This window comes from Tinamus guttatus, unplaced genomic scaffold (genome assembly GCF_059628265.1).
Source record: "Tinamus guttatus ecotype Peru unplaced genomic scaffold, ASM5962826v1 Tinamus_guttatus_pri_ptg000089l, whole genome shotgun sequence".
Lineage (NCBI taxonomy): Eukaryota > Metazoa > Chordata > Aves > Tinamiformes > Tinamidae > Tinamus > Tinamus guttatus.
In genome coordinates, this window is record NW_028288623.1 from 1,067,101 (window position 1) to 1,317,643 (window position 250,543).

Here is a 250,543-nt window from a genome sequence, read left to right on the forward strand (position 1 = left end):
CCTTCCAACATCTAATGCCATAGCTAGTTAGACTGGAGTTGTTTCCAGACAAGCATGTAAATGTTCAAATATTCTTTGATACCAACCACTGGTAATCCTGGAAGTAAAGAGTCCTGGTGATCTGTTACCATGAAAGGTAATTCTGGAGCCCGTCAAAAGAAAATTGAAGTGTCCTGTTATGTCTTGTACTGACCTCCATCATGTAATTATTGAAATCCTAGCATCACAGCTCCTGTAGAAATTGCTTTTTGCCAAAAGTACTTAAACTAGTGGGATTAGAAGGGATATTTTGTTCTGCAGAACTCATTCTCTCGGCATTTACGTAAACTGTTTCTTCTTGATGATCTCATCAGTGACACCCACCTGCCATTTGCCTCTGGGCAAGCTGCTGGTTGGAGCTAGTTGCAAGAGGATAATTGCTGTGTTCCTGACTGTTCACAGTGAATTGTTGAGTGCCTTATAATATAAAGGAGAACGGTCGGGAATCAGTGGATTGTTTTACTTTCACTGAATGTTAGGTGTTAAAACGCTTTCAACACAGGGATCATGTCCTTACTCCCAGAGAAATGGTACACACACAAAACCGATTCTGTGGACGTAGCTACAGGGCAAAGGTTTTTTTCATATTTGCATTGTGCTCTTCCTGGTAAGGACTGGCCTTGAATCCAAATACCACACTAAAAGTTTTTGCTCTTGTCATGTCTCTGCTGGAATCAGGCAGAAGGATCATACTTTTCTTAATAAAAGAAAAGTTTCTTCAACATTTTATGTTGCTGAGCTGTGGTAAGTACGGTGAATTCTTGTTTTATGTGAGCATCTCAGAAGGTTACCTATTAAGTCTTTATGGGGTTAAAAATAAATCCAGATGTGTTTATGCAGTATCTGCTTCAGTGCAAGTAGGCACAGCTGTTTTTCGGATGTATCCTGGCTGGATTCCACCACGGGCAGTCACGTTTCCCCTTCTCTCTAAATTCCCTCATAGTTTTAACCATCAATAACAACACAAGAACCACGGCAGCATTAGTAAACTTGACTTTTCAAAAATCACTTATCCAGGGTCCTGCTGCCGTGAGAAAAAATTTAGGAATCAGGTTTGTATAAATTTGTCTGGAATTGTGGTGGGTTTTTGTGTGCATTTGTGGTGGTGTTGTTGCCTACTAGCTTTTGAATCTCGGGGACTGGCTTTCCAGCCTTTGCTTCCCAAAGCTTGAAACTGATGTTGTTCATTTATAGGTGGCCCAGGGTTGGGCGGTTGGTGGGGAGGTACTCAATGCCGAGCGGCCCCGGACACGACCGTGAGAGCTGGCAGGACCCACTGGCCAGCTGAGAGTACACAGCAGGTAAAGAAAAATGATCCGCTGGTGTAACTCCATCCTCATGGAAATGGGGAGAGCCCAGAGGTTGGCCCAAAGCCCATGCTTCTTTTCTTTCCTAAAATGAAAATCTAATTCTAGAGGGGCAAGACGCTACCTCTGTTCTTAGGTGAGCATTAACAATGCCCAGTTGTTATCCCTCCCAGCTAGGGAGAGATAGGGAGACATAGATAGCTGTGCATCAGTGCTGTCAGTAGGCACTTTTCTGCAACCCTCGGGCTTTTTCTGCTTCCTGGGGAAGGTGTTGCAGTTTTGCGTTCGTTTTCCTGATGGGGTTTATGGTGCAGACCTTATTTACTCTGGCAGGAGGGTACGGGATTGCTTTTGCATGTGGAAAAGAGGTGAGGTGGATTTGAGCTCCGTTGTGTGTGGGAGGCCTCACTCGGTACCTTCTGTGGCAGTGTATGTCTGCGGCTAGCGCCAGGTAAGGATTGACGAGCCAGGGGTTAGAGCAGCTGTAGCCCCTGAGTAAAGCTGCTTGCTGTGGGACATGTTCCTCTGTGTCACCTGGTGCGCTTGGGAGGCTGTCACAAACTCTTTCAGCTCGGAGCTATGTGTGTCTAGGCTTATCAACTGCTGCCAAGGACACTGTCTCTTTTTATCATCTAAAGGCTGTAAGATGGCCAAGCAGAGACCAGCTCTGGAGAGTTTTGTGAAAGTCTTGATATTTTCCTTGAAGACCGAGCACTTGCAGTTACCTTGGAGAAGCACCGTCCTTTCTTTTGAAAGTAAGGTTATGTTTCTCTCGATTTCAAGCAAAAGAACTCCTGATAAAAACTGGAAGGCAAACAACTCCCGCTCCCTAATTTAATACTTTAAAACTATTCTCATAATCTTGGAGATCTCTATCATGTTACTTAAGTCAAAATGCTGACAGCTGTTAAACTGCTGGAGCAGATTTATTTTTATATATCAGTGATCTTTATCTTCAACATTTGTTTGCTTTATACTAAGCAGAGGATAAAATCAATAGGGGGAAAAACAATCTGTTTTCATGACAGAACAACAAAAACACGTAAGTTCTTATGCAATGATTTCTGCATTATTCACATGATTAACAGCACAAGTTTTTCCTTGTAATGCGTCCAACTAGATTCATTTTTTTCTGAGCAATCTTTCTGTTCCCAATTGTTCCTCTGTGGGGTTTTTCAGAGGGTATCTGAGTTCCATGTTGTATGTTAAAGGAGAAAACAGAGAAACCTGAGATGCCCCTGGCTTTGGTTAAACTCAGATCTATATCTAAAGTGCTGTTTTTTTGGACCTTGGGGATCTGCTTAACACTGCCTAGAGCCATATCTAGCTGTGAGTCGTATTTTAATTCAAGCTTTCTTTCATTAAAAGAATATCTGTGAACTGTGATCCAGGCTTTATTTTCAAAGGAAATGTTAAACTAAGTAATTTCTTATTTAGAATTAGGAGTATACTAAAAATGAATACCAAAGGGATTTGTGGATGACTGTCTCCCTTTTCATTTGCTGCCTACAGCTAAAATACAAGGAGCTACCAAGGGCCCCACCCCTGCAGTAAGTTGAGGCGTAGTTTGTGTGCTCACACGCAGGCTACGGGAAGCCACTCCAAGTCTCCCATGTGTGCATGCTTAAGGCTCCAGCGTTTCCAAGCGAAAGAGAAAACACTTCTGAAGAAACTTGGAGGCGAAAGGGGTTAAATGAAATCCAACTCTCCTTTTCCTGTGCTGTAAGGATTAGTAACCAAACAGGAGCTGGAGAGAAGAGCCTTTTAGAGCCACTGTTCGAACCAGAACAGTAGGAAAGTGGCTATTGGAGCTTGCCTACATATGGGTGTAAGTGCCTCTAACTTTTGCACTCACCATTAACAGGTACATGCGGAAGGTAAGAGTTGGCTTTGTGTTCTGGGCTCTCTCCTAATTCCTCTGCCTGGTCATCTATTTTCTATTAGTCTTTTCTGTGCTGTTTTGAGTTTTTTTAAGCTAACTTTGATTTCCCACCATTCTTTTTTCTTCAGTTGAGAGAGTTTATGGGAGAGGAGGGACCAGAGTCCCTATAACTGCAAAATGAGACTTCTTAGCAGGGAGGGAAGAAGGAACTCCATGTATTTGGTGAACACGAATCCCTTCTCCCTTACAAAAAAAATACACCAAAACTGCTGTTCTTGACATTACAGTGGGATGGAAGGGGAGCTATCAGTTAGATAGAATGCAGGATGAGCCCACTGAAGGGTAGGCACATGTGATCTAGCAGCAGGAATGCAAAAAGCAAGGCAAATGCAGCAGGGTTATTGGAGGGACAAACATGATTTTTGATGGTTGGAGGAAAAGCCTACCCAGGTGCTAAGACTCTTGGAACTCTTAACTGCCACCCCCTGGGGTGCTCAGCTGCTTCTGCTCAAGTGCTGGCAGGGCACACCTGGAAAGGGAGCCTGTGTCTCCTGATCAGTGCACATTGCTCTCAGCTGCGAGACAGCTGGTTTTGGAGGCTCTTCCTAGCCAAATAATGCTGTTGGGGATCTGCTTAACATATAAATAATGCTGTTGGACTCGAGAGAGATGCTTAGGAAAGGGGAGGTTTGTTGTAGGATGTGATCCATCATCCCTGAGGAAGTCTGAGGTGTAAGGTGGACCTCGAACACTACCTGAGGGATCTGTCACAGCAAGAAGATGGTAAAAGAAACTAGCAAGGTGGTAGGTTTGCCCTGTTTCCTGATGTTCCTTGTGGGTGGCCATGTGGAGGTAGAGGACTAGTAGTTAGAAAAACTGAGCTTCAAAGTTTTGTAAAAGTCAATGTCAGTACTGAATGGAGCTCCTAGGACTAGGAATAACTAGTATTAGTAGAAGAGTTTGGAGAAAGGTTATATTTTTCTTCAGGTTTCTCTACAGAGACCCATAAAAGGGTATTCTGAACTCCTTTGTTTATCACTTTCAGAAATGTCTTCTTAACACCTAAATCTTTCCACATCTGCACTGCACTCATGGGGCCCTTCAACATCTTCTGCCTTACAACTTGTACGTTTTTCCTCCTGGCCCTTTAGAGTTGTATTTGTGTCCCCTTCGCCTCAGGCTCTGTAACCTCTGGAGAATTCCATGGGTTGTGTGGATGAAGCAGTTGAGGGAAACCAGCACTTCCTGAGATGGAGCATGTTGATGCCCAGTGTGCTATGAAGCCTTGTGTGTTGGACAGCCTCGTCCAGGTCTTCAGGACAAATGTCCTGCTGTTGTGGGCAATGAAGGGAGGTTGTTTGTGTTGTGCAACAGAAGTGGGTAGAACTGTGTGTCCTTGGCATGGTACTAGCATAAGCTACTATTTGCTTATGTCATTAAACTGAATGAATAATAGGATGAAAAAAAAATTCAAAAATGAAGCAAACTTTCTATCTCTGGAAGTTCTGCATGCGATAACGGAGACATTTCTTCTAAGCGTATTCTGGAGTTCTTATCCACTGCGGATCACCCTACTGCCTCAGAGGTGTTTGGTTTTCTTTTTTAGTATTTTGCTTCATGAGACTGTAAATGCTCGATGGCTTCACAGAAATGCTGGTGGTTCTTATTTGTAGCATTTGCATATTACATATCTGTTTTACTGGGACACTGTCCGCTCTGAATGTAGCATCTAAGAAAAGGGGTGTAACAAGTGATTTGAGATGACTATCAAGTAGGGGTATAGGTTTTTATATGTTGATATCTCAATTTACAGTATGTATATACCCTGTCGGTGTATACGTGTATACATTGTGTGTGTGTATGTATATATACACACACGCTACATATAAAACAAATATAAACAAAATGTAAATTAAGGAGTAGCAATTCTTGTAGTGCTAAGTAATGCTAGAAAGAGGTTAGAGAACAGATGATGTCAAATATTGCTGTTCAGTGAGCGTAGTGCCTTCTAATGCAGATCCTGTGGTCTGTTTTTCAGATGGGCAGTCTGATCCAGCATTTACCAGCTTGATACGAGAGCAGCTCAGCAGAGCTTGCCTAGTCTAGTTGCTTGGGGGATTATCTGCCTCCCAGCTTAGGCACAGGGTTCAGGTAGAGTCTTTGTGAATGGCTGGGTCCTGACTTGCTGAAAAGGGCTAGCAAAGGAGAAAGGAGTATGTGGTTGCAACTGCTTTTTCTTGATGGTATTGTATTTAAAGTCAAAGAAACAAAGCTGTTCTTTTAAAATAGAGTATCTGGAAGAAAAAAAAAAAACTTCAGTATTAAAAGGCCTCTCCTTTAGGTGCAATTATTTTAAATACTGCCTTGAGCATGTAGGGCTTAGGCTTTCTCCTTGTTCAGAGGAGAGGACTTTAAATGTTAATAAAATGTTAACCATTTAGTGAGATCATGTATGTGCGTTAATGAGTCATCAGTATGCAGCACACAGAGCTGCTGCCTTTTTTTTTTTTAATTAAAAACATAAAAGCTGCTGTTTTGTATCCCAAGTACTCTAGGTGCTGTTTTTATACAATTACAACCCTTCCCATGATTCATTATAGGCTCATCCTTAGTTGAGGACAGAAGGGAACAGAAGGGACATAGAGAAGCTCAGTGAACTACCAAGGAACTAAGTTCCTTTTCTCTTAGCTTTGTGATAAGCATTATACAAACTGAGGACAAACTCACAAGAGTACCAGGCAGAAACTGTTACCTGAGAGTAGACAGTGGTGGGTGATTGCTCTGATTCTGTACGATCCTTTGCAGTTAGGCCTGTGGTAAAAGGGACTTGTCAAAAGAACTTATTTCACTGGAAATGACATTCTGCTGGATGCGGTTACCCTGTTTCGTTCTTTTTCATTCTACTACTGGATCTGAAATGCGGTCTGTTGTTTTGAATGATGGCTGGGGAGCAGCTACTAGATTTTTGAGGAGGGACTTAGCGAAAGGATTTGAATGCTGTAACTACTCCTATTTGTAGTTTGTGTACAAGCCATCTGCTAACTCAATAACAAGCTCCAGATTTTTTGACATGCAAAAATGATATATTGAAAGCTTGTACCATTCACAGATTGTTTATTTCTCTGCTTGGCCCTTAAAGGAGTAATCGGAGGTTTGGGCATCTGTTGGAGGAACCAGCTTCAGAGCAAGGAACACGTTTATTTTTAGATCACGCTGTTGTCATTTTGCTGCGATCACACAGTCAAGCCTGTACTTCCTTTCAGATCTCTCCAGGCACTGCAGTGTGATCACACCCTCCTAAGATCATTTTTTATGAAGTTAATTTTTGGTGACAGATGAAAGATGCTCTGCTGGTATCTTTAGAGACTGCAGCCCTAATTACATTGGCACAGGTTCTGCCTCCCAAGTTTGTTAGCCTGTCTTTTTTTTTTTTTTTAAAGTTGTCCTCCCGCTAGTCACAATTCTCTTGCAGATTAATGCAAGTAAGCCAGTGACTTCTCTGGAGAAACTCCCGCTTCATGCCACCAAGGTATGCCTGCCTCACAGGCAGCAGGGGTGATTCCTTAGGGAATGTGCATATGCTCACTAGTTTGGCATGTTTGCAGGTCTATACAGATATTGCCGAGTTAGCTTGAAAAAATACTTTAGGTTCCAGTAACAGTTTGATGGTAGTAGCAATAAAACCCCACATGAGGCTCGAGGTAAATACTCTTATGCTTTTTCTATCTATATTGATTACTGTTCCAGAAGCAAGTTTATTTAAAGGTATCTTCTATGCAAGCTACCACTGAATGTAGTGACAACATCCCTCACAGAACAGAGACATAGGTCTTGCAAAGAGATGCAGAAAGCAATTTGTGTTATTTTACAGCTCCCTTTTGAGGTATTCTTTTAATTTCTTACAAAGCTTGGAACTTTATTTAGATAAAGTAAAATTAAAATTGGAAGCAGTTATCCAGCATTGAAATTCTTTATTTTCCCAAGGAAGTCTTCTGAGTTCAAGTCAGAGGGAGTTTGTCTCAACTGACAAGCATATTTGTAAACATTAGTAGTATTAAGTATCAAATAATACTACAAATCAGACTAAATAATTTAAGTCGAGTTTGAGACATGACAAGAGAGAGCAGACTTAGGAGATCTTTAACCATTGTTCTTCAAAGTGCAGCTGTCTAATGCTTGGGATGTTACATCTTTGTCATGTATTTTCCATAGGCAGTCAGTAGAGTCTTGTAGAAATGTTAACTATCTAAATTAATCTGTGTGTACTTCTCTGTCTTCCTCGTACACACTCACAAATTTAATTAACATCTAAGGATAGCGAGAGTACCAAAATAGAAGGCAGAATCCTATCTTTATGTTTTACGATGAATTTTTAATTGCAAACTTAATAGGAGAAGGCTAGTTACAGAAAACTGAATCTCAGCTGGTATTAATAGCAAGACAGAAGGCAGTCCTTGTGAAATACTTTATTAGCTCATGTGAAGGGCTGGCAGAGTGATCACATTTGCTTGGAAGACAGAGCACCACTGACCTAAGCTTTAGCTCTTTCATTGTGGATTTTGGAGAGTGGGAAGGCAGCAGATCTGCCTCTTCTCCACCCCCTGATATGGTTACTCATGGGAGACCTTGCTGGAATTTCTGAGTGATTCACAGTCTGGTCTGAAGCTGCCAAAGCCTCATTTTGCTGTTGCATGTGATTATTCTCAACTTCTTTTCTGAGTGATTTCTGTATTTGGGTTAAAACTTCCATAGGCTTCTGTAGCTTCCCCAAGAGCTGCTGAACTTGGCACTGCTGTAAAAGTCCTTTGTACATACACAGTCAATATGGGTTGCATTAAATGAAAGTGCAGGTTTAGGTGCCTGTTGTGAATCGGACTGAAGGCTGACATTAAAGTCTCTTGATAGAGCAGTTTAGAGGATGCTTGTATCTACAGTGAAGTCATCTCCGTGCTGCTTATCAGTCTTTTCTAGACCTACTGTCTGTTAAGGCAAAAGCTTCTTTCCTGAGTAGGCTTAGTGTTAAGCCCTGCAGCAAGGATACTTATCCCAGTCTGTGGTTTTACTGGACTTTTTATGTCCTGTCCAGACTGATGAAATGCCAGCAGTTCAGAAAGGGCTCAAGAACCTGCTTCATGGACACTGTCAGACGTGAATTTTTTAAATTTCCACAAAATCTGACTTGATCCATACTGTGTTAGACAGAAGCAAGGGTCCTGAGATGCTCAAGTCTGATGCAAGGTTAAACTTCTCTGGTGTTCAGAGCGGCTTGAGTTGACCTTTATTAGAGAACACAGCTTTGTAATTCAGATCCGGACCTGCTCTTTTTGGCCAAGCTTGCAGGTGCTTGGAAGCAGACACCGCTTCATCCTTTTTGCTCATCTAACCTGAGCTGCTAATGACAGCAGTTGTTCCATATCTTGAGCATAAAGTCACCATTTTCTCTCAAGAAATGTTTCTGGGTGGAGGGGAGTGGAGATTCTAGCACACAGTGGGGAAGGGAGCTGGGAAGGTTTTAAAAGAATGAAGAAATGGCAGAAGGAACCGAGAGCAGCAGCTGCTGTTATCACAAGTGAAAACACTGCAAAACACTGTCCTTTTCATTCCTTCCCCCGCACAGCCAGCCTTTGGTGAGAAGAATGGAAAACAAACAGATGCTGCTGTGTCTGAGGTCCTGCAAGGAGTGTTTAACTGCAACTGAAAGAGCCATCACATCTAAACTTTTAACTGGGTCACTCGAGGGTTTCAGTGAGATTCCCTGGTCTCATCTGTGTTGTTTCTGTTGGAAGTAAGCAGAAGGGGATCAGTGCTGATCTGAGAGGACTCTCAAAACAACAAACTCGTTGAAGCTCAGAGGATCAGAAACAAGCTTCGTTCAGGAGTGAAGGATTTAATAGACTATGAAAGGCTCTGTTTGTTCTTCCAGACCTTCTTTCCTGAGATCTGTTGACTGGTTTAACAGGGCTGTATAATGATCTTTTTCTTGCTGAATTTGGGCCAGATGCTGGGCAATACCTATGCGAGTGCAACGGCACAGAGATGCAAACAGGCACTAGACTGTGAGCGGTTGCTTTGGAGCAGGTATTGCCCCAAATGCTTGGTGCTCTCTTTCTAATTGTCTCCTTGCAGAATCCTTTGATGTGATCTAAAACCTGCAAGTTATTAAATACTTGGAGGCTGGGAGCACGGCCAGCCCTGGGAGGCTGGGAGCACAGCCAGTCCTGGGGAGCTGCTCCTCTAGCCTCTTCTCTAGGAGCCTCCTAAGGTTTGAGCCCAGCTCCCTGTTCACCTCGACTCAAATGCGAAAAGGAGCTAAGGGGCCATAGCTGCCTGCAGTGCTAGACTGCCAGGGATGTGGTTTCCCCAGCCTGCTCAGTGAACCTGAGAGGAAAAATGTGTTGGGGAAGGGCTGTTTTCCTCCAGAAAGTAGGAACAGAAGCTGATGAATCTCCAATACATTTTCCTTTGTGTCACACTGCCACCTGAGCAGCAGTGTGCAAGAAAGATGCTGCTTTCACACTGCACTTCACTAGTGGTGTCTGATGCTCCAGAAAAGCTTTGCTCTTTTTGTATACAGTACTTGTAGCAAAAGGGTTGTTTCCTGGTCTCTCCTGGTTGCTATCCTACCCAGCGGAAAAGATCCGACCCGTATTTGACCTCGACCGGATAGAGAATGTACCTCACCATTTGTTGGAGGGTTGTTTGTTGAGGGTTGTCGTTGTCTACCTTGTTTTTCCCCTGACTTGGAAAGAAGGAGATGTAGCAGCATGTGTGCATCACGGAGGGAACATAATCTTTCCTCCGTTCCTCGAGAAGGACTGAGCCAAAGTAAATAAAGGTCTATTCACCTCAAAAATCCCCAAAGTTTCATTTTCTTATAAATCATGTGATTGGCACCCTGTGTATAGGGAGAGAAGCTTACTAGTGCTTGCTTTTCTAATTATATTTTATGTATACGTTGTTATTGTGCACAACAAATTAGGTGCAATTGAATTTTTTGGATTTAGCTTTTATACCCTAAAGGGAAAATATTAAAGAGGAAACTTTTCATCCATTTTGAATGTTGGGACTCTGAATGCTTGGGTACATATGGATTTTAGGGGCTTGTAACAAGCTGTGTGGATTTTGGAAATATCCAAGTACTAAACTAAGCAGGTTTCATTTTAGATATATTTTGTTTCTGATTTTATATTCTCATGCAGCAAAGATTCTAGTCCCAATGGTTTCATTTTAATAATTAGCACTGTTATCAGTGATATGTTCTACATTTAATCTGGATTTAATACTTGAAGCTAGAAGAGTTTTCTATGAGGATTTAATATTAAAAGAGATGTTGTTACAAACGTAGTTGAGATAAGCATTTCTTCCTGGATGCTTTTATGTTTTGTGAAAGGAAGATTTCTCCTTCTTTCTTTTTCCCTTTCCTCTCCAAAGTTAGAAAGCAGCCTGGATTGTGTAGCACTGTGCTGGAAATACCTTAGACCATGTCTTCTTTCTGAGCTCAATCAACAGGAAAGAGGTCATGCAAAACAGGCTCTTTTTAGTGACCAGAATATCCTTTGCAGCAGATACAAACTTTGGTGAGTGAGTTGTTGTGGGTTTGGTTGCTGCAACTCAAAAAGGAAGGATAAAATAGCAATAGGCAGGATGTGAGTATTGCATTGCTGCACAAATGTGCATGATGCCCCAATTTTTAGGAACTCCTGCAATATTTCAGCACTGTTTCATACTTTGTTGTATGCCACCCTACCAGTCTGTGTGGAGGAGGAAAAAAAAAAAAAAAAATTACCCAAGCCACACAGGATGAACACAGGGTACAGAAATGTTAACTGGAAAACTTCCCACTTTGGGTTGGTTGAAGTCATTATCATCTTGAACTGTTTTTATGATGTGCATTTGAGAAATGTTGGAAAGCAGACAAGCAACAGCATGCATCCTTCACTGTGCCCGTGGATGGTGTGCTTGTAATACCAGGGGAAAGTTCAGGGAAATAATTGCACTCATTAATTACATTCTGGCTCCCAGTGCAGAGTAATTTCAGTCTTTGCAGTTGCCTTTGTCTATCCAGGGAGTTTTAAAATTGTTTTTCTTACCTTGATTTTAGTCCTACCTTCATTTTTCAACTCTCTGGTATCTTCGTTCTGCAGCCATACAAGCTACAAAGCAGCAAGTAATTCTGATCACTAATCTTTCTGTTCTACAGGCAAAGATGAAGAACTTGTTCCTTCTGCTCTTATTAGCAATGATGCCACCTTCTCCATTATCAGTAAGTAAAAGTTCTTCTGACCACTCTTATGAGAAATGAAATCTGTTAAAGACTAACACCATCTGTAACACTTGGTTTGTTGACAGGATCCCCCTCAAAGCAAATGGGTTAAAGCTGTCAGCCCTATTGTGGTGTAATGTCATGAAAAGTCTAATACAGCAATTAAATAATAATAGTTCTGGTAGCCCCTTTAGCTCTAGGGATATTATATACAAAATATAATTGGCGCCATCTGCTTCAAAGCTATGGACAATTGTCACTTAAGGTAAAGAAAAATGAATCCCTGGGTCTGTGTTTTCTCTTTTTTTGTGTGTGTAACCATAATGGCTTAAGCTATATGGACTAGTTTTGTTGGGACAAGTAAAAAATAATTCAATAATGTCAAAAAATAAAGGAGCCTTCAGAAGCTGAGGTTATTTTTCCTTTGTGAGAGAGAAGTAGGAGCTTTCTGAAGTGAATAGAGTTTGAGAACAGTTTCTCTGAGCTTAACTTCAGTTATAGTAATGAGTTGTACAATAGGAGGTAAAAGGAGACCTGCTGAGTAGAGGGGAAGTGTTAGCAAAGGGAGTGGTGACACTTTTGTCAGATGGGAAGGAACAGAGAAGGGGGGAAAAAAAGACGTAATTATCACTTGGAATAAGCGTTTGGTGGGAGTAGGGAGGAATTGGAGTATGCCATTAAAATTAATGAGCCTGTAACTTTTAATCTCTAGTATGGTTATGAATTTCTATTTCCAAACTCATCATTTGCAAATGCTTTGTATGCCTTATTTGATGATTAGGGTTAAGAGGCCAGAAATGAGGTAGAGTTTAGTAGTAGTCATTGACTTTTTACTTTATATCTGGAAATATGCTCACGTAAGAGCTTGCCATCTCACCTCTGATAGAATATGATGCCATATGTAAAAAGAAGCAGAAACCAAGTATCCTCGGTTCGATTCATCTGTTCATCTGCTGATTCCCAAATGGTGATTTTTCTTTTCAAAAGGCAGATGACCGACATGCCCAACAGCTGTGAGGGCAGGCGCTTGTCTGCATTGCCGGGGTCAGGAGCTCCTCATGGAGGCACCGTGATGATGGGACAGGTGGTGCCTGGCCACCACCAACTTCAGCTTCAGGGGGATGCTGGGGAAAGGGAGGGCAGAACCAGGTAATATAGTAGCAGAAAAGGCACAACCCGACCTGTGTGGGTTTTAATCCAGAATGAGCCCTAGATCCACCCTGTCTGCTTATGCAAGCACCAGTTGCTTCTGGAGCTGACACCTTCTTCCCTGGAAGCAGGAAAGTGTGAGCTGGCAAACGCCCAGATTGGAAGTGATAATGGAGAACAGCTATAAATGTGTGACTGCAGGCTTACATGAGGATGGGGAAGATGTATCCACAGGGGTTTGAGGCTTGTGATTAAAGGGTGAAGATTGATGCTTACTGTTTTTCATCTCTTTTCCTGCTTGTGGAGTGCAGCAGCCAAACTTGTTTTTAGTTCATGTTGATTGTTAGACCAGGGAAAGCGGCAAGTAGAAGAGAGGTGAAATGTTGGCAGGACCAAGAGTGGCTGCTGCAGCTGCTGTCCGCCAGACATGGAGGCAGCATGAGAGGGTCTCCTGCTCCCTGAGAGTGCTCCAGCCTTGGTAGCACTCTAGCACCCACTAGACGCCTTCCCCCCTCATTACTGCTTGAATATGGAGAAGGGCTTGCCGTGCAGGACCTGCAGTGTTTCTCTGTTTTCACCAGGCTCAGAAGAACCTGGAAAAGGAGCTCATCCCTCTTACTATCATCTCCTCTATTATTTGCGCTACTGAAAGTGTTTTTAGATGGTCAAGGGTCGTTATGGTAGGGGATACACAGAGAGATAACAAAGATCATGTCTCTACAGCTTGCAGCCTAGCTGTCTGAGAGAGAATAGTCTAGTGTAGCTTTGAACTGTCCTGTGGTTGCTTTTAGGAAAGCTGGGACCAATAGCAGTAATGGCCAATGCCAGGTTCACCTGTTTGTCTTATTATTTCTGTAGTGTTTTTGGAGCAGAGTGAATATACGTAAAGATAAAACTGTCTGAGCTAGAATTCAGAGAAAAAGAAATTCTGAACATTTTGCTTGTGAAAAGCTTTTTTTGTGTGCATGTATTTAACATGGGGGAAGGCGCTTCAGGGCTGCTTTGTGTTTAGTAAACATGACGTTCATTAGGTTTCATTCTGCCTCCTTTTTTTTTTTTTTTTTAAAGTATGCTTTCATGTTGAAAAAAAATTGCAGCTAGAATTCCTTCTTTCCAGATTGTGAATCCTTTACCACAGATAGTTTGGGACTATTTCAAAGAGCTGTATGTGAAGGGAAGAATTCGATTTAGTCATTTATGATCTCTAGGCATTAGCAGACAGATAGATCATCTCCAGCAACTTATATTTGTTCCTAGAATGTTCTGAAGTGTGAAGTGAAGGCTGGTCCAAGGCTTGACTGAAAATCCTGTTGAAGTTAATTTCATGTAAAGAGTCCTGCATTTCTATGGATATCTCCATGGTCTGCATTTCCAGATGCTTCTGGAAATGATGTTTCTGATTTATTCCGAAGAAACGAATATTGTCATTGTTTAAAACTTCTTAATATGTAGACAAAACTTTTGAATCTGTTGACAGAAAGGTAAAAAGTAATAGAGGACCTCAAACTTAGGGTCAAAAGCAGTGAATATTACTTGGAGGAGGGAGAAAGGGAAGGAGATCATATTCATGTTCCTATGAGTGAAAAAATAAACCCCCCTCATAAACAACTGTGCTCAGTGAGACCAAAGATGAATTTTGCCCTATATTCTATCTCCAGCAACATCATGAACAGATGTCTAGAAAATAAGTATGCAAAATATTTTCCCTGATAAGCTTCCAGACCCCAGTCATTTGTAGTTTATAAACCTTTTGAGTTGAGCTGTCTCTTTTTCTCTTCACTAAACCTATTCAGTGTCTCTCTGAATCCAGAAGACCTCTGGCATTCACAGTGTTTCTGTCATAACATCAAGACTCCTCGCTTGAGTGCTGGAGATCAGTTTGTATGTCATATTTTTATCTATGAGGATAGGATTTCTGTTTTCTCCTGTGTATCGCTTTAGTTATCTACAACAAATCTTACCTGTCATTTACTGGCCACTCACTCATGCTATAAAGTCCTTTTACAGGTTCTTTCAGTCTCCAGTCCTCAGACATCTTTTGTACTGAGAATTACCCTATCAGCCTCCTTGGTTATTTTTGTGTTTTCGCTATAACTTATAAATGTGCTAACAGTACCAGGTCCTTACAGAATTCTGCTGCTGATGCCAGTTGTTTTGGAGCTTTTACTTCTGTCTTTGATAGATAGAAATCTTTAGGCCGTCTGTTTATCAACCATGCAAGGAGCCTTATTCTAGGTGCTTAGCTTCCTTCAGAGTTTTAGATGAAGAATTTTGCTGAAAGCCTTTTGGAAATCTGAATATATCATATAGTTTGGCCTTATTGACAATTTTGTTGAATCCTTCTGCAAATTCAAATAGCCTTAGAAAGGTTTGTCTTTAAAAAGACTATTTCCCTGATACAGTATATGTACTATATACCATAAATATTACGTGTCTGCCAGTTCTGTTCTTTGTTATCATTTCTATTAATTTGTCTAGTAGACATCAGTTTTACAGTTCATTGGGTTGCCCTGGGATATTTTTGCAAGTTTTCCACTTCACAGTGATAAAGTGCAAAAGTGGTTTTAACTGAGAGGCTTCCCTGCTAGTATATAAAACTTTGGACCTTTCAACCTAGAGTTCTTTTTAGGTCCCTTGGATAAACAGCTGCTGGTGACTTCACACTATTTGTTTTGTCCACCTTTCCAGAATAAGTCTGTTGTCACAACACTTTCTCACAATCCTCTTTTTTGTGGAGCTGTCTGAATGTTGCCAGTAGCTTCCATCAGGAATGCAAAGGATTAATTTAACTTCTCTGCAATAGCCGTATCTTCTTTGAGCGCTCTTTTTACGCCTTTGTCAGCTGCAGGCCCCACAGTCTCTGCAAGGCCTTTCATTCCTCATGAGCAGCTCTCCCTGCTCTGGCTGCTGGTTATCAGTCAGTTGAATGAAGCGGGATGTATCTGGGTCTGTAGTACACACTATGTCTTGCCTTGCAGGCAGGGAAGGAAGGAAGGAGCCAAGTACACTGCGGAATAGCCCATAATGATGTAGAAAGGACTCAGAGAGCTAGGGATGGGGGGGTGAACATGGGACACATGAGAAAATCCAAATCCTCATTATTCCCAGCTCTAAGTGCTGGGGCATTCTGGGGAGAGGAGCTGAAAATGTAGGGGAACTGATGGACTTTTTTATTTTAATGGGCATATTAGAGGAGATACGTTAACCACATGGGGCTAAGATGGTGGAGGGAAATGGAAGGAGAGATGTACACAGAGTGCAAGTGAAAACCTCCACCCATTAGAACTAATGAAACCCTGTTTTTTTCTCCTCTTTGTGAAGTAGATTGCCTTAATAACATGCTCTTTACCTCAGTACTATTATGTATTTCTCTTCCTGATGTCACCGTCTTGTTACCTTTCATTCTTGTGGTTCTTGTTTTGTTCAAATGCGTTTCTTTGATTGCTTATTCATTATTCATAAAAATTATACTTGGCACGCTTTATCAGCAAAGCTCTTTGCAAGCCTGCTGTGTCTAAGCCAAGATCAATGGTTAAGACAATTATCAAAAATACCTTGTTCATATGGCACCAATTCTTTTTTTTTTCTTTTTTTTTTTTTTGTTGCACTGTAGGCTAATAACATTGCTGTGTACAGATGGATTTATCTGGAAAAATGTAACTGCTGATATAACAGTAGCTGTCACGTATCTATGTGATAAATCTGTGAGATTCTGAATGTCCTCAGCTCCCTTTCAGTTAAGTGTGAATGGTGCATATCTTGCTATGCAGGAACATCATGGGTCATCATCACTGTAATACTGGGTAGACCTCTCTGATACAGAAAGGAAAAGGAAATAGTTTGTGTCCTGAAGAGCACACGTTCTGCAAATGCGCTCAGGATGGGCTGTTTTTGCCGGGGCCCTGAGGGTGCTGGCAGCCCTCCCTGCCGCTGCCCACCTCTCCCTCCTACCCAGCTCGGGACCCCATTTCAGCCCAGTCCAGGACCATGAGATCTTCCTGGCCTTCGTGGGGTTGTGTGTGACCCTGGTTGCCATGATGGGCAGGATCTTTCTCCTGTCCTGTGGCCCTGCCTCATCACCAGATCGCCCGATGATCTGGACTTTCAGCTGAACCCAACTATCACCCGTGTTGCCTTGTGTGGCAGTGGGATCCGAGACTTTGTCCTGACAACACAAGTAGTTCCTGTCCCTACTGATGCTTTCTGCCCTGGGGGGCAGCTGGCCTGTGCTACTCCCTGATTCCTTTTTGTTGCTTTCTTACTGACATGTCTCTAGGCGCTTACTATTCACACTTAGTGAAACTGCGTTTTTCAGTGGAGACATCCTACTGGCCAGGACTTTGTCAATCAAACTCTTATAGAATAAATGATTGTGGGGATAGCTTTCTTTTGCAAAGCATTTGATATTTTTCATCCTTTCATAAATGTTTTGTCAGTATGATCAGACTTCAAGGTCATAAATAAAGCCAAACGTGATTTCAGAAACTGTTGGTAAAGGCAGATATTTGTCAAGCAAAAGGAAGAAGTTTTATATGAGAAATACTAAGAAAGATACAAAGATACACTATTAATGATGAAATGCAGGCTCTGCTTTTGACTAAAGTTTTAAGCAGCAGAGGCGCTGCATAAATTGACACTGAGATTTAGGGAATTAACTCCACGTTACTTGCCTCATTGCTGACAGCTAGCTATTTTCAGTGGGTAATAATAGTGCAGGGCCTTGTAGTCAAGCTCTGATGTCTAGAATTTCCCATCACAGACTCAGTGTTGACACTGAGATATGGTACAAATGTGATTAAAGGTCAATAAATGCCTGATGCAGTTCAAAAAGTTGCACTAACAAACTTCCAGTGTCCAGAAACAACCTTCAAATGCAGCTCAGTGGATCAAAGCTGTGTGACCTGCTGAGCTAAAGCAAATGCCTTGTCCAAAACATCTCGGGCAGAGCATGGCCAGCAATAATCACAGGGAGTGGGCAGTGACCGTTGCACCGGTGTAACACGATGATTTGTTGCTGCTTATCTGTCTGGAAACCCTCGCACAGCATCGCGGTGCAGTTTGGCTTGGCTGCTGCTTTGCCATCGGCGAGCCCGTCAGTGGGGAAACACCAGGTGTGCGGGGCTTGGCGGGGATGGTGGGTTCTGCTCTGCTACGTGTGCGAGCTGTCTGTAAAGGCAAATTCTGCAGCTGCAGTGATGCATAGGCTTTTTCTTCGCTGGTTATGTCAGGTGAAGTTGGCCTGATAACAGCAGCTGCCACAACTCGGCCAGCAGGGTCTCTGCCTAGGAGCTCATGAAAGCCACGCACTGCTCATGAAAATGAAACCACTGAGTCTCTAAACCTCTAGACAGCAGCAGCCCAGCTCCCCGCGAGCACCGAGAGCCTGTGGTGCCAGCGCCCTGGGCTTCTGCGTCGCCCCTTGTCCTCGCAGGAGGCGGCTGTGTCTGCACTCGCCACAGGCAGCAGGGCCGGACAAACAGTTAGGGCTCACCTGGCTCTTCCTGCCTGACTGCTGGGCCTTTCCGCAGTCGGGTGAGATGGCCGCGTGCTTCCTCTGGCTTCCCTGACGTGTTAAAATATATACTTGCTTCAGATAAAGGATCGGCGTTTTTGTACGTGCGCCTAGCTGAAGGGAGGCTGAAGTGGGGCTGTGTGAAACGGTAACAGTGATGAAGTTGTAGATTTTTAGCTCCAGGGCCCATCAGGGTCTGGGTTTTCGTCATCCAGGCTGATAATAGATAAAAGCATTCCATAGTCTGAGCAGATCTGAAAGAAGCTGTTGGGACAGAAACTGGCTGATAGCATCTAAAACCTGCTCATTATGAGATTATATAATAATAGTTTTCTTATTTGTTATAAATATGCAAGTTTATATTTGCCTGTGTGCACATGTATCCAGCTATTGAAGTAACAAGGACTGTGCACAGATTTCGGAGCATGGGAGTTGGGCCCCAGCGGGAAATTCCTTTGCCCCCATGCAGCTTTAGAAGGGCTCCTCTGGCTGATGCTCCTTCTGGGATGTACCTAAATGGAACGAGACTGAGAAAATGATTGCTGCACTCTGCAGATGCATAAGCCTCATGAGAAAGTCTCCCTGTGGATTTTACTTTCCATCGAAAGAATAAAGAATGCTGCCTCTGTAGCAGGGATATTAGAATATTTATCACATTAATGTTTGTCGGAGAAGGGCTTTCTATCCTAACTGCCTTCCAGTAATCTGACTTTCAAATGCCCCTTCTTTCGATTTTTATCTACATATTTTCTTTTCCTTTCTGCTGACTGAAAGGTTCCTTGTTTCCAGGGTAAGCTAAACCTGCTCCTAAATCAGTCAGTTGATACAAAGGAATAAAACTGCAAAGAAAAAGGTTGGTAGGATGTTTCATTCTTTTGGGAGTAAGGGGCAGGAATTACAGAGGGGAGAATTAGGGGCCTGCACTGCAAGAAAAATATAGAAAAAGTAAGAGTCCTTGCTGAAAGCTAAAACACTATAGATGGGACTACTTTTGGAAAAGCAAATAAGGCTGCAGAAGTCAAACAGTAAGCTGAACATTTGGAATGAAAGAACAGAAGAAGAGGTTGGCAGAGAGAAGAGATTGGTCAGGGAGATGCTGACTTGAAAGAGATATCAAGTATGTGGGAGCAGCTGTAACCTTGGCAGCACCGCTGGGGGAGCTGAGGGGAAGGCAGAGTTAGTCCGAGCCTCGTCCCAAAGGTCTGGCTTGCAGAGGTGTTAGAAAGAGTTGCACAAAACTTGCCTGAAAGAAATTGAATGTTACAGGCCAGGCAGAACCTGTGCTTCACATTAGTGCAGTCATTAGAGAAGTAGGGAGCATGGAGGATGGGAACAGGGGTTGCTGCATGCAAGTCAAAAAAAAGTTCCGTGAAAACAGGGGATAGAGTAGGAGCCAGACCCAGTGTTTATGAAGGTCTGGGAAATTGCGTAGGTGGATGGGAGTAAAATTTCATGTCAAGATAATTTTTCTTTTTGTATTCAATAATTGGTTGTGATTGTGTACCAAAATACAGCCCTAATCTGAAGTAAGCATGTTAGGATTGGCCTCACTGGACCAGCACATGGTGAGTGAAGCTGCACTGCAAACATAACCTGATGTCACGAAGTGACACCCACTTGCAACACCCAGGGCTTCAGCAGGAGACAGATGCTTGATGCGTAGGAGAGGAGGGACCAGGATTTCTTAAGGACGCATGTGTTGGTCTCACTGCACAGGTGTTGCAGTGACAGGATGCACAACATTAATAGACTTTTGCTGTTTTTCAGTGCATGACTGAATGTAATCTGCAACTAGATCACTGCGTGTCTTCTTGTTTAAAGTAATGGGAGGGGACAGACAACTGACTAAATTCCCAGATATGCACCTACCTTTGTAGTCCTCCTCTGCCGCAGAGCAGAAGTGTGGCTTGTTGTAGTCCAGGTCTTGGGGTCCAGAGTCACATAAGCCCCAGCAGCAGCACTGTGGATTGCTGCATTGCCAAACAACAGTCTTGAGCAGACTGTTAAAAGCAGAGGGCAAAGGAAATGGAGGATGCAAAGACACAGTTCCTGACTCTTCTGAATCTTCCTGTGCCTACCTGCTCTTCATTACCCAACAGCCTTAGTGCCCAAACAGCATGTGTTACCTTTTCTGCTATTTGACATATATATGAACGGCCCAACGGGGAAAAATGGCCATGTATAGAACCCTCTTTCAGTGCAAAGTGCATTCCAGGGATTTCCTTATTGCGCGCTTTTTTTCTCTTAAGTATCTGGCTTGGAATCAAGGATTTGGGAATAAATGGCTCCATTGATCTGGTTTCAAATGGCAGTGCTCATAGTCCCTGAAGTAATGGCTGGGAGGTAGATGTTATCATTCAGTCAGATGGTTATGCAGAAGTGCTGAGATCCTCTCTAGGAATAGGCAAAGTTTATGGGAGTTTACAAAGCTGAATTTGCTGTGCGACTTCAGGAGGCTAATGCTTCCATTTATTAAGAGGCTTTTCTGTTGCTCTCTGCTACTTTTCATATTTGGCAGCAGCGCAACTCTGCAACACATTTTCTTTTGCAGGAGAACAGATAGAAGGTCTAGATAATTTTCATTGTTTCCTCCCTATGCTGCCATGTCTGTTTGATTGAATCTGCCTTTTTTCCTTATTTACAGGATTCCAGGATGAGACGGCAGATTGATGTTTGGGGCAGCTGGGGGGAATGGAGCGAATGCAGTCGGAGCTGTGGTGGGGGTGTCAGTTTTCGACAGCGGCGCTGCTATTCCCAAAGGTGAGGGGTACTCTTTCCTTTTTTAAAAATGTGTTTCTCTGGCACACAGGAGCCGTTTTTTCAGGGTGTTGTTTAGCACTTACCACAAATGGGCGTAGTATGTGTGAAAGAACAGAGTAGGAGATGTGCCTACCTATCCTGAATTGGCCACTGTTCTCCTGCTCCCAGCATAAGGATGCCTTAGCTTTGCACGGGTAAAAGGCTGGACAAAGAACAAAAAAGCTCTACTTCCATTATGTGCTGAGAACATGACCCTGGGAAACCAAAGATCTTTATGGTGGTAGTTCCTGGTGTGTGTCTCATTTGTGCCAGAACACATAGCCAGAAAATGCACTAAAAGACACCAGTTTGCCTTTATACAGAGAAGTACATTTTAGTTATTTTGGAGCTTCATGGAATTGTGCTTTGTATGCTCAAAGTGAAGATGATTGGTAATGATTACTGTGAAATGATTTTCTTTTGTGCATGTTCTTCAGAGCACTTCATGTTGTTTTTCTGTCTTTCAGGACAGAAGGTGGTTCCAGTTGCACTGGACCAACTCAAAGCTATCGCTCATGCAATATTCAGGTACAGTGCTCAGTTTGTGCTCTGTTTCTTGTTTTTGTTTTCCTGTTCTTCCTCAAGCATCATATTTTTTGTTCAGAAGTAACATGCCAGTGTTAGCTCCTCTTTCTTCATCATCACTGGTGAATCCTGTTCAACAGTACCACTCCAAAAGCACACTGGTTCCAGGCTAGAATTTATGCCCCTGATTGGAGCCAGAAGGAACATTTTTTAGCTGTATACTTATTTTCTTCCTTTTCATAATGGTGCAGTGCAATCTTTCTCTTCTTCAAACAGAGCTGCCCAGAAGGGTCCCGGGATTTTCGGGCAGAGCAATGTGCAGAGTTTGATGGGACAGAATTTGAAGGAAAGAAATACAAGTGGCTCCCATATTATGGAGGTAATGACAAACATGTATGATTAATTTCATCTCTGAATGCAACTGACTATAGGATTCTAGCAGGGTACTTCCCAGGCTGATGTAGCAGGAGGAGTTTGCGCATGAGAACACATTCTTGCAAGCACCAGAGCATTTCTACTGCTGAGACTCTAGATGTGCAAGGCAAGAGACAGCTCTGAGCTTTGATGTGTCATCATTCAAATTGCTTTTACAAATTTTGAGAGACTTCAACATGCATTGAAAAGTTTGCTTTCTAGATGTTCAGATAATGGCTCCCTTGTGTTCTGCACCAGCACTTGTCCTCACTCTAGAATACCTTGTCCTCTATGGGCATAAGAACAGCCCTACTAGGCCCAATGTCCCATCTCCAGCAGTGACCAAGAGAGGTGTTTGAAGAAAAGGATGAATACAGTGAGGCTTTCCCAAGGTATTTTTCTAGCCCCTAGCATTCTGTGGCCCAGAAATTTGCTCAATATCTGCCCCTTAATATCAGCCCACTCATCTGTTTCTGAACGCATGATCTAGAATTAGGTTCCTGGTGCACTTAGGCATACTATATAATATGCCTTTGTTTTGTTTTGTTTTTCTCTCCTATCAGCACCCAATAAGTGTGAGTTAAACTGTATTCCCAAGGGAGAAAACTTTTACTACAGGCACAAGGAAGCAGTAGTAGATGGGACTACATGTGAACCTGGCAAGAGGGACATCTGCGTGGAAGGAGTCTGTCAGGTGTGTGACCCGATTGCTTCCTTTCTTTACCATCATGCCTGTCAGTCTTTCTGGTGCTCCTCTTTCTTCTAGCTGGCCCTTCATAAATAGCAGGAAAGCAAATTCATTCAGTTGCTGAAGTGCTGAGGAACATGTGGGCAACATTCATCTATCTGTCTCTGATATGGGATAGAAGATGTTAGCTCTGTCCTTCCTCTTGACTTCTTCTGGCTCCCTAGATTCAGGCTTTCTCCTTGGCTTAGTGCAGTTTGTCTCTTCTTTTTCCTTCTTTCCTCCCTCCTCATGGTTTATCCACGTCCATGCCCCTGTGCTTTGACAGGCTGTTGGCTGTGATAACATGTTGGACTCTGCCAAGAAGGAGGACAAGTGCCTGCAGTGTGGAGGAGATGGCAGTACCTGCTATGGAGTGAAAGGCAATTTTGATGTAGCCAACCTCCCTAAAGGTACAAATATAGAGAGTTTGGGCAGACAAGAAAGGGAGAGTTAATCCTAAAGAAAGGGTGGAGATGCCTGCTCACCTGATTGATCTTGGCAGGCTTGGATGTTCACTTGGAGAGTTGATCTGTATGATATGTGGCTCGGTAGCTGTTCTAATACTAGAAAATGTGTTCATTGCATTACACTGGGATCTTGCTAACAGACTGATACACTTCCCATGCTGCTGCTATCTTTCCCCACTGAGTCTCAGTAGTAGCCGCTATAGATGCGTGATACGGATATAGATATATTCATCCTTCATAAAACTTGCACATCCAGTGTCTTGGCAGTGTCACCAGGTTTGATACAAGGCAGAAGTGGGACAGAATTTTTAAATTATAAAAATCTATATAAATAAAAGTATGTTTTCATATATAATATATAATAGTATATATATTATATTCATAATATAATATATAAAAAACATAAATATATTATAAAAATCTGAGGTGTAATTGCAAGTTTTTGTGCAGCTGGACATGGACCTGGCCATATTGGTCTACCAGTATTGGGTGAGGCTATTCAAAGTGCAAGTAAAGTGGCAACTGAAGTGCTTCAAGCCACCACTGTAAAGCTCTTTCCTTTATTCAGGCATCAGTGAAATTGGGAGCATTTTTTGCATAGAGTAATGACTTTATACCACGCAGATATTGAACAATATCCTTTGTTTTTCCTCAGGCTACAATCAGATCTTCATCATCCCCATGGGAGCCACCAGCATCCACATTAAGGAGGTTAAGCCCAGCAGGAACTTTCTGGGTAAGACTGATGTCAGAATTTGGCTTGAGTCCATTTGGATTCACTTCAGATTTGGTTTTCAAATATAATGGGCTTTGAGATATTTGCCTTGACCTAGCAGAAGAAAAAACTCTCTGAAAATCAGGTTCTGAATTTTGAGTATCCTAAAGATGTTAGGGATGCTCATCCCTGGGCTTCAGATTTAGCTCATTCTCTCTTCTATGATCATCTTGGTGTTGGGTTGGGAATTTAAAAAAAAAAAAAAAAAACAGGCTTTCTACCTGGAAGGGAGTCCTGCTGACACAGAAAAATTTGATAAGAGTTCTGCTGTTTGGCTGGTAAATACAACCCCCATTTCCTTCCTCCTGCCACCCGAAAATTTCAGTTTCTTTTCCCTACAGATATCTTACGGTTATTCTTCTGTCCAATCTCAAACTCTAGACATACTGCAAAGGCCAAAAAGGAAGGGACAATGTCCTTACCTAGTTTTCTGGGGAAGTGGTGCCCAGATGGTCATCTTCATTTGCCTCACTGTGTGTGATGCAGTGTTGAGTGAAAACGGGAGTGTCCCCATTGAGTTCTTATGGAATATGAATAAATGTGTGAATGAATAAATTGTGGAATAAACATGTTGATTTCCTACCTTTTCCTCTGTGGCACATGGGTTTGTGCAGCCATCAAGAACGTGCGAGGCGAGTATTACCTGAACGGGCACTGGACCATCGACTCGAGCCGCGCGCTGCGCGTGGCCAGCACCGTGCTGCACTACGAGCGCGGCGCGGGCGGCGACCTGGCCCCAGAGCAACTCCACGCCCGGGGCCCCACCACGGAGCCGCTGGTCATTGAGGTATGTGGCTGCCCCGCTGCTGCGCCCGCGCTCGGCCCTTGCAAAGCTGCCCCCGCCTCGTGCGGGGAAAACGTGGGGGGAGGCTTTAGAGGAGCTGCTGCTAGCCGGGCTCTCGGCAATCTGGTGCAGCTGCAGCCCACCAGCAGAGTGGGGTTTTGCAGAAATCACTCTGCTCTCTTGGCTGGTTCTGTTGCCCAAAAAGAAGCAGGGTAAGGCTTGATTCCTGCCTCTTCCTTTGGGTTCTGGAGTAAAGGAGAGAAGGGGAGAGGGTGCCCAGCACAGAAAGGGGCTGGGACAGGGACTGCTTGTTGCAGGCTAGGCCAGGGTAATTACTGTTACAGGAGGAGCTGGATCTTCTGGCTCTGAGAAACATGAACGCACCCTCCTCTGGAAAAGGAGGTGCTCTTTAAGAGTATCAAGGAAGGCAAGGGGAAAATACAGCACAGAGAATAGTTGCTCCTTGCACCGGAGAGAGACAGATCTGCATGAATCCTGAGGCATGGTGGGCAAATGCTGCAGAAGGGGAAAATGCTGCTGCTGTTTTCTTGATGTTATCCCTTGCCTTGATAGCTCATCAGTCAGGAGCCCAACCCTGGGGTGCAGTATGAGTACTACCTGCCCGTGCAAGGCCAGAGCGCAGGTTACAGCTGGAGCTACAGTTCCTGGAGCGAGTGCAGCTCCGAGTGTGGCGGAGGTAGGTGAGAGGCCCTGCTCCCGCGATGGCGAGTGCGCCCGCCAGCGCCCACGCTGCGCGACCCTGTGCTGCCCTCTGCAGCTGCGGCCCCCGCTCTGCTGCTCCCAGCCAAGCAGGCACGGAGAGCCGCAGGACGCAGCTGAGCTTTGTCCAAGGGGGACCACGTATGGAGTCCCAAGAGGATTTTGTCCCTTGCCTTGTGCAGTCTGTTTTTTTATGTCCTGTTCCTCAAACTTTTTACTGGAATCTGTTAATGCTCTTCATAGTTAGCCTTTGTTTTCTTTTATTCTGTTTCGGTTTTTTATACTGTTTTCAGACTTTTTCAAGCACTTGCTTTAGAGGCCCTGCCCAAGCCGACCTGCCCCACATCACCAGGTCCCATCGATCCTTTCTACCCTGTCATGGAAGATTCCCTTTCTTCAGGGGGATTGTCAGATGTCTTAGGGTGTCGTCAGATCTCTTGGGGTGTCATGTCATGCTGAGTCTATATATTCTTCCATGAGCAGAGCAATGGATTTTAAGAAAACTAAACAAGTAAACAATTTCCTCCCTCCCTCCCTGCAAACACCCTCCTAGCTAGGTGGTCTGCAGACTTCCAACCTGCCTCTTCTTGTCTTTGTGCTGATGGCCATTTCAGTAGCTTTTACAATACTATAGTTCTAGGAGCTAGTGTTGTCTTTGCTGAGCACTGTCATCCTGTAGGAAACAGGAATTGCATTTTTCTCCGGTATCTAATCTTTGCAAGACTGGCCTCCTGGGTCCAACATCTGCTCCCAGCTCTACTGCTGTATATTGCAAACACCAAGCAAAGCTCCTTAATAAGCAGTATCTGCATGTGGTATTTCCCTTGGGATTCAGGATCCACTCAGATTGCAGGAAAATGCTGCTCAGCTAAGTGAACTATTGTGCCTCTCTTATTCTTCCTGTGTCCTTGTATAATGTGGGGAAGCATAGTTCATATAGTCACAGGCCAAGAATTGCATCTGACTGTTCTCTGCAGCGCTTTAGGATTCCAGTGCATTTCAAGCCTTGTCCTCAGTGGCTTGCACTGATCAGGATACTCTCTTGCTCTTCTCCTTTAGGTTTTCAGTCACGCTTGGTATTTTGCACCATAGACAATGAAATTTATCCCGACTATATGTGCAGGAATAAACCACAGCCAGACAATAACCGGACATGTGGCCGTCAGGCCTGTCCCCAGACCAAACGGTAAGATTTCCTTTCCTCTTCTGGACTCCGACTTATTCCTGAGGAGCTTTCAGAGCTAGGAAAGAGAATGACCTTCCCGCCACAACTATCCTCCAACACAGTGCTCTGCAAGGAAATGTTTCACTTAGTAGAGAAAGCCCAAGACAAATACAGGTGATGCTGTCACTGTGATGAGCATTTCTGTATGCACAAGGATTGACTTGCTGCATCCTGTGTTTATTTCATAGTCCAATTAAATTTCCTTTCTGGCGTATGACTGTGGAAGATGCTGTCTAGCCTGCATAGGAGATGGGAGATTCTCTGCTTTTCATTCTCGTCAGCCAGAGCCTGAAAAAGCAGCCGATATCATTGTATGTCATTTCTCGATCCTTAGTGTTGTTGCTTTTAGAGAGGGCTGAGCCCTGCATTTTTTTTTCCTTCTCTAGCACTTTCAAACTCCTTTACCCAGTCATTTCCATCTTGTCCTTGCTGCCTCAGAGTTGCCTTCATTTAGTTCCTATGTGAGCATCCAGAATTGGAGCCCTAACTGATTCTCTCACTGCGTATCTGGTATGATATGCGGTGAGGCCTGTGAGTGCTGTTGTGGGGGAGAGGGTATCGGAGGCCCGGAGTTGTCTCTGAATACAAGATAGTCTGTAGCTCTTTGCTTTAAGTCCCTAAATCCTTTGTTCTATGTGTAAAGGACTTCTTACATCTACCTGCCGCGAGCCTGGAACCACAGTGGAGCACGGAGCTCTCAGATGAAGAGGTAACAAGGAGAGGGAGATTACAGAAAGCGCAGGAAGGCAGCTGCTCTCTTCTGCTCTCCTCTCGTTTGGCCACTGCAGACTGTAGGGATGTGGGGGCTTCCCTTCTTGGCATTAGCAGCAGTGGTGGATGGTGCTTTGCTTTTTGATACTGCCCATGAAAATGATGGTGGAGGGTGCTGGCTGGCAGCTTTGCTTAGGTGGTGGTTGATGCTTCTGATAACCTGACTCTTCTGGGACTGGCAAAGGGACAGATTCTTCATAGCTTTTTAGCTTCCTATGGTGATAAGTGTTGCCTTTTCTCTGGAATCAGGCTGGAAAGCTGAAGGACTGTTCTGGAAGATTTTTGTTTGGTTTCTCAAAAGAAAAAAATATTATGTTAGAGAACAGAGAAGAGGATTGGTTTTGAGATGTGCACTGTAACACTGGCCAGGATGCCAGAATGCCATGGCATAAGTTTCCAAGTTTCTCAGGTCTTCTTTTTTATAGCATGGGCTCTATAGCTGGCCGAATAGTGCCCATACACTGTGATTAAGTGTAAAGGTGTGACAGATACAATGTCCATCAAAGTGCTCGAAATAAAAAAGATTAAAAGGTAAACAGTTTTCCTCCCAATAAGCTGCTAATCACTTTGGGCTTGCCATGCTTTGCCCTCTAGGCAGGGGCTTATCCTTATGGTTGACCTTGACTTACAAAAAGCATGTGACAAGTGTGGAAGATGATGTCTTGACTGGCAGTTGAAGGAAGCTGTCGGTGAGTCCATCCAGATGTTACAGGCTTTTCTAAAGCCTTACACACGCTTTACAGAAGGCATGGGGTTTTTTTGCTGTTGTTGTTATTTTTCATCCTCGCTGGACCTTCTGTAAAATCCTGATCAGCTAATTTGTGCTTAAGTCTGCAATTAGGCTGCTCTGAATGGCTTTTACTTGCTGTAGTTAGTCCTACTTCCATAAGAGGAACATCTTATTTTATAGCAGAAGAAAGAAGCAGGTGGTCTTCTCTTGATAGAGTCTGCTGTGGGATTTCTAGTAGCCTATGAGTATGAGTTGGGTCGCTTAAGCTCAGCTTAAGTAGGGTGGTGAGGGCAGAGCAGAGAAGCAGCTAGAAGACTGGAGGAGAAGCTCCGAGCTGTCCTCCCTCCCTGGCTGGGCTCACCTGACTGGGAGGGGAGGCAGCAGGTCACCATGATGTCCATCCCCCAGGGCCACCAGTGCGTTTTGACCATGCCCCTCTCTGGAGTTGGAATGAAACATCTCGTTGTCGTGGCTGCCAGTCACCAGGCAGGACTGGGACACGGGAGCAGACAAGGGCAGTGATTTTAGCATCCAAACAGTGGGGCTGTTTTGTGGATGTTTCCCATTATGTTAGTAAGGGTGTATCATTTCTGTGACTGCTGCAGCAAGCAAACACACAGGCCAACATCTGTTTAAAGTTTTCTGGGCTTTTTCTTTGTGCTTCTGGTAGCTTCTGAATTTAGCCAGTGGGAAGAATAAACCAAATTTCTACAGGCTGTCAGTGAGAAGTTCCTAAGCACTTCTGAGAACATCTGGCCTGGTTCGCAGGCAGGGAGGCCTTGGTTTAGTTTTGCTGTGCTGCAGGGTAACAGGTGGGTAGGCAGATGTGGGTTGATATTTTTTTTCTGCCACGATGGGTTGTTTTCCTTTTATTCTTTGGTGTTCTGTTCCAGGCGTGACAGGTTTTTGCAGACGTCAGGACACCAGAAGCCGCGGAGAGAGACTTTCCTGCTCTGAGAGCTATGTGATTGCAGAGAAACAAGGGTTTTGTAGTTGGGGATTTGACCCCAGCTTGGCAGTTAAGCTGGGCAGCACTTGATCAAATGGGACCTCTCCTCCATCTCTGTTCTGCAAGAGGACCTTTTTCTCATCTGTCCTGTCCCGGGCCTCTGGGCAGTGTACCTGGATTTCCATTTATCTGCTTGATTCTGTGATCTGCAGGTGGAAAACAGGGGAGTGGGGCCCCTGCTCGGCCACCTGTGGTGGAGGCACCCAGAGCCGCTCCGTCTACTGCATGGCCTTCGACGGGGAGAGCGCCCAGGGGGCGGTGGACACCGCCGAGTGCATGGCCTTTGCGCAGCAGCCTCGCAGCAGCCAGCCCTGCAACACCAGGCAGTGTGCAAGCTGGAGCACGGGGCCCTGGTCAGAGGTGAGTCTGCGTGGGGGGCACCGAGCTGCATCTTGGAGGAGCTTCCGCCAGGGTCTGGGGTATGAGGGTCTGCACCAGGCCCAGCGGAGGCTGAGGGCTCGCGTGGGAGCGGCTCTCCATCAGCCGGGGATCTGCAGCGCCTTCCTCGCACAGGTTGAGAGCAGGGGCTTGTGCTCCTACTCGTGATAGCTTTATTTCTGTGTGTGTTGCTGCCTCAACATTGCAGGACTCGAGACCGTAGTGTTGAAACAGTCGGTAAGATGCGGTGAGCCGCTGGAGAGCTGTGGTTCAGCTGTGCCTGCACTAGGCTGTGTCAGCACAGGGCTCCTCTGGGCTCCTGCACGGCGTGGTGTTAGTGCCTGTGGGCAACTGTGTCTACAGGAGAGGAAGCCCTTCACGCTACACGTGCTCAGCGCTGCCAGCCAGTCACTGAGAAGGCGTCTTATGTTCTACAGACTTTAGAACTAAAGCTGAAAGATCTCACTGAACTGTATCTAGTCAGTCCCTAAGGCAAAAGTGCATTTTCCTCTTTTAAAAAAGTAGTACCTGTGCCCTTGTAGCGCCTGACTCAGCATTTTACAATCTTACTTTCTGAGAGTGGTGCAGCATCATAAAATGCAACTTCAAGACATGATACTCGAGGCTGTATAGTCATTTTCTTTTCCTGTGAGATGTAAGGTGTAAATATTGAGGTGACTTCATGATTGTCCAATGGGAGCACCATTGGGGGAAGTCACCAAGTGTCATGTTGTTACAAATAGATTCCTAAGTGGTTCGTTCTGGGACTCCCAAAAGTGGCTATGCTTTGTATGCTCATAGAAATAAAAGCCTAGTGCAACCCTAGCAAGTGGCTAAGACTCAGCTAGGAAGCTCATCCAAAGCCAGTCAGACTTCTCTGAAGTTGCTGATGTCTTCAGAGACACCTTGGTAATTCATGGAGAAGTAGGCTGGATTGCAGGCATGAATTTGACAGGGCATTGAAAATGTCGCAAAGTAGTTTCTATTACCTAGTGGAAACTCTACGAACTAGCCCCCGTCTAGTAGTTGTTTTGCTATACAGTATAGAGGTTGTGTCACAGCTGCACACTACGGAAGTGAAACACAGGCTCTTTGGGCATAAGACATAAGCAACATAAGAAATTAATGAATTCTTTACCTTGGACTGACTTTATCAGGATTAAATAACATTAGGTTGCAGATATTCCCTTTCATTTGTTGCTGTCAATATATTTTGCAAGTTTTGTTTGTTTGTTTTTTCCAAGTTGTTTTCCCTTTCGTCTTTGGCAGAGGGAGAGGGAAATGATGGGACTTTCCCCAAATTATTCAATATACCCAGGGGCTCCCCAGACCTGTTAACCATACATTATTGTCGCTTCTACAACATAAATAAACACTCTGCTAGCACCCACCTATGAGGATGATTTTTATGATGGTTTCTTGTTTCAAGTATTCTCAAAATAGTACTCTGGCCTAAAGGAGCACAGCCTGGAAATGCAAATGAAGAATTAGGTGGTGCTTTTTGGTTGTTTTTCTGTTCTTTTAGTGCTCAGCGAGCTGTGGGGAGGGTGTCCGCACCCGCTCGGTGGCCTGCAGAACGCAGCAGGGCGCTCAGGCTCAGGATCTTGCTTGCCTGCTGCAGCCCAAACCACCAGCCACCCAGCCCTGCCTCGGGGAGAGCTGCATGCAGGAGATCGGCTGGCACGTTGGCGACTGGGGCCTGGTAAGGACGGCGCTCCCACAGCTCAGGAAAACTCACCACATTGTGGTGCTCCTCGCAAGCCAGCTTTGATCAGAGCACGTTGCCCGAGACTGGGAGCGTGTAGTGCTTCGTTACCAGTCCCTTGGCTCGAGGCTGCATTGTAACTGGCCCTAGTAAAGCTGCAGTTAATCTGCTACCTGCTTTGTTTGCGGCTGCTACAAAAATAAATCCTTCTGAGGGGGGATTACAGTTTCAGTGACAGTAGCAAAATGCAGCCAGTAAACGGAAACAATCCACTCCTGCTGCTTATTCCCAACTCTTTGCACCATCACTATGAATAGCAAAGCAGCTCATTGACTGCCTATGGCTTAGCGCCCTGAGCTTCAGAACTGGTCATCACATTTGGTGAAATGATTTAGAGTATGTTTTTGTAATTGTCCAGATAAACTGTGCTGCAGCTGGATTAGCCGTGTCTTTGTGGAGGGAGCCAGACTGTTTTCAGCCTGGGAAAAATGCCGGGGGGAGGAGATGGGATAAATCCAGTGCATCACATGGCTTCCAAATACAGCATTTTCCCTTCCACACCAGCCAGACCAGCTTGTTCTGGGTTAAAACACGTTGCATCTGGTCCTTTGTGCGATGTAGGCAAAGTTTTAATTACACCTAGAAAAGTTGCATACCTTAATCTGATCTTTCCTGGCCCCTGGCTTTCTGACATGAGAAGGGTTCCTGCCTGTGGCTGAACAAAAGAGGAAAAAATATATATTCTCCCAACATTTCTAAAGCTTGCAATGGACAGGTGAGTTACACAAATGCCTCGTCATCTCTGCTCCCCTGAGTTGATGATGTTCATGCCTCCTTTGTCACCCACAGCTTGCAGTGAGAATTCCAGTTAGCTGCTTGCCAAGAAGCCATCGGTTTGCTTTCCTGATGTAAACTGGTTCCTGTTCTGGTGAGCAGGGAGTTCAGAGTTGACTCTTTCACAACTGGAGGATCCCAGTAGCACTGGGATGCCCCTAGGCAAGGCTGAAATAATTCACTCCTGCTTATTCCCTCTCCCTGCAACTTTGCTGGGAATAGCAGAACAACTCCTTTGGATGTTGCAGACTGAGCATGGCTTAGAGCCCAATGATTCAGGGCCAGGCACAATGTTTAAGCTATTTGAGATGGTTTAAATGTATTTTTGAAATGTTTAGATGAATCCAGCTGGAGTATTGTTTACCTTGTCTTGTTAGAGGGTGCTGTGCTCAGCTAATTGTGTGGCTTTTTGACCACGGGTTTTCTATCTCTGCTGCCTGCTCCCTTGCCTCTTCTCTGTGCCCAAGTGTTCGAAAAGCTGCGACTCGGGCATCCGGACACGCCAAGTCATCTGCGCTGACGGCGACTCCAAATTCTACAATCCCGAGATGTGCAAAGCCATCCAGCCACAGAAACCAGCCACGCTGGGTGGCTGCAACATGCAGCCGTGCTACCTGCCACAGCGTGAGTCGTGTTGCTAGGCACTAGCTTCTGCTAAGGCGCTTCTGCTTCCGAGTAGAAAGTGCCAGGGTTTCACACTAGCTTGTGTTCGCAGCTCCTTGCCCACCTCTGTCTTGTGCCGTTTATGTCTTGTGCACAGAAACACAGTGCCTTCAAGTGAGAATCCCAATTCATGTGTTACCTGAAATATATGTAACACGCTTAGGAATTACAGTGGTGTATGTCCAGTCTGAACTCAATATTCTGTTGGGACTCTGTCCCAGTTTATACCGTGGACTGACTCCAGCAGTTAAGAAGGATGAAACTCTTGGCACACTCATCGTTAGAGACTGTAGACGATTCTCATCTCTCTGTGAATCAGGCACAAAGGAGACAACTGTTCAGATGGCTTTGCTTGCTGTCTGTATTCCTCTTCCCACAGGAACTTAAGGAAAAATTTCTTAACAATGGGGGCGACAGAGCACTGGAACAGGCTGCCCAGAGAGGTTGTGGAGTCTCCTTCTCTGGAGATCTTCAAAACCTACTTGGATGCAGTCCTGTGCCACATGCTCTAGGCGACCCTGTGTGTGCAGGGGGGTTGGACTAGATGACCTCTACAGGTCCCTTGCAACCTTAAGCATTCTGTGATCCTATGATTCTACGTATATGGTGTCCCATTGAAATGGTCACCTTTGCCTGCCCATCACAGGTGTTCCAGTCAGACCCATTACTGATCAGGAGCAGTGCCAGGAGAACATAGTCATCAGCTGCAGTCCCTTATTGGCTCCTGTTGACTCTTTCAGTCTTCTGTTTATGCATTTGCAATTGTTAGTATTAACCACACTAATTTTGTGCGTGTCTCTTTTTGCAGAGGTCCCCAGTATGCAGGACACTACGGGATATGATGTCACCCGGCAGTCCTTGCTGACACGGTACAACCCAAACAGCCCTGCCACAGGTTAGGAGGGCTTAAGTTTGTGGGCTTGGTGACAGTGGGTGTGAAACGGGGTGCAGGTAAGGGGGTGGTTCCTCCCTGTCTCCATTCCTTCTCTTCATGGGCTTGTAGACATTCATGGAGGCAGGGACAAAGGCTGGATTCATTCACACCAATAGTGAACAATATCTAAATGTGTGCACACAGAAGGCTGTGCAATATAGAGATCCTAGATTCTGGCAGCACAAGTTAAATGCTAGCTGGGAAAGATACTGCCTGATGCAGATCACAGGCAGAAGGATAGGATCATGTATCCACTGTGAGAGGACCTCAGTAACGTGGAAGTTGGTTTCTGCTGGGACAGCAGAAAGAATGTGCTCAGAGACTTGTCCCAAGGGCAGTGAGGAAGAGAACCTTAGGACAATCAGATCCAGAGTAGTGAGCAAAAAGGTGCTCAGATGAAACCCTGATGCAGAAAAGCCTGCCTGGTAGCCAGTAAAAAGAGAGCATAGATGAGGAAAATTGACCAGATCTGGTGCTCACCGTCATGCTTTACGGAGTTCTCTCCCCAGATCCTGATGATGAAGGGATGCGCCCTGGGACCTCCGTGGCCCATGGTAGCTCTGGGAATCACCAAGTTCAGTCCGAGGACCGTGGCCCCAACCTCTTGCCACTTCGCTGGGAATCCCAGTCGCGCTCATCGGGTTCCCGACAGCTCAGCTTCCCTGGGGACCTCGCTGCAGGGACCAGCACTCAGGACTGCAATCGGAGCCCCCACGGCTGCTGTCCGGATGGGCACACTCCAGCTTCAGGTCCTCTGGGCAGAGGTTGCCCCTTTGGCACCTGCCAGCAGAGCAGGTAGCTGGAAGTAGGCAGGCCTGAGCAGGGAGGCATTGCCTTTCCTGGGGGCTTGCTCATGTTTGCTGGTTGGGAATTACTTGTTGAGCCAGGTGCATCAGGTCTTGCTGCAGCCCTTCTGTGTTCTGCCTGCAGGTACGGGTGCTGTCCTGATGGAATATCATCTGCCCCGGGCCCAGACAACATGGGATGCCCACAGTATTACAGCGATGTTCAAGTGAACAGAAGTCAGCCCACTGCAGCCACTTCTGTGGTAAGTAGATAAACTCCTTAGATTTTAACAGTCTGTCAGATAGCAGAGTTCGGAGCTGGTGATGGTGACTCAGGCTATGCGTTTCTGCTGTACTTCACCTCTACCAGTAATACTGGAGAACCAATACTCCATGTATGGCATCAGATCCCCTGACCAGCTTTGTTCCTGCTCAGTCTGACAGCTCCACTGGTGACTCTCTGTAAGCAGGAGAGTGAAAGCTGTCTGAGAAGCAGCAAAGCATCTTTTGTAAACTGGCTGAATTATTCCAAGTAGTCAGATTTCTTTTTGGCAGATGGTTGCCATCCACTTTCCAGGGAGTAAGAAAAGGGAAATATGTTGCGACTAGAAATGCCCTTGTTGTTCATCTCTGCGGAGTAATTGAGGGCAAAACAGTCAGGGAGGATCTTCCTCTTTGTTCTTTGGGGCTTGTAGCTTGGGTGCTTGCTGGGGCTAGCTGAGAAAACTGGCCTGCTGCTGGGTTGGCTGGGTCTCTTTTGTGGAGAAAAACACAGCCGAAGGCCAAGTTCCGCCCCCGCCAGCAGGGAGGCCTCCAGGAGGCAGACCAAGGAGCGGGGTTCCCCTAGCAGCTGGCTTCCGCGCGACAGCTTGTGCGCGGCGCTCGCGCGTGCCCCTCGCGTGCTCGTGGTAACCTGGCGCTCGGCTCCTGTCTCTAAGGAGAGCCCAGCCTCGTCCCAGCAGCACCCCCCAGGCGAATGCCGCGCGTCCCGCTACGGCTGCTGTTTTGACAACATCGCTTCAGCTTCAGGCCCTCAAGGGGAAGGATGTCGCGATAGGCCCAGCTACCGTAAGTGATGCTCTGGCTTCTTGATTTAGAAATGTTGGAAGAGTTGTACAGCATTCAGCAGGCCAGGCCACAAGAAACTTCCCGAGCAGAGCCTTTGCTCTCTGGAAAATGTACTAAGTCATTCTCCTGCAAAGGAGTCCTGCCTGATGGCTCAGGATGACACAGAAAAGCTGCCACATGGTTCAGTTCTGTCACCTACCACAGAAATTCTTGTCAGCCTCCATTATTGTTTTAGCAGCACGAGATTCCTGTAGCTTCTATCAGTTTGCAGAACATTTGTTTACTGTGATGCAGCCTGCAGTGTTCCAGGTTAGCTATCTGGGTTTAGAAGTGAGGCCTCCCTGAGGATTAGGGCCAGGCTCAGCTCTGGATCACCCTTCTCCTTTGCTCTGCAGGGAAGCACCTACTGTGACACCAGAGTGGCTGGCAAGAACATGCTGACTCCTTTACTTCCTAGATGTGTCTTTTGCAGGCAGGTGTGCTGCTCTGCTCTCTTCCTTTTTTGTTGCCCCACAGGCATGGAAAAGTCTCTGGCTCCCTGCTGCTCAGGCAGAGCAAAGGGCCTCTTGGTCTGAGCCCTGTGTCTGGTGTTTGTCAGCATGTGGTGGTGATTACAGGGGGGCTTTGTAGGTGCACTGGGCTGGGCTCTATGTCAGGGTGTGGGGACATACGCTGTGATGCATGAGGTTTCACAGCTGCATCTGATCCACTTGCTCTTTGGGCTGGGAATGTGCAATGGCTGTTGCAGTGGCACTGCGGGCACAGGGAACCCTGGGACGGAGCTGCCAGTTGCAGAAAGGCTGCAAGGTGTCAGTCTCATACCTGATGTCTAGTCAGTCTAGGTTCAGTGTGAAAATTGGGGCAGAAAGAAACATCTGAGCAGCTGACCTGAGTTCAAAGCAGAGTTTGGTGCAGAGCTCAGTGTCCTACTTTCCGACCTGCTCCCGGCCCATAAGACTCATCAGATTCCCTAGGCAGCAGCTTGAAGCAGCCGAGTCTGTGTGTGTCATGACCCTAACATCCCGCTCTATGCTCTTGCCCCGGCAGCCTTTCCCGTGCTGTGCCTGCTGCCCAGCGCCCACGGCCCCTGCGCGGACTGGAGCACTCGCTGGTACTTTGTGGCAGTCGTTGGCAAATGCAACCGGTTCTGGTACGGCGGCTGTCACGGCAACAGGAACAGCTTTGCCTCGGAGGAGGAGTGCATGAGGGCTTGCCAGGACCGCGCGGGTCCCCAGCCCCCGCAGCGCCAGCGCCTCCCTGCCCGCCCGGGCCCAGGGGCCGCCCAGGGCCAGCAGCCACCGCCGCTGAGAGAGCCTGCGGGCCGCAGCCACCAAGGAGGGGCTCCGGGGGCTTCGCCGCCACCGCGAGACAGCCTCGGCGCGGGCGGCTGGAGGAGCCGCGTCCTGCCGGAGCCCTTGCCAAGGGCTGGTGCACAGGACAGCCAGCGCTGGGGCGCCCGGCGCGCCGAGGGTGCCACCGAGGCGGGAGCGGGCCGCCCGCGCCAGGAAGCACCGGGGGCCGGGCAGCCGGAGAGGCCGGGGCCTGCGGTTTCGGGAGGCGCCGCCTCCTCGCCGGAGGGCCTGGGGCAGCAGGGACCTGCAGGCTCCTTCCCAGCGCGAACTCTGCACAGGTGATTTCTGCTCTGTCAGCTAATTGCAAGCCCCAGGGCAGCTTCTCCTGGAGTGGCAGCACTGCCCCAGCCAGGACTAGCTGGCTGGGAATACCATGCAGCAGGTTGGCTCCACCTGTGTCCCTTTGGAACACGTGTAACATCAGGTTATTCAGGCCCTGAAGATTTCTGGTCTCTCTTTTTACCCTCCTCCTGCTTTCCAACAACACCGTATGCAGGGGGGTTGGACTAGATGATCTCTAGAGGTCCCTTCCAACCCTAAGCATTCTATGATTCTATGAACACTGGAAGTTGTGTCTGTGAAAGGACTGCAGGATGCTGGGGCCCTTATTTGGGTAGCCTGATTTTGCTCTAAATGTAAATCCAGGCCGTTTTGCTTGTTCGGACCAATTCATTCAGCTAGCTCCCTGCCTTTGAAGCCTTTACTCAGTGCTGCGTAGAGCAGCAGTAGTTTGTTCTAGGGAAGACTTTCAGATGTGGGGTCTGAGTCATGGACAGTGTCACTCTGAAAATTGGGAGTGTGTGGAGCTGGATCTGCATGCAGAGACCACTTGTGGTCCCAGGAGCTGAACTCTGTTCCTTCAGAGGAGAGGAGCTGGCTGGAGGAGGCCCTGCCTCTCCCCTGGCATTCTGCAGCACTTAATGTGTCCAGATCAGTCTTTGCTGCATAGGAGAGGGCTGCCACATGTTATCCAGGGCATCAACTCTGAGTTGGAAGAGCAGCAAGTCCTGCTTTGCACTGTGGGTTGTGACCGTCCTCCAGAGTCACATTAGGGGACCCAGAGGAGAGGAGGGCAGCAGAGGTACAAGTGATGAAATTGCTTTTCCTTTCAGAGCCATCCTGGAGGAGGGCAGACCCACCCTTGTGACAGCAGCCGTGGGACAAAACATCCAGCTGTTCTGCAAGATGGGCACATTCCCCTTCTCCCGCGTGGAGTGGATGAAGGACGGGCGGCCGTTCTCCTCCGACAGGTTAGCTCGGCCCTCCTCCTTGCAGAGCAGCGTTCACAATCCTTCCTGGGCAGGCTGCCAAATATGCTGGCCTGCTTTTTTCATAATCTCTTAAAAAAAATAATGAATAAACAAGCCCACTGTACATGAGCTTTCTGTCTGGTCCTGCACAGCCTTCATGGCAGAATATTGCTGAAAGTAGCTTCCCATTTTCCCATCTCAGTCTCCTCTCTGCTCCTGACCTTTCCTTCTGCCCCAGTTATTTCCCCTGCCCCTGAGTCCTCAGTGGTTCATGGGGGTTGTTTTCCCAAGCAGAAGGCACTACATGTTGCTGGTTGTAACGTCAGCACGAAGGGCCAGCAGCCCTCGGCTGGGCAGGGGGCTCATGGTTGTCCCTGTTGCAGGCACAGCTACCAGTCTGACAGCTCCTTGGTCATCAGCCACGTCAGCTCGGAGGACGCGGGGACTTACACGTGCCTCGTTTCCAGCGGGAGGACGGACGGAGCTGAGAGACGGCAGGTTCAGTTGCAGATCTCAGGTGAGTAATCTTCCACGGAACTGAACTGTCCAGCACAGTGATCACATCGTCTTGCTGGGCGCCCTCATCTGCCTCCTGGTCTGGAACAAGAGGCTCCAGCAAAGGGGTTTCTGTGGTTTTTGGAGTCCTGCCTCTCACACTGTAATGCAACAGACTGGCCTGCCAGAGCCCTCCATACTGTGTTTTGCATTTTGCCCAGACAGGTCCTTCTGGGTAACAGACTGCTCCCCATTTTGAAAAAACATGCCTTAAAAAAAAAAAAGAAGCTAATCTTAAAAGATGGGCTAGCAGCCACCCTGTGACCTCTGATCTCTGAGATTTGTTTTGTCACAGCAGTGGCCCATGGGTCCTCGGGGGTGCTGCAGCCTGTCCTGGAGAGAGGAGAGTGAAGGGTCTGGAAGGGCTCGCGGCAGCTTGGAGGCTCTCACAGCCGCTGGCACCGGCTGCGGCACTAGTCAGCCAGCAAACAGATGGCTGAAGGGCTCCTTGGCTCCCATCCCGCCAGCTCTCCCGAGCTCACGGAAACCCTGCGCAGGAGGGCACAGCGTGAAGGATCTTGTTACTCACACAAGGTGTTTCATTCTGGATAGAGTACCAGGGCGCTGTGCTGGCAGGGAGCGAGAGGGACCGGGCCACACACAAGGAAGACAAGCAGCATGGAGAGCAGTCCAGGGGCAGCGACACGGAGCCAGCAGCCGGCTCCTCCGTGCGTCAGCAGCTCACGTACAGGTGGGTTTGTGTACAGCAACAGTTTGTCTGTGCCCAGCTGAGGAACCATCTGGCACCTCCGTGTAGGAGAGCTGGGTTGGGAAGGTCCTGGGGCATGGCTGGGAGGCCTGCAGTGCCAAACTGCTGACAGCAGAAACAGGCAAAGGTCCCAACCAACAAGCTGGGTTCCGTCCTCGGAGGGGTTCTCAAAGGCAGGTCCTGAGCAAAGACGCACGGGGAGGCGGGCAGTGCGGGAACTATATTCAAAGGAAAGGAGGAGTGTGAGGGGCTGCATCCTTAGCTCTTCCAGCCAGTGTAGTCAGAACAAGAAACAAACCAGCTTGGTTCAGAACTATCTCCTCACGTACTGGATGGAATATTTTGTGGTTTCTTGCCTGTTTCTGTGGTACTTCTTGGCCCTGCAGAATTGAAAGGAAAAAAAAAAAATCAGTTCACTGTAAATGCAGCCTGATGGGCTGTAGACTAAGTACAATCATGATCTGTTAATAACACCTTCCTCTAACCTAACCACTAACCTAAGCCCCAGACAATTTGCTGAACACTCCAGCAACCTCCTTAGCTGCTTCTGCCCTTCTGTGGAAATAAGTGGTTTATTGAATTAAGAGCATTAAATTAAGGCGCTCTGATTTTGCTTTTTTGAGATGAAGAATTCAGGTCAGAAAATAGGTATGGGGGAGACAATGTTTTCTTTCATTCTGGAAACGTCCTGGTTTAGTTCTCTTCTGAAGTGGCGTTCAGATGTAGTTACAAGAGAGCAAAGAGCTCAGGGCGATGCATGGCGCGAGAGGAGGTGCACGGTGCCCGCTGTAAGCCCGGAGGCTTGTGGCGGAGCGCGGCGTCGCGCTGAGGGCCGCGTTGCGCTGCGCTCTGTGCCTGCAGGTCGCTCTCGGCGGGGCGCGAGCCGGCGCTGCTGGAGGCCCGCGTCGGCGAGAGGCTGCGGCTGCCCTGCGCCGCGGGAGCAGCGCCCGGCCGTGCCGTGCAGTGGCACAAGGACGGGCGGCCCCTCTCCTCCCCCAGGTGAGCCCCGTCGCGCTGCTGCCCTTCCTGCATCTGCTCCAGCGCGCCGGCTGTGCTCAGGGACCGTCCTGCTTCAGCCCGGCCGTGCGGAGCCCCACGCAGCAGCTGCCGTGCGGGCGCGCGGGGAAGCCGAGGCTGGGATTTGTGCAGCTGCAAGGCGGGTGGGAGCAAAGCACTGGGCAAGGCAATCTGCCAAAAACCAGCCGGCCTGCAGTCAACGGGACACACTTACGAGGAAAAACCTGGGGCTCTTGCAGCGCTGGGTGCTGCTGCTGCTCTCCTGCAGCTCCCCTCGCCCCTTGCTCCAGCTGAGAGCTTTTGCAGAGCGCTCGTGCTGCCGGTGGAGGACTGGGGTTGCCCATGGTCTGATGCAGGCTGCAGCTAACCCTCTTCTGGAGGGAGTTAGCCCAAAGCTGCACGTAGGACTTGGCTCTGGGGGCTGGAGTGCCGTCCTGGGCCACGTGCCGGCTGAGGAGGTGTCTGGCTTTGTCCCGCAGGCACAGGCAGCAGCCGGACGGGGCCCTGCTCATCAGCCGCGTGAGTCCTGAGGACACCGGCCTGTTCACCTGCACCGCCTCCAGCAGCCGCGGCCAGGAGCAGCGCCAGGTCCTGCTCCGTGTCCTAGGTAGCACCGGGCCGTGCCGCGCGCCGGGCACGCTCCCGGGAGCCCCATGGGGAGCTCGGCAGCACGCGGGGCTCCCGGCTCCACAGCGAGCACTGCGGGCGGCTCCAGGGCGAGGAGCCACGAGCTGTTTCACCAGCTGGCACCAAAGCTGTGTGGGCCTTGTAGGCCCTGGGGCTCCAGGCAGCCGGCGCGGCGGGAGGTGTTTCCCAGGGCCCTGTTTCTGGGAAACCCGTTCGTGTGAATAGGTCTGGGAGCTGGAGGCGGGGGTGGTTCTGTGCATGGGAACTGCTTAAGTCCAGCTGGAGGAAGCGCGCTTTGAGGTCTCTGCTGCTTGCCCTGGCTTGGGACAAACCCCTTAGGAAACTCCACATGCCCCATAGAAATAGCTGCGGTAGCTCCAGACGTGTCATTTCAGGTCCTAGCTGTACCTCATGGTAGCGTAAGTGGGACTTTCCTGGTAGGAGAATGCTCCTGCTACTGGAGGCAACACAGAGTTGTCCTCCAGCTAGTGGTGATTTCCTTCCTGGTGCAGGAGAGCTGAGGATCACTGGTCTGCTTCCAAGCATCACTGTATCTGAGGGAGAGACTGCCCTGCTGCACTGCACAGTGAGCGGCAGCGATGTGACTATACGGTGGTCAAGGTAGGCAGCAATGAGACAGAACTTGACTTTCTTCCTCTTCCTGGACCTCCTGCCAGGCCAGGGTGCCCACCAGGGGCTCGCCAGCCCGGGAAGGGGTCCGTGGCTCTTCCCAGCCCCAGCCAGGCTCTTCTACTCTTCCTAGTTGACCTTGCTATTCTCCTAGAAGTCCTGAGCAAAATCCCCGTGGTGGGGAAGTTCACCAAATCCACGTTCCAACAAAATGATGAGGAGAGAGGGCATAGAGTGAAGAAGTCATGGAGTTCAGGAAGGCTCCGTGGTGGAGAGCTGGTGATATTGCAATAGCAAAAATTCAAGTGCGCGAGCAGAGGAAGACCCTTAGCAAGGCTCTGTAGAACTCTTTCCCTGGCTAATCCCAGCCATCATTTTAGCCTCTATAGCAACAGCCACTCCTCCTCCAGCTTCCTGCTGGGACACTTCTTTCCATCTGCTGTCACGTGGGAGCAAGGGGGAATTTAAAGAGTCTCATTAAGCATAAGAGGAAAGCTGTGTCCTCTTCCGTTCTTTGCAGTGGAACTGTGAATTTGTGTGAGTGCTGGGGAGGTGGGTTTTTTTTTTTTTTTCTGACTTGGAAATAATCAGTTCTTTTTTTTGGAGCCTTCCTGCAAAGTACCCAGAGAGATGGATTGGTAGTTATTCAAGCCCCTTTACTCCAAGGAGTAGGACTGGAGTGGGCCTTCTGGCAAAAGGAGGCCACTTTTCTTCCACAGCTAAGTTTGGTATTTGAGCTAACCAGATGATGCAAATTTCAGAGTCTGGGGAAACCCTTTTCAGTGAATCAGACTTTATGTCCTTGGTAACTTGGCAGCTCAGAATTCAAGTGGTTTTTTTTGCTCTACACAGAGTATTCCAGGAAGAACAGAACAGGCACAATCTTGCTGATTTCTCCAAACTCTTAATTCCCTAAGCCCCCAAAATGTGTAGACAAGGAAAGGGAAAAAGGCTTTACAGAGCCCAGAGCCAGGAGGCTGCAGACTCACTCCAGCTCATGGTAGTCCCTTATTGCAGAGCTGGGTCATGGCAAAATAAAATTTCCTCTTCCTGTGCAGTGCACTGAGTTTGTAGAAACTCACCTCTTTCATGCACAAAAAATAAGAGGGGAAAAAAAAAAAAACAAAAACAGAACCAGCACAGAGCTGCTCAGCTGCCGTGGTGGGAATAGTGGCGTGAAGGGGTTTTCACGGCAGGAACGGCGTCCCCATGCGGGCGGATGGCCACCACATCCACCTGGCCCAGGACGGCAGCCTGACGATAAGCAACGCGCGCGAGGCTGACGAGGGCACCTACACGTGCAGCGCCTACAGCCGCAGCAGCTCCGTCAGCGCCAGCACCGACGTGAAGGTGACGAGGAGCCGGCCCAGCCGTGAGTACAGCTCGTCCCGCACGCGCAGGGCTGGCCGCCGGGCCCGTCGCTGCAGGGCTGCGCTGCGCCCGCCTCGGCGCTGCCCCGGCCCCCGGCCCTGCGTGGAAAAGCAGCAGGGTGCAGCCCTGCCCGCAGCAGGGCACGGGGACCTTGATTCACTTCCTGAGGCCTAAACACCAGCGTTGGTCAACAAAATGTGTGGCTGCAAGATGACCTGGCCCCTGGGTAATGCCATCCAGGCTGAGCCTCACAGGGTGAGCAGTGTTCCTCACAAGGGATGTTAAGGCCCAGAAACTCTGTCCTTCTCCTCTATCTAAGCAGGGGCGTCAGCGGGTCCCTTTAACTCTTGATCTTGGCCTGTGTTTCAAATAATCCCCTCAGAATTGGCAGGGTGGAGAAGGCGCTGGCTCCTTTGGGAGGGAAATGGAAACGTGAGGGACAGGATGGAGAGGTGGATTTCGGGCGAGCTTCGTGCAGACCTGATTGAGCCTCTTCCCTCCCGCTTGGCCGCGGCAGCCATGAACGACGTGGTGGAGGGGAGCAGCGAGTGCGTGGACCAGCCCCACCTGGCCAACTGCGAGCTCATCGTGCAGGCGCAGCTCTGCGGCAACCGCTACTACGGCAGCTTCTGCTGCGCCAGCTGCGCGCGCCAGCGCCCCGGCCCCGCGCGGCGCTGACGGCGCCCGTGCAGGGGGCTCCTACGAGGCAGGAGCTCTGGCCTTTCGCTGCCCACAGCTGTGCGGGGAGCCCTGCTCTGCCTGGAGCTTAGGAGGGCGAAGCGAAAGAGGCATGAGGGTGACTGCCCAAAGGTGGGGGAACCACCGCCCCCAAGGGCCTGGCAAACCTTTTCCCCTCTCCACGCCTCGCACCAGCGGATCCATCTCTTCTCAGTAGCTGCTGGTACTTGCAGGACACGGTGACATTGGGACCGTAAGGCTGCCCTGACGTTGCAGCGGGCAGATAATCAGCATGGACGAGGCAGAGACCAGGTGTTCACATAAGCAAGAGAGAAGTGCTTTTAAAAATAATCTTTGAGGTGTTTGAAGATGGGAACTGTCTTGCTAAAGAATGGATCCCTACCATTTAGAGAGGGCTAAAGTACTCTTACACTGTGTCTCATGTTCCTGTGAAGCACTCCTGCATTTTGTTCCAGCACGGAGCAAGTTCAAGTAGAGCCAAAATGACCCAACTGACAGCTACAGTGAGTGACATTATGGCTGTATCCCTAGTAACCTAGAAACCAAACACACTAATTTTACGTGAGTCAGGTTGATCATGTCCAGAGTCTTTGGTGTTCAGGTAGAAAGTGCTCCCCAGGATTACAAATGATCCAAATTTAACACTATTGTCTGGTCTGTTGCAGTTTAAATATCACTATCCCTAGGAAGATAGATAAATTCAACTGCTATATTGAATTTAATGTGAAGATGGGCTCTGTGGTAGCCTTGTGTGCCATGGAGAGGAGAGGCTTTGCCAGCCCGACCCTGTCTGTGCTCTGCTCTTGTGGCGCTCGGCTCTGTGTGCGCCCGGGCTGAGCCCTGAGGGTCGGGGCTGCCCGGGGAGGCCGTCCAGGTGCAGAGCGGCTGGCAGACTTGGATGGGTTAATTACATTTCTCAACGGGCATCATCTATCTAGTCTATGTGGAGGTAAATCTATGAACTAGTATAGATACCTGAAGTATAGATACCTGATTTTTTTTTTCTCCTCTCCCCCCTGTACCTGTTGCTTTAGGGCCTGCAAGGAGGGTGTCTAACTGTGGGCTGCGCTCGCACCGCTCCCCTCCAGCCCAGAATCTGCGCTCAGGGCAGCAGTGATAGAGAGGTGAAAATCCCCAGGCTTGGCAGCCTGAAGCTGCATTGGAATCTAAAGTCAGTAACCCACTTCAGCAGCATCTAAAAATAAGAATTACTGACCTAATGATTGCACTCTTTCCAGCACAGGTGTGTCTTCAGGTTTCTGGACACCACACTTTAAGAGGCGAACACACTAAAAAGTCTAGAAGCAATCAGTAAAGGAGTGAGAAGGGACAGATTTTTCAGAGAGAGAGACTTTTCCCTGAAAGGTCAGTGATAAAAAAATCTGCTTGCTGGAAGGCAGAAAGTCTTACTTTGTGGGGAAGTGAATTACTCTGCTGTATAACTCACAAGATGGGTTGTGAAGTTGCCATCAGTTGTTATTTAAAAACATTGAGATAGTTTTGATCCCAAGACTATCTGTGTATGCTCATAACCTTGCATTTAAGATGTCAAAAACAGCACCTTTTTGTTTTATATATAGGCTATTTGACTCTGGTGTGAATCGGCCTTCTGAGCGAAGGGCCATGAGCACAAGCTGTGTAAATGCCCATCTCAAGTGAAACAGGACTGAGACCTGCTGGGCTCCTGAGCACTTCCCAGGAGGGGGCTGGGGCTAGACTAGAGCTGTGCGTGCCCAGCCCTGCCCTCCCTTTTCCTTGCACCAAACATGTGAGCAGCCGTGTCTGCAACATCCCCCCCAGTACTTTTTTTTTTTTTTTTCCCCCCCCATACTACTCAAGTAGTGTGAATATTCACCTTCATTTAAGCTGCCTGGCTATGAAGCGCCTAGGCAGAGAGCTCCTTCTGCAGCCCTGTGTCTGATTTTATGCCGGTGGGGCTCGTTTCAGTGAGCGTTTATTCTCTGGCTTAATCCTACTGAGCATCCTGAGCACCAAGGGGTGCAGACGATGGCTTGTGGCTCACTGCATGTGCCTTAGCTGCAGCAGTTGCATAAAAGGCCTTTGCCTTCCCTCTTTTGGCAAGCTGATGTTTTGCCTCTGTGCAGTGTCACTAGCTGCTTGCTGGCCCTTTACTCGCTGCTGTGGGGACCAAGCGCTGATCGACTGTCCCTAAACAATATCTCCTAGGAAGAGCCCATTTCCCTCGCACTTATCGTGAGCGCAGGAAAGGGTGTAGATAGAGGGGACTCTTTTTTAGATGGTCTTTAGGCACTGCTGTGAAAGACTTAGGGGCCAACAGGAAAGAAAGACGGGGGGAAAGAAAAAAAAAAAAAAAAAAAACAAGGATAGCTTTTTCTAGTCTTAGAGCAGTTCTGCCGCAACCAGCACAGGCAGCATTGGCCAGCACTGGTGGTGCAGGTCTGCGGGCAGGAGCTGCGTGTGAGGGGCACCAGGGCAGCTGCGCACGGCCCTGAGCAGCCCCATGCGCCTGCAAACGGGACCTGCAGGTGCGGCCAGGAGGACGGGCACACTCCAAAGGAAGGCTTGGAAATGGTCCCCTCTGCTCCGTTAGCTGCTCGGATAATATCCGCCCCTTGCAGGTGCCAGGTCTGATTTTTCTTTGTGCCTGAACTGTGGGGTAGACATAGATGGGCTGCACGAAGCAGTCACAGTGACAGCGCAGGGAGAGCTACTGACCGGGCAGACAGCAGGGAAAATACCTTATTGGCTACTAGGCTCTTCACTCCTTTTAACATTAAGAGAAAGAAAATGAAACTGAGTTTCCTTTTTTTCCTATTTGAATGTTAGCATCTTTGTGTTTGTAGCTAAGAAAATACTCAGCATTAGAAAAGTCATCGATGCAAACTAGAATCCACCGGTGTCAGTAAGGCCTCCTTTTTGGAGCTCTAAGCAGCAAGGATATTCGCAAGCTGGCTCTTGCTGTTCAAGGTACCGTAACACGGCGCGCGCAGAGAGCACCATGGTCAGGCTTTGTGTTGGCGAGCAGGGCTTGTCTGTGTGCCCCTGACAGCACAAAAGGGACAGATCCAGAAAACAAAATGTGGAAAAATAAAGCTGTCCCAGACAGAGCTTCTACCACCAACATTTATTTCTGTTAAAGCAGATTATAAATCATCAGTACAAATATATATAACTTACATTTGCTTGTAAGGCCAAAGTTTAAAAGTAAAGTTAAAATGAGATGGATTTCACGAGTCACCAGAGGCAGAACCTGGACCAGCTGCAGCCTTAACCACGAGGTTTCACAAATTGGTGGAAAAAATAAAAACAAAGTTAAAATCTTCCAAGATCCATTGACAGACAAACATAAAATGGGTTCCTAGGTAGCCCCAGGCTGTAGATATGCATACATTAAGTTGTCACAGTAGTGTTAGAACCAGTAGATTAAGACAAGGAAACTGCAGCGATACATGAAAGAAAATAAAGATACTATATATAATATGTAGCTTGATTCTGATTAAAAAAAAAAAAAAAAACAGTAGATTTTTCCCCATGGCTTGCAAACCATGACAATACTGTTCTTTAATTTTCTTTATTTAAAACTACACTATAATGATGTATTGGTTGTGATTGTTGTTGCAAGATGCTACTTACAATGAACAGATACAAGAACAAGCTAGGGCCCCTTTTGTCCCTCTCCAGCCCCCCACCCTCCCCCAATATTACTTACAATAAGAATCAGTGATAAATCAATCTTATATACAATTTCTTACATCCAACCCCTTTTTCTTAACCTTTGGCAAGATTACTTACAACTCATACAGCTTTTAATATCCAACTATTTAAAATATTCTAAATGCATAAAAATAAAGATTTTGGCTTTACTTTATTCTTTATATATAATATTCACTTTGTTACTCAAAATGGAAGCTCAGCGTTCCCCACAAACCTGCCGCTGGCTGCGCGCGCGGCGGCCCCGCGCAGGAGGCCGGGGGCGCCGGCAGCAGGACGCGGGCGCAGCCCTCGTGGCGCCTCCCGGACCCCTCCGGGGCCGGCGCGCGAGGGGCTCGTGCCGGGCGCCCTCCTGGCTCTGCAGGCGCGGAGGGGCTGCGGGCTGGGGCGGCTGCAGGGCTCCTCTTCGGAAGGCGCCTTCGGCTCTTGGTATGTTTATAACCTCTCCGTAATCGTTCTTTCTTCCTAACCCATTTTCCTTGGAAGGGACTCTTTGGGGATTATCAAAGCAAACGGATCCAAAACAGTCCCCCTCTGCTCCCTTTATCCCTCTTGTACTAATGTACAACTCACTGGCGCTGGCGGGGCTGCTTAAAGTTCGATCTCAAACGTTTTCTGTAGGTCGCTGGAGAAGGGGTTGGTGGGCGAGGGGTTAGTGCGCTGCTTGGCCCTGCTCTCCAGCGCTGCCCACTGCGCCTCGAAGGGGTCTGCGGCGGGGGCCTGCGCGGGCCTGTCCTCTGCCGCCCACGCGCTGCCGTCGAGGCCGTTGGGCGCCGCGGAGCCGTTGTGCTGGGCGGCCGCCTTGAAGAAGGGGCTGGCGGCGGCGCTGCCGCTCTCGTAGTGCGCCAGGGGCTGCTGCTTGGCGGGCACCGCAGGCACGTGGCTCGCGGTGCCGAACACGTTGGCCACCATCTGGGACGGCGTGATGCCCACCACGGGCACGCTGGGCGCGGCGTAGCTCAGCCCGTTGGCCACGGCGTAGGGCGGCGCGGGGACGAAGGCCGGCGGCATGGGCGGCACCACCCCCACGGGCACGGCCTGCGGCGCCAGGAAGCCGCTCGGCGGGAAGGGCGCGGGCGCCGCCGCGGGCGGCTGCAGCAGCGGCTGTGGCTGCGGCGCTGGCGGCTGCTGCGCTCGCACAGTCTTGGAGACCTCCTCCAGCCAGCGGTCGGCCTCGGAGGGCGTGCGCCGGTGGTTCCCCGGGAAGAGGCTGGGGGAGGCTACAGCTGAGGAGCCGCTCCACTCGGGTCCTGCCAAGGAGAGGGGGGGTGGGTCAGGGCCGCTCCTGCAGCGGGGCAGCCCGGCTCCCTCCCTGCGCGGCGCGGGGAAGCACCTCCCCTGTCCCCGTGCCCAGGATAGGGCTGCACTGCACGGCGCTGCCGCCCTGCACCCCCAGGCTTCGCTTTCTACAGCAGCCTGCTGAGAGGGTGAGGCCGCAGCGGGGCCCTCGGCATTGCGGAGCTGCAGTGACCCAGGCCGTAGCCGCTGCTTCCTCCGGCCGAGGAGGGGCCCTTTCCGAAGGTGCAGCCCAGGACTGCTGCGCTGTCAGAATGCAGAACTGGAAAGAACCAGTTTTTAAGGCGCCGTGCCTTGTGGCCTAGATGAGGGCTTTTCTTGTATTAGGAGTTAAGACAACATTCATTTTGTTGCGACATATGCGTCAAAGTGAAGGATGGGCACTTCCTACCGTATACATGAACATTTAAGGAAGTAACTCTATCAAATTACACTATACGTAAACTGTACTTACACTGACTCCCTTGTTTATATTCGTCCTTCCTCTCCACTCTCTCCTCACTCTCTCCACGTGCAACTTGGGCTGTTAACCTCTCTAATTCTTTTGCAATGTTCAACACTTAATAGGTCAGATTTTTTCCTATAAAAACAGCTCTGCTGTTATCTGTCTTCAGCCATTAAAATAATAATAATAATCACCCTCATCACCATTCCTCCCACAGTTCACAACCATCAGCTCAACTCTCGGCTGCCTTCTCCACACTGTTTTAGGTTCTCTTTTGCCTCTTTTCTGGATTGCACCAACTCTCCAGTGTGATGAGCAGAGCAGCCAGGCGTGCCAGGCTGCAGCTCCTGTGTTCTTTGGAGTCTGGCAGCAGCGCAGCATCATTACTGCTCAGTACGCTTGAGCTAAGCCAGTGACAGAGACTGGCTAAACTGCACCTAACAAGTCAGTTGCTGCTGCTTTGTCACTGGGAGCTCTTGGAAGCTGAGCTTGGGGGGGGTCTCATGTCTATCACAAGGCCAGACCCTCGGTCACGAGTGAGGCTGCGTTTTTCTCGCTGAGCTTTCGCCATGAAATGCTGCAGCCTTCTAGCATAGGCAGCCACATGGGTGACAGTCATTTAAATTCCCACCTTGCAGTGTATGCAAATATAGACAAGGACTGCAGGTCCAGACTTAGCTTATCAAACAGAAGACATGAACTTCTAAAACCTTTAAGAAGTACCTGACAGTTGCTTCCCTTAGTTTGGCTTTGCTGGAGAGCGCGCGCGCGCACAACCTGCCCCCCTCCCGCCCCCCCTTTATTTTGGGTATGCAGATTCTTTCCCCTTCCTCCCTAAACACACACTATTTATTTCATTACTTCCCTTTTAAGCATTGGCTTTTCTAAAAAGCTGCCAAGATTTTAGACAGGGCCAGCTTATAGACCCAGCAGCAGCACGGTCACCGCTTCCCTCCATCCACTCGCGCGCACGGCTACTACTTCCGCCCTTTGTCCCTCTTCCTTCCACTCTGCATTAAGTGGCATCGGCAGCTCTCCCGAGGGCTCCATCACGCTCCTGATCCAAGTGCTCACAGAAACGCACAGCGTCTACATCCCATCTTACCCGAGGCCAAAGCCGCAGCTCCAGGACTAGCGGCAGGAGCATGAGCCCAAGGATTGGTTTCCCGAACCGGCATAACCGTGGGCACTACAGCAGCTTGGGATGGTTTAGCAGCAAGCACACAGAAGGCAGAGGCAGTGCCATTAACTAAAATGGGAGCAGACAACATCAGTGCAATTAATTCATGCAAGGCATGCGTGTGATGGGACAGCAGTGGGCCAGGTCGTGCCTGTCAACACACACCACGCTCAGGCAGGGCTGTGGCCAGTGTAAATTGCTGAGCAGAACTGAGAGTTGATAAAGCCAGGAAATTCCTTCTCACCAAGGCAACTCTTGTTAACTGAACTGTGGGATGGTGGGTTTTGTGTCCTTGATGAGAGCTGGCATTCTGCTGATACCTGCTTCACACTGAAGCTAAATTTGCGGGTTTTATAGGGATATGGCACACCAGAAGTTACAGGCTTAGTTTTAGATTCAAAGGAAGAACAAACTATAGATGCTAAGTAACAGTAGCTACATTTAACAGGGTGGTTTCTCACACTGCTTTTGGATAAAAAGCAAATGCTCATGGTCAGTGGACCAGAGCTCAGAGGCTCTTAGCAATTCTAGAGCTGGCATCTCTCCCCAGCTTATCCAAGTGCTTCCACGTGTGAACAGCAGCAGTGACGTGGGAGCTCACAGGCTTCCAGCCTTGTGGGATTTTGTTCCTATGACACTAAGGTTACTACACTTCAGTAGGCAGAATGCTACATTGCCATTATCTCAAAGCCAGGCCCCTTGACAGGTAACTATTGTGTTGCAGGTGCATGAATGAACTTTTAGTGAAAGATTAAGAACAAAAATACAGGAAAAAAAATCAGCAGACAAGATGAATAAAAGCAGGATGCATTCCTCCAAAATCTAGAGACAGGACTACACAAGACACATGAAGACAATGTGCTACAGGGAAGCAACATGATGTGCACTCAAGCCTCGTTCAGCATGCCCTCGCGCAGGCCGAGAGATCACAAACCTTGGAAGGCCGGAGACTGTGGGGCAACTGCTGTGAGTGGCTTTGTCATGGGGGCTGAAGAGAAGGGGTCTTCGGCGGGCGTGCTGAAAGCGCTGGTGATCTGAGAGCAAAGGGAGCTAATGCTGTCGCCTTCCCCCTCTACCTCGGGGACTGGGAAAACAAACAAATAATAATGACACTGGAAGTCTAAGGGAAACAGAAATGTTACAAATACCGATGTTAAGTTAAAATATAATTAGTTCTGCTAGCTCCCAGGTGCTCTTTCTATCGATTTGAATGGCAGGTTCTTTTAAACTTGCGGTGAAGATCAGGTGGTAGAAATAGCCATGTTAGTGTATTGCTTAAGCTAAAGAGAAAAGAGTTCCAGAACTGAAGTCAGTTATAGCTGATTTCCTCTGTTGCTGAAAGAGGATGTTCAGGAAAGAAAATGAAAGGCTTTTCAATAGCTTTAATAGAGTCTTAAATCTTTTGGTACTGAAAAAAGTGCTAAATGCATCAAGGACTTGGCACTAAGACTGGGCATTCTGTGATGGGGATCGATGTAGCTGTTCCGGGAGCGCCCTCCCACAGGGCCACCTGGGGTTTAAACGTGGTGTGTGCCAGCAGCACGCGGGCACGGCGAGGCTGCAGGCAGAGCGTGCACTGCCCCGGGACCGCAGCAGCCTGGAGCCCTTGCTCCCATTTCACAATTAGGGAAAACAAGGGCTTAACGATCAAATGAATGGACACTCTCAGTTTCAAACTCAACATACCAGTATAGTGTGGATACAGGGACATTTGGAGTCAACTGCTGACTTACCAGATGTTCTCATTAGTTTTAATTGCACTGCTTTCGAAAAGTGCTGATTAGCAGTCCTTCATTGCCCAGAAGTGACACAATAAGCACATATATTTAAAAAAGAAGCACAGGATGAGTGGTATGACGTGTACCTAAGGTTCAGCATGAAGCATTCCCCAAAATCAATTCTTTGAGGGATCTTCCAGTAAAATGCCTGTAGTGTGACAGTAGGCAGCACTGGCAGCTGCTTACATGGGAACATCCTCAGAATAAATTCAGATCAGTGTGTGCTCCATTAGTACCACTTCTGGTAGCAATGCAGCACTAGCATTACATTCATTAGCTCAGTGCCGGTCTCACTGTACGGGCTACCAAATAAGAATCAAGAGAGAAATAGATGAGATATTGGTGGTGTTTCCGTCTTTGCTGCAGTAATTTTCATTTTAAAGCTTGGAACCTTAAAACTGTCTCTGTTGCCAAATGACAGCACAGCTGTCCTACAGGCTGACCTAGCTGAAGAGATTGTAGGACATTATGCAAGGTATTAATCACCCCAGATGTTTACGTGGGGATGAATCTATAAAATCCCACAGCTATCGTGAAAAATGGCACCACACGTTACTGATACAGCTGTTTATACCCACTAAGCACTAGTTACTAAACCTAAGGAGGTGTAAAGAGGTTTCACTGCTCTTAAAAGGAGGATTTCAGAAAGACGGAAGGACAGACATGAGGAAAAATGTCACAGGATCCCATGACAAGTGGTTAAGGCCTTGGAGGGGTTTGTCTGTCAAGACACTCTGGCATTTGCTGAGGAACTGGTTCAGTGACTCAGAGGAAAGAACAGCACCTACTAAATCACCAACCTCTACTCCTGCACCACTTCCATGTTTCAAATACAGATTATAGCTGCTTGTCTTCTACATGTGAATATTGTATTGGAAATCCTTGCATGTTCCCAAGCTAGTAATGCCAGGTCAGAAAAAAGTCTGTCTGTTGGTGAGAAATGATCTGCACTGGGGCAGGAAGGAAGATTTACTAGTGAGTTGCTTAGAGTCCCAGCAGAGGAAGGGAGGAAGAGACAACACAAGTTTGACGTTGCACTTGAACCCCTCGGCCTTACCCGAGTTCTTCATGGGGAAGTCGGTCTTCCTTTGCACCGTGGAAGGCAGCTCGTTTATCCGCAGCGACAGCTGGCGCTTGAAAGGAGACATCTTCTGGCTGAGGGCCGGGAAGCCGCGGAAGGAGCCCTGCCTGGCGAGCTGCTCGATGGGCGCGTGCCGCCGCGGGATGGCGTGCGGGTTGCTCGCCTCCTTCTCCAGCGCGGCGGCCGCGTCGGCCGGCGGGGAGCTCGGCGAGCCGGGAGAGGGGGCCATGGTGGCGGGGGCAGCGCTCGGCGCTGCTGCCTTCACTTCTGGCTCAGCTGAGGGGGGAAGGAGAGCGAGGTTAGACAAGTAAAGCCAAGTATTGTTCTGCTGCATGCCCTCCCCTCACCCCCATTTTGTTTTGGGAAGAGAAACTGCAGGAATCTGCATCATCCACAAAGGAGTCCCCAATACTGCAGCTCTTTATACCTTCGTTATCTGCATCGCGCCCCTCCACCAGCCACCCAGCCTCCGAAGCAAAGCTTGGAGGGGCCAGCCAGCTCCCAGAAATGACGGCCTCGTATGCCTGCCTTTAGCTACTGCTGAGGCCACTGCTCTAGAAATACCCACTATTTATGAATCCAACTGAAAAGTGTCTTGGGAAATTCCTTTATTTTGCCTCCCTGAGAACTGGAAGAAGAACAGCTTATTGTCCAAATCCCATATTCAGTTAATGAGCTCAGCAGCTGCAGGGAAGAGAATCCAGCTCTCGGACCTTCTCTCACAAGGTGCCCTCCTAGCCCTGCAGAATCCGCAGCAGGAGTCAAACCCCCTGCCGAACTTCAGCAGGCCAAGGGCAGCTCCAAACAGGCTGGGCTGCACCCCACGCTCCAGCAGCAGCTCCGCGCTTCCTCCACGGAATCGGAACCGATCCCGTGGAAACGCGCTGCAGGCAACACCAGCCCACGGGATGGACACCCGCTGCCTTCGCGTGACAAGGAGATCCTGTGGCACCTCTTGCAGTGATTTTGTTGTAATGTTATTAGGCAGTCGCTGGTTAGTTACACTGGAAACTGCAGTTTCAAGTCAGCTGCTTCATTTTGCAGAGTTCTGTGTAGAACCACAAGGCTTTGGTCAAACAGGCCTAATGGTGGAAACCTAGGGGATGGGATTTCTCTGTCTCTAGGAACACTGTCTTTAGCTCAAGGCATAGGCACATCAGCTCTGGATGCAACACACACAGCTTTTATATTAAAATAGGTCAACAGACAGAGGGAGAGAAGGGGAAATTCTGCTATCCTAGGGTGAACTTATTAGCTTATTATATTGCTTTCCAAACTTCTTAGGGAAAACAATGAGTTGCTGACACATCAGCAGAATAACCAGAGTAGACTCTGGCGATATGTGAGGAGCTGGAACGGTCAGAGGAACCACTTATGCGGCCCTGCAGACTTCAGCGCCCACGAGTTGCAGCTGCTTGTTCAAGAGAAAACTTCTCTAATCAGTCCTCCTTGGAAGGGGTCTCACACCTTCCCTGAGGCAGGGCTTTGACTCATGGCCTCGAGTGACAAAGGCCCTCGCGTTTAAGCTCCATTTAGCACATTCTAAAACTAACATATGGGAACAAGCAGAGGGATGATGAAAATGAAGGCTAAAGTTTTGCAATACAGTGGCAGTATAAAAATTGCTGTGGAAGCCTCCAAAGCACTTCACTTCTATCTATAAGATGAGCTATAGACAGTATTTACTTTAAGTATATTCTGGTAGTCTTAAAAACTCTACCATCTATAGTAACATTTGGGTAAGAAGTCCTTCTATGCTGACCTGAATTTGAGAACAGTTTGCATTTTAAATGGTTATGAAGTAGAATTAATGCCTCTCAATTGACCAGTAATTATTTTTGAATTTAACAGAACAGGCACTGTTGATTTTCTTACTGTTTGTTACGGAAGGCACTCCGATTGACCTGGTCTTCCTTCATGCAGTCTAATGCTAAAAATAAACTTTGTAATCTGCCTTAAAATTGAAATAAAACTACACTATAATTTCTGTTAAGAAAAAAACCATAACGATTTCTGTTAATTTCCCACAGGCTTTAGACTACAAAAAAAAAAAAAAAAAAAAGGCAGGAGCAGCTGGGCCCAGCTGCTCTCACATATGAAGGCACTCGCACTTTTTCCAGAGGAGTTATGGGAGAATGCCCTAGGAGTGAATCTGGGAGCCGCCATCTTGTGAAACGACCTGGCATTTGGGAGTGTGATCTGTACATATCGAGGCTATGGAGAGGGAATTCCGAACGGAAGTCACCCCGCAGCTCTGGAGCAGGCTGCGGTTTGCCTCAGCGCGGGTTCCGCTTGCTTCCAGACCGACCAGGCCGCCCCCGTACCTTTAGCGTCCGGCAGCTGCCTCAGGATTTCCTCCCTCTCGGCCTGCTCGGTGGCGGTGGTGACACGGAAGGACCCCTCTCGCGTGAACGTGGTCCTGCTGGCATCGAAGGTGGCCGTCACCCCACACTCCTTCTCGCGCTTCTGCTTCCGCTCCAGGCACGCCGCGAAGGCGCAGCCCACGGCGTGGCTCAGCCGCTCGCCCTGCGCGACACAACCGCACGGTCACCGCCGCGGGAACGCGGGGCGCGAGCGCTGCCAGCCACCGCGGGAGTCTCACTCGGGTGTTAACGACCGTATGGCAAGGGACCACGTTGCATTACAGCTGGTTTACAAAGCTTCGCAGCTACTAATGCACGAGCAGCGTTCAAGAAGGCCACCCAGGCATGAAAGATTGCCAGATAACCCACTTGGTTCTCCTGCTACCGAGGTAGCCGTGTGCTAACATGTCTGCACGGTCCCATGCCTCTGGGTATTCCCGCACACAAAGGGACTCCTGGGAAGCCATTTGTGCAGGTGCAAGTTCTGAGGGATAAACTACAGGGGCTTGGGGCAACACTACCACTGGGTGCAAACGTGAACACTAAGAGGACGACTATGACTGCTCCTACCTCTAATGGCCCTGACTAAATGCACAAACAAGCGCTAAGAGTGCCTTTCTGAGAAACATATGCTCACTGTGTTCTTACAATAGGCTTTAAAATGGGCCTCAGAACAAGCCCAACTCACTTAGCAACAAAAATCTCTGAGTGCAGCAGTGTCCTTTCACATGTAAAAATAAATATTTATTATACTGATAGATATAATAATAGGGTGTATAGTACACGCCGCTTCCGCTTGTTTTTCTGTTTCCCATTCAGAAGACGGAAGACCCAGCAGTCCCCAAAAGGGATATGAGAGATCCCCATGACTCAGGTCTACTGCAGCCGTGCTCATCAGAGCTCTGCACAAAAGGCTTCTCGGCCTTCCCAAAGGCACTTGTATTAATCGGTGAGGTCGAAAGGAGGCACTATCCTATAACTGCCATGATGGAATGAAATTGAAGCTGGAGGAAGTCTGGAAGCCCGGCTGATACGGAGGCTGCTGCCGAGTCAGTGGCCAAGCCCATCTACTGTGGTTGCTAACTGACTGGGAAGTTCCAACTTCACTGTTTCTTTTTGAAGAGAAATAATAAATTGCCAAAGATAATTGCTCTGAACACGCAGCTATTCTGAGTTTACTCTCTAAATCTGCATGTTCAGCATAATTTTCTACACTGCTTACTACGACAAGGTTTCCAGCACTTGGGTGAGACTCAAGAGAAGACTCAAGAGACTCTCATAAGGAGATCAGGGAGCTGAAGGAGTTATCTAAGGCTACACAGCAAGTGAGTGAAGAAAGTAACCTATTTGAAGCCTTCTACTGGCAAAACCTCTCTCACCACTTGAGAAGCAAATGGGATCACAGTTCAACTCATTCCAGCTCCATCCCTTAGTTTTCAAAAGGCTTTCCCTTCATGATAACATTTGCATACAAGAGGCTGCATTTTTAAGTCTATTTACTCACTATGATTTTTATCCTGGAAAAATTGTCACTGCTGTTTCAGTTTTTGGCTGTATGCATTTTCAGACGGGAGTATCTTCTGTCTATTTTTAGGAGAGTAGTCCCCTTCTGCTAGAGATATCTGAGGCTGATTGCACTCCATTTACACACCGCGTCACGCACCGATTCTCTCCGCCAGGTGACAGCACAGAGGGATGGCAAATAACTCAGACACAAAGAATTAGAAGCACAGCATTTCTCAAGGCCCAAGTAACATTTTATCTGCAGTCAGACCGTATCGCAGCATTTTGCGGTTAGACCTCCCAAGTGCAACTCCCAACCAGAAGCAGGAGGAGCGGGACACCCGCTGCTGTTACTTACCGTGTCCTTCACGGCCATGAAGCAGTGGCAGATCCAGCGCCTCGTGGTGCCATCTCGGCAGATATAGGAGAAGGCCCTGTCGAAGTTTCTGTCTGGTGCACAGAAAGAAACCTTCTCTATTGTCTGATCAACTATAAGGTCCTAGAGGAAAACAAAATCCCCCCCCACAATAGAAGAAATATGAAGAAGTGTGGAGAAACACTTACAGAAGGCATTTTCAGCAATAACTGCAAGACGACTTTTATCACAGAGAAGCAAACCCGGCCTGACTACAGTTCTGTGTCAAACGAGCTCAGAACAGAAACTCTCCCAGTACCAAACAAGAGAGAGCAAGTAACATTTTCCTGCCCGTCTGTTTTGACAGGACCACCAGGGCACAAACCATGGACAGGGCCAAGGTCAGGGATTGCTCCTCGGGACACAGAGCTAGCACAGGCAAAAGGGGGACTTTTCTTCTAACAGTGGCTCTGGCGGCCGTTGGAGCGGGGCCGGGGCGGCGGGAGGGCCGCGCTGTCTCCTCGCAGAAGGGCCCTGACCCCACTTGGTGCTGGGAGGGGGTTGCAGCGGGCGCAGGCGCCAGGAGGCCACGCGGGACGCCCTGGTCAGCCGGGCGCGCGAGGCCGGCCCCGCGTACAGAAAGACCCTTCGTCATCAGGTACCTGCAGCAACGCTTCTAAAAATGCATGTGTTTAAATACAACAGAAACAAATCACTACACAGAATCCACCTGCGTCAATATATTTGCATTAGAGACTAAATTCTCTAAAGACAGTAATTTTAGTGCCATAAAACATCACATAAAAACAGCCCTGGGGCTCTATGCAAAGAGCAGGCATTGGACCAGTAGTAGTGTTACGGAGGGACATGAATTACCCCTTATCTGCTCATCAGCTTTGGCTTGCCAAAATCATCTTTTATGTTCATGAAGTGTTAAATGACATGAATATGAAATCGATTCATTTCAGAATAGTGAGGGAATAATTGCTCTGATAGCTGTGTGTCACCATGTAAAATACTAGTAAGCTTACGGGGCAAGCCTAAAGCTACTACTCCGAATTGCGTGCGTGTAATTAAAACCAAGAATGATTTGCTGTTACTCATGCACAGGCCCCTTTGTGCTACACACTGGGTTATTTCATAATAAAATATATAAAGCACAATTCAGAAAGAGCCAATGAATATATTAGTTTTCCACTTCAGACCAGTAGTTTAGGTATTATTGTTACAAATTATTACAGAATGTGGTAATTCTATAACCCAGTTACTACTTATCTCCAGACTGAAGGGAGTTTAAGCTGTTTAGTGGAGGCACAATCCTATTTAATTTATTCTCTTTATTGCATTTGTGGAAGTCAGTTCTTCATTTGAGCCCACTCTTCTAGAACATAGATACAAGGAAGATCATATTGTGTAGCACCAATTTTCCCGGGTGCTACTTCTGCAGCCTTCCATGGGGGCAGGGAAGGGAGTCAGAGGCTCTGTGTTAGACATCAGAAGTCATCCAGAAAAGATGATTCCCCTGGCAGACACAGCACACGTGTGATTCCAAGCTCACGCTCCCTATCACACCTTTATTGAACATGGCTTGACAGCACTATGCAGTTAGCTGTGAAAAAATTAACAGGCATATATATGTTTACTGAACAAGAAATGGTAAAATTGCCTATATACTTTTATCTTTCTTTCCAACACCATTATTTGTGTTACGATAAAGATCAGTATCCATTTACTGGTGTAGCACATACATTATTACATAGAGATTTAGAACTGTTGTAAAAGGAAATCTAACCTTTGTTTTCTCATCTACCACTCGGAGTCCATCCGCCGAAACCCACAGCACTGCTTTAACCGCCTTCTTTCCAGTCTTGCAGAAAAGGAAAAAAAGAAAGAAAAACCAGCTTTATGCCAACGGTATAAGACTGCCACCCATTTCCCCTTTCCAAGAAGCACAGCATTAAGTGTAGATGAAGTCCATGTTCAGGAAGGTGCCCAAAGCCAGAAGCTCGATCCGAGTTGCCAAACATTCAGAGGACCAAGCCCAAGGCAGGATTTCAGAAAGAGCACACACTAATGGGATGGGGGGAGGGCACACACAGGTGGAGCCAAAACCAGGATTTATTTACACTCATCGAAAGGAGAGGATTCGAGACTGACCAAGTGGGTGAGGAATTCCACTGAATAGAGTCAGGTAACACTAATTCATAAGGAGTTACACCACAGGTAGCTTCTGGAGCACAACTTTAAACAGGGAATATTCTTACCTGGTATTTCCATCAGCCCTACTCTCTGCCCCTATAGCTGCATGGCAGAATCATAGCATCACCTTAAACCAGTGTTAAAAACACTCCTAAAATTGTCACTTGTTGGGCTATGAAAGTAACGCTAAGACCAACCACCCAAGTTCAAATTTACTAAGAGCTGAACGTGACACGAATTTCAAGAGAGATGGAAATTTGTGGCTTATTATCCATTGGATAACTTTAAAACTCAGTTGTGTGCAGCAGGCTGAAGAAGCAGGGAAGCTTTCTGGCTATTTTCCAAGCTCCGACTGTGGGAACTTTCAGCTGCCACAAGCCAAGACTAAAAGCAAAAGTGGAAAACAGTGAAAGGCTTCAAGCGCCGCTCAGGCTGTGGATTCTCTTCTGGACTGTTTACTGTGTAAGGGAAAGTTGCAAAACACAGTATAAACATGCGAGACAACTTGCTTTGGAAACAAATTCATGGAGGAGAAAATAGGTATATGTCCACGTAATTTTATTGCTTGTTACAGAGAACTACTTCTAGAAAAAAATCCTCACTATTTTATAATGCTTTGCTGTGATCAACAACTCCCCTGCCCTACTCTTTCACCTCTAAGCCAGGTAATAAACTGTCCTCCCCAAATTTTTTCAATGCACCAAGTCAACCTTGTGTGTGGCTGCTCACTGCACCTGCCATGGGCAGGGAGGGAGGAGAGCAGCAAATAAAAAAGGGCAGTGACAGCAGTTTTGTGCAAGAATCACATTTTTTGTAACAAGCTCATTGCAGATATTTATAATGTCTATTCATATGACAAGTAATGGAGCACAGGCACATTCTGATATAAGCTACTGCATGCTCCATGCTCACAACACCAATTTTAACTTTGTAAGTCTGATTTTTTTTTTTCTATCTTAGAGTGCCGAGTCTTCTGTTGTATCATATTGGTTTCATTATCAGAGTAAGTAGAAAGTGTGAAGAAAATCAGCCTAGCAGAACTTTTGTTTGATTTGGTGAAGGAAAGGAGGGAGGAAAACTATCTGACTCCATTCCTGGGGTGGCAGTGACAACCGGGTGAGAAGGGAGAGCGGCGCTGAGCTGTGCAGAAGAGTGATTAGAAGAGAGCAAACGAGCACAGCAGGAAAGCAGGCCTCAGAGCGGGGCCTGCAGGAGCAAGCTTGCAAGCGCCCAACCTGCTCAGTGTCCCGGGGAAGGTCTAAAGGAAGACTGACAGATTTTGGAAGCCTTAATGAAATGAGCGCTATTCACAAAGGAAGATGTGTCTACAACTGCCATACTAAAAGTACTGAGTCAATTAGAAGTCACTTTTGGTGACTTTTAGTCTTTGAAGGCAGCACACATGGATGGCTGCAGAACACCGGTCTCAGCGCTCATCCAGCTTGCAGGGCTTAAACGTCCCCACTAATCCTGACAACAGATGCTTTGCCTCCTTAATGGTTTTAAAAAGGAGTAGCTGTTTCTTATAAATCATTAATAGTCTTAACATCTTTATTTCCAGCAAATACAAACAATCAAGAGAAGAGAAGGCCTGGGGGGAACTGCTGGGGTTTAGAGTGCCCTAACACTCTAAAAGCAGAGAAAACAAACGGAGAAAAAGCTCTTGCCAGCAAACAGCAAACCCCTTGTTTCTGAAGCCTGGAGCCGCAAGCGCTTCCCCGAGTCCCCATTGAAGCGGCCGAGCCGAGCTCGGCCGGCGCCTCCTGCAGCAGCGCGGGGCTCGGCTGCGGTGTTGCTGTGTGCGGGTGGAGGGGACGCTGGGACACGGACCTTCCTCCCACACGTCTCGAACACAGTGGAAAGGCTGGGGGGCATCGCAGCCCTTCTCCCACCACCGCACGCGGTAGGCTCCAGGCACAGCTTATCTACGCTGAGGGAAGAACAGAACTCGCCTTTCTTTCCCAGGGCATCTCCTTTGCTGGCGGATGCAAGGCCCGGAGCTGACACGACACCTGCACGGTCTGTACCTCCCAGCTGCAGCTATCGCTGCCTCTCCCGAGTCCCAGGCTGCCCCTGCCGGCTGTTGATGTCTAGAAGCACATCCTTGCTGGGATCGCTTTGTATCAGTTACAGAAATCAAAGCGCTGCTCTGTTACAGGTGGGATATTGCCAAGTATATCATGATTAAAAGCAGACGGGAGCATTTTCACTCATGACCCAGATGGGACAAAGGCCGGCCTGGATGCAGGATACCACGTGGGAAGCGGACTCCAGCGCACAACAGAGGACAGCTGCTTATTGCAAAATGACAAAATTGTGCCAGAGCCCAGTCACCAGCACTGAAACACAGATGTGACTAGAAATAGCAGTACTTAGAGCACACAGACAATATGCACTGGATCAAAGTCACATTTCACTCCCAGGAGGCTCATGGAGACCTGCATCAGGAGAAGCTGCATCGGGAGCTTCTCTCCAGACCCCGGAGCCCTCAGACGGCAGAGCCGCTCGCGGCGCTCAGTCTCATTTGGCAGCACTGAGTCAGCAGCAGGAGCGACCTCCCTTTGCAGCAGGACCTGAGCCCACTCCGCTACAGAAATTTGCTATTTTGATCATTTTCCAAGGCACCACGAACCCCTGCAGCTTGCTGGGGGGGTCCCAAAAAGGCAGCGGGAGCTGGGGTCAGGCAGGAGGGAAGCTGAGCACCAGCAGAGCCAGGGAACCGCAACCCGCCACCCGCGACAGCTTAACCACAGGGGCTGCCGCGCTGGGGAGGGAGGCAGCGGCACTACAGGCAGGTGGGAAAGAGCTGAAGGGAGACCGAAACAGAGCTGGCACCATGCGCTTCGCTCATGACAGTTTTAAATTGTTTCTGCTCTTTCTGGTGATTGCAAACTTCTCAGTATCTACCTATTTTACTCCATTTTGGGACTTGAAACTGCTGCAAGATGCATGTAAAACACTAATGTCTTATTCCAGTCTCTGTATAAAACATTGCGTGTGGAGAAACCTCTGTGCTTGGAGGGAATAAACATGCAAAAGGTCACCACATCTGCACTCCTATTAATTACAGCAACAAAAAAAGCTTTAAATTATGAGAACCACCTAAAAATGAAGTTGATAACAGTGATGTTTCAGAGGTTACCCAAAATTAAACTGCCTAAACTTAATCTATGGCTACCAAAGGACCTAATATCTAAAGCTGAAAAAAACATGTTTTCAATGTCAGGTACCTGACTAAACACAAATGTTTCCTGACACAAATCACATTCACCTTTTGTTGGGGTAAGACAGACACTCAAAGAAACCAACCTGCTCTGATGGACTTTTTAAAAGCTAGTAACAAATTTTAAGCTATGCTGTGTATATTAATCCCAATGCAAGGCATTTGTGGAGAAAATACAGATGAGATAGTGAAAAGGGAGAATGATGAAATTGCTGTTCTTCCTCCCTATTGCAAGTCGTAATAACAGCACTGTCAGACTGTGCGGATGCCTAACACTGCCTTTAAGGGGCTCCAGCGCTAACAAATGCAGCTTCAGAGGCTCAAGCAGAAGCAAGCCCTCTTTTGACAAGGTATTATAATAAAAAGCAAAGCAATCTACATGCAATGGCAAACTACTGGTCCAAAACAAACTAAGATATAATAGGCAAGTTGGCATACTCAATAGATAGTTCCAGAAAAAAATAATGTCAAAGACAGAGTTTTAACTATTTCGACCTTAAATAGATTGGTGCTTTTCCCCTTGCTGTTCACACCACTCACGGAAGTGCGTTTTCCCAGATCCCAGGAAGAAACCTGGCCTGGGGCAGAGCTCTTCTCTGCGACCTGCACCATGACCTCAGAGCTCCAAAGGCAAAAAAGGAGCCCTGAAAAACTTATTTCACTCCCCAGCAAAGCCAAAACAATCTGTGACCAGAAAATAATCTGCCTCAAAAGCTTTCCATATGTAAGCAGCAAATAAAATATATTAAAACAAAAACCTCTGTTAGCTTTCAGCCTCTTAAAAGTGTTACAAACCTCTTAGTTTCTATTTAAGCCAAGATTATGTTGAGAAGATATTTCAAAAGCAGATCCTTAGATTTATTCCACTTGAAAGCTAAGTAAAATAATACTGATAATAATAATAAAAGATCTTTCCAAACCCAGTCGGGGCAAGGAACAGCTGATGGGAAAAAGGAGAGCTCATTTAGTGTCTTACACACATGGCCTCACAGCCACGGCGAGAGCAGCAACAAAACCCCAGCCTCCAGGATGGACATTCACAGCGTGGACAGAGTTGCTTCCCTCGTAGTCACGGAAGGAGACTGACTCCCATCTAAGCAGCCTCGTGCAAGGAGCAGGAGATGCTGGAAGCAGCAAGTTTTCCAGCCAGATCGCTGGGAAGTAATTAGAAGAACAAGTAGACTGTAAATGCCTGGTCTCAAAGATCTCTGAGCAGGACTGTGTTCATGAAAGAAAGGTGTAGGAGGCTGCATGCGGGGCCCCACGTTTTCTTCCTGCACTAACACGGCTTTATGTTTGTGGTGAAAGGCAGCCAGCCGTGGAGAGGCTGCAAGACACAGACCCCGACCGCTCTGCGCGTGTTTGCCTAGGTGACCTAGGCTGGCACAAGTTTAAGGGATGGAAAGGGAAATTCCCATTTTTTCGGGAGGATCAAATAATTTCAAAACACAGTTTTCTGATACAGCCCATATGGTTTTGTGGTTTCTGTTTCAAGTTGCTCTTTTAACCATATTCTCTACTTGATCAACATATTTCCAAGACTGTTATAGCAGCAAATATTCTGAAATGGATAAAGGGATTCTCAATACTCAGGTGTTATGGCAGTGCTATACCAGGGATGTAACTCCTTATAGTGCAAGCACAAACGAGGCATTAAACTTACTTTTCCAAAGAAGCCTTTGAAGAACTTCCTTTCCTGGAGGAACAGGGGGGACAAGTCGAGCGCTATTACTGTAGGTAGCTAAAATGTCCCAGGGTTTCAAACCAACAAGCACACACAAGAATAGGGTTTGGAGGGAAAGGAAGGGGTGTTTAGAGTTATCCAAAAGAAGGTGCGACAGGCAAATGTGAAAATAATCCCATGAAAATGCAGAGAAGAGGGCACACACAGAATTCTAATAGGCAAACTGCTCTGAAATCGGTGGAAAGAAGAGAACCTCAGCCCCAACTTCATGCAAAGCGGTTACTTTGTTTTCACTCTCACTTGTTTAGTGCTCTTTAGTTAAGTTATAAACCAAACTTGGCAGCAGACATGATGGCTAAACAGTTAAAACACTGTACTGCGGCAGCCGCTGTGAAAGCCAAAGTTTAACTCTTGGATCACAGTTAAGCTTGCTTTGCACAGATCAGACTTTGCCAGGACAAAAGCCTTGTAAACTGAAGCAGAATCTATGATTACTGGCATAATATAAGATTAAACATTGAAAAAGCATTTTTGTGCTTCACTTTATTCCATTTTATTATTGGGTTTTTGTTTGCAAACTGTTCTTAGCATCTTATACAGTCTTCTCTGAAGTATGACAAATTTCTTATCGTGAAAGTGATATAACCAAGACACAAAGGAGATCCCTTCCTCTTTCATTTTCCCTCAGTCCCTTTCAAGACTGCACCTTGATACAAATGCTAGGTATTCATTGCAGCACTCTGGATTTATACGTAGAAAAAGACCTCTTTGAAGTCAGCTCTCAGCAGAAGAAGTTAAGCCAACTCACAGAACTGAACTAGAATTTCCTACATCTCCGCAGGCTGGAAACGATTATACTGATTGCGCAAATTCACAGTAAAAGAAAAAAAAAAAAAAAGGCAACACAATTTTAAGAGCATTTGCATGCAGTTCAGCTAACCAGTTTCATTTTGTTACCAGATGGTAAATAGAAAACTGCAAGATCTGTCTGAGCTGATCTCATGGGAGAGATCTCACGGCGTGGTGCTCTCCGTGCACCGCTAAAAGCGGCTCAGTGTCTGAGGGAAGGGAGCTGGGAACCCTATCGCTGCTTCTGGATCTTCCCAAACAGCCACCTTCGTATGGCACTAACTGGAGAAGTAAGGCACAGCTGGGGAATTCCGTGTGACAGGGGGAACTTCCTGACACCAAATTATCAGCATGAAATTCTGTCATGATGATCACTGTTAAATGATAATGTATTAAAAATATTGGTACAAATAATCCGAGAGCGCATCTCAAGAACCAACTGATAAAAAAGGTCATATTTTAAACAAAGCTGCAGTTCTGACACAAGCCACCCAAAGCCAGGAAACACAAAGTTAGGAGGGGAGTGTCCATCTGAACTCTGCATTTCCTGACTTTTGTTGCTGTCCGTCTCTGGCCAGTGTCTTCCCACAGAGCATTTTTAAAGTATACCATGGTATACTTGTGTTAGGCCACACACTGGTTAAGACCATCTCTAACTTTAGTCAGCTGAAAGCATTAAAGACATTTAGAAGCAAGAACGGTCATATATTTGGACAGGATGCACTGAGTACTAGAGGGGGAACTAATGGATTAATCACAGTGTCGTGTACATAATGAGAAGGGGTTGGGTGCTGCTGCCAAGTTGAGCAATGACTATTGCATTACACTAAATAAAAGCTTTTTAAAGATAGCAAAAGCTAAAGAGATTCACCAGAAGCTCCCTCATTTTTAGATGATGGTTAATTTTGCTCTCAGCAAAATGCTTGTTAAACAAGATTATTTATTTTTTAATAAACCAGAAAAGGTTAATGGAAAAGACATCATGCAAAATGGATTTTAAACAACACTATGTTAATGTAGTTTAGAAATAACTAACATATGTTTAAAGATATTAAATTATGTTTCTTTACCTGCTAAAACAAGAACATATATTAAAACAAATGCATCATTTAAAACAAAAAATGGCAAGTTAGAAACCAATACTACATACTAAAGCAGATTTAAAATCAAAACATGACATGAGAGAGTGTACTTTTGTCTTTATACTACTTCCCAGTAGTTAAGTCAAATGTATTCACAAGGCTACATTACAAGGCCCTTACAAAGGCAGGCTGCAGTCTGCACTATATATTTTTAATTCAGTTAAATAGTTTTGGTGAAAAAGCTGCTTACTGTCCAAGTGTATCAGATCTAAAATGTACATACAGTTAATATATCTTACTAAAAAAATTGTATTGTGAACTATATTGGTCAAGAATAAACCCATAGAAGGTGGTAGCTGAATACAGAGGTTTCTGACCTATTAATGCTGTACTGTACGTGTGAAAAGGAATATGGAATACATCATGAATGAGGATTCTTTAGCTAAAAACGAACTCTTGCTGTCAGTTATCAGTTAAACACTACCAGAACAAAATGCTTACCATCACCTGAATTCAAGCTCTGCAAGTTGCAGAGCTTGTCTTGTTCAAAAGATAATTGTGCCACTTCAAAAGAGCTTGTAATAGAGAAAAAAAAAAAAAAAAGGAAAAGATATTTCCCATGTTAAAGAGATGGAAAGATTTGTTTGCTTCTCTCTAAAAAAAGCAAAGCAGAAGTTGTTCCTAACAATATTAATACTGTGTTATAATTTTCTTGGCAAATCCCTTGAAAAGAAATTAAAATCCATTAGTCAATCCTAAACAAAACAAAGAGATTTGAAGTGACAACTGTTGGAGAACAAGAACTAGAGGAAATATATCTATTAAAATAAAGACAGACAGGACTTAATTTTTAGAAGCTACAAGACCCAAACATATCATCAATCCTGTCTTCAGGATAAAAGAACTATTATTCTGTTGACTGGATTTATAAAATCTTCATAAAGACAATGATAAAGATCAGAATAGGCCGTGTACATTTGGATGTACTTTAACCATCTGAAGAATAAAGTCCAACTTCCTTAACCTAGTTTAAGGGCTGCAGCTCAAACTTGCAATTTTTGCAAGACCAAGAGAAAGACCATCAGCACTGTACAAGCAAGAGACTACCTAAGGGAAAGCTGGAGTCTTATTACATTCCCTGCATGCTGAAATGTCACCTAGTAGCATGACTTGGCTACCTAAGAGAAGACAGCACAGAAAAGTAAGGAGCTAGAGCCCTAGCAGTGCTTAAGCTCCAAAGAAATGCCTCCAAAAGTAAAACCTAGGTGCTGGGGGACGGGGGTTGAACTGCAGTGGGCAGCTCTGAATGAAGCTTAGAGCTGATGGGAGTCTCGCCACTAAAATGAACAAAGTCATCTCAGCAATCTGGGTCTTTTACTAGGAGAAGAGAAGTTTACATCTGCGCCTCTGCCTCCAAAACTGAGAGAGATCCTGTGCTAGTGTCCAATGTATTTATAAACATTCAAAACTTCAAACATCTGAAGGAATTAACAGGACTTGGTCAGTTGCTGCCATCCACACTTTGAAATAATCATGGAGCACAGAATAGAGGAATTAAATGATTTCATTTCTCTATGCGAAGAAAGCAGAGTCACGGTGTAGAAGCATAATCTAAACTGAAAGGTAGGTATATGACGTGTAAACCAAGTTGACTTAGAATCACAATCCTGGAGTCATCCAGATTCCAAAAGAAACTGTGTGTTAAACTTTAACTGTGCCTTTTTTTTTTTTTTTTTTTTTTTTTTTTTTTTACAAGCTTAGCTACATTTATATGGCTGGTGGGCTTAAAGTTTATAAAACATCAGAGAACAAATAGTTCACAGCATAGCTCCCCAGGAAAGAGAATGAGAGAAAATACACAAGGTAGAGAGTGCCACGCTATTTAGTGTGCTAACAGAAAATACTTTAGTACAACAAAGAGCAGAACAGAACCAGACAAAAGATGGATGCCGTTCATTATGTGGCCAGTACTTGCAATTTTAGCTATATAAACTAAATCCATAGAACAAAGAAACTCATTTATATTTTTGTGGCCCTTTTAAACAAAATTAATCACCAATCACTGTTGGATTGAATGGGAACAGATGGGATGTAGCTTTAACAGGTTGCTATACATTGGCCGAGAGAGAAAAGAATGAAAAGACTTGATTTTAATCAGAACACTAAACCAATTCAGAAACTTTACAGCACAACAGGAGGAAGAAAAGATAACCTATAATCCTCTATTGTGTGCTAGGAAGAAGAAAAGACAAAGGGTTCAGTTGGAAACCATTCGAGCTGTCACATTTGGGGAGGAAAAAAATAGGGTCCAGTAGCAGACATCTTAAGTTAGCAAAGATGCAGTAAAAGTGTTTGATTTACTTTACAGTAATTTTGCTGAGCTACAAGGATACAAGAGTTTCTTCTGCTAAAGGCATCACTAATAAAAGGTACAGAGCCAAGACAAATAAGAGAAGTGATGAAAAGGGTTGCAGTGCTGTACCACCCTTCAGCCTTCACATTTTAATGTCTTTTTTTCCTTCTGTTCTCTTCAAGGCTGTTTCAGTCTCAGTTCCTCGACAGATTGACCACTGACTGTTTAGCATTTGCTATTTCCGCAGGACTTTGCGATAATAATACTAGAGGAAAGAGATGACAAGGCCTCTTCAAGTGAGTTGTAGAAGCACAAAGAACTTGGAACAAGTGCCATTTGCAAGAACAAACGTTCACAGAAGCCAAACTAAGAGCAGCTCACTTCATGACACGTCAGAATTAGGCAGCCTCCAGGCCACTTGGAGCAGATGCAAGCTGGATTATTTCATGCATGAAGACAATGCTGCAGTGCATTAGAAGAAAAGCAGTTTAAATCAAGTAATAATCACGTAATGCTTTCTCTAATAAAGGTGAATTAAGTCACTATTAAAGTGGCAGGCAACAGAGGGAGAGAGAGAAAAAAAGAGGGAGAGAGAGAGAGAAAGAATTGTTAAAAAACAACGGTTGAAGCCCCATATGGGTACCAACTTAGTCTGAAAGGTCACAGAGAATTTTTTACACATTTGTTTTGCAAATAGTTTCTGCAAGTAGAAAGAGCAGTTGTAACTCTCTCCCTCTCATGGTCAGATCAGCACGTCCCCCTACGACAGCCGCGCTCAAATCGCCAACTGTTCTCCTAGCGCGGGTCAAAGGTTCAGGCTTTAACGGGGACGCTGCTGCCAAACAGGCCTTTGGGAGTGACACTGGCAGCCCCAAAGCCAACCTCTTTTTCGTGAAACAAATATACATACAGATTTCAGTCTCTTCACAGCCTCTTCACAGATATGCATTCCTCTGGATTCATCCACTTCAACATGTCCCAAGTACTGCAGGAAAAAGAGAAGAAGGGAACAACTTTAGCTCCTGAAACTGTTGGTTTAAAAACTCGGTCTCACTCTGGATTCATTGCAGAGACCACTGAGGATATATTAGTTCTGAAAAACGATGGCTATATGGCTAGCATTGACAACTGATTTACACTAACTACATGGGAAGATGATTACATTTTGGACAATAAAATGTTTTCTTGTCCAAACACAAGAATGTTGAATTTATAAACAGAACATCCATATCTTTTTTTAACCTGTAAACTAAAACTGTTCACCTTCATTACAACAATAGGTTCTTATGTGGATCCAAAAGAAATCATGATTTTCATGAAACATTTTAAAAAATATCAGCGGCCTGTGTATCTGCATACCTATGCTATTTGACATACTCTATTACCAAGCATGATTCTAAGAGATAATGCTAAATAGAAACGGCAAGCTTCAATGCTTTTAGCTTTTAAATTAGCAACACTACTTAGCAGCATAATATTAGCTTACGCAGAAAGTGATTCCAAGGCATCCACCGGAGTGCAGTGTTCAGAGCTCTGTGGAGAGTCTCATTATACATTCCAAGCAAAAAAATATTCCTGAGGTTTCCCGATTTCTCCCCTAACTTTTCCATTCCCAGCTCTCTTTGATGGGGGAAGGAAATGTTCTCTCAGAAAGGCTCACATGCTTATTCAAGGTACTTAACTCTTCAAGAAAACCATAGAAACCATTAAATAAAAGCGCTCTGCATTATTACTTATGATAAAAGCTATAGGCCAAAAAGATTTCCTCTGATTTACTTGGCACTGCGGGAACTGCATGCAGCTCCTGCTCCAAGGAGCTTATACTCTACGCTAGCTGGAAGTGAAAAAGGGTTTTAAAATCCCAGAGCCAACATGAGAGGCACAGCACAGTGCTAAATCTGGGATTAATAATCACCTGAGAAGACCGACCCCACCACGGAATAGTCTATCACCAGACAGCTGAAACCTCCCAGGTTTTGTTTCATTAATTAATATTCACCTGAACTAGACAGGCAGGAAAAAATTTGAATGCTGTGAATGATAGAAGATGTTAACATTAAGCCTTAATATGCAGCATTTTTAAAAACAGAGATGATCTTGATGGAGCAGACCCGCAAGAATTTCATTTTGAAGCAGCCCTCGCCACTGGAGAGCAGCTTGAAAGGGAAACTGCATAGAAACCAGAAGGTAAATAAAAAAGAGCTGACACTTTAGAGCTGTTTCAAAATGAGCCTTGGGAGGCTGAGGCCTTATTACTGAGTGCTGGAGCTGCCAGAGCAGCAACTGCACTCCCTTAGCTTGGCTTTTTGGACATGTGAACAGGATCTTCATTTCTTCATAAGGCTCCCTCACCAACTAGCCAGTAGTAACAGCTAAGCTTGTATTTACTGTGTATCTGGAAGTACATATTTATTTCAACAGCTATTGTAAATGGATCTTCAAGCCTGTCATGACTCCCCTGGAAATGGGGGAAACGCGGAAACTCTGTATCTGTGTGTCTTTGTCTCAGGAAAATTGTGGCTTTTAGTAAATCAACTTTGGCAGCTCCTCTTTAGAAAGGGGCAGTGCAGACAGAAATAAGGCTGAGGTTTACAGAAAAGGAGAGAAAAAGATGTATGCATGGAATGAGCACTCTAGATTACATTTCTCCTAAGCAAAATATCTTACAAACAGAGGACGACTTCCAGATTTCCTGAGGTCTCTGCACATCTCATTTACCCGAGTGTAAGCAAAATGTTTCCAGCTAAAGCTCCAAACCATTCAGGCCCTGTGCTTGGCAACTTGCCCCTTGCTTGGAGAACGGAGAAATAGAGCAGGATAAACATTGCCTCATGTCACACTCCAAAGCAGACAGCCGCTTCCCAGCACGTTGCCAAACCTCTCGTGCAGCCGCACGCCCGGGCACCGCGTCGCGCGCGGCTGCCGGGCACGGCGAGGCTCCGCACGCAGCCCCGTGCTGCCGCCCCGCCGCTGAACGCGGACCGGGAGCGAGCACGCCGCACAGCTCGTTGGGCATCAATCTTTTCTGAATTATAAAAAAAATTACACTGCTGCACAACACTTCTTCATGACGAGGACAAAAGACGCTTTACCTGCACTTACATTTTACGCTTAATGTCCTTTATGAAGAAACCTTGTTCTTCCCATTGCATTGTTTCTGCAGAAGCCAAAAGCTCACAGCTACCAATATCAGCCGCCTTGGACATCATACGTGCTGTTTCAAAGTATGTCCTCTGTTTTTCTGAGCTTTTGGAATATCTGCATATACTTTAGGGTTTCTTGTACAAATAACCTTCAGCAGCATAAGCGGAATGCTAATGGCCTCTCCTCTTCCTTGGCTAAGCCAAGCTAAGTTGCAAACAGTATCAGGTCTCCTTCCCAATCCTCAGGTTTATTTCTGAACACTTTTTCCCACCAGGCAGAGAAAAGATACACATGGCTCCTGTATTTAACCGACGCTACAATAACTTTCACATATGTGATTTTAACTGGCAGCAATCAAGGCTTAAATATTTCTTCAAGAAACTTGGCAGACAGATCCACTACAGACTGAGACGTTCTCTAATGCCCTTGCATTTTTATCAGAAGAGTTGAATTATAAGTAAATAACTACCTAACTTTAAATTTGAAATATTTGTGCAGCTTGCCAGTGTGACACCATTTTATGAATGATATTTCAAAACTTCATAGACAAAGAAAATACAGCTGCTGGTTAGATTAGGTCTGCTCCTTTCAGCTTCGAATGAGAGCTCATCAGCAGAATTCAGGGCTTAACTAAAACAAACTACCACCAAAGTCTGTTCTCCTGCGCTGCAAAGAGTGCACGAAAACTTCTTTGAAGAGCAGATATACAAACCCAACATGTTATATACAATCTTTGAACATCTCTGAAAGTAAATTATTTTAACACTAGAGAAAAAAAAAAAAAAAACAGTGCCTGGGCGCTCTCATATGTCCATAAAGTCCCATACAAATCCACCGTGTCATATTACCACAAAAACTTTCAAAGCCTTGGAGACCTACCTACTGAGCGCACAAAAATCGCTGTGAAGGGCAGAAGGCACCACGGTCGCCACAGACTTTGCTGAACAGCAGCACAGGGGGAACCTGGGCATGTGTGTAGAGAGCACTCCTTATCCCGAGGATCACAGACAGCAACCCACATTTCTGGAGAAAGCGAGGACACTTCTCCCATGAAAATGCAAATACTGTGAATGCACTATTAACACTGGATGTGTGTGCACTTTCTTTTCATAGCAACAAATGAATGCGAGTCACAACCTTGGCAATTCTCAGCCAGATGATGTTCTACGGGAGATTTATCTTTGCACCAGAAATTAGCCAACAGTGCTTCTGCAGAAAACAAAAATCCTTGTGTGTAGAGTATACATATAAAACAACATAAAATAAATGCTCCAGTAGAAATAAAATACCTTTAGAGGTTGCTGGAGAAATGTTCAGCCCAAACACATTCATTCAAAATTATTGTTTAAATTAACTCAGAAAGAAGAACTGATGAGAGGATGGTACAGCAAGCAATAAACTGAATCCTCACCTCCAGACAATGAAGTTTATGTTCTCTTTCCCAGATGATGGTTTTTGCTATTAGTCTTAGTCAAATACTAGAAAGCAGTCACGAGGGGAACAAGTCAAGCCAGCACATAACAAAACGCCCTCAAAACTTAAAAAGCACTTCAGAAACTAAACTCTTTTTCAATCTTATAAAGCTTTTTTGACTTCACCTAGTAGTAAACAAATTAATTACGAGATCGAATGTTTTCGGGCAAGTTGTCAGGTGGCCTTCCAGCAATTCCGTATCACTGGAACTATTCCATGACAGAACAGCAAGGGTTGATGATGGCTCATGTCAGAAAAGGTGCTGGTCAGCAGTGAAGCAGCTCTACCATCTACATCCTAATACTATAAAACACTATCTGGTCTTCTTTGTTTTCTTCTCTTTCACAAATACCTGACTAATTCTGTTTTGAAAGTGAAGGGCAATAGCTGGCAAAAGAAAGGTCCTTCTCCATAATTCCTTCCACCTGGACACTTCACCCAAGCCAGGTTCCTTCATTCAAACCCAGGAACATACTGCGACAGTCCCTCTTCCAAATAGATACAGCTGTGGATATCAGTGAAATCTTCCCTGGATCAGCAGATGTTCACATACACTGTTCTACTTGCAAAAGCAGGTTAGGTTCTTCAGATGACATTTGAAACTATATGAACACGTGAAATGAGCTTAGTCTACGTCTCAGCCAAGGTGTTCCTTGTTATGGAACTAGGTGCCACACAGAGAATCACATCACCACTTTCGTAGTATTCTTCTGAGATGCAGTGACATTCCCCTTGCCTTCTCTGTGTAACTACTATTCTCTCCACAACTCAAGTGTTACTTTTAATATTAACATTAAATTGACTACTTATAACTGTTGAATGTCTCTGAATAACATGGGCCAAAAGCTTTTCATCATAAAAATAAAGTTCTATTTATACTAGTAGCCCTCAAAGTCTCCTCAGACTGTACCTATGTAGGAGTCACACTGTGTAAATGCATTTCACTTACTGATTCTAACATCAGATTTATCACTGAACAGAAACATCACTGTCAGAGAGCAAAAAATATTTCCCATTAGGACCCTACTGAACATGAAGTAGCAGGGCTCAAAATGGAATACCCAAATGTTGTACTCTTCATATTCTCACCAACCCCAAATTGAGGCTAAAAAGGAACTTGGGAGATTATTTAGGACATCAATTGCCTCAAGGCAGGGTCTACTTCCATATCTACATTTCAGAGGTCAGCCTTGCAGTATGACATTGCCACACCAGAAGATCAGTAAGTTAGACCATCTACTCTAGACCTTATAACTCTTACCATTAGAAAGGGGGGTTGTTCTGGTGAGTTGCTCTTGTCAATGCCTATCCTAATCTCCCTTGAAGAAGCTTTAAACAACTATTTCTCCTAGCCCCTCTACACCTGCATGTATGTGCTGTCAGACTTGAGAGTTTCAGCTGTTGGTTTTGATGTGCAATTCCTACATTCCCAATTCAGCATTAGTTAATAAACTGAAGTTTTTTTTTTTTTTTTTTTTTTTAATAAAATGTTGATAACCTGAAGTTTTAGAAGCTCCTTGCCCAAGTGTGCATGTACCTTCTCTTCAAGTACTGCAAGAATTAGAGGAAGGTATGTGAAGATAAAAACAGAATTTAAAAATAAACCCCAGGAATAACTTTCTGGTTTCCAATACCTAAATTACATTTAAAAGACTCTTGCAGGGACATCCAAACCATTTTTATAGCAAACCTGCATTTTACTTTGTTCTGGAGATTAATATTCAAGTCTTTGTTTGAATATTATTCTCTACTTGAAGCTTATTAAAACATTCAAAAATTGGCTTTGGCCAAAGACAGGAAAGCTTTCAAGTTGTGTAATAAGCTGCATATAAAATTCCTTTTTACAAGGCCTTTCAAACAAAACTGGGAGTTGCATACAAATCTGAAGGGGGATTGCACCACATTCCTTTTCATCACAACAAAAACACACAGAAGTGTATTTAAGGCAATCTCACACTTTCTGTTACAATCTCCATTCTTTTATAATTAGTTGCCTTCAGGCTTTGGTTTTTTTTTCCTGTGAGCTTAAATGTTAACTGCTGAGCAGTTTAAAAATTCACACTTACTTGCTTCTGGGTAACATTCAGTCATTGGAATGGTTCTTGTTCACTGCTAACATTAATTCATGCCTTAAGAGGCAGGGATTTGTGGTGTTTACATGTGTAAAGCTGTGCAACATTTCAGGAATCAGCAGATTTGTCACATTTGATTATTTAAAAAGCTTAGCATAGTTTCCAAAGGATAGTCAAGAATCTTACGCTTTCATGGTCAAAAACATAATACATTTAACAGAGAGGCATTTAAACATCAACCTGCTGGCCAGTATTTATTTTAATGTTTAAGATGAGATTTATAGTTAGACACGAAGCAATAGGGTTCAATATGAAAATTGCAAAATGAAGACAACAACCAGGCAGCTCCTAGAGCTGCGAGAGCCCAAGCTCGGTGACAGAAGTGGCCTATTTTCTACTGCTGGCAGTTTCAGCAGCAGAGCCGTGAACAAGCTAATTATGTAACCAGCTCCTGTGTCGCAGGGATACCAGAGATGGGAAGTGACACTCAGAAGTCTCAGGCAGAATAAGCTACAAGGCTCAGTGCAAGTCATCTCCTCTTCTTCTATGGGGGTTTGAACATAAAGCAACACAACATTGTCTAAACTTCCCCCACCATTGCAAGGGCTAAACAGGAAAACCAGTGAAGAATATTGGCTCTGAAATTAGTTCGTGCGTGTGTAAACATACTGATAAAATTTTCATTTGTCAACAGTAACCAGAAATCAAGATTTAATGGAAAGGCTAGTTCCCATGATACCAGGCATTCAGCAACAAACCATGGACTTTGGGATTAAACATGCGAATTTCTGGCAGACATCTCTCTCTCAGAGACTTCACTAACTGAAGTCCGTTTAGTCTTCAAAACAGAATAAAATACTTAAATATATAAGTAAAATCAGTAGTAGTCTTGGACACATTAAGGTCAAGAGAGACTGACCAGAGAAAACATGCAACAAATCAATCTCTGATACCTCGGACTGTTGAGTCGTCCAGACTCGCAAGTGGAAATCAGCTATCACTATTCTATTTACCATGTTCAACTGGTCTGAAGAACCAAGAACTTCCAAATATTTGATTTGTTTAGTTCTGTTATGCAGAGGGAAATGACCTAATTTTTCTGATAGAAATTTCACAGGCCAGTTATTCTAAAGTGCATTTGTATGAATAAAAAATACTTACCCAGAGGGACATTTGAAAAGGCATTTCAGACAAAAGAAGCTCTAGTGTCAAATACTTTAGTCATTAAAACATAGACCAGCTGCATGTTCTCAGTGAGGTAGTGTCTGGAGCAAGGCAGCAATTTTTAAAATGTGTATGTCAATTTTTGCTATTAAGATTTATGAAGACTGTGTAGAAAGAAATTATATCATTGATAAGAGTGGCTTTATCATCTGTTAGAATAATCTACTGAATAGTTTCAAACACAATGTCTCCATCCAAGTCTCTTATACATTACATATTCTGGCAAAGTTTTTTTCCCCCCCCACAGAGGGAGGATTTGCTGCTGAAACGCAGTGGTTATAATTTCTGTAGGACAGTGGAAGAGCATGATCACCTTTGAAAATAAAACTCTGTGCACATTTTTCAGCAGGTGAAACAGTTTCACAGGAAACAATGAAGGGGTAATTTTGAGCAGATCTATAAAAGATGCAATGTGTTGTGCCTTCATAGCACAAGAGTTAATAGAGCATTAAGGCCATGTGCCTAAGAGACATTAACAGTCCGCAAGTCACACTTGTCTAACAACGTAAGCCTAATAACCCTCTCATACTTCTGCCGACAGGCAGGTATCCATCTCCCCTGATGTGACAAAGCGCAAAAAATTGTTTTATGTTCCAGTATTATGGCTCTTTTTTGCACTTTTAGCCAATACCAAACAGTTTCCACGGAAGAGCCATGCAGGAAGGCTGCGTGCCGTTCCCAGACGCGATTTGGGGAGTGCTGGCTTACCACCTCCTCGTGTTCAGAAGGCAGCGTGGGGACGATAACCTCCATGTGCTGGTAACCTGCCCAAGGCAGCACCCTGGGCGCCTGCTCCACACACTGCTGCCATTCTGTGGGGAAACAGAGTGCTAAAGCGAAGCACAGGCTGTGACTGCCCAAGAGGAGCGGCGCATGCCCAGGGGCACAGCATGTGCCCCAGCGCAGAATGAAGGGAACCACCTGCGCATCAAATCCACTTCCCCCAATTTTAAGGTAACTCTGTAGCAGGAGTTTGACCAATAGTTTCCACAGAAAACACACTCTACCACAAAAGAAACATCTCACAGAGCAGATTCAGTCAAAATCCTCTGCCACGTTTACAGACTGTAATTTACACTAGGGGTCAGCTGTTAATGCAGCACAGGAGATCTATCAACAGTGCTGGTGGAGAAAGCCTTTTAATAACATCAAATTTGTTTGCAGAGCAGCATCCTCAAAGCACAAGGAGCAGCAGCCCCTGGAGCAACTGTCCAACACTCCTAGACAGAGCCTGGGGGTGAGATGAAATTTGCTTTGCACCAGGACTTTCAAAGTGGTTCCATATGTTCTGTAAAAGTTAAAGAGATAAATCTGTGGTAGCACTCTACAAACACCCTGACTCCAAGGGAAAGAAAGGCCTGAAGGCAAGAAACTAAACACACACCAAATTAACACTAGTTCAAGAGCATGATATATCTTTCTCCCATCACACTCTCTTGATCTGCCTAGTGAGAAACCAAGAGCAAACCTTTGCTACTCTGCTTTCACACTCTCCTCTTCCCAAAAAACAGAACTTCAGAATCATAGCTAAATAATTTAGTAAGTATTTAAAGCAGCAAAGACTTCACTGTAGTTCCTACTACGTTACTTTCACAATTTTTTCTTTCAGAAAGGAAACCTTAACTATAGCTGCAGAGATGTCTGTTAACAATTCTCAGGTCTTCTACACAGGTAAAATAATTGTCGTCTCTTTAGAGGTGGCACTCCAGTCTTGCCACTTAGGCAGATTTTGAGCTCTGAAGAACCATGCTGATAATTTTCAGAGTGCAAAAGGCTGACAACAAAGATCAGGGTCAAACATAACCACCATAAAAACATATTAAACTGTGTTTGAGTAGATACACTGCAGGCAACAGACCACTCTGGAATGGTGACTTAGAAATTAAAGGAAAAAAAAAAAGTTCTCATTATGTTTCAGACTGCATTTTTTCCAAGACATCTCAGTATCTCCTGCTCCACTGAGGAAAAAAAGTCACCCCATCAGATATTTAAGGCAATGGGTGACAGCTTTTCCTGGCGCATATATATTTCTGAATAATACCCAAGAGCTGCGTGACAGGATGCTCTCCTTCAGTAGCACAAAGTCCTATTCTTTTCGCGAGCAAAATATAGTACCACCCACTAACCTGATGACTCCACATCTGGTTTATCTTGGTGGCTCACAATGGCATACTTCCTGCCTCTATCTGCTGAGCTCTAGCTAACACCCACTCGGCACCCCAACCTAACAAAACTTTCCACTGCTCTCCACCTCAAGACACAGTAATTTAGGAGAGGAATCCCAGCTGAATAAGCTACCGCTCCACCTGACGGCAAGTTGTGCTGATGAGAAGTTTTCATCTCGTTACAGCTTCTTTGAGCAGGAGCAGCCGATCTTTCTGACTGAACATGGAAGCCTAAGTAAAAATGCATTTACTGCAGAGCAATTTTTTTCTAATGGACAGATTAACTCAACTGTACAAGTGAATTTCAATCTAATTAAACATAAATTTCTTACCTGCACAGTGTTAATATTTAAAAAAAAAAAAAAAACGCTTTGAGCTCAAGCAGGCACTGAGCAGTCCCAGAAGGCCTGACAAAGCACCAGCCCTTCCTCCCACCATGCTCATGTCCTCAGTGCTAATGCAAAGCTGATGTAGGACAAGGGCAAAGGAATAAGCTACCCTAACAAGCTAGGACGTTGGTTTGCATGTTAGATGTACTTGAACGTCCTTAAGAGCACACACAAGCAATTGCATTAGGATAATATAGAGAATAAATTTAGTATGAAAGTTATGTCCAATTTCCTGCGCATCCACACGTACCCACAGCTTTACAAAAATACGCCACAGCCAAGAGCCACTTTGGGGGGTCCCACCTAGCAACATCACTTCTTTAATAACTGCACAGAATTACTTCAGATAGAACACAGATGAAAACTAATAAAAGATCCTTAGGTGCCAGAAGCATAGACATTGTTTTCCTTATGAAGAGATACTTAAACCTGAAGCTTTTAGCGTCAGCAGCTAAAGACCTATTACAGAGAGAGTATTAGCGTGCCTTGAGGGGGGAAGGTTTTGGTTACAGAGTGTATGCAGCAAAACACCCTAATTATCTGCTTTTTCTCTACCAAGCAGCACCTGCACCTTTGGAGCTATCCCATACTGTTCAGTATAGGCACTGACAAGCATAGGGAGGCAGTGTGCTAAGACCCTCCTCATATGAAGCAACTCAGAAAGGCTTTTCAGTATAGGTACAGGAGGGCAAAGCACACATCTTAAGGGAAGCAGAAATGACATGAAAAAACAACTCTTTATAATATGCGATCTAAAATGAAGACCAAGGAATCCAAGAAGTTAAAGTTCCAAATGCATTAATAATTTCTAATAAAGATAGACACACTCTATTTTTACATATTATATAATGAGTGCACGTAAATATACATAAATATAAAAGTACATATATACTACATATTATATATATCATAAGGCAAGAGATACTTTCAAAACTTAGCAACTGCTTACACTACAAGTGCTAGAAGACTGCTATTATTTTGCAACTCTTTCAATTTTTGGAACATTTTCAATTACAGAAAGGCCACAAGGCTTCCTTGCCAAGCACAGCCCACAGCTTACCTTTCAAGCAAAACTGCAACTCATACTTTCACTTTTAATAAACCAAGCTAAGTACTTTTCCTATGCAGTCTAAAGGGTTTATCATTTCTGCTCTTCCAGAAAAATGAAAACAAATATTATATTAGTTCTCCGCCTAGCTACATGATTTATTTCAATGATGTAGTTTATCAGACAGCAATTTTCCAAGACATTTGTTACATGATTCATGTGGCTTTTTAAAATAAAAAGCCCACATCCTCTGCAATGAGAGCTAGTTGTAAAATAGGTCACTGTGTAATGAAGCATGCTGCTGGCTTATGCTTGCCAGAAAAACCCAAATAATACTTCATGGCAAGAGTTTCGCTTGGCTGACCAAAGGAAAGGCAGGAGCTCTTACCTTAACAGGAAAGCTACACTTGCCAGTACGAACACCTTCTTCATCAGTCTGCCACTGATGAGGCCTGCTGGCCTCTGGGACATAGACATCTTTCTTTCTCCTAAAGCTTTGCCGTAATTTGTTCATTTCTCAGATTTCCACGTCCTAGAAAAAGAAGAAAAAAGAATGCTTCCAATAGGCACCCAAACATACTGAGCCACTTTGAGACAACCAGTATTGTAACAAACACCCCTGTATGGAACTTGAGCTTCTGCAAATATGAATGGAGATATCTCAGAAAGGAAAATATTTTGGATATAGATTCAGAGAAAGAGGGTTAGATATTCACTTTGAAGCAGAAAACACAAAGTTGCACTGCTTATATCCTTCCACAGCAACTGATGCATTAGGTCCAGAAATAACATACTCTGGGCATATGGATATAAATTACCTGGCATAAAGGCACTGGTGGGAGATGAGCACAAACTCCCACCTCCTAGGATTTAAACAAATACTGAGAGCAGCCATGCAGGGCTCTAGCAGCACAAGTTAAGTCCAAGCTATTCATGCCCTAATATCTCTCCTCACCTTAGGTGCCATGCCAGGTGTTGTACAGTAAGCAAGTTAGCACCATTGTGCAGGAAAAAAAAAAAAAAAAAAAAAAAAAAAAGAGTTGAATGTTTTCAGACCAATAAAAAAATCAAATTCACAGGGACCTGGATGCAGAGCCAGGCTGGGAACACCTGAACGCGCCTCTGACAGCCGCTCAGTGACACTGTGTACACAGCTCTGCTCCTTCGAGGCTGCAGGATGCCTGAGATAACCAGGCGCAGAAAACGTTTGCATTCAATTTACCTGGTCAAATACAGAGATTAGAACATGGGTGCCAAATAAAATTAAGAACTCTCCATACACATTCCTTATCACTGACCTAGCAGCAGCTAATAAAGTTAGTCCCTGTCAAAGAGCAGCTCCTCTGCAGTCACTACTTCATTACTTTACAAGCTAAAAGCCACTTACTTTTTTTTTTTTTTTTTTTTTTTTTTTTGGAACGTGCTAAGGAAATTCTTCAAATTTTAAGAGGAGGTAAAGTTTTCTACTCTCGCCTAACGCTCAGAGAGTATTCATACATCAGTATCAGCTGTGTTTTGCTTTACAAATTGTGGCCAGGGTGCCTGCCTGTGCATCACTCGGGCTGGAGAAACCAGCACATCATGGGGACCTGTCTGTCACCTCGCACCACTGACACAGGCTTCAGCAAACCTGCCCACATCACCTCAGCTCACAGGGCCCACAACCACCACGCGAAGCCACCGTGGTGGCTGCCCTGGCGCAGAGGCTCAGGCAGCGCCGCGATCTCAAGCGTGACCGCGGGACTCAGTCCTCCAGCAACCAAGACACCGCCACATCTGCCACTGGTCCCTTCTGCCCTCGGGAGCAGGTGGAGACCCTGGGACGTTACTGCACATCCCTTCTTGCTGGAAACTGTAGTCCACAGGGGAGAAGGGGAACGGCAGCTCTTGAGCTAGGTCGACTTGCCATGATAAAGCAGCAGCTCTCAGCCAAAAGGAAGTTCCTTCTCACTGCAAACCAAACCCATTTTCCTATATGCTCTGATTTTGAGGTCATGTTTACAAACAGTTTGGAAATATGATTTTTTTTTTTCTATTTAAATCATGACCAAAGGCAAAAGTAATTTCTGGACAGAAAAAAAAACAGAAAGCATCTCCAAAGTCCACAATCCTATTTTCTGAGATCCCAGGCTATTTTGAGTAGTTCCAAAGCAGCTTGTCCTACAAACAACCAATTTGCTGGCAACACGTGTGTCACTCCAATATAACTAGAATTGCCACCAGATGCTGAAGCATTAAGCAAAACAAGTCACCCCAGCTGCATATTTGAGGATTCGGGAAAGCAGCACATAAATTGCTTCAATAAAATGCTTAAATTCCTGCTAGTTTTGCCTGCAATTTAAACTCCTTGCCGAGGAACCCCAGCAAACACCAAGCAAGCTCCTTGGGCTCCGGTCCTGGCTGCCTGTGCCCGGCTTCATAGGAGCGAGCGTCGCAAGCAGACACAGCGACAGACACTCACCCAGCCTAGCAAAAGCAGCGGGTTATCGCCCGTGTTACCCCCCCAGCATTACTGACACGATTAAAGGGTTCATACTAGGGCTAGGGATTGCAAAGGTGAAGCTCATCTGGCACTGATCTTTCTATATCTGTATGATTCTGCCCTGAAATTCAAATTATTTTAAAAGCCACGAGAGGAAACAGACCAGCCCACTACCAGACACACCATTTCCTTTCTACCTTTACAACTCAAAATCCAGTTTGGACCAAGTGAAAGGATATGACAAGCTCAACATGTAAGAGTTCACCAAACGTGGGGTCAGACCAGAGCTGGACCAGCAGCAAGCACTGAAAGCCCTGAGAACAGCTAAAGAAAAGAGACAACAGCTCCACTTAAGTTTTCATTATATTTTAAGGTTATCTTTCCCAAAAGGGTAACTCCAGACAGCTTAGCAACTCATTATTCATGCCTGTTGCATGGTGAAATTTTTTTTTGCAATCTAAGAGATTGCACCATTAGACTAAACATGAGGCAAGTTCCCAAAGCCCCAGACAAGCACCTACCAAACGCGGGGGCTGGGAGAGCTATTCAAGTCGTGAGAGTTTGCAAATCCACATTGTCATTGATTTGTCTGCAAATAGACAGATTTGGGATATTTTCAAAACACAGCTCCATAGCCTTTTTTTGCCCCATACAACAATTCCAATTTAAGGAGAGCATTAACTCTTTCCACTGCATAAGAAGTTTCATTTTAACCATTGCACTGACAACTCGGGGGAAACAGAGAGACAGAAATGACATCACAGAAAAAGAATTATACATAGAAGTATCCTTGGCATCACTGCCCTGTGTGGCATCAGGTCAGTTAAACAGAACTAATTACTGAAAGATAAACTAGCATGTTAACTGATGCTCATTAACTGCTCAGCTTTACAAAGGTGCCTGCTTTTATCCTCCGGGGAGAAATGGATAAGTTTTTTGCTCTAACTGAAGCTAAGATCATTCTGATGCTGCCACCGAACACGGCAGCACTGGCAGCTCCGCTCGCCTCGCAGCACTTTGCTTGTGTGTCCGGACCTGCGGGTAAGCAGGGCGCTCACATTTGGCATAAATGTTTCACATCGCAGTTGGCTACTATAAGGTGATGAGAGGATTTGCAGGGCAAAAGGAAAATTCCATATTGGCACTGAATTAAAGCCATGAAATAGAGCTGCTAAAAAAGCATGAGTTTGCATTGGTATTGTTGCCCCCCGTGTTGAAATTGTAAGTGGCTGTTTAGACGTATGAAGTTTCTAGGACACTTAACCTAAATCAATTCCCCTGAATTTTAGCCTTAAAAAGGTTATTCAAGCCACATCCAAACAGACAGTGTCTGTTCTCTTTGGAGTTGAAAGGAATAAAGCCTGATTTTTAAGCGAGTCCTTGGTTCAGCCAGTTCTTTGAAACCATTCAGAAGTGTTGGGATCACTTGCTGTTTCCTCTCAGAATTAAATACTGACCGTTTCCTATTTACTTTACCAATTAAAAAAAAGCAAAACAAAACTGTCATGGGTCAAATAAGGGCAAAGTGCTCCCAGCCAGCCTTCAACAAATACAAAGTAGTGAGGGCTCAGAGGAGAACACCCAGTGTGCAGCCTTCCTGCTTTGCAGCACAAGCCCGCTATAAGCAGGAACCATAATATTTGGTAGATCAAGTCCACTCATGTACAAAAGCCCTTGCAGTGTGCATTTTAAGCAGCCACAAAATCTAGGTTTACAAACAGGAACCACTCCAAAAATTTAAGAGTCTGTCAGCTCCAGTGGGCTCCTTCCCAGTCAAACCTTGTTCTGTCTCCAGTACCAAGGCATGAGCCAAAGGCATCCCTAGAGCAGCACATTCACTGTCTCCAATACGCTTTATTCCCAAGAAACAGCAGGCCTTTCCTTATGTGAAAGGCTGTGAGAAATAGGTTGTTTCATCCAAAGCTATTCCAGGCCTAATAAAAGATGCAAATTATCTCCATCGCATTAAAAAATCTTAGATGTGTTTGCCTAACATACTTATACTAGGAAAACATCTCATAAACATTCCTCAATATGGCTGTGAAAAGCTATATCCTAACAAAACTTTGTAGCTTGGAGATTTTGTGCAAGCACAATCTGGTCACAGCTGCTGCCCAGATGCCGAAGAGCCACCTTTTAGCATTAGCAAAACACGGACCTATGCTGATCCACACCAAGAAACATAAAGAGACCTCAAATTCCTTTCAGCAGAGTATCCTTACATTATTTTTTCTTAAGGAATTTGGTTCACTGTTGATACCTTATCTTGGCTGTAAGTCTAGGTTACAGCAGGGCATTATGATAGCAAAAAGTGAATACTTGTGTGTTAAGTCATTTTCTTGTGAGAAGATTTAATTTTGACAGGTATACATTCTGTATGCATGCAAATATATAAGTGATTCAAAATGTTAAGACTTAGTTGCTTTCTAATGCACAGTCTCTAAATTTTAGGACGAGAACATAAGAATGTTTCATTAATAAGACAGAGGCAAGCTAGGAAAGCAGAGAAAGTAAATAGCTTGTCCCTATCTATTCTGAGCTTCTACAACAGAGTTTTACTTCTTCGAAAAGTCATTATTAAGCACTGCTTAACAGCTGTTGCTAACCAGAAACCTGTCCCCTTGTCTGCCTCTCCAAGCAGCACAACCCCCCCGGTGCCCCATCCCCTCTGCTGCAAAGGTTAGCCAAAACTTGCTGCAATCGGCCTGCAACAGCTTCGTTGCGATTATTCAGCGGCCCAGGGACACAGGGTACCTTTATCTTCAGAGGGGAAAAGAAAGGTCATCCCATTTGTCAGGTTTTTGAATGCAGAACTTTGAGCCTTTTTGTAAGCTTAGATCCCATAAAATCTAATTAAATCCAGCACTGTCACACTGAAGGAAATGAAGGCATGTAACCATACGAGCCTTCTCAGTGCAACGTTAACAGTCCCGCTTACGCAAGACGGGATGACTAACCACATTATTCACCGCACGGCTCCCCAGCCCGTTCACCCTTTCATTACCCAATTAAGATCTAATAACATATTACTACAAGCAAGCATCCTAAGACATCACAATACACTGACTAAAATAAAGGTGAAGCATGAGTTCAGTTTTTGAGCTAGTCAGTAATTATTAACATTATTATCACAAGAGCATCAAATGAAGGGAATTTTCCTTCTTGTGGGAAAGGAAGTGTGGGATGCTTCAGAAAAGGACCACGCAGAAAAGAGCATCTTGGATGTATAAGGCTGCACGTGCCTCTGTTTGGGAAACTTAGGGTTGTTCTCTGGTGACTCATCTTCCAGCACTGAAAGTAATAGACTATAGTTTGAAAATGCAGCGGAAATCCCAGCCTCAAAGTGCTCATGTGAGATCAAGGAGACCAAAGTCGACTGCAAGACCAGAGATGAAATAACAGAAATGTCTCCGGCTGTTCTTGGAAGTTGCGATACACTCGCAGCATCATGATGGTCCTTCACCTCCGCACTGACATTTGCCCAGTGGATGCAGGAGGCAGCATCTCTAAAACAGTGAGGTTGTTCTTTTCAGACCAGCAGCAGTCACTGAAGATGTTACTGCGACCTGCCAGCTACTTGGTCTTGCCTCAGGCCTGAGTGGAGCTTACTCATCATGTGAACACTCCACATCTGCTTCCAGAGGTCACAGAATTTAATTTGCACCATGGCTGAGGGTGGGAAAAGGGGGGGAACAAAACAGAGTTAGACAAGAAATTGCACAGAGCTTACAAAATACCAGGAAATGAAATCACAAGCTGTACTTCAATCCACCTCTAGCAGCTGGGTGGCTCAAACACTTGGCCACCAGCAGCCCTTTCCTAAAGCTCGGTGTTTCACATGCTGTCCAAACTGCTGCAGTCTGTTCACATTTATGCATCACTGCAGCACTCAGTACCATGCACAGCAGTATTCAGTGAAGGCACCAGCACAACAAACACATTTCAGACTCTTAAAAGTTAAACTGCCAAAAAAATACAAGTTTAGAAGAAGCTCTTAGCAATGTTTGATGATTGTAAGGCAGAAGGAGAAGCTCTCCCTGGTGAGATTCAAAGCTCTTTCTGCGACTCATAACATAAATCTCTTGCCTCTCCAAAACCTGTGCAGGACTGAAATTCAGCAAATAATCGTAATAAAAAAAATCCTCAAGTTCTCCATCAATAACTACTCTAAAGTAACGTGCCAATTAATCAGACTCCACGGCCACTGCAAGCACTGACATACAGCCCCATACCTACAGCCGCTATGTTTAAGTGGGCAGTTATAAGGCAGCAATCTCCTGGCTTCATAGGCTCCTTCTGAACAAAGCACCACAACGACTGTCAGCCAGGAGAGAAAAGCAGGTTGCCTAAACACTTGGAGATGAGGCAGGGAATTACAGTAGCTGCAATAACTCCAAATAAGCCACACACGAGGATCGCTAAGGGAGCAAGGCCACCCCAGGCTCCCCTGCCGTGCTGGGTGGCCGAGCGGCTTTCGGGAACAGGGGCTAAAAGGTATCGCCCAACTACCTGCTGGATTTAGAAGAGAGATTAGTTAAAGCAAAGGAATAAAAAATAAAGCCTATGGAAGGAAAGAGACTGAGATAGGGGAAACACATTTCTTATAATCGCCCAATTCCAGGAATCGACGCTTGAAATTAAATACATCAAAACTTGCAGAAATATGGAAGTTCTCAAAGCGGAAAGAAAAACACATTTACGAGTGAATAACCATAACTGATTGGTAAATCAGTCACAGAAATCTGGTTTTACACTAGAGCCAATTCAATGAGGATTTATGAGTATATTATAAGCAAATAATCACTGTTTGAATAGAAAAAGCAATGTATCCACCACGGCAAACACCCGCTACTACCTGCTATTTCTCTCCTATTGTGAGTGCAGAAATGTATGTAAACGTACACTCTCTTTTTGGTTCTACTCGAGGGACTGTGGAAAAACGCTGAGAAACTGTTTTGGAAACAAGTGCACACTTCAGGCCAGGCTGCCTGAAGCTTCCATTTCAGCACCAGAAATGGCACTCGTGCTGCACTTTGCACACTGGTCATACAGAATTGGCACACTCAACGCGACTGCATGTCAGCGTTTCGGACACTCTATGTCCTGTGCCACCCACAGCAGACTTCAATGTCCAGCCACCAACCTGCCCCTCTGGTGATCTTGAAGTTTTGGGTGTAAGAGACTTGAAGTTTTCATGAGCTCTGTGAGAAGCCTCCAGTGGGAACAGACACCGGTGTTGCTATTCTAAAACTCATACTAACTATGAGTTTTGTATAGGTAAATGTTTGGATGCACATAAATGTTTGGGTGCTTATCGTACCCATACATACTCTCAATAGGTGGTGAAGAGTAAGGTGACTGTTCACAGCTGATGCAAAATATTCTGGAACAAATTAAACTGGTTTTAGAAATGCAAGATCTCTAAAGAGATTTCAGAAGAAAAAATGATTCTGTGATTAATACAGCAGAGAAAAGCACACAAAAGAAGGGTAAGAGAAAGAACTATACATAATGATGTATATTAATCCAGCTCGTATTTTCAGAAAACACGCTGAAATGATATGCGAGTCCTCTAAAATACGGACAGTAGCTGTCAAATAGGCAAAGCGCATTAATAATCATTATGGAAAGAGCAGAACAACAACAGCACAAAAGCAGAAATATGTGAGAATGTAAACCCATGCTGCACTCATGTTTAATATTGCCTGGCTCTTGTAGCCACTATGCACTTCTGGAGATGAAACCAGGAGGTGCAGAAGGGCATGGAGGGTAATTGCAACTATGGAACAGCTCGTGTGCAGGCAGAGATTAGGCAGGTCAAAGGCCTCTGTAAAACAATTTGTTAGTGGGGAGAGAAAGTGAGCATTGCGAGCGCCACGGAGAGAACGAACACGGAATGATGATTTTCCAGTTCTCACATTAGGGAAACTGGGGACACGCAGCAGCATTCTCCAGCAGTGCCCATTTCTAAATAAAAGAACGCTTCTTACACAGTACACAACCACCCTGCACAAGTCCTTGCCCCAGCATGTTTTGCAAAGCCAAGATACATAAAATTTCAAAAAGCAGCTTAATGATTTGATGAAAAATTTCGAAAGCCATTAGCAGCAACGGTGGAGATGCACGTTCCCGTTCGGGGAATCACTAGCTCCACCGTGACGAGTCCGGAAGCGGCGTTTCATGCCCGCCTCCCTCTTGCTCTGCCCCGGGGTCTCCTATCGCCCTAACACGGCACTGGAGACTCCTGCTCTGCGCTGCACAGGGCAGGGAGGGCAGGGGCTCCTCTCCATTTGCCAGATGCAGCAGCCCGTGGCACGCTCAGCATCACGGCGACATAGCCGGGACCCAGCCGGGAGCAGCAAGAGGGAGCTCGCTGCGCAAGGCAAGGCTCTTGGCAAGCCCCACCGAAGCCCAGCTAGAAAATGAGAGTTTGCTTAAACTAGAAAGTACACCCAAGCAAAAATTAACCCAAAGCATGCTCACAAGATCATAGATGACTCCAATTTATACCTTTACTGCAGTAGGCCCCAGCACTGCAATGAGGTTCTGCCTGACAGCTGTGATGTGGCAACTCTAAACACTTTATTTCCTCCCATCCTCCAACAGTTGCAGGAATATAATTAAGGCCCTTTCATCTCTGCATTTTCTTCAGTGTGTTCTCACTAAATCAGCCAGACTTTTGACGGCAGCAACTGCGCACAGAAGGCTATGTCACAGAAGGCATTTCTAATATTAACCTTGAACTCGCAAAGGGAAATTGTGAAGGCTTTGCAACAAGCCTTTGTCAGAACGGCAGTTTTCAATAATGAAAATGAACATAGAAAAAGAAGCCAGATTTTTTTTTCTGGTAGCCAGAACACCCCAAAGAACATGACCCTTCAATAAGGCTAGCAAAAAGTTCATTTGCACACCAAAGGCACACAGAATTTGCAATGGTGCCCAATCTGTAGCAGCATGTAAGAACAGAAATTGCTCCTAAGGCATTTAACACTGAAATATGATTCTTATTTACTATATTAGGAATTAATGTTAACATCTGTTCATCTGTCCAATGCAAATTTATTTTGCATTTCTCATAACAGCTCTTTGGAATGAAACTGATATTAAAGAAGCAATATCTAATTTGATAACAATTAAATTTTAGGCTAGGTATTTGCAAAAAAAATAGTAGCCTTTTGCAAAGCTATTTCACAACAAGGAACAAACACCTCAGATAAAATCTGAGCCCCCCAAGCTGTCCTTTTAACCACACAAATGGACATCTAAAGAGGCTTCTTAAATACAGTTCTGACGCAGACCAGCTCATTTACATCAGTAATGATCATGTAAAGACATAGCGGGGGAACTTTCCAGAGTTTGAAATTGTCACACCATTACACAAACTTTGCAGAACTCAATTCGAGGCTGGCTCTTGATCTGTTTGTAGAAAGAAACCTTTAGTTTCTCAGATCTAACACAAAACTTCTTATTTTGTAGTGTTTGCACATTAGCAGTTGGAGTAGCAGGGGAAAATATCTCCCTGGAAGTGGTAAGGACTTAAAAAAAAAAAAAATTGTCAAAAAAGCAATAGTCAGCAAAGCTACCAGACTGCATTTGACTTTTTTTGGGGTGAGACTTTTCAGATGGATCCTATAAACAGATGCATACTCTCTTCTCCCCTCCTTCTTCATTTACTTGGCAGTTAAGGCTCTTTGATTACAAGGACAGTAAAGTTTATGCTTATGAAGGCAGAAGACAACGAAGCTCTTGCTATGAAATCTCCCCGGCACTACTTTTTGAAACATTGATAGCAATTTCTCAGACAATTCCTCCCACAGAAATTACCAGGTTTCATTATGATCACTAAAATTAGTATCACATTATCATGGAGCAGAATACTATGAATCTACAATTACATACTGAGTGAAATTAATTGCACGCAGCTTCCGATATCTATAAAGTCTAGCTCCTTTTACTCCAAGTGGAGAGAAAAATAGTTCAGAGGTCTGCTGGTGTACTTAGAGTATGCTTTACTTTGAGGTTATCACTTGTTAAAAGTGGATTAATTAATAGATTAATTCCACTTTTTTCTTTTTGCCTAATATCAAATCAAGCATTACAAAATCCCACTATGATAATGAAGCTTTAGTAAGACGACATTAATCAATGAATGAGCGTCTAACAGTCTGGCCAAAACTCTTGGCCTTTCCAGCACCCTGGTGAGATCTTTCTTCCAGCCAGTCTGATATGGCATCCTCTATTACAAAAAGAAAAACAAACAAACAAACAAACAATACATTTCTAGGCCCATTAGGGCAGACAGACTGCTCCTAGCACTAACTTACCTACTAACTGCACCATAAGCTATCACATCACCATTTCGACTTTCAGACAAAATTAAAATCTATGATAATTAAAAACAGAAGCCAAATCTTTAGCTTAGGGTCTTATGTATTCAGCTTCACTGTACCACTTTCCCAGTCGTAAAATATTAAAATCTTAATCCTTTCTTTTGCCTATTACCTTTCCCTTTCCCATATTAATTCGAGTCGTTGGCCTCCAGTTTTTGAGATCTCCCTTCCTAGATCTGCACAGACTTCCTGCTACAACACACACACGTGATTTCTATAAACAAATATATGCAAAGCCAGGGCAAGCCCCTGCAAATATGTTTTCCTTAAAAACTGCACTCATCTCACACTGGATTTTAAGGGAAAATGGCAAAAGAGCATGAAAAGCTGCCTTCCGTTTCAGCAAAAGCTTTAAATTGAAGGATAATTATACCAAATACTTACTGAAATAAGTTAGAAATATCCCAGGCCATCAGTAACACAGATTTAGTCAGGCAGGGCCAGGTGAGAACTACAGAAACGCTGTATATTGTATCACAACTGGAACGCTGTGACCTTGATTTAAAATGCCAGTTGAGACAAGGACTAAAGATGAAGTCTTCAGTGAAGCAAGATCAACTTTGTAGATTTTTCTATTTTGTACTAATTAAAATAAAGGTGTCTGCCTTAGCCCAACCTGTTATTTGAGAGAAGTGGAAACAAGATAAATTGCTCAAGCTGTCAGCATTGCTACCATTACAACCAATGCAGATAATCTCAGTTTCACAAGTTAACAACTGCATGAAAAATAAAATTTAAAAAATCATGTATGTAGCAAGAGGTACATGAAAATACTACCGACAAAACCAACATGTCTGATGATTCAGATCTGAACAATTACCAATGAGCCTAAAGGAGAGAAAATATACACTTAAGTAAAAGCGGATTGAAAAACAGGCTTCTAATTACTCATCCTAGAGCAAACCAGAGGCCTGAAGTCCTGAGAAGCCCACATGAGTGCTTTAAGTAGAGAGTGCTGAATAAAAATATACCTCCCAGAAAAGGAAGACATGGGTTATGGTAAGATTTCACTATCTCACAAAAAGCTATTGTAATTGCAGTGTGATTACATTAAGACCAAATACACTCTAAATGCAGTGCTATGTTAATTAAATACCAAAACAGGACTTAATTAATCCATAAAATCTGCTTCCACTAAAAGTTAAAGTTTTTTGATTAACGAATTCCTTGAGCCCTCGGCTTTCTCATTTCTGTTGCTCAACTCCAAGAGGAAAATGCTGCATTAACATCACGCTGAACTACCGAGATCCATTAATACCTAATCTAATGCTGTCCTCACGCGAAGTTATGTTACCAGCATAGAAATTAGATCTCTCGTTCCTTGCACAACCTGAAGCCAAGCAGGATTCCTGCAGATGTCCCGTCAGAGTGCGATGACGGAGGCTCCCAGCTCCCTCCCTCTTTCAGGTGGCTGAGCGTAGGCCAGAGCCAGGCAGGAGCCCAGGCTGCCCTCGGACCAGCACCAGCACGCGGGCAGGCTGCAAGCACGGGAGTGATCCAGCAGCTCTGCAAGGCTGGCGGGTCTCGGGATCACATCCGTTCGGACGGCACATCGCACTGCACTGTGGAAATCCCGGAGGGCTCTCACCAATCCAAACCAGCTGTTGGTCACTACGTTAGAGTAGCTCCCATCATCTACTGCAGCAGTTAGGCCACCCTGCTCCAAAGTAACACAGCCTGAAAAGTCACATGGCTGCTGTAACCTCTTGGACCATGCAGAGAGCGGCCACTTCCCAACTTCAAACTGCTTGGCAGAGGAATGAAAGCCAGGCAGGAAACAACAAGGAAAACTGCCGTCATTCTCACTGGGCTCATGTTCACCACTGCGACGAACAAAGCTTTGAGCTCAGCACAGAACTCCAGAAACGTCACCCAGTGATCCCAGAATTCCACACCCACGGCAGTCCTTCCACGCCGGCCGCCCAGCCTGCAGCCAGTCGCTCTTGCCCAGCACACTCTTGCAGAGCAGAGTGACGAAGCCGCCGCTCGCAGAATTCCCCCGAGCACCTCGCACAGGCTCTGCCGCTGCTGCCTGCCGCGCTCGGCCCGCCGCCAACTGCATGGCAAGCGACCAGTTTCGACCTGGTGTCAAACTCGACACGGAAGCAGCGCGAGCTCTGCAGCTTGGGCAAGCGGGAATCCGTGGGGCTGCCATGCAGGCGGGGAGGGAATAATCTGCCCGCTCTCAGTGCCAAGCTAGTGATGCACTGCCTAGCTTCTGCAGAAGACAGCTGCTCCTTGGGGTGGCAACTGATCTTGGAAACACAAGGCAGGATCAACAGGGAAGCAGTCTAAAACCACCAGCAATTTAACAGCTGGCACTCAGCAGCAGGGCAGGCGTGCAGGGCGTAGGTGCACAGTGTAACAGATTATTGGCTGCATATTGTCCTGCCAGATTCACAGCAGAATAAAAATCACAACTGTGTTATCTTCACCAGTGACTTATTCAATTCTGCCCACCCAGGGAAACAGTACCTCGAACTAAATTGATTATTCTGCCAGGTGAGTTAGTAAAACTACTTCATACATATATCACCATTCCCAGCAGTGCCCTCCGGCTTTCTCTTCTAAGTCTATGAGCCATCTATAAACTGTCTACAATTTACTCCTGCTAAACCATCTATAAGCTATCTACAATCTACTTCTGCTAGCATGTGTCCTTTATACATTAGGTAGCGTACAGCACTTTGATAGCACGGACACTACCCTTCAGAATGGCATTAAAATTATGTGGGAGACATCACCACCTTCCTCCACCTGGAATTAAGAAAACTTTCCTCCATTCTCCTGCAATTCAGTGTGCATTAAACCACTGACATGGTACCAGTTTGAAATAGAAAGCTAGGTTTTTCCACTCCAGGAAAAATCAGTTCTCCTAAGAAGCTGAAATAAGACATTCTTGTGGACAAGCTCCATAGGAGTGGACCCTGACCACATATTATCTTACATCCCTTCTAGGATACATACTACCTGTGCAGAAAGCATGAGTGCACTCATCAGAATTTACAAAGTCCACTCGAATGGCACCGTTCTAGCAGCATTAGCAATCTTCACCTCTGGTCAAATCATAGCAACTACTATCTTGCATCACTAAAACCCTAATATTCAAACCATAGGCTGTCTATGTCTGATTTGGCAGAGTTTCCCTACACTGTGCTACTTCCTAGCATGAATAGGCTGATGCAAACACCTCATATTAGTCTTCAAAGGATAAACTTCATTGTATCAACCTTTGAGTCTTTATCAGATGCCGCTTATCTGTATTATACTGCCATTCTCCTATTCTGCCTGGAGTTTATTTTTATGTTTCAGCTCCAACACACAGCTGGTTCTGGAGCGGACACCACCTGGGTGAATTGCTGGGGCATCATCCTGAATCTGAAGACATAGTGAAGACTCTGAGTTCTGTGTCCGAGCTTGGTGTCCAGCTGCTTCTTGGGGAACTTCTCCTGAGTTCACATGCACAACATGCTCTCCTAGAGCTGCACACATCACAGTGTAAAAACAACTACCACTACTAAAGGCAGAACTATCCTCCCGTAGTACTTTTAGTACAAGGAAAATAGTTTTCAAATGAGAACTCCACAACTCCTCCTCTCACTACACCAGGTTCTTTTGACATTTATAGCAGCTTAGCTTAGCACCATACACACAGAGAGATGCTGAAGACATCTAAGTGTAAGCACTAATTTTAACCACACTATTTTCCCAGCACCAAGATCGAAAAGTTGGATTCCTACTCAGAAAGCACAGCATCACGGAAACAGTACAAATTACTAGGTGAAAAAGCTAAGTAGCCCTTAAGTATATGCTTCTTTGGCCAATTTAGCCTCATGACAGTAAAATTTTGCAAGTGACTGCAGGCATTTGAATTGTATACATCTAAAAAGTACTGTTGGAAGCCACAAACCATCTTCCCTCAGATTTCACACAAAGCCTATTGAGGAATTATGCCACACTCTTTCTCCAGTGGTTAGGCAAGTGGGCAAGTGAACTCATAAACATTCCCCAAAAAGATTACTCATCCACGCAATAACATGCTCTTCAGCTATTTACACTCGACATTTGTAACCTAAGCAAGATTTCTTCAATTAAATTTATCATACTGTAAGGAAACTGATATAAGCACTTGCAAGACCAGCTTAGATTAGTGATTCATCTTTTCTGTTATTGAGGAGCTGAACACTTTGAACAAATTCAGAGTTCTTGATGGGAATCTTATACTCGTATTGCTCCCTCATTGCCTAAGAGAGGAGAAGGCTGCAGACTATCACAAAGACTTCCTCACAGTAAGATGAGCTGAAATCTGAAAATAACCATTCAGAAGTCTCTCACAATACCATGTTAAAAAAATACTAAAAACACCATATTTGCAAAAATCAGCTTCTTTCATGTCTCTCTCTCACACAAAATATAAAACTACTGGAAGCTGACCAGCAGTGTTTATACATAGATTATAAAGAAACATTTATATAAAGTATACAGTGTTTGACAATACAAACTGACAGTAATTTTCCTAGTCTTTGCAAGTCTTGAGCATGAGTGATGCCAACACCACTAAGTGACAACAGTTTCCAGTACAGTCATTCTCAAGCTGCTTGCTGAAGTTCCTTGTGACAAGCAGGGGGCTGCAGCCCATGCATCATGTTTGACAGTCCTTATGCTTTTCTTTTTCCATACTCATTCCTCATTTTTTAGAAGCTTTTCCAGATCAAATGTAACAGTCATGCTGGTTGCAAGTAGACTGGTACTTATTAATAATACAGGAACCTGTATTCAAACCTCTTTAACCCTGAATCTGGAACACAATGAACAAGATAAAATTTAACATAGCAGAACTTGAAACACTGAAGCTGAAAAGCAACCACAATTATACCTAAGACAGAAATTTTAGTTCCATGACTCACAATACTAAAAAAAAAAAAAAAAAAAAAAAAAAAGAGTTTTTGAACTGCAAGGGGTCTTTTTTTTATAAAATTTGAGGGAGAGAAGTTAAATGAGCAATAAGAGAGAAAAAAAGATGAAGTTGACAAAATAATTTCACATCCTGGACTGGAATGCTTTTTATAACCCATAATGTGAACCTCTTAAACTGTGACTGATTGCTGTAAGAAAGCCAGGATAACCGAGGCTATCTGGGGTTGTGCTACAACCACACCCAGGAATGCAACGCATGCCAAGATTCAGCAGTTGCTCACTGATCTGGCCACAAAAGAGCACAATGCACACACAATCAGTTTCTCTCCACAGGAATTACATATTTTGGCTTGTTAGCTATAAATATCTAATTCTGTACATATCGGAGGAGATTAGAGCTGTGTGTAAGAGACAATTACACATTGGGTAGAGTTACAGCAATAAAAAATGAAGGAAGAGCAGCAGATTCGGGAAGTGGTCTGTTTTAAGGCATACAGCCAGTTCACTCTGAACTCTCATGAAAATGGAACAAGGGACAGATAAGGCTGTGGAAGAAATCAGGTGTTAATGCTATGGAAAAAAATCCCTTTATATTACATACCAGTGCATACTCAACTGCTGAGTTTATCTTAACAAATAACATTTGCAAAAAGGGCATTAACTGGTGGCAAATTGCCCTATAAGCCAAGGCATTAGGATGAAGACGGAACATGAATGTGCTTGATACTGGGCTAGGCCGGAGGAACCACAGCAGCCTCTCCCGGGGCCAAGTTTGGTTCTACAAACCCTGGTCTCAGAAGGGGTCTCGAGATTAGCAGTTGCTCCATCTCCTTGCAACCCTGCTTATGCAGTGAGCAATCCTCACAGAGGCTACCCGCCTGTCAGAGCACTCGAATTGAACACACACCTCCTACTCTGGTGATTTCCAAAATAATTGAGTTTAAGATTAAAGTGTTTCAGCATTTTAAATAGCCTAAGTTAAATCTTGACTTGACACCATTACTGATCAGAGAAACTAGTTCCACCCTTTATCATTATTTAACAGGGCAAAAGACACAAAAGATTTGAATGATACTATTATTCAGGTAGATCAGCTTGTCAGAACATACTTAAAAACTGCCCATGTGTAAGTTCAGCTTCATAGATAAACATACACGTGATCTGTTCCAGTTTTTGCTCAGTCATTTTTTAAAATATTAATTGTTTTGGGAAAGTGAAGGGATGCTGTTCTATGAATAATATTTTTACTTTTCAAAACTTTCCCTGTAGTTAAGTGACTTTTCTAGTGAAAGGATTTTTGTAAATTTTGTTACCGTTAAGGCCCTCCCTTTTCTAGAGATCACCCTAGATTCCTGGAACAGTTAAAATCTGCATAGGTCAAACCAAACAAATGAAAAAAAACCATTACATTTCACAGGAATCAGCAGGCCTAACACAAGCCTTTTGTGGAAGAAGGATACCCAATGTAGTGATTTCACTGGTGTTGGAAAGAAGGTCAATATACATTCCTAAACTATTAGATAGGCTTGGGGTTCACAGTAGGAAGGTGTATTTCCTGCTGGATAAGGATATTATATTACACACAGAAATAGTCATGTCGGAAAGATAAAAATAGTTACAGCACGTGAAGTTGTTAGCGGAACAGCTTCTGGAGGACCCTGAAGCAAGAGCCAAATCTGCAAGGAAGGTACTTGGGCACTTCCACAAATCCCAAGCATACCAGGCTGATGCTTTTTAATTGCATAAACTTAATTCATGCCCATTCCAGTGCAAAATCAGAGCCACAGAATAATTTATTGCACAACAGCTCAAAGAAAGCAGAACACAACTGCATTGCCAAGGAGGAAAATAAAAGTTGGAGTATCTTGCTCTAATTCAATCAGAAGGCTAACAAATATCTCCCATAACTTGAATCCAGTATATTCAAAATTTAAAAAGAAAAGTTTCTCATGAAACACTCACTTTTACCTACAGAATCAAGTATAGATTTCTATAGTAGTTAACTTACCATCTGAAAGATGCCTCGTTTTAAGAAGTCCACTGAGTTTTCCCACACATAGACTTGACCAGCTACACTAGGCACAAAAAAGTCCAGATAATATAATTCTTTAAGAATCACAGCATAAAATGCGAAACCCTGTAACAGAGCATAAAGCAAGAGCGCAGCTAGGACGTGCAGCACACAAGACGGACGACTCTGAGACACTCCCTGCAAATTCTCTGCACCACCCACATCCCCTCCTGCTCATATAAGCATTCAATAGACACGCAACAGGAAGGGCCTGAACAGCCTTCATTCTGGGTCAGGTAGGCAGAAACGTTTCTGGGGAGCCTAAGCACACTGGACTTAGCTTTTAGTTTGACCTGAGGCCATGTCCTAGATACCCCAGATCTCTGCAAGACACCAGGGGACACACAAAAAGAAATCAACTTTTTTATTTTTATTTTTTTTAAACAGATTGTGGTAGCATCTATATCACTGTTAAGGCACCTGACTCATGAGTAAACCTTTTGTAAGAGACTGTGTGTCGTATGATTGTACATCCCTCATTATGTGTGAACCCTTATGGATCACACATAATTATTTCCAGTTAGATCATTATACAAAAAGCTGTGTTGTGTATTAGGACATCTCTAATAGAAACAGTATCCATACGTTGCTATTAAAACTAACAGAGCTTAAAGTTACTGATAGTAGCACCTACACTGCCTACACAAAGTTGGAAAGGAAATCTATTAAAACCTTTATCTTTATTTTGAAGATAATAAACCCCATCCTTCCATAATGAAAACAAGAGTTTTCACCCTGAGGCCTTCAACACAACGGCCTTTTTGCATAGGCTAGTCAATGGCACCAGTGGGATGGGTCACTTCAGGTTACTGGTTCTCTACAGCAAATAGCTCACTGCCCTCTGCATCCTCGGGTCACGAGGGAGCCTTTGCAAACCCGGCTGTGCTCACTGATAACCAAAGAAAGCTTCCAGAAACAACCAGCAAGGAGCAGGGTCATTTACAGAACGAAACGTTATAAATCAGCTCTCGTGAAACCAAATAAAATTAGTTCTATAAACCAAATCAGGTGTTAGCCATAAATCTTTCTTTCATCTGTAGCATCCAGTTTCATCATACCACACGCTATTTTACTGTTCAGCATGCACCTACAAAAACACAGGTATTAACAAGTAACCGTGCTGAGGAAAGGAGAGCTGCATGTGCTAATATGGTAGTTTTAAGCCTCCCCAGCTGGAAGTCTCAGACTACCCCAAAGGAAGAGTAACAGTTAACAGCAGCGTAAAGGCCTAAAATTACACCATCTAAGACCCAATACATGTCCTCAACAAGAGTATAGCTGGAAAAAATCACCATCTTCTCACTGGAAAATTTCTCCTGAGAAGACAATGAGACAAAAGGTGACCCAGAGATTGAGATAGTAGAAGTTAAGACGACATGCCCAGAATTCTTCAATAGGATTAAAAATTACAAAGATCACTGGATTGTCTTTTGCAAACACATATTCACTCATCATGACTTACCTAGACATTAAAGACCGCAGTAAATAGACATAAATCTGTTCTACTCCTGGACTAAATGTCTTTGGGAAGGGGGTCTGCAATGTCCCCTGATTTTACAAATACTTTTTAAAAAAATGCCAGCTGTTTGATACAGGTGCACTTCAGCCCCTGTATTTCTATGAGTTTTCACAAATAACCTTACTTCTTCCACAAAGCAAGGTCTTAGTTTGTAGAATGGATTAAAAACCCAGGAGCTGCACAAGCTCCAAGATGTTGATCACAAGATGTAAGATAAGAGAGCAGATGAACATTTGAACCCACGAGCTAATGGCTTGAGAGAGTTCAATTAATAAATTGCAACATTTCAGAAGAGGAGCAGGGACTACGTATCAGAATGCCCGAGACGCACAGAGCGCCCGTCTGCAGGGAGCCGGCTTCACTGAAGGACCAGGAGAGCAAGGATGGCTGGGCAGTCGTTTGTACCGCTTCCATGTCCCAAATCCCATAGCTTCCAGATTCTGAATATCCGGTAACACCACCACAAATTCATATACATATATTAAAAATTTGGGAAGTGCTTTTAAATAATGTATTACATTAGGATACAGATTACATCAGAAATTTCAGACAGTAGAAAAAATTCTCAATATTAGCATTGAAAAATCATCAGAGAAAAAATGCAGGAGCTATACAGCAACAAGCCATTTCTTATGTAGATCATCAATGAGGAAAGTTTTTTACATATCCAAAGCTATTAGGACCATTATTCACCATCTACTATATAATCCATGCCTATTTTATTTGACCAACTGACTTTACTGGCTGGCACAAAGTGTTTTATCATATCTGCACCCTTTCCTGCAAGGAGGAGGTGTATCTTTATCTGGATTGAGCTAAGCAGGATGAACGGGATTAAAAAGGAAACATTACTCAGCTTTTCTGGTATTTTATCTTTCAAGATCTCTTAAACAGTGATCAAAAGTTTATCATGATATCTGCTTAATCATGTCAAAAGGCTAGTAATTCACCTTGAAAAAAGTTTGCCAAGCTTCTATCAATGTCTAAAACAATCCTAAATTGCTTTTTGTTACAAATGAAAGTACAATAAACAAAAAAAGCATCTTCTTCAATCTGTAAAAGAGCGATAGGCGGGGTAGGATACAGAGGATAAGACATCCTCTTTTCCCTGATATCAGAGTTTAAATTTATGTCAATGACATGAAAAGGTTATTTTCTGCAGACTGTCTTGACGCATATACACATGTCAATATAAACATCATTAGGGAAATAATACAATTCATAATAGAGTTAAGGAAAAAACATCTCTTGTATTTCTGCTGGGGAAGTGGAAGGAGCCTGATGAACACAAAGAGGCAGCTTCAATTTTGAGCTGCAGTATACTTTACAAACTACCATAGACTGCAATTGTGGCTGCTGCTTGGGAAGGAGGAAGGAGGGATGGCAGAAAGAAGCAAGTACCCCTGTACTCTCCTTTAATTTGATTCTGCAGAAACTATTCTTTAAATGATACTGAGCTTAAGTGCAGTCTTAGGCAACCATGTCTGAGCATCTCCCCAAAGCTGAAGCAGAGGCAGCAAGTCCATGCTGACGTATTTGCAGGGCACAGAACCCACACTCCGTCACTTAGCCTGTTTAAACACTAAAATAAGATACTATCATGAACACATTGTCATCGCATCACATTTAGATGGGCATTAAAATAGCTTTAAAACATTTCTAAGGTAACTGAACTTAATAAATTCCAGAGTTGGTATTTCCTCACCAATGATGACTAACTCTTCCAAACCATCATTAGGTATCAGGAAATACCCACCCCCAGCATCAATTACTATTTAAACATATATCAACGCGTTATGTTTTAAAGACATTTACTCATAGTGAAATAACTTGTAGGCGGACATGTGGAAAGAAGAACTTTACACCGGATTTAAGGTAAGCAAAGTACAAAATGGAGCGTTTCGGTAACCTAAGACCACGAATACATTCAATTAAGTTCACAGACGTTTCAGGGCAGCTTTCCTCTGAGAAGCAAATAACTGAATGTATCATTGTGCTTTCTTGTCTGTAAAGGAGAAAGAGTCAGGAGAACAAACAGGGAACTGTGCACTCTACCATTAAATGTGAAACAGCTTTTACCTCCTAAAGATTAAATACATACATACATATATATGTATATATACACACACACACACACACACACACACACGTGTTTAAGGAGAGAACAAAAAGGATAGTTTTTTCAGCCCTACTATTTATAGGGAAAAAAAAAAAAACTCTTAGGGCCACAACTGCAACTCACCCTATTTATAAACTAAAGCCATCCCCCTTCACTACTGAACAAAGCTGGACTCTTACACAGTGTCACCGTCTCTTCAGCCACACACAAAATTGACACCTGAATCAAACTGACCTGCACTAGACAGACACCATGCCTGCAATCGAGGGCTCTAAGGCCAAGGACCACGGGCACCTCACAGTGAGGGCAGAGGTCTCGGAGTGCCCCGTGCAGGGTAGGAGCTCCGGGGGACTCTCGGAGCCATCTCCGGTCACAGCCACTCTCCCAGGGGCTGCCCGCGCTGATGGCCACCAAAGCGCACGGTGCAGGTGCAGGGAGGAGAGGGGAAGAGATTTGCCTAGAGCAGCCATGAGCATGCAAAAATTACATTTAATTTACCTAGAATCACTTACAAAATAATGAACAGCTCTGATGCAATTTCTAGCTACGTGTAACTTCTGCAGATATTTTCCACTGGAATTCTATGCATTTAGCTTAAATTGGCAGGACACCTTCTGCAAGTTAACCCCTTCCAAAATCTTAAACTTCTAGTAAGGATCAGTACTTAAAAACTCCTACCTTGCAGCAAGTCTGCAGCTTTGTATCAACGATTCAGTTTTACATTTCAAAGGATATTTTAGTCAATAGAGTTGAGAGCCTGAATAGAGTAGCTGTTGTTTTCTAACCTGAAACAGGGAACCTCTCTCAGCAAGAGGACATGCAATCCCATCACTCTCCCAAAAGGGTTGGCACTTATCACACCATTGCTTTAGATACCCTTGCAGCTCCCTTGCTTGTAATCAGGAGCCCAGATTTACACACAGATCTTATTAAATCAATCAATCAATCACAATTTTAATGTACAAGGATAACTCCTTCGCACTGATCTGATACCTGTTACCTTGCCACAGCCAAAATGGGATTCACTTTCTTTGGAGACAGATTTCCTAGTCCAGCACCTCCATAAGAGAATGCCATAGGTAGGAAACTTTTCTTATTTCTTATTTTTTTTCCTCGAATCAACTTCTGGATCAAAATTTAATGTTCAGAATTCTGAGAAAATAAGTCTGATCTTGCTTAGCTAGCATGATTCCCCTGCACTCCTTCTGTCAAGTAGCTCCTGAAGTTTTACATCTATGTCACTGAAATTAAATTGGTGACATCCTTCAAGTCAGAAAATCTAGGTAATAAACACTGGTAATCCAAATAATCCACAAATGCTGCCTGCTTAGCACCAACTCACATGTCCATAAAGACAGAAGAGGGGACATTCACAGCAGCACTGAGTTCAATATGAGGCTTCCAGCATGTGAAAACCCAGCTGCAATTAACAAAAAAAAAAAAAAAAAAAAAAAAAAAGCAAAATCCACCTCAGGCCATCTAATTCTAAGACTGCCATTCCCCACCACATAATGCTTTGAGTCTTTATAAATTCACACTGCTGCCCGACTCCCTCAAGAACTGTATTCTGGTCTTACATTAAGAGCTAAAAAGCAACAATAAAGTTGCTGATTAGTCAGAGTAGATAGATATGAAAGGTCTAAATCCCAACTCGTGACCTGAAAGAAACCCCAGCGCTTATCTTGCTACATTTTAAATGGCTGTTTCACATGGAGTAAAACAACCTGCCAAACCGTATGTAGAAGCCAAGGGTAGAGCTTAAACAGTCTAGTACAAAGGTCCTAAAGAAACCCAACTGTCACAAATGCCAGCTCCGCAATGTCCCCAATTACAGCATGGACTTTGTAAAGGCTGGAGGCCTTCAGTGTGACGTGGGCCTGAGCAAACACCAACACGAGGAAGCGCTCACGCTGATGCCCCTTGCTCCGCAGGCGAGGACCCGCCTGGGCGCAGCGCTGCTCAGAGGGGCTCCATGACGCAGAACTGCTCCCGTCCCACCCGACCTGATGGGAGGGACATACTGCCCTTCCAAATATCCTGGCAGGAAAGCAGTGACAAACATGCAAATTTAGGCATCAGGAAAATGAGCACAGTTCTACAAATTACTTATTTGGACTTTTAAAATATAATAATACCGAGGCTTTTCTAAGTAGGTATTGCCCACGTATGAAACCCCAATGTACATATCTGCAACTGCAGAGCACACCAGGAATCATATTTGTGAAGTTGTGCATGTGGCATTTTTGTGTGAAAGTTTTTATTTGGTACATCATACTGTTTGGACCGTACATATTTTTTGAAATTGGCTTAGCAAAATAAGATGTCTATTTGTTACTTGTTCCAACACAAAGATACAGTATTTATCAGAATATAGTCACAAGCGAAACTGCATTCACCTACTGAGGAAAGATGGGATGTGTTACACTTTTACGACTTTTTCTGTGCTTCTCTTTTTAGGACCAGATTTCCAAAGCTGCAAGGAGATAGTTAGGACATAAGGAACAAGGTCAACAAATATTTTAATCATTATTTTTGTTGTTTTTAGTACTGGCACCAATTACTTACAGAACAGTCTGTTGAGGTCAATAATAAACTACAGAGATCATAAATGCACTAGAAATATTTTACAAAATTTCCTCCGTAAGTAAAATCACTGCAGGATAAAAAAGGACCTCTGTCAGAAACACAAGGTTTCAACAATTAATTTTGCTTTACAGGTCACAAAGTTTATCTTCTCAAGTACACAAAGGATTGGCCCCAACTACTTGAATGACCACTTTAAACATAGGTTTAATGTACTTCTATTATTAGACCTTGATGATATTTAGTTACCATATCTCCATAAGACAAAGCATTGATTTTTTTTCTTCCTTGAAGTTTATGTAAACTGGTGGCATTGAGGAAATATCAAACAATATATTGATTATTTTTTCAGTAAAATATCTATTAGAGTTAAACCATATAAAAACTTCAATTAGATTTTAGTTCTGCAAACTCTAGAAGATGTTTACTACACTGAAACATGGTTGGATGAGCCTAGTCTTGTATTTAGCTCAGTTACTAAGTTTCAGCAATGGGTTGGCTTTTCAAGACATTTGCCAATGAAATTGGCATGAGGAAGAAAACATCTGGCAGGTGCAATCTCAGACAGTCAATATTTTTCAAGTTAAAGCTCTTAATATGTTAGGTAAAACAAATCACTTCATCTTTAACACTGAATTAAAGTAACTGATAAAAGCTTTTGAGGGATAGAATATTATTCTAACAGTACCAGAGAGAATTCTGCAAGTGTCAGAAAGCAAAACCTTGATCCAAGTCTGAGTCAGATTTGAGCCTGGGTATATTCAGTATTAATTCAAACTGTGAAAGGGGCACTTGCAAACTGTACTACTTACACAATGACAGGGCAAATCATGTAATCCAGATAAAAGAAACTAGAAATCAAGATACAGATACCATTTACTATTAAGAAAGTCTATCCCAAAAGTCTTCTGTTGAATTTTTATAACCTCCTTGACTGTTTGCCTACTTAAAATGCTAGAAGTCACATTGCCTCATTGTGCCAGAATTACCCTTACTTTAAATGAGAAGCCACCTCTGTTAAAACACCTCTTAGTCAAAGGGTAACTTCACTATCTTCAGCAACTCCCATAGCAATCACTATTGCACACGGCAGGGAGCCAACTGATTATAATCTCTTTAAGGCTACTATCAAATTCATGTCAGCTGGGTTTGGATCTGCACATCTGGAATCAATAATGTTCATCAGGAACGACTAGATACCACCACAGTGTAAATATTTTTCTTACCAATTCCCTGTAAAAAGTATCTCAAAATTCTAAGATTAGTTTCACAGATATACAAAATAATAAATAAATAAATGTATGTCACATAGGCAAACAGGCTTTTGAAACATGTGTACCCAGTATTAGGCACTCAAAATCTGGATTTACAAGAAGCATTCCAGGATCAGCATATGGTCTTATCTTGGATCGAGTTTTCTGGATTTTGTTTCCCAGGAGCTTCTGAGGTGAAACTGGTACCTCCTTATAACGGCATAATGATTATCACTGATTTTACTGGAAGAATTTATGGCATCCACTCCAAATAGCAATCCAGCAGATAGTATGCATTCCATCTTGTATTATTAGAATTATAACAGCAACTTCTTTCATTAACACATTCTTTCTGAAGAGGATTATCTCAACAATTACCAAACTGATTGCAATATTTTATCATGATGATGTATAGACACTTAATTATGTCTGTCAGCAGAAAATGCTGCAGCAAAAAGTCTTCAGAAGTTTCAGAACGCCCCTTTACAAGTGGTTATAAAACAATACCTTGTAATTCATGCAGTCCATTACTCGTCCCATTGATGCAGCATACTAGGAGAGACAGTATTATTTGTTTTGTTAAATCTGCAGCCAAACAGCCTGGCTCCTGCCTTCTCAAACACAAAAACACTGCAGCACGCAGCCTCATTACCTAAATGAGCACCCTTGGACATCCAGCACTGATGCATTAAGAGAATCCATGCTTAGCGGTACTGACTCTGCCACACCAACCTAAGTAAAAGGATAACAAATATCTGCTTCAACATTAGTGACATCTTAATTGATACTTTTCTTTGCATAATTGCACTAGTCAAGCTAGATTTTATTGTTTTGCTTGGCTAAAGTATGTCGATGAGCAACTCCTTTCCAGAGACTAACTAAAGTTTAGAGGCTTAGCTGGTGGCCTTTTAGTTACATAACACTTGGCTAAAAGAGCAAGCCATGGAAGCACACCATATATTCTCAGGCTTGGATAAAGATGTACTAAAACAGACCAATGCAAAATCTTAAATAATAAGAATTGATATGCGTGGCTTTGCAGCCCCAAAAATCATGATTGGTAGCATAGAGCTCTTTCAAAGCTTTTTCCTGAAGCTTGTGAACTCTTGTCTGCTCCTAAGATTTGACTCAGCATTGATGCTAGAGGTACTGCTTGTCAGTCATTCAAGGGATTGTGATCACAACCTTTTGAGCTCAGTGGTTAAGCTGGGTTTTGATCCACTGCCCACTCAGCCCCACCTTGATCAGTTTGGCAAAGAGGAATTATGATAGAAAGCTTCAAAAGCAGTATTAAAGTCAAGGTAAATGGCATCAGTCACCCACCTTCACCAACCTAGTCATTTTGTCAAAGGAAGCTTTCAGGTTGGTCAGGCACAATTTCCTCTTGACAAATCCATCCCAACTATTCCCAAACACCTTCTTGTCCCTACTGTACTTGGAAATGGGTTTCAGGAGTATTTGTTATAATCATGCTCTCAAAGATCAAGTTGTGACCAACAAGTCTGTAGTTCCCCAGATCCCCTTCCTTGCTGTTCCTGAAGGCAGAAAAGACTTATACTGTCCTCCAGTCCAGAGTCCCCTGATCACCATGACCTTTCAAAGAGCAGCCTCACGTGAACATTGGCCAGTTCCCTTTGCACCCATCAGGTCCAATGAACTTGAATATAGTCTATTTGTTTAAATGTTCCCTCAGGCTGGCTCTTAACTCCTACCTGCACCCCTTCCATACCATACTGGCAGCCTAATCGCTGATGGCAGTCACATTGTGGCTGCCCAGGTGAAAGGATGAGGGAAAGGAGCCTGCTTAAAAAAAAAAAAAAAAAAAAAACACAACTCTCTGCTGGCTCAATACATGGGCACTGAAAAAAAAGCTGCTTTTATCAGCAGCACTGATGGCTTAAATGCATGTCAGAATCCTGACCTAAGGCTGCTCCTTGTGTAATCTTAGATCTAAAACACCTTGAAAAATGAGTATGAACTTAAACTGCTGTGGATACATTGTTTTAGAAAGCTGTGGCACCAAGCAAATCTAGCCTTAAGTGCTTATATGGGCCTCTGGACACAAAAATGCTTTCATTCCACTCAAGCAAAGTCTGCAGCCAACTTGCTGCTTGGTTTCCAGAGAATCACTTCACCTTTCATTTAATCTAAGTGGATACCTCCAGGCACTAACATAACAGTCTTACCACCTTGCATACTAGATACTTTTATTGTAAATTAAGTGACCCTAAACATTTTGCTTAAAGTAAACAGTATGTTAAAACATCAGTTTATTTTGCCAGTGTAAACTACAGGCAACCTTTTCAAAAGGCCAAGAGAAGAGCTGCTGAAGCAGCCCTGGGTGTTGTGAAGACTTAAGCGGTATTACCTCAGCTCCCTAACAGAGTAGCTACGTGCTACTGATGATCTGCAAGCAGCTTATGAAAGAGTTGCCTTTGTATTTATATCGACTGCCCTAATGTGTTAAAATTTGCTTAAAAGCCCCAAGCCCCCGGAAACGTCCTTTGACCACTGATCTTCCCTGGTGTGGGGCGCTGGCGGGGAGGGAACAGTAAGTGCAGGGCAGGAATACTTCCTCTGCTTGGAGAGCCAGCTGAGCCACTAGCCATCCGAACAATAAACTCCAAAGACACTCCCAGTCATGTTTTTTCTAAATGACTCAAAAAAAGCCACAATGACAAAAAAACAGATTTTATTGAAAAGCTTAATTGGTGTAGTCTAACTTAAACCTTTGTAATATAACACAGACAAATAAAAAACCTGAAGGTTTATAATTAGTTCTAAACTGCCTCTCTGCCTTACTTAACCCTACAGCACAAGTATCATGTCAGTGATGGCTAAATTTGCTCCCACAGTGTAAAATAAAGAGGCTATTTGACAGATGTGCTATGGATTGGAATGAACATGATTAAGTAGGGAGCCAACTGCCTGTTTAAACAGCAGCACATGTTCCTGCTTCTAAGTGTGATGAAATCAAGTTGTTACTTTCAGAAGACTGAAGTGATGCATCCAGTGGGTGCCTCTTTTGCTGTTTATACAGCTCTTTCACCTTAAACATCTCTCGTGCCTTACAACCTCCCCAGCATTATCAGGACACAACAGCCTTACCCAGAGGGGAACCAAGTGTTGTACTTGCATTTAAAAGGTGCTGGAGTGATCCTCAAAATTAGTTACAAAGCCTAAACTAGAGTGATAAGCTGATTTAAACAAAGTGTTCTGAAATAAATAGCAGCAGTGAAGGCCTCAGAAATATACAGAAGAGCCAATATCAACAGCTTGACATCTGTCATGTAAAGACAGATGAAAATTAGATCTTTCCGATTATAAAAAGAACCTGTTCCCAGACTTCAGCTTCTCTTGAAATAATTAATAACTTCAAACATCTTAAGTAGGAAAAAGAGTTTTGTAGAAATCTAGATATGGTGGCCCAGAATTAGGAATTTAGCCAAACTGTATAAAAATGAAAAACATATTTCAATTTTAAGAGAGTGATTGATTAGCTTCATCTAAATCATAAGTGATTCGACATCACTTTACAGCATTCAGATCAGTAATACAGTTGAGTTCCAGAGTCTTTTCCTGTATATTTTCAGAAAGCCTTGTTCGTCCTCCCTCGTCATCAGTCCCAATAAGCACAGTGTTCTCGAAAGCTAAGCAGACACTCCAGCAAGAAGCACTCCTAATCCAGGATGTTAAAAGAAGGATTCTTTCCCAGAAACTGCTGCCATTCTGCAGCAATTTAACAGACGCCCAGTTCTATACGATTCACAGCCTTTGGTATGCTATCAACATATGCTTTCAGAAGCGGCTTCCAGAAAGCAAGGCAGAACATTCGCACTGCTGCTCCTCGAGTCCGGGGCAGCTCACAAGATGACTCCATCTGGTCTCTTACTACTTTGGCTTCTAAAAAACACAGAACTTGGTTCATGACCCTGAGAAGGCTGGATTAACTCGTACAAAGGGGCGTTTCTATGCTGCGGACTATCCTTTATCATCATCTCTTTTATCAAAGAAAATTGTCTGTATTACCTATTTTAATGGTTACTGCTAACAGCCATCGATAAAAAACACTTTTCATCCTGCATATCTATTTGCTACAGTGGTCGGGGATATAGGGAAGGAGGATCTTTTTGGAGAATCAGTTTCCTTTGCTTGTTTTTAAGTGCAGTATTCCCCTCCCAAATAAATCCAAGACAAGGCTCTACCAATAGTTTATAATGGAAATAACCTCTTTATAAGGGTCTATATCAATGTCAGTACTTGAATATTTGTAAGCAGAGGAAACACACCCTTAATAGAGGGTTTCTCTCAAAGTTAGAATCATCAAAGGTGGTCTTCAAGCCAACTCACAAGCTCATCAAAGTTTTCCTGGGCACTGACTGTGCAATAGCAAGCTTCAAACCAAATTTCTCAAGCAGCTTGCTTAAGGACACAGTTTTTCCAGAGACAGATGTGACCAGAACAATATTATTAAATGTTACTGTTTAAGTTCCCATCAAGTCACCTGTCTGCATTAAACTGAACATAAGTGAACTGAGACTTCTGTGCACAAGCAGGTTTAAAAAATTAACAGCAGTAGATATTCATAAAGAAAAACAGAAATATTGTCAGCTGCTGAATTACAGAGTTTTTTTGCTAGTAACCTGAAACATACTGTTGATTTCATTATATTTTTATAGTTTGAAATGTCAAGAATGAAATAAGAGCGTACGAAAGCTGGAAACCCTGGAAAATACTAGATCTTAAAGAAAAAGAGGAACTACAACCCAAATGAACATATTTTACATTATGTTGGTTACCACTGAACAAGAAAAACTGGTTTGCCCACACGAACAAAACAAAAAAGAAGACAGACAAAAAAGTCACCTATTACTCGCCCAACCAATGTTTCCTTAACACAGCTTTACTACAGTCACAGTGTTTCATGTATTCAGAGGATAACTCGATGACTGCAGAAATTATGCGCTCCAAGTGGGCTGCAGTTTCCCTGTACGAATGGGCTAAGGAGTGGAATCTGGGAAGCAGCCAGGGCAGACACAGAGCAGACAGAAGTCGGGACAGCAGCAGATACGGAGGCTGCAGCGTTAACCCAGCAGAGTCGTGGGGGCAATGGCTGAGCATCTGCGCACGCTTCGCTAGGAAACAAGAGCTGCCAAGGAGCAACGTTTCACCAGAGAAGCTGAACCAGCAGAGATCTCCCATCTGGGAAAAAAAATGGCCTGAATGTACTCAGACTTTTTTCAGTATCAAATTTACTAGTCTATTTTTTCAGGAATTTTGTAACTCACAATAACAGTTTTAACTGTAAATACTAGAGATGAGAATTTCTAGTGACTGGAAGTACAGTGAACCCCTGAAACTTTGCTCTAAGAGGCTACGTGGAATCTATGGAAATAGATTTAAAAAAAAAAAAAAGTTTTAAGAAAGTTTAAGCATCTAGTTTACTCCATTTAAAACTGTTTCTAAGAGTCAATGCTACTTGCATAGGTAGATCCAAGAAATGCAAGGTGCTGTTAACAGGATGTTTTTCTATCCTCAAGGTCACCAGAGCCAACACAATTTGAAGGACTGCAACATTCATAAGAGGCAACCTCCCCATTTTGTATCAAACAATTTCTATATTTCTCCTAACAGCAATTTTCTACTGTAAACATTACAAAAGGTTTAAAGTGGATATAAAAGGAAATTTAATATTAAAATGGATATAATGGATGTAATTATAAATGCCCCACTTTCAGACATCTTCTGGCTTTGAAGACTCAGCTCATTTGTTTTAAGTCTTTCATTTCTCAGCCCTCACATCAGGGATATAATGTTTCAGCATTAGATGTTAAACGTCATGGGGAAACTCTCTAAAGCAAAAAGTTTCTAACTTTATAAAAAAAAAAAAAAAGTTCAAAAACTACTTTAATATATATTTAAAGGAGAACTTTACAGATCTTTCTAAAAAAAAAAAAAAAAAAAAAAAAGTCCAAAGATGAATCAGGCTTTTTAATTAGTCCTGAGTCTTTCATACAAGGGGGGGGGGGGGGGGGGGAGAGGGAGAGAGCTGTATCTGTCTGTATCTGTTTGTTTTAGAAAAAAAACACAGAGATGTAAAATTCTGAGGCTGTTCATAAATGTGTATACAGCCTTTGAATCTTGTTAACAGATCTCTCTATATTACAAGCTCAAAGGAATTTTCTTAAAAGCAAAACACCAGCCCATGGTACATAATTATCTTTATTTTTCACTGAGGCTACATGGGGCACTCACATTTATTATTATCTTAACAGTGAAATTAAGTGCTGTGCCTACCAACATAAGAACTATACATTCCCCTGGTTCTCCTTATAACCTCACCCAACAGAGACCAAGATCTCTTAGAGTAAAACCAGGGTTCATCCCTGGTAATGTATCATCATGGTAGTTTCTATCACACTATCACATACCTCTTGTGATAATATAACAAGTCTCTCAAATCTCTTATCATAGTAATAATTTAGCTTTATGTCAAATCTAAACTCAAGTTACAGCTTCAGAGGCCTTCATGTGGACGGCATTTCTCTCTTACAAAAGCAGATGGAAGAGACAAAAATTTTTGAGTAGGAGGAAGCAACAGAAAAAGGAAAGAATGTATCAACATGCCAAAAATGCCCCGGAGCCTTTACAATACAATGTTAAGGATTCTGCCGATGCAAAAGAAGGCAAGCTGACCTGCCCTGCATTTTTTTTTTTTTTTTAAATCCAGAGTCAATCCCTCTTCCTATTACCATAACAAACAAACAAAAAAAAACCCACCAACAACAAAAACTATAGAGGCTTTTTTAAAAAATATAAAGTGACTTATTTCATGATCACTAAATTGAAGGGTACCATTTGAAGTTTCTAATGACACTTTTTTCAGAAACTGCTTTCAGATGTATGGAATGCAATATTACTTCAAACAGATTTCAGTTCGCTGTTTCTGGCTTTATTTCCAAAGGTCTGGACAACATTTTATGGTAAATAAAGTGGTGAAGCACAATATGTTTTTCAGCTTCTCTGGAAAAATGACAGTTAAGTTTAAACATTCAAATGCAATACTAAACACCATTTTGCTAAGAGCTCCTCTACGGAAAGATAATCTAAACAACTTAAACTACTTTGAAGCATATCCTATACAATAATTTGAATGCCTATGAATCAGATCATATTCTGTAGAAGAGAAAGAACAGGTTTTGACTTGCGCAGTTCAGTCAGGCCTACACTCTTGACATTTTTACAGTACGGAAAGAAAAAAAAAAAACAGGATGCAAGTCATATTGCATTCAGCAAACAGAATATTTTCAGAAAGAACATTTCACTGTTTCTAAGTTGTTGTTTTCAAGTTGTTGGCTTCATATTTTTGGAAGCTCTTGTAATGGGATGAGCATTGATGGCAAGGTGACACATGAGGGTGCCAAAACAGAGGGCCTGGCCTCCTAATGCGCAAAAGGGAAAAGGCACCGGCAGCAGCAGCCTCTCGACATCTCCTGCGCGTTTAGCACTGCCGCGCTGCCTGCAGGTCTAGAGCTCTTATTTGAGGAAAAGCCTTATAAGGTCAGGCCCTCTCTCCTCCCACCAAAAAAAAAAAAAACCCACCCAAACACATTCAAATTGAGTTCTTATACTGAGGCAAACTGATGTCTTAAGTATATAAGAGAACATTAAACCACAACTTGATTATAATCGAAATCAAGGAGAGACTTCAAACGACAGATTTCTCTTCATCTCGTGCCTTTTTCCTGCAGTCAGTGCTAGACAAATGCTCGTACCTTACTTCTAGCCACTAGAATAACTTGCCAAGGGACATGAGGAGAATCCAACATTTGAAGTCTTAAAATGAAAAGGCAAAACAAAAACTTGCTTCAGAGTATGAGCTAGTTTGAACAAAACACAAACCTGTCCCTTGAATCTATTTTGTGCAGCACAGATGATTACCAAAATAAACTGTTACATCTGATTTCTAACTATTAAACATGTTGACTTCATGAAAGATTTGCAGCAAGACAACACTGATTTAGTTCAAAATGGTATTACAAGGAAAGACAACAAAAGCGAACAAGGAAAGCAGACGCTCAACACTGCCAGGTTAAATGTAGGAACAGGAATGAAGCAAGCAGCATTTCTTTTGAAACAGACACTTCAGTGCTGTGACTAGCCGAGGTCAGCAAGGCCACGTGCACGAGCTCATCTGGGCCTCACCTAAGCGAGCTCAGTCTGCATGGTGTCAGCATCCTCGTCCCACTGGACACGGGACCTCTGCACCATCCACTATCATCACCACAACAGGGAATTCCATACAGGCCGCCAACACCCGAGAAGGGCCTGGGCCCTCAGAGGAGAAGCCTGCAGCTAGTGCAGCACCTGAGCCACATGGGCCAGTTACATCTCACTAACAGAATGGCCCTCCAGGTCCCACAATATTTTCACTTAAACCAATTTTTGCCTCTGACTCAAACTCTGGATTAGGTCACATATTACAGAAGACTGAGGACGTGTCTTTTTTACTGTTTAAAGCTTTAGTTATTCAGAGTATACTAGAAATAAATCAGGTTAATTGGAGATGTGCTACTGGCAGCTAAAACATATATTCCATACCACGGAGATTTATAGAGCTGTTGGAATGAATCCCATGCTCCACTGTTAAAGAAGGATTACTCCTTTTAAAGTGCTCTATCAAGATGAAGAGGAGATACCACGCTGCAAAGTGACTTTTTCAGTTTCGACCCGAGAGAGAAGAAAGCAGCCACTGCAGCTGCGTTATCCAGGAAAGGACAACGCCGCGAACTTGGGCAAGCCCCTCAGCTCCTCAGCTCCTCCAAAAAGCAAAAGCAGACTGCTCTGCACACACCGCTGCAGACTGCTCTTCGGCACGAGCTGCAGCTCTGCACGAGCTCAGGAGCAGCACCTCCGCTGCTTCCACCTGGGACCCGAAGACATTGCTGGCTTGTAAGCACAGTAGCAAGCACCAGCTTATAAACCTCTTTGCATCTGTGAGTCAGCAATCCAGAGAAAATCCCCAAGAGAAGTGAGCATTCGCTATATTTAGGCATTTTAAAAGGCCAGGGAGCAGGGGGCACACGTGTCCTGCACGCTCTATTTGGCACCAGGCCATCTTCCACATAACCAGCAGCCTTCCCATACAGCAGGCACCATCTTCAGCAAGGACAGAGTAACATCCAACCTGCAAGTCCAGGCACGTCCCCCACCTGCCCCAACAAAGTGTTAGTATCAGAAGACCTATATAAACCAGAGAGAGTCAAGCATCCATATCAGGAAACAACCTGTGTCCATCTGCCTCACTTGCAACCAGACTAGCACTAATGTTAATTTTTCTGCTAGGTAGACAGGCATCCCAGGCTAAATTTAAGGCACATGGTGCCCACTGCTAAAAGTCACATTTCCAAATTCTTCTAGACTTCAGCAACATTCTCCTCCAATTACTAAAGCAAAGCTTTGAGATACTTGAACTATTATACTGAGAGTTTCAAAGTAACTGACGTCTGCTTTAGTTAAGATAATTAAGGCAGAAAAGCAGAAGAGTGCTTTAATACAGATTAACTAGAACATAGTACTTTTTATCTTGTTATTAAATGGTCTTAGCCCTGCTTCATTTGGATACACATTTTCAAGAAAGCCTCATTTAACAAAGCAAAGGGAATCTGAGAGAAATTCCTCCTTTTCTGTTCTTGAGACCTAAATTTCTTTAAAATTTTGTGGAATAACAGAAGAAAAAATGAATAAATAAAACCAGTCCTACACTTTACTGTTAGAGTAGGTCAGGGCTCCTTTTGCATTTTATGCCTCTTGAAGAACTATCTGCCTCCATAGCTAGTTACTCCAAAAGCCAGGAAATTCCCATTGCCAGGCTGAATGTGTTAAGTTTCAATCCCTCCTCATAAAATTACCTTTCGCAGAATTTCCTCTCAAAAAGATCAAATACCAAACTGTTTCAGTATCAGCACACAAGTGATTTCCAAACATAAATATTCTTTTTACTATTTCCATTATTTTTAAAGTCTTACCTTCTCACAAAAAGCTAGTTTAGGAATTGTACAGATGACTTCTAAAATGTTTCTAGAGGTGAAGACTTCTTGTTTCTTTAGTAACAGTGGTAAGGCAAATACTGATCCCTCAAAAACATAACTCATAAAAAAAAAAAAAAAAAAAAAAGCTTTTTTCCTACAGGTTGATATTAGCGTTAGTCTCTAGCTTGTAGTCAACCTCCCATAGTTGGAATCAAAACATGATCACCACCTTTTCAGCATTCTAGACTGCTGCTCATGTTTAACACTCCTACAGTCCCAGTAGATCTGAAAACCAGGAGAGAATTTGGAAATGAACATTTTTCATCCATACTGCAACCAGCTCACCCAATATTCTCTTAATGTTTGGCTGGAAAATGCCTTTAGAAGAAGAATTCCTACAGACAAGGCTTCCTATTTTAAGGCTTGTCTTGTCAGATGAAAAATGTTGCCCGTTTTCAATCGCTGTTTTTTTCCAGCCTACCTAGCATCAGGAATCACGCTCTCTGGTTCAATAGATATATCTTCATTGTCAGCAAAGCTACAGCTACAGAAGATTTCTGGATGTTTAAGTCTACATATTTTAACACAATTTTAAATTTAGATTAATTAAAACATTGCCGATTTTGAGCCTGAAAAGCTTCAGTTGACATGACTGAAATAACTGCAAAACGAAGTCACAGACTTGTGACTTACCACAACTGTGAGATGCTTCTCTCACTTTCGTACCCAGAATTGATTTTTAAAGCACCAAGGTAGACCTTGTGGCACACTAGCTTTGCAAGTCACCTCTATTTAAATAGATAGCCCTCATAGCCTACAAAATAACCTCTAATAATCTAATTTCTTGTATTTCGCACTCCTCTTTGAAGTGTCTCTTGGAAACATCCTTCTGTCTTTAGGATCTATTGTAATTTTTAACCCCAGAACATCAAAAAGAAGATCAAACTCCAAATGAGACCGTGGGAGGAAGAAAAAGCTTGTATTTCAGCTGCCTACCCTAGGATCTTTGCTTATGTTAACCTAGCTTAGGGTGCAACAACTACAGGCAGAATATACCTTGAATATCAAGCTTTCTCCAGTAACAGCTCCTTCCCTCGCATTCCTAGCCCTTCCTCGGTGCATTTATCATTGTCCCATGCTAAGAAAATAAACCACTTAACAGCAAAACAAATGAGTATTGCGACAACCCAACAGTCCTGCAGTGCTTTTGCAGGAGGAAGGAACCCTTGCACAACAGCCGAGGACTCTGCAATCTGTATGTTATCAACCCGTCTCAAAATAGCACCTCATCTTTGACCCACAACAGCAGCAAGGCCTCCCGAGAGCACTGCGAATTAAGAGGAAGGGTGCTGATGCAAAGGGGCAAGGGTTGGAGGCTATTTCCAAGTAAAATTTCCACTTAAGCTTTATCTGTTTTAAGCAAACACTTCTAACCAAGAGAAACAAACATGTGAACGTAAGGCTCGTCAGGATAAGATCCATCCTTCCCGTTTTTCTAGAAGTTCAGAACTCTTAAACTTTCCATTTTAAAAATAATGGAGAATTGGGTTTGACAGAAGAAAAAAAAAAAAAAAAAAAACACACACACATTTTCAACTGAAAACATAGACCTTGACCAGACTATTTCAGAACTGAACAAAAACTGTTTTCCCAAAACCTCATACTCTAATATACACTCTAATTTCCTGCTAATACATATTTCCACTTTAAAGACTCTCAGCTTTTTTTCTGGTTTAGTTTCTAATAAACCCTCAGGGCAAGGGGTTCACACCCGAGACAGCTGCAAAGTCAGAATCCAAAATAACTTCTCTGAGCCAAACAGCTTAGACTAACCTAGATAGACTGAAGGCAACTATTTCCTGTATGCTCACTATCATTTAAGAAAATTGAGTTCTATAATCGATCATTTCATGCAGATGTCAGCAAATCAGTTGATTTTTTATCAATCACTTTCTGTGCCTTAACACCTCCTTTTTGTAATTTAACTGAATTAAACACGCTAACAAATTTTGAGTCTTTTTGAAGCCAAGAGCAGGTATAATTGACAGTGTTAAGGCACATGGACTTTAAACTGACACAGTTCTGTATCCTCTATAAAACAAAAACTACAATAACTACGTTGGTTAAGGTTAGGGCAAGAACACACCCTTAAATAGAGCCATATATAATCCCAGTAATATTATTTAGACTAGGTGTCCTCACAGCAGACCTAAACAAACCAGGAAATCATATATTTCAAACTCTCCTCTTTGCTGAGTATTTAGAAAGCAAGAAATGCAGAGTAACACTTAGTCACTACTCTTTATAGAAGAGACAACTACAAAACAGAATTGGAAAATACCACACAGACATTCAGGATACAGTAGCAAAGGGTAGCTGTGTAAACAGAGCAGACATCCTCACTAGGGAAGCAGACCAAAGTACACTTAATACTCATTTTCTTCTCAAGTTACACATAACATGCAAGTTTACTTGGATATAATTTTTAAAAATCAATGATTCATTTGTTACTCAGCTTTCTAGAGTAATACAGAAAAGTTGGCTGGAGCAAACTGAAGTTAAACACCTTCTCTTACACTAATTTTACTGAGCCTATAAACATACATTTCTTTCAGAGCTAATTTGCTTTTTCTATTCCATAAGTAAAGAGGTGTTTGACGCACTAACAGGCCCATGTAATGAATTTTCAAACTTAACTGAGCCCAGCTATACTTTGGACAGCATACACAAGGATACCTAAAGTTTCCATTTTTTTTTTTCCTAGAAACTGCTGGGCCATAAAATTCAGTTACGAGGTTACTAGGTCCAGCCTGTTACATCCCATTACTCAGTTGTTGTATCCTTAAGTGGTGGTGAACATCAAAAGTGCTACCTCGGTGCTTCAGTAACACAGAAAACAGCAGCAGTAGCCATAATTCCTGCTGCACTTCTCCATAACGAGTAACGGCTCTGTAGGTACAGTGGCTAATGTATAGATAGGGACACTCAATGGTTTCACATCCTTAAGCAATAAATGGTTACATTTGCATTTACATTCACTAATATCTCAGAGAGTTTCAAACAGGGAAAAACAAGTTATACTAAGATTGAGTCAGTCCTTCTAAAAGTAAAAGCTTTTTAAAACATTAAATTTCAAAAATTAAGATACTAATGTTTATTTACACTATTTTGCATTACAGCATGTTTCAAAACATGAAACACTCACTAAGTTTTCTGCACTTTAAGAGGTAGTTCCCAAAATAAATGTGTCCTAGACAGTATACACAGACAAAAGGTTCTTCCTTCTTTTCAGATAAGTAGTTAAAGCACAAAGGCAGTAAGAGCCAGTGATGGGGTGAGATGAACACACACATTAAGGATCCACCAGCAAGATCTTCCGCTCCCTGCCCAAGTTTGCCATTGCTCAAGCTTTTGTGTAAGTGAAGGTCTCTAAAGCACCCACTCCTGTTCCTCAGATGTTTCATTCAGTCATGGCTAAACCCAGCAAGCCACCTGACAGATAGCCTCGAAGCTGGTACTTCCCTCTCACCACCCACTTAACACCAACCTACGTTCCAGATGACCAAATAATCCTTAACCAAACACACACACAAACAACAAGGAAGAGTGTTACATCCATAGACTTTAAAAAAAATTATATATATATATAAAAGCAATCTCTCACAGTCCTCAAATCTGGCACCAGAACTTCTATCATCCCCTTTTCCTTTTCCTTGCAGGGGCTGCCCTAACAGCTAGGCTAGGGTGTCCTGCCTGCTCTTGCCCACCTCTCTAATCCAGAGAATCTCATATTACTTTTGGCAAAGAGGAAAGTCTTAAAAGCAACCACGTAAAACACCTCCACTTCACCAAAAGTTGAAACAATGTTTTTCCAGTGGGAATTCCTTTCTGGTTCACTGCTCTTTGCACAGCTCCAAGAGGCACACAACCCATTGGCTTTCTCCTGTCATCCCAAAGATTTGGGATGACACATTTCACACAGAAATAAGGGCCAGTTTTAACTACTAGCTGCAAGTGGCCATCTTCATTCCATTGGAGGACCTGAAATGCTGCAAACTATCACTTATTTCAAAGAAGACTCCACAAGATAGTGGTGCCAGTCCAACTGCTCACTGCTCCCCCAGCTCTATTTCTCCCTTATATCAGCATTTGCCACTCCACTCATACCCAGTTCAACTCATCACACCAGCAGAAAATACTCACTTTTTGCTGGTTTAGTTTTCTGGTGTTTTAATGAACTGTTATCGTTTACCAAGGAGTCAAACAGAAAAGCAGCTGCAGAGGCACAAGGTCAACAGTGAGACCACTTCTTTCACTGGCAGCAAGCAGGCAGACTGAGACTTCATGTGATAAGCAGGGTCACCCTTAGACATCTTCCGTCGTATCACAGCTGGGATGAAAAAATACTTGTTAGTAGATATGACTTGCTTGGAAAACGCAGGTTTGAGCCTTATCTCGCATCCTATGCTATTTCTGAATCCCATATTATTGCCTAGAGGCATGTCTACCACCTCCTCAAGCAGTATTTTAGAAGGAATGACCCATCAGTCGCATAAGTATTTTAAACTTCAGAAGCAGCTTGCAACCACAATCACAGGAGTTAAGAGCATCTTACAGCTTGGAGTTGAGCACCTTAGTGATAGAAAGCAAAAGGACTTGAGTTTCATACATGTATTACTTGCTACATACATGTTTTACTTGCTACACTGAGCAGTAAAATCCCCTTTTAAACAGCACTCTGGCATTCCTAGCGTTCGCTCGGATATCAAACAGGAGAATCAAAACATGATTGAAAACCCTGGGTCTACCTTGAAAACATGAGAGTCAACCGTGCAAAATTTAAATCCTGAATTAGCCCGAGTAACCTATTAACTAATAGGAAATCTGTAGCACCAACCTCCAAGATTAGTCTTCACTAAAAACGTTTTATCCTCCCCCTGAAACTTGGTGAGAGAAAGGAAGCCATCAACAGCTTTCTCCTTTACAAATCTATTCCATTCTCTAGCGACATTTTAGTTTGTGAAATCAGCAAAGATTCTGCAGTTTTCCCCAACACCCTGTACTTTTTGTGAACCACAAAAATTTTGCTTGAATCAGACTTACATTTCACTCAATCCAGAATTATACAAGTGGCTATTGTCCTGCTTCCTCCACTTTCTGTTAGTCATTACTCATACGGGGCAGGGCTCTCCTAACTGTTTAAGTGAGGTGACTACACTGTAATATAGATTTATTACAAAATAAAGGAGAAATTCAAGCATATGTTATCAGAAAGAATTCTTATCACCTATCACAATCAATAGTAAATTATATTTCTACTCCCAGAGAGCTGAGTCATATAAACCTAATGTGGAACTTTTCTAATTTTTTTTTCCAACAAGACTGAGAATAAAGAAATATTTTACACTTTAAACAATAACCACAGAATATGAATTTTTAAGGAGGCCAAAAAAATTACAAATCACATTAAAGAAGAAAATTACAATTAAATCGCCAAAATTACTGTGACCCAGTCCCAAATTCAAGACAACAGCTAATGAAGTATCTAAAGCAAACAGAGGATTGGACAGATACCCGATTTAACACCCAAGAAGGTTATTGTCTTTAATCATTTTGGCCTGCCTCACAGACATGAAGATCCAAGAACTATCAATATTCAATCTGTTTTGCTTATACCTTAAGCGGTGTTAAATCCTGAGCCTCAGGTCTATGAAAACATAGAAGCAATTCCCAGCACGTTTCATGCAGGCATCTGTCCCCACTCTCTGAAAACAGAATGTCTCAAGAACTGCACCTGCAGTTTACATGCCTTATAAGCACCCTGGGACATGAGAAACACAGCATGGAGCAGTGTAAAAAATAATGTCCCTGCCACAGGCTGCTGTTGAGATCCACAAATGCAATGAAGCACATATGAAAACAAGTCCTGGAAGATGGAATCAAATTCCAGCCTGGACCTCAAAATACTATGGCTATACTCATTTTAAGTCAAACGTAGAAGAGCAATCTTCAGAATTTCAGAGCAATACGAAATAAGGCTGGCAAATGCCAATCCCTTCCTATTGAAGAAATTGAGACAGCAATTCACAGTAGATTGAGAGCTTATGCAGAATTTACCCTGATCCAAACTCTGCAGTAAACTGAACAACAAGCAATCCCTTATGTAAGCACCACATTAAGGAGATATGGAATAAATGTTTGCTCATTTTAGACATAACTAGAGCCAAAGGCAACCACACATGGGTAAGGTAGAACAAGAAACTCAACCCCAGAGCTTGTCTCCATAAAAGAACTGACATAAAAGTTCTTCATTCGCTGTAGAAGATCTTAAGGAAGATTTCAGGACTAGATTTTGGCCCTATTGTAACAAAATGCTATATCCACCCCATAGATCTAAATATTGTAAGACACACAGTCACGCCCTTAATCATCTTAGCATTTGCCTACATTTTGTCCACATCAGCTGGTCCCATTTCCTGCTTGATCTAATGCTGTAAAGAGCAAAACATCTATTCAATTTAGACTATTCACTCTTGGTTAGAGGGTTGCACAGCCTTTGTTTGCAGCGAGTCCTGCTTCTAAGGCCATTTAAAGAGGGGATAACATGAAGTCTGGCTGCTTGGCTGTGAGACTGCGGCTGGGACAAGGGTGAAGGTGATGAACAGGATCCATTTATTTCAGATAATATCTTGTCATCATCTCTAGGAGCAGGTATGGAGATTATCTGATCGTTAGTAGTCAGTAGATCTACAGTCACAGATGGATTTGGGATAAGAAAGGCACTGTCAACCACAGGCTTCAGTTTAGATGAGAACACATGTGCTATAGCAAGACAACCATTAACAGGCTACTCCCAAGACCAGAGCCAGAGGCACTTCTCCATTAAAGAGGCTTAGAGCCCTCCTCACCTGTGACACTACGTTCCTGCTGGCCTCTCTGCTACGCAGAGGCCACTTATGCAGCTCAAAGAAGGGCTCCTGGCTGCAGGAGCTCCACTTCCAAGGCCCCTTTTGGCTACCTCACTTTGAGGTTACCCAAACTAGCTCATGGTTTGAGTGAGTGGTACACACCAGATCCAGTCACTTCCTTCCAGCACAGCAAAGCCCCACCTGCTTTCTCCACACCCGAAGGTCCAGGGCTAGCATTTGTATAACTGTAAACTGATCTTTTTGAAAACAAAGACAGAAAAGTTCAAGCTCAGTTCCTTGATTCCATCTGCATGAGGCAGCAACCTCAGTGTGGGCCATTCCTGGACAGTCAGAGCCTTCTTACTGAAGGAGCAGAGCAAGGACTAATCACCCAGTAAAATCTGTCTGGAAAACAAACAAGGCAACAAAAACAAAGAGCCCTTCTGGACTAGGATCAATCCAAGAAAGGAAACTGATACCCAAACAGTCCCAGGAAGCTGCACTGCAATTTGGAAATTTGAGGAGTTTAGCCATCGAGCAAGTCTGGCCAAAACACAGCATCTCGGACCACTTCAGCATATGCTCTGTTCGCAAAAGAGTTTCCTACTTCTGAATAGCTAAAATACCTACTGTGCTTCAGAAGAGCGGGGGAAGAAAACAAAAAAGTGAGAGTAATAATCAAACAACCCGAATTTCCACAGGTAAGAGACAAACCCCAATAGGGGAATGTAATTTGATTTGATACTTCCCCCGCCCCAACCAAGTTAACATACTCATTTACAGCAAAGCATTGTCCTAGGTTACTAAGAAACTACCACAGAAAACTGAGGTATAGGGAAATTAAGATCGACTTGGATCAAATTTCTCATCAACATTATTTTGAGGCAATAAAGAAACTGCTCTGTATCACCCTTACTATTTCTAAATTAAGAACACCACTTCCACAGTTCACAAAGCCACTTGCTATTTAGTGCTAGGTACATCTCTATTTCCCACCTCAGCACTGTCTGCCTCAAATGGATGAGGAAAAGCTAAGTCTATGGCATTAGAGACAGCAATTTAGCAGTTGTTAAATTAATACATGCTGGAGCCAAACTCTTTTTTTTTTTTTCCCCTCACACGAATAACATTTACTTTTTCTACTGCAAGAGTTGCAGAATTGGGCCCTTAGTTTAAAGTCAGCAAATACTGTAGGCAGACAAACAACATTGTTTTTTTTTAATCTGAGTTGTGTTTCTAGCTTATACATGGGCAAGTTAAGACTATCTGCATCTGACTACCCTAAGACCAAAGTCTTTCATGCAAAGTACATAACACCCAAAACAAAATTTAACTACACACAGAAAAACTGATTACAGCTAAAAATGAAAGTACAGGACTGTGTGAAAGTCTGAGGTAACTGACGTGAAATCATATTATATTCACATTGCCGCATTAAAAAAAGATCATGCATTAGAGGAAAAAAAAGTAATTTTTAAATAAGAGATTTTGTATTTTTAAGAATGAGAGAAAAAAAAAAAAAAAAACTTTCACACAGTATCACACGTTATACATTATTTATAATGGGACGTACCCTACCTCACTAGAAAGAAAAAAAATAATTTATGTATTTTGGCAGTTCGGATTTATGCCAAATCCATCTTACCCGCTTTCTGTTAATGTCTTTGAACAACTACAAACTATTTTATTGAAGTGAGAGGAAAAAAATAATAGCGATCTTGTCTGGAAGATAACATTCAGATGCTTTCATCAGGTACTCCTTATGAAAAATCAAGGCTACAAAGTTTTCAGATGGGCTAAGAGAAAAACAACAACAGCAGCAACAACAACAATCTATTGATGTTCCACTGCTCTATTCCTGGGGGCCTTTCCGCAATGACTTAACTTAATTACTACTCTATTCATTAAACTGTTAGATGAGTCTCTAGGCCCAAACACATAATCAGAAGTTGCCCAAATAAAATAAAACCTAAAAAGAACATTAATTCTGCATAACCCTATAACAGGACATTTCAAATAAAATGCTAACAAGTCAAATTTTACAGTAACATGGTGCATTTAACCAAAATACATCCAGAGAATTCTACCAAGCATTTGATGATTCTTTTTGATTTGCCAGATACATGCAGTAAATCCAAAACACAGCTTAGATAAAGAATATATTATCAATATGAATATACAATCATTTTATCATATGACTATGATAAAAAAATTATATAAACATTCTGATAAACATGCTGACAAAAAATACAGGCTGACTAAACCGCCGTCCTTCAGCCCCTTGCTCAAGGCTGACTTCCTGCTACCAAGTTAAGAGAAATAATATGCAGGGCTGAGCAGTTGTTCAGTCTGCTATTTGCAGACTACTTTGTGTAGAAAATCTACATGACACCTCAGAGACATGCTTTAAATGAACAAACTGTCTCAGAAAATAAATTCATTCAACTAAAAAAAAAAATCCTAATGTGTAACTATGCAACATCCATAAGGAATTCATGGCACTGTTCCAAAGCCATACAAGTTTAAGAACATGCTTTCTTCATGCAAGTATGGTAGTCTACTTATAAAATATTTCAATGTATAGACAAGTAAAATCAAACACTTAAAATTTAACTTGAATGTTATCAGAGTAAAGTTTATCGGAAGCAAATCCAAAAAAGCCACTAAACAATTACTGAAAAAATAATCCAGCGTGTTCACATATTCAGCATTTTGCAGCTCTTTAAACATGGATAAATATCAGTGAAGCTGTAAAAAAAAAAGTCTATAAACTTAATATAAAAATTAGATAACTGTTTTAATAATCAAGCAAGGAAGTCACCATGATTGCCAAAAACATTTGTAAAACAATGTAAAGCAATTCATTCTCATACCTCTTAGGGCCTCTTAAGGATGATTACCACCCAACCCTTTGAGCTGCAAGCTAAGCATGCTTGAGTAGCAATCAGCAAGTCCACTATTAACCGAATGACTTGTAAAGACTTCCTGAATAAAGTCATTTCAAACACATGCAACCTAAGAAGGGTGGGAGGATCCTGCCATGAGCTATGGGGCAAGCCTGCTTAAATTCCTCACTGCTCATGAAAGCAAAGCTCCTCTTCTCCTCGCCCTGCATCCCAACCGCACAATCTTGCTCTCTCTGGTGGTCAGCACAACCTTCAGAACTGCTTTAATACACTAAAACAGCAGGAAACAATCTGGGAACAGGGACCAGGATAAGATCTGGTTGCAACCACCAAACCCTACCAAAGCTGTTCTATGCAAGACCTTAAAACAGGTCCTCTAATTCTTATATGTGCCATTTATAGATGTGGTTATAGAATCTGAAACACATGCAAAGCATTTGAAGCATTGCTGATACGCAAAGACTTGACACAAACACAGGCTCTGCTCAATCTGGAATTCAGCACAGAACCTGTGCACAAATCTTCATTGAATGTAAAACCCTGCATGTCACCTGCTATTGCCATAATCGCAAGTAAATTCTCTCTCAAGCATCTCAGACCAAATTAAGCCTTGAAGGGTTTTTAGAAACAGAATTTAAACACACCTCACTCTCACAAATGAAAAAAACAATAGGCAGCAGAAAGATCGTGTTAAGCAGACTCCAGAAAAGATAATAATAATAATAATAATAATAATAATAATAACCAGCCTTCAAAAATTCTCTTCATTATGAAGGCTTATAAGCAAAGAAATCCACGCCAGGAGAACTACAGTCTACAAAACTGCACACTTCAGTATTCCTGCTGAGACATCAGTAGCCACAACCCCCAGAACACCATATTTCTGAACAATATAAGCTTTGTAGCCATATGGTTACAGGGACCATTATAAATCAATGTGTATCCACTGTGTTTTTATGAGGAGTATCCACTGGTTATTTTCCACAGAATTTAGTTCATTGCTCTGAGGTAAGAAATAAATATTAGAGCAAGAAGTCAAGCCAGCTCTTAGGTTTCTAAGCAAGATGGCATTTGGCTAGTTGCTTCACACAAACTGTTCTAGTGCTACAGACCTCCAAAAGGAAAAAAAAAACAAATCTGAGAACAAAATTAGAAGATTGCTGTTAAAAACATGAGAAGGAACATACTTTATTTCTGCTCATACTATGTATACAAAGTAAAATTAAAAAAAAAAAGGCATCCTCAAGTTTGCACTTTTACCATTGGTTACTTACCAAAGCTCAGAGCTGGCCTGCACCCATTAGGAAACAAGGTTCCATTTTGTGTCTTTCCTCTGTACTGGGAATGAATTCCTACGTCTCCACAATTTTTTTCTTCAACAGTTGATGAATTATGACTTTTGAAAGCAGATCATACTCACTTAGAACCTTATCACCAGAAAGACATTCAGCTAGCTTGCAGCTGACTAAAGACCCAGGAGTTTAACTACTACTAATCACTTGCTTGCAAGGCAAACTAAGCAACTAGGGTAATTCAGCAATTTTTTACCACGTTCTGCCCCTCAGCAAACTGCAGAGCCTTGGGAATGTCAAAGTATCTCCAGTATTGCAAATTATGGAAGTCAGATTTTTTTAAAACTTTCTAAAGTTACTTTACTACTAAGAAGAAAGACTAGACACAAGATGTCAAATTCTATCAATCAAGTTTTAAGAACATTGTAAGCAGGAAAAAAGAAAGGATTAGGATGGTCCCTCCTCTCGGAAAAATAATCAGAATAAAAGTAGTCATATTCAGATCAAGAATAGTCAACGTGTGCTAGAAGCGCTTCTTGCCAAGTGCACCAATACATATTTTTTCTTACTAAGATCAACAGCACTTGTGATTGCTAAATCTGCACCCAGGGAAGAAGCCCATGACCAAGCATCTACAAAAAAAGATAGCTCTGCTTAAACTCTCTGGGCATGCATATTAAAATTAAAGAGTACTGTTTACAAGCCAGGTCACCAAGAAGTTCCAAAGCATTGTTTTCTAGTACGGGAAAGCCAACTAGAAAAAATTCTTAACACTATGGTCCAAGTATTAATATACTGCATTTGAAGCTATTACACCACTTAGTAACTTAACAATTTAACATCAAACCCACCAGCACAAATCCTACAGTTTTATTACTATAGGAAGCTGAGGATTTCTCTCTAACTCCAAAACTCAGAAACAAATGTGTGCCCACATATTCCTGCAGTTCCTTCAAATTTTGGCAGCCACATTCTTCCTCTGACCAATCTGCGACAGGGAAACCACTTGTCCTGATACACTTCTAGTCACAGCACAGTACAAAAGACACGCCCATATGACTGTCCCAAGCCATCAGGTCTGGTAACTACAAAACAGCAGACTACAGTCAGCTTTGACATCTTTGACAAAGAACTACTCTGTACGAATGGATGCTGAACAGTGTGATTCAAGTTCTCACTGCTGCACCTCCTAAAACACACTTAAAGAATCCTGGACAGTGTGTAAAATGTGTAAACGCAGCCGCACATGTCACAATGTCATTTATATTTCTAGAACGAGGGCAGCTTATTCATGCTTGCAAGTTTATCTGTACAAGTCTCGAACAGTGAAAATGAAAAAAAAGACTATTGCCTCTTACACAGTGGAAAATCTTTCCAATCCTGCTTCAGTTATGAATGTTTTCTTGCTTGTGATACAACAGCTGCTTTAACCATGCCTCTTTTGAACTGATGTTCTCTACAATGTATTTGATGGATCCCAGAATTAACTTGAGAACAAACATCCTCTTCCAGAAGCAGCTGTGTCAGGCAGAGGTTACTGCCCTTATCCCAGACATAGCTCCTTATCCTCCCCTCACCACTGCTACCACCCAAATCAATCTGCCAGTTAAAAAAAAAAAAAAAAAAACTAACAACACACCTCTCCGATTTGAGTCTCTACCAGCCAAGTCAGTTTAAAACAATTTGCTAGAAGTCCTTGCTAACCTAGGTCATTTTGATCAAAAGGTACAGATCTAGAAGAGCTCGAGCAGGTTTAAATAAGAGCTGCTAAGGCCCCAGCTCTAACACCCATTCCTGCTCCATGTCTCATGCAATAGATGGTCAGCCAGTTCAGAAAGGTGATCCAGCCAAAACCTAACAAAGCAGAAAAAGCAATTCATCACCAGACTGATTAACTCTCAGGCTTGGCTTAACTTACAGTTACAAAGACTCCCCCATGCCAACAGCAACTGTCAAGAAGGAAGCAGGACCACAACAGCCTATTTCTTGAGGCATTCAAGTTTCTTGAAAGGCTTAAACAAACTTAAAATAGAGCTTCTTCTGAAGAGTGGTCACAGATGTCCCTTCCTCCTCCTGCTGTCCCTTCCTCCTCCTGCATGAACAATATTACTGGCACAGCCACGCGGTCAGACAGTTCAAGCAGTCGATCCAAGTGGAGCTCATGACTTTTCTGTACCACTGACTTGAGCAAGATTAGCGAGGAGGGGTTGAAATGGTCACTTTGGCGAGAGCACTGCCAGGGGAAGCAAAATTGCTCTGACGACAGTGCATTAACATGGCTCTTGTGCACACATTTTAAAAACCCCAGCTTCATCACGCTTGAGCTTGATCTTCTCCAGAAAAGAAGATCTAATATCACTTATTTAAATTCCATGATCCTTGCACTGACAGAGTATGGTTTCAATATTTGTTCACTAATAAATGAAAACTAAAAGTTAGACTAGTACCACAATTCTACATTACCAAAAACCAGCCTTGCTTAAGCTGGCAAAATAAATAATTATATATATAATTTTAAAACACCCATACATACACACATATCAATGCTTCTTCCCTCTCGCCCCCAAAGAACAAAGTCAACATATTATCAGATGAGCACAAGTAGGATAGGACCCCAACCCCCCAAATCAGCAATCACACCAGCTTAGGCTGTCATGAGAATCTCTCATCAGAGATTCTGCAAAATATCTTTCCTACATTGTGCAAGATGTACTTTGCTATAACATGATGACAATTTACCTTTTTTTTTTTTGTCCTCCATACTATGCAGCTCTGTTGAGTAGTAGACTAGAAACAAGTACAGGCAGAATTCAAGTATTCTGTACTGTAATAAGCTATTACAAGCGTGATAAGAACCACAACAACATACTTTCCTTATAGATGCCAGTCCTGCAGAGGCAGGGACTTTTGCAAGAATTTTTACTGTCATTTCAAGAAGTTTAGACCCAAACACTCTTATTATGTTAGAAAGTGCTTAAGACCAAAACCCACATTGAACTTTCAAAAATTGCAAGATTGAACATTACATTTCGTAGCTTGATTTAGCTGCTTAGTGTCACAATGTTTTTTTTTTTTTAAATGCATAATACTATCAGATGGTTTCACATCTACAGAGAGAAAAGATAAGTGAACTTGCTTACTCTGTCTAGTTTACATGCAACCTTGTTTTAAATGTGTGGAAACTGAAGTAATACTACAAAAAAGCAATTCCCAGGCTGAAAAATACATTTTCTACTAATAAGGATTTAAATGTTTGATTTGAATTGCATTTCATATGTAGGCTTCAGGAAAGCAGGAGGGGGGATGAGGAAACACACTCTTTGATGTGTGATGCTTTGAGTTCTCTAAATCAGTTTTCACTGAAGCTTAAAACCAACACCTTATTCTCTTACAGATTAAACAGAAATTACTGCAGGGTATCAAAAGGCTATCAAAATCATTGAAGAACCACAGACAGGGATGAACACATCCCAAATACATTGTTTTGGACTTTGGTTACTTTCATTTCTTCTGTAAGATTTTTTTTCTTGGGGGAAAGAAAAGCAGCATTTCCACAGAGAACTGCCAAGAGATGAAGAAATGGAAAACATACACTGATGAGCAGAAAAACAGTACAGATGAATAGTGTTTCTCTATGGTAACTATTCACTTCTGCATAATCGTAAAAACCATTTTAGCAGTAACCATAGATCAATAAGTCAAATAGAACTGATGAGTCAGAAATCCATTTAAATATTTACACTTTTTGCTACCAAGCCACATCTAGAATAATAGTATAGCCAGACAGAATGACTCTGCCTTCCATTTTACTGAATCTCCTCTTCCAGAAGCCTATCTGGAGGGGCAGGAAGACCAGAAAAGAAGAAAGAAAACCTTTAAAACATCACAATTGATATTGTTTACAGTAACGAGCATCTCCTACTCCAAACAACTGATTTTAAGAAGTATTGATGGCAACCTTGAAAACACAATAACGTGCACATTAAATAGAAATCAACCCCAAAGCTCCCTGATTATTTCATAAAACATTAATGAGCAGCTTACATAAATCTAGGGGATGGAAGGAGTTTTAGGCTGGCAGCTGCTGCAAGACACTAACTCCCCTTCGAGAGATGCATCATATCGCGCTTTAAGCCCCTTCATTTCCACCAGCGCGATGAGAAGAGAGAGCCACGTACAGAGCGAAGCGCATTCCAAAGAGCAGCCGCACTTAACCCTTGAGGAACTCCCGCAAGCCCGAGGCAGGGCGCGTTGGCCAGGACGGGCGCCCGCATGCTCAGCACGCGCGGCCGGCCCCGCGCGCGCCCAGGGCACGGCCGGCTCCTCAGCCCCTGCTGTATTTTGCATGATAAACAGCACCGGGCTCCTTTTGTGCCCTGCCGCCGGCTCGTACGCGCACGCGAAAATTAATTTTAAAAGGAGAGAAAAAGAGAAAAACAAAATAAGAGGGCGAGGGCGCTGCCGGCGAGGAGCCCGGCGCGCAGGTGCGGAGCGGGGCTCCGCCGGGGCTCCCCGCGGGCCTCACGGGCCGCGGCGCCGCTCGCCGCCTGCCCCGCGTCTGCCCAACTGCAACGGCGGGGCGGGCGCGGCCCCGGCCCGGGGCAACGGCCACGGCTCGCGCGGCCTACGAGGCACCGCGGGCGGCGCCGCGAAGCGGCCGCTCCGCCGCCGGCACCGGGACTGCTCCGCCGCTACCCGCCGCCTCCACCTGCGCGCGGCCCCGCGGCGCCGAGTGGAGCAACCGCCGCCCCGGGCCCGGCCCGCCGCCGCCTCGGGCGCTCCCCTGTGCCGGGACCCGGCCACGGAGGGCGGCGGAGACCCCTCCCGCGCGGCCGATCGGTGGCACCGCGAGCGCAACCGCCCTCACCTGCCGCCCGCAGCCGCCTCCCTTGAGCGCTGCTGCCGCCGCCACCCGTCACCACCGAGCAGCGCCGCCACCGCCGCTCTCCCCGCCCGCCCTCCGGCAACGGCTGCCGCCCCCGCGGCCAGCCACGCCCCTGCTCGCCGCCCATTGGCCGCCCGCCCCGCCGCTGAGCCCACTGATTGCGCGGCGAGCTGCCCGTCAAGGCGTCCGGCCCCGCCTCTCCCCACCCACGGGTCCCGAGTGTTTTATTCACCCCGGGCTTTGGCGCCCCCACTCCGCCCGGCGCTTCTGACTGGCTGGACCGACTGCAGCTCCGCGTCAGGATAGGCTGGTGGAGGTGCCAGCTGTGGTGCTAGGCCCGCCTCTCCCGCTCCGGGTTCGGCTGCGTCGGCGCCCGGAGTGGGGGAGAGTTGAGTTGCGCGGCGGGGGGCGGGGGCTGCCGGGGCCGGGCCGAACCGAACCGAACCGAACCGAACCGAACCGAACCGAACTGAGCCGAGCCGAGCCGGGTGGTAAATCCGGCCCGCGGCGGCTCTGGTTGCCGGGGTGAGGCCGCCCGAGGCGCTCGGGTAGGAACCAGCTTCTAAGGTCCTGACCCAAAATTAGAGCGAGTTTTGCCACCTCCCTGCGTGATTTTGCCCTGCAGTGGGTGCCCTTTCTCCCTCTCAGCCAAGAGAGGGTTTCCGAGAGAAAAAAAAAAAAAAAAAGGCCGTTTTGCTAAGGAAGCCCCTGGAGCTGCCCCTGAGCAGAGCAGGAGCCACCCATGGGGACATTCCCTCTTCCCGAAGCTCCAGAGGGAACCGGAGCCGCCTGGCTGTGCTCCCCTTGGTGCCGAGATGGCCACGGTGCCAGAGCGGGCATTCGCCTTGCCGGCAGCGTCCACAGCTGCTTTGTGGCTGCCAAGGGCATTTTCCACAGGCGGGCACAGCTTCCCGGGAAAGCCCCTCACGAGGGAGCGCCTGCTCAAGTGGGAGGCTGTGAGCGGGGTCCTGCGCTGCCTTGTCTCTCACAGGGCCTGGCGACTGTGAAATTTAAGGTCCAAAATGATCTCCTCTGTTTTTCTCGCCTAAGCGCAGGAAACCTGAACCTGCCTCCGTTTCGGAGGCACTGGCAGCACCAGGTGCCAAAGGGAGGTTCTTGCCCGAGGACTCGCTCCAGGACACGAGCTAGAACCATTCTTGGATGTTGCAATCACACGGGAAATGCAAGGATTACGTATGATTTCTGCACATCACTATCTTCTGCCCGCATGGACCACCCCCTTTGCTCCTCTTTGTTTCTGGACCCAGAGAAGAAACAGAGCAAGGGGGACAAGGCCAGCAGTGAGAAAACAACGCAGCTAAAATCAGCGGTCATTTCAGAATGTCCTGTACAAAAATGATTCACTGAAGTTCACACCGAGGTGCTGGGACATGAGCATCACACAGAACTTCAGACTCATGCTCTGACCCCCAAATCATCCCTCAACTGAGTACTGAACTACGAAGGAAAATCTACTTTCTGTTTTCAAACTTCTTTTTGCACGTCACTCCACTTGGAAAGCAAGCCCAAAGCAGAGCTGCCTCCTTCCCACAGTTGCTTCCTGGATACTTTCAGGCTGCTGCTCACAGACACCAGCACCATGCAGCTATGCCCGAGTTAAGTGTTTCAAAGAGATATTTCTACCATCCCTGGGTGTTCTTCTGTCTTTACGAAAGCTAAAGCCAGATTTGACCTGGCAAAACTCTTAGTGCGTTGTATTCCTAATACCTTGGGTTTATCTTTTTATTTTAATTATAGGGATACTCTCTGGATTTCTTTGATTAAGCATGGTGCTTTAAACCTTGATTCCAAAGGAGCTATCTCTTTATTAGACAGATGAGCTACTTTCAAATGAGATGTAAGGAAAAAGCCAGGACATGCTATTGTAAATTAGGTTCCAATATGTTCTTCAGCTACATATAGCTGAAACAAATATTTATCTTGAATCACATCTTAGATATTTAAATTGATTTGTTGTCATTACTGCTTTGCTTCTCAGCCCTGGTTGTGCCTGCCCGACTAGGCTTCCGCATATGGTTGTGGGTGACCGAAGGGAGGGGAGATTGTGTTAGGAAGAGAAAGGTGGCCCTAGAGGACCTCCTGCTGAGGTAACTGAAGATGTAACACAGTGAACTGCACCTTTGCTGTGCAGATCCGAGCGGCCAAGCCGTGCTCTGCGTAGTCACTCGTCCTGCAGAGAATTCCTGTGAAAGGAGGAAAACAAACTCTGCAAGGCCTGATTTCGGTAGCAAAGCTGCAAGGTGCCATAATCTTTATAGGTCCGAAGGACTGAGAAGAGACTTCAGAGCGCATGCAAAAAATCCACCCCAGTTTTCCCCCATTCCGCATCAAAACTCACCTTTATGAGCAAGGCCAGGGCTCCATGTGTAACATGCAGGATTAATGGACGTGGCCGTTCACGTCATGTCACTTACTCCCGTCAGCGGTGCCATTAAAACAAGATTGGCTCGAGGGACGGGGGGATCGTGTGGCATCCTCGAAGGACTCCAGAAAATGCGACACACGCGCTCAGGATAATACAGACTCCATATTCCCACGGCACATGCCTGCAGGCTTAACACCATTCCTTCCTTCTGGCTACCCAAAACAATGGTGGCGCTTAAATCTCACTTCTCTAATCACACTCTAATATCATCTCTTCTAGGAACAAGCCGTACCAGTGTAAATGCTACAGCACAAGCATTTTTATGCTGCTACAACTGTGCTCACCTGCGAGGAATTCCACCTTTATGACAATCCAGATGAAGCCTCTGTGTGTAGATGAGTGCTGAAAATGTTCAAAAACATTTTCTGGAGGCTCCACGCTGTCCCCCTAGGAGCAGTACAAATCTAATACTGGAAGCAAAGATGTGAGCATTGCCACGCACTGGCTTTCTGCTCTCGTGCCCCGAGTAGACCTGCACGATACCATTGCTAAACTGAGACATCCTGTTTCCCCTCCATTTCCCTCTTGGTAATGCTGTGTCAGAGGTGAGGGAACAGTTTCAGAGTAATTCAGAAAACTCAGTGCAGACAATTTTTTTGTTTGTTTGTTTGTTTGTTTGTCCCCTTATCAGGCAAGAAAAGATAAAGTCTGTGAAACTTTTGCAAAGGAGAAATTTACCAAAGAGGCAAATGCTCTATGACAGTACTGCAGTACATTTTGAAAGAGCAGTCTTAAATGTTTTGCAGGAGCAAAGCTATGCAGTTGCCATGATTAATACTGAAAAAAATAAAAATAAAATAATAATAAATCTTTAAAATCCTTCTTCTGTGGAAAAGCCTAACCCAAACAGCTTTTCGGGAGCCATGATTTATGCATACTAAAAGAGCACAAGATACAGGGTGCATGCAGGAACAGCCTGACATGCCTTCTATCTCAGTTGTTCCTGCATGAGTAATCCTGTAGGGCAAATATTTCATTCTGAATCTCTTTGCTTTCATTTTACGATGTGCATTGTCCCCTCATGACCATTTACTTTTCTCCCTCTGCTGCAAAGCAACAAGGCTGGAGTCTTGGAGTCTGCAGCTTTGTGTTTAGTCACTGCCTTCAGAGTCGCTGCAGATGGTATCTGCTCAATGCTACCAAATGTTGGATGGCATATATTAAGAGCAAAAAAAGTCTTACAAAACTACTTCAGAAACGCTTTACAGAATATTCTCAGGATCCTAGTGGGAATGAAAGGTGACAACTCAGTTGAGGGTCCTACTCCCAGATATTATCTAGTTTCAGTTTGATTTAATTTTAGTGTGCATTTTACCATCATATAGGGCAAGAGGAAATGTCTGTGCTTCCATATTCAGAAAGCTGATTCTATAGGGTGCCTTCCCCTTTTAATTATTGTTTTTATGAAATTGTCTTGATTAACTGCTCCATGGCAGGGAAGGCTTGTTTTCTCAGTGAGGCTCTGTGTACAAGATAGCCAGGCTTGAAGACCAAGGCCAGTCACTGAATAAGAAAACCACTGAGCAGAGAGAACCAGCTGGAGATGGGCCAAATACTCTGGCAGGAGATGCTTCAGTGAGTGAGCGCATTCACCCGGATAAGGGGCCAGAGGATAGCTCTTGAGAAACAGCTCCTGAATTAGCTTTTAGTCTTGTCAGCTGGCTGGAAACATTGCAGCTTTCACAAGGAGAAGGATGTTCCACAGCCCTGCCCGGCGCCCTTGCAGGGATGGCAAACTGGATGTTGCTGGGCTGTGTGAGAAACATCGCCGGAGCTCTGGTTAAGGAAACCCAATGCTGAAGGCTCAAAATGCTTGTTTCCTTGCAGGTATTGCTTTCGACGGGCAAACAAAATTGACAGGGCAAGAGACAGGTTTCCAGGAAAGTAACATGAGAGAAAAGAATTAATGTTAGTTTAACTTTCTAGAAATGGCCGGTTTACATTAACGGTTTGCCAGGAACAAAGAGAAAGCGCTGGGCAGTTTGCATTATGCTGAACAACTGGGTATCCAATGCACAGAGAGGTGAAAAATACGACCCAGCCTCTGCCCTGCGAAGCACTGTGCTCTTTCCACTGGTGTGGAGAAACTGCTAACACCTTTGCAGGATCAGGCCTTATCCAAACTGCTCTTTAGACTTCAGGTCTTGGAGCAGTGAATGAAGGTCCAAATACCAAACAAACACCATGTCTCTTTGAGGTGCCATTTACATCTTTCTTCAGAGGCTGCTTGTGCTCACTGCATTTTCGTGTTTTCTTAAATAAAACACATGTGGCAATGCAGCTTATACACTCGTAAAAACTGAGCAAATTTGTGCTAAATTCTAATTAAAAGGTTTAATCGAGCCTCCGGTTGCTACTATGTCTATGTGAGCAACAGCTGGGGAGCACCTAATCATTCGGAGATCGGTGCTACTTCCGTCTTGTTTATTTGAAGAGTTCTTTTGTGACACTGTTCTTCTCTTATGACAAACTTCCCTAAATATAGGGCAGTGGATGAAAACAGCATGTAGGGCTTTCAGCTCTTCCCAGACAGCCACCTACTTACTCTGAAAATGATACTGAAAGACTCTTTTTAAAGACTGAGGTCAATATCCTTTTGTGTGCTACACAGAAAAACAGCTAAATTCTTCCTTATTCTTGAAAGCTTTTAATATTAGAAGGCTAAATTGTTGCCAGAAAGATTTATTATGAGAGATTTCACCATGATTATTTTTCACCGTATCCTTCACCGACAGACCTTGTTATATATGAAAAAAAAAAAGTCTGTCATCTTGCGACAGTAGGATGAGAGCCCTGCGATGAGACTTTGAGCTCACTGTGCGGGTGAACACCCAGGGTAACTTTGTTGTAGTCATTAAAGTTATTCTTGTGTAACTCAGATCAGACAAATGGGCAGCTTCCAAGAAGAATCAATTGCACTAGTGCCAATTAAGCAGGAAACACAAGTAACTCCCAAGCCCAGATTTTTCAAGTGTCAGTTCCCCTCTCTAAACTATTTAGCTGTTATATATAATTAAAGCATACAATAGCTTCACTTCTGCTGCATTTCAAAGAGGCGGCCTGTTCGATTTGTTAAGGACCCAGCTCTGCTGAAACAGCTTCAGGTGATAAGATTATTGTGGTAAGCAGGGCTTAACCTTGGGGAACAAGGAATGATTTGAAACACGAAGTTTGCCCTTCCTTCTCTTCCAGCATGTTCAGGTCCCTGCAGGCTGCTCCCCCTTCCCTCACATCTTAAGCCCCACACAAGCCAGTAATCTTGCTAAGAAAAGTGGGTATTCACGTTGTGATGCCTTTTCGGGAGCCTCTGCGACTCCAGCACGAAGCGCGGTGTGTGCTGTGCCATGTGCGCTCAACCACTGCTCTGCATCTGCCCTCTGCTGGCCACGCGGGACACACCCAAGAAATCCCAGGAAAACCCACATGTTTGTGTCTGTCTACGCACTTTGGGCTCTTTTACCTAAACTGCTACAACTTCCTACGGTTGTTGCTCTCCCTGCACACAAGCTTTTGCTCTAAACGCCGTACAAGCAGAACTCATCTCCCAAATCTGTGTTTTTTTTTTTTTTTTTCCAAAAACAGTTTTATAATCTCCTCTCAGATGAACCTGGCTACCACTGAGTTCTCACCAGTGGTCAGTATCTTTTTATGCCTCATAGATTATTTAGATTCCTTTAAGATACCTATGACATTTCCATACAGATCCGGGCGCACATCTGAAGTCACTTAAAGGAGGCTGAACAGCAGCACCCTGGAAGGCAGGACGGAGGGGTCGCGATATGGTGGCAGGGGCCCCGGCCCGGGACACGGTAGCAGGCACAGGCCGTGCTGCATGCGCCAGGATGCGCATTGCCACCAGCGCGGATACCGCCGAGGTCACGTTCGGTGGCACGGGGAGCGCTGGTTCCCGTCCCCTGGATCTGCTGGCGCAGATTTGGGCCTCCTGCATTAAACCACGAGGCGAAACGCGGAACATTCAACTCCACGCGGAGGCGCCGGGGCCCGCCCGCCCCGGCGGAAGCGACGCGGGGGGCGGCGCGGCGCGGCCATGGCGGCGGCTGGAGCGGAGCCGCGGCGGCTCTCGGCGCTCTCCGTGTACCGGCGCGCGGCGGGCGCCGGGGCCGCGGCCGGGGCCGGGGCGGGCGCCGGGCGGCTGGAGCGGCGGCGCGGGCTCCCGCTGCGCGCTCGCGGCGGGCGCGCCAAGGCCAGGCCGAGGCGCGGCGGGGCCGGGGCGGCGGCGGCGCCATCACCCGCCGCCCCGCGCCGCGTGGAGGGCGCCCGGGAGCCGGCGCCGAGCCCCGGCGGGGAGCAGCGAGGAGGCCCCGAGCCGGCGCCGAGCCCCGGCGGGAAGCGGCCAGGCGGTTCCGAACCGACCCAGAGAGCCGAGAGGAAGCGGCGGGGAAGCCCCAAACCGGGTCCGGGCAGCCACGAGGGGAAGCGGCCGGGTGGCCCCGCGGCCCCAGCCCCGAGCCCTGGCGGGAAGCAGCCAGTTGACTCCGACCCGACGCAGCGACCCGTCGGGAAGCGGCCAGGCAGCTCCGAACCAGCCACAAGCCTCAGTGGGAAGCAGCCAAGTGGCTCCGACCTGGCCCAGAGACCCAAGGGGAAGCGTCGAGATGGCCCCAAAGGAGCCCCAAGCGCCACGGGGCAGCGCGGGAGCTGTGGTGTGGCGGAGGGCGGCGCACTGGGGCTGCTGCGGCGGCTGGGGCGGCTCGAGGACAGCCGGCGGCGGGCGGCCGAGCTCTTCGGCTGGCTGCTGGCGCCCGTGTCGCCGCAGGACTTCGCGGAGCGGCACTGGGAGCGGGCGCCGCTGCTGGTGCAGCGCGGCCAGCCCGGCTACTATGCGGGGCTCTTCTCCACGGCAGAGCTGGATGCCATCCTGCGCAGCGGCCACGTGCACTTTGGCACCCACCTGGACGTGACAAGCTACGCCGAGGGCGTGCGGGAGACGCACAACCCTGCAGGACGGGCCTTGCCTCCCGTCGTGTGGGACTTCTACCAGAACGGGTGCTCCCTACGGCTTCTCTGCCCCCAAGCCTTCTCTGACACTGTCTGGCAGTTCCTCTCCATCCTGCAGGAGCACTTCGGGAGCATGGCGGGGGCCAACACCTACCTGACGCCACCGGGCACACAGGGCTTTGCCCCCCACTATGACGACATCGAGGCCTTCGTGCTGCAGCTGGAGGGGAAGAAGCACTGGCGTGTCTACAGGCCCCGCACGGAGGCTGAGGTGCTGCCCCAGTTCTCCAGTGCGAACCTCACGCAGGCCGAGCTCGGTGAGCCTGTGCTGGAGGTGGTGCTGGAGGCCGGCGACCTGCTGTACTTCCCCCGGGGGTTTATCCACCAGGGCAACTGTCTCCCTGACGCGCACTCACTCCACATCACGGTGTCATCCTTCCAGAGGAACTCCTGGGGGGACCTCCTGGAGAAGCTCCTCCCGGCTGCTCTGCAGATGGCCCTGGAGGAAGACGTGGAGTACCGGCAAGGCCTTCCCATGGACTACTTGGGCTACATGGGGGTGGCCCATTCGGACGTGGTCGACGCTCGCCGGACGGCTTTTGTGGAGAAGGTGCAGAGCCTGGTAAAGAAGCTGGTCAACTATGCACCTATTGATGCTGCTGTAGATCAGAGGGCCAAGTCGTTTCTTCACGACTGTTTCCCCCCAGTGCTAACGCAAAGTGAGAAGGCACTGAGTGTGTATGGATTCCCAGCCCGCTGGCAAGACGGAGGCACCCGCGACGTCGATATACTGATAACGAAAGACACAGAAGTACGGCTCCTCCGTCACGGCATCATTAGGCTGTGCAATGAGGAGGCCGGTGTAATGCTGTATTACACAACGGAAAACTCACGAGTGTATCATAAAGAAGAGCCCAAGTCCCTTGAGATTGATCCTGAGTATACAGACAGTATTGAATTTCTCCTCTCTTCTTATCCGAACCACGTCAGCGTGGACAGCCTTCCATGTGAAACCTTGGAGGACAAGATTTCTATAGCTACACTTCTGTTTGAGAAGGGCATTCTGACTACCAAGAAGCCTCTGGTGCAAGTGTAACTCTTTTTTTTTTTTTTAACAAAATAAACATACTGTTGTTTATATAGTATTGTCTCCTGTTCTTACCTTGCATCAGCTGCTTAGTGTGGTTCAGCGCTCTGGATCTCAGTTTCTGATCCAAGAGCAGAAGGGCTTTGACCTAGGTAGAAAAATCAAATGTTGTTCAAGTGAGTAGAGAAGGCAGGTGCTTAGTTCTGGTTTTGCCAACCATATTACTATTACTTAGAGACGTATTTAATGTTGGTCATCTAAGAGCTACATCGAAATTTGGACTAGCAGGGCTGAATTTGAATAGGGCCTTCTCAAACAATTTGTTCTTCCTTGTGCCACATTTAGGAGGTTGGAAAGGCAGCTGGGATGGAGGGTGGTAGAGATTTCCATATGAAGGTGAGTTTCCCCCTTGACTTTCATGATGCTACTTCAGAGTCTGGCTTTTGTGAATCTGAGTGCACGTGCCTTACATGATTTTGCTGTGCCTGTTAGGGAGCTACTGACTGCTAGTGCCTCCTCTCTGAGGACTGTTTCCTTCTGTACTGGTGCGGCTCAGGTAAAAGATCCCTCTAAATCTTTATATTAGAATTACCAGGAGTAGATTGAAAAACAGCAGTGATCTTCTCCAGGATGTCCTCGCATTCAGAATCAAGGTCCTCTCTGCTCCAACCGATACGGTTGACTTTTTGCCTCAGGCAGTCAATAACATTTTCAAGTTTCTGTAGCTTCTGGGTCACCAAGTCCTTTTGGCTTAGCCTGAAAATCTGGATCAAATACATTGGCAGGTGAGTGTGATGGTAGCTGGGTAATTTGGATCCTGAAAATGACACTACAGACTGAAGGACAGACAAAAAATGTGATTGAAACACTGATAATTCCCCCCACACACACCCTCAAAAGCACACATACGTTCTCCTGGATGGTGGGTACTGTGACCTTATGCCGGTACATCCCTTGGCATGACAGTACCAGATTGAATGTCATGTAGTTCCTAGGCAGTTGAAGAATACCAAAAAAAAAAAAAAAAAAAGTGGGGGCATTTTTAACAGAGCTGTTCTCCTTACCTTTTCCTTGATCTCTTTAATCATTTCTTGATCTTCCTCATGGGAAAAATTAAGGATCTTCACAGCCTTTGCCACTTCTCTAAATATAAATGCAATATAATAATGTGTTATTTGCTCATAGCAAAGTTTTCAAAAGGAAAGAAAGATCCTCAAAAAAATTACATGCTTCCTGGATCCACTGGGCAGTACTTTTTTTTCCCCCCACCCTCCAGTTTGCGTGCTGTGTCCCTGCATGGGGCTTCTGCAGGGAAGGCTGAAGGAAATGGCAGTGTGTCCTCATGTCTCTTTGAGGAATTAGGGAGTGCTCCACTTGTGTCACCACCCGGACCCTCCAAGGTGCAGCTCCAGCGTCCTCTCGGTGGGTGCCCTGGCTCATTTGTGTGACACAAGTATTAGAGTAGAGAAGAGGCAGCTCTATGGGAGCAGAGCAGTTAAGGCTGGTGTCCCTGTGCTGGTGTGGGACGGAGCTTGACTTCAGAAGTGGTGAATTGTATAAAGGAGCTTAAGAGAGAAGGAAACAAAAAGGAAAGTTGAGGGAGAAGCAAATGCCTGAAGCATTGGTGGTAAATCAATGCTTATATATTCAAAATGTGATTAAAGCAATGTACTTTAGGCAGCTCAATCTAGAAGGCAGGATTAATGCTCACTATTAAAAATTTAGGAGGTATCTAGAGACAATTGGGACAGTGGGGGATGAGAGAAGAGACCTGGCACTTGCCTCCAGCTCCAGTCTCTTACATAGTGTTCTTGGGGCTCCTACAGTGGAGCGTGGAGACATCTTCCCTATTCTCATCCTGTGATCGTTTTTCTAGTGAGCTTGGTTTTGTGATCAGTCTTATATGTTTCTTATTCCCTACTCTACTGTCATTGTTCAGTGTTTATTAGGAAAGAAGCAGCCTTAGGAAGGAAAGTATGTACACACTATGCACGTACTCTAGCCACTGATAACACCATAGAAGAGCTTCAGTTCACTGTGGTTATGTGCCGCTGTGGAGTTTAATGACTTACTCTCTGACTGTTTCATCTGGCTCCAGAACCAATCTCTCTAACAGAGTCGCCTGAACGTTTTCATCCTGCAAGCAGAGCCTGGCAATACAACAGCAGGCTTCTCGCCGTACTTCTGCCTCACCGTCATAGTGAACTGCCCAGAGAAGAAGATCCTTCAGCTCAGAACTCACGTGGCCTATTTCACCCAATGCTGCCAAATAAAAGGAAGAAAAGCAGTAGTCTTTCAGATTTTGTTTGGTGTGGAGGCAGGGAAGGAATGCTGCCTGTTAATGCATTAATTACAGTCCCGCTTGTCCATTAGGTTTCCAAAGAGCTCCCTGTACACAGAAATCCAGGGATGTTGCACTTGCCCATCCAAAGGCTCCTTGAGCATAAGATGTATACTTGCTAAAGTGTGATACAAGAATAAAGTGGTTCCTTGGGATTTTACAGCACTATATATATAAAAGAAGGGAGATTTTGGTAATGTTTTTGTCTTGAAGCACATGTATCTACGGTTGCCTATGAAACCTGCAATCATTTCTGCCAGCAGTGTGTTGACCTGGCCATGTGAGAAACACAGTGTGTTTTCATGCTAGGAGCTAGGAAAGAAACCTTAAGATATCCCCAGATGTACCCTTCCCACCTGAACTGAAGGTAGAAACCTGAGATTAGGGAAAGACAATCTTTATGTATCTCCTATTAATCCTACAATCTTTATGTATCCCCTGTTCATCCTACACCTGATTTCATAGAGTTAGGTCTGCAAATTTTCTAGCTAGGCCATATATTACACGAGGGATTTGGAGGCTGAGCTGCACAATAGATGTATTTCCCTCTCTTTTCTTGCAGAAGTGGCCATTCATGTTGGGTCAACACCAGATAATCTGGTATATAAATTAGTTATCTAACAGGCAAATACTGAGAGAGGGTGCTTCCTTCTAGTAAATTTATCCACAGGATTAGGAAGCTGTTGGTGTCAAAACTTGCTCGAGGGATTTTTAAGAGACTGTCATGATTATCTATGTTTTTTATCCTGAGACTGACACTTAGAAACTGATTATGAAAGCATAAAAGTATTCACAGGAATGATCCTTCTTTCTGGATTTTAATGATTTGGGATATCATGCCCTGTTTCCAGCTATATTAAAAGTTCATCAACAAAATGTTTTTCTGGGTGAAAATGTCAGCTAGGCTTGGCTCGAAGAGTGGGGCAGCATGTCTACATGTTTACTGTCTACATGTTTCTCACGCCTGGCATGACACTTTCAGAAAATCTAAGATGTTCAGGAAAACAAACAAATAAATAACTCCTGAGGATAGGCTGAAATTGCCTTCCAAGGACCTGGATTGTTAATGAGCTCTGCAGTACCTCTGATGGCAAAAACCTTGATTATCCAATGAGGATCGTACTGCATCATTTCACAGAGACATTGAAAGACCTGCAATAGAAGGATACAACTGTTAGTGCATATTGCCGTAGTGCTTTACGTAGGGTAAGTTGTGCACATGGTGCCCCACAAGTTTTAGCAAAATAAAAGCCTTATTTTACATATAACAATTTTATAAACATTTTTATAAACACACAATTTTATAAGAATTTTATAAACAAACTTCTCTCCTGAAGAGCTGACAATCAATGAATGATTCAAGTGGGGGAAAAAAAGCCTGACAAATCCTGAGACTGGAAGGGCTACAGCCCTGAGTTTCGCCTCTAGAAGGCTCCCTTGCTCCATATCAAACCTGTATGGTCCTGCACGTAGATAAAACATGGTTTGATCCTGTGCTTTGCTATTCCTTTCTATCACTGATGTTCTCAAATGTACATGTGGTAGATTTACTGTGAGATTTCTGTAAGATTTACAATGGAATACATGCATGCTGTGCAGAAATTGGAAGCCCACAGGAGGCATTTTTAGTCTGAAATGCAAAGGGAAGGATGAACCCAAGTGTAAAAGTAGAACTCTAAAAAACTGCCTAGCCTTTTCGAGCTTCTTGGAGAATTCTGGTGAGAACTAAGGAGTGTGGGCAAGGTAGTTTTTAATACAGAAAACATGGTTTCATTGTTCCTTAACCAATTTTGACCAACTTCTATGTAGATACCCAAACACTTAGGAAATAAGTTTTTGTTTTAATCCTTTCTAAGAAGAAATATTTGCAAGACACAGTCATTTAACTCTCGTATCAGCAGTCCTATGAATCAACTCAATTACCACTAGTAATAGATAACTTTATGTGTGTGTGTACTTAAGAGCTATGTTAGGGTTTTTTTTTTATGTGTGTGTTTTTGTTTGGTGGTTTGTTTGTTGGTTTGTTTTGACTGCTCACCTGGTCATCTTTAATGCCAAGTGCTCCTGCTGTAAGACACGCTTCCTTCCGCACTGCAACAAAGTCACTGGAGAAGCACTGCAGGAAGCCTGGAAATAACTTGTCTGTCATGTAGTGCAGCTGTCTAATCAGAGAGAGAGCTTGCACCTTTGTCTGGCAGCTCCCGGTGTCCAGCTTCTCCCTGGGAACACAGAGCAGTTCCAGCCATGGGCTGTGGGAACTGGTTTACAGGACTTGTGATCTACCTGGCGCATAAGAACTATCTAGATCTCAGTCAAAACCTTTTAGACTCATGTCTTCACATTGTCACCCCTCCTGGTCCTGATTCCTTTGTAGGACACTGTAAGCCCCAAATAAGTTTGTAAGCTAAAGGTCAGTGAAAGCAGGAAACACCCAGAGCCACATGGTAAAAAAAATTAGCAAATTCTCTCTCTCCCTTTTTTTTTTTCCCCCTGAAATTTCTGTTTGTGACTTATTTGGCTTCAGGATTGCTCTTAGATATATGAAGTCTCCTCTGGTATGTTTTGTTTGCCCAAGCTGAAAGAGTCATTGCTGAGCCCAATTACTTGCCTCTTGTCTATTACCTTATCTATTTTTTTCCCACTTATCTAGTGGAATATAAAGTGAATACACCTCATATTCCTATATGTTCTAGGTAACAGTATAGCTTGAATTCCACATCAATGACCTTCTAGCATGAATATCTTGGTTTATGTACACAGGCAATTGTGATTTTTCTGCAAAAGTCTGTTTAAATGGGGCTCTTGCAACACATGTGAATTTAGCTGAAAGCATCTGAATAGCACCTAACCTTGAACACTGGGCATCTAACACAGCTTAGGATCACTAAATGTCTCCTGCTTCTAAATTATATGGTATTTATGCACACGACTTATAAGTACCAATCTATGCCTACATGCATACATACCTATGTGCTCATAGATCTCTATCCACCGCCAAACCTCAGCTTAGATACTCAAGATACTGTTTTCCACTGAGAAAACTGAGATGCCTGATGGTTCTTGAGGATCTCCAACCTAGTGATGAACTAATCTCTCTTTAGAAAGGGGGAGGTTGCCATGCTTAGTGCTTACCTGAGTGAATCATGGATCTCCTTTGCTAGCTCCATGTGCCCCAGTGCCAGAGTAGCTGCCTGGCGTACTCGTCCGTTCCAGTCCTCCCACATCAGCTGGGAAAGCTTCTCCATTAAGTCCTATAGAAGATGGTAAGATGGGAATGCTGCAGCATTAATCAGTAATAAGCTTTGGCCCACTTCAGGAAAGGATTTTCAAAAGGCTTTCATGTTATTCTAGCTTTAACTTTGCCAAAGTCAATGGTGCAACTCTCATTCAAGCCGGGGAAGTTTCACCATCTTCATTCACAGCATTAGGAGGTGAGTGCTGAGCAATGTGTACATCTCAGTTGTAATAGTATGTCCTGCAGTGGGAAGATAAGGGCTCCCACCAGCATCCTGCCAGGTACCTCTGGAGTTTTATACTCATTTTTTTTCTACACTCAGCTCCTTCAGAACTTTGCTTTTGCTTACACTCACATATGGATGTGATGATGGAAGGATACACAGAAACTGCTGATTAAGTTTGTCTAGAAAAAAAAAAAAAAGGCCTGGGAGCTTAGTTCTCTTCTCAGGAGAGAGGCTTTTGACTACACTTTATTTACTGAGATTTAGCTGTTAGGCAGAGTAGTTAGAGACACACTTTCCCCTTAGCAAGCTAAGTTAGAAGACTCCTCCAATCATAGTTAACAGACAGGAGAAGAGGTGAGGTGTTATAATTAAACTTAATTTGAGAAGCGATGGTAATTGTACAGCAACCCTAGCCAATGTACAGGGAAAATCAAAATGCTGACAAGATGTGTAGATGCCAGGTTGCTAGGAGTGAGGTAGGTGCTTCTCTCCAGTGCGGAGGCACCATTGATTTGACCATCCAGCCTCATAGTGTGCTGCCTGAAGGACATTTGTGTGGAAAGCCTTTGGAAAGAGACCAGAGGAAAAGCCTGACTTTTTCAACTGAGGGCACAGATACTCTGCCTGCTGCAAACCCCAGTTTGCTGTGGCTAGTAAGGAGAGAAGAGGGCAGTGCTCCTTTACACTCAGAGATTTGCTTGTGCAGGATATGGGGAGGGAGATTCCCATATCCACAAACCCTGCAATATGCAGCCGTAGAGATACTTGGGTTCCTTGTGAAGGCATCTGCTGCCGCCTCTTGCAAACCGGCGGTGTTGCTGACGGCCTGCTCCTGACTGAGGACGAGGGACTCCCACGGGCACTGCCAGCTCCAACCTTGTGGCGGGAGAGGAGCCCCAGGGAGCCGCCGTGGCCGCCGCTTACCTGGCTGAGGTGCCCCCCGGCGCCGGGGAGAGCGCGGCAAGCGCGGGCACGGGCCGGCCAGCGGGGACTGTTCAGCTGCGCTGTCAGCAGGAAGTGCACCAGGGGCTGGAAGGGGGCACAGCGCTGTTAGCGTGGGTCCCGCAGAGCTCCGTGCCTGGCCAGGCTGCCTGCCTTGCTGGCCCTGCCCACAGGCCAAGGGCTGAGGTTCTAGGATGAGGGCGGGCGTGATCCCCTTTACACCTTGCAAGCCAGTGCGCCCAAACTATGCTGGACAGACAGCCAGAGGCAACACTTGACATGCCTGCAACCTCCAAGCAACTCTCCAGCCACAGCTGCTGGCCCTTTAATGTCTGTTTTAAAGTCTAATTGAACCGGGCCACTCAGTTGTCATATGACCTAGAGATCTGAAGTAAAGCTTTTGGTAAGTTGGAGATAAACCATTGCCAAATATGTCCTGCCCTTGCTTGACTCATCATTCAGCACAAAAAATGCCCCTTGTGCAGGACAGAAATGCAGAGACAAATTTGGCATTGAGGATCGGAGAGGAGGGTTGCTGCAAGCTGTGTGCCTCCGTCCCCTCTGGTTGCTCCTCTCCGTGCGCCAGGGGCTGCACCTACCGTGCGCTCCCCGAGATGGGCTAGCAGCAGGCAGGCCTGCTCCTCGGCCGTTGCATCGCTCTTCTCAAAGAGCTGGGAAAGGAGTTTTGCCACCACGGGCACGGTGACGGTGCTCTCCAGAGCCAGGCACTGCGCCGCTGCCCAGCTGTCTGCAGAATTGCCTGTCCAGGGGATCAGAGAAAGAAAGTTACTGCCAGGGAGGTAGCTGCTGGCCACGTCACATGCTGTGGTGACTCAGGTCCAGAGCTCAGCCCCAGCTGAGACTTTGGATTTTGTTTGGAGTGTCTGCTACCTCAAAATAGGAGGTAGGAGTCAAGATTTAATCCAGGCAAAAAAGAGTCGTAGTGCTTTGGCTGAATTCTGCATACTTGATGCAATCCTGCTGAAATCTAGCAGCAGATAATATAATATAGAAGTCTCTACCCTGACTGTTTCCTTCGCATTCAGAAGAGCAAACATCAAGAACACCAAGATTGACAGTTGCATTGCTAAATTGCAGAGACGCAGCCTATCAAAGTTATTAGAATTTGGTGAAGTGCCCATTGAGACAACCCACCCTCTAGTGCAGTTTTACAGAAGACATCCATTTCACTGCCCATCTTGGCAGAACTGGAAGACCTGGAAACACCTAGGAGTAGCACACCTAGCTCTGGGAATGGTTATCCACATACATTTTCCAGTGACCTTCCCTGCTTGCAACTGGCTCCAGCAGGACTGGTAACGGTTGGTTCTAGTAGGCCTACATATATAGCCTTCCCAGGAGACAAAGACACCAAAATGGTGATTCTGACCTAGCTGAAGAGCCAGAAGGAATGTAAACATGACAGGGAAGCTTCCATAGAGCCCTTTTACCATGTTCCAGAGCGTCTTTCATGACTGCTTGTGCTTCCTCACTCCTTCTCCCAAGAGCGTAGTGACACAGTGCAGATGCCGTTCTCACGTGGGTGTTCTTGTCCCGCAGAGCCTCACTAAGTAATGGCTCTAGTTCTGCAAGCACCTCCTGGGTTACTGAGCACTTCTCAGAGCTCTCTGTTACTGCCGCTGGAGAAATACCTGAATAAGACAGCAACGTTATCTGCCCCATGCTTTTTTTTTTCTTTTCTATATAGATACAGGAGCATATTTTCCATGCAGTCGCTAAATGGTATGCTTGAATTCATGATAATAATAACGGAGTAAAGAACACATAATAATGATACAAATATGCTTGCAAAAGCATTATTTTGTTCATCTCTAATGTTCACAAGCACTGAAGATCTTCACATTTCACCAAGTATCAGTAAATTCCAATTTGCAACTCATGGCAAAGTAAAAAATGATGCTTATACTTATTTTACAGACAAAGGTTAGCAAGGAAAACTTGATGCTAAAAGCACACAGGACAAAAAACTTATGAAAAACTTATTTTTAAAAAAAGCCATTCGTACTAAGCTAACAACAAAGTCATTGCTCTCATGGTCTTCCATTCACCAGCAGTGTGTATAAGATCAGGAAGGAAGTGAGTGGAAATTAAATTCACTTGATTCCCTTTATTTCTGAACTGCCTTGGATTAGAGTCTTTATTTAGAGTGTTTATTTTTAAAATGGTTTTTATAACACTGCATCAAAAAGCATGCTTTTGGAGTATTGGTCAATTTTGTAGAGCAATTATGCTGATAATGAGGTATCATGAAATCACCCTGCTTTTCACACATGGATAACGTTTCCTAACAGTCATCAATAGTTCTCATACCCACATGCAGATCAGCAGCCTGAAAGTCAGAGCTTCTCTCACTGAGCTTTTGAGGATTGGTTTTCCATCCATGTTGTTCGACTGCCGCAGATGCACAAGCTATGAGAGCCTTGATTCTACTGATGTCATGTACACTTGTGAGAGACTTCCTTAAACCTTCTCTTGTCGCATTTCGCCATTGGGGATCTGACATCAGAGAGGAAAATATATTGAGGAAAATGATAATCACCATGGCTATCTTCCCTAGATCTCTTTCATGTGGAGGAGCTCCCTGGCATGGATTCACCAGAAGTGGAAAGAAATCATTCACAGTTGCCCTTCTTTCCCTGTTTCCATGTTTCCCTGCCTCCAGGATAGCATCTTTTATGCCCTATCTAGAGCTTAGCTTCTCTTTATCTCCTCAGGTAAACCACAGCGCTGTTCTAGAAATGAGTCATGCCCAGGCAATGCAGGAGCGGACAGCAGCCAAAGGCAGGAAGTTTAGACTTGGGGAAACACGTCCACCATAAAATCTCTACGTAGTAGAAGGATAAATGTATTTCTTTGCTGCCCTCTGTATTTCTTTGCTGCCCTCATCCACAGATGCTGCTTCATCTGTGTCAGGATTGGCTCAGTTAGAGAAGTGGGGAAAACCCATCTACCAGTCACTCAAACTTATCAAAGTGATTAAATATTTCCAGAAAAGAAGACACCTGCGAGATTCAAGGTGTTCACCTCTAGGACTCTACTCTTAGGATCACAGCAACTACTTGTTTGTAAAAAAACAGAAATAGAACAGTGTTTTTGAGGACAGGTCTGACATTGTCAATTCTTTACACAAGAATCACTGAGCTGCTAGTAACTATTTGAGCTCATTGTTGACCAAGCAGGTTTTAATACAACAATCCACTCACGCAGGTCCCAGGCATCCTTCCACTGCTCCAGTGTAGCTCTGAGGACTTGTGTTTCCCAAGACACTTCTTTAATAGGCTGCTTGAACTCCTTTTGTACTTCCTTGGCCTTGGTAGGAGGTGACTCCTCATCACTTCTTTGCACAAAATAAGGAGTTAAAGTGGGGAGAGCAATCCATCGAAAGGCTCCTTTCTTGGGTCTCTGTGCTGCTCAAAAAGAGTTTGTTAAAACAGGTTAGCAGTAGCCTATGTTGACCATAATCTAAAAGAGTAGAAAGACACTGCAAAGGGTTGCTGTCATACAAGCACCTCCAACATCAGTCTGAAGCAGCAACAGCAGCTTAGCTGCAAACTACTGTTCCCTACAAACAAGTCAGAAACCGAATAAGGACAATCTCATTTCAGAGTCAAGCAGGCAATTACTGACATGCAAGGTTTGGAAGTTCTCCACATCACACAAACTGAACTGTAGGCTCTCACCTGCCCTCCTCTGTGGCTTGCAACCCCAGCACTCAGGTTGCCTTGGGAAGGGCTGCTGGAGATGTTTGCAGTATTGGTCATGGTTCTCCAGGATGAAAAAGTCCTTCATCCCTTCATCCACCTGATGAACAATCCTTGCAGTCCCTGCGTACGGAGGAACACATTCTACTTGAAGAGCTTCTCTGTAAAAGAGGTCTCTGATCTGCAAAGTTTATCAGCACATACTACTCTTTGCTCTTAATAACTGTGAATGCAGTGAAACAGTTGCATCAGGAAGGGGCTTCTAAAACGACTGAGGGGTGGTGAAAAGGTTCACAGGAGTCAACGGGAGAGCAGAGAGAACCTGTGGGACCCCCCCTCAGGAAATACACCTTGCAAATTCACCTGGAATTCCAGCTGAAAATGTCTCATCAAAAGGCTGCTTAAAACTGACCTCAGACCTTCCTGTAAATATTTTGGCTTTATAGTCACATCTGGCTACTTCTAAATGATATCCTTTGTTCATAACATGCTACCAGACATATTCAGTAAATACACAGAGGAAACAGCGATCATTTTCTGTGTTCTTTTTCTGCCTCCCTGATCTTATTATCTGAAGTCATGATCCATAGACACTTTCAGACAGCAGTCTGATGAAATAAGGAGACTCTCTAAGAAGTTCTTCCTTCAGTCTTCATGTATTTTTCAATAATTTAAATTTTATTTTGTGATAGGTAGCTCCACAACATCTAGCCGATTAAAAACAGCAATAAATATGAAATCTTACTGAATATTTAATTGAGACCTATGTTGTTCTGTATTTTCCCAGTGATTACTATCCTGGACTATCCAAAATCACAGGAAAATGAGTGCAACCTTCAGCTGGTACAAAATGTGTCACTAAATCTGGACAGAGAGGAGACATGAACTGCACAGCTCATGAGGAGAGAAAGAGCGTCTACCAGCCATTTCGTAACAAGAGATATCATTCCACAACATGTACGAAAATATCACCTAGGAAGGGGTACAAAGTCTCCAGTTCCAAATCATCTCTGCATTCTGTGTGGACTTAATCTAGCAAATAAGGTCTCACAGAACCCAGGACACAGTAGAGTCTTTTGGGGTGACGAGCAAACTTCATGCACCAAACCACTGCTAGACTTTTGAAATGGCCTTGTGCCAGGTAATGTGTACCTTACCAAAGTAAAGCTCCCGCTCAAAAGCATTCCTGGGGGTGTAGGTGTATTTCCCAACACGGGAAATGAAATATCTCTGTGCAGAAGATTCTGGGTTCAGAGAAGTTCTTTCTGTGTCATCAGCTGTAACATTTTTATTGGCAGGGTTATCAGTTGACAGCGCTCTTGGGTAATAAGCAGGTGGCCCACTGAAAAAATAAACATGGCAAGCTTGGAAACAAGGCTTGGAAATCAATGGGTTGAAAGAGGAGTGGGGCAAAGGAAATCTGCTCTATGTGAGATAACTCTGCTTCTCTAAGTGCTACTACATTATTTGCCACAGGGGCACTTCCTCCGTGCAGTTTCCAGCCATCGCATGCTGCATTCACGTCTTGGATCTCACCACTCATGATAACCCACACGGTAACCCACTCAGTGGTCTGAGGCCAGCTATCAGAAAGGCAGTCTCTTTCTGCAATGGATTTATGAATGACTGCTGAGGATCATTCTGGGGAGCTAGGCAAGAGTTTGGGGTCTTGCTTCAGAAAAGAAACAAAGAAGTAGGAGAGGATTCAGAGGCCGCCAATAAGAATTCAGAAAACATGATGTTCAGACTGCTAAGAGAGATCTTTAGGAGACCAATTGTAAATGAAGTCCTCAGTGGGCACAAAGTTGGAAAAAACATGGCACAAAGGGGCCTCTTGTTCACACACCTCATTATGCTACCAGAGTGAAAGGTCATCCTCGTCTCAAAGACTTAAGGGCTCCATGCCTCTCCATGCAGAAATACAGATGATGCACCATGGGCTGGCTAAACACAAACAGTAGTGATGAGGAACAGCTACGGGGCAGACACTAGGAAATAAGATGTGTCCTCCATACCTGCTGGAGATGGGGAAGACTGCTCCAGGAGTCTTCTCAGCTTGTGTCTGGGATATGATTCCCATGTCATTTTCTTCGCCCTGAGTATTATCTGACATTTTCAAATCTCCATCGGAAGAAAGCTCATCCCTGACTGCATTCCACTTCTGTTTTTCACCGTCAACAGGTTTACATGGAACAGAGTCACTCCTGGGTCTCTGCTGATTCACAGTCCATTGGGGTGCTGTCCTGTCCAGTTTCTCCAGTCCTATTTTCTCCATTTCCTGGGTTGTCATCTCTGATCCTGGGGTGTTCTTCTCAGAGACCCACTTTTTCTGTCTTCTTGTCAGAGAGCCAGATAACTTGTCACAAGGCTTTGTTGGGGACGCCTGCGCGCCTGGGGTCCTACAAGAAGGAACAGGTGGTAAAAACCTTCTGGGCAAGGTTTCTACTTTGGAGCCCCACAGGCTGTCCTCCTTCCTGAGCTTTGGGAAAAGTCCAGCATTTTTCTTAGGGAAAAGTAGTTGCTTCTGAGGGTGGGGTCTGGCTGAGCGCTTGAAGTCCACAGCAATGGGCTTTTCATTTTTGGACTTTTGAATGATATCAGAAGGATCATAGAGGTGCTTGAAGTTGTACTCCTTATAGGACAGTCCTCGTTGCTCCAGTACATCCTTGGAGAAACTCAGGCTCTCAGCTATGTGCCTGAGGTACTTTCTCAGGTAATGCAACTGATGTTGCTCAGAGCAGCTGAAGTCTTGCGAGGTCTGGGTGGTGTCTGTGCTCTGCAAGGCCGCAGCTGGGCCTTGCAAGCACTCAGCCAACACTCCACACTCCTCAGCAACTGAGCGACGATTGCTCTGAAACGTCGAAGTCTTCATCCTGCCACATGAGGTGAAGCAACCTCAATGCTGTTGCTGCCGCTGCTGCTAATAAACCCTTTAAAACATAGTGATCAGACTGAAGAGCTTTATCAGTTATTGCATGAGGCTGAAATCCTACGGATCAGAGAGCATAACGAGGAAGTTCAGTTCCGTTCCTTCAGAAAGAGAAAAGGGAACTATGATCAGTTTCTGCCTTTTTAAACTGGGACATTTTGTGTCTGTTTTTCAACGTCCTATTTCAAGACTGCACCGTATGGGGAGACACCACATTGCATAAATTACCCCTGTAGCAAGACTGGCAACAGCCACTGAACAGTGAGGACAGCATATAATTAGCGGGCGATGAAGACACCTATTAGTCAACCTATTAGTCAGCTGTGAATTAGGACAGGCTTACCTTTAGGTTATACCTTAGGAATTAGGGCAGTTACCTTTTTGATGTGGCTCCTAAAATCTTGATCTTGTTTTAACAGGCACACGATGCACTTAATTTCAGAGTACGGATTTCAGTGCTCCGTTGGTATTCCAGTGCTTGTCCTGTGTTTACAGAAGTTGCCTGGCAACTTGGAGGCACTTGAGTTCTGTCAAATGTCCTCTCTGTTTCTTGTGCAGCATATTGGCCTGGCTTTTGTTTTTTAATAATGCTCTCCCTTTAAATATCAGCCTTTTTGTTTTTGATTTATTTATTCAGACTTCATTTTGTAGGAGTCTTTTAAAATCTTTTATATCACTCTATTCAAGGCTTACTCAACATTTTCTACATTAATTAAATTTTTAATGAGGCTTAGCATATGTTGCAAACAGATTAAATCTGTTATAAGGAGACAATAACTGTGTCTAAATGACCAGACTTACTACTGTTATTTTAAAAGCATGTCATAACCTTTGTTATTTATAATATCTTAGCAACATCCTTGAAAATTCATGCAATGCAAAACCCATTCTCTTCTTTAAGTTCTTAAATTTAGAACATGGAGTAAAGATCAGGCAAAACTGCTCCAGAAGCCACAGGTGATATCACAATGGAGCAGGTATAAAATTAGAAGGTGTTCTTTCCAGAACAGATATGATTATAAAAGCACCTGTTATCAAAATGCACCTGTGAAGTGATATAAATATCACAAAGAATGGTGCAACCTGTGTTGTGAAAGGATAAAGATATGAACCAGATAAAAGCAAGCTTTAGAGCTGCAGATGGTGGTAAAGACTGTACACTAGCACCACAGGCTCCCACATGCCAGGCCGGGAGACAGAAAGGTGTTTTTACATTGCCCAGCGGCCCGAGGTCTTTGCTAAATCAGATGTCAAGACACCCAACAGTGAAGGCGGAGTAGGAGAGCAGTACAGGTGGTACAGGAGCCCCTCTGCGTTGACAAGGCCCCTCTCTACCACACATCAGACACAAACCCTCTTTGTTCATCCCTCTTGGCTTATGATGGTGCCTACTTGGATCACTCTCCCGAGTCAAAGTCAGGGTGGGGCCCTACTAAGCCTTTACTCATGCCAGAGCTTCTCCGTCTTTAACGTCCTCCAGCTCTGTTGTCAGTCATCTCCACACCAGTGGGAATGACAACCTGGGGCCAATGCAAAAGTGAGAGCCAGGCACAAAGCTCAAGCCAGGCCCCAGGAAGAGGTGAGGGTCACTGGATGTCAATTATGGACACTAGAAAGGCATCAGCCATCAAAATTACTATATTATACACTCTGGTTAGTTCAAAAGAAATGGGCTGGCCATGTGATAGTGTTTTGTGTGCCCTTCCTGGACCATGCTGTAAAGTGATCCAACAGTTGCATAAAATTGATGGAAGCACCCCCCCCCCTTTTTTTTTTCTCACAGGAACTTGATCTTTACCTAACTAAGCTGTCGCTGTCTGCTTTCTTTTTTTTCTCTCTCTCCTTTTCTTTTTTTTCACTCTTTCTTTTTTCTCCCAATAGAATGTGCCAGGAATGGATTTCTCTCTAACTTCATTTCTGAAGTCACATTTAATGATTCACGATCCATTTAATCAGAAGAGGTAAATGTGTGTGAGTTTCCTACACTTTATCATCAATCATTTTGGTGAAACAGTCTTGGACTGATCCTGGTGGGGGATTCCACTTGAACCACTTCATACCAAAAAAAAAAGAAGTGTTGTGAGACATCTGTTGTGAGACATCGTTGTGAGACATCTGCCAAATTTATTGCAGTGGTCCTCCCAGTGGTGGTAGGAAATCTATGCATATGGGTGGCATAGCAAAGATATCATATACAAGGAGCAGCTTCCAGACTGGAGCGGGGCTCTGCACTGACCTTCCCTTTCTCCCATTGCCCTCAATCACTGGCAGCCCTGCATTAAAGAGGCAGTGTTGTGGGTGGTGAGCTCCTGGTGAGCTCTAGCTCAATGGATGTCCTAGCAAAACACCCAGGCTCTTTTCAACAAATAGTTGAAAGGCAAACAATGTCCAGGGCATAGGACTCAATTTCACGGATTCTTTCACATTTCTCAAGTCAAATCATACTCACAGCTGTACCAGTAAAATCCCCTAATAAACATTCAGGGGTTTACACACCCACAGCAGAGAGAAAAGTCAGGTTCGTATTTTCCTTGTTATCACTGAGTGTACGTTCTTTACTTTCAAGGAAAGTAAGCCGCAGAAAGTATATATCACAATCACTCCTTGCCCACATAAAATTGCCAGGTACCTGGGTATATCCTTAGTGCTTAGAGAGATCTCAACAAGTGTCTGTGCTTGCCATATTTCTATAATCTCCCCATACATAAGCAACCTTTGTGGTTGCTGTAAATTATCCACATGTACTAATTTAGGTCTCCTTTTCCATAGGCAGCCTGTAGTGTGACCAAGTTTGGGGGAGGAAAGGCAGTGACGAGAGAAGATGAGGAGAGGGACTGCAGCTGCATCTTCCTCTGAGTCTGTTCCTGTCAGGATAATAACCAGCAGGCTGCAGGGAGTTGTTTCTAAGATCCTGTCATGACTTTGCACCCTGGAAACTTGTTTGACACACTTGGGAGGTCCACCCCATGCAGCAGTGGGCCATCAAGGCTTGGGAGGAGCTGCTGCCCTTCGGAGATGCTCCCATGATACCAGAGGACTCTCTAGGCTTAGCCCACCCTGCTAAGGCTACAGGCTACAGGCAGCCACTGGCATCTTCCAAGGTCAGCATGGGCCTGTTTCACCATAGCGTGACTACGTGCTGGGCTGCAGAAGTGTACAATACGGGATAGTAGAAAATGGATGACACTGTTTTTTATTAAGAGCTCCCATGCTACTGGGAATTAGCTCTTCTCCCTAAAAGGTTTTCTGTGCCTGATGTTCATGCCCTCTTTAGGAGGACGTGCTCTGGCTGATAATTCAAGAGAGCCTGGTCATTCAGGAAGCCATTCTATGTCATACAAAGATCTCCAAAATGGATGTAGTATATAGGCTACTTTGCATTTAGGATGAGAAAACTGTATAAGAGTTAAGAATTGATAAGACAGAATGAGTGCTGAATGATGCTCCCAGGCCTTTCCCCACTCAGCACCTTTTTTAATCCATGTTCCACCACTGCCCACTGAATAGGCCAAGTGGTGATCCAGGGCTGGTTCTGGGGGTGGGAAAGAGAAAACAAGGCGCATCACCTCCACTACAGATCGTCTCTGTCAGCAGGCCTTAAGCACAATGCTGAAAAAAATTGCCAGTTACTAGCACTAAGATGGATTTTCATCTTGCTCAGATGTTGTTGACTTTCTGATGCTGAGTGTCCTGCCAGTTATTTTGCACCTGAGCTTTCAGGAGGGACAGAGCAATCTCCACAGAGAAAAGAAGACTGCTGAGACTCTGCCCAATAACTCCAACTACTGGTACTGCAAAGGAGGATGATGCTGAGCATTCCCTCGCGTCTTTCCACTCATTTCTAAGCCAGTTCATTGTAGATATGTGATCTGCTGCACATACACCTCCTGCCAACCGTGTGGAGGAGCATGCAGCAAGAGGACATGAAGCAAGGCTAGACCTGAGCTGACCCGGCTTCCTGGGCTTGGGCTTTGCTCCCACTCCTGCCCCTGAAGCCCCATCTCGTGCTGCCAGAGTCACAACAGCTGCTTTGTAGCCTCCCTGTGCCACCCACACTGTCGCCACCTCCGCACCCACTACCAAGGCAAGTCCTTACCCCCTCGGGATCCTGGGGGACAAGTGCCCCTCTTTGTGGCAGTGTCTCCTGCTGCCCTGAGCAACTAGCTGATCTGGGGTGATTCTTGGCTCCTTTCCCGCCAGCTCAGTGCCCTGGGATAAGCTGCCAAGCTGGCAGGTGAGGTCTGCATTTTTTACAGCCCTTTCTTCATTTCTGCCTTGGGTGAGCTCAGTCAGGGGCCATTAGTCTTTCCCACCTGGCACATTTTGTAACCCATGTTGCCCACAGGGCTAGGTCGCATCATGGCCCTGCTGTTGATGCCAGTAAGTTACTCTCCCTGGTTGAAGTAAGCAGATACATCAGGAGTGAGGGAGGCAAGGTCCTGAGCTGGCCCACTGGCCCATGGGCGCATCAGTTAACAGTGTCTTGCAAGAGTCACAAGACTGCAAAGGCCCAGGAGGTGCTAGGCCTGCAGTGCCAGCCTGGTGAGGTTTCCTCTCCGCTGAGAAACTCCTTCACATCCACAACAGCTCACACCCCGCCAGTCCGTCTGAGGGGGCTAGTCCCTCATGAAGATGGCTGCAGCCCCCACAGTTGGTCATGTGTGGGGTCATCCCTCTGCCCCTGTACAGCATAAGCTCCTCAGTGACAATGTCCCATTGTGTTCAGGACCCCATCGTGAGCCTGGGCTCTCAGGAGCATCAGCCCCTGAGGTCAGCCTGAGGAAGCTGCTGAAGCACTCCCAGGCTGGGGTGCCAATTCCCTGAAGTTTGCAGGTAGCAAAAACCTCTCATTTTCCATAGGGAGCCTGAAGCTTGACTGTGTTTGGGCCAAGAAAGGTAGTGACTGTAAGATAAGCTGAGGGATGGGGAGGGGGGCTGCTGCTGCACCTCCCTCTCAGTCTGTTCCTGTCAGGATAATAACCGGCAGCCTGCAGGGAGTTGTTCCTAAGACCCTGTCATGAGTTGACACTTGCCTTTGGGAAGTTTGCCAGAGCTTATCTGATGGGATGACAAGATGCACCCTGTGCAGCAGTGAGGCACCAGGCCTTAGGCTGAGCTGCTGTCCTTCAGAGATGCTCCTGCAATAGTAGGAGATTCGCCAGGCTTAGCCCACCCTGCTGCAGGCTCTGCCAGGACTGCAGCTATGGTTACAGGCTCCAGGCAGCCTCTGACGCCTCGCTGACAGAGCGTGGGCCCTCCCCTTGCATGTGTGTGAGAAGCAGTATTTGTAGAAGCCCCAGCCCTAGTGCGGCTGCTGGGAAGGCAAGAAGCAGTTGGACCATGTGGCGCATCGCTCCCCACTCCCTGCGCTTGGTGCGTGTCCGGTGCCGGCAGAAGCAGCTGTCTCAGCCCAGCCCTGGCTCCCTATGCTGCCACCCTGCATGGACCTCTGGGGCAGCCACTGCCCATGGATTGTCCTCCATGGCGCCCGCCGTGCGCTTCTCGCCAGCCGCCCGCAGCCTCTTCGACGAGCCGCTGGGCATCGCCATGCGGGGCCTGGGCCCGCGGCAGCCGGTCACGCTGCGCGCGTCCGTGCAGGATGAGGCGGGTGAGCGCTTCGAGGCGACTGCCCGCTACGAGGCCGAGGAGAGTGGCGAGCTGGACCTCAGCCGCAGCCCCGCGCTGCCGGGCGGCAGCTTCTGCGGCCTCGAGCCCATGGGGCTGCTCTGGGCCCTGCAGCCGCAGAAGCCCTTCTGGTGCATGGTGAAGCGGGACGTGCAGACCCCACTGCGCCTGCTGGTTGAGGTGTTTGAGGGCCATGGGCCACCACTGGGGCAGCTCCTGGCCGAGGCCCAGCACGAGCGGATATTCTTGCAGGATGGAGTGCAGCGAGTTCCAGTGCGTGAGGGGAGGATCCGCGCGACGCTTTTCCTGCCTCCTGGTGAGTACTAGCCTGGCCATGCTGCTTTTCCCAGGAGTAAGATGTTTTGCCAGTGAAAGCTCCAGCTCTTCCTTGACCTCCATCAAAAGTAGTCCATGAATTTGCCTGTCTCTCCCTTCCTATTTACCTGGCTGTTCAGGTCCCAGGGCAGGGCCACAGAAGCTGGCAAAGAAGTAACTCTTAATGTCCAGAGTCTGAGCTTAAAAACATGGGGAACTTTGCGGCAAGGGAAAATGCATGTGCCTGGAGGGCCTCTGGGAACAAGAAGCTAAGGAGAGGGGGCTGGAGACCTCTCGGCTATGCAGTCCTGAACCTGGCCCCAAGCCCAGAGACCCTATATGAAAAAAACCTGAGCTGTTCTAATCACTGGGGAGGTTTGGGAGATCTTCCCTATCACCCTGTCACAGCAACAGATCACATGTTTTACCATGTTTGGAACCACGGGTTGGAGTTTATCACCCACAAACATTGGTCTATGCAAAGGGGGAGGCAGAGACACATTCTAGTAACAGTCTTAGGGAAAACGGATTTCCATTAGGAAAAGACAAATATTGAATTGCTGCTGGAAAGGATTTCCACTCTGCACTGTGGTATGAGACTTGCCCGAGACCCTGCCAAGCTACCTTACGTACTGGACAGCTCAACAGACATGTCTTTGCCAGGGTGCACAGGTATGGCTGGTTTTACACGCTCTAGATACGTTTCACTGTGCTCAAATTGTCTTGCATCGAGTTGTCCCACTCAGGATTTTCCATCCCTGGGAGCGTTCTCTGCACAGTCATCTCTACAGGTCCCGATTCAGAAGATGTTGGGATTGGATATCACTCAGCAATTCACCAAAAGATCATTGAAATGTGGAAAGCCCCAAGGAAAGTACTTTTGCTGTTACACTGTCCCACCTCCCCCGAGCACCCCCACAGCCTAACTCAGTGGTATGTCCTTTTCTGTGCCTCTTCAGCGTAAGCCCCACAGACCTTCTGCACTCAACTAAGCCATAACTCACAGACAACTGAACTGCTGGCCTCTGTGGTACGCAGCCGTTGCCTTGAATGGTCATGGTCTTTGGAGAGGCAGTGGAGCTACTGTTGCCTGTGTGCTCAGGCAGGTGCCCCCTCCTGGCAGTAGCAGGAAGAAGAGCTCAGCACCCCTTTGGATGGCTGGGCTCTCCCCAGCCCAACCTGGAAACTGCAAGCAGACACTGGGCACTCTCCCTCCTCCTCAACCCCAGGCAGCAAGTTCCCATCTACCACCTGTAGCTTATTTGAGAATGTGTGGGTCTCCACTTTCCAGGGCCAGAGTTCATGTCGGGGGCACACAATGAAAGGCATTCCTAAAGGTGGAAGGGATGAGCTTTCCCAGGCCAGAGACTCTCCTGAAGCCAGGGGGAGCTGGGTCTCATCTACTTCCCAACATGGCCAGGGGCACCTTCTTTGGTCTGAAGCTTATGAAGCTCTTCCTTGTGGGCCCTGCAGCCCACAAACACTTCAGGCTACAGGACTGCAACATGCAGAGCCCTTTCTCTCTTAGCCTAATGTCTTTGAGGTCCATGATTTCCTCCTCCCCTGGCACTGGGAGCACATGAACTGTGCTTTCTGCAGGATCAGGGAACGAGGATCTTGGGGCAAGAAGGAAAGATCTGGGCAGTGGTCTTCCCATCACCCACAGAGTCACTAGTGCTCTTGTGGGAAGAATTCGAGGTTGATTAGAGATGTGATTGCTGAAGACATCAAGTGCTGGCTGAGTCAACCCCATGCATCATTCTTCCATAGGTCCCAAGGGTTCAGCAGGCGAGCACAAATACATACAGGCAGCTATTTGAACAGTACTACATCTATTAAGCCATGCTACATTGAAGATCTTAAATAGTTCTTGTCAGCTGCTTATGGAAAGAAGAGAACTTGGGATGTCACTTTCACCAAACTATATCTGCCAATTAGCTTCAAACACAATGCTGAAATTCTGCCGGATCCCAGCACAAATAAAGATTCGCATCTTACCCAGCAGGTTTTGTTGCTGAGTCTTTCTTCATCTGCAACACACTCTTGTATTTTCACCTGCCAACATAATATAGCTGAGTGACTGGTCATGTCCCTTCCCCAAGATAAGCTCTTCTGCAGTTCCTGATGTGTACCTGGTTTGGTGCATTCTAAACAGGGGAAATGTTTGAAGGGGTCATTGCAGGCAACACTGCTCTTGCTCTTGTCTACTGCAGGAGAAGCACCCTTTCCAGGAATCATCGACATACATGGACTTGAAGGAGGTCTTTTTGAACACAGAGCCAGCCTGCTGGCCAGCCATGGCTTTGCCACATTGGCCCTGGCATATTACCACTATGAGGATCTGCCCCAGAATCCAGCTGAACTCCATCTGGAATATTTTGAAGAAGCTGTGAACTACATGTTGCAGCATCCACAGGTAGGAGCACCTTGAGCTCCAAGGAGTAGTTTCTTCTCCAAACTGCCCCTCACTTTATCTCTATGATTCCCTATTATTCCAGGGAGCGGTTTGTCTGTGGGAGGTATCTACAGCTCATCTAGCACTAAAAAAAAAAAAGATCCTTGCCATCCTCTGCTTTACAATGTTGTACAAATGCTCAGCGCTATAGAAGGTCTCCTCCAGTAATATTTAGCTGATGTGCTTTCCAGCTCAGTAATGATGGGGATTTCTTCCTCTTCACCAGGTGAAGAAACCAAGGCTTGGCTTGCTCGGCTACTCCAAAGGAGGAGAACTGTGTCTCGCCATGGCTGCTTTCCTGAAGAATATCACAGCCGTTGCTTCCATCAATAGTCCAGTGGTTGTTACAGCTATTCCTCTCTGTTACAAGGATAAAATCATCCCCCCCATGCCCATTCATGAAGAGCGTGTCACAGTCAATCAATCTAATGTTTTTGATTGCTCTGATGTCTTTGATGACCCCTTCCAAGTCCCTGGCCACCAAAGCCTGATTCCAGTGGAGAACATTGAGGCAAATTTACTGTTCATCACTGGACAAGATGATAATTTGATTAAGAGTGAACATTTTGCTATTGAAACCTGCAAACGCTTGCAGGCTCAAGGGAAGAATAATTTTCAGATTCTCTCCTACCCTGGCACAGGACATTACTTTGACCCTCCATTTTTCCCTCTAAATGCTATAGGAAGACACCCCGTTCTTCTCAAGCGGACAATCCTGGGTGGGGAGCTCAAGGCCTTTTCTAAAGCACAGGTTCAAGCTTGGCCAAAAATACAGGCTTTTTTCAACAAATATTTAAATGAAAAGTAACATGCAAGAAACACGCAGCTTTGAATAACCTGATGTAACAGGTCCTTCATATTTATGACATTAAATCCTGCTCACAGCTGTGCTCATACAACCCCTATATCTTTCATGTCTTTGCACACTGCTGTCTCAGAAGAACTGCGTTTGCACTTTCCTTTTTCTCAAAAACCTCTTTGCAAAAGAAAGGCATGGCAAATACATTTTCATTCGCTCCTGGTCAAGCAGATCATATGAAAAGTATTCAGTTATGATGCCCACCTGTTTTATGATCTTTTAATCATACTAATCATCATCGTACAGTTGATACTTTGAGAAACTCTTCCATCTACATGCATATGCTACCTTCAGTATGTGTCTTCTGAAAACTTCCTCCCCTATTCACTTTCAGGAGTCTGTTGTTGCCACACTAAGGAGAACTGGAATCATGTTTGCTGAGATGCAGGAACTATCCATTTGGGCATGTCAGGACTGGGACGATGGGGGCTCTCTGCTTAAGTGCTCTCAGGCTGCTGGGAATTGGTCTTTCCCCTGATTGCTGGGCTTCTGTGGTCTTCTGTGCCTTGTTTCTGGCTCCCCTTCAGAAGAAAGAGCTCTATCTGGTGGATACTTCTGGCCCTAAGATGCTTTGTTCTTGCAATAACTCATTCTGCCAAATTTATAGTCGTGTGATCTTCTCCCACACAAGCTGGTATCTTTTCTGCTCTGGGACTGGGGCAACAATTTTAAATGAAGAGAGAATCAATTTGAATTCATGAAGTATTCTGTTGTGTTTTCGTTAGAAGCAGACATCTTTGCATCTGGGCCACTCTCCCCTCAGCTTGGATGCTGGGTTGCTCAGTTAGGGAGAGGAGACTAGAGAAGACTCTGACATGGGACCTTGGCACCTTCACACCTCCTCTGCTCTTGGACCATCAAGGGTACAGCAGAAGGGATGTTGTTTTAGACTCCAGGTCCTTTCCCCTTGGACCTCTTCCAAGGTACAATCAAGCTTGTGTCCAGATGCAGCCTGTGTGCTGAGGAGTCCCATATTCAGGAGCAGGTGATGTTTCCACACATTGAGGGCTAGACAGGAGACAACACACTCACATGAGACAACGCATTCATATGCCTGATGACCAGGCTACGTGACTGCCAGAGTGGGGCAGAAGCTGGCAGAGATATGACCTGCCATACACACACCTCCTGCCACTCGTGTGGAGGAGCATGCAGCAAGAGGACATGAAGCAAGCCCAGACCTGGGATGTCCTGGCATCCTCCCACCTCAGTTGGGCTTAGGCTTTGCTCCCGCTCCTGCCCCTGAAGTCCCACCTCGCGCTGCCGGCATCGCAGCAGCCACTTTGTAGCCTCGCTGCTGACTGGCAGCAGTCCCTTGCCCCAGGTGTCTCCACCTCTGCACCCACCACCATGGGCTCTGGCCAAGCCTCGTGGTGCCCGTGAGGCTCTCCGGTGCCTTTGACACGTATCTCCAAACGTGTCTCCCACAGCCCCAGGGATTTCACCACGTTCACCCTGGCTGCCTCATCCTGAGCAGGAGCATCTCCAGCTGCTGAGCTGCAGGAAGCCGGCCACACCACACGGTGCCAGGACTGGGATGAGGCGCCACACGGTGTCAAGGCCGCGACACGACCCGGGGGCAGGCCGGTCCGGGCCGTGCCGGCTGCGGGGAGTCAGCTCGTCCCCGTGGCCGGGCAGCTCCCTCGCCTCCGCCCCGCGATTCCACCTCCCTCCCGAGGGCAGCCCTGGCCAAGGGTCTCGGCAGCCGCCTCACGGCTTCGCTGCGCGTCGGGCCCAGCGCACGGGGCGGCACCACGGGAGCGCGCGCAGACACAGGCTCCCTGCGCTGTCCGCGCCCCGGCCGTGACGGATGCGGGCGACGCGGAGCAGCGGGGCCGGGCCACGGCGAGGGGCGGCGCGGGGGCTGCTCCGGCTCCGGGCGCGCCGCGCGGACGGAAGCGGCGCCGCGGCCATGTGGCAGCTCGCTGCCCGCCTGCCGCGCTGCGCGGGCGGCCTCTGCCGCCGCCGGCGGCTGCTCGCGGGCTGGCAGCGCCGCCTCTCTGCCACTGCGCCCGCCGTGCGCTTCTCGCCAGCCGCCCGCAGCCTCTTCGACGAGCCGCTGGGCATCGCCGTGCGGGGCCTGGGCCCGCGGCAGCCGGTCACGCTGCGCGCGTCCGTGCAGGATGAGGCGGGTGAGCGCTTCGAGGCGACTGCCCGCTACGAGGCGGAGGAGAGTGGCGAGCTGGACCTCAGCCGCAGCCCCGCGCTGCCGGGCGGCAGCTTCTGTGGCCTCGAGCCCATGGGGCTGCTCTGGGCCCTGCAGCCGCAGACGCCCTTCAAGCGGCTCGTGAAGCGGGACGTGCAGACCCCGCTGCACCTGCTGGTCGAGGTGTTTGAGGGTCACGGGCCGCCACTGGGGCAGCTCGTGGCCGAGGCCCAGCACGAGTGGGTCTTCCTGCAGGAGGGTGCGCAGCGAGTCCCGGTGCGCGAGGGGAGGATCCGCGCGACGCTTTTCCTGCCTCCTGGTGAGTAGCGGAAGCCGCACCGGGCCCTTCTCTGCGTGCACCTCTCACAGGGCTGTACATGACTCAGTGGCCGACTGCACCCCTGTGAGCCCCACCGAAGCCCTCCCGGGTTTTGGTGACTCCTCCCGGAGCTGGGAGCCAGGATTCGGGAGCCGGCACGGCCTCCCTCCTCCACACGCTGCCTCTGTTTTTGCCGCACTGGCTTGTGTTCCCGGTGCTGGTGTAAAGGGAAGATATTGGTGTTCGGCCTGGTGCGCAGCAAAGGGCCACGGCTCTTTCTGGCGAGGCAGCAATGCGGGCTCTTGCTTCACAGGGCAGGGGGCTGTTCTGCCCCCAGCAAGTAACTTCATACTTCTCCATGTAGAACTTTGTGACACATTTGTTGGCCTTGTCCCGAGTTCATCGAGGTCCCACTGGATTGCAGCCCTGCTATTTCTTGTGCAGGTGATCTCTTTAATTTAGGATTGTGTGCAGATTTGGCAAGGATGCCCTTTGTGCTGCCAACCAGGCTGTTGAGAAAGCTGTTGGATCAGTATGTCCCACACTAACAGACCCAGGGATAATCCACTTGCTCCTGCCGCCAGCTGAACATGAAACCATCAGTGACTACCCTTTGAGCTTCCCAAGTCAGGTGTTGTTGTGTCACCTTTCGCCTCTTTCACTCTTTTCCAGGAGGGTAAGCTGAGTAAGGTAAAGGTGAAGTTTATTCTCCAAAAGTCTAGAGTTAGTCTGGAGTATAGCTCTGCTGCTCCCCTTTCCAGCCTTCCCCAGATCCAGAACTTGGTCATTTTGTAGTTGCTGCAGCCGAAGCTGCCTTCTGCTGCCACATTTGCCCCCAGTTCTCCACTATTTCTGTCATATAAGGCTTTGTATAGGCTTGACCTGCAGTATTTTTGCTAGGAAATTGTCACTGACAGGGTCTGTGAATTCCCAGCTTGCCTGGCAAAAGCTTTGTTGACCCCTTAGCAGTGATCCAGACCTTTGCTAGTAGTTTTTTTGGAAGCTTAATCTCCTGTCTGCTCCTGGTGGGGTTGTCTGTAACAGCCCCCCAACACATATCTCACCCTCTCCAGGCACGTGCCTGGTTTCACGATGGAGCTCTGTGCACGCAAGGAGCTGCTCTGCGCAGCACATCTCTCGCTCTTTGTCTTTGCCTGTCCCCGCACTTCTCCAGCAGCACCTCCACAGCCTGTAACTGCAGACACAGCTGCCGTCTCAGACAGCATCCCCGACCCCGGCTGCTGAGCAGGGCTGTGGGCGTCTGGTTCCCCTTGCCTGCTGGACAAGCTGTTCTGTGCAGTAGTGCGCAGAGACCTGAGGAAAGTCTCACCCCTCTTCAGAACAGGAATGGGAAAGTCTCCCTCGTGGCCTTCTCCTTTCCATACTTTCTTATCAGTTCTTCCTTTTGATTTCTGGACTTTAGTCTCTGCTACCTAATGAACCTACTTTCAAACTTTAAAGCTTCCCTTGCCAGGTTAGCAAGCTTGGTTGCAAAAATTTTTTCCATTAAGTGGGAAGAAAACTAGCCATAGTACATTTATACTGAAACTGAGAAGCTGGGACAATCAGAAGACGGGATTTTTGGATCAATCTTCTGGAGTGTGCAATGGGGAGAAATCTACTGGGTATTTTTAAAGGGAGCTCAATAAATTTTCAGGATGAATTGGATACCTAGATGTGACCGCCATGGGATCCCTTCCCTAGATCGTTAGCTGGCTTGCTATTTGGTGCTGTCTTGGTTAATTTTGAAGCAATTCAGCCACTTACTGAAAATTGTCAGTGAGCTTGGGACCCTTAGTTCCAGGTCTGCTACTGCTGTTTATTTTTCTCCTTTAAAAAGAGACACATTGCTGACCTACGAATTTGAGCTATGGATGAAAAAAAAATGAATTAATGTGTTGTTATGTGGTCTCTTGCAGGAGATGGCCCCTTTCCAGGAATTATTGATCTATATGGAGTAGGAGGTGGGCTCCCTGAATACAGGGCATGCCTGCTAGCCAACCATGGCTTTGCTGTGCTGGCTCTTGCCTATTACGGCTACGAAGATCTTCCCAAAAATATGGCAGAATTCCACCTGGAATATTTTGAAGAAGCCAAAGACTTTTTGTTGCAGCACAAACAGGTCAGGTTGTTCATTGGCATCCTCCCATTACAGGCAACTCTGATCAGGTCCTGTCAGACTGCAGATGGGGCAGAGCTGCTGTGCTTAAAATTGCATCTCTTTGTCAAGCTGGCTTAAATAGTTTGCTTCGTATCTTTTACTGCCATCATAATGATTTTCTAGCAGTTCCTCCAGTTTTTCCTTTGAACTGGCTCGGTCACGTAGTAACATCTGGAGGGTCATATATTGGTAATTTCTGTTCCATTCACTCTATGTCTTCACTAGGGAACTGGTTGCCTTGGGGCTTATCCAACTTTTAACGGGATTTGGAGTTTTTGCTTTGCAGAAGGCCCTTGAGAACTAAATGCCGTTCTCAGCTGTGCAACACAAGATAAACCTCAGATGCTTGGCTCAAAGAAGTCCGTCAGCTGTCGTTTCTTGCTGTGTGTTGGATAGGCTGCTATAGTCAGCCCAAATGTTGGTATTTGGGGAATGGGGTTTCTAGTAGCCGGTTGTGAGTTCAGGGGCCTTTTAAATCTGCTCGTTTTGTGAGAGAGCCCTGCTGTGCTCTGCGTCTGCTTCTAAACAGCTGTGCTACGATAACTCGGGCTATACAAGGAGAGCTCACCTTTAAACTAAATACCATTCCCAGCCTTGGAAAGAGGAGCACTGTGAGGCTTGGACTGCCGTTCATTCACCCTTGCCCTAACTTGTGGTGCTACCCGTCTGTCTAAAAACTCCTGAAACTTGCTTTTATTACCCTCTTTTTTTTTTCTTCCTTCCTGTGATGAGCACTCCAGCCTCTCATTAATGCTTCTACTAATCTCTCACACCATGTCCTTTACGTGTTGTAAAGTTGCAGCCATATTTTATAATTTCCCTCTTTCCATGCTTCAGAGTTGGTGGATTTGAAGCATGGTATGCTGGTGATAAGGTATCAAAGGTATGACATTTTGGTGCTATCTCAGAGCCTCTAATCCTGAGGACATTGGAGCAACTATGATATTAACTAACTTTCTTCTAGTGGCCTTAGAGGATTTCAGCCACCTGTAAAATCATTTAGCATTCCTATTCTGGTTAATTTGCCCATGGAAAAGAAAAGGAAATAACTTTGTAAGGTCTTACAGTTGACTTAAAAGAGGTTTTTAATGGGTTACTTTTTTAAGATACATTTTAATGAGTAAGCTACCTCAAAACACTTCCTTTTCAATGTGAGTGCACCAAAGATCATAGAATCATAGAATGCTTAAGGTTGGAAGGGACCTCTTGAGGTCATCTAGACCAACCCGCCTGCACAGATAATGAAGAAATGAGAGAGGGGCTGATACCCCCACGTGTTCTGCCACCACATGTTAGGGTGCCTAAGCCTAATAAGTGAATCAACAACAGTATTTGAATACAAAAAATATCTTAGGATATCCTAACTAAATGAGTTCATTACTGAATATGAACATTTTCCACTGAAAGAAAGCATTGGATGCACTGAGAGCACTCCCTTCTCTCCACTTTCCTGAGCTGCCTCATAAGCCAAGTGAATCTATCACTGCCTGCCTGCATATTTTTCTTGTAGAAAGCTTTATAGAGCTGTTTGCTGCGTATGCTTCAGCACTGAGCTGGTGGCTTTGTGAGGATGCTACTGCAGTCTCAGAAGGGCTTATGACCATAAACCAAGCCCAGGGCTGTACCAGGATCGCCCTGATGCAGGTCCTGTGCCTAGGACATTAGGGGCCTATACCTGCAGTGAGGACAGAGGATGCTGTTAACACAGCAACGCTTTAAATTGTTTGATTTTTGTGGTTTGTCCTTCTCTCCCCTCCAGGTTAAAGGTCCAGGAATCGGGTTGCTGGGGATCTCCAAAGGAGGCGACCTGTGTGTCTCCATGGCCTCCTACCTCAAGGACATCACGGCCACCGCCCTCATCAATGGCTCGGTGGCAAATGTGGCCGGCGTGCTGCGCTACAAGGATGTCGCCATCCCACCCCTCGGCTTCGACATCGAACGCATCACAGTCAACAAGGACGGGATCGTAGACATCTATGACCTCCTGGACAACCCACTAGAAGGGCCGAGCAGCCAGAGCTTTATCCCCCTGGAGAAGGCGGAGTGTCACTTCCTGTTCATTGTTGGCCAGGAGGATCGCAACTGGAAAAGCGACTTCTTTGCGGTCGAGGGGAGCAAACGTCTGCAAGCTCACGGGAAGGAGAAGCCCCAGATAATCCGTTACCCTGGGACAGGGCACTACATCGAACCACCCTTCTTCCCCATGTGCCCCGCTTCTGTGCACAAGCTGGTCGGCAAGCCGGTGTTGTGGGGGGGGGAGCCCAAGGCGCACTTCGAGGCGCAGGTGGACGCGTGGCAGCAGATCCAAGCCTTTTTCCACAAGCACCTCTCCGGCACACCGCCCAAGGCATCCGATAGGCTGTGATGCATGTTAGCTTGTTCTGCAGACAAAGGTGACGGTGTTTCGCGTTTGTTTTGTTGGATTGCTGAGTGGGAACAAGGAGTAAGTGCAGATAAGCTCAGTGAGGTGCCCGGGGAGCAGTGAGGATCTGGTGTCATTTTGTCGTGGTGTTCCTCAAGGTGATGTGCCTGGTGCTCCTCATGAGGCTCCCAGCTTCATTTCTGCCCCTCACCCGCTCCCCAGGGACCTGCTGGGGAGCATTTCCGCCCGAATTTTTGTTTGAAAGAGAAAGCACTGGATGTTGCTATAGAGGTGAGTTCGCCCTGTTAATTAAAAAATAAAAAATATGTGCCTTACTAATCATAGCTGAACAGGCGAGGCTGACAAACCTGTCTCACGCTTTCCGTGAATTACACACAGCACATTTGTGCACTGAATTGCTTTTGGTTTATTTTGCTTTCTTTGTTTTATTCCTTTCTGTCTTTTTAATGGATTAAAATAAGACGTTAACCTCTACAACTGTCTTGTCGCTCCGAGCCGCGCGCAGAGGCGGTTGTGCCAGGGAGGACAGCTGGGTCGCGCTGGCGCTTGGGGCGGGGCCGGGAGGACGGTTTGGACGCGGTGGCGGTTGGGGCCGGCAGGACGGTTGAGGCGGGGCCGGGAGATGGTTGGGAGACTCTGCCCTCGATTGAGGCCGCCTGCGGGGGGCCGCCGCCCGCGCTGCCCGTTGCGGCCGTTGGGCGGCGGGCCGCGCTCGCCCCGCAGCCGCCATGTGGAGAGCAGCCGCCGGCGCCCCGGCGCGGGCGCTGTGCCGGGCCGCGGCGCGGGCGGCAGCCCCGCGGCGGCGGGCCGTGAGCGTGGCGGTGAGCCCGGCCGCCGGGCTGGCGGACGAACGCGTGGAGACGCGAGTGGCCGGGCTGGGCCCCGGGCAGGCGGTGACGCTGCGGGCAGTGGTGGCGGACGAGCGCGGCTGCCTGTTCCAGTCGTGCGCGCAGTACCAGGCCGACGGCCGCGGCGAGCTGCACCTGGGCACGGACGCTTCGCACGGCGGCGATTACACGGGCGTCGAGCCCATGGGGCTCTTCTGGAGTCTCGCGCCCGCCGGCATGGAGCGGCCCTACCAGCGCCTCCTGCCCCGCAGCACCGGTGCCCCCATGAAGGTGGAGATGCTGGTGCACCAGGGCCACAGCCGGCGCGGCACCATGCCCGGCCCCGTGATGGCCAAGGCTGAGGTGGAGCGCTGGTTCACGGCGCCCGGCGTGCGGCGGATCCGCCTCAAGGAGGGAGCCGTGCGGGGCTCCCTCTTCGTGCCGCCCGGTGAGTGCCGCGCAGCGCTCAGGAGCCTCAGCCGGGGGCTTGGCGGGGGGCCTGCCGGTTCATACCCAGGGGAGAGAGCTGCTGGTCCCGCTGCTGCCGGGGAACGAGGTTTGGCGGCTTTAGCACCTCCTTGCCCCCTGCCCAGGGCTCTCGGACGGTTGTTGCGGGCGGCTACAATAGTTTATCCACAGAAAAGCATGTGTGCTTCCCTCACAGGAGTTTGTGCAAAGATCTCCCACAGCTTTTCACCCTGTGTAGGACTCACTTTAAAAAGTCATTTTTTTCCTCCCTGCGAAATGTGTGCCAATGAACAGAGCAGTGGAAGGAGGTCACAGGAAACACAAGTTTACAACCCACTCTCTGTTATACTAAAGCCAAAGAGCTCAGATAATAGTCTTGTTACTCTGGTTGCTCAGGGGTTTTGTAAATACAAAATATGTTTGTGGGGAAGTTCTGCCTGTGGCATCTGTGGGATGGTCACGCTCCATGAGGTGCAGTACTCAGATTTGACTATGTTGGTTGCTATTGCTGGAGAAAGAAACCTTACACTGTGTCGTGGTGTTTGAATAGTCAAGCCATGACTTCAACTTCTGACTGTTATCCTACAATAACTCCCCTCTTATTTGTAAAAACTTGGTTCTGCAAAATATGTAAGCACAGCTTTTATGTACCTAAGTCTTTCACACAAATAGTTTCCAAGCCAGTGATATTATTTGTTTAGTCATTAATCCAAAGTCCACTTAAGGAGAAAAGAGGAGGGGAGGAAAAAAAAAAGACAACAATGGAGATTGAACTTTATATTTTGGATGAAAAGTGTGGTCAGCATTCTAGATTCTCCAACGTGGAGATCATCTTGATCTAGTAAATCCTGCCTTAGAGAATGGGCTGAGCTGCTAAACCCAGTTGGAATCTAGAGATCTGCAGCCGAGAATTGACTGCGTTTGTCTCATTAGAGAGTCCAGTGAAGTTAATTGTTGCTCACAGGTACCTCAGGCATGTTAATATACTTTTGCATTAGAGTGAATCTTTTCTCCGTTAAATAGCTGTAGTGATATGTTTGTGAATGAGTCAGTGGTGACATCTGGTGGCCAGTCAAAACAAACAAAAAAACAATGCGGATGGGACACACACACAAAATGGGTTCTTTATAGTTGTGAGGATAGTATCCTGAGCCTTGCTACCTTGCTACCAGGACAGACAGTACTATTGCAACGAGACTTTGGCTGCAACACATTTCCACTTAAAGCTGTGGCTTTGAGTATTTCTGCAGCTCAGTGGGACTGTTCATATATATGTATATGTGTGCGCAGATGTATCAGGCACACACTCACACAACTGCACGTGCACAGATAGGCAACATTCAGCTTTGCTGTCTGACTCTTCACACGTGCGGCAGCAGTTCTGCTGCCAACTGTTGCAGTGTTGTTGCTGAGCCAGAGCTAGCAAGTCAAGCTGTTTTCACCCAGGTGTCTGTTTTGCTTTTCTAAAAGCACTTTGTTTCCAGAGTTTGGGCAAGTCTTGTAGAATTTATTTCTGTGGGTTCAATTTAATTACTCCTTTAGTAATCTGCTTGCAATTTGCTAATTAAAGTATGACTTGCTTGTAGGAAAACATCCGACTTACAGTATGATTGTTTTTAGGATGGAAAGTTAGGACTATTAAAAATATATTTAAAATGGTTAAAAAATCTTTGTTAGTGTTCCCATACTTTACCAAAAGGTAAGGAGCTATTCTTGGTTTAAAATAGCTAAAGTGAGCTGCAGAACTAATTCTGTATTCTCCACTGTAGAAGTGGAAAAGCAATGAGTAGTAATAAAGTGTGTATTCCTGCGGTATTTTCCTGTTCACACTTCATGAGATACTTTGCAGTGTCCTGTTTGATAACTTCATTGTCCTCTCTACCTCTTGATTTAATATAGGGGACGGCCCCTTCCCAGGAGTGATTGACATGTACGGTGATGAAGGGGGATTAGTTGAATTCAGATCCAGCCTCCTAGCCACCCGGGGTTTTGCTGCTCTTTCTCTGCCTTACTTTGACTTTGAAGATCTGCCAAAGGTCATGAAGGAATTCAAGCTTGAGTACTTTGAGGAGGCAGCAAGATTTCTACAGCGTCACCCGAAGGTGAGTGTAGCGTGAAGTTTCGTTGGACAAGGACCTGGAGAGGATTCAGCAGCCATTCCCCAGTAGCAGCAGTGATTTCATTCAAGTGTCAGTTTCTGTTGAGCAGGTTTTGGCACAGTAGTGGAAAAAGCATAGGTTTGACACGTGAATGATTGCAGAGAGTGAATTTCTTTCTTCTACATAAGCAGATGTAGAACTCATTTGTAAAATTATTTCTTACTTGCCCGAGATGTATATAGAAATAGACTGTACTCTTCCTGCTACCTGTTCTGAAGAAGGGAAAAGAAAAAAAAAAAGGAAAGAAAAAAGAAGGAGAGAGAAAATAGCTGGATCAAAATACACAATTGGGACTAGGTGAGGGCCAAGCAGTCGTGTTTTCTGTGCCTAGCATAAATACCGTACATGTTTTTTAATGGATTTAACATCTGCCGTCCTTGAAAAATAAGACACTTAGAGAGGAAGGAGCCTGGTTCCAGGCTATAGCCTTCCATATCAATGATTAACTTAACCTTTTAGTTAACACAACTCCAAAGGTATTTAATGGCTAATTCTATTATAATGCATACTTTCTGTATTCTTTTCTTCCTCTGTTTCCTCCCCTGCCACCTTACCTGAAGGTGAAGGGGCCAGGAATTGGAGTGATTGGAACTGGGAAAGGGGCAGAATTAGCGCTCTCCATGATCACCTTCCTGCCAGAAGTGGTGGCTGCTGTCTGCATCTCCGGCTGCAGCTCCAACACAGTTGCAGACCTTCACTATGGTGACATGACTCTGCCTGGGCTGCGCTTTGATATGAATAAGGTCAGTGTTTCTGACACTGGTGTATTTGACACTTTTGAAGCTCTGGATGACCCACTGAATCCTGCTAATTCTCCCTGCACGATCCCTGTAGAAAAAGCTGAAGGTCACTTCCTCTTAGTGGTAGGAGAAGATGATCGTGTGTGGAAGAGCTCTTTATACGCTGAGCTGGCAATTGAGCGTCTGCGCCAGCATGGCAAAGAAAACTTTGAGCTCTTGAGTTACCCAGGAGCTGGCCACCGAATTGATCCTCCTTCCACTCCGTTTTGCCGGGTAGCTGTGGATCGTGTTTTGGGGGTCCCTGTCATGGGGGGTGGGGAGAGCAAAGCACATGCCCGTGCACAGGAACACTCCTGGGGAAAGATTCAGGAGTTTCTGCGCTTGCATTTGAGGTGAGCGCTTCGGTACCAGAAAGCTGCTGCTGGCTTGCAGAGGACTGAGCTTGAGGCAGAATGACTAGGGAATTGGAGGGACTGACTGAGAAAGGTCTGAAGTATGAAATTACCAAATGACAACTCAGCTATGTGCATAAATCCAAACAGAATGGGAGGAGAAGAGTGCAAACAATGATGACAAATAGGCTGCATTTTAGTACAAATTTGCCAGCCTGAATTGGTGTTGGTATCAAGAAACAGGTGTTGGAAAAGAGTGGTAGGTACTTTCTTGCCTGTAATATTTTTGCCTTAAAGAACTTAGCAAGTTCGTCTGCACCATCAGAAATGGCAGACTGGTTCTCACATGGCAGAATGATGGCAACCATAGATGATAAACTTAGACATGAAAAATGATTCAGGCTTTGGGTCTGAATCAAGCTACTTCAGCCCAGAAGTCTCCAATTTACTGCCATATATTTTTGCAATGTCTTCTATCTCTATAAAGCCAGGGATATTTATTTATAATGAGTCTTTTTTTTATCTTCACTGGTCTTCTGCCAAATTCATCAATGCTTCTCTCAACAAGAACAAAAGTAAGAAAATGAAGAGAACTTTTACTGTCATATAGGGAGAATGCAGCCAGTACTGCCTTGAACTAGATGAAATGAGCAGGGACTCATCTGTGCCTATCATGTCTTGGACCAGCAACTGACACTCAGGGTTATTGAAGTCCTGCTGGTACCATGGTTAAATGCTGTTATGTGAAACTCTTACTCCTATCTTCATTACTTTTTTAATAGCAACACCAGCCACTATATTTTGGATTAGACCAAATTGGTCTTTTTTTTCAGACCATTTTGAGGTTTGGGTTGCTCTTCTCTCCAGTTAACTGTCATCGTGCTCAAGTCTGTTAGCTTTGTTCTGCAGCTCACTACTACTCCTTATTATCTGAGTGCAAGTCACATGCTCCTCACACACCATCAGTTCCAACTGAAGAGTTCAGCTATTCACTCCTTCCAAAATAAACTCTACCATATTCACTCCACTCCAGACATCTCCACAACCTGCCTCGTCAAACACTTTGGCTGAGGAGACCTTGCCAGGGTTATTTCTGGGGCTTGAACCCACAATAAAACTGGCTGTCTCTGAGTGCAGGATGGCAGCCCGCCGTGATGCGTACACTGGTGTTGCCCCAGCTTCGTGCCCTGCCTTTTTGCCAAAGCCACTCCATGTCGTAGCCTCAGAGGAAAGCGTGTCCTAAGGTTTCCCTTTGCCCTGCCTGCTCTCTGTGGATCTCGGGCAGGCGGAGCTCTAGTTGAGCGGTGTCTCCTCTAGCCCTGTTTTCTTGCCTCCTGGTGCTGATGCCTGTTTCTCCGCTGCGGTCTATGCAGGACATCAAGGAGTGTGAGAGCAGAAGCTCAGGGGGCAGGAAGCAAGTGTTACCTTGTATTTGCAACAAAACCCGGGTGGCCTGAGAATCCCCAAATTAATGCCCAAAACACAAACATCTCAAGCTGTAGTAACTATTAACAGGTCTATACAATTTAAAAGAAGTAACACCTCCTTTATTAAAATGCAAGGCTGTGTAAGAATTCAAAATGTTTTGCTTATGAATGATTATGTTTAGAGAGCAGAGCAATATTAAAAAAAAATTTAAAAAAAAGGAAGGGAAGGAAAATAGAAGGAATGTTAACTTCACTGTGGAAATACCATTAGAAGCAGGGCAGGATGCTCGTGGCCAAGACTATTCACAGAAAGGCCTGTGAAAAAGTCACCTGCTTTTGCACTGGTATTCTGAATAATTTACAACACTACGTGGAGACCAAAGATGCATCATGGACACTCTGCAGATGATCTATTTCCTGAAGAGCGAGCACCAGGAATATTTTTAGTGTGTGTTAAAATGGGTGACTGGGGCCTTAGTTAAAGGTGCTATATTTTATGTGGTTTCACGTGCTTTACCGGGCAGGGCTCCTCAGTGTTTTGCAGAGGACGCTGCTCGGCTTTGCTGGCTGAATTAGGGGCCATCTCACATGGTCTGGGGCTCCCGAGACACTCCGTGGCGTGAGGGGCCGATATTGCGCCTGAAAACGCTGTTTTTTTCCCTGACTGACTTCAATAAAATGCGTGTGACTCCGCCACGGCCGTGTGCGCCTCCTGTCGCGGGGGGAGGCGGGGGCGCAAGGACCGTCCCGTCCCGTCCCGCGGCGTCCCACAATGCGCCGCGCGCCCCTCCCGCGCCCTCCGGGTGGGGCCTCTCTCCGGGCCGCGCGCCTACATGGTCGCCGGGTGCTCCTGCGTGCCCGCTCGCCCCGCCCGCCGGCGCCGCGCATGCGCGCGAGGCCACCGCGCCATAGCAACCGGAGCGTTAACGGTAGCAACCGCAATGGTGGGTGCGGGCAGCGCCGGGGAGGCGCGGGGTGGCGGAGTGGGTGCCGGCTCGGCTCGGCTCGGCTGGGACGGCCCGCGGACGGGTGCTGTTCCCGCGAGGCGCGGTGGGGAGGACGGGGCTCGGCGGGCGCGAGACCCCGGCTCCGTGGCGGCCTCCTCGCGGCTGCTGCTCCGAGTGTGAGGCTGGGGCCTGTGTCCGTCCTCGGGGAGGGACCGGAGGCCCATCGGAGTGGCGGCGGTAATGAATTCCCCTCGGCGGCTGTTGGCGCTTGGGGGCATCATTAAAAAAAAAAAAAGGAGGAAGAAAAAAAAAAGAAAAAGCTACTGGCAGTTTTTGAGGCAGCGGCACCTACGATTTCTGTGCTAACCAGCCTGGTTTCAGTTGCTGTGAAATTCTGATTTGCTTTACTTAAACACGTGAATAAATGTGTGCAAATTAAGGCAGAGTGTCCCTGTTTTACTTCTTGCTGGGGGTCTGAATTTTGCCAATGTTCTGTGTCAAAATATTCCATGTCCAAAAGCCATCATTTTCTGGGGGTGTGTGTGGAGGAACAGATTTATTTGGTTATGACTTCTGTGTAGTGGGGTGCCTCCTCCTCTCCCCCGCTTCAGGTGCTGCCTGTCTGCGCCCTGCAGTGTGGGGCTGGCCATGTAGGGTTGTGACTTCAGCTTTTGACCATTTGAAGATCCTAATGCTTGGAATATATTTTAATCTAAATCTAGGTAGGAGAGTTTTCAAGGTGCAGGTAGCAGGCACCTGAAAATAGGTTCTTCAGAGGTTTTTGTTAATCAAGATCCTTTAGCAGAAGATAGTGGGATTTGTCCAATGAAATTTCAAACTCCCTTCAAGGAGCTAAGCAAAATCCCTAGCATGTGTGCTGATAAGCCACTTCTGCCAATTTTTTAATTTCCTACCATATTTTCTTATAATACCAATCAGGTATTATAAGTGTATTATCAGGTATTATGAGGGGAGAGGCAAGTCTGTAGAGCTGAGGGGAAGAAACTGCTTCTTGTGTTCACGTGGATCATTAGCTTCAAAATTCAGTCTGTTTCTAGTGTGACTTTGGAACAGATGCAGGCACTGTTCCCATAAACAAGTTTGTCTTTAACAGAGGGTGGCTGAGATCTTGCACTCAGTTGCCATAGCAAAGGACTAGCACAGCTGTTGCCTTTTATCACTGGGTCCAGAATTTCCAGGGTTTTGGAGCAATAATAACCTTATGTTTCTGCGAAGCGAAGGAATTACCCAAAAGATTTTGGGTGGAAGTCAGTTCATTGGTTTTAACCTGCACAGTCTTTTTTATATCCGATTACCTGAAAAACTGCATCAATTCATGTGTTGTAAAGCTGCATTGAAGAGCAGTAGAGATTTTCAAGCTAGAGTTTTCCTGATTTTATGGGAAGGAGGCTGTTGAACAGCTGCTGTGAATGACCAGCCTTGGTGGAACCGTTTTCATCCAAAAGACCTCTCAGAATATTCTTAAAGTTTAGGATATGTCAGAGTATCTCTGTGTACTGCTGGTTTGGGATGGAGATAGTCATTTGACTTTGATGAAACTCCCAGTGTGAGCCAGAAGAGCTGCAGTTAGTGACAATAGGAAGTTGGCCAGCAGGTTGATCTGTAAAAAAAAAAAAAAAAAAAAAAAACTTGTACAGTCACTCTTGGATATTTTTTAACTGTGTAATGTGTGTTTTTCAATAGCATAATCTGACTGGACATAAAATAGAGAAACAAATATAAACATTCCAAACTGTCCTTGAGATTTGTCAAGATGAGCCTTATTTTCCGCAGTGAATTGTAACAGGGTCTGTCTTAATACCTCTTCACTGACATGGCAGGAAGTTGCATAACACACACGAATAGAAAACATCTTCTTAAGAGAACTGGGTCATGTTTTTAGTATAGTAACTTCTAACTTACGTGGATTTCATCATCAAAACTAACAAGCAGGGTCTCTAACCCATTCTCCATCCTAGGCAGCGAATAAGATCAGAAGGATAATGTGCTTATATGAAGTCAACTGATTCCTTGTGAAAACAGTGTTGGGTAACCCAGAAAATAAGATCAAGAACCACTAAAGAGTGGTTCTCATTCCTGCTTCTTAGAACCAGCTGTGGGAAGGTAATAGAGGAAGACAGTGGACAAGCAGGAGAGGGAGAGAGAAAGGAGGGGAAACTTGTTTGCAGTGAACAAGGCATCTAAAAATTGCCATGAATGTTAATTCAAATTTCATTTATTTTTAGGCAAAAGCAACAACTATCAAAGAAGCTCTAGCCAAATGGGTAAGTACGAGAATGAGTGAGCGCTAGAACAGTATCTGGCTGATTGGCGTTGCTCCGTAGCATGGATTTTGATTGTACTCAGATACATTTATTTTTCAAACTTTTTTTTTTGGTAACAAATATGTTTACATGACACATCTGCTGCTATAATAAATTTCACAAAGTAAAATTTTATTACTAATATCAATGTACAGTCAATTCTGTTAAAATTTCTTTGTGGCGTTCTTAACTATATTGCAGGTAAAGATGAGTCAGTTTTGCTGTCTTGCCGTGTTCTATTGAATATGCATTGATCTCTTGATCTCTACAAAGAGAGTCAGGATATCAGTTTAGGATATTTTATATTTTAATTATGCTCCGTTTATTTTACCTGAGTATATTCCCTCCCACAGAATAAATAGGTAGGAAACAGTGACTCTGCTGCAGTCAGGGAGACATCTGCCATTGCCTTACATCAGTGCTCAAATGAGTGTAGAGATAAAAGCAACTTCTGGTGGCTTCACATCAACACGTAACGGTTGCTTGTTTAACGTAGCAGTATAGAGTTAAGTTTTGCACTGTTATGTCAGTGCTTTTCTGCAGCAGGAATACACCAGCCTCTCATATTGAGCTTTTTCATTTTCTCCTTCAAGTACACTGTTATTTACAGTCGCTGGGTGTAACTGAGCTGGTCCCGCAGCCTTCTAGAAAGCTGTTTTTTGGGGAGGCCATGTCCTTTTGGACATGGTATAGGATGCCTTTGGGGTCAGGGTCACAGTTCACTGGGATTGGTGAGAATTTCTCCCCAGTCTCAGTGAATTTTAGGCTAGCGCATAGATGTGCCCTTCTAGCTCTGTCCAGTTACTAGAGCAACAGCACAAACAGTTTTGGTCTCTGAAAGACCTTTATATGAGGTGGTGTGGGCAGGTACACTTGAAAGCCAGAAGGTCTTTGCCACCAGCTGAAGGCACTGCACTATAATTGAAGATTTCTTCCTTTTTGAATGTAACCATTGTTTAGTACTTCCAGTATATATTTTTCTTTTTTTCCTTTTTCAGGCTACACTGGTATATCCCACAAGGGTCACCTCCTGCCTTAAGAGGCAGAATGCAACATATTGTGGAAAGTAGCATTAATAGAGATGTGAATTGAGTTTAAAAAAAAAAAAATGTTTTTCCATTTTCCCCTCTCCAAAACCTCAATTCCCTGTCTCCTATTAAAGAAACATTTTACATCTGCTCTTCCATCCTGTCTTTTATAGAGTTAATCAAATTATTTTAGTGAGTTTTTGTTAAGTAAGATGTGCTGAATTTGCTCTCCTGTTCATGTTGTTTTGGGAAGAGTTTTAACTCTTCATTTTTCCGGCTCCTAATCTGAATCCATTTGACTTGTAAAACTGGAACTGATGTTGAGCTGCATTCCAGTTGTTTTTCTTCCCTTCAACCTAAGGGTTTACTTATGCCCTGTTTCAGGTCAGGATGAAGTTAGTTAACTCAAAAAATCTTCAACTTGGCAATCAGGAATCCTTATCTTTTAAAATGTCTGTTCTTTGAACAACCATATGGAGTATTACATAGGGTTACTGAGTGTAGTGTGAGTAGTACTGAAGTGTACTGAGGTGTAGAGTGAATACCCAATTTTATGCTATGGGATTATGAAATATTTCTGGGATGCAACTCATATGTATGCCTATCAAAGCATACATATAAAATAAGCCAGACCTGAGCTTTGTGGTTTTTAAATTAGCTGAGTAAAAACAAGGGAGAAAACAATACTGTCTTTCTAATAGATTTCTCCTGTGTTAATGGACCTCCAGTCTTCCCCCTGAACACTGAGTGAACTGACAAAATGTTCTTTGTTCTGTTGAGGAAACAGCTGTCAAAGCTGGTGTTTCCCCTAAATAAGTTCTTGTTCCAAGTGTTTCTCGGTAATCACCATCAATTCAGAATTTTAAAGTCTATTGGCTGCAGCTTTTAGGTGAACACACCTAAACGATGAAGTCAGGATCATATTCTAAAGCTCTGAACTTCCTAAAGTATTTAGTTCTCTAGAGAATTATCAACCTAGATTATAACTAGGAAATTTGTCATTTCATGTTTTAGAGAATAAAGGAAATCTTCTTTTTAAATGACTTTTTAAATTTATTAGCTCTGTTCATTATTTCTAATCAGCATTTGATAATCCATAGATGAAATATAATCAATCTAGCTTCAGAATTCTTTCCTCTTTGCTCTGTATCTTACTTTTCTTTATTGGGTAAGAGTGTAAACTGCTTCTCTTTTCATGCGTGTCTTGCTTAGAAAGTATAGTTGCCTGTAAAGAATTGCCATCTCTGCTCATGCGTATTTTGAGGCTGCCCTCAAACTACCACCACAGCTGGAGAAGCAGGAGTCATAACACAGCATTCAGGAGGAACATCTGGGAATGGTCCGAAATGGTTAAAACCATGGAAAGGCTTGAGAAAAATGCAGTTAAGGATTCAGCAGTTTAAGCCATGCTTGGCAGCTGTGACTATGAGGAAGCAGGACGAGCGTAGCTTAGTCCTGAATTTTTGCCAGTGAGTTCTCTGGATGAATTGGAAAGGTGGTTTCTCTAGTGCAGTTTTTAGGTATCTGCTTTTGCTGCAGACTGGTCCTGGTTCAGTCTCCAGGGAGTGCTTTGATTCAGCATTTCAATGTTCTAGCTAAGTTAGTCTCCATTTCATTTTAGCAGAGGATAACTGAATCTAATTGCTCAAGCGTAACACAACTTTTTTTTTTTTTTTTAACCAAAGAAAGTGTATGCAATGTAAACTGGTTTAGTACCTTGGAAATAAGCAAGCCTTCTCCTCTTTATTTGCAATTACCTGACTTTTTTTTTTTTTTTTAATTCAGACTATATTTGTAATTGAAATTGGGTTGTTGGGTTCGAGGTGTCATTCAGAAAAGCAACATCCATAGGTATGTTAATAGAAATAATCAAAATGCTTTCTTATTTCATAAATAAATTTTAGTAATACATCGACATTAATTTATAATAACTGCATGTACCAACGAGTATATTCTTTGCCATCTCCTGTCTTTAGGAAGAAAAGACAGGACAGAAGGCTTCAGAGGCAAAGGAGGTGAAACTCTATGGACAGATTCCTCCTGTGGAGAGGATGGATGAATCTCTCTCCACACTGGTTAACTGCGAGTAAGTTCTGTTAAAAACAAATATGAAGACAAATGTTTTATTTTCTTTGTATTAATTTTCAGTTTTTCTGTAGTCCCATATCCTACTCTTACCTCCTATACAAACCTATATCTACTGTATTTTAATGTGTCCTTCAAAGCAGCATCTTTTTTCCTTTTCTCCCTTTCTCCCTTTTTATTTTCCTACCATTTCCCTTACCTTTTCCTTCTGCTCACAGTTCTTGATTATCTGAGGGATTTTTTTTTCCTACAATTCTTAAATATGATTAGGGTAGATCCTATGTTAATATTAGTCCTTAGAAAATTAACTGGTTGTTCACCAGGATAGGGGTCCAAGTTTGGAATCTACCAACTAGCAGACACATTTGCGGTGCATCTATTTATTTTCCTTTGGCAGAGAAGAGTCTAAACCAGAGTCTATAATGCCACATCCACTTGTGCTCTTTATGTCTTCAATGACAACAAGCGCAGCAGCTTGCCGAGATATCTCGGTGTCTCCGAGTAGCAAAGCAACATGGTTGCTGTTTAACTGCCCAGACTGCTTTAGTAGTATCTATGTTTGAAATGGGAAGTGAGAGAAAAATAAACCTAGCTAGGATTTTCAGAGAGAAATTACAGCCTTTCCAGGAAGAAATGGCAGCTCCCTTTTTAAGGCTAGACATAAAAAGATGCGATGTAAATTACTGGTGGTAGTTTCCTAGAAGCTAAATAAAGTTGCAGAAATCTTGATGGTTTGAGGATATTTTAAGTCTGTTCACATATTTAGTTGGTTCACCATCTAATGAGAGGAAAATAATTTGTAATTTATTCCTAATGCAGTGGTGTTCGTATGTGGAAGTCTTCTGATAAAGTGGTCCCTCTTAGACTGTCAGCATAAAAGTGATCGATTATTCTTGTTTTTAAAGGAAGCTGTCACTGTCCACAAACTGCATTGAAAGAATTGCCAACTTGAACAGCCTCAGTAAGTGACAAGCCAGTGGAAACTTATATTCATTTTCTATCTGCTTGGACTGGACACATACCATAACCTGGATCTAACTGTGTATCCAGTCTTATCCTTACTAATTCCTTTACCTTAGAAAATTACATGTGATTTTAAAAATTTCCACTACTGGAGAATGCATGTTTAGCAGTAATGCTGTATTAAAGCATGTATCCGTGTGCACTGTTCTTAGCAGTTGCCCGGTGCAAGTTTAACAATAACAAAAAATCCACAAAGAAAACAGCCTTACATGTTGCAGTAAGCCTGGGTCCTTGTGTGTGTTTCTGAGCTGTCCACCATGGACCAGCCATTCCTGGTGATCTGTGTATGTAGAGAGTTTTTGCTTCTCTTATGTCATTCTTTTTTAATGCAGCTAGTTCAGAATGCAAATATTTTTAGAAATATATATACATTTTTTTTAATCAGACTTAGAGCATCATGTTGCAGTTTGAAAAGAATCTCTTATTAATAAGGTGTTTCATCTGTTGCAGAAAATTTGAGAATTCTGTCTTTGGGGAGAAATAACATAAAGAACTTGAATGGATTGGTATGTGCTTCTTAGCATTAACTAATGTTCACTAACAAAATGGAGTGCTCTCTTGAATTTGGATCACTGAATTCCCCTTAATGCCTGACTATTCCTTTCTTTTTCTCCTTTCACTACGATATTTTCACCCTCTCACATATTGCTTCTGAATTTCCCAATTCTCTTCTTTCTTTTTTTTTCTTTTTATTCCCTTCAAGTTTGGAGATTTTTCAGGATAATTTACAGCTTCAAAGGATACTAGAAAAGGGGAGTTTTTTATTTTTGATAATAAAGAGCAGAGCTTTTATTTTAAAACAGTTCAGATTGGTAAAGCACTTTAAATTTGACTAGCTTTACATGGAAATATTTTCTGCTAACATTTTGAATATGGAATTTTCTTCCAGAAGATACTTGCAATATGGGTAGTTACTACAAATATTGGCAGTCATGTGAACCCATGGCTCAAGAGTGCTACTTTTTACAGGTAATTGGCACTCGGAGCAATATGGCTTTGAGGAAGCAGATGGTGACTGACTATGAAGCAGAGGAAAGATTGTTGGGGGAAAAGCAATTTTGGATCAATTTTCTTTGTATAAATGACAGATTTTTTTTTTGTATCATCTGATCAGTTCAGCCTAATGAATATAGAAAAATATGGAATATATGTTTCCTTCCTCAAAACTGGTTTCATGTTTCTCCTGCAGAACGTCTCCCCTCAGTGCTGTTGCCACCTTCGGAGATGCCATCTCTCTTAAATATGAAATGTACAGTCAAAGTGTGATGGTTGGTTTAAAAGAATACCTCTGTTTTTGAGGGAATTGCGAAAACAATTTATTGTCTACAGACAAAAACATACATGTACCTGAATATATTCAGTCCTTAATACTGTATAAAAATCTCTAAAGTGGCTGTTGAATTTTAATTACAGTATACAAACAGTCAAATGAGTCTCCTCTGAGCTTACACCTTAAGATCAACTGCTCCAGCCAGCTATTCCTTTTATTTTTCTACTACTGTGACTTCTTTGTTCCTAAATATATTTTTAGATTCTTTGCACTTAATTTGCATGGATATTTGTCAAAATTAGGGACCTGCTTGAAAGGATATGAGGACCGATATACATTAGTATTTTATTATCTGAGATGACTTGTATGGTGGGAAGAAGAGAGAAGCTGAAGAATAGGGAGGACTTGCCTTCCGTTATCTGAGTCCCCCTTCTGTCATTTTCAGGAGGCAGTTGCAGACACTTTGGAGGAGCTGTGGATCTCATACAACTTCATTGAGAAGCTAAGGGGGATCCGTGTAATGAAGAAGCTGAAGGTTCTCTATATGTCAAATAATTTGGTGAAAGACTGGGGTAAGCCAGGCCTGTTTCTTCCGTAACGTCTTACATTCTTATGGAGAACCCATAGGTTAAATCAGTAAGTGGAAACCAGTTCAGTTTGCTCTAGGGACTAACTTTTACTGATAACCCTACAGAGATGCAAAGAATTTCTATATTTCTGCTCAAGCAAGAGATTAAAAATAGTTAGAAAATAGCTCAAAATTTGAAATTAATTTCTGAGCCCCATGGATTTGGTTTGGAACTATCTTTCTCTGATTTATTTTAAAATACATACCTGTTCTTTAACTTGATACCCCTTTTTGCTCAGACAGTCCCCATCCTCTTGTGCCCTGTGCTATTTGTGTTTGTATTGACTTTGAAAGGAAGGTTTGCTGCAGATGTACTTTCCATGTTCCACAATCTGGTTGGTGTTTTCACATTTGTGGTTGCAGCAGAGTTTGTGAGACTGGCAGAGTTGCCATTGCTAGAGGATCTGGTGTTTGTAGGCAATCCACTACAAGAGAAATACGCCTCCGATCAGAAGAACAGTTGGATTGAAGAAGCAACCAAACGAGTGCCCAAGTTGAAAAAGCTAGATGGTGAGTTTGGGGCATGAGGCACCTGGTAAATTAGTAGCTTAATATGAAAAAGTGAAATAAATCACAGCCTCAAAAATACATATGTAAATATGTAATATTCCTCCTTCCTCTCACTGAGTTATTATTCAGAAGCAGAGTAGCTTCTGTCAGCTGAGTTTTGCAGCCCTAGCGTCAGGAGCTTCTGAAAGGGTCTGATAGATTTCAGACTGTTAAATCTCTGCGGCCTTGCAGCTGGGCTTGATCCTTGAAGTTGTCCAGTTCCAGCACCTAACTAATAAGGAACTAAAACATATGTATGTTTATTTCTAACACTGGTTTGAAGTTCTCTTGTGGACTTCACACACTGACTTGTGTAGTTTTATACTTACATATTTAGCATTAAATAAGTTAACAAGAGTTTCATCTGCTGTTAAGTGGAATTAGAGTTTTTGGGACAAAATCGAGTGACATTTTTTTCCAGATAAAGATGGTGATATGGGGGAATGGGGATGGGGGGATATATTTATGTACATATATATATATATTTCCTCTGTTGTGCTTCTGGTGCAAGGGCAAATTTTCAGAACTTACTTAAGTTTCCCAAATACCTGAATATGCCCCTGTTTATTTAGGCATGTGCTTTATTGGTCTACTTCAGTGTGCAGGGAACTTACCTATCCCATGGAATCTGCTAGCATGGAGAAAACGTGCAATCTGATAAATCTTTGGGGTTTGTGAGCTGTTAGCCCATTGTAGCTTGTTTTAAGTTCATGAGGACATAACTGGGAGGTGGTATCCTCAGCCCAGACTCTGAGGCACCCTTGGGTTGTGTTGTATTCATAGCTTGTATAGAGTATGTCCATACTGTGCAATGCAGCTTTAGTTCATGACACCTGAGATAGATAGCTCCAAGAAGGTGTGACCATGTAGCTTCTTGGCTGCCCGCTGAGGATTCACCATTTGGTGCTATATTTTGTAGTATCCTAGTTCAGCATCTTTGGGGATGTGGCCTGTGCGTTATGGCATGAAAGTGGCAGTACAAAGTAAGGGCCATCCAAGGGGGAGGGTTGCTGGATGCTAGCAGCTGGAACATCACACTGCACTTCCCAGTGCCCAGGCTAGGCTGAACTCTGTGGGTCATGCTGTAATACTTCTTTACTTTCAATATCTTTTTGCTGCTAAAGAAGTTAGAAAAGCACTCGAGGAGATCTCTTTAGTTAAGAGAGATTCAGTTATGAAGCAAGTTGGTGTCTACAGTTAGAAGCAGTGGCAGCAAATAGTTGTGCAACTTTTTCTTCTTTCTGATAGTCTAGATAAGGTTTTCAGGTATATCAGCATCAACTTTTCTCTGCATAATCTATTTGTAAATCTTTGCAGATTTGTTCTTTCTCTTTCTTTCAGGTATCCTAGTTATTAAACAAGAAGATGAGGAAGAAGGAGGAAACTGATACAGCTTTCATGTTGAGTATTTAATTACTTAAGTATCTTCAGAATGGCTCATGGAACTTTTATATAAATGTTTGTTTTGAAGAAAACCCTTGGGCAACTTTTAAAAGACTAGCTTATCTCCACAGTCTCTCACTTGAATTGTTTTCCAAAATCGGGGCACATCAATCTGTCCATCTCATGTCACCTTCTGAAGAGATGAGTGGAGCTGAGTTTATCTGCTGTTTGACTGACAAGAGATCTTCACCTAAAATAATACGTAACTCTTAAATCCCTGATTAGTGGTGCTTGCTGTACACTCTTGGGTTATAGCAATTTTAGTTTGTTAAGTGCAGCTGGCCAACATTATCATTTGAAACTCTGAGGACAAGGGAGCAGCACTGTGTTTTAGAGAGACTTTATAGGCTTTGTTTTTTTTTAATTTTGTCATTGAATCCCTTAATATTTTCAATATGTGAGTTTGCCTTTTCTGCTCCTTAACCGTTATGCCAAACACGCCCAGTAGTTGTGGACCTGTGCACAAAAATGGTATTGGTCTGATGATCTCTTGCTATTGGCTTTAAGTTTTGAATTGGTTTTCTTGCATTCAATACTTAACTTCATTGATTGGAAAGCCATCTATAATGCTGTATGTATTTATTTATTTTAAAGAAGCAATAGCACCTTTTTACACAGTTTCAGATGAGACTAAAACTATTTACTTTTTTTTCTTTTTATTTGTCTCTTGTAAGACAGTATTTTAGATTGGAATGTGTAGACTATTAGCCTGCAGCTGGCTCCCAGTTTCTTTTTGGTTGATTTGGGGACAATCCTTCTTGGCTCTGGAGTTTTCATAAAACAAGGCAGGCTAATAATCACAAACAGTGAACAAAAGACCTAGCTTTGAGCATTTTGGTTTGGAGGACTCTTGCTTTCCTTCTAAAGCACAATGTAAGTGATGGGTGAAAGGTTTATGTAGTTAGTGAGGAAGGAGAGACAAGGTGGGAAGTAGGCACTGGGAAATAAATCTTGAAGTGCTAAATGTGCTGAAATGCAGGGAAAATAGATTTGTAGAGCCCCCATATGTGACAAGTAACTGATTTGTAGTGAAATGCATTAAGTACTGATGAAGACATATCTGATTGCACTACTGGGGGCCATTAGTGACTGTTTTTCCTCCCTTCTTTAGAGAACAGATCAAGTGACCTATGTAGATTTTTCTGCCTTTTTTTTTTTTTAAGAAAAGGCTTTTCTTCTCTCTGTTGGTACCATCTTTGTTTAAATTAGAATGGCAATGAGTCTATTTGCCAGTTCCAGCATTGATGTAGAAGGGACGGAGGCAGAACTCAGCTTTTTATTATTTTGTTTGTGGCGGTGTCACAGGGTAGTGTCAAGATAGTGGAAGTCAGGGTCAGAGAAGAGAAAGGTTAAGTAAGTTGGTCCAGGCAACAGTGGCGTTCAGCTCCTCTTGTGATGGGCAGGAATATTCAAGCTGCAGGTCTAATTTTAATAGATGATAATTCTAGCGCTGATTAATTTCTAAGAAGTGACCAGTACAAACTAGAAGGTTACAAGCAAATTATAGTTCCTTTCCAGTATATTCTTTCTAGTTATTAGAGCAAACCTTAGGCATTCTGACTATGATTGGCAATTGCAGGTAAGACTTAGGCTGGATTTAAGTCCATTTTGTGAAATAATGTCAGAAAAGCAGTAGTGAAAAGCTTGAGGCATTCTGAAGAAGCTATTTCCAGACAGCTATTTATCCTGACCAGAAAGCTGCCTGTTTCTTAATTAGCTCACTGGATTTATCTTATGGAGAACTTCATACTCAGATGTAGTTCCTTTTTAGGGTTATTCTCCTGTCTTTAGCACTAGTAAAGTCACCATTGCCCGAGAAGTGTGATGGGAGACAGAGTATTGAGTTAGTCAACAGCCAGGTCATATTGACCTCTTTCAAAACCAATCCCTTGGGTTGTCTTGCAGGCAGCTGCTTTTGGGAAGGTGGATGTGCTTCCAGACCATGCATCATGCAGTGCTTTGGCACCCTCTGCCTCTGCCCACCCTCTTCTGTGGCACAGCAAGGGGAACTGTTTCGTGCTCCTGACTGCTGTAGTTAAAATCTATTTAAAATGAGCCAGAACTTGAGTGAAACAAAACTTGAGTTCTGACTATTGCCAGCAAAAGGAAACGCCAAATTCATATGCACTGTTGGGAGAGCTTTTTGGCATTGAATATTCAGTGCCCTTGTGGTGGAGCACGGCCACAAGCCCTGTAGGTGTTTTCTCACAGTGGGATTTCTATAGTTGTGGTACATAGGGCTGAGGCAGCTCCATGGATGAGGACAGTCCAGTGCCAAGTATAATCCTCCTGGGGGGCTTTTTATATAGCTAAATACCATCTAAATAGTGTGCATTTAGGAAGGCAGAGTTAAATACATAAAATATTCTATTTTTGGCTTTTTTGTGACTTTCTGAGAACAGAATGTGAAATTGGGACTATGTGGTGGTACTTTGAACACACCTTGTGCTCCAGTGATGAGACTTGAAGGCTAAAAGAAGTGCAGCTCCTCGCTCTTGCAGGTGACAAATGCAGTGTATCTGTATGGCAGTTTTGCCAAGAAGAGCTTTGGCAAGTGGTAGTTTGTAAAGCTGTCTTCATTCAGTGGCCCGTTGGCATCAGCTCTTCTCACAGATCAACAGCACAAATTCTCTAGCTCTTCTTCAGGGCTGCATTATAAATACCTCAGAAATTCACAACTGAAGGAACGGGGCATCTATTTATAATCACAGTAAGGTGCTTTAAAGTATAAGATTTCCTACTCCCTTTCACCTTTCAAAGAGTGATAAATTCCAGCATATCATCTAAACCATTCTGATAAAAAGCATCAGTTTCAACAGAAACAATATGGTGAGAGAAAAAAAAAAAAAAAACAGACTGTGGAGCTCAGAGAGAGTCCAGCTTAGAGCTGGGTGGACGTTTCAGCTTAGTTTTGCTTTGCCTCATGAATCGTGGGTCCTTTCATGACCAAATCAAGCTTTCCCTCCCTTGCCCCCAAACTTCTCCTTCAAAATCAGTAGTTTTTCATACATTTTAAGATTTGCACTTTAAAATTATGCAGTGGATGTGGTAGGAGGTATACACAGAAATAGGACTAAAGCAGCTGAGTTGCATGTTGAGGCATGTCATTTATAAGCTAAGCATGGAGGCTGCCTCACCGAGTTAAAGAAAGTTAAAGTTGTCTTTCTGTAGCACTCTGATGGCAGATATCTCACCACATCCATTAAAATAATGAGCACATTTTTATTCATGGATGAGAATAACACCCATGTAAAACTCTCAAGCCATGTGGAATACTGCTTTTCCACAGGAATTATGGAGGATTAGCAGCCACTTTATGCCTTAGGAAAATTTCCTAAAATAAAATTATCACTAGAGAAATAGATATTTTACTTGCTTGCTAGCACATTGATGTTTTTAAAGAGCTGATGCGTGGATCGAGTATATTGAGAACTGCTGGAAAAAGGTAAGAAGGGAACTGAGAGCAGCAGGTCTCCCAGTCTAGTTGTAGATCACTCGGGTTACACTAGAAGTAGCCTCGTCTAGAAAAATCTTCAAGCAAGAGAGCACTTTTAACATCTACTTTGGTTATCTTTTCTATAAGATGATTTGTAGCATGACCAAGCTGTTTAATGTGCTGTGTTTAAGTTATTTAGGCCTATGTTTATACATGTTATTCAGTGAAATGTATTTAAAAACAATAGTGTTATTTTATACAAAAATGTTTGGCTGTTGTGTAACAAAATAGTTCCGCTTGTGGACAGCTTTCAGAAATTAAATTTTGTTTTCATTAAACTTTCCTAGCTGCTCAGGGAGCAATGTATTCATAGTATGTAAATACTGTTCCTTTTTGCCTCTATATTTTAGGATAGGAAATAACTTAGGCTTTAAAAATGTCAATATATTGTGATTGTTGTCATCAGGCATAAATATTTTTCAATATTTTAAGAAAGACATTGTTAGACTTTGTTCCTCTGTCCTAAGAAACAAATCTATTCCTTTCATAAGGGGAAGAAAAAAAAAAAGATAAATAAAGTCTTGGTCTTATTTTAATACAAAATTCCCAGTTCATGTTGAAGTTGAACTGTGTTCATCGCAATATAGAATCAATTTCAATAAAGCAGGACAGGCTTTATTGAACACCAAATGCGTTTAAGGTTCCTATTAACTAAAAGGGCTTCTCTTTCAGGAATTGAAATAGCCTCTGGAAAAACTTGCGCTTGGAAACACTTGGAAAAAACGAAGCGAAACCGCAAGGCAAAAGCCGCGTTAAGCTGGGGGTTTGCGAGCGGGGCGTGGAAGGAGCTGGGACCGCGCGCAGCGGTCACCGCGTGCCCTCACCTCGGCAGGAGGAAACCAAAGCAGGGCTGCCCCAACGGAGCTGAACTAAGTTTTAGTCTCTTGCGCTAAATCCCCTCAATCAGCTCTGCCAGCCCTCTGGGCATGAAAGTAGAGCTGTCAGTATAGAGGAGCAAATTTTTGTTGTCTTAATTTCGACAGCCACCTTCTTAGATTGTAACTGCAGCCTCATACGAGGCCAGTCAGCCTGCTGTACGTTTCTAGAAACCTGCTTCATTTAATGAGCCATTCTTTGATTTCACAAACACCACGTTCATAGTGTTGGGAAACAGAAGGCACCTACAACCAGCTCACTAGCAAAACAGGAGGAACTTTCTTTCAAAGTTAGGGAGGTTATATAAATATTTCTTAAAAACCACAGCAAAAAATCCAGCTACTGCCAGAAGAAACAAGACTAATACTGTATTTTAAAAAGAAAGTATAAAAATGTTAGATCTAGACAACAAACAAGTTACAACACTATTAACTAAAAAAAAAATCTTTTGAAGTTCTGCTGATGAAAAATACAACGCAATATGATTTACTGGAACCATCATTTCTGCATCCTACAGATACATCCACAGTGCAGTAGGAAAATAATGTCAATTTCTTTGTAGCTTTACTTCAGGCTCTACTTTTTATCCCACCTGCAGCCATCGAGGAATTAGATCTGCTAGAGGCCCCTTGAACATTAGATCCCTCCTTTGCTCCACCACTGCCTGCCTGGTTGTTTTGGCCGCTCGCTCATACTAAGGACAAGCAAAAAATATATATATCAGCTAAAACTTACTTTTAAAATCTCATTTAATAAAAGGGTTTTTAAGAGATATAGAGGATATTAAGTAAATAAGTTACATAGTACATTACAATCACATCAGCAAGATTTCCTTTAGTGTATTAATATTTTTATAAAAAAGCACACAAAAAATAAATTCAGTCCAGTCTATCACAACTGTACAGCAACAGGTAAATATTTGTATATTTATATATGTACATTTTTAATATGTAACAGTCATTTAAAAGGTGCCCTAGGCAGCAAACACACAAAAGGAAGTGTCTGCTCACTTGTTAAAATAAAAGTAATATACTTTATTATAAAGCATTTATACAGTAATTACAAAGGCTGACTGCTCCTGTACAGTACACCGTAGCTTTGACTACAAATTTAGAAACAGAACATAAAAAGAATGAACACCAAAAAAAAAGTCTATATCAAATCTCAACTACAAGGGGGAAAATAAATGTGGAGAAGCTGCAGGAAACAAGTTTTTAAAATATATAATTGCATTTCTATAAAAATATGTTGTCTTCTAATCTTGGGAAGTTGAGGATTTTACAGGCTCAGCTGTCAATGGAATCCAAGTTGCAGAGAGAAAATATGCAGACAGCTGAGGATACAAAGCTTGTGTCTTCCTAACGTTCGACCCAGGCAGCTGAACCCAAGCGAAGAACTTGCATGGGATCCCACCCCACAAAAGCCCCGCACGGCTTCTGGACACCGCTGCCTCTTCCGTGCAGCTTCCCAAGCTCCCAGCCGCACGCTGGAAGCCGAAGCGCGGAGCGGGGCTGCGCGGGAGAGGCGGCTGCCCCAGCCCGGGGCTGCGGCAGAGGGAGCCGGGCCTCGAGGGCCGGCGCGTGCGGGACCCCCAGCGTGAGCGGGGCTCCCCCACGCCGCGCCTGCCCTGCCGCTGCCCGGTCTAACCTAGGTTACTGCAGTCGAGAGAAACAGCCTTACACTTCAGCGAGATACGTCAGACACCGTGTTAGCTAATTTGCGCTTCACGTTACATCACTAACACGGGATTAATAGATGATTTACCTGCAAGCTTCAGGATTTCTAGCCTTGCCCTGCTGCTATTCCTGCCTGTCCCTAGCTGTTAAAGCACCAAGGGCCTGCCCAGCCCACTGAAATTCTGTAGGCTTCAAACTTACCTAAATTCTCTTGGATTAGTGTTAACTGTTAAGCCAACCCACTTGTGCCTTTAAATGGAATAACGTTGAATAAAGTAAACGCAGAGCTGTTCGTGCAGGACAGCCAAACACCTGCAGCTACAGCAGCTTTGCATCACCAGTGCATGCATACATCTAGCAATTATATACACACGGTCGTGCAAAACCGCGATGCTCTCCCATGCAAACCACAAACCCGAGAGGTTGAATACTCATAGCTCAGCTCGGAGGGGCAGACAGCACAGGCACAAACACACCACCAGGGTCACATACCATTGAACCTCAAGCCCGTCTATCGGTGCAGCTCTGCAATACCCCGTGCCTGCATCAAACTCGAATATGTAACGGTTTTGAAATGCAGCCCCTGACTGCCAGGGTTGAGCCCCCCTGGAGCCTGAGTGCACATCGTGGAAGTCAGATCATTCACAGGCATTTGTGGACGTGCGGTCTGCGAGACTTCTGCTGTGTTTCCACGGAAAAGAGCAGCACAGAGTCCTATCTTTAAATCCTAACTGAACAGCCTTCAGCTGACACTGTGCGGGGGTGAAGAGCCACTCGGGGATTTTCCTTGCTAGGAAGCGAAGCAGAGTTCACTCCAGATGAGGCTAATTCCGTTCAAAGCATTCGTCATGGTGTTTAGAAACAAAAATGCATCTTCTTTCAATCCCAGATGGAGCATTTAATGCCACTTGGAGCTCTTAACCCGCTTCGGGTCAGCCCTGCCAACCCGCCGTGCTTGGAGGTGCCCATCAGAAAAGCCCTTTTGCCTCGGCTCCTCCTCTACTGCTCCTACTGCCACGTGGCAGCAGAGAAACAACCAGTGCTGATTCATCAGTGCGCAATAAATACACCTTTTTGTGCAATTAAGTATATATATGCCATTGGCTCTTATCAGCACAAAACCTTGATTAGGGAAAAATGACCCTTCTACCCCTTTCCCAGACTAGGGAACATCAGTGAAAGTCCTGGCCTTTAGGAAGACTAGAGCAGGGCTCTGAACCGTCACCAAGCCTACAAGAAGACGAAACTGTCCCTTAAAGCAATCACGTGACTGGCTCCTTAGATCCACGTGCTTCATCCCTCTCCACCGGTTGTTTGCCGCCCGCGGTGGCTTTGCCCGTCTCCGGAGCACGGCCGCCGCGTGCAGGCTGCCGAGGGCCGAGGCTCAACGGGGCTTGCTCGTTATCACCCGGGCACACCTTGGGACACTAAAGATAGTAAAGGCAAGTGGCGTGATACAGAGCGAGGAGTAAAAGGCAAAGAAAGGTACTCGTTTTCTGCCATGTCGGGACAGCATGACCAGGCTGGTTTTTTTTCCAAAGGATTTTGTCCTGTTTTAGCAATGACAATGAACTAAGACAGATTGATTAAACTTATTGTAGTTCTCAGGCTTAGTGAGATCTCTTTTCCAACCTAAAAACCCTTCATGCTTGCCATGTTTCCCAGTCTGCATCTCTGTTTCTTTGACGCATGTGGCCGGGCACCTACAGTCTCTGCTGACCCGCTGGTCACCACTCCACGGTGGGAGCACTGTGCTCCAGGCCAGCGCTCCCTTCGACACTACGGCAACATCTACGCTATCATCAAAGCCTCTTCGTTTTGTTGAAACACTCGCATGTCCCACTCCTTTTCTTCTGAACTGCTGCACTACCCTGCAGTTCTCAAGATTTGGCAACTTCTGGCAACTTCCCAGAAACATACTTGAGATCTTAGAATTTAACTGCATCATTGGTTTTTCCTGGAATTAACCCTGGTTCTAACAAGCAGCCCATAAGGCTGCTTCGCCTACTGGCCATCCCAGCACTGTGTGTTAAAGCTCTGTAAGGAACCTGGGTAGAAAAAACATTTTCTTCAATGTACAAATGAAAGGAAAAAAAAAAAGACTGATTTGGTTAAGCTTCTGTTTAAAGATTAGTAGCTTTTAGCTCTTCACAGTTTTCTAATGGGTTTTAACAGTTAGTGACGTGCCATCTACTTCCAGAGTCTGGACAACAAGCTCCCAATTTGTGCAGGGACATGAAAACTGTCATTCAGATGCTGAAAGGGCCCCGGCTTTACACAATGGCACAGAAAGGCCTCAACTGGAATTTGGTCTTTCAGTCTCTAAATTGATATAAAACTGGTTTTGTTAGGAATGAAAAAAATACAGCATTGGCAGAAAATACAACATTTACAGGCAAAGATGACTTTCTTTTAAAGAGTGCAGTCCTCACTAATACTCCAACTTATTGTAAGAGCAATTCTTGTTTCTGATATGAAAGAAAAGAGTCTATGCAACAGCATATGTTTTAAAGAAGACAGGGAAAGATACCCAGAGCCTCCCAGGCTGACAACAAAACAGCCCTAGTTGCAAAAAACTGTGCGGGCAGGAGCAGCGGGGCCGGCGGCACAGAGGGGCTGCCGGCACATCCACCTTCCATTCGCTTCCCGGATTTACCTAGCAGCTTGGAGGGTTGGGATTTAGCCACCGGCCACCGGGGAAGGGTGTCCTGCTGGGAAGGCAGGACTGAATCGCCCCGGAGCGGCGCGCGGAGCAGCGGGCGCCTCCTTGGACACGCGGCCCCGCACCCTGGCGGCAGAGAGGGTGCCGGGAGCCCGAGGCCTGCGCTGGGACGGACCAGCCGCGAAGGACACGGGAATAGTGTGATTCTTCTTTAGGAAACAGCCGCAAGAGCAGGCTCTACGGAAAAATCCTGTGCAAATCTACCATGTGCGTCACCTGGGCCGCCCGGCTTCCTGGCGTTTTTGGCTGTCAGCTCGTGTCAGTTGTGGAGGAAAGGGCTGCGCCGCAGACAGCAGAGCGGGCACGGCAGGACGGCCCAGCAGCTGGGCCGCCCCATCGCTTGTGCGGAAATGAACGCACAGCTCCCGCCGTGTGTACGTACAGGCACACGCTGCCGTCCGCAGGGAGCCAGAAACCCTGGGCCCCACCTATAGCAGCTCCTGATGACACTCGTTTGAAGAAATAAGAGAGGGCTGCCAGGAGAAACACGTGTGTCGAGAGGTAAGAGCCATTCATGGGGAGATGTAAGGAGCCCGACACACCTAGGAATCCATTCCTCCCATCTCCAAGGCACACACAGTGCAGCAGACACACAAGGTTTTGGTTCATTTTCACTAAACAAACTTGCTCCCATTCATGCAAAATCAAAACCAGCAGTTTTAGTTTCAAATTGCACTTGGTGAAGCCCAGACTACTTTCCAAGAAGTGAATCAAGGGCCAACTCTTGTGTTCCATGATGAGACCCAACCTGCACGTGCGCTGCAGCTACCCTAATCCCAGTATCAATTTCTGCGTTCTTAACATCACAATAAAAAAAGAAAAAAACACCTCAAGCTTCCCTCGGAAAAATAAAACTTCATCTCAAAAGAAAGAAGGGTGTCTTGCTCATCCTACTTCTCATTTTTGTCAAGCAGAGGCCAGAAGTGCCCATTATCTTTCTGTAAGACTTGTCGGCAGCCCAAATAAGCTCTCAGAAAGAAAGACAGAAAAGTATATAACAGGAAGGAGAACTTGCTGAGAAAAGAAATATCTAGAAATCACCAGTGTCTCAGCAACTGGATACAGCTAGCTCAGAGCAGAGCATCTGGAAACCTTTACACCCAGGAGGACTGTTCCGATGTCTCCTGGCAAGCGCCAAAGGGAAGGTCTGGCTGACCTGAGAGAGAACTTGCTTCCACTGCAGGTGACATTGTTCTGTTATGTACCTCAGATAGCATTATAAATAAAATAGAAATCTCGTTTGTTAAAAATAATAAAAAAAATCCAAGTTGAAACAAATCTTTTCATCCACCATTCTGGCTTGGTCAGTACTGGCAAGGCGAAGTGGAACACGTGGCATGAGGCAGCAGCAGCCCTGAAATTGAGCCCCGCTGCAAAGCAGCTCAGGTAAGAGAAAGTGCAGGCGAGGAAGCACAACCACGAGGGAGAGTGGGTCCAGCCTTGCTACTCCCTCTGCTCCCGGCTCCCTGCTATATTTCTCCGTCCTCATCGGAGCTGCCACCGCTGCCGCCGCCGCCGCTGCTGCTCCCGCTCTCGCTGCTCTCCTCCCGCCGGGCCTGGCTGTGGGCGGCCGCTGCCGCCTCCCTCTCCTGCTGCCTCAGCGCGGCCGCCTTCTTCTCCTGCTCCGCGTGGCTCTTCATGTGGGCGCTGCGGCTCTTCACCTTGTAGAAGACCCTGCAGAGGAAACACGTGGGTGCGTTAGTGCTTGTCCCGCACGGCCCTCACAGGGCTCCCATGGAGCTCCCGTGGCTCCAGCTTGAGCTTCAGCCTAGGGACTCATGGTGGTGTTGCCACGGGACATCTTCAACGCAGAGACTTGCTGCTTGAGCACAGCAAGCTGCTCCCGACCTGGCGTGTGCCAGTGCGCGGGGCCGAGTGCTCGCAGGGAAGCCCCAGCGCCCTCAAACCACCACATTCGTTTCTTAACGCTGCTGCTTCCCCTTTTTTTCTTTGAGCTCCTAAATCTTCCAAATTCAGGGGGGAAGTGCTGGTGTCTGACAGGGGCACATGCTGCTTACACACAACAGGGCCCCATCTTTTTTGTCACTTCCCCTTTGCTGCAAAAATACAACAAACGGGCAAGCAGCAGCCAACACACGCTCTGGCCCCGTCCACACAGTGCAGAACGCTTAAGCTTCTCCCGCCTCACTCCGCACCTCCATGCTCTGCCCCTTCACTCTCTCCCCATTAACTGTTTTGATTTGGCATTGAATGTCACAAGACAAGTTTGGACACCATTAAAAAGCCTTTCCACAGCAGCAATAAGTCAGCACGCCTGGATTGAGACCTCATTTTCTTGCTGTCCCCTAGCTTGATGCCAGGGACAAACTCTGGTATTACAGGACTCACTGTTGTTCTGAGAGTAATTTATGAAGGGAGCTAAACTTTGTTGGCATTTATGAAACTGCTGGCAACGAACCTACAAACACCACTTGAGCCACATGAGGAAAGTAAAACATACTTTGCAGACACAGAAAACTGCTGCAGGTGTAACCAGATTCACTGGGTACTCACTAGCCTAAAACCTGCTGCTGCTGCAGTGGTAATGGTCTGTTTCTATAGCATCATTCATTAAGCAAATGGGATTAAGCAAATCTACAGATATTGCTCATTACAAAAACGCAAACATTACAGAGGGGAAACTGAGCAGCTGTTTGCAAGTACAACTTAGCACCAACTACTACAGACAGTTGAAATGTAGGAGGTATCTCATTTCGTATGAAGAAACATGGCCTGCAGCAGGTTACTGTCTAAGTACAGAGCATCTAGCACTTTAACATCAATATACCTCTGAGGTGACAGACTGTGCACATCTCTGCAAGCAAAATAAGTAAATAAATAAAAATTTTAAAAGACCAAAACCTAAAACGCACTAACCTACAAGTATCGGTAGGTTAATAAGTCATTATACTGCCATTCTTTCCCTAAATAGACAGAAGGAAAGCTCAATTGCTCATTTGAGCAGGGGCTTTCACAGAAAATGCCCTACTGCCATTCTGTGACTGTTGCTGGAAGCTACATTCCTCTTACCTGCCACATTTTTTACATGGAAAGGTGTTTTCTGTGTTTGGAGTTTTATTGGTAGCATCTGTTTTCATCTTCTGTTTGCGCCGCCTCCTCTGCACTGGCGCGTTAATCGGCTTGCGCGGCTTCGCTCCTGCCTCCCTCGGCCTCCTGGCAATCTTGCCTGTGGTGGCTGCCTCTTGACTCCTTATATCATCATCATCATTGGCCTTCGCAGGGAGATGAGAGGGGAGAAAGCTGAGGTAAATCTGAAACTCAATCACCATCAGCAGGAGAACAGTGACTGAGCTGCTGCGTGCCAATTATCCCAAACAAGGTTTTATTAATGATGAATTCACCAAGATGTTTTCCAGACACTTCTCATCATGGCCCCATCTTGTGCACCAACCACTAAGAATTATATTGGGTTTCCTCCCCTTGCTCATCACAGCTCTCCCAGAACAGCACACAATTTGGTGGCTGATGATACTCTGACCCCAGCCCAGGCTCATGCATCAGGAAAAGTCAAAGGTGAGAACTTCTTACATGTGGTAACTGTCCATTTTCTAAACCAGTTGCAGGATGAAGCTACTGCAGGAAGCACAACACGCTCAACGCAACACTTACTGTTTCATCACTCTGTAGTGTCTGTGCATCTTGGAGGGGAACTGTGCTCTTCTTTCTGTTATCCAACCCTTCCTCTGCCTCCTCTTCCTCTTTCTCCTCCACGTGCCCTTGTTCCTCACTGAAAATGTCCCTTCTGAGAGGAAGAACACGTGCAAACCTATGGGAACTCTTCACCAGAAGATAAAGGAACTGTTAATTTTCCTGTATGCAAGTAAATGTCACTGTGTGACACAGGAGACAAGGTTGTGAATTGGACGCCTCCACAGAGGCCAGATTGTTTCTGCTGATGCTTTACCAGCAAGTGGGGCAACACACAGTCAGACTTGGCACTGCCTGAGAATTTTAGGAAATTACCTTGATGTCAACTTCGGCTTCATCTTTCATAGACTTCTCATTAGTAACATCGATGTCCCCAAAGATCAAGGTGCCATTCCGACCAATTTTCACTTGTTTCTTATACGTGTAGTAGAACTCCACGCACTGAGCCACTGTCTTGGTTTTTATCTAGTGTTTCAAAAAACACATTCATCCAATAGATTGCAGGAGTTTATAAAGGCTTATAAGTAATCTGTTTACTAGAGGTGCAATACATACACACTATGATGCATTAAAGACACAATAAATATACTTTGTATTTTTTTCCCCTCGCAGTCTCCATTCCACAGCAATTGCCATTAAAACCTTCTCCTCCATGTGATGGTCTCCTGCAGGCCCTATCCCGTAGCCCAGTCCCTGCTTCCAGTGCTATTCACTGTTCTTCACTGCAGGACTTACTTTCCGAAGAAAAACTGCTCAATGTAAAGGTGACAGAACGTGGCACTTCGCGAGCCTAACGCACCTCTTGACTTCTGAAATGTTCCAACACGCTGCCAAGCCCAAGGGCAGCCTTTCAGTTTTATGGGAGAGCTTTATTTTCCAGCAGCGCTTCAGAGACGACCAGACCAGAATACCGGTCCAAAAATGGCAAGGAAGGTTTGCAGCGCTCTCCCCTTTTGGACACATGCAATTCATACGCATATGGTAGCAGATACTTATCAGTACAGTCCTGTGACCATTTACTTATTTTCTGCAACAATACCTTGAAAGTTTGGGAGGATATTCTTAGTTTCTGGGCTTTTAAAACCTAAATGCCTTTTGGGAATTTATTCAGAGGAAATATATAAGCAAATTCTGCTCTCGTGCTCTAGCAATCCTTCCTCCTCACCCCAAAGGGTCACACCTCATGAAAACAGCTGTGAGATATTAATTAAACTATCATCCCTACTTTAATCTTCACAGAAGGCTGGAAATAAGGATATTAAAGGATGCCTCACCCACATATCCTTCTCTGCTCCCTTTCATCAGTAGCAAGGATGTGTCTCTATCGAGTTTTATAAGCAGGCTATTTAAGCACTACTGGAACATAACCAGCACTCTATAAATAAACCTTGTTTAAGTGACATCTGCACTGTGTGGACTAATGGAAGTCAGGCAGTAAGTACAGGGGTAAACAACAACAGCAAAGCACATACTGCCTTCCTCACTATGTCCAGTGCTTTACGCAGCGCTATACGCTGCACTGAACAGTAAACTCTGAAATCTGCTGAGTGTAGGACTCAACCTCACTGAAGTTTCAGAAAAAGCAGGACTGAGCTGTTATTAAATGCTCAACAGGCATATGAGGAGTTATAGTTGCTATCATGAAAAAAATAAAGGGGAACTTACAAGTTTTTGGACTAGGAAAAAGTCCTTCTTGTAGATTGCAATGCCTTTGTTGAAAAGCTTCTTTTCAGCAACTTTCCACTTGTCTGATCCTGCGGACAAAGAAGTCGACACTGAAGCCCTGGCAATTTCACATGGTTACTTTTCTACGCACTTTTGAGTTCTCTCCAAACAAAACCCACACGCATATACACGGGTGCAGTCTTCATTACACCTAACCCAGCTTAACTGCAGGCTGCTCTTAAACCCTCCCCAGCTGCTCCATGGAGCCCTCCTGTCCTCCCTGCCCTGCTATCAGTTCTGGCACTCTCGTTACCACACAGTAACTCAGTTGAACTTGCTAAAACCAGCCCATTAGAAGAAGTAGGAGGTTTTCCAGAAAAGCAGCAAGCTGAATAAATGCTTTGTGCTCACCCAGCCAGTAAATTCAATACGAGGGAAATGGTGGGGCAGGAGGGCAGGATCTTCTCTTTCAACAGCAACCCACAGTTACACCAGGCTATGTGTAACTGATGATTTATTACATTTCAAGTATCCTAGCACCCTTGCCTCTAATACCAAACAGGTTCCAGGATCTCCCCCTACCTCACAAATATTTCCCAAGTAAAGACACTACAGTACGAGCGCAGGAAAACAAAGAAATGTCACGTTCAGCTTTGTGGCAGGAGCCATTAGGCCGCATTAGGTCTTCCAGGTGCCATGGGTTGCTCCAGATTGCTGAGTGTAGTGCCACGCAGCCATCTCCTCCCTAGGTACAAGTGCCACAGAGGCACTTGAGGGCATTTAAATTTTGTGAAAACAATGTTGAGAGTTGCTGCACTCTGCAGGTACCAGCTTTCTTCTGCAAGCACAGACCCTTTTCCTGTAGGATTCCCTCTTTGCTCCACCCTGGAAATCCATGCCAATCTCTACCTATTAGCTGGCCTTCGGCAGTCTCTGGGGCTTAGTATAAGCGATCAGATTTGCTTTTCTCCATGAAGGAGATCAGAAGACACATATATACAAATATAGACATTTCTGTAGGCATCCTGACACCTGCAGTGATTTTTTTTTACGTTGTGCTACAAATATCATGCTTTGTACATACAAAACTCCTGGCCAGCCACCCTCTGATTCACCAGAGAAAAGAGCAGTGTTTTACTGCGACATTGCAGGGTTCCCCAAAAGAGTAGAAAAGGAAGAGAAGCCCCTGCGACAGATAGGCAGCACAGAGCTATGTGGTTTGCAAACCTGTGTAGTGATAATCTGCCAGAGGGTGGGTAGGAGATCGGACTGGCCTCTTCAACAGCAGTTTGGTCAAAGCCCCCTAAAATTTAAAATGAAGAGTCTCCATGAGTCTGTGAATCAGCACCTTCCCCCCCAGCCACAAGAGTGCTGGGAGAGACCCAATTCCAAGGAATAAATAATACAGCAGTTTCCTCTATTGCAGGCCTAAGTAACATGCCCTCATCCAGAAACCTGCCCTAAACAAAGAATCTTTTTTTTTTTTTTAACACCTAAGTCATGGTGATCTTAACTCACTTAAGTAAACAAAATTCGAAAATAAAACAGAACAGTCATTTCAGTAAAGGATTCTAGACAAAAGGGAACAAAAGAAAAAAAAAGAAAGAAAAACCTCTCGGGCTCCTTTTTAGTTTACATTTCAGTTTCAGTTACAAGTACATCCAAGTTAGGCACAGGGCAGAACAGAGCCATGGTTGCAGTAGGAGTTTAAACCCCTTTAACCAGGGTCTTCTGCTGCAAGAGGCATCCCTGCTCCTCCCCAACGCCAGCAAGAGCAGTTGTGATAGAGGACTAGTTACCTGGCAGAAAATCAACCCAGAAATAAACAAAAGAAGGAAAAAAAGAGATTAATATTCAGTTGATTGCCACACGTCAGTGCCAGCACGTTCGAGAGGATGAGAAACAGGCAGCTAGGCAAGAGGGTGGGGGCTGCTCCTGATTCCAGCAATGGCCTATGCCAAGGTAAATCCACCGCAGAATATAAAAGCTGGGGACCCGGCGCTGCCCGCTGTGCTCTGCACCTCGATGGCACCTCCCAGGGATGTCAGCGGCATCCTGCCAAAGCACAGCACGTCTCACAACACTGATGCAAAATTAACAGCTACGGCCGCTTCACAGCTGTGCACAGGGGAGTTAAGTGGCTCTACCCAAAGCAAAAGGAATAAAACTCTGCACTTGCAAGCCTCAGCTTCAGCCCCAGGCCCTTGTTTTTCCTTCCAGCATCATTTAGCAGCCTCAACTCACTCACCCTGGTAGACGAACAGTCTACTTGCTAAAAAACACCCCACACATCCGAGTTGGAGGGATGCAAGACCGCAGGTGAATATGGCACTGCACCTTGGGCAGACGCCACCTCAGCGAGCACACCATCACCAAGGGACACTGAAGAGGGGGAGCTGGATATGCAGGAGGAAGTTTGCAAGGCTTTCCTTATCGGAAGGGACAGGCCTCCAGTAAAATCCGTTGCCGCAGCACGTAAAATGCCAGGAAGACTCACCAGAATGCTTCCCTTTGCTTCGTGCAAGAAGTGCAGCGCCAGCTCCTGGTTGGTTCCAGCCCCAGGAAAAATGCTTGAACACGCAGCAGCTAGCAGATTTTCCACTGTTTCCACAGAGGAACCAAACAAAGACAGATAAGAAGATTAAAATGTAGTTCCTACACGAGTCACACCATTAATTAGCTCTTTTGAAGCAGAACTAGACATAACAGAAGATAAAATTCAGAGAAGCTGAGACTCCTTGCAAATGTATCTGCGTCAAGTTTGGACACAAGAACCCATTAGACTGCAAGGTTGCACAGTGGTACGCCAGGTGCTGCACTGTTCACACTTGCAGCTTCTTGCAAACCTCCTCTTCTCCTTCCTCTACTTCAGAGATTTCTTGCAATCCCCTTTTATTAATCTGTGATTTTTAAAAAAAATCCCTGTCATTTCACAATACTCTCTTCTCTTTTATCCGAGATATTTCTTCCACGCCTTCCCCCTTCCTCTTCCCTCCAGGATAAGTCCATGCTATAGCCCATGGGCACCAGGACAACTTTTCAACATGCTAACAAACTGCCACAACTCATGCTTCTTTTCCCTGACTTCCATCTGCAACTTGATTTTTCCAAAATGTTCTTACGTCTAAACATTCCTTGAAATTCAGCCGACTTCATGTAGCCTTCAAAGGCTCCCTCTGCTACAGCTACGACACCAGTGCTCGGAACCAGCCTTCCCCAGTCTTACCGCTCTCTTGGGTGACTTTGTTGGTCTCCAGGTCGCCCCACGGCCGCCACACGAGCTCTGCTTTGTGCTCATCGCCTGCGGCCAGACATCTGTCTTGGAGCAAGGGGATTTCGGCCTGAAAGCGGGTTCCTACATTGATTCGCCTGCAGAAATAACAAGTCATGGTCAGGGCCTCATTACAACACTCAGAAAGTCTCCATCTCTGCTAAAAGCCTGCACTACAAAGACACCAAAATGCAGCAGGCTCTTGCATATAGCAAGAGCAATTTCAGATGTTCTACATTAAATTGCTAAATGTGACTAAAAAGGTGAGAGTCTATTAACAGTTTCCACTGTCTTCTCAATAATGTTTGGAATAGTGTTTAAATTAGGATTTCCTAAAAGAACAGTTAGCTTTCAATAACCATCGCTTTCTGAGAGGCTGCCACACAAATTACTCTTGTGGCGAACTTGTTCCTCATGCATCAACTAGCAGAACCTCTTTCACTGTTAACGTTTCACATGTCGTAACTACAGAATCCTGGAATACTTTGGGCTGAAGGGGACTCCTGGAGACACCCTGGTCCAACTCCTTGCTCAAAGCCGCATCAGTCTCAGAGTTCGGTCCCACAGGATCTTGATAGAAACTAACCTCTTCTGGAAACTATTTCAAACTACTGAAACCAAGGATATAAAGCAATGAAGACTGTCTGTACTTATTGTTATTAAAACCAGTCCTTACCCAAACAAAATCCCGTTCTTTTGGCAACAATTCCCCATGCTTAGGTACAGAATTAGAGGACAGCATTTTCAAAGTGCTATCCAAAGAGCACTACGCTTGCTTTAAGTAGCTGCTTCTTCTTCAGGACCATCCACAGAGCTCTCACTTTTTTTTTTTTTTTTCTTTTCTGCTTTTGGCAGGAAACACTTTTTTAATATTTAATTTGCTGTATTAGTTTTTATTTTTGGCTGCCAACAGCTGATTTTAGCTTGTGCTTACCCTATACTGTGCTCAGAACTGCTTGCTCTCTGCCAGACCTTCTGCTAATGCTGCTCGCAAAGTCATTTTGGTGCAGAGATTTGGAACAGGAAATATGTTAAACCCTCTATTTGCAAAACAGTGCAACAGGCAGCTGGTGTCCCAGACCCATGCCGATGTCCCGAGCTCCTGCTCCCTGCAGCTTAGTGGTTTCCAGCTCACTCAGCCGGCCAGGCTCCAGCAGAGCGCAATCCACAGCCCCGTTTCTGGGTATCTTGGAAGAGCCCTGGGACCCCCATCAGTGCTCCAGGCAAGATGCCTTGCTCTGCTGAAATCTGGGCTTCATCAGCAAAGGAATCGTAAGACATTTTAGCTTGAGCAGATCTCTGGAGGTCCTCTGGTCCAACTCAGAGCAGAGCCAAATTAGATCAGGTTTTTCAGGTAACTAATCAGCTCTTGCAGTAGAAATCTGGTTGTTTTGGACACTGCAGGTAAAAGGTCTAATTCTTAGGCTCCATGAGCCTACAAATTCCATGTGGTAAGTTTAGCTTCAAGATAAGGGGCAGCTCCTGTGATATCCCTCTAAGCCCACAGGTTTTTTTTTCCTCCATCTACTTCAGTTACCTCCCTCTCTCCTTCATTCCCTCTCAGGAGGATCAAGCCATTTTCAAAATTGCTTTAAGAAACAAAATAATGTTCTGCTGGTTTTTAAAGACCATTAATGTGCTTATATCATGGTGCTGATGCAAGACAGGACGTAAGAGAAGAACCTAGGAATTATTTATATCTGTTTAAATTGTCAAGAAGCCAGAGTCGGGGTCTAGAAGAAATCTTCAAAAGTGACAAGAATGATTCAGGTTTATCTGCAATTACAATTGAACTGTTTTCAACATTGTTTTAGGACTGCTTGCTGTCAAAAATGCAAAAAAAAAAGCAAAAAGAAAAAAAAATGGGCAGAAAGCCCTATAAACTGACAGCAAGTGTGCTAGTAATTTTTAAAATATAAGCAATTTCAGGAGAACCATAACAGAAGTTTGTTCTTTGTTATCTGGGGATAGTGTAGGAAGCTAAAAATCTCCAACGTTGCAGGATACGTTTCCAAGTCGGAGCAGAGACTCCTGGCTACACGGAATCAGCGCTGCCGAGCCACATGGGCGTCCTCATGCCACGTGGGTGGCTTTGTGTCACGCGTCCCCACGATTTGATTCTGCAGGAGCTCATTAACCTGGTGCTGCATCTGAGTCGCTGCAGTTCTGCAGCACATCACCCCAGCTGACACCCCTCCAAGGGGGTTTGCAAGGGCTGTGCTTGCCCCTCTGCTCTTCCTGCCCGGCTGGGCAGGACTGGTCCCGAGCCCAAGCTCTCAACTGCAGCTGCAGGATCCCCACGCTGCAAGCAGCTGGGTCCAGGCCTGTGCAGCTTGCTGAGCACACAGCCACCTAAGGGACTCGTGAGGGCCATGAGCTCAGGCCTCATGTCACCTGACAGTGGCTGTGCTGGACTGGGCTAGCCCAGGAGCAGCAAAGATGTGCCCACAGTTGTGCCAAAGCTGATACGCACCTCGTAGATAGCCTGCAGCTGGGCTATCAACCTGAGTGCCACTATCTTTGTCCAGGCTGTGTTCTGCCCCTCCTCTAAAGGGGCATCCTTTCCCCACCCTAAAGCACATACATAGCGTACAAAGAAGTATTCATACACAGCTGAAGAGGGTACAGTCACCTTCAGATAACTTTAGCTAATGCTTTTTCAGCCCAGAGAGAGATCCATAGTCATAGAAAGTGGTTACATCATCAGAATTATGACATACACTTGCCCAAAATAAACGTTACTTACTGCGTGAAGTCATTTTTTAATAAAGACAATTTCTACTTTGAGTCACTAATAGGAAGAGTTCAAATGTTTCTAAGAGATGCATCACCACACAGGGAGCAACTTGGAGGTTTAGGGGCAGTTAGAGAACCATGTTTACTACCAGGCTAGCGAGTACTTACGGTTCAATGCTGACTGGGGTGGCTTCCCCCATGACTGAAAGAACAGGAGGGGTAACTTCTGAACTATCTGCAAGGCAAAGAAGACAACTGCTCAGCCAGAACCCATGCTCAGATCTGGGAGAGATTTATTAGCCGCATGAGGAACGCATCGGAGCTCTCCATCTCTCAAAACTGGTAGTCATCTGCTAAAGCCATTTAAGATGTCCACAGAGAACTTATCGTCCTGTCACCATTTTTATCTTAGTAAAAACTATTTTAATGCAATAGAAGAGGAGCCAACACTTCCAATATTAAGTGTATTCCTGAGGATGTCACTAGGGGGTGTTGCAGAGTACTTGTGAATACATCCCCAGATGGAAGCAATTTTGCATTTCCTCCATCCCAGCTGCTCAGAACTTAGGAGCAAGAAGTCCAGGTTTCACATACCAGCACTTTCTAAAGTCATTCTCCTCCTCCTATTGCTTCAGGAGGGGAATGGGAAAACAAAAAAAATGAACTTACTGGATCTAAGCAGAGTTCTGTGTGCACTTTTAGGAGTCATTGGAGGTGCAACTGCATGACCACTTGAAGAGAGGATAGCATTAAAATATAGCCCAGAGCCTTCTCTCACTGGGCTAAGGATTGGCGGAGGAGTGTAAGGAGGTAGCTCGAAGTTCCTATCGGAAGGATGATCTGCCAGACGGACAGGTGACCGTAAGTGGCTCTGATAAGGAGTAATGTTGGAATAAACTGGTGGTGCAATGAAGGTGCCAGCTTTTGGTGGTATGAAAAGTGGCTCAGGTCTTGGACGCTGCTTTGGTTTCCGGGCAAAGCCCTCTGCTTCATCCTTTGGAACTGCATCTTCATGCTATTGGGAAGAAAAATGTTACACATTTGATTTCATTTTAAAATCTCGCACCATTTGAAATTTCAGTCAGATGGCACCATTTGTTCCTGGCAGCCCAAAATCTGGATCGGACTGCTGGGGAAGTCGCAACAATTATCACAAAGGAAGAGAGTAAAGATGATGATGGGAAATGGACTCAAGACCTATCAGGCAGTAACATTACCTGAGTGCTTACGAAGTTATGTTTTACAATACCCACGCACACGTCTGGTCCCATTTTTGGACCAGATAATGATGACCTCATGTTAACTTTAAAAGAGGACATCTATAATTGTGGAGTCGTTCTTGGAGGAATATGGCCACCCGATGAACCAGCCATATGAGACGTTGGAGTAAGCACGTGGCGCAGACCAAAAGGTCACCTTGAACCTGCGGAACGAGGAAGGTTCTAGCCTAAGGGAAGACCGACGCAACCTGACCACAACCAGCCAGAGAGAAGAAAGGCTCTAGCCCATGAGACGATACGGCGGCGCGCGCAGGGAACGGAAATTGTACATGAGGGATGGCTCTGTTTCAATAAACCCTTTTGCAGCTTGATTCACATTGGATCATGCTGAGCCCATGGTTTTTCTTTCCTCATATAATTATAGCAGAACTCTAATACAGGGTGACACCAGATAGTAATAAGAGAAATAACAGAAGTACAATGATACTTGTTCAGATAGTCAAGCATTTGAATGCAGAAAAGCCTCCTTGGATACCTGACACTGTCACTTCTTTGGATATCAGAATATTCTACTGTATTCCTCACTAGAGGAGACACAAAAGCTTAAACAAACAGAAAAAAACCCCACCAACAACAAAAAAAAAACCCAATCTAGACCAAAATAAAACAAACTCATCCATTCAAGAACACACTGAAGGGGAACACCAAAGCCATGACCTTCAGAACCTCAGCAAGAGGCTTCAGTGCCATGAGAATGAACCTCCAGTCGGAGTTTTACTCAGAGAGAGAGATAGAAGCACTCCCCACAATACAATGGTGCACAGGTAGGTACTGAGAGTAAAGCACTCTTTACTCAAACACATCATGCAGACACACTGTTTGCTCTCATGGCTTATTTACTCTAGTGACTATCAGCCTTTATTTACTCTACTGCATAGCAGTGGGGCACTCCTTGCTGTATTAGCATAGGTCATGAAAAGGCAGTGATACCCAAATATTAAACATGACATAGCAATGATACAAAAGAAAAATAAAAACAACGCATAACCAAAGTCCCCACGTTACATCCATTCCAAGCACAAGCCTTGAGATCAAACTGTCACAACAGAAAAGCTTATGGATAAAAAACCATGCAGCTGAATCTGACTCATCTTTGGTTCCTTAGCTTGCCCATACCTGATTTGAGGTTTCCATGTTGGTGTTACGATTAGATCGCCTCCGAGTGACTATCACAGAGGGCTTGCGTTCACAAGGAGCACGATCGTTTTCTTGGCCTCTCTGGAGCTTCCCATCTTCACACTTCTCCTTGCCAAGACTCTGCAAGTCGATTTTTCTCACTGGTACAGACACAGGAATGATAAGAGGCACAAGGCTGTTATCTTCCCGGGCCCTTTTAGGAGCAGGTGAAGAACTGGCAAATTCCACGACACTTTTAGCAGCTGTGGGTGCTGGAGCTGCTACAAGCACGCTCTTCTCCTCTGAAGTATCCGATTCCTGAGAAGCATGAAAAAAAGAAAGATTCCTTAAGATTTCTTTAGTACCTAAATAACAATCAGATGACTTCTCACTTTCAATGTAAATGAAGTAACTTAATGCAATTTGCAAGCTGAAAGGCATTCAGAACATGGTACTGGAGGGAAAAAAAGGTTACTTGACAAAAGCACTCACCGAGTTTATAAGAATTGCTTTAGGACTGTCTAAAATCTACTAGAAAACTTATGTAAACCACCCTTAGCTTCATTTCACCACCTATGGTTTGACATTTTATTTCTGAGACCAATCTACACCTTGCTTATAACTTCCACAGAAGGTCTTCAGTCCTAGTAATGTTACCCATAGCTTGCATTATTTAAAATATCAAATATCAGATTTCTTTTCCAAAAAGGGTCGAACCATGATAAAATCAATGAAATCCCTCATACAAAAAAAAAAAAAGATAGGTTTTTTTCCTGCATTTTTCCCTATTTAGATGGCAGAAGCTGCTTTTCTTATTATAACTGAAGCCTTTGAGGTTTACTGTCTAACTTCTTATTTCAAGAACTTTTGCTCAATATAGCATTTTTGTGCAGATGTTAAAGCACATCTTCCATGTCTCCGGTTTCCTCCACTCATGGAATGTGGTCCTCCAAAGAGATGGGAATGAAGGCTGAGTTACTGAATACACACATGGATACTGTACTACAAAATAACCTCAGGTACTGTTAGATAAATAGTCACAGTTTACTCAGGCAAAAGTTCATCCACATGCTCATCTCACTCTAGGATCAACTTCAAAGCAGTTGCCAGCTCACCTTTAGGTCAGTTATCAAAGGACAACTTCTGAAAACATCTCTTTTGTGGCATATAAAAGGCACCCTTTGAGCTCTTCTGAAGTATAATCTAGAAGCTGTAGAAAACTCTCACTATTTTGGAAGTCTCATATTAGAGCTTTGTTTCAAAAGCTTTTGGATGGACTTGGGTATGCAAGCTCATCCGGAGTCACAAATCCCTGAGGACACTACCCAAACAGCTCTGCGCTTTGCAAAGTGAAAACTAAGACACATCATCTCTCAGGTACGGGAAGAGATCGCCAATCTGGAGTCCCCAAATTTTGCAAAAATTTACTTCAAAATCTTCTGAAATAATTTACTGTGTTTCCTTAAGGATACCCAGGCCTAACACAAAACCAACCTAAGTAGCTTCTGCTGTGGGGATTCAGACGTTCCTAGTATTTTCACCACATTACAAAGATCAAGAGAGCCAGCTCCACCGACAAATGAGAGCTCACACCACACATAAATAGCGCGCCCACAACAGCTAGAAAGACAAGACTGAGATCCCACTTTGATACTATATTTCCACTGAGAGAAGTAGGACTTCTTTGTCACAATATGCATCAGTCAGAGCTTGGAGTTAGGGCTCTGGTTTCTCTCCAAACAAGAGATTTTTGTTTGGACTTTTTGCTGCCATCATCTGCACCCCAGACTGCACTCAGGAGGAATTCATGGGCTTGGAGGAGCTCCCTTCACTCCAGGATGTTGCTACGTGCCTGCGCTTTCCCATGAGACCACTAATTTTAGATGTGGAGGTTGTTCATCATGCTGACAAAGACGTCACCGGGGAACACCATCTCTGGATAGCAAGCAGCCCCTGCAAATGTTTTTAGCATATGGTCCACCACTTCAGAAAGGCAGATTAACAAGGATGCCATCTTAGACCCAGAAATGGGTCACCTACATGAAACAGATACATTCTCCCACTAGTCCTGCCTGCACCTGGGCCTCACCTTGCACACAGCTTCATGCTGCTATACTGTGCGGCCTCCATTCATCAGGGAGGTCTACGTTGTCGTCACATCACCTTATTATTGTGCTCTAGATAAACATCTGGGGTCTTCCTGCGGAGCAGTGTGTGACAATAAAGTTTGAGGGAGATAATTCTGCACTGCTGTTCACAGAGCGGTCTGGGTGTCTGCATTCAGACCACATCCCAGAGCAGATACAGCAACCACTGCAGAGTCAAAGTCTCGCTTTTCTCAGATGATTTTTCCCCCTGATGTGGCTAATACTATTGTGAGATCTCTGGTGAATATTTTTGAGTGCTTAGCAGAACAAAGGCAAAGCTGGAGCCAGTACCAATTCTGACCTATCTACAAATCTCAGATACTTCCTGTGTGCAAGCACAGATCTCCAGCGGTCACTCAGAGACATGAACTAATTTCCTGATTGCAAGGAGGAAACTGCAGGAGCTGCTTACACAAAAGCAATCCCATTTCTTTGCTGTACGATGGATTAACCACACTCTTTCTACTTTCAAGGCTGACGGATAACCTGCCAAGGACTCTCAACTTTTATGAGGAAGAGACTATGACTTCGAGAGGGAAGAGTGAGGAATGCTGAGAAAGGGCACCGAGGGAAACTTAGCACAAAAAGTTGAGACAGCCTCAAAGATGCTGTGGTTCAGAGCAGTGAAAGATCACACGTATCAACAAGGCCTTTCAGGGTTTGCCAAGAGGTAACACAAGCTTGGATTCAAGCAGTTTGTTTCAGATCCATAAACACTTTTCTCAAAACTGTTTTATTATGTTTAGAGCAGAGAAGATCCCTCCTAGCACAGGAGGACAGGAGAGAGGAAAAAAAAAAAAAAAAAAAAGCTTTTCACAGAGGAAACCCAGTTGTGATAGCTGTTGTGATCAAGCCAAAAACACACCAGCCTCAGGAAGGCCTGCCTGAATGCTGCTTTCTGCTGTCAGCCTGCATCACCTTGCTGCTAGGGGAGGCAGCCTCTCTCAGAAATCAAGCTGAAGCTTCTCTATGAAGGAGGTGAGTTCAGAACTGCAACTCCACAGGTCTGTCACACACAGAAATATTGCAAGCTTTTTGTTCTAGGGGTTCTCTTAATGGTTGCTAAAAAGGATGATATATCTCGTCCACTTAACTTTCAGGTGCAAAAACGGACGTTTCCATGGCTGAAATCTGCTAGCCAAACCTGGCAGGCTTCAGTACTGCACAATCTCACTGCTGCAGAGGTTGGATGTGTGGGACCTAAGGTCCATCTTTTAGCAATGTGCAGAGGTCAAATGTCTCCACGTTACAGCATCTGAAATCTGACCACAATCACCCAACAGTGGGATCTTGTGAAAGCCACAATTTCTTCTGGCGGAAAACATGACTGCACGGAAGCAAAGTGTCCTGGTTTGGTGAACTGAGTAACAATCTCTTTGACCTGAGACTGATCACGGGACATGCAGGCGAGGGACATATATGACTAAAGCCTTTGAGAAAAAGGACTTCTTTTCTTCTTTGCTTCACTGGCGAAGCAACAGGGAAGGACTTCTAGTCACAGGGAAAGTCCTTTATACTCCTTTAAAGTATTTCTAACCCCTGTTATCCCAGAGGATTTTGTGGTGGTTGTTGTTCATTTTGGACAATGCTGATCAGCAAGACAAAAGCCTGCACTTCTGCTCTTAAATTCTCATGTCTTTAATCTCTGGTCAACCTCATCCATTTGCCTGGGAGTTTTCAGCATCTTTGTCTTCCTGTCACTGTGGAAACAGTTTGAGGGTGGGAGGAGGGGAGAATAAGAGTGAAAAATGGGCAGGAACAGCATGCAGCTAGGAAGCAATATCCCAACATTTACACAGAGTTGGATACAGGTGCAATGAAGATAAGGTGCAGAAAAAGAGGGCTGTAGGGCTGGGAATACATACCCTGCCCAAGGGTAACGCTTCTCTGTGCAAGTGGAAGGGTAACTACAACTTTCATCTCCCTTCACGCTTGCCCAAAAAGCCTCACTGCATAAAGTGATATTTAAATACCTAAATATTTGACTTGCTTGTATATTCCTCACGTCACCTTTGCTAGAAAGGTTCTGTGCTGTTAATATGGGAAAAGTCACTAATAAGAGAGGCAGATCACTCTCCTGTAAACACATTTTCTGTTTCTCTCTCACACGATATCCAGTCCTCTTAATGAGGCAAGGTCTGTCAGACCCAGCATAAGAATTTTAACCTCTTTAAAAAAAAAACCCTCATCCTGAGAGCCTGAAGAGATCTGAATATAAAGAGTTCTGCTGGTGCCATCATGGAAGCAAACAATCTGTTCACATAACTGCAAAGAACAAATGAGCATCTGTCAAAAATATTTCTCTGTTTTGTCCTCATATTATGAAAGAAGGTGCCAGCAGACATGCCTTCACACGAGCAATTTATCGTTTCAACTGTCAGGCCCTTTTCCTAGATGATTTTTAGCTTCCTCTTATCACTGTTGGTGATTAGGAGGAAATAGTTCACACCGCTAATTACTTCCCAGTTTGCTATCACATCCACTGGTAGACAGCTTGCTTAATGAGAGTTAGAGCAAAAGGACTGAAGACAGTATCCACAGTCGCTGCTTGCTGTTTCAGTGCAGGGGATGGAGTAGATCGTGAGCACTTGTCCCACTCTCTATTAGTTCAGGTCTTCTAGACAAGAAGCACAATCCTCTAAGGAAGAGATTAGGAAAACATTCAGGCAGACTGGGGCAAAAAAAAAAAAAAAAAAAAAAAAAGACCGAGGAGTTAAAAAAGATGGAAAAATATCCTTTCCTCTCATTCTCTGACTCTCATTTGCTCACTGAAGAGGCCAAATACTGTAGGTAAAAGTAGCTCATGTTCTAACAACCATATTTTATCACCCTCTAGCAACAAAGCTTCCAAGGAAAAGCATCTCTTTACTTCGCATGGGAGGCACCCAAAGACTAGCCAAACCATAACCCAAACAAACCAACCAACCATAGGTCTCCCCTATGCTGAGCAATTTGAATGTTTTATTTTCTCATCATGCCACATAGCATACATCCTGCATGGTTTGTAGTGATGGGACACAAAAAAGATCAACAAGTAATGCACGTGTTGCACTGAGTGCCAACTCAGCCAGGGCCAGACTTCTTCGTCAAGTTCTACAGAAGCTGCATGTTTTGGCTTCCTTGAGCTTTTAGCATGTGGGTAATATGGCTGAAGTACATTATGCCATGTTTCTAAGACAGCACAATTTTGAAACATTTCAACCTCTAAAGCTGAAAAAGTGGCACATAAGCAGTCTTTAACATAAAAGGAGGAGAACATTAAACAGGCCAAAAGACATCAAGTGAACAGATTTTACTTGTCATTCTAAATTCCTGATCAGCTGGAGGCCTAAGGAGGAAATACCCATATTTGGAAGTCCTAGGCTAAATCTCATTGTGTGTTAGTGAAGTAAAAGCCACTGCCCTTGGGCAGTTCCACTGCACTAAGAGATCTCTGTTCTCCAACACTGCAGCAGTTGAGCTGGTATCTCACCGCTCCAGAGCTGCCTCTGCTGCAGCACAGCACCCTTTTCATCAGGATACCCTCCTTACCTGCCTGCATGCACACATGCATAAATCCACTGCATTGCAACACTACTGGGTAGTAGAAGTTGTTCCTCATGCTATTCTGGTTAGGATGGACATCTTACCTTGACATTCTGAAGAGAAGCCAGCTCAACAGCTTTTTGGGCCAAAGTTAGCAGGTTGGCTTCTTGAGACACACGCCGTCTCCTTCGTGTGCTCTGGATGACCCCCCCTCGGACCCCCACGAAGTCATTAGCTCTCGGAGCGTTTTCCTCAGCTGCCGCTGTCGCCTTCTCCCCATCTCTCCCGTTCTGGGCTGCACCTTGCCTGTCCCCCTCTGCCTGGTGCAGCTGCAGCTCGCTGCTCGCCGAGCTCTCCTTCTGCCCCATGTCCAGCCTCCTGGGGTGCAAATAGCTGCTTTTGCTGGGGGCCAGCGTGTCAGGGGGCTGCTGCAACGGGACTTCTTGCTGATGCGTTTGCCAGTGGTGCAAAAATAAATTGCTGGATTGTTCTTCTGCCTGCTTGGAAGCCAGCCCTTCTCCCAGGGAGGTCAGCAGGACACCTTCTTTGGAGCGTCTCCGTGACCTCCTTGGAAAGGGAATCTGGGTCTGAGGTAGCACAGTCTGTTGGTTCTGCTCTGTTAGAGCCTTGAGCAATTCCTGGTTCCTCTCGGCTTGCTGGAACTGGTGTGCCATCATGTGATGCTGCGGTGCTGCGGCCGCCACATGAGGCTGCGCGATGGAAGTAGCTTGCTGGAGGCTGTAGGCTTGGGTGGCAGCCTGTTGCTGCTGCTGCTGCTGCTGGGGATAGAAATTTTCAAACAGCTGTAGCTGGGGAAGAGCTTGCTGTTTTTGTGGAGCAGTAAATGCTGGATTGGAAGAAGCCGGGGCTTCTTGAAAGACATGTAACAATTCCGGAAGACCTTGTTTCTGGCCTTGGTGACCGAATGCAAGCTGGAAAGGCTGTAGTGGCAGACTCTGATTCTGCTGCTGCTGTTTCTGCATCTGGTGGAAAGAATTCATCTGGGCCTGCTGCCTAACCAGGGCTTGCTGTTCCAGCTGAGCCTTCTGAGACATCATCTGCTGCACAGCATCTTCATACAGGTCCAGCTGTGACACAAACACTCCTTTCTCTTGGTTTCTTTTAAGGGCTTCTGGGTGGCCATAGAAGCCAGGAGCACCAGCGTTGGAATGGGCCCCTTTTGGGTTGCCCCCAAAAACCATACCATGGTTCCACATTGCGGGAGGAGACTGCCAGTGAGAGTCACCCCTCTCTGGCAACCGGTTTCCCATGAGTGGATTCTGCCACTTGACCGCTGTCACTTGCTGCGGCATCATCATCGATTCTCCTCGATCCTGATTGTAAACAGAGTTCATCAAAGCAACGTTGTTGGGGCCACTTGTTAATCCCCCTGCATGAGAAATCTCCATAGTCTGGGAGACCGGTATATTCCCTCCATGCCCATAATACTGTCCTTCCTTAAGTTGCTGCTGTGGTTCTTTTGATGACACAGCTATTTCCTGCTCATTAAAATAGGCAATTCTTTTCCCAGCTCTTTTGCTTGAGGACTTTTGCTGAGCCTGAAGGTTCATGGTTCAGGCTGTCCTTCCAGCTGCACAAACCGTACTCACAGTCCACCCATCCCTGAGGTGGGGGGAGGAAAGGCACAGAAGTCTCTCTTTTCCATCCAGATTTAGTAAGAAAGGGTAGGAAAGACGGCCGGATGAAAGTGCATCCACTTCCTTTTTCTTCGCGTGCTTCTCCTACTTGTTTTCACTCTTATCCTTTGTGGTTCAGAGGTCAGTAGGGTCCACTCAGCTAAAGGGCCTGAAATAGAGAAGCAATTGCCGTGAGTCAGCAGCAGACATCCCTGGCACAAACACCTCCACTCAGTAAGCAATAACAAGCAGTCCTCCCCCATTTCCCTTGGAAATGAAGATCAGAATTACACAGACAAGGAAAAAAGATAGGTTTGACCTGCTAGGAGAACATAAAATGTCTTGCTTTTAGAGAACAGATATCAGACTGTATTTGCACAACGTAAACCACAATCACACACAGACTTCTGACTAATCACCCAGGCTCACTCTGAAGGCTTTCCTCCTAAACTCTCTCTCTCATCTGGCAAATTATTTCTGCATCTTGCTATTTCTGCGTAGCCAGAATAATCTGTTTTTTACCGAAACACAAAACAACAACAAAAGAACCCTCACGACTCACCAAGAAGACAAATCGTGCCATGCCACGTCTCCCGGGGACATCTAGAACACACACACGGCCACCAAGGCTGCAGTCCAGCCTGCAGGAAGAGGCTGCACACAACATTTTGGAGGACAGGGGTGGGCGGCAGCTTTTCCTCCTCATTTCGCCCCACCATTACGGCTGCTGCCCAACTGTGCATCCACGGGCAACCTCTTAAAATATCAAAACCACAAGGATAAGGCACAAGCCTCTACTGCTACCTGTCTTCAATACACACCCTGCTCTGCTCTCAGTCACATTGTGCCAAGGTATTTCGAAAGATATTAAAAGATTGTTAAAAATCTGTTTATTATTTCATCCCTTAAAGTGAAGCTTCTCTTGAAGGGGGCAGGTCACCTCTGCAGCTTCAGAGCAACACTTCCTGCAGTGTGCCCCTTTGGGAATTTGGCATAACCAAAGTTAGAGCCCTCCGCCACCTCAGGGGAACTAGAGCTATGAGACCTATGGGAGGACCTGCACATAGAGCATGCGTTGTAGGTGCAGACCCAAAGGTTTGACAAGGGAAACATTTTCCCTCTTTAACAAAGTGAAGGCATATTTGCAGACTCACTAACATCTATTACTAAAATAGAACACTTCATTCCAGAGTCACAAAGTGCTTCAGAAATAAATATTCAGCTTAGGAATCAAACTCAAAAGAAATCTCTCCTCCTTTTACATAGAAAGGCAGCAGCCTTCCCCTTTGCACTATAGGTGCAACAGGGAATTCCCAAGCACAAACGAGGCCATTTCATATAGGATTGCACAAGTCCGCGTGGGGCAGGTAAGCCTTTAAAGCCAACACATGCATTCCTGTAAAACCTTTTAGCTCTTTATAAAATGAGGAGCTATTAAAGTGCAGCAGGGTCCTGCACGCCGGGATTCCCGCAGCCGGACGTGGCTGCAGTGCAGACTTCAGTCCGGGGCTGGAAGCACCAGGAGGAGGAGGAGGAGGAGGAAGAAAAGGCAGCGGGTTCAAACTTATGCAACTCGCAGCGGGGCGGCCAAGCCTGGCCGGGCGCTGGGGGAGTCATGGGGGAGCGGAGAGGTGACTCACTTCCTCGGCCTGTTACGGAGCTGTTCCCTGGCTCCCTCCGCCTTCCCTGGCAGCAAAGCGGGAGCGGGGCCGCCCGCCCTATCCTATCGCCGCAGCGCCAGGGCGTTCCTGCCTCCTCCGAGCGCACGCTGCTTTTCCAGGCCTCTTTCAACGGCACTAAAATAACTCCAGGAGAAACTAGGGACATGTGAGATGGAAAAAGCTCTTAAATTGCAACTAGGGCACAAACGAGCAAAACTTATCTGCTGAAATCCTACTGCAAAACCTCACTGTGAGAGGGGAAAAGATTCCACCAGCGGACACTGGATCCCCCAGAGGGAAAAAGATCCCACAGGCAATCACTGGAGCCCTGGTAGCAAAAGTGAAGTGAAGGGAGCCTACGGACCTCTTGAGAGTGCTGATATCGTCCTCCCTCTTTGCAGCACTGCTAGCAATTTAACCGAGCTAACAGCTTCACCATAATACCCCCCGCAACACTACTCATAGTGACTTGTAATACTCTTTACTTTCTAAAATCACTGTGAGCTATTTTTCTCCACAAAAGAGACAACCTCATAACACTTTTCCACTGATGCTCCCACCTGCTTTCAGATCAGTCCCTCAACTAACTCCAATAAAAAGAACCAAGTTCTCCTGCCAGTCACAAGACATTACCGCTAGATCAAATTTTAACCTGCAAGACAGCCTTTAAAAACAGATTTTCTACACGCTGAAGAAGAACACAAAGAAGAAAAGAAGCACACAAGCTCAAATGCTGGAATAGAGCTTCCAGGATCCTTTTTTCCCCTCTTCTTTTTCTTCTAATTTTAGCCTCCAAAACAAAGCAGCTGCTGTTCCTGCTAAAGGCAGTCGAGGTTTGCAGCTACCCCCTATAGCCTTTTAAAAAGAGGGCTCCCAGATTAGCTGGAAAGCGTTGCAGTAGCACAGCTCTCCAAGCTTCCCCTTGGGTGGATTTGGCTCTGCTCTTTCCATTACTAGGTAAGAAGCCTCAAGTACACAGGGCTCAGCTCAGTGCAGTTTACAGGTGCGCCTATCTGGGAAGGAAAGGATTAGGACGCAAGGTTTACAAAAGTGCAGAGATAACACACAAAGAGGGAAAAGAATGGGGCGTTATCTGTGGTATAACGAGGCCTTAAATATATTCTGCGCCTCTGATGGAAGTTACGTCTCACTTCAGCAGAGCACAGTGACTGCAGAACAACTGAGTTGTAATGGCACAAAAAACAAGGTACTGAAAATGACATCATTAGGGGATAAAGAGATTTCAAGATACTTTGAACAAAACACACTTACTGAACACCTCAACTCACCCAGTTACCCGTGGAAATAAGAAATTATAAGCAAGATAACTCTTAAAAAATAAGACTCAGCACCTTCAGCACGAAGGGGCGAAAGCAAGCGTTGCAGAAACCCCCTTGCAGGTCGCCGTTGCGGCAGCGGCACGAGCAGCGTGCTCACTTCAGCCATCCGTTTCTGACCAGCTCTCACCCCCAAGTAACACACAGAGCCAGTTCTCATGCCCCAACTGCCAGCAGACACCGTGCCTTGTCTCCAAATATGTGGATGTGATATGATATTTGCATTGCTTTCACGACGCACAGAGAAAAGCAGAACCCGGCATCAGCGTGTTTTGCTTTAACGGCTCTAAGATTTGGCTTGCACCATCATCAGCTACTTTCATTTGCAGGGGTACATAAAAATATGTCAGTCTTTCTTCAGGGGAACACAGAATGCATGTCACCTCCTTTATACTACAATATTCTCAGATTTTTACGATCTTTTTCTTCTTGCAAGAATTGTAATTCCAGACCTTAAAAGAGCTTCAAATGAGATACTGCATTCTGTCTATGCCTATTTTCTGGGATGAAAAATCATTAATGAACTAACCTATAGAACTTATTGAAGGAACTTAGGCTTTACAATTTTAGCTATGACTACTCTGGTACGTCTGGTTAAAAGCTTGTTTGATTTAAAGAAGAAAATTTTAAATCATTCCAATCATTCTTTCACACATTAAAAGGATCTTCCTTGTCTCCATTCCTTTAAAATATTTTGCCTTGATATTTACTAACCCATCATTACTCTGTTTCTTTAAATACAGTTTTCCATCAAGTATGCACATATTTATACCATTTCACATGCCAAGTTCATGCCCTCGCATTCTGTAGTAACATTAAACTCTGCTCTTCAGCCCATCTGTCAAGAGCCTCCCGCAGTCCTGCGCTTTCCTTAGCTCATCTGCTACGCCACCTATATTTAGCAAGATAAGTTTAAATTCTGCACATTCCTCATCTCCTTTGGGACCGGCTGCATGCATTTCTCTCTGACATAAGCCACAGAAAAGATTCTGGAAAGACCCTGACATCTCAAACCTTGGCAAAGTTAAGCCACACAGAAAATTATAATAAATGGCAGTAAATCATCCATTCCTCCACCTTAATCCTAGCTTACAATTACTTTTGTTATTTTGTAATTATTTGCACATTATTTTGTAACTATTTTGCAAGAGTATTTTGCAGTGTTGAGGGGTCCTAGCTGAGGTACCTCTCAGCCTTACCCACAAGAGCGCAGTCGGTTCCCTGCAGGAGCTCCGTCAAATCGGAGCGACAAGAACCGCTTCTCACTAAACCCTGCTGCCAGCAACTCAAATTGCTGCTTTCTCCTTTAAGTTCCGTCACTTTCAGCTACAGCGGACAGATTCCAGGAACAATTTTTACATTTAAGTCAAATGGAGCAGGCTAGTGAGTGCCTGTCTTTCTGAGATAGAGCTCGCCAACCTTCCTTCTCCAACTTGCTAATTAGGGTCCCCTAGCATTTATGAAACAGGGAAAGAATCGTGATCCACATTTTACTAAGATGAAGAACAAAACAGAGCTCAGAATGTCTCAGATTGTATAACGCACTGGGGCAGAATCAAGAACAGCACGTAGGATGCTAGCTACAAGTCCCACTCCCAATCTACATGACAATATTGCTTAAATCCACATGCAAAAGGTAAATATTGAAGTTGGTGCAAAGGGTGCTGAAAAAATTGAGATTCTTAGTCAAACAATTCTGTTCAGCTAGCTGCGAAGAAGACTGCACAAGGAGTACATGCTATTTATTTTAATGCAAAAAGGATAGATTAAATTTAATGCCTCCAGTGCAATAGCAGGCAGTAGCAGGAGTTAGTTCAATATATATTTTTTAATTATCCCCCTGGAGATTTGCAATGTGTCACAAATAAGGAAACAGCCAACAGAAACCTGCCCCTGCAAAACCCTCACCTAATGCAAGAGATCTGAGTGAAAACCTGCAAAGCAACACAAACATGGGACAGCTTTAGCATTCGGTCCAGGATTCGCCAAGATTTGTGCACAGCTTCTGCATCTCCCATGCCGACCGTCCTGTTTAGGCAAACAGCTTCCCCGTCCCTGCGAAAAGCCTCTCCCACGCGCGCAGCCTGTCACGTTTTCGTGCAGACAGGCAGCGCCCTCGCAGCTCCTGCAGACTGTGCAACCTCCCACCCGCCACCCTCGGGCACCGTGCGGAGCACGCGGAGCAGCACAGCCCTCCTGCGCCGAGGGCCACCAGGGCAAGCACCAAATGGGCCGTGCTCGGGAGTCACACAGGGCAAAGCAGAGCGCCCGGGGCAGGGGAAAGCTCCGGGGCACCGCGGGGGATCGGCACACAGAGCCCCCAGCGAACAAGCAGAACCAGCCGACTGAGCAGGCTCCAGTCCAAAGGACGCCGACTGGAAAAGAGCGCAAACACCTATCAGCCATCCACAGGTGCGAAACTAATCTAGGGAACTATGCCAGATGAGAGGCCTAGAAATTAATAAGGATGTTTTAAAAGCCTAGGAAATAGGGAAGAGTTGTTGGAACCAAAGGACCTCTCTACGGCATGCCCATGGTTGAGGAGGGGAGCCACAGGAAACCTCTTGCAGACAGACAGCAACAAAAGGGAAAAACTGACATCTGGCAAGCCTGGCACGTCCTACTGCTGCCTGAAGACGCCCGCTCCCTGGGAGAGCAGGCACATACCTAAATGAATAGCATTCGCTGAATAAATAGCATTCGCTGGAGGCTCTCACGGCCTGTCCCGCTCTCCATGCGTTGGTCCCTTTCCGTTGCAGGCCAGGACGGGAGCCATAGCGCCGACGGCTCGCGAGAGCCCGATGGCCCAGGTAAGATGACTTTCCTACCGCTGTCATCCTCGTTCTCACATGCTGCGCGTTGACAGAGCCCCGTTAAATCACCATGCTGACCAGAAACTCGAGAGCAGCCTTCAGGAGCTCTGAGAGGGGAGGGAATTGCCACACAGGGGCATTACGTGCCAGGAGGATCAGGTACTACACAACCCTATGTGACAAACCTCCACCGCTGTCTAGACCATTCCGGACACATGGCATCACAGGCAAACACCCACAGTAAGCAAGGCAATATCAAATGCACAATTATTATTGGGAAAAATATACATACCCAAGAAGAAAGGGTCACCGTCACCTCATGAACGGAACCAAACCCAAGAGAAATACAAATCCTTCCTACTTTGGTAAAATATTTTGGTCTCCTTGCAGTAAAGGATGGTACAGATTTGGGGAGACAGTGCAGATTAGCTCTCACAGATGTTATCAACTTGTACAGCTTGCTTTTCTGTTTGCCCAGTCTTAAAATAATCACTCAAGCCTGCCTTCCAAGTGCTTACTATTTATATCCACGGATATGTTTTTATTTATCCCTTATCATCATCACAACTGTACACACTCCATCTAAACACGTAGAGGTCCTCTAGTAAGTGCTATGTTATAAAGAGATTTTTTTTGAATTATGGGGTCTGAAGCAGCACTGATGTGCTCCCAGAGGAAGTTTTCAGGTAACAGTCCTATGGGGAGCGAGTTCTCTACTCTCAAGGAACGTACCAAAAATAACTTGAAGGGCTTCCTCGCCATCCTCCAATTCAAGCTGTAAATTCAAGACAAATACTGGAGGTTTTCCTTCCACAATGTGCCTGGAATTTTCCCTTTTGCTTTGTTTTCAAGGGATGAGAAAGCCACAAAAGTGATTACAAAGAAAATGTCCATAAAGTGCTGATTGTGAGCTTTTCCTACAGACACCAGCAGGACAACGCCTTCCATGTCCAAACAGCTCCCAAACAAAATCAGCATGGATGAAGGAGTAAACAAGCTACTAAAGAAACAAACTGAAACTTTAAAACTTAATAACTGATTTTTCTTAATGGATTGACAATGTTGTACCCAGCAACTGCTGAAAAGTTACTGCAATGAATGCAAGCCAGATCCTCAGTTTAACTTATCCTCAAGCAAAACTTTGAGTGATGCTTGCAAAATAATTGAAATTTTGCTTAGGTCTCATAACGAGAAAGCGAGACAGTCATGATTTGCACCAGGCTCTTATCTTTCGTCTTGCTCTTGTGGTTTTTAGTCTGAACTTTGAGGAAAAAAAGACAGCTGTGTAAGCCAGACTGCAAGTAAATCTAGGGGAAAGCCTGTCTGCATAAATGGCTTTACAACATGGTGCAGGATTACACTTTAACAAAATAGGTACATGGTACATTTCTTAAATTGTTTAGTTCTTATAAACCATGCTGAAGTTAAGAATAGGAATTATTAAAATCTGTCATTGTGATAGATACCATGAGCTGAAAAAGCTTGAGTAGCCTTACAGTACAGAAGGAGCACAGCAATTAAGGAATATAAAACATTGTTTCCAAGCTTTGTAAAGTTGTATGTGTGTGCTATTCTTTCCCTCTGGAAATGGGTAAACAGTTCTTCTAATTGTAAGTAGTTAGATAGCTATTTTAAGCTTTTTTGTTTGGAGCTGTCAGGGAAGGCAGTTGCTAGCAACAGAGAGGCGAACACGCGCTCCAACATGCAGGAATTGCAGAAGGCTCTAAAATCAGAATGGCAGAGAGCGGGCCAAGTCTCTCCCTGCGCTCACGTTCACATAGCCGGCATAGCCACCCGGCGTCCTCCCCACCACAAAGCACCAGCTGCAGAACGGGATGGGGACGGCGCGGAGAGCGACCAAACCTCGGGGCGCGCGGGGCCGGAGAAGCCGCCCTCTGTGCGCGTGCGGCGCGGCAGCGGGGAGGGAGAGCGGCTGCACGTTCAGCCCTGCGCGTCCCGGCCTCCGCGCGCTCCCAACACGAAGCGGGGCCGCGTGGGAGTCCAGCGCACGCGGCCCTGGAGCTCGGATGCTCTGCAGATGCATTCACGGCTTTGTAAGAGGCAGCAGGCTACAAAAAGAGGAAGAGGAAAGGTCACAGACACGATGCTTTCCATCGCCTGAAGTTTCTTTATGAGGGACACCAATGCACGTAACACCTGGACTTTAGCTTTCAGCAGAGATCCACTCCCAGCTGTGCTACTGGCACGCATCCTCAGCTTTGGATCAGTTTGTAAATTGAGCATAATTCCTGAAACCCCTAACAGTGATATTTATGAAGGACTCCGAGGTCACGAAAGCAATCTTATCTTCAACTGTATACATGTCAGACGGGGATTCTGCCCTGAAGAACTGAAAGGCTAGTTTGAGACATGATGCAACAGGACAGCAAAACCAAAGAGGAGGAAGAGGGCCAAAGACACGAAGAGAGAAGGTGGCACGAGTCATACCATGCAGTGGCTCTTTTGCCACACGCTTATCTCTGCCTCCCACTACCCAGGAACACCTTTGTGTTTTCCAGCAGTTTTTAAGCTGAAGTGCTGCCCACGTCTACACTGGCAGCCAGACAGATGTCAGTGTTGGCTCAACGAACGTGTTATGAAACTCCTGGAGCAGGCAGTCAGTCTTTAACAGTGCAGGCAGGACTTTAGTGAATTCTTAAAACAGCTATTTAAAATACACCTTCTGTCTTACAAAAGTTGTGCTGAACATGAAAGGGTCTTTTTGTTGAGCTGGTGCGTGACAGAGTCAACTCGTAACCCATGACAGGGGCTTGAGAAGGATCAGGGCACTGCAGCTCAGCAAGCGCATGCTAGTTATTCCCAGGGGTAGGAAGAGGGGAAGCCGCGGGGCGAGCATGACCATCACATGGTGGAAACCACGGAAGCAGAAAGGATGGGAGCTCCCGCCGAAGCCAGACGGCTCCTTCGGGCGGGCAGGATTTCACGGGAAGAAGGAAAGAGCAGGTGGCTGGCACCAGTACAGGAGCAAATGCAAAGGCGGCCGCTTCCATTCCTGTGGTGGCTCACTCGTATCCGTACTGAATGACATTATGAAACACTCCTGCAATTGGGCACTAATGACATCAGCCCCAAACTCATGCACGGCCAAGTCAGAAGCTTCCTGAAAGGTTCAGCCTGCCCATCTTACCAAAACCAAACAAACCGCCGCTCCTGTGCTTCACAGTAAATAAGGAAAAACGTCTTTCAACAACAGCATGAGGCAGAATATACTCTACTAGGAACCCTGGCAAAGCTACTTTAAACAGGGCAAAAGACTCCCTTCCTAAGAATGTACAAATTAAGGCTACAAAAATCAAATTCAGTTCTACAGGAAAAGCTGAAGCCGCCGCATTTATGTCCCTGCATCTGGAATTCTGAGAGAGTTAAGCAAATCCTAAGCACAACATGCTGGGACATTTCCTTCTGCACTTCTGTAGTTCATTAAGAGTCCTGGAGGAATATAAACATATTCTAATTAAAGTCATAGCATTTTAGGTCACTAAACCTATATTATACTTTGAATTACTATATTTGCTGAAGATGCAAACAACATTATTATTATTAAAAATACCAGGAGCAGTAAGTCCTTCTGAAAAAAAAAACAGGTCATAAGTGATTGGAGAGTCACACAACAACTTACTGTAAGAGCTGATAAAAGGATCAATGATAAACATGAACGCACTTCCAAAAGAAATTGCTAAGCATAAAAAAAAAGAAAGAAATCTTTACATAGCATCATTTTCACTCTCAGAACAAAAGGCTAATGAAGGAATTGCCCACTAAGGTGTATGTCTTCCCTCAGCCTGATTCCCTCACCCTGAAGAAAAAGAAATTCAGCAGACTAATGTTCCTTTAGTTACATTTATCACATTTCATTTTTCCCCTAACCAGAAAAAAACACTGTATTTTGCACAATTTACTAGTTCACCTTATGTCCCACAGCTCCTGATGTCTTACAGACTATTTCTAAGGCATCTCCAAACAACAACTGAGAAAGGCCAGCCTGCTGCCACCAGGCTGACATTCACGACACACTCCTCCTTTGTAAAAACATTTAGGGTCTCCAAACCAAGCCACGCAGAAAAACACTCTGCTAGTTTGTAACGCCAAAGACTAATTTAGTTTGCAGAAAGCCATAGAAAGAACTCGCTCGCAAACAAACTTGATCTTACTGTATAAGTTAGCATTTAAATAACACTTTGTAATGTTTAACCTAATATATTAGCACTAACACATCAAACCTCACACCACATGTGAGTGTGCAATATGCTATATTTTTAATAGGCCAATTAAAAAAGGGACAAAGTGACTTGGTTTGGAACAGGTAGCTAACGTGACGTGGCATCCATTTCACGCACTCAGACTGTGCAGGTACAGAGCGCGCTTGCATGAGGTCAGAAATCAGTATCATCCTCGTTTCCCTGATGAGGACTAAGGCTTGTTATGGATCTGAAAATCTTTTTCTGGCTCTTAGTAGAGCTGTCACCCATGAGCCGTAACTGATATGGGAGCTTGGGTTGCCGTCAGGTCCAAACACAGACACAGTAAATCAGGAATGCCAGGCAGATCTATGCAGGCTGCGAACGAGACTGTATTCTTAATTTTGCCTAGGGACTAGGTAACTGTGTTAAATAACCTCATCAAATCCCTGCCGACGTGCAATTACAAGTTAAAATGAACAGAGAATGAAATCTACATACTTAGAGCTATAACTAGATTAGATTTGATAGGTGTTTTCATCTGTTCAAATTATTTATGACCATGATAAGCAGAAAAATCCTTTGAAATCAGAGAATGAAAAAGGGAAGGGGAGCTCTTAAATACTGCAAGACAACATTTCTGACCACCATCATGATATATGATTGTGACAGATGACATATATGTATATTCCTTCAGTCTTCACAACATCCTTCCCAATCACCACCCCCTGGGAAAAGGAAATTTTCCCCAACTGCATCATCTGCAGCACCAGAGAAGCAGCAGCAACTTCCAGACCCAGAAGAAACCGATGAGTCATGTGTTTTCAGAATAAGCCCATTGGTGCCACACGCCTGCCTGCTAGATTAATCACATATTCTGTTTCGTCCTCTCTCTGCAGGCACTGCAGATCCCAAAAATCTCACCGAGGTGGACACCATCACACAGGGCACGTAAGAAAAGTGAGCGGAACCATGGCTTCCATATACCGTAGTTGGGAAAGCTCAGGAAGCATCATGGAAAAAGGGGCAACAATTTAAGCATAAAGGCTAGAAAGGAGGGTCTTGCACATTTTGTTTTTCTCCTTACCATAAAAAGATGGGTATGTATAGCAGCTTCGTACCAGAAATAAGCCTGGAGAGCTGTGTATGAGGAATGCTAAGTCACAGTATAACTTAAAAAGAAAAGCAACAATTTAGACACAACTGTGATGAAATTCATCCATGACAGTAGATTATGTCAGTTCTGTTCTAAATCTCCTGCTACTCCGTTTATGGTTTAGATGTTACATTCTCTTCCTTTCTTAAAATCCAAATAGTCACCATGAAAGATTGCCTTGCACATGAAAACTGCCGAGTCAGAGTCACCAAAGTACTATCAGTCACAAAACAGCACCAAAAAAAAAAAAAAAGGGCAGAAGTCAATTCACACACACTCTCATCATAGCTACCCACAGGTAAGAGCATCAGGAAAAGGTGCAGACAAAAGAAGAGCATCTATGTTTATATACTTCCTGCATACAGCAGGTTAAGCTTGTAATCTTGACTGAAATCATTCCTGAATTTATTTATTTTGCCTAAGCCAACAGGGTTTCCATGCTCCCGTGGGCACCTTCGAGTCCACATCCTGCAAGAGGTAAACGGGTTGACTGTGGAGCTTGCACAAAGCCCCACAGCAGCAACTAGGCCAAGAGAGGGATCCTCCTCCATAAGCAGTTTCAGGAGCCGAACTGAGGGATGAAGAAATTCGTCACTTCACTAGAATCTGAAAATGTTCTTTTCTGTCAAGTTTACAGAACTAAATATTCAACACAATATCCACCCTTTGGATACTTATCACAACTTAGCTATTCCACTAAGCCAGCCTAGGCACTATTTCCACAAGAAGCTTCAGAGGAGGGAAGAAAGAAGATGTGTATTTGTAGATGATTAAAAACAAACACACACACACACACCCCCTCTACATGCATGAAACCTCCCCTGCAACAACCGTACACACACGGGCAAGGGAAACGATTAACTTCCCAGCTCGTGAACTTTATCTTCCTTCTCCTAAAGTAACTTTATGCACGAAATAGACATATGGAAAGAATAATCACTGGCGACCAGCTTGCTGAGGGTTGTGGAAAACTGGCGCTCTCCCTCAGCGCCGCCGCGGGGAGCGTGCGCGGCCTGAGCGGCAGCGCAGCCCTCCCAGGCCCGCCCGGAAACCTCCACGCTCAAAACCAGCCACCCCTTCCCTCCCATGCCAATTCTCAACCCTCTTCTCCGAAGGCTCCCTCTGCTTTCCATCCTCCCCTCCAAAAAAAACCCACGCACCCAAACGTACAAGTGCCAATATATGTTCCAGGCTGAAGCTAGACTCTAGGGCAGGCTGCTGCGGCACAGGCCCCAAGGCCTTGTCTGGATGCCAGTGTCACTGCTGGCAGATACAACCCATTTACGCTACGTCCCACGTAGGACGTTGTTTTAATCTACAAGTTTGTATTAAAAAAAATCATCTTCAAGCTGAAAACAATCCTGTTAGTAATGGGAGCTTCCTCGGAGATTTATTAAAAACAAAACAAAATAAACACATACTATCTATTTTGTACCAGATCCACTGTATTAACGTGACTACCTCCCAAAGAATCCCACCTTCATAAGTGCAGTACGCATTTTGTCCGAGTGAAGACAGATTTATATAGAAGTTGACTGCATATAATTTGAGCTCCATCCTTTACTCATTATCAAATATTTTAAGAAGTCGGCCTGTAACTACTAAGCGTCTTCCAAGCTTGCATTCTTTTTCAAATAAAATCTTATTTTCATAACTGAGGTGAAACATGTATTCCTGAGGTGCCAAGACTTACTTTCTCTCTCTCCTGCTCCCCTCCTCTCTTTGAGCCGGCTGACACACGGTTTCGTTAGTACCCATAGCGCTTACACCTCCGATTTCCTCATGTAAGAAAACTGCTCCCAAGGTATCTGGGAATCTGTTAGCTTTAATGTACATCCTGTATCTCTGCAGTTTTTCAGATGCCTTTCCCAACCTCCTGGCATCTTAAGGAGCAGCATTCCCAAACTGCTGCTGTGAGAAGTTAGCGTAAGCACAAATTCCCATTTATAGCTCTCCATTACAAGGTACTTCTCTTGTTGGGGCAAACACTAGCCTCAGCATGATTACAATCCACCTATGAATGTACATATGGTCAAAAAGTTATTTCCCCTTGCAGAGGGCTGTATTTAGGTGCAGCACAGCTGCTCCCAAGCCAGTTGGAGTCAGCAGCTCGCTCTTCCCGTGCGCTCCCAGGGAAAGGCATCAGCTGCTCCACAGGCACCGTGAGGAAACCCAATCCCTCAAAGGGTCTGTGTCCCCCTTGCAGCTGAGCTCGGGGGTCCTCAAAGCGCCACGAAGCGCAGCCCCGGCTCCGAGCCAGGCAGCTGCAGCCCCCAACACGCGGCCCATTCTGTTACTCCCGCTACTTGTTCTGTGCTTCCATGAGCGGGGAGCAGAGCTGCTTTTCAACCGCTTCCTGCTTTCCTAGAAGGGAAGCTAGTCCCTAGAACCTAGGGAATTGGGTAAAAGAGCCTAGTTCCATCGCAAAACTCAAGACTTTTTTTGTTTTTAAAGAAAACGATTGCTCCCCACAGCCCTGCCCAAACAAACCCTAAAACAGTAAGTATCTCTCTCAACTGCTTTCATCTTCATTTTCCAACACTTTCAATGCAATTAAGGCCATCACACACTTTCAGCCCCAGCAAAGGTGATGTGCTCCCCTCTACACACAAATATTTCTTGCACAAATTTTCTCTTTTTGTTTAGAAAGGAGAAGAATGCTACTGGCAGAGCACATTTTATTTCAAGTTGCAGCCATAAGCAACATCAGTGATCACTAACCAGCTGTAGTTTATCTCAGTTATATACTATACCTATATTGTATGTATATATACATTTAAGCGACTACATACACTACTGGTAAAAAAAAAAAAAAAAAAAAACAGTTTAAATGCCAGAAGATCCTCACAAGGAGTAGTTTAGTTGAATGCACTTCCCTTGCAAAGACGCTCTATGGCTCCCACCAAACATAGCACCACCCCACAAACAGATTAAATTACGAAGGCTCCGGATTATTCATAATGTCTTTGCAGTCATGATGCAACTGTAAATAACCCTCCTCTGTTTAAGTTATCAAATGAAAACAGTGATTTTGCTTTCAAGAAGCTCTTGGAAGATCATGATCAAGGACTTGAGGCTTTTCACCTCTAAAAATTAAATGTTTGCTATTAAACAACTGTGTGTGCAACTATGTCTTTTTTGTGTGTTTCACTAGCTAGCTGATAGTGAGGCTAAACTGTATACAGTTTAAACACTATTTTAAGGACATCTAAAAGGATGAGAAACCTGTTTTTTTTTTTTTTTAAAAAAAGGTTTCAGATGGAAATATTGTAATTTAAAGAAGGTACTGTGATGGAGGAAGCTTTTAGTCTTAATGCTAGAAACAGCTAATCTAAAACAACAGACACACGATTAAGTGATAGATTTATTACAATGAAGTTGAAGATTAGCAGTTGAGGGTACTGAAATGAAGAAAGAACCTATCACCATATTGCTTGAAACTAAGATTTAATATACACATCAGAGAAATTCTGGTTAAGAAAAACTAATTCCCTTGCCTTCGATTAAGATGTGAGACCCAACACAGTTTTCCAGCAACTGTATTTAATAATAGTACGGGGCTGCCACAGAACAGCTAAGCTGACAGATGACATCATCCCACGCAGATACAGTAGGAACTTGTCAGATCCTCTTTATTAAAAAAGAGAGAGTCCTATTCCCTCTTCCCCCACTTTTTTTTTTTAAATCACCTTTAAAGCAAAACATACTCCAGGAGTCCAGTCAGTGTGCCAAGTATTAATTTTTGGTTTATTTCTACATGTGTTCGGATTTTTTTTTTTTAATTTTGCCTGTATAACAAATCAATGATTCTTCCCCCAAAGTGACACATAAGTGTCACTTTAAAATTTAAAAAAGTGGCTTTAAAATTCAGATTTATAAGAAATTCTGTAATGTTTGTGGGACAATACAGGTGAACTGCACAAATACAGGAACACAGGGTGATTAGGAATAATCAAAGCAACTCAAACCTCTTCTGAGAGACTAGTATAAATAACACCAAGTAAAATACTTTAGAGTAACTTAATTCAGCCCTAGAGAAGCTTCAACCTAAACAGACAGTATTGCTGAGAGCTGCTAGCATGCAAGTGCAGAAGATTAGACATCGAAGACATCCAACTTTCTTCCAGAGTGAATTCCCAGCTACTCAGTGCAACCCCGTATCAGATCTCTATACCAGTGCTGTGGCAGAAGCTACAGGGAAAAACTCTTGTTTTTATCCTTCCTTATCCCCTCTGCAAAGCGGTAAGTTTTGTGCAAGCTGGCCACATGCAGAGAATTTATAACAGGAAAGGCAAAGTTTCTGCAGGACTTTGCAGTTGTTACTGTCAGTTTTTGATGCCGTTTGCTTTGGCCCGTCTGATGGCCAGCGCAGAAGCAGCAGCAGCCTCATGCCAAATACAGCTGTGCTTCTGTACGGACGCAGAGCGTCCCCGCTAACTCTTTCCTCGCTTCTTTGCCATCCAGCATTAGTCACACGCAACACAGCACCCACCGTAGAAGCCCAGGGCAAAATCCCAACGGCAGCTGAGCTATTCCCATGGGAAGGTGTAGCCTTATCGGGGGTTACAAACTAGCAATGCGCCACCAAACTAACTGTTTTTTTGCTTGTTTGTTTGTTTTTCCATTTTTAACAGGGAAATCTCTCATCCTTTGAATCTGTTTTATCTGCATTAAGTAATTTTTTGACCGATAGTTCACTGAATGTATCAAAACTAGGCAGGCTTTCCTTGTCAGGAAAGCAAAGGTTTAAGAATCTCTATTATGATCGCCACAAAGAAATAGTAAAATATTCACTAAGCTTTCTGCATTCAAAGTCTCACTTCTCCCCTTCACATGGGGTCACTGTGTCCTGCCAATTCATCAGCTCCCAAAAATAAACTAGTTGAGTAACTAAAGATGTCAATAGCTTTTCACATTCCCTCCACACATCCAAACCGCAGGGCTCAGAGGGTTCCTTATAAACAGCAAGGCAGTCTGCATTTACTCCAGAGCACTTTCCCTGGCAAATTCTGTCATTTACACTAGCTCCCCTTTAGCTGTCACTTAGCACAGAATTCCCCTCCACTCCAACCTGTGCATTTCTCTCGTAAATCAAGTCACTTAGAAGGAACTGTTTCCTGAAATACCTTTTAGTGCACAGCAAAACTGACAGGGAGAAGGAGAAGTTAAAATTCCCATTGTTTTCACAGTAAGGAAAAGCAGCATGGCAGCTGATAGGTGCGCAATAACCTGGGAAACCTGCCCCAGCCACACTCCAAGGGAGGAAGTTGGTCTCTCTGGTTTACTTCATCCCCGGCTTTCCTGGGAAGACGGCCAAAATTCCCCAGTTGAGGTATTTCATGCATTTCTATTGATGCTAAACCGGATCAAATCACCTAAGTGCACAGAACCAGGAATTGTTATTTTTGTTCTCTGCTAACCCAGTTCAAGCCTGAATAAGTAACCTGGCTAGGGATGCTCTATCCACCTGCTCCAAACAGAAACTGGGTGTCCAGTGTCTACAGCAGGATCCAGAAGCCTCAGTTCCACATCTCAGATTCCTGCAACTAACACAGAGAGATTAAACATCCCTCAAGGAATCCAAAAGTTGGCCTCTGAACCAGGCGCTCAGGAACCAGCTGATCCAAAGGACCCAGCAAGGATACACACATGCATCTGAAAGAGGAATGTTCCTGCTCTATCTCTAGCTTAGATGCCTCTACCCGGTGGAGACTCCCAGCACAGGCTCTTCTCCCGTATGGGGCCAGGGCCCATTTCTGAACAGCAAAACCGACTCCCCCTTCTCAAACACAGGTGTGACCTCCAGACAAAACTTCAGACCTGGGGGATGCGAATTCAGACCCACCTAGTCAGAACACCAGACTCAAAGACCAGACCTGGGGGCTGCGAATTCGGAGCTGCGGGTCCTGCCGTGCCCCGTGGGGACGGTGTCGCTGGGCTGTGAGGTGCCTGCAGCGGGGGCAGAGTCCCCCCACCTCCTCCCATGCTCTGCCCCTGCAGGCGAGGTCACCGCACAGGGCTGTCCTCTCCCTGGCACGTCAGCCAGGCCCTTACCTCACCTTAACACAGAGGCGATAACAAGGCACAAGGAACATAAATTGCTTGTCAGCTGTGACATTGCAAGAAAGGGGGAAAGCTGGAAACAATCTTGCCTCGTGGCCTTTGGCAGCAGACGACGCTTCCTTCCTGCACTGTGCATTTGTTTTTTCTTTCTTTCGACTTCTCTTTCAAGTCTGTTTTGCTTTTCCCAGAGTTGTCTAAAACTTGCAAGCAGAAGTGCAATCTCCTACTAGAGACAGGCAATCCCACTACTGAAAATCAGAGCAGTCTAGTGGCCCTCTAGGCCAGTGCAAAAGGCACAACTACCTTTAAATTCCAGGTACATGTTACTTGTCACAGATCGTTTCAATTTCAGTATGAGCAGCTTGTTGCAGCTACAAGTGGATAAAAAGCTCAATGAAAAGATAAATGCAAACTTTTTTTCTCCTCCTACAGAAATATTAACATAGGATTAATGTCCAAATTGGAAACTGTAAAACCTGTATTAGAAGAAGGGAAAACTGTGAATGAACTGTTTTTCAGTCAGGAGCTTGAAATGAGAGGTAAATCTTATCTATGGAAGGGGTCATAAAACATTTCATCACCTTTCACCAGTTAAATGAAGAAAAAAATATTAAAAATACTTCATAATAAAATAAGAGATGAAGAGTGAGGTTTTTAAAGGCAAAAAATAGCCATCGACTTTCCTATATGGATGGGACTTTACTGGACATTTTAACCCAACCAGCAAATCAGAAAACAGCCCTCACTTCCATTTCCTGCAGACAGACCTCCTTAAGAAGTGCTTGTATAGCCCCAGGCACAGCATTGCACCCTGCGCCATCAGATCAGATCCTGCGATTTGCCTTTGACAAAAGGGACACCTATAAATCTTCAAAGGACTCTACAGAGTCTGCACCTTTGCTACATATTATTCAAAATGAACTCTAAACAGCCTCAATAAAACCATATTAGCTCAGCATCCGGAATTAGGGAAGAAATGGTTTAATGCAGGCTTAGCTACGTCATATAGCCGGAGAATTATAGGGCAGGTTCATCATTTTCAAGTAGCTCTCATTATATGAAGAGCTACCTTATGCAGAGCATTTTCAAGCTATCTAATGCAGACCTGCTTAATTCTCCCACTTCAGTATACTCTTCAGTAGATTTCTGCTCAGATTTCTGATGAGCCACTACAGAAACAAATGGCTTAGTCCAACTTATAATCAAAGCAAACATTTCTCCTCTCAATTCATCATATTTTCTTTAGAAGTGGAAAGACGCAGTTGAAAGTCCTCCAAATTAACCAAACCTGATTTCTGAATAAATTATTTTTTTCTGTGCCTGACACCCATGCATTGCTGCAAACATCTCGGCCACCCCAGCTCTGCGGCAGGCCAAACCAGCTGGCGTCCCGGGTTTTCTAGTTTGCTCTTAGCAGAGTAGATGGACCAAAGTTAGCTTACAGCTGGAGCTCCAACTCCAGGGATAGCTTCAATATCACTATCTTCCATCGAGAAAACATCAGAAATATTAAATATAAATATCCGCCTGTCACCCTTGTATTTTGTGCTTGCATAAGCACACGTGTTTGTTTTCGGGTTGCTTTGCAGTCCAACACTCAGTCTTCCACAAACACCAACAGTAACTCCATAATTCTATGATATCAAATATGGTTCTTCGGGAAGGGAACAGACTATTGGTTTAGATCTCTCACTGCCGAAAACACCATCTCTGTTTAAAAACAAGCAAACAAAAGCCCTAAACTCCAAATCTTCGTGACACAAACCCAATCACATCGTTACCCCACAAGTGCCGGGCAGGAAGGATCTTGTGGGCACAGCTCTGTTTTCCGAGCAAACTTCAAATATCAAACACATTGTCCCTTTAAGTAAATAGCCTCGTACGCACGGTCAGTAATTGCGGATGGTGACAAGTATTTGGGCCACTGCCTTTGGTCTCATACTTGCCTAATGACAGCCCTGCCAGAAGGGCCTTGTGGAGAAGTCCAGGAGCTCTTTAAAAAGCAGCAGCGGCGCGAGCTGAAGCGCAGGGCAGGCTCTGCCGCCCGCGCTGCCCCGGTGCTCGTCCTTCCCGGGGAGTCTGCCCGCGTCCCCCTCCGCTCCCGCGCCGTGCGGCCGCACTAACATATGCTGAGGTCACCCTAATAAAAAGCACTGCCTCCCGTAATACACGTGTACGTGGGCAGACTTGCACTTTAAAATGCAAGGAGAGATCACCTGAATGTGGAAACTGAATTTTCCGATCAGCAGTTTATTAACAGTAATTATTATTTAATAAAAAATATATATGTAAAAGCTAATCCAGTCATGGGAGAAAACTGCACAAATCTAGGATTCAAATCTCTATCTTATTTCTCTTGTCTGTAGAGGCCACTACATCTTAATTTCCTCTGCAGGCCATGGTAAGATAACTATGCTTATTCACACTGGAAATGAAAAATCTTATTTGAAAAGGCTTTGCTCATTTTAAAAGAATAAATATCAGCAGTGATTTAAATGAAATCTGCTGTGAGGTACCCCATTATTCACTGTTTACAGGTGTACAACCTAAGCACATTATCAGGTTTTCCAAGCTTCCTAGGTTTTAATACCTCAATACTTCCTCTCTATATCCTCTCAAAATCCAATAATCCCCTTGCTACCCCCACAGACAGGCTGCAGAACTTATTCATGCTACAGTAAAATAGTTTCCAAGTAAATGTATACTTTGAATTCAATGTAAATCCAAATATCTACCATTCCTCACAAAGGGCAACATTTAGACATTGTCAAAAAAAAAATCCTAAGAGATTAGTTTAACTTTGGATTTGCTAAGTCACAAAACTGAGCTGCACCACAAGGGTGGAATCGCCTAAAGGGGTCAGAATGCTCCAGGGCAGAGACTTATCTCTTCTCACCAAGAATTTGGCAGGGCTAGGATTTTATGAAATGGTTAAAAAAAAAAAAAAAAAAAAGTTCGAAACAGGAAAATACTTTATGAAATTCTTCCCTACCCTAGTGTAGTAATTTCCCACAAACACAGCAAATTCTCTTTCAGGAAGTGCTTGAAAGGAGGAACAATGAGCTATGGAGGAAGGAGTAAAGCCTGAAAATAAAGATAGTCTAATGGCAAACGATGAGGTAAGACTCCGGAAACCATCCATAAGCATTTTTGACATATGGCACTTTGTTTTAATTTATTTTCCAATGGTGTAAAAGTGCTAATTCACAGTCAAGAACCTGAACCATTAAATACACTGGGAACCTGCATGGAATAGCTGCCTCACATTGCCATACAAGTCTGAATAATCATGCAACTTAGGACAGATTACAAATAAGACATAATAGGTTCAGCAATCCCAAAGGGGAAGCTCAGGGAGATAGAGACATGCACAGGGGCAGCAGATAGGACTGCACCAATGTGCACACGAATAAGTGGGCTTTCAAACCATACATTTACTCAACTACCTGGCAACCAAACAGAAATGCAGTTTTACCCCATCAGCTACACCCTGACAAGGCAACCTGGAGAGCTCCTCAGAGCTCAGGAAAGAGTTTTCATCTGAGGATATAATATACAGCAAAGAAGGAATAATGACATGAATAATGACACGATTTCACTTGCTATCTCTGTATGTCCCAACACTGAACATCAGTGACAAAATTGGTAAAATATACATATATCAATATTGTTCTCAGAACTGCTTCTGAGTTTGTTGCCTCAGCCACTGGGAGTATTTAGATTGTTCCAATCTTTAGCAATACTTAGGTCAAACTTAATATAGGACAACTTTAAAATTAATTTTCAAAAACTGAAGACTATAAGATAAAGCACTATTCTATAGTTTTGCCCAAGGCCCTGCAAAATGGCTTCATACACATATGTATATTTTTAAACACTAATCGCTTTGCAGCTGTCAAAGCAACCATTGGCACTGCTATAATTCAGCAGCACGTAAAAGCTCCGACTGCATCCATCTTGGAGAGATGGAAAGTTCAAAGCGTATCCATCCACCTTCCAGAGTATACACAGAATAACCAATGGATTAAATGGATCTAGGCCTGATGACAGGGTAGTTGGGACTTGAACCAAACACAATAAAAAAAGCATGACCACCACCAAAAAAAGCAGGAAGTTTTTGCAAGATTTATCACAGCCTCCCTAAGTGATCACATACTCCCGAAAATGCAAATGTAAAAAAAAAAAAAAAAAAAGTTTTAAAAATATATGTATATTTTATCCTAGCGTGAAGAATATAGTTATTTTTTCCACAGGAATTCACATGCCTTCCAGGTGCCCTGGTGCAGCAGTGCAGCAGGGCTGCAGCGGGGCCCGCTCCGACGTGCGGCAACGCGCCCGGGGCCGCGTCGCCAGCGGCCTCACGTGGGAGCGCAGGCGGCCTGGCCCGGCCCAGCGCGGCCGGCCCGCGCTCCAACCACCCCGAGCAGGGCAGCCGCCTCCTGCGGGGCCCCACGCGCACAGCGCAGACTAAGGATCTCCGGGTTTCCAAGCGTGCGAGAGGGAGCTATGATTCAAAGCAGGAACAACTCCCCTGTGACGGCTGGCGCTGCGCCGCGCTACGCCGATTACCAGGGGAGGTGCTACGGACGATATTTCCTTGAATTAGGAGCACATCCCTCCTATTTACAAATTGCTCAGTGACAAGTCCTCCATTTGGAGCTGACTCACTAGCCTTGGCTTGCTGGTGCCAGAATTTGCTAACTTTGCGGACACGTGTTGCAAAACTTCAGCCACTGCTTGCCTGGTTCCCCCAGGTTTGCTGGGATGAGTGCTCAGAAAAGGATTTTTTTTCTTTCTTTATGTCACCTAGAAGAGCACTGACTGCACTGGAGACAATATTCACATTTCTTGTATTTCATTTTAGCATAGATTTTAATTTAATATGATCCATGCAATGTCTTAAAAAGGCAAGAAGAAAAAAAAATATTTTTTTTAAGAAGGCAAACAGCAAAAACTTTATCAACTTTTATCAGTACTATAAGCCCTTTTTGTATCCTCATTCCATGCTGAGATTGGTAAATCAGAAAAGCAGTAGCTGAACATTGGCCAGAGCTCAAGGGAAGACTATCCAGGCCTCTTGAGCAGAAACTCATCAAGAGTTGCTAAGCTTATAGAAACCTCACACAGCTCAGGAAATCCCCACGTTGAACACAGTGAGAAATTTGGAAGCATCACATAAGCTTGTCCTGGTTTTATACTCTTATTTTCCGTGTCAGCTTAGAGGAGTGCCTGGCAGCTCGGAAGGATAATGTCACCGGAGGGATGAAAGGCAGCAGAGTAGAAAAAAGGACCTTCTGGGGCTCTGCAGCCGCCGCGCGCAGCCGACAGTAAGAGCGAAGATGCAAAAGCACAAATTAATGCCTGGAATGAGCACACGGGCTCTGGGGAGGCCGTCATGCTGCTCATGAACACGCTGCGATCCTCACCGCTACTCTTCCGCGGGCCGATGGGTTCAGGGCTAGCGCAGCAATGCCTTCCCTTGGCTGCTACGCACGCGTGGCTCAGCCAGGCCTAATTCCCCTGAGTGCCGCAGGATTACTCACGGACATAAAAGTTACCTATTCCTTTGTGTGCAAGTCCTAAGAGTCCTGGCCTGAAACTTTTTTTTTTTTTTTTTTTTTTCTTTCTTGCCAGGTAGGTTGTGAAAAGCAGAAGATTTACCATAAGGAATGAATATACTGCATTACTACCTGCAATGAGTCAAGGATATAAGTACTTAAAAAAGATCTTTCTAAGCACCATTTCTGTCTTTCCCCAGAAAGTAATTTTGATACCAAAAAAAATGAACATCGGACAGTCAGTCAAGGCAGGAAGAACAACACAAAGGAAAATGTATAGCTATGTAACAACATAGTAATACACCTCCTAAAATATCCTCACTTATTTTGTATTAAAATTAAATGATCCAATAAGCTTATGGAAGGATCTCTGGGAACGTTAATTGGTCAAGTGATAGGCTAAGTGTTGCAGCTAAAGAGTTTTAAAAAAAAACCTTCTGCAAATCTCCATGTTCTCCATCAAAACACCTATATTTTACATGAAGTATCTGGTTAACAACCAAAGGAAGCTACAGCGGTAAAACAATAGAACATTATTATAGTACCTTTCACCAGATAGTTCTCAAAACAAGCCTCATAACTCTGCTAATTAGGAAATCAGCAATGACGGTCAAAAACAGCATTTTTAGAAATTTGCCTCTAGCCTCTGAAAGGCCAATTGCTGAACAGCAGACCTGAAATCTTTCAGATCTCTTGTTTAATGAATTTCAGGTTCAACCAAAACAAAACCAAATTGGCAGAAATTAAAGGTAACCAGCACCTCCAAGAAAAAAAAAAAAAAAGTCTTAGCTGGAAGAGTTGCTACCATAGCACGTCAGCGGCACACTCCCAGTACTGTGCCCTATCCATCAGCCAACACTGCCTGTGAGTTACATATTCCCTGCTCAGTGATCTTACTAAAAAAGGAAAAAAAAAATCTGTAAAGCTGAACACAGTGTGTTCAAATCTCATATCTAGACTAACCTCCCTTTCAACCTCCGATTTTTTGTGGTCTAACACAGAAATTCTCCCTGTTGCTCTCCTGTTTCCAAACAATGCCGTTGAACCGCAGTTGCTTAGTTTAACATAGTCGATTTTCCCTGCACCAGCACACAAGAAATGAGACCCGAGCGGCAATGAGAAACCTGCAGGACTCTGAGCGCACTCGACTGACTTCCACTCTCTGCATAAGCACATCAGGAACACAAATCCGCAGACTCCCCAAGCTTTCAAAATCATCTGTGCTTTCAGGTACCCCAGGTGGCGTTTCAGCTGTGCATTACAAACTTACCACCCCCATGACCAGCTTCACTTCTCTTACCTCCCCCCCCCTTCTGTAATTTTCGTGTGAACTCAAAAAGGAACTGGGCAGTTCAATGCAGAACACATTCCCTTTTTAGCATTTGCAATGCAAATCTGCATTTTGTTCAGCAGCGGGCTCTTGCACAACAGCCCGCATATACGAATCCGTCCCAACAACGCTGCCCTATGCAGTCACGCTGTAATTACACACAGTCATAAAGCTGCTGCTGTTGCTGCTTGGAACTGCAGTCTCGCCCTCCAAACAACCTAATATCAGTCTCTGCATTAGGACACTTCTCTCGCTCTCTTCCCCTCCCTCGGCTGCGCAGTTTGCTCCAATACAGGCCCTTCCACGGCGCCCGAGGCATTAGGGCAGGAGGGAATCCGATTATTTCAGGTAGCAGCAAACAAAAACGCCCTGTTCTGAGGAGAACGCCGGGCGAATCTCTGCGGGCACAGCGGAGCGCTGTGGTCCTGCACGCGGCGACCGTGCAACGCTTTAGAAGCCGAAACGAACCTCGCATGTGCCCATTAAAACCCCTACGTGTTATATAAGGGGCCCCGAGCCGCGCGTGGGTGCGTTGCCAGCGTGCCCTGCTCGCGGCCGCTCCCGGGGGGTGTCACGAGCGCGGGGCTCGCGGCAGGAATCGCCGTGGATCGCGCCCCGCCGCGCAAACGCCACGCTGCAGCGCGCAAACGCCGCGCAAGCCCTCGCGCAAGCCGCTGCCTCCAGCTCCCCCCCGCCCCGCAAGCCCCGGCTCTGCAGAAAGACGGGGGTGGGATGGGAGAGGAATAAAAAAAAGGAATAAATAATAAATACATTAAATAAAATAAAATAGAGGAGGAACACGGGCAAACCTCGCGCGCCCACGGAGCCCGCGACGGGCAGCGCGCCCCGCGCCAGCCTCGGGGCGCCCGCCGAGCCCCCCCCTCCTGCCCCTGCACCCCCAAACAAAGCGCTCACCGCCGCCCCCATCCCCCCGAGGAATCCTTCCCCCCGCCAAAATGGCAGGAAAACGGAAGCAAAGAGAGCTTAAAAAAAAAATACTTAAACTGCGGGAAGCAAAAGGGGGTGAAGGGGAGTTGCTCACCTGGAGGCGCGGCGACGACGCGGCAGCGGAGCAACGGAGGAGGGAAAAAAAAGGGGGGAAAAAATCGAAGAAAAAAAAAAAAAAAAAAACTTTGTTTCTTTCTCTCCGGGACTCAGGGAAAGCGTCACTTCCTAGTGCGGTAAGCGGGGAGGCTCCCGGGCCCGGGCTCCTCCACTGCTCCTCCTCCTCCTCCCGCCTTCCTCCTCCGCCCCCCGCCGCCGCTCCCGGCCCTTTGCGCGGGCTGCGCTCGGGCTCCCTCGCTCCCTCTCCTGGGATTTCCTTTCTTTTTTTTGTTTTTTTTTTTGTTTGTTTTTTTTTGTTTTTAAAGCAACCACTTGTGGCACGGGGAAGCATGCTTTCCGTCCCCTCCTTTTTATCCTTTTTTTTTTTCTTTCTCTTCCCTTCACCACAGCTCTTTTAGGGTGAGAGTGGGAAGCCAGAGAAGGGTTTTGTAGCTAGTGCAAGCCCTCAGACGGTCTCTGGTGGTTGTTCCACCAAACGCCTGAATTTTATTTATTTTTAACGAGGAAAACTGCTCCTTGCACAGCTGAAGGAATACTGCTGAGGTTTCTTAAATGTGCTGCAGTGCAGCCTCCTCTCACACCAGGAAGGGCAGCACAGGCGGGCGCTGAGGCCCTCACAGCCCTTCCCAGGGAAACTTCCCACCTGAAAAATGGTGTTTGGGGCCATCACAGCCCGGCACCCTCGCCCAGGGCTGCGGGTCCCTGCCGAGAGGGGCCGTGCGGTTGTGGTGCCGGCCTGGCGCTCTTCGGAGCGGGAGGCCACGTCGCTCCCAGCAGAGCGAAGCCCACGTTGGGCCCCACGCTGTGCCCTCTGCCTCGCGCTTCCTCCCCAGCCGTTCTGGCTGCCCTGTGGATCCCTTCGCCAGGACATGTGGGAGCGGGAGCCCAAGGAAGGGCCTGCCTGGGGCTCCAAGGCACCTCTGGGGGCGTTTCGGGACAAGGGCCAGGCCAGCAGTGCCAGCTACTGCATCAGCCTCTTCCACCATGGCACAGAGAGGGGCAGGGAGAGATGGGGGTGATGAGTAGAAGGGCAGCCACAAGGTACCACTGATAACATTTCTTAACAAGAAACTGTTTCCTACCCCAAAACAAAGGCTCAAAGCCTGAGCTCACTGATATGGCTAGGGAAGAGTCAGATTCCCTTCAGGGAAGCCAGGGCACCAGCTGTAATTTCTTGAGTCAGCACTGCATTTCCTCTCTGGGGAAGAAAAAAAAAAAAAAAAGGCAGCCTTTTGCCTTTGTTTTGCTGCTGCTGGTTTTTCTTTCTTTCACAACCAAATGCAACATTTGATGCAACACTGGCTCAATAGGATATTCAAAGAAGACTCTTCGATACTACCATTAATACCTCTACGAGTTTTACCTGAACAGATGGAAACAGTAGGTGGGAGGGAATACTCACAGTTGCTCACGAGTTACCTAATATGTAAACAAATTTAAGTAATTGAGAATAGGATGACTAAGACAGATATTCAAGGGATACAACGTGTTTGATTTGTCCTAGTTTATAAGTAAAAAAAAAAAAAAAAAAAAGACTCATTTCTTACTCTGGGTTTTTTTCCTTCTCCATTACAAGATGTAAGGCAATCAGTGTCTTCCATGAAGCACATTAGCTGTGGCTAAAATTCAAACTGCTTCTCTCAACTTTCACTGGGGGAGGGGAAAAAAAAATATATATATATACACACACATATGTATACATCAGTCTGCTATGCCTGTAAATCACATTATGGCAGCAGCAAGGTGTAGCCAGACCAAATGCGTGCTGTACATCATCTGCCTAAAATTTGGGAAGTGAAATGACGAGCAGAGCCTCACATTTCACAATATATAACTGTGTAGCAGACAAGGAGCAAAATGTCATCATCGGGCTACAGATGCTAGCCCTGTGGGGATCGGGAAGTGCACTTCCTACCCATGCTGTAGGAAAACGTTAACGTTGGCATGTTTGGATAGTTCTTTGTGCCCTGAATAATGCAAGGGTAAGGCAAGTAGGAATTCATTCTTTCCCCTTCCAAAGACAACATAGTAAACTTTCAAGCCCAAAGCTGGAAGACACTGTAAAATGCAAAATCTTTAGGAAAAGATGGTGCTTTTTCCTAGACATAGCAACTGGAATAGGAAAAAAAAAAAAAAAAAAAAAAAGCAGGCACGCAAGTCAGTTCATAGATTTTAAATAGAAGAAGCATACTTCAAAGACCTAATGACAGGAGGAATATTTGTACAACTATATTGCTGTTCATCTTACTTAGCCAGATCGGCTTTATGAAACATTTCGTAAAGATTTTGCTGTTATGCATTTTCCATTATTTCTCTGTTCCTCGTATTACGCAGCCCTTGTAACATTTTCTCCAGACTAGCTATAAGTTTTTTTTTCCTTATCATAGCAGCTTTTGCTATGCCTTATTTTTTCTTCAAAATATACGGAGCCTGCGTTCAAGCTATGCTTCCAAACAAAATTCAATGTGCATATACACCCTGTTATGTCATTATTTTGTTACTACATTAAAGCCAAAGATTTCCTGGTTATCATCACATAAAATCTTTATGCTTCTCTGACTTGTATAGACACATCTTGTGCTGTAGCAACATCAACACTTATCACTAATAAACTAGATTGAGTTGAGTCACAATTTGGGTTAAAGACTATGCTTTGCACCGTGTGTTTTGCAGAACTGGGACACACTTTCGGTAGGTGTCACTCTTTCCACCAAATCCGAGCATAGCCAAGGCCACGTTCTCTTCCTGCCTCTCATGAGCTGAGCGAGTGCTACAATACACTGGGAAGGGATACAGAGCTTTTAGATCTCACCCAAATTAAATATAAAATGAAGGTCCTGCTCGCTAGGCCTTCTGTTACTAGTGTTTGTAACAGCAGCTCTTTAGATTCCAGACAGCCAAGATGCTTGTTTGCTGGGGTGCGTGGCGGGAGAGACACGATGGTCAAAAATTGAAACGGAAGGTTTCATCTGGATTATCAGAAAGCTTTTGGACAAGGACAATGAAGCAGCCCAACAGCTTGTCCCCCGAGACTGAAATTTCCACCCTCGGAAGTTTTCATGACCCAACTGAACAACCTGGTCTGTGCTCGGTGTTGAGTGTGCTGTGCACAGGAGGTTGGGCTAGAGACCTCCCTAAGTCCTTTCCAGTGTGAACGATCAAGAAGCATTCCTTTTAAATCCTTAATCTCACACAAGAGGAGGTTTAATGAAATTATAGTAAAATACTTGGAAAAAATACAGAATACAGGTGATTGCTATGTAGTTCAGGTAGGTTGGTTCTTAGTTTTGAGGGTATGAGTTTAAAAGAGCCTCAGCATAGATACGAAAACAAATATCCTGGTCAGCATTTTTCAGCTATGATTTACCAGAGAAAATGCTTATAAAAGTGGTTTTGAACAAGATGAATTAATCCTTATTATAGAGAAAGCTGAATTTCCGCAGTATAAATGCCTTTCTCCCATCTCTGTCAGAATTTAAACCAACCACTCAAAAGGTTACATTTGAAATAGGATTCTACAATACAACTTTTCCTTGGAAACTCGATGCAGTCACACAGAATGTTTAGAAAGTTTTTTTTTTTTTTAAGAGCATTTTACTTTTCGTATCTCAGAGTTTAAAATTAAACCATTAAGCTCGCTTTGCAAACTTGAACAATAATCAACTTCTTTGATTAGCTTATGGAAAATATGTGTCTATTTATAAAGAATGTGTATGTAAATATACATATATACACATATACACTAGAAATGTCATGAACTGGCTCCTTTCAGAACCACAATGAGACCTGGAGACCTTGTTACATGAGAGAAAGGGAGGGACACTGGGGTTTAGAGAAGAAACCACATATTAAAAAAGTCACAGTGCTTAAACACTACTGAAAAAACTCAGAAACCATCACGAGAAAGATACTTTAAGAACCTGTGAGGTAGATAATTATGTAGCATACCGGAAATCAGAACCACGGGAGCTTTCTTCTCAATTTTGACAGCTTGTGTAGCCTTGAACACACTTTGCAGTACTTCCTGCATTTCCTATTACTTTTCCTGGAATCCTACTGTTTTTTATTTGTTTTGCAAATAATAGTTTGTGGTAATATTATTCCCTATTTACAACTGAGAAAAACAACATTTGGAGAAGCTAAGTGATCTGCTGAAGGCCATTCAGGGGTTCAAATAGCTGAGCTTGGATTAGATCCGAACACTCAAGTCCATATGTAAATTCATCTGTCACATTTGGCTTTTACTGTATTCTAGGAGCTCAGCCTACAAATTCTACCAGAACACAGTATGTCCCCTCGCCCAAGTGCTACTAATCTACAGGGACAACTACAAGACACCAAGTATTTCCTTTTACTCAACCTGACTGAACATGATTTTTTAAATGAAAGCATCTTAAATAAGTTCAAAAAAAATCCTGAAAATTGCCTCTGATTGTCACTTACATGGATGAAGAAGACATGATAGTTCTTACTGCATGAGATGAAACATCAGGAAATAATGAATATACCCAGCATTCTGAAAATATAAAGCACTATACATTTATTAACTCTGTGAACTATTATTAATATTATATAGACATGCCTTGGAAAAGTGTGTGGATTAGGAGCTCTCCACAAGATCAGAAAACTTTGAACAGTAGAATCAATCCTGGAGGGAAAACAAAAAAAGAAAAAAAAAGAAAGAGGAATAAAGGGAAAAAAAAAAAAGAGTAGGAAAGAAAAATCAAGAACTGGTGGGCAGAATCTAAGATACCAGCAATAGCATCTTGGGTGGTTTTTATATTTGCAAGGTCAAGAACTAATTCTGCATTAGGCCAGTAGGCAGACCATAGTAATTTGAAGTTACAACAATGTATTACTGAATTCTCAAAAAAAAAAAAAAAAAGTTTAAAGCTGCCGACATCCCCCAGTCATTCCTAGAAGTTAAATACAACAGATGTTTATTCCTAAAGCTGCATACATGTTTTTAATTCTATAATCTGAATGGTTTGACAAGCACTATTATTAACAAATTTTAACAAAGCTTTCGGGAATTTACCTGTCATTATGTAACACAACAGAACACAACATCTTTACCACTACTATGAATGTGTATGTACATTTATATAAATACATGTATATATGCTATAAATAATTTCTCAAACCTTGGGGTTTTGAAATTTGCTGAACCGCTTTCAGGAACCCTTACACAGCTACAGAGCCCAGCACGATGTGGGTTTCTCAGCGCGTGCTGTGGGTCAGAGGCAGCAGGGCCCATGGCCAGGCACTGCGGGGGCAACGTGGCTGCAACTCAGTGCCGGGCCCAGAGCAAGAGCCACAGCTCAAAGCAGCTCCCGGGCAAACGCAGCAGACGCCCCCAGGAAGGCTTCGTTTTGGAGGTAAGGTCCAGTGAGGCATCTTCTCTCTTTCCTTTTCCTTTTCTCCAAGGCCACCAGCTGCACTGTGTTTGAGATGGCCCTGAGCCCAGGCAGCTCAACTCTCTCTGAAAGGGGATGGATGCACTTAGGCCCCCAACAACAACAAACTCACAAGAAATATTGAGAGCAGTTGGTACACAGCAATACTCACAGCTCGACTGGATTCGGTGTAATAACTAAGGTGTAAATACCGGAATTTAGTTAGCTGGAATAATTTTTCTTTATATATAACACGTACCCTCCATGACAGCAGGGATTTTTAGGGATGATAATCTATCTTGTTTCTTTAACAGTGTGACTACACCAATTTATTATTGAAACATGAAACAGTTATGATTACTATATTTTAATACCCTGTTGTGCTTTGGTTTAACTTGCTTTTCTCCTTCACGTACATTACACTTACACATACACCAATATGAAGGCAGGGCTCTCTATATCGCCTTTCTATAATATTGAAAATAAAATCAACATTCAAGACTGATCATTACTATCACAGGAAAAGGGCTGCCTCTACTATCCAGCCCATTAACAGAAACTGTCATATCAGAGAAGAAATGTTTTAAGATTTATGTCATAATAATTGTCTAGAACTAGCACTAACGGCAACCGGTATAGAACATCAATCCTGAAGTTTTACGCTAAGAGTATCTTTGCATGCACTGCTTTCCGATGGCCTGGAGTAAACAGAAACGCAGCTCTGCTTTAAGAGTCTGTGGTATTTCTGTCCTTCCAAATACATCATGAAAAATTCAATCCTTCTTCAAACTATAAAACTTAGAACTCATTTGGAAATTCCACATTTAGAATTTCCATTGTTTTCTAGTGAGAAAATGAGCAATTTCAGTACCTTACTTCATTATGTTAAAAAAAAAAATCATTTTTGTTATCAGCATCATTACAAATAGCATCACTTGTTGAAAAACTATTTAAACTACTTTTTGCACAAAAATTATACAAAAAAAAAATGAAGAAGCTCAGGCATAGATGATGCTTTTCTAATGCCACCAGCTAAATATAACGATCCTGTGTTCCAAAAACGCAAGCAGAATATTAGTCTTACTGATATCAATATTAACAAAATAATAAAATAAGTTGCATGGCATAAAAGTATCTGGAAGATGTGGAGCCACGCTCATTATTTCTTTTACGTATATGCACATGTATATATTCAGGTGTGTATACATGCACACACATATGGAAGAGCACCCCTAAAGCCAGCTCTTTCAGAGAGCAATAACAGGAGCTGCTGAGCGCACAGGCTGCAGCTCCGACCTGCAGCGGGCCTTGCTTTGGTGCCTCCAGCCCTCCACGTACCCACTGCCAGTCACCCTCTAAACGACAAAACCTGCCACTGCCCTGCAGCTGCTCCATGAGGGTCAAAGCGGTTGTCTTCTAAGTTTCATATATCCAATAAACCCTTTTACCACCCACAATAACAGAGCACAAGCAGCGTTTCCTAGAACAAGGCCCGGCTGTGCTTACTGATCACTCTTCTTTTCCTTAGAGGAAACAGGTGAAAGCCTTTGCCCCTTTTCATTTCCGTGCCTGGAAGCCCAACAGCTGACCTGCTCGTGTCAGTGTGGTTCATAGCTGGCTGATGCTCACTGCCACGTGCTGGAAGGCTCCAGGAGGGAAGAGATGGAAGTCTTCTACTAATACCCAGCGGCTCTGAAGCAAGCAACACGTGGAGCTTTGAAAGCACTGGAAAATTTTCTCTATGCTCTCACTAGCAATTTGTTTTGTTTTTTTTTTTTCTCCCCTCAAGATTTAAAGCTTTGATGTCTTGCAAGAGAATGTAGAAGCATGAATCTTTCCAGTGATGTTAAATACTGACTTCCCAAAGAAGCTTTGCAGAGTCTCATAAGCCCTGAGATAGAAAGCTTGAAAACAGGAATTCAGAGATCAAGGGAAATCTCTTGGGTCAGTTTTAGGGGATTTTATTCAACAGGGCTTCAGGTAACTGTATTTTACAAGTAAAGGGCCACAAAAATACATAGTGCTAGTACACTGTGCCTAAGTCCTCTACAGGGTGCCCACCTCTTCCTGGCCTCTACAGGCCGTTCACACATAAGGGTACAGCAACCTTTCCAAAAACAGCTGCAACTGCTTTGCATGCTTCTCCCTTCCCACCGGAGCACACAGTGTGTTTCAGGATGTCTTCACTACTGGTAAAGTCTTTTACCACACTAAAATTTTATATTTCATCTGCTGTCTTTTAATTTAATACAGGAACTTCCCAAATTACCTATGCTCTTTGCTTAGAAACCCTTCAATCTTTTCTATTTTGAATTAAAATTGCACATTATAATGCCTATACAATATGACTACAAAATCAAAAATTTAACTTTTTCATGGTGTTTACCAGAGATGCTTTGTACTCAGTTGAGAAAATTAAGGATATTATATCCTGATACAGAAATACATGACTAACTTTAGGGTATGAAACATAACCACATAAAATACCTTTCTGTTAGTAAGTCACTGGTTGCCAACTTCTGAAGGAAGATTATTAGAACTTTTTGTGGTGCAACTGAGAGATCCTACTAAATGCAGATGGCACACAGAGCAACAGAAAGAAATTTCCTATACAAAGATGTATACTTATCTAACCATGTTGTCCTAAATCGGAAGTTCCTAATTTCCTACACAACTGTTCTGCAGTAAAAAGTGAAAGACTTGACTCTGATGTGACTTGGTGTAATGAGAAGATAGTCATTAACATGTAGCATGAATAAGTAGCTATTTCAAACTGCAACTTCCTTCTATTTAATAATAAAAGTTTCTAGAACACCACAAACCACTTTTGATTTGACTGAATAAAGCATCATTAACAAACTAAAGATAACAGGAAAAGCAGCCTCTGCAACAAACACCTGATTTTCCTTCTCTTAAGGCTGAGAAAAGATACAGACAGAAGAAAAAAAAAAAGAGTAAAACTTTCCGAGAATCAAATCGTAGTAATCCCTCCTTCAGATTAAAATAATGTTGTTCTTATTCTTCACAAGTTTTAGTGTTTTTGTCATTTAGAGCTTGTG

General features: G+C 44.8%; 9 protein-coding genes and 1 long non-coding RNA gene across 13 annotated transcripts; 7 read left to right on the forward strand and 3 right to left on the reverse strand.

Annotated features, from left to right (window-relative positions):
- Window positions 1-11,417: 11,417 nt before the first annotated feature.
- PAPLN (papilin, proteoglycan like sulfated glycoprotein) lies at window positions 11,418-43,654 on the forward strand. The gene is made up of 27 exons (XM_088520547.1): window positions 11,418-11,491; window positions 20,797-20,912; window positions 21,419-21,479; window positions 21,753-21,855; window positions 22,454-22,584; window positions 22,904-23,027; window positions 23,740-23,820; window positions 24,474-24,646; window positions 25,217-25,340; window positions 26,423-26,549; window positions 27,232-27,297; window positions 29,251-29,458; window positions 31,002-31,178; window positions 32,483-32,639; window positions 33,487-33,573; window positions 34,122-34,407; window positions 34,543-34,660; window positions 35,336-35,465; window positions 36,513-37,095; window positions 37,930-38,067; window positions 38,451-38,584; window positions 39,175-39,313; window positions 40,193-40,330; window positions 40,828-40,955; window positions 41,488-41,596; window positions 42,802-42,977; window positions 43,494-43,654. Exons 1-27 carry the CDS (start codon window positions 11,435-11,437, stop codon window positions 43,652-43,654), a joined length of 4,032 nt encoding a protein of 1,343 aa, XP_088376673.1. The 5' UTR covers window positions 11,418-11,434.
- Window positions 43,655-47,942: 4,288 nt separating this feature from the next.
- On the reverse strand, window positions 47,943-131,650 carry NUMB (NUMB endocytic adaptor protein). Of its 3 annotated transcripts, XM_088520447.1 has the most exons (12): window positions 131,613-131,649; window positions 119,843-120,029; window positions 80,663-80,806; window positions 69,670-69,744; window positions 64,455-64,487; window positions 59,162-59,236; window positions 57,373-57,513; window positions 55,473-55,674; window positions 53,125-53,424; window positions 51,224-51,373; window positions 50,215-50,358; window positions 47,943-48,618 (listed from the first exon to the last, which is right to left on the reverse strand). In XM_088520447.1, exons 3-12 carry the CDS (start codon window positions 80,786-80,788, stop codon window positions 47,960-47,962), a joined length of 1,905 nt encoding a protein of 634 aa, XP_088376573.1. In that variant the 5' UTR covers window positions 80,789-80,806; window positions 119,843-120,029; window positions 131,613-131,649; the 3' UTR covers window positions 47,943-47,959. The 3 variants fall into 3 exon arrangements, with proteins under 3 accessions (XP_088376573.1, XP_088376574.1, XP_088376575.1); XM_088520448.1 differs by lacking the exon at window positions 119,843-120,029 and having other exon boundaries at window positions 131,613-131,650; XM_088520449.1 differs by lacking the exons at window positions 119,843-120,029; window positions 131,613-131,649 and adding an exon at window positions 130,790-130,990.
- LOC148595499 (uncharacterized) lies at window positions 66,903-67,175 on the forward strand. The gene is made up of 2 exons (XR_015913134.1): window positions 66,903-66,984; window positions 67,076-67,175. It is a non-coding gene; the product is annotated as an uncharacterized LOC148595499 (long non-coding RNA).
- A 6,474-nt stretch (window positions 131,651-138,124) lies between the features above and the next one.
- Window positions 138,125-140,177, forward strand: RIOX1 (ribosomal oxygenase 1). Its single transcript, XM_088520452.1, has 2 exons — window positions 138,125-138,565; window positions 138,752-140,177. Exons 1-2 carry the CDS (start codon window positions 138,125-138,127, stop codon window positions 140,129-140,131), a joined length of 1,821 nt encoding a protein of 606 aa, XP_088376578.1. The 3' UTR covers window positions 140,132-140,177.
- A 17-nt stretch (window positions 140,178-140,194) lies between these two features.
- Window positions 140,195-153,460, reverse strand: HEATR4 (HEAT repeat containing 4). The gene is made up of 13 exons (XM_088520413.1): window positions 152,604-153,460; window positions 150,091-150,224; window positions 149,240-149,383; window positions 148,318-148,518; window positions 147,466-147,626; window positions 146,849-146,953; window positions 145,596-145,714; window positions 144,472-144,682; window positions 143,546-143,615; window positions 142,195-142,384; window positions 141,187-141,265; window positions 140,715-140,886; window positions 140,195-140,270 (listed from the first exon to the last, which is right to left on the reverse strand). Exons 1-13 carry the CDS (start codon window positions 153,458-153,460, stop codon window positions 140,212-140,214), a joined length of 2,502 nt encoding a protein of 833 aa, XP_088376539.1. The 3' UTR covers window positions 140,195-140,211.
- Window positions 153,461-158,959: 5,499 nt separating this feature from the next.
- On the forward strand, window positions 158,960-162,720 carry LOC104578704 (acyl-coenzyme A thioesterase 1-like). Its single transcript, XM_010226268.2, has 3 exons — window positions 158,960-159,458; window positions 161,671-161,873; window positions 162,139-162,720. The coding sequence occupies exons 1-3, from the start codon at window positions 158,999-159,001 to the stop codon at window positions 162,718-162,720; spliced, it is 1,245 nt and encodes a 414-aa protein (XP_010224570.2). The 5' UTR covers window positions 158,960-158,998.
- Window positions 162,721-164,683: 1,963 nt separating this feature from the next.
- On the forward strand, window positions 164,684-169,763 carry LOC104578703 (acyl-coenzyme A thioesterase 1-like). The gene is made up of 3 exons (XM_010226267.2): window positions 164,684-165,236; window positions 167,156-167,358; window positions 169,157-169,763. Exons 1-3 carry the CDS (start codon window positions 164,684-164,686, stop codon window positions 169,760-169,762), a joined length of 1,362 nt encoding a protein of 453 aa, XP_010224569.2. The 3' UTR covers window position 169,763.
- A 745-nt stretch (window positions 169,764-170,508) lies between these two features.
- LOC104578702 (acyl-coenzyme A amino acid N-acyltransferase 2-like) lies at window positions 170,509-174,397 on the forward strand. The gene is made up of 3 exons (XM_010226265.2): window positions 170,509-171,055; window positions 172,975-173,177; window positions 173,795-174,397. Exons 1-3 carry the CDS (start codon window positions 170,509-170,511, stop codon window positions 174,368-174,370), a joined length of 1,326 nt encoding a protein of 441 aa, XP_010224567.2. The 3' UTR covers window positions 174,371-174,397.
- Window positions 174,398-176,672: 2,275 nt separating this feature from the next.
- Window positions 176,673-187,154, forward strand: DNAL1 (dynein axonemal light chain 1). Of its 2 annotated transcripts, none has more exons than XM_010226264.2 (8): window positions 176,673-176,737; window positions 178,987-179,025; window positions 182,069-182,178; window positions 183,083-183,138; window positions 183,651-183,706; window positions 184,916-185,042; window positions 185,462-185,608; window positions 186,989-187,154. In XM_010226264.2, the coding sequence occupies exons 1-8, from the start codon at window positions 176,735-176,737 to the stop codon at window positions 187,033-187,035; spliced, it is 585 nt and encodes a 194-aa protein (XP_010224566.1). In that variant the 5' UTR covers window positions 176,673-176,734; the 3' UTR covers window positions 187,036-187,154. The 2 variants fall into 2 exon arrangements, with proteins under 2 accessions (XP_010224566.1, XP_088376586.1); XM_088520460.1 differs by having other exon boundaries at window positions 185,516-185,608.
- A 10,175-nt stretch (window positions 187,155-197,329) lies between these two features.
- Window positions 197,330-217,072, reverse strand: MIDEAS (mitotic deacetylase associated SANT domain protein). Its single transcript, XM_010226263.2, has 12 exons — window positions 215,374-217,072; window positions 209,598-209,915; window positions 207,871-208,216; window positions 207,370-207,436; window positions 204,421-204,563; window positions 203,692-203,795; window positions 202,422-202,497; window positions 201,195-201,283; window positions 199,845-199,994; window positions 199,491-199,658; window positions 198,891-199,093; window positions 197,330-197,534 (listed from the first exon to the last, which is right to left on the reverse strand). The coding sequence occupies exons 1-12, from the start codon at window positions 216,838-216,840 to the stop codon at window positions 197,330-197,332; spliced, it is 3,336 nt and encodes a 1,111-aa protein (XP_010224565.2). The 5' UTR covers window positions 216,841-217,072.
- Between the last annotated feature and the right edge of the window lie 33,471 nt (window positions 217,073-250,543).

Coding starts and splice junctions, on each gene's coding strand:
- RIOX1 (XM_088520452.1), top strand. CDS start 138,125: ATGGCGGCGGCTGGAGCGGAGCCGCGGCGGCTCTCGGCGCTCTCCGTG. Junction 138,566..138,751: donor GCCCTGGCGGGAAGCAGCCA/GTTGACTCCGAC, acceptor GGTGTGGCGGAG/GGCGGCGCACTGGGGCTGCT.
- NUMB (XM_088520448.1), bottom strand. CDS start 80,788: ATGAACAAATTACGGCAAAGCTTTAGGAGAAAGAAAGATGTCTATGTC. Junction 69,745..80,662: donor AGTGTAGCTTTCCTGTTAAG/GTAAGAGCTCCT, acceptor TTTTTCCTGCAG/TACTTGGGACATGTTGAAGT. Junction 48,619..50,214: donor AGCTGCGGCTTTGGCCTCGG/GTAAGATGGGAT, acceptor TCTCCTTGGCAG/GACCCGAGTGGAGCGGCTCC.
- LOC104578703 (XM_010226267.2), top strand. CDS start 164,684: ATGTGGCAGCTCGCTGCCCGCCTGCCGCGCTGCGCGGGCGGCCTCTGC. Junction 165,237..167,155: donor GACGCTTTTCCTGCCTCCTG/GTGAGTAGCGGA, acceptor GGTCTCTTGCAG/GAGATGGCCCCTTTCCAGGA. Junction 167,359..169,156: donor TTTTGTTGCAGCACAAACAG/GTCAGGTTGTTC, acceptor TCTCCCCTCCAG/GTTAAAGGTCCAGGAATCGG.
- MIDEAS (XM_010226263.2), bottom strand. CDS start 216,840: ATGAACCTTCAGGCTCAGCAAAAGTCCTCAAGCAAAAGAGCTGGGAAA. Junction 204,564..207,369: donor ACCCCAGTCAGCATTGAACC/GTAAGTACTCGC, acceptor TTATTTCTGCAG/GCGAATCAATGTAGGAACCC. Junction 199,659..199,844: donor AAGCCGAAGTTGACATCAAG/GTAATTTCCTAA, acceptor CTTCTGGTGAAG/AGTTCCCATAGGTTTGCACG.
- HEATR4 (XM_088520413.1), bottom strand. CDS start 153,460: ATGAAGACTTCGACGTTTCAGAGCAATCGTCGCTCAGTTGCTGAGGAG. Junction 150,225..152,603: donor GTCTTCCCCATCTCCAGCAG/GTATGGAGGACA, acceptor TTTTGTGCAAAG/AAGTGATGAGGAGTCACCTC. Junction 141,266..142,194: donor CCAGATGAAACAGTCAGAGA/GTAAGTCATTAA, acceptor ATTTATATTTAG/AGAAGTGGCAAAGGCTGTGA.
- DNAL1 (XM_010226264.2), top strand. Junction 179,026..182,068: donor AAGAAGCTCTAGCCAAATGG/GTAAGTACGAGA, acceptor TCCTGTCTTTAG/GAAGAAAAGACAGGACAGAA. Junction 183,139..183,650: donor TGCCAACTTGAACAGCCTCA/GTAAGTGACAAG, acceptor CATCTGTTGCAG/AAAATTTGAGAATTCTGTCT.
- LOC104578704 (XM_010226268.2), top strand. CDS start 158,999: ATGGCGCCCGCCGTGCGCTTCTCGCCAGCCGCCCGCAGCCTCTTCGAC. Junction 159,459..161,670: donor GACGCTTTTCCTGCCTCCTG/GTGAGTACTAGC, acceptor TGTCTACTGCAG/GAGAAGCACCCTTTCCAGGA. Junction 161,874..162,138: donor ACATGTTGCAGCATCCACAG/GTAGGAGCACCT, acceptor CCTCTTCACCAG/GTGAAGAAACCAAGGCTTGG.
- LOC104578702 (XM_010226265.2), top strand. CDS start 170,509: ATGTGGAGAGCAGCCGCCGGCGCCCCGGCGCGGGCGCTGTGCCGGGCC. Junction 171,056..172,974: donor CTCCCTCTTCGTGCCGCCCG/GTGAGTGCCGCG, acceptor GATTTAATATAG/GGGACGGCCCCTTCCCAGGA. Junction 173,178..173,794: donor TTCTACAGCGTCACCCGAAG/GTGAGTGTAGCG, acceptor CCTTACCTGAAG/GTGAAGGGGCCAGGAATTGG.
- PAPLN (XM_088520547.1), top strand. CDS start 11,435: ATGAAGAACTTGTTCCTTCTGCTCTTATTAGCAATGATGCCACCTTCT. Junction 34,408..34,542: donor GGCACCTGCCAGCAGAGCAG/GTAGCTGGAAGT, acceptor TTCTGCCTGCAG/GTACGGGTGCTGTCCTGATG. Junction 40,956..41,487: donor GGTCCTGCTCCGTGTCCTAG/GTAGCACCGGGC, acceptor TTCCTGGTGCAG/GAGAGCTGAGGATCACTGGT.